General features: G+C 50.7%; 7 protein-coding genes, 2 long non-coding RNA genes and 1 pseudogene across 23 annotated transcripts; 6 read left to right on the top strand and 4 right to left on the bottom strand.

Annotated features, from left to right (window-relative positions):
• Positions 1-342, bottom strand: part of LOC124083584 (lysine-specific demethylase 2B-like) — a 2,646-nt pseudogene extending 2,304 nt beyond the window's left edge.
• Positions 343-49,170: 48,828 nt separating this feature from the next.
• Lrrc14b (leucine rich repeat containing 14B) lies at positions 49,171-53,019 on the top strand. Its single transcript, XM_046430397.2, has 2 exons — positions 49,171-50,143; positions 51,576-53,019. Exons 1-2 carry the CDS (start codon positions 49,257-49,259, stop codon positions 52,219-52,221), a joined length of 1,533 nt encoding a protein of 510 aa, XP_046286353.1. The 5' UTR covers positions 49,171-49,256; the 3' UTR covers positions 52,222-53,019.
• Positions 53,020-56,447: 3,428 nt separating this feature from the next.
• Positions 56,448-65,805, bottom strand: Ccdc127 (coiled-coil domain containing 127). Of its 4 annotated transcripts, none has more exons than XM_046430382.2 (4): positions 65,666-65,759; positions 63,344-63,406; positions 62,966-63,096; positions 56,448-57,472 (listed from the first exon to the last, which is right to left on the bottom strand). In XM_046430382.2, the coding sequence occupies exons 3-4, from the start codon at positions 63,084-63,086 to the stop codon at positions 56,811-56,813; spliced, it is 783 nt and encodes a 260-aa protein (XP_046286338.1). In that variant the 5' UTR covers positions 63,087-63,096; positions 63,344-63,406; positions 65,666-65,759; the 3' UTR covers positions 56,448-56,810. The 4 variants fall into 4 exon arrangements, with proteins under 4 accessions (XP_046286338.1, XP_046286339.1, XP_046286340.1 ...); XM_046430383.2 differs by having other exon boundaries at positions 65,662-65,683; XM_046430384.2 differs by lacking the exon at positions 63,344-63,406 and having other exon boundaries at positions 65,666-65,805.
• An 8-nt stretch (positions 65,806-65,813) lies between these two features.
• Sdha (succinate dehydrogenase complex flavoprotein subunit A) lies at positions 65,814-88,754 on the top strand. Its single transcript, XM_046430381.2, has 15 exons — positions 65,814-65,968; positions 71,387-71,473; positions 72,532-72,693; positions 75,042-75,185; positions 75,403-75,567; positions 76,666-76,814; positions 78,407-78,531; positions 80,226-80,394; positions 80,748-80,943; positions 81,656-81,827; positions 83,130-83,248; positions 85,085-85,196; positions 85,390-85,520; positions 86,906-87,019; positions 88,089-88,754. Exons 1-15 carry the CDS (start codon positions 65,906-65,908, stop codon positions 88,173-88,175), a joined length of 1,995 nt encoding a protein of 664 aa, XP_046286337.1. The 5' UTR covers positions 65,814-65,905; the 3' UTR covers positions 88,176-88,754.
• LOC131423661 (uncharacterized) lies at positions 88,146-93,582 on the bottom strand. Its single transcript, XR_009225518.1, has 2 exons — positions 92,937-93,582; positions 88,146-92,506 (listed from the first exon to the last, which is right to left on the bottom strand). It is a non-coding gene; the product is annotated as an uncharacterized LOC131423661 (long non-coding RNA).
• Positions 93,583-93,651: 69 nt separating this feature from the next.
• Pdcd6 (programmed cell death 6) lies at positions 93,652-108,626 on the top strand. 4 transcript variants are annotated; one of them, XM_046430388.2, is made up of 7 exons: positions 93,652-93,825; positions 94,473-94,534; positions 98,191-98,235; positions 100,619-100,771; positions 104,119-104,249; positions 105,308-105,417; positions 108,066-108,626. In XM_046430388.2, exons 1-7 carry the CDS (start codon positions 93,725-93,727, stop codon positions 108,070-108,072), a joined length of 609 nt encoding a protein of 202 aa, XP_046286344.1. In that variant the 5' UTR covers positions 93,652-93,724; the 3' UTR covers positions 108,073-108,626. The 4 variants fall into 4 exon arrangements, with proteins under 4 accessions (XP_046286344.1, XP_046286343.1, XP_046286346.1 ...); XM_046430387.2 differs by having other exon boundaries at positions 100,619-100,777; XM_046430390.2 differs by lacking the exon at positions 104,119-104,249 and having other exon boundaries at positions 93,654-93,825.
• Positions 108,627-115,886: 7,260 nt separating this feature from the next.
• On the top strand, positions 115,887-210,831 carry Ahrr (aryl hydrocarbon receptor repressor). Of its 2 annotated transcripts, XM_046430314.1 has the most exons (11): positions 115,887-115,992; positions 126,083-126,155; positions 137,157-137,338; positions 165,273-165,370; positions 190,097-190,186; positions 195,476-195,602; positions 196,736-196,872; positions 198,189-198,388; positions 201,475-201,536; positions 201,776-201,917; positions 202,580-210,831. In XM_046430314.1, the coding sequence occupies exons 2-11, from the start codon at positions 126,091-126,093 to the stop codon at positions 203,565-203,567; spliced, it is 2,091 nt and encodes a 696-aa protein (XP_046286270.1). In that variant the 5' UTR covers positions 115,887-115,992; positions 126,083-126,090; the 3' UTR covers positions 203,568-210,831. The 2 variants fall into 2 exon arrangements, with proteins under 2 accessions (XP_046286270.1, XP_058430501.1); XM_058574518.1 differs by lacking the exons at positions 115,887-115,992; positions 126,083-126,155; positions 165,273-165,370 and having other exon boundaries at positions 137,202-137,338.
• Positions 210,832-212,227: 1,396 nt separating this feature from the next.
• Exoc3 (exocyst complex component 3) lies at positions 212,228-231,543 on the top strand. Of its 3 annotated transcripts, none has more exons than XM_046430313.2 (13): positions 212,228-212,354; positions 213,086-213,256; positions 214,914-215,133; positions 218,256-218,937; positions 221,157-221,274; positions 222,031-222,156; positions 223,153-223,253; positions 225,138-225,248; positions 225,324-225,474; positions 226,703-226,825; positions 229,279-229,440; positions 229,972-230,099; positions 230,848-231,543. In XM_046430313.2, exons 2-13 carry the CDS (start codon positions 213,113-213,115, stop codon positions 231,017-231,019), a joined length of 2,238 nt encoding a protein of 745 aa, XP_046286269.1. In that variant the 5' UTR covers positions 212,228-212,354; positions 213,086-213,112; the 3' UTR covers positions 231,020-231,543. The 3 variants fall into 3 exon arrangements, with proteins under 3 accessions (XP_046286269.1, XP_046286266.1, XP_046286267.1); XM_046430310.2 differs by lacking the exon at positions 212,228-212,354 and adding an exon at positions 212,365-212,809; XM_046430311.2 differs by lacking the exons at positions 212,228-212,354; positions 229,972-230,099; positions 230,848-231,543 and adding an exon at positions 212,365-212,809 and having other exon boundaries at positions 229,218-229,355.
• A 2,336-nt stretch (positions 231,544-233,879) lies between these two features.
• Slc9a3 (solute carrier family 9 member A3) lies at positions 233,880-273,682 on the bottom strand. 6 transcript variants are annotated; one of them, XM_046430351.2, is made up of 17 exons: positions 273,324-273,680; positions 250,954-251,256; positions 248,809-248,969; positions 246,903-246,981; positions 246,160-246,337; positions 245,450-245,670; positions 244,829-245,031; positions 243,863-243,952; positions 243,636-243,706; positions 242,707-242,836; positions 240,645-240,760; positions 239,928-240,057; positions 239,516-239,692; positions 239,163-239,235; positions 238,637-238,750; positions 238,035-238,284; positions 236,357-236,488 (listed from the first exon to the last, which is right to left on the bottom strand). In XM_046430351.2, exons 1-17 carry the CDS (start codon positions 273,529-273,531, stop codon positions 236,485-236,487), a joined length of 2,508 nt encoding a protein of 835 aa, XP_046286307.1. In that variant the 5' UTR covers positions 273,532-273,680; the 3' UTR covers positions 236,357-236,484. The 6 variants fall into 6 exon arrangements, with proteins under 6 accessions (XP_046286306.1, XP_046286310.1, XP_058430500.1 ...); XM_046430353.2 differs by having other exon boundaries at positions 236,371-236,488; positions 238,110-238,284; XM_046430350.1 differs by lacking the exon at positions 238,035-238,284 and having other exon boundaries at positions 233,880-236,488; positions 273,324-273,682.
• LOC124083611 (uncharacterized) lies at positions 270,163-276,700 on the top strand. The gene is made up of 5 exons (XR_006848834.2): positions 270,163-270,430; positions 272,610-272,837; positions 272,913-273,573; positions 274,695-274,879; positions 276,492-276,700. It is a non-coding gene; the product is annotated as an uncharacterized LOC124083611 (long non-coding RNA).
• Positions 276,701-283,264: the final 6,564 nt, after the last annotated feature.

Raw genomic sequence — 283,264 nt, 5'->3', positions numbered from 1 at the left:
GCGCCTGCAGGCTCCTGCTGTGGTCCAGTTGGTGGCCAGTGTCACTGTGGAGGTCAGGCCCAGCTTGCCCTTGGGTAGACCCACCACCCTGGTTCCGGTGGGAACACATGTGAAGACATAAGGAGAAGTGGCCATGGGACTGCAGTCTTGTCTATAAGCCAAGAAACACCAAGTATTACTGGCCAAAACCAGAAGTTGGAGAGACAAGGAAGGTTCCTTCACCGTAGCCTTCAGATCGAGCTGGCCCCTGCCGCCTGACACCTTGATTGCAGGCTTCTGGCCTCCAGAACTGTTTGGTTCCCATTCATAGTCATGGTCCTCCGCACTCACGGACATGGCCATGTGGTGGGCCTAGGCTCATGGTGCTGACGTGGCTGAACCGCTGCGTCTGGAGCAGCCTCGGCTCCTCCTGGCCTGGGCTCGGCCTCCCGCGGCTGCGAGGAGGGAGACGCTCACCTGCACACCTCGCAGGCCCTCACAGGACCGGGCGGGAGGGCTGGCCGCTGTTTATTTCATGTTCGATGTCAGGCTGTGGATATTACATTAGTACTAAAGGCCACACTAGCTATTTTGTTCATTGTAGATACTATAATATGGAAATATTTTAGTATGAAAAGTGACATGAAAGCTATTACATTAGTGTTGGAGGTTACAGTATGACATCATATTAACTATAAATGTCACAGGGCAACTATTATATTAGTATTGGATGCTATAATGGATATTATATTAATATTGAAGGCCACAGGGTAGCTATTACTTTAATTTTGGATGCTATAGTGTGGATATTAGTATTAAAGGCAACAGGAAAGATATTAGTTTTAGATGAAATGCTTTGTATATTACAGTAATATGAAAAGTGACAGGGCAGCTATTATATCATTTTAGAAAGTATAGCATGGTTATTATAATAGTGTTAAAGGCTAAAGGGCAGCTAATACATTAGTAACAGATTCTACACTGTGGATATCTGATTAATATTTAGCACCACAGTGTAGCTATTTTTATTAGTTTCACATGCTACAGTATGGATAATATATTAGTATTAAGGCAACATGACAACTGTTATATTAGTATCAGGTGCCTCTCTATCGATCTCATATTAAAAATAAGGCCACAGCGCAGCTATTATATTCATTTCAGATGCTAGAATTAAAAGCCACAGGATAGCTATTATGTAATTTCTGATGCTAAATATGGATGTTATATTAACATTAAAGGTCACAGAGCTGTTAATATATTAACACTAAAGGTCACAGAGCTGTTAATATATTAGTATCAAATGCTACATTAGGGATATTACATCAATTAAAGGCCAAAAAGCAGCTATTATTTAGTTTTATATGCTCTAGTTGGATATCAGTAGTATTGAAGGCCACAGGATAGCTATTATATTAGCTTTATATAGTATACAACAAATATCATATTAGTATTACTTGACAGAAGACAAGTATTATATTCATTTCAGATGCTAATTGATATCATATTAGTATTAAAGGCCTCAGTGGAGTTATTGTATTATTTTTAGATGGATATCATGCAGCATGAAAGGAGATATAGAAGCTTTTACATTAATTCTGAAGACCACACTATGGATATTATATTAATGTTAAATGCTATAGAAGAGGAATTATGTTAGTTTTCTAGGCCACCATATAGTGCTGCAGTCTGGCTGGGCACAAAATCACGAGCCACTCAAGCAGGAACAAACTTTATTTTTGAAACTCCCGCCAATGCCCCGTATGCTCCCAGGAAGATTGCCGACTGACCCACGCGGCTTCTCCCGGGTCCCAACAGGAACTCCCTCCTCTGGAATTCCCTCCTACCGCACTTCCCCAACCAATGGGAACTCTCCAGGAGGCCTGTAGCAGGCCCGAGGTGAACAGCAGGAGTCCAATATCCATATGAATGCAAATCTTAACATAATCATATCATCTCAATGGCTTGCTGGCATCACCTTTCAGCCAAAAATGCCATGCACCATATTAGTTGGCTGTGGCTCTTAGCAATATAGATGTTATGCTAATCAAGAAGGAAACAGTTCAGTTATTAAATTAATTAGTTGCTATATAATCTATATCATATTACTATTAAAGGCCACAGGACAGCTACTAAAGATGTTAGATTAATATTAAAAAGCCACAGAACATTAGTACATCAGTTTTCAATGCTACTGTATGGATATCATGTTAGTATTAAAGGTCACAGATCAGCTGTTATTATTAGTTTTAGATGCTATAGCATGGATATTATATTAAAATTAAAGGGTAAAGGGTAGCTATTATATTAGATTTGAATCTATAATGCCTATATTATATAAATTATAAATGTTACAGGAAAGCTATTGGATTAGTGTCAGATACTATAGTTTGTATATTATATTAATATAAAAGACCATATGGTAGCTATTATATTAGTTTTAGATTATATAGTATAGATATCATAGTATGAAAGGTCTGAGGGCAGCAATTTTATTAGCTTCAGATTTATAATACAGATAAGATATTCATTATAATAACTATAGGGCAGCTATTTTATTAATTTGGGATAATATAGTATAGAGCTTATTTTTGTACTAGAGGCCACAGGGCAGCCATTATATTACATTGTAGGCCACAGGATACATATTATATTAATATTAATGGCCACAGGGCAGTTATTATTTCAGTTTTTTGGCCAAAGTATAGATATTATATTAATATTAAAGGCCAAATGACATTTATTACATTGGTTTTAGAGGCTGTAATATGCATATCATATAAGCATTGAAGGCAGATAATATATTAGCTTTAGAAGCTATAGTATGAATATCATAAGAGTCTTAAGGCTTCAGGGAAGTTGTCTTATTGCTTCAGAGGCTACAGTATGAATATTGTGTCAGTATAAAGGGCAACTGGACAGCTAGTATACTAGTGTTATATGTTCCACTATGGACATCACATTAGTATAAAAGGCCACAGAACATCTCTGATGTCAATTTTAGATGCTACAATATGAATATGTTAGTATTAAATGCCACAGGGCAGCTATTATATCAATTTTAAATGATATAATATCACATTAAAATTAAAAGCCAAATGACAGCTATAGAATCAGTTTTCAATGCAAGAGTATGGTTATCACATCAATTGAAAGGCCACAGAGCAGCTATAATATCAGTTTTAGATACTACAATATGGATATAATAGTATTATAAGACACAAGGCAGCTATTATATTTGTTGTAGATACTATAGTATGGATATCAAAGGCCTCTGGACAACTATCACATCAGTTTTAGATGCTATAGTACACATATTACATTTTTATTAAAACCACAATGCAGATATTGTATTAGTTTTAGGTGCAACAGTGTGAATATTACAATAATACTAATGTCTCAGCTGTACAAAGGATGTTACATTAATAGTAAAGACTCTTATAATAGTTTAAGATGCTATCGTATACATATTATGTTAGTACTAAAGGCCAAAAGCCAGTCATTATTTTAACTTTTGATGCTATGATGTGGATATCATATTAGTAGTAATTGCCATAATGCAGCTATTATAAAGTGTCAGATACTATACTATGGATATTAGTAATAAAGACCTCAGAGCAGTTGTTAAATTTGTTTTAGAGATTGTAGTATGGATATTAACAAAAAGGCTAAAGTTAATCTATTATATTAGCTTTAGATGCTATAATATGGATATTACATTAGTGTTAAAGGCCACAGGGTGGCTATTATAACAGTTTAAGATACTAGAGTGTATGTGTTTTACTACTATTAAGGGCTACAGCTATACCACTATATTAAGAGGCTATATAGTATAAATATTGCATAATTATTAAAGGTCAAAGTGTAGGTGTTATATCAGTTTTAGATGTTATAGTATGAATATATTACTACTAAAGTCACAGTATACTTACTTTATTAATTTTTTATTCTATAATATGAGTATCATATTATTATTAAAGTGCAGAACAACTATTATATTAGTTTTTCATGCTATATTTTGCATATTATATTAATTTTACATTTTTCAGGGAAGCTATTATATTAATTTTAGATGCTGCCATATGGATATCAGTTATAAAGGCCACAGAGTAGCTATTATATCAGTTTTAGATACTACAATATGTATACTACATTAGTATTAAAGGAACACAGGACAGCTATTATTTCAGTTTTATAGGCCACAGTATGGTTTTTATATCAATATTAAAGGCCATGGGGCAGCTATTATATCAGTTATACATGTTCTCATGTGAATATCACATCAGTATTAAATGCCAAAGGCAGTTATTACATATGTTTTAGATGCTATAATAAGGACATCATATGAATACCAAAGACCACAGGACAGCTAGTTTTTTAGTTTTAGATGTCATAATACTGACATCATATTATTATTAAAGACTGCAGGGCAGCTATTATTATCAGCTTTATATGCTATAGCATGAATATCATATTAGTATTCAAGCCTACAAAGCAGTTATTATGTCAGTTTTAGATGATGCAATACAATATTCGTATTAGAAGCCACAGGGCAGCTAATACATTAGCTTTAGATGATAGAGTATGAATATTATATTAATACTAAGGCACAGGGCAGTTATTATACCAGTTTTGATATTGTGGTATGCATATTATATTAGTATTAAAGGCCATAGGGAAACTATTATGTCTGTTTCTGATGCTATATTTTGGATATTATATTAGTATTAAAGGTCATAATTATTAGTACACACACACACACACACACACACACATTGACATCTAATACCAATAGAATAGCTGACCTGTGTCCTTTAATATTAATGTATATCCATTCTGTGACCTCTAAGACCAATGGAAATTATATTAGTATTAAAGATTAGAGGGTAGATATTAGTTTTAGATGATCTTGAATGGATATCACATTAATATTAAATGCCACAGGGCAACTATTATGTAAGCTTCAAATGCTATAGTTTGGATATCATCTTAGTTATAAGCCACAAAGCAGATATTATGTTAATTTTATATGCTAGTTTATAGATATTATATTAGTATTAAAGGCCACAGATCAACTATTATATTAGTTTTAGATGCTACAACATTGTCACAGAACAGCTTGTATATTTGCTTTACAGGTCATAAAATGGATATTACATTAATGTTGAAGGCTACAGGTCAGCTATTATATTAGTACTAGAAGCCACAGTATATTTATCTCATTAATATAAATGGCCACAAAAGCTATCAGTTTAAGGTGTTATAGTATGAAATTTACCTTTATAATAAAAGCCATGTTGCATCTATTACATTACTTTAAATGCTATTTTATGGATATCATAGTAGTATTAAAGGCCACAGGACAATTATGATGTCAGCTATAGGATGGATATTATATTAGTAGTAAAGGGGACAAGACAGCTATTCATTTTAGATACTATATGGATATAATTTTATTATTAAAAGTCTTATAGCATCCATTATATTAGATTTTTGATACTATAATATGCTTAGAATTAAAGAACACAAGGCAGTTATTATATTAGATTTTGAGGTTAAATTATGGATATCATATTAGTATTTAAGCCCACATGGCAGCTATGATATTAATTTTATATAGATATATTATTGGTATTAGAGATCAAAATGCAGATATTATATTAGTTTTAGATACTGAAATATGAATATGATATTAGTACTAAAGTCCACAGGGAACCTTCTATATTAGTTTTAGATGCTACAGTGAAGACAAAATATTAATACTAAATCCACTGGTAGTTAACATATCAATTTTCAAGGCTCTCATACAGATAATGTTAGTATTGAAAGTAACAGGGTAGCTATATATTAGTTTTATAGGCCATTGTATGGATAGTAATATTAAAGGCCATAGGGCAGCTGTTATATCAATTTTAGATGCTATAATGTGGATATAATATTAGTGTTAAAGGCTACAGTGCAGCAATTTATCAGTATCTGATAATTTGGTTAAGATAATAGTATTTAAGGCCATATGGCAGCTATTCTATTTGTTTTAGATGCTATAGTATGGATATCACATTATTATTAAAGACCCCTGGGAAGCTATTTTGTTATATTTAGATGGTATTGTATGGACATCATGTTCATATTAAAGGCAATTATTATGTCATTTTTAATGACTACGGTATGGGTATTTTATTAGTATTAAAGTCTACAGGGTAGCTATTCTATCAGTTTTAGGTGCTATAGTAAGTATATTATATTCATATAATAATTAGTAATAATATAATAATTAGAGTAATAGAATATCCAGGAAATCTACAATATTAGTTTTATAGGTCACCATGTGCCGCAGTCCAGCTGCAGCAAAATAACCGGGGGGGGGGGGGGGGGGGTGTGTGACGAACAACTTGTGTAGATTGATACAGCAGGAGTAGGAGCCGTTTATTGTAGGACCGGAGCAATATTTATACATTCCACACATCTTATCTTAATTAGCATAAACTAGATACAGCAGTCAACCAATAAGGAATCTCCACACTTAATGGCTCGCTTTTGTTACTTCTCAAACCACTCTCTCTGGCATTTTGACAGGCACCATCCAGACTTGTTTACGAACTCTAACATTCCCCTGGCAAAATGCCAGGTGTTATTTTGACTTGTTTACAGACTCTAACAACCATGTAGATTTTATATTAATATTGAAGGTCAGAGGGTAGCTATTATAATAGTTTTATATGTCACAGTATGTATGTCATATTAATATTTAAGGCCACAGAGTAGTTAATATGTTGCTTTTAGATGGTATATATAAATATCATATTAGTATTAAGGCTATAAGGTAGATATTATATTAGATTTAGGTGATAGTTTGTTGAGATCATATTAGTACTAAGGGCACTTGGGAAGTATTATATTAATTTTAGATGTTATAATAAATATCATATTGGTATTAAAAGGTACATGGCAGCTATTATATTAGTTTTAGAAGCTATAATATGGATATTATATTAATATTAAAGGCCCACAGGGAGGTATTAGGTTTAGGTCCACAGTATGGATATATTAATGAAGAATTCCACATTTCAGCTATTATATCAGTTTTAGATACCATAACATGGATATCATATTAGTTATAAAGTTCACAAGGGAGTATTATATCCAATACAATTCCATAGTATGGATGATGTATTAGTATTAAAAGGCCACAAGGCAGCTGTTATTTCTATTTTAACACTAATAGTACATCTACATTACAGCATGTAAAACTGATATAATAGTTGCCCTTTGGCCTTTAATATTAATATTCATACAGTGGCCTACAAAATAAGATAGTAGCTACCCTGTGACCACATTAATATTAAAGGCCACAGTACAGCTATTATATTAGTTTTAGTTGCTATATTATGGATACTATAGTAGTATTAAAGGCCATAGTGCTGGTATTATGTTAGTTATGCTATAGTATTGATATTATAATACTATTGAAGGCCATATGGCAGTTATTCAATTAATTTTAGATGCTATATTATGGATATTAGTATAAAAGGTCAAAGGGCCACTGTGGGAAGTTGCCCTAAATGATCACACATTCAAGTTATGATGCAGGGGGCTCTGACCAATTACTACATTTCACAGTGACTTGGGCATTGTCCCAGCTCAGATAGCAAGGTGTGGCTTCAGGTGTAGGCGTACCACTGGGGTTGAGTTACACTCATTTCTTCCTTGTAATCCTACCCCTTTGCCCTTTTGGGGATAGAATGTTCCATGGAACAGCCTCCCCCAATAAAACACGGATTCGAGGCATGCTCTTTCTTTCTCTTTTTTGCCTGCCTTGCCCTCCTTGTGGGAGCTGCGGCTCCCATCACAGCCATCATAGAACCCAATGAAAAAGGGATTTCTCTGTCTCTGTGTGATTATTTCATGCCAGTACAGTTCACTTGGAGTGACCCTGACTGGTTTAGTCATGAGATGCAGCAGGCTACTGTTTATTCTTTCTAGATAGTACAGTATTGTTTTAGTAATTTTTTTGGCACTGTATCTAAAATTCCTGATAAGAACAATTCTAGAGAATGATATTCTATTTGGCACACACAGTTTTCAAGGTCTGAGTCTATAGAAGGCAAACTCCATTGCTCTCAGCCTGAAATGAGGCAGAACACCATGGCCAAAGGGTGTGGAGAAGGAAATCAAATCAGGACATGGCAAATAGGAAGCAGATAGAGATCTCTACTCACCAGGGACAAATATATAACCTAAAGGAATGCCCCCAGTGACCCACCACACAACAACTTCCTACAGTTACCACCAAGTTAAGGCCTATCAGTGGATTAATGCACTGATTGGGCTAAGGCTCTTATAACCCAATCACTTCACCTTTAAACTTTCTTGTGTTTTCTCACACATTAGCTTTTGAGTGATACTTCACATCTAAATTATAACATTCCATCCCTGGCCTCCAAAAGTCCATGTCCATTTCACAATACAAAATGCATTGAGTTCACTTCAAAGAGTTCACATGTTCTTAATAGTTCCAGCATTCTCCCAAAGTCCAAGTCCAAAGCCTCTTCTGAGACTCAAGGCAAACTCTCAGCATGAGACCCCGAAAAATCAAAAGCAAGCTGTATACATCCAATATAATGGCACAGATTAATCATTTCTATTCTATAAGAGAGAAATAGGGACATAGAAAGAAAGAATGGGACCAAAAAAAAAAAAAAAAGACCAAAATCCAGATGGGCAAACAAGATCTGTAGTTCCCTATCCAGCATACTGGGGCACATGACATTGTGATGTTCTCTCCAAAGGGCTTTGTTAATAGAAGTCCACATGACTTCTGCTTGGCTCATCTCTGCTTGAGTTCTGCAGGTTTCCTTGGTACTAGCATCTCTTAATCTCAGGGGTTTCCACTACAGCTTCAGCTTCCTTCATTCTCTCAAGGACTACCTGCAGGAATCCAAATCTGATACACTTTGCTGGGCTTCTCAGGTTTTCCTTTGAAATCTCCATAGAAGCCTCCATGACCCCTTAACTCCAGCATCTTGCAGGACCAGCATCATGTGGTTGATTCCAAGGTCTGCCACCATCTCAAGCAGTAGGTAAGACTCCTGAAACCATGGCTGCAACAACTCCTGGGCAGCTTAGCATGGTGAAACAACTTCCTAGGCCCCGCTGTGCAAGCAGAGTGCCTCACTGGTCACTTCTCAAAGGAATTGTTATTTTTAAAACTTGGAGCCTGAAATTGGGATGATCTTGCCAATTTCTGAGATGCACCAAAGTCTTATTTTCTATTATCTCTGAATAAAGTGTTCAGCATCTCTTTAGTGGTTGTAATGTCTTTAGCAATCACAACTTCCTTAGATCCAGCTTGATTCACACTTTTCTGGCCAAACTGCTACTGTATGAATATTATACATTCTTTCTTTCTGATCCTGATTATTACAGCACAGTTGGCTAAAAGCTATCAGCAACATTCATGTCACTGCCTGGATGCTGTGTGGCCTTGAAATTTCCTCTGCCTGATTATTCCATCAATTTTAATTCAGCCTCATAGAAAGTCTTAGAACAAAGGCAACTTCTTAGTCAGAATTTAACAAGAATGGACTCTTATCCAATTTTCAACATAGTCCTTTTCCTTTGAGCCAAGTCTTTACTATTTATTAGTTTAATATGCTATGGTATGGATAAAACATTAAGAGCCAAATGCCAACTATTTTATTAATTATTTTTTAGTGTAAGAAAGGGCATCATGCAGCTACTATATTAGTGTTGTATGTAACACTAAAGAAATTATATTACTATTAGAGGTTACAGGGAAGCTAATCAATCTGCTTTAGATGCTATGGTATGTATGTTATCTTAGTTATAAAGCCAAAATGTAGCCATCATATTAGTTTTAGATGCTATATTATGGACATAATATTATATTAAAATATAATATAATAAAATAAAATATATGAAAAGCCACAGGGCACCTAATATATTAGTGTAAGATACTCTAGTATGGATATTACATCAATGTTAAATTATAATATTCCATGTTATAATCAAAAGCAATGGATATCATATTACTATTAGAGGCCACAGCACAGCTATTATATTTAGTATTTGATGTTACAGTATGGATATCATATTAGTATTAAAATCCATAAGGCACCTATGTTAGTTTTAGATGCTATACTATGAATAGCACATTAATGTGAAATACCACAAGGTACCTATAGTGCTGGTTTTAATTGTTATAGTATATATATATATATATTATATTGGTATTAAATGCCATAGAGCTTTATATGCTATCAAATTAGTGTTAAAAGACCTAAGGGTAGTTATTATATTAATATTATATGCTGTAATGTGAATCTCATATTACTGTAAACTTATATTAACTTCAGATATTACAGCATATATATCATATTAGCATAATAGTCACAAGGCAGATATTATTTTATTTTTACATATTATGTTTTTAGTTTTATCTTTTATGGATACTATATTAAGATAAAAGGTCATGGAACATTTATTTCATCAGTTTTTGATTTCATAGAATGGATGTTATATTAATATTAAAGGCTAAAGCACAACCATTATATCAGATGTAGATGTTCCAATATTTATATATGGCAGTGATAAAGGCCATAAGGCAACTATTATATCAGTTTTAAATGCTGTATTATAAACATTATTTTAATATTAAAGTCCACAGGGCAGATATTATATTAATTTAGATTCTACTGTATAAATATTATATAAGTATTAAAGGCTACAAGAGGCAATTATATTCATTTTAGATGCTGTACTATGGATATTATATTAATATTGAGGGACACAGAACAGCTATTATATATGCTTTAGACATCACACAATAAACATTATTGGATGTCAAGTGTATTTTATTAGTATCAGAGGCCACAGAATGGATGTTGTATTAATATGAAAGGCCACAAGGAAGCTATTAGCTTTACATGCTATAATATGGATATTATGTAAATTAAAGGCTACAGGGAAGCTATTATGTTAGATTAAGATGTTACAGTATAAATTTTTCATTAATAATAAAGGTCACAGGAGAGATATTACATAACTTTTAGATGCTAAAGTGTAAATATCACATAAGCTTTAAGATCACACCACAGTGTTATATTAGTTTCAGATGGTATGCTATAGATACAATATTAGTATAAAATGCCACAGGTCAGCTTTTATATTAGATTTAGGTTGTATAGTACTGTTATCATAATAGTATTAAAGACCACAGGATCTATATTAGTTTAAGATGTAATAGTATGAATACTACATTAAGTCAAAAACAACAGGACACTTTGTTTCTAGATGCTAACATATGGATATCACATTATATTAAAGGCCACAGAATGTCTCTTATGTTAGTTTTAGATGATGTATTATGAACATTATGTTAGTATTAAAGGCCACAATTCAGTTATTGTATTAGCTTGAGTTGCTACAGTATAGATATATTTTAATGAAAAAGTCTACAAGATAGCTCTTATATTAGTTTTGAATGCTATACCATGAATATTATGTTAAAGGCCACAAGGCAGCTATTTTATTATTTTTAGATGCTACAGCATGGATATCATAATAGTGTTAAAGCCACATGGCACTGTTATATTAGTATTAGATGCTAAAGAATGAATATGACATCAATAGGAAAGACTACAGAACAGCTATTTTTTTTATTTTAGATGTTCTAGTATGGATATTATAGTAATATCAAAGACCACAGGGTAACTAAAGGATTAGTTTTAGATGCCATAATGTGGATATTTTATTTCTATTAAAGGCCACAGAGCAGATATTTTATTACTCTAAGCTCACAGAGTATAATATAAAGAACTCAAAAATCTATGCACCAAAAAATCAAATAACCCAATCAATAAATGGGCCAAGGACCTGAATAGATAGTTCTCTCAGAAGATGATATACAATCAATCAACAAATATATGAAAAAATGTTAATCATCACTTGCAAAGAAATGCAAATCAAAATTACTCTAAGATTTCATCTCACTGCAGTCAGAATGGCAGCTATTATGAATACAAACAACAAACAACACTCCTTGTTTAAAACAGCATAGTATAGTTGGCAAGGATGTGGGGGAAAAGGTACACTCATACACTTTTGGTGAGACTGCAAAATGGTGCAGCCAATATGGAAAGCAGTGGAGATTTCTGGGAAAATTGGGAATAGAACCACCATTTGACTCAGCTCTCTCTCTCTCCTGGGTTTTTACCCAAAGGACTTAAAAACAACACACTACAGGGACACAGCCACATCAATGTTTATAGCAGCACAATTCACAATAGCTAAACTGTGGAACCAATCTAGATGTCCTTCAGAGATGAATGGATAAAAAAATGTGGCATATATACATAATGGAGTGTTACTCAGCAATAAAAGAGAATAAAATCATGGCATTTGCAGGTAAATGGATGGAGTTAGAGAAGATAATACTAAGTGAAATTAGCCAATCCCAAAAAACCAAATTCCAAATGTTTCCTCTGATAAAAGGAGGCTGATTCAAAGTGGGGTAGGGGAGGGGGAGTATGGGAGGAATAGATGAACTCTAGACAAGGCAGAGGGGTGGGAGGGGAAGGGAGGGCATATAGGTTAGAAATTATGGTAGAATGTGATGGACAATTTATTATCCAAAGTACATATATGAAGATATGAATTGGTGTGAATCTACTTTGTATACAACCAGAGATAAGAAAAATTGTGCTCTATATGTGTAATAAGAATTGTAATGCATTCTGCTGTCATATATAAATTTAAAAATTAATTAAAAAAATACAAACAACAATAAGTGTTGGTGAGGATTTGGGGAGAAAGGCACACTCATTGCTGTGGGACTGCACATTGTTGCAACCAATCTGGAAAGTAGTATGGAGATTCCTTGGAAAACTTAGAATGGAGCCACCATTTGACCCAGCTGTCCCACTCCTCGGTCTATATCCAAAGGACTTTAAAACAGCCTAGTATAGTAATGCAGCCACATCAATGTTTATAGCAGCACAATTCACAATAGCTAAATTGTGGAACCAACCTAAATGCCCTTCAGTTGATGAATAAAGAAACCATGTTATATATACCACAGTAGAATACTACTCAGTTTTAAAAGAGAATAAAATCATGGCATTTGCAGATAAATGGATGGAGTTGGAGAATATTATGCTAAGTGAAGTAAGCCAATCCCCCAAAATCAAATGCCAAATGTTTTCTCTGATATGAGAATGCTGATCCATAATGGGGATGGAGGGAATGGAGAATGGGAGGAATGGAAGAACTTTAGATAGGGAAAATGGGAAGAAGGGGAAGAGAGGGCTCAGGGGGTAGGAAAGACGGTGGAATGAGATGAACATCATTACACCAAGTACTTGTATGAAATCACGAATGATGTGACTCTACTTTGTACAACCAGAGACATGAAAAAATGTGCTCTATATGTGCATAATGAATTGAAAAGCATTCTGCTGTTATTTATAACAAATTAAAATAAATATATTTTAAAATAATTTAAAAATTAAAAAAAGATGAGAGTATAGATATTACATGGGTATTAAGGCAACAGAGCAGCTACTATGTGAGTTTTAGATGTTACACTAGAGATATCATAATATAATAAAGGGTACAGGGATGGGATGCTACTTTGTGAGATTTAGATGCTATATTATGGACATTATATTAGTATAAATGTCAAAGAGCAGATATTATATTCATATAATATGCAGTAGGAAGGATATTATCTTAAATTTTTTGGCCACAGGGCAGTACTATATTAGTTTTTGATGCTACAATGTGAATATTATATTATTATTAAAGGCCACAGCACAGCTATTATATTAGTCTTGAATGTTACAATATGGATATCATGTTTTTATTAAAGGTCATAGGACTTATATTAGTTTAATATGCTATAGTATGGACACTCCATTAATATTTAAGACCACAGGGCAACTACTATATTAGTTTTAGATTCTATAACATGGATATTATATTAGTCTTAAAGGCAATGGGGCAGCTGTACAAATTGTTTTAGATGCTTTAGTGTGGATATCACATTATTATTAAAAACCATGGGGAAGCTATTATCTTATACTTAGATAGTATTGTATGGATATAAAATTTGTACAAAAAGCAATAGGTCATATGCTTTATTATTTTTAGATGCTATAGTATGAATATGATGTCAGTGTTAAAGGCCACATGCTAGCTATTTTCAAATAATTTTTTTAAAGCTGCATTATGGATGTTACATCAATTAAAGGCCAAATTGCAGCAAGTATTTAGTTTTAGATGCTCTGGTAGGATATCATAGTAATATTAAAGCCCACAGGAGAGCTATTATATTAGCTTTAGATGGTATATCATGGGTACCATGTTAGTATTAATTGTCTCAAGGCAAGTATTAGTTTCAGATGTTATAATATTGTGGTCTCCATATTACAGGCCACAGAATACCTATTTCTTTAACTTTAGATGCCATGCTATAAATATTATATTGGTATTAAAGGCCACTTATGTCGCCTGCAACAACCACATTGCATTCATTTAGATGCTATACTATATATGTATTTATTAGTAAAGGCCACAAGTCAGGTATTATAATAGATTCAGATGCTGCACCATGCATATTATACTAGTAGTGAAGTCCACAAGACAATTATTATATTAATTTTACATGTTACACTATGAAAACTGTCATAGTTTTTAAAGATACATAGCAGCTACTGTATTAGCTTTAGACACTATATTATGGATATAAGTATAAAAGGTCACAGGCAGCTAATATATTAGCACAACGTTCTATAGTATGGGTATAACATCAATATTAAAGGCCACTGGGCAGATATTATATCACTTTTAGAAGTCATAGTATGGATATCATATTAGTATTAAAGACCTGAGGGTAGCTATTATTTTAGTATTAGGTGCTATGACATGGATTTCATATTAGTATTAGAAACAAAGGGAAAATACTAGTTTAAGGTACTATATATGATATTACATTGATATTAAGGAACATAGGACATCTGTTATATATAGATGAGATGGTATGCATATTATATTAATATTAAAGACCACAAGACAGCTATTATGTTAGATTGAGATGCTACTATATGGATATTATATCACTCTAAAAGACCACAAGGCAGCTATTATATTAGTATGGATGCTATATATATAATTGGTATTATACTAATACAAAGGCAAAAGGGAAGCTATTATATTTTAATTTTAGATGCTATATTATGGATATTATAATAGTTTTCATATAATAGGACAGCTCTTAATTTATAAATATTATATTAGTGTAAGATGCTACAATATGGATATTCCATTAGTATTAAAGGTCACAGAGAAGATAATCTATATTAGCATTAGATGCTATAGTATGAATATCATATCAGTATGAAGGCCACAGGACAGCTAAATTATTAGCATAAGATGCTATAGTAGGGATATTAAAGGCTGAAGTGCACTGTTACATTTATTCTAGATGCTAGAGTATGTATATTACTGTTAAAGGCCCAAATTCAGCTATTATATTAGCATTAGATGCTACAGTATACATATCATATTAATAATAAGTGCCATTGTGCAGCTACTATATTCCTGGCACCCCCCAAAAAAAATTTTTTTTGATGCTATAGAAAGGATATTACATTAATATTAAAGTCCACAGGACAGTTATTATATCAGTTTTAGAAACTAGAGTATGGATATTATATTAGTATTACAGACCAAATAAATCTTTTATATTATTTTTGATGCTATAATACCAGTTTATGATTCTAATATCATGTGGGATTGAAGGCCAAAAGACAGCTATTATTTTCCATTTAGATGTTACAGTATGAATATTCCATTAATATATTTTGTAATTTTTAATTTGTTTTAATTGGCTATACATGACAGTAGAATGCATTTATGCATTTTGATATATCATACACAGATGGGGTATAATTTATCATTTTTTTGATGGTACGTGTTGTAGAATGACATCAATCATGCAATCATATATATATTCATAAGGTAATAATGTCTGTTTCATTCTACTATCCTTTCTATCTCTTTATCCCCTCCCCTCCCCTCCCTTCACTCCCCCTCTTTCTAATCTAAGGTAACTCTATTCCTCCCAAGCACCTTCCCAGCTTATTGTGAGCTAGCAGCCACATACCAGAGAAAACATTCTGCTTTTGGTTTTTTGGGATTGGTTTATTTTGCTTAGCAAGATATTCTCCAACTCCATCTATTTACAGGCAAATGCTATAATTTCATTTTTCTTTAAAGCTGAGTAATATTTCATTGAATATATACAATACATTTTCTTTATCCATTCATCTATTGAAGGATACCTAGGTTGGTTCTATAATTTAGCTATTATGAATTGAGCTGCTATAAACATTGATGTGGTTGCATTACTGTAGTATGCTGATTTTAAGTCCTTTGGATATAAACCAAGGAATGAAATAGCTGGGTCAAAAGATGGTTCCATTTCAAGTTTTCTGAGGAATCTCCATACTACTTTCCAGATTGGTTGCAACAATATGCAGTCCCACCAGCAATGTATGAATGTACCTTTTCCCCCACATCCTTGCCAACATTTATTGTTGTCTGTATTCTTGATTATTGCCATTCTGACTAGAATGTGATGAAATCTTAGAGTATTTTTGATTTGCATTTCTCTAATTGCTACCTCCATTAATAATAAAGGTCATAATCCATATCTTATAGTACTTTAAGATGTTATACTATGCATATTATGTTAGTATTAAAAGCCAAAGATCAACTATTTTATTAAGTTTAGATGCTATAGTGTGCATATCATATTAGTATTAAAGGTCACAGAACAGAATTTATATCAGTTTTAGATGCTATAATATGAATATCTTGTTAGTATTAAATGCTATAGTTCAGCTTTTATATTACTTAAATAATATATATATATATATGATATATATTTGTATTAATGTCACACTATAGATATCATGTTAGTATTTAATATTAGTATTTAAGGCCACAATTTAGCTGTAATATTAGTGTTAAATACTATATTAGTAAGAAAGCCTTCAGAGCAGCTATTATATTATTTTCAGAGGTTGTAGTATAGTTATTACATTAATATTAAAGTCTACAGTTCACTTATTTTATTAGTTTTAGCTGCTATAATATGGATGTTACATTAGTATTAAAGAACAGCTATCATAATAGTTTAAGATACTATGGTGTATATGTTATACTAGTATTAAAGGCCATCAGTCCATTATTACCTTAGTTTAAGAGGCCATAATATAAATATTGCATGAGCATTAAAGGCCACAGGACAGATATTATATCAGTTTTAGACACTATAATTTGTATGTCATATTAGTAATGCAGTCATAGTTCACCTATTACATTAATTTTTTATTATTTAATATAAATATCACATTCGTATTTAGGTACACAGAACAGCTATTTTATTAGCTGTAGATGCTATAGTTTGGATATTATATAAGTCTTAAAGTTTTCAGGAGCAATTATTATATTAATTTTTGATGCTATAGTATGGATAGCATATTAGTTATGAAGGCCCCAGAATAGTTATTATATTATATGAGACAGTATGGATACTATATTAGTATTAAAAGGGCACAGAACAGTTATAATTTCGGTTTCAGAAGCCACAGTATGAATATTATCTTAATATTAAAAGCTACAAGGAAGACATTATATTTGTTTAAGATGTTTGGGGGGTAAGGTTTCTGCATTAATAATAAAAAGTAAAGGGCAGCTACTATATTATTTGGATATATGGATGTTACATTAATATTGATGGTCACAGGCAGGTATTATATTTATATTTGATGGTTTAAATATGAATATTATATTACTAGTAAAAGCCAATAGGCACTGTTGTATCAGTTTTAGATGCTATAATATGAACACTTATACTAGTATTAAAGGTCCCAGGGCCCACGTTATATTAGTTATAGATGTAGTAGTATGGATATTAATATTAATGGCTATAGGGCAGGTATTTTATTAGTTTTAGATGCTATATATAAATATATTAGTACTAAAGGCACAACCTACCTTTTATATTAGTTTCTGATTCAATAATATAGATGTCATATTAGTATTAAAGAACACAGGACATATATTAATGTAAGATGTTAAATATGGGTGCTGTATTAATATTAAAGGCCACAGGACATCTATTAGTTTAAGACGCTATAATATAGATATTGTTTTAGTATTTAAAAACACAAGTTAACTATATTATAGCTTGAAATGATATAATGTAGAGATTATTTTACCACAAAGTGTTATAGGACAGCTATTACATTAGATTCCAATGCTAACACAGGATATTATATTACCATTAAAGACCACTGTCAGCTATTATATTAATTTTAAATGCTACAGTATGGAAATTATTGTAGTATTAAAGCAACAGGACAGATATTTTATTTTTAGATACTATATAATGGATATTACATAAATTTAAAGGCCACAGTGTAGCTATTATATGTATTTTAGATGCTCAACTATGGATATTATGTTACAATTAAACATCACAGGACAGCTGTTATTCTAGTATTGAGTTTGAGAGTATGGATATCATATAAGGATCAAAGACCACAGAGCAAGTATAATATTAGTTTTAGATGTTATAATATGAATATTATATTAGTACTAAAGGCTACAGAGCAGCTATATCACTCTAAGATGATAGAGTATTTATTCTACTTCAGTACTAAAAGCTGCCTATAGGGTCATTATTATGTTATTTTTAGATGACACAGTACAGATAAAATGATAGAATTAAAATCCACAGGGCAGTTATTCTATTATTTTAGATGGTATTGTATGGATATCATAGGAGTATTAAAATCCACAGGGAGCAATTTTATTAATTTTAGATACTATGTTATAAATATCATATTAGTACTAAATGCCACATGGCAGCTATTATACTAGCATTAGATGTTATAACATGGATATTATATTAGTACTAAATTCCACAGGGCAGCTTTTACATTATTTTCAGATGCTATGGCATGAATGTTATATTAAGATTAAAGGTCACAGAAAAGGGTTTATATTAGTTTCAGATACTACATATAGCTATAATATTAATTTTAAACTCTAGAGGACAGGTATTATATTAGTTTAGATGCTATACTATGGATATATTAATATTGATGTTATAAGGCAACTATTTTTTAATTGTAATATAATATCCACAGTATGGATATTTTAAAAATATTAGAGTCCACAGATCATCAGGCATGGTGGTGCATGCCTGTAATCCCAGCAGCTTGAGAGGATGAAACAGGAGGATTGCAAGTTCAAAGCCAACCTCAGCAAAAGTGAGGCACTAACCAACTCAGTGAGACCCTGTCTCTAAGTAAAATACAAAATAAGGCTGGGGATGTGGCTCAGTGGTTGAGTGCCCCTGATTTCAATCCCTGGTACCACCCCCAAAATAATAATAATAATAAAGTCCACAGGTCAACTATTATATAACTATTAAATGCCATTTATATATTATATTACTATTAAAGGAAGATATTATATTAATTTAAGTTGTTATAGTATAAAATTTACATTAATAATACAGGCTATATTGCAGCTATTACATTAATTTTAGATGCTCTTTTATGGATACCTATTAGTATTTAAGGCCACTAGGTCAGTTTTAGATGCTAGAAATTATGTTTATCATGCAAGTATTAAAGGAGACAGGGCATCTATTATATTCATTTTAGATGCTATAATGAATATATTATTAAAACCTCTCAGCACCTATTATTTAACTTTTGATGGTAAATATGCATAACATATTATTATTAAAGACAACAAGGCTGATATTATATTAGTTTTTGATCCTATAGTAAGAATATCATATTAGTATTTTAGGCCACCAAGCATCTACTATATTAATTTTAGAGTATATTATGGATATCTTATTAGTTTCAGAAATCATAAGATAGATATTATATCTTAGGGGTTTTTTAATAGTTGTGGTTTAAAAATTTTTTTTTTAGTTGTCAATGGACCTTTATTTTGCTTATTTATATGCAGAGCTGAGAATTGAATCCAGTGCCTCACACATACTAGGAAAGCTCTCTGCCACTGTGCTACAATCCCAGCCCCATATTATATTAGTTTTAGATGCCATAATAGGGATATTATATCAATACTAAAAGCCACAGGAAAGCTATTACGTTAGTTTTAGATGCTATAGTGAGGATTTAGTATCAAATCCACAGGTGGTTAACATATTTCCAATGATATCATACAGATAATATGTCAGTATTAAAAGTCACAGTGCAGCTATAACATTAATTTTATAAGCCAGTGTATGGGTATAAACATTAAAGGCCACAGGACAGCTATTATATCAGTGTTGTGGTTTAAATGTTAGGTATCCCCAAAAAGCTCATATATGAGAAAATGCAAGATAGTTTAAAGGTGAAATGATTGGGTTATGAGAGCTTTAATCTAATCCCGGATTCAGATTAACTGGATTATAACTGTAGGCAGGTAGAATGTGGCTAGAGGAGGTAGGTTCCTGGGGGTGTGCCTTTAGGGTATATTTTGTCCTATATTCTCTCTTTCTCTCACTCTAGCTCCCTCCCCGCAACCCTTCTCCTTCTTGGTAAAATGTTCTGAGCCATTTTCCTCCACCACACACTTCTGCCAAAATGTTCAGCCTCATCCCAGGCCCTGAGGAATGAAGCCAGCTATGTATGGACTGAGACCTCTGAAAGTATTAGTTCTAAATAAAATTTTCTCCTTAAAATTGTTCTTGTTGGGTCTTTTTCTTTCAAATGAAACAGCTGACTAAAACATAAACTGGCACCAAGAAGTGGTATCATGGCTGTAACTAACTTGACCATGTTGTTCAGAAGCTTTTGGGGCATTTTAGAATGTGTGGGAGCAATCTCAAAAATTTTAGTGATGCAAGCTGGAAAACCTTTGAAACATTGTAAAAACAGCTTAATGGGGGTGATTCTTGTGGGAACTCAGAACCAGAATGCTGATAGGACTTCAGGCATTAAAAACAGGACTCATGAGATTTCAGAGAAGGAAGACTTTTGGAAATTGTACTAGAGGTCATTCATGTTATGTTCTAGCTAAGAAGTTGTCTATATTTTGCCCATGTCCTGAGGCTTTCTGTGAGGCTGAATTTACAGGTAATGGACTTAATTCTAGGCTGCATAGCATTTAGGTAATGGCATGGATATTGCTGGCATGTTTTAGCAAAGTTTATTGTGATAATCAGGAGCAGAATACAGAGCAGAAAATTCTGAAAAACTTGCAGTTTGGCCAGAAAACTGCAAATAAAACTGAAGCTAAGGAAGTTGTGGTTTTCAAAGATATTACAGTCACTAAAGAGACTTTGAATAAAGACAATTGGAAAGAAGGCTTGAGGGCATCTTGGGAATTGGCAAGACTACATCCACCTCAGGCCCAAGGGTGTAAAAGGAAAAATTACTTTGAGAAGAGACTATTGGGGTACCCTGCCTGCTCAGAGAGGCCTAGGAAGTTGTTTTACTGTGCTCAGCCACCTAGGCATTCAGAGGCTACCGCAGTCTTGGTCCTTGGAGGCTTAGCTACTGCTTGAGATGGCAGCAGACCTTGATGTCAACCATGTGGTGATGGCTCAGCATGAACGCAGATGCTGGCATTAGGGGATCATGCAGGCTTCTTCTAAAATTACAAAGGAAGGCCTAGGAGACCAGGCAAAGTGCTACAGGGTCAGAGACCCTGTGGGTTGACCCTGAGAAGGCAATGTGTGGAGTTATGAGGAGAAAGCCAAAGCTGCAATGGAGAACCCCAAGATTTAAAATTGCCAGTAATGTGGAACATCTTCCAGGGAAACCCACAGGAATGGAGCAGAAACAAGTCAACAAAGAGGCTGCAACCAGCAAAGCCATAGGGACGGAGCTACACCAGGCCTTTGGAGAGAACATCATGATGCCACGTGCCCCAGATGCTGGACATGGAGGTATAGGATTTATTTTCCAGATGGATTTTGGGCTTGTTTTGGTCCCATCCCTTCCTTCTGTGTCCCTATTTCTCCCTGTGGAATGGAAATATTTATTCTGCACCTTTACGTAACTTGCTTTTGATTTTTACAGCAGCTCACACTTAGAGTTTGCCTTGAGTCTCAGTGGAGACTTTGAACTTTGACTTTTAGGCAATGCTTGAACTGTTAAGACTATGGGGACTCTGGGGGCTGGGGTTGTGGCTCAGTGGTAGATGGCTGCCTAACGTGTGAGGCACTGGGTTCAATTCTCAGCACCACATAAAGATAAATAAATAAATTGATAGACCCAACCTGATTTTCTCTTAAAATTGTGCCATCTTGCCACAAAGCCATGAAAAGCTAATTTTGGCTTTACTATAAATTACTGCAAATTCTAAACTAGCTTGGAATGCCTGCCCGTGCCTGAACTCACCCATGTCTGGCTCTCTGACCAGATAGCAGCCCTCTCTGAGACTTTAGTGACACCTCATAAATATTGGCCTTCCCTGGCCAGATAACAACTCTTTCTGAGGCTCTAATGACCCTCATAAATTCTGATGTTGGGGCCAGCAAAAATGTAAACTACCATTAATTAGTGTTATGCTCATTAGAGTTTTGTTATCTGTAACCCCCTTTGTGTGACTTTCTGGGATATAAAACTGGGCTGCAGGAAAGCTGCGGCTGCTGTCTTGTTCCTGCGGTTTTGGGTGGGAGAGGCAGCCCGGCCGGTAGAAATAATAAGCTTGCTTTAATTTGATTTTAATTGGAATCAGTGGTCTTTTCTTGCATCTTGGTCTAACAAAATAAAATAAAATATTTTTTAAAAAGACTATGGGGACTCTTTAAAATGGACTAAATGTATCATGCATTGTGAGATGGACATGGGCTTTTAGGCACCAAAGGCAGACTGTTATGGTTTAGATATTACGTGTCAGCCCCTAAAGTTCATGTGTGAGAAAATTAAAAAAAAAAAAAGTTTAGAGATAAAATGAGGGGGTTATGAGAACCATAACCTAATCCATGTTTTAATCCCTGATAGAAATTAATGGGGTGGTAACAGCAGGTAGGGGGTATGTTTTGGGGGTATATATTTTGTCCTTGTTGAGTAAAGCTCTCTTTTTGCTTCTTGGTGTAATGTTCTGAGCCACTTTCCTTCACCACGCACTTCTGCCATGATGTTTTTTCTCAGCCCAGACTCCAAGAAATGGAGCCAACTGTCTATGAACTGAGATCTCTGAAACTATGAGTCCCTAAATTAACCTTTCCTTCTTAAAATTGTTCTTGTTGGGTCTTTTGGTCAAAGCAGTGAAAAAGCTGACTAAAGCAATCAGTTTTACATGCTATAATATGAATATAATAATATTGTTAAAGGCCACAGTGCAGCTATTTTATCAATGTTAGATCTAATAATGTGGATAATATATTAATATCAAAGGGCACAGGGCAGATATTATATCAATTTTCAACATTTGTAGTAAGAATATTATATTAGCATTAAAGCCACACAGGACAGCTCTTATATCAGTTTTGGGTGCTCCAGCATAAATATCATATTAGTATTACAAGCCACAAGGTAACTATGATGTCACCTTAATTGCTATAGCATGGATATTTTATTAGTATTGAAGGCTACATGGCAGCTCTTATATCAGTTTTAGATGCTATACTATGGATATCATGTTAGTATCAAAACCACAGGACAACTATTATATTAATTTTAGAAGCTACAGTGTGGATATTGTATTAATTTTAAAGGCCATGGGGGAGCTATTATATTGGTTTTAGGTTCACATTATGGATATCATATTAATATTAATTTTCACATTTCAACTATTACAAATCAGTTGTAGATGACATAATATGGATGTCATGTTAATTGTAAAGTTCTCAAGGGAGTTATAATATTAGTTTTGATACCATAGTATGAATGTCATATTAGCATTAAAAGGCCACAAGGCAACTGTTATTTCAGTTTTAGAGGCCACATTATTAATATTACATTAATATTAAAGGCCACAGGACAACTTTCAGTATAGTTGCTATATTATGGATATTGTAGTAGCATTAAGAGCCATCATGCAGGTATTATATTAGTTTGGATCTATAGTGTTGATATAATGTTAGTATTAAAGGACATATGAGGGCTACTGAATTACTTTTTGATATTATACAATAAATACTACATTAGTATGAAAGGCCCAAGTGCCACCATTATATTATTTTTAGATATGACACTAATATTTTAGTCATCATTTATGCCACTGTCTAAAAAATCCTGACAAGAACAATTTAGAGAATGAACATGTAATTTGGCACTCACAGTTTCCAAGGTCTCAGTCATAGAGGACCAGCTCCACTGTTCTTGGCCTGAAATGAGGCAGAACTGATGAACAAAGAGTGTAGAGGAGAAAAGTAGCTCAGGACATAGCAAACAGGAAGCAAAGAGCTCTACTCACCAGGAACAAAATATAAACACCAAAGGAATGCCCCCAGTGACCAACCTTTTCCAGCCACATCCTTCCTGCCTGCAATTAACATCAAGTTAATCCTTATCAGTGAATTAATACACTGATTAGGTTAAGACTCTCATAACCCAATAGTTTTACCTGTAAATGTTCTTGAATTTTCTCATGCATGAGCTTTCATATCTAAACCATAATATCCTGACCCTGGCCCCCAAAAGCTCATGGCCATCTCACAATTCAATACATTGAATCTACTTCCAAAAGTCCATATATTGTTAATAGCATTACCCAAAAGTCCAAGTCCAAAGTCTCTTCTGAGATTCAAGGCAAACTCTCAGCATGAGCCCCCATGAAAATCTAAAGCAAGTTATACACAATCCAATATAGAATGGCACCGGGACATATAAAGAAGGAATAGGACCAAAGCAACACTGAAATTTAGCTAGGCAAAGAAGACCTGTAGTTCCACATTCAGCATCTGAGGCATATGGCATTGTGATGTTCTCTCCAAAGGGCTGTGCTGCTGTGCTCTATGGCTTTGCTGGTTGCAACCCACAAGCCTCTCTCAGCTTATCTCTGTTAGATTCCCACAGCCTTCCTTGGCAGGCTTTCCATGGTACTGGCATCTCTGAATCTCAGGGGTCTCCACTGCAGCTGCAGCTTCCTTCTTATTTCTTCATGCATCGACATCTCAGGGGCTGCCCACGGGGATTCCAATACCTTGCCTGGCCTCCTAGGTTTTCCTTTGAAATCTCAGTGGAAGTCTCCATGACCCTCTAACTCCAGAATCCTGCAATCCTAAAGAACCAGCATCTTGTGGTTGATGCGAAGGCTGCTACCAATTTAAGCCAAGATCAAGGCTGCAGTAGCCTCTGTGTGTCTGGGCAGATGAGTGAAACAAATTCTTAACTCCCCTTTTGCAAGCAGGGTGCACAAATGGCCTCTTCTCAAAGGAATTTTTACTTTTACAACCTTGAGCCTGAGATGGATGTGGTCTTGCCAGTTCCTAAAATGCCCTCAAGCCATCTTTCCTATTGTCTCCTGGTAAAGTATTTAACATCTCTTTAGTGGTTGTAGTGGTCTTTAACAACCACAACAACCACAACTTCCTTAGCCCCAGTTTTATATTTTTCTTGCCAAATTGGAAATTGTTCAAATGTATCTGCTCTGCTTTCTGATCCTTATTATCACAGTAAACTTGACTAAAAGCTTCCAGAAATATTCATGTCACTGTCCAAATGCTGTGTTGCCTTGAAATTTTCTCTGCCAGATTAATTAGTCCATTACATTTAAATTCGGCCTCACAGAATATCTCAGGACACAGGCCAACTGCATAGCCAGAATGTAACACGAATGGCCTCTAGCCCAATTTCAATAGTCCTCTGCTCTGAAACTCTACAAGCCCAGTCTTTGCTTTCTACAATCCTATTGGTGTTCTGGTCTTCTGGGGTCCCAACAGAATCACCCATTAAGTCCCAAATACAACATCTGTAAACATTTCAACCCCCACCACCCCACCCCTGCCCCAGGAAACCAGTTCCAAAGACTTCTGAAACACATAGTCAGACTAGTCATAGCAAAAAACCCACTCTCAGTACCATCATCAGCTTTTTAAACACTGTGACCAAAAGACCAGATAAGAACAATTTTAGAGGAGAAAAAGCTTATTTGGTGCACTTGGTTTCAGAGGTCTCATTCCAAAGACAGACAACTCAATTACTCTTGGTCCAAGATGAAGCAGAATATCATGGCCAAAAGGTATAGAAAAGTATCAAGAAGCAAAAACATGGCAAACAAGAAGAAAAGAGAGAGCCCCTCTCACCAGGGACAAAATATTAACCCCAAAGAAATGCCCTCATTTACACGCCTCCTCCAGTTGCACACTATAGTTACCACCCAGTTAAGCCTTGTCAGTGGATTAATGCACTATTGGGTTAATGCTCTCATGACCCAGTCATTACACATCTAAATTTTCTCTCATGGTCTCACATATGAGTTTTTTGGGGATGACTCATATCAAACCATGTTAGGTATGGATACCACAAGAACATGAAAGGACACCGGCAGTTATTATATTAGCATTACATACTACATTATGCATATAATATTAGTATCAAAGGCCACAGGGAGATACTAGATTTATTTTAGATGTTACAGTATGTAAATTATACTTGCATTATATTAGTTTTATAATATAATAAAAACGAATAATATAATAAACTAATATTATATTAGTTTTAGATATATAGAGTGGATACATTATTAACATTAAAGGTCACAGAGCAGGTGTCATACCAATTTTAAATGCTATAGTAAGGATATCAGATTAGTATCAAGTGTCACAGGGCAACCATTGTACTTGTTTTAGATGCTATAGTATGCATATTATTTTAGTATTAAAGACCAAAGATCAGCTATTATATTAGTTTATATTATGTATTATAAGTATTATATTACTATTAAATGCTACAGGGCAGCTATTATGTTAAGTTTTGATGGTATACTATGGAAATTATATTAATACCAAAGTCTATGGGGCAGACATTAGATTAGTCTTAGATGCTACAATATAGATATTCCACTAATGAGTATGAATAGTAACATGAGAGGCCACAGGCAGCTTCTATATAGTTTTAGATGTTATGTTGTGAATATTATTTTAGGATTAGAGGCCACAATGTGAATATTACCTTAGGATTAGAGGCCATATGGCCGCTGTTGCATTAGTGTTCAAGCTCACTCTGTGGATACTGGATTAGTATCAGAGGCCACATGGGGACACATTAGCATCAAAGGTCACTATGGACAATTCATTTGCACTAGAGACTGCACATGGATGACACCGTAGCATTATCACACTGCCATATCAGTAGTATTTTACCACCTGGTCCTGGAAGGTGGGTGTGCCCTCTAGTGGCCACTGGGACCCAGTGCAGGATCAGCCTTGCACACTTGCCCCTTCCTGGCATTCCTGAGAAATGACAAAATTCAGTACTGTCTCCAAATTATTCAAAGCCATGATTTTGGAAATTCAAACTGAAAGGAAATCCATTATCCATGATTTTTAGAAAATAGTGATTGAGCAAGTTTTTGAAAATTATATTGAGTGAAATGAATGTAGATACAAACCGAAACTCCTACAAAAATTACTTCATAGTTGTCCATAAATAAATGTGAGAAAACTAAAAAAATTCTAGAAGGAAACAGAAGAAAATCTATGTAATCTTAGACTTAATGATGAGAGAGAGTGTGTGTGTGTGTGTGTGTGTGTGTGTGTTCTGGTAATGGTATCAAATGCAGTTCTGCATACATGCTGGACAAGCTCTTTAATACTGAGTGACTTCCACAGCCCTTGGTGATGAGTTTTAACTCACAATCCCAATAGCCAATTGACTCAAGAAAAATACTGATAATGTGGACTTTATAAAACCAAACTTTTGCCAAGTGTAGTATTATATGCCTACAATTCCAATCACTGAAAAATTGGCAGGAGAATTGCAAATTTGAGGCCAGCCTGGGAAATTTTAAAAAGGATAGGAAATAGCTCAGTGGTAGAGCCCTTGCCTAGTTTTTGTGAGACCCTGACTTCAATCCCCAGCACTACACACACAAAAATTAAATTTTCTATTCTGTGAAAGAGAGAACAAAAAGACAAGCCACAGATTGGTATATTTACAAACACATTTCTGAAAAGAAAGTTTTATTCAAAATACACAAAGAACTCTTAAAAATTCTTAAAAACCAACAACTAAAAACCCAGTTAAAATGAATAAATATCTGAACAGACAAAATGATGCTCAGCATCACATATCATTAGGTAATTGCATATTAAAACAATACTGAGATAGCATGGTACTGCTATTAGAAATGTTAAACTCTTAAGAAATGGCAGTGCACCAACAGCAGCAAGATGTGGGACACCAGCACTCTCAGGCATTGTTGGGAGAATATGTGACACAGCCACTTTGGAAGACAGTTCTTCTCAAAGCAAAACAAGTCTAATCTATAACCCAATAGGCTACCTATAAATTATCTCCATTTAGACAAGTGCTTTGAAAAAAACATTAAAAAACAAGTACTTTGTCAAAATAAAATCAGCAGGAATTATGCACAGCAGCTCCACCGATGCCAATCAGATCAGAAGTTAGAATGCACTTCCATAGCTGAATTCACAACCAACACAAAATAGAAGGGAATGAACTATCCATCTATGCAAGACACAGATGCATCCTACCTGGTGTGCTGCTAAGTGAAACAAGCCAGGCTGAAGAGGCTACATGATGTATGGCTCACCTTTTATGACATTCTAGAAAAGACAAAATTTCAGTAAGATTAGGAGGTGCACAGGATGAGGCCCAGGAGGGAGCCCAGTGCAGGAGACTCTGTCCACATGGAGTCCCTATGCATGAATGTATTCAGAACTGAGAAACTTCTAGATCACTTCTCTAAGAGACCTCTGTCGGGACTTAATTATGTAGGCATGATGGATTGTTAGCTCAATCTCCAGCTCCTTTCCCAGGAGGATGTGGTGGGCACTGAAAATTCCAAGCTTTTAGTCATTGCTTGGTCTTCCCCATGACTTCCATCCTGAAGCTGCCCTAGAGCCAACCAAGTGTCCTTATTAGAGCAAAACACCCTCATACCACCCAGGAGATCAAGCAGGATTTAGGAGCTCTGTGCAAGGAACCAAGGTCAAAGGACCAATGTTAGAACAAAAGATGCTCTTAATAGCTCCTAACACTACTATCATTCAGGAAATATGAGGATTTGGGGATCTCTGTACCAGGATCTTAGGGCAGAGGACAAATGTGTGTTTCTTATGTCACAATCTGTAATTTGGAACAATGATTAATTCACTGCTCATAATAGAACAATTAATTAATTACATGGCAGAAACTAGGAGCTAGATTTCCCACTAATGGAGAACAATCTAAAAAATACCTGACAGGTCCTCCTCAACACTGCCAAGGTCATCAGGATAAGGAAGGTCAGAGAAACTGTCACCCCCAGAGGAGTCTATGGAGACATGGTGAATGGCATGTAGAATTCTGGATGAGGTCCTAGATGGGGCCCTAGAACAGGAAGAGGCAGAACTGAGAATCCAAAGGAGAGTCAACTTAGTTAGTTACAGCATACCTGTATTTTTTCTTCATGACAACTGGTCTAAAATGTTAACACATCCAAGATAGTGCACACAGGTCATAACAAAGGGAAAAACCAGGTTAGGGCTACCTGGAAAATCTCTGCACTTTCTTTGCAATTTCTGTATAAAGATAAAAACTACTCTAAAATAAATCTTTAAGATATGGTTTTTATTTTTTCATATATCTGCTTATTTATTTATACAGTTGATTACTGGTAATTGACACTCAGCTATTTCTATAGTTTATTATTAACACAAAAATTTATTATAACAAAATTTAAATAATTCAATCTAATATTTAACTCAAAATAAGTGCTTCTTTTACAGGTTTTTATGTGGAAGTAATAACATATATGTAAACTTATTGTATTTCTATGCTGTCACTAAGTCCTGGGTGTGCCTTCTAAAAACCTGATCACTTTAGTCTAGAGAAAAAAATAACATTTTTGAGACTATTTCAATTCATGGTTGAACTTTCACAAAAGAGTGACTTTGTTAACTTTAGTCTAGAGAAAGAATAACATTTTTGAGACTATTTCAATTCATGGTTGAACTTTCACAAAAGAGAGACTTTGTTAAAAGAAAAAAAAAAGGTGTGTTTGTGTGTGTGTAGGTGTGTGTGTGTGTGTGTGTGTGTGTATCCCAATGGCAAATTGACTCACCAACTGGATCACTTATTCCAAAGAATCTTTGTCTTTATTTTGTTTCTATGCATACCCTTTAGCAGTAATAGAATAAAATATTTGCCACAAATAGTCAAAGAAATGAAACAGATAAACAGGATTGGCAGACACAATGAGTGATGCCTTCTGAGCAGAAGGTTTTTTAAAAGGACACCAGCATCTATCTCCTCCATGACACAATGCAGGAAGTGGTGAAAATAGAGTAACACAAGGGGCAGCACAGTCCACGGGTGACTTAGATGCTTTGTTATGGAAAAACAAAAGCATGCAGGAGGCTCTGGGTTCAATCCTCAGCACCACAGAAGGAAAAAAAAAACAAACAGAATTTGTGTCTTAATTGTGTAACCAAATATAAAATGAACAATCACTGCTCCTAGGAAAACACGTTGGACCTGAAACACAGTTGAGACTATCAGAATAAAAGTGTTGCATAACTAGACTCTCATGAACAGCAGTGTCACATAAAGCATGCAAAAAAAAATTTTATTGAGTCTTGAGAAGTGGGAAAATGGACATAGTATAGCTTAGGAAATTATTATACATTGGAAACGTATGATATTGACATCCAAATCCTCCAGAACACACCAGGCACTTTGACACATGTCTGTCATCCCAACTATTTGGGAGGCTAAGGCAGGTAGATCACCTGGGAAAATTAGCAAGAACCTGTCTCAAAATAATATTTATAAATGGCTGGGGGTATAGGTGGCTCAGTGCTTGCCTAGCACATGTGAGGCTTTGGGTTCAAACTCCATTGTCAAAAAATTCTCCAGACCAGATGTCTCATCATAGACAACCACAGCAAGAGTAGAACAGAACAGACCATTATGTCAACCTCCTACAAATGATTAAACCAAACCTGCACTTTGTTCAGCTCATGATACTAACATATCTAACCTCTGCTCCTAGTAATTTAAATATGACAACCCTTGAAATATGATAAAAAGTGTATGTATTTTCCTAAGGAATCCAACAGATATGAGAGAGATATATTTAACTCTGCTCTCTACAGGGGATACCAACATTAGGATAAAATGTAATCATGGCATTTGCCACATGAAATTCATTAAGTACTAATAAATACACAATCTCAAAAAAAGAAATTCAAATTTATGAAATCAAAAGCACAATACTACATTTTTTTTACTCATAGATGAACACAATACCTTTATTTAATTTATTTATTTGTATGTGGTGCTGAGGTTCAAACCCAGCGCTTCACAGGTGCTAGGCAAGCACTCTAACACACCTCACAGGTGCTAGCCACAGCTCAACCTACAATGGTACAGTTTTAAATGATTTTTTTAAAGAGAGAGAGAATTTTTTAATATTTATTTTTCAGTTTTTGGTGGACGCAACATCTTTATTTTATTTTTATGTGGTGCTGAGGATGGAACCCAGTGCCCCGCTCATGCCAGGCGAGCATGCAACCTGTTGAGCCACATCCCCAGCCCATTACATGATATTTTGAACAGAAACACTTCATAGAGTTCTCCAACAATAATTCTTGACAATATATGAAGTATCATGCTCATTAGAAGGCCCATACTATTGTTTGGAAGGAATAAGAGAAATTAACTTTCTGATGAATGTACAACTTTAATAAGACATGCAGATATACTTTCTAAATTTAAAAAGTAAAGAAGAAAGTGTCTGGGGTTTTTTAAAGTTTATTTTTAGTAAATGTGTTGAACTACAAAAAGCAGCTATTGACTTGTCTCTTACATATTGTAATGATTTGAGTCCTGAGGAAATTTTATCTATAGAGGTTTTAAGCATCATGCATACCAATAGTTGGCACTGAAAATATCACCTTCTTGCTTTTATCTTCTAAAACTATTTGAAATTTCTGATTAAAATAATTTCACTCAAATTTGGAAGTGGTCATTTGGTATATTTGTGTATGTCTAAATACATGATCTTTTTAAACAATAAGTACCTCTGGATACCTCTGATGCATAAGTCCTGTCAAAAACATGTTCCATGTTGGGGTGGGAGGGTGCGGGCATCCAACCCAGGGCCTCTCACATGTTAGGCAAGTGCTCTGCCACCAAGCTGAACATCCAGACCCCAAAGACATCTTAATAAACGGAAATTAATTAGAATTATTTAAGATTATCACAAGAATTTTCAAACAAGACAATTCTCTCAAAAACAAAGTAAGCTAAAAGTATATTCTTTATATATTGCTGATGAAAACTAGTGGAAGTTCATAGGATTAAGAATTCTGTAGAAAATTGGAATAAGAAGAAATTAAAAGTTGAATAGGAGAAAGCTACATCACAGAACTGGAAACTTGGAGAACATGGGGGATTTCCTAGTAAATACAGATAGTACAACATGACCCTAAAATAAGGAAACTGTAAATTGATCAAATAGCATAGGAAAGCTGGCCTGGTGCTAAGAGATCTCCCACTGGAAAGACCCAGGATCATGGGCTCACAGCAGAGTATTACCTGACCTTTAACAAATTCTAATTTTATTTAAAATGTTCACAATCTAGAGAAAAGAAAAGAGAGAGAGATAACTTTTTAAATTTATTTTATGGTATATCCAAGACTGATATGGTCAAGATACTTTATCCAATGCAGGATGTCAATGTTTATACGACTGACACCACTCTGTGCACCACTAAACACATATTGCCAATTAGTGAACTGAGGCACAGATTAGGTCAGCTGCTTGACCTAGCCCAATGGGGGCAGAACCTGGAGTAGGGGTGGGGACAGGAGGATGGGTGGGGTCAGAATGGGGGGCAGGGTCTGGAGGAGCGGTGTCTGAAGGAGGGTCAAAGGGACCACAGGTGGTGAGGAGCAGCAACCTTAGTGGTCACTAGCTCAGAGCCCCTGAAACTCCAGGCTTCCATCCACACATCCCACCGAGGGGAAGCTGAGGCTGGAGCTCAGTGGAGGTAGACAGGCTGCCTAACCCACCACCCGCCAGCACGCTAAGCACCAGGAGCCACCCACCACCACTACCTGCTCTGTACCAGCTCCTTAAAATGCTGATGTTTTAGTCCTTTTTTTTTTTTTTTTTTTTTTTTTGCTGCTATAACTAAAGGATCCAACCAGAACAACTGTAGAGGAGGAGAAGTTTACTTGAGGGCTCACAGTTTCAGAGGTCTTAATTCATAGAAGGACAGCTCCATTCCTCAGGGCTCAAGGTGAAGCAGACATCATAAGTGAAAGAGTGTGGCAATGAGAACCAGCTCACATCATGCTCAGAGAGCAGAGAGAAAATCCACTCTCCAGATACAAAATATAAACCCCACAGCCACACCCCCAGTGAACCACCTCCTCCAGCCACACACCACCTGCCTCCAGCCACCACTCAGGTAATCCCATCAGGAGTCAGGTTCGCTGATTAGGTTAAGGCTCTCTAACCCCATCATTTCTCCTCCAAGTCTTCTTGCATTGTCTTGCACATGAGCGTTTGGAGGACACCTCACATCCAAACTATCACAGCTGTAGAAGTGGCAGGTATTCATTATAAGATGCCTCTTCACACAGAAGATTCTGAGGTATCTCCCTGAGGCTGGTCTGAGAAAAAGGAAGCTCCAGGCATCCCTACAGACAAGACCCAAAAGGTGTCTGCCTGGAGCTGTTCTGAGGGGAAGGAAATTCTGGGCATCTCTATAGACATGACCCAGTGTCCACAAGCCACACATCTCCCTCAGGCTGCTCTGACTGGAAAAGAATTCTGGCTGGTCCTACAGACAAACCCACAAGGGCCCCCTGGCAGGTGTCTCCCTGAGACTGCTCTGAGAAGAGAAACTCAGGCATCCTAAGAGAAACAACCCATAATGGAACCCCAGCCAGGCACGTCCCTCTGGCTGCTTTGAAGAGAAGGGAGCTCCAGTGTCCTATAGACACAACCTACGAGGTCCCCAAGCCAAGCATTTCCTTCAGGTTGTTCTGAAAAGAAGGGAGCTCTGGTGTCATCTGGACGAACCCAAAAGGGTCCCAAAGGCAGGTGTGTCCCTCAGACAGCTCTGAGAAGAAGGAAGATCTAATATCCTACAGACACAACCCACAAGGGTCCCCAAACCTGGTGTCCCCCTCAGGCTGCTCTGAGAAGGGACCTGCAGCATCACATAGACACAACCCACGAGGTCCCCAAACCTTGCATAACCCTCAGGCGGCTATGAGAAGGATGCTGAGCATCCCATAGAAACAAGTCACAAGGTCCCCAAGCCTGGGCATCCCCCTCAAGCAGCTCTGAGAAGGAAGCTCAGTGTCCTATAGACACAACCCATGAGGTCCCCAAGACTGACAGCCCCTCAGGCTGCCCTGAGGAGAATGGACCTGCAGCATCCCATAGACACAACCCATGAGGTCCCCAAGCCTGGGCATTACCCTAAGGCTGCTCTGAGAAAGAAGCTGAGTGTCCCATAGACACAAGCCACAAGGTTCCCAAGCCTGGGGGACCCCTCAGGCTGCTCTGAGGAGAAGGGACCTGCACATCCCACAGTCACAACCCACGAGGTCCCCAACCTGGTGTCCCCCTGAGGCTGCTCTGAGGAGAAGGGACCTGCAGCATCCCACAGTCACACCCCACGAGGTCCCCAACCTGGTGTCCCCCTGAGGCTGCTCTGAGGAGAAGGGACCTGCACATCCCTCAGACACACCCCACGAGGTCCCCAACCTGGTGTCCCCCTGAGGCTGCTCTGAGGAGAAGGGACCTGCACATCCCTCAGACACAACCCACGAGGTCCCCAACCTGGCGTCCCCTCAGGCTGCTCTGAGGAGAAGGGACCTGAACATCCCACAGACACAACCACGAGGTCCCCAACCTGGCGTCCCCCTGAGGCTGCTCTGAGGAGAAGGGACCTGCAGCATCCCACAGTCACACCCCACGAGGTCCCCAACCTGGTGTCCCCCTGAGGCTGCTCTGAGGAGAAGGGACCTGCACATCCCTCAGACACAACCCACGAGGTCCCCAAACTGGTGTCCCCCTGAGGCTGCTCTGAGGAGAAGGGACCTGCACATCCCTCAGACACAACCCACGAGGTCCCCAACCTGGCGTCCCCTCAGGCTGCTCTGTAGAGAAGGGACCTGCATATCCCACAGTCACAACCCCACGAGGTCCCCAACCTGGCGTCCCCTCAGGCTGCTCTGAGGAGAAGGGACCTGCACATCCCACAGACACACCCCACGAGGTCCCCAACCTGGCGTCCCCCTGAGGCTGCTCTGAGGAGAAGGGACCTGCACATCCCTCAGACACAAACCACGAGGTCCCCAACCTGGCGTCCCCTCAGGCTGCTCTGAGGAGAAGGGACCTGCACATCCCACAGACACAACCACGAGGTCCCCAACCTGGCGTCCCCTCAGGCTGCTCTGAGGAGAAGGGACCTGCACATCCCACAGACACACCCCACGAGGTCCCCAACCTGGCGTCCCCCTGAGGCTGCTCTGAGGAGAAGGGACCTGCACATCCCTCAGACACAAACCACGAGGTCCCCAACCTGGCGTCCCCTCAGGCTGCTCTGAGGAGAAGGGACCTGCACATCCCACAGACACAACCACGAGGTCCCCAACCTGGCGTCCCCTCAGGCTGCTCTGAGGAGAAGGGACCTGCACATCCCACAGACACACCCCACGAGGTCCCCAACCTGGCGTCCCCTCAGGCTGCTCTGAGGAGAAGGGACCTGCACATCCCACAGTCACAACCCACGAGGTCCTCAACCTGGCGTCCCCCTCAGGCTGCTCTGAGGAGAAGGGACCTGAACATCCCACAGTCACAACCCACGAGGTCCCCAACCTGGCGTCCCCTCAGGCTGCTCTGAGGAGAAGGGACCTGCACATCCCACAGTCACAACCCACGAGGTCCCCAACCTGGTGTCCCCTCAGGCTGCTCTGAGGAGAAGGGACCTGCACATCCCACAGTCACAACCCACGAGGTCCCCAACCTGGTGTCCCCCTGAGGCTGCTCTGAGGAGAAGGGACATGAACATCCCACAGACACACCCCACGAGGTCCCCAACCTGGCGTCCCCTCAGGCTGCTCTGAGGAGAAGGGACCTGCACATCCCACAGTCACAACCCACGAGGTCCTCAACCTGGCGTCCCCCTCAGGCTGCTCTGAGGAGAAGGGACCTGAACATCCCACAGTCACAACCCACGAGGTCCCCAACCTGGCGTCCCCTCAGGCTGCTCTGAGGAGAAGGGACCTGCACATCCCACAGTCACAACCCACGAGGTCCCCAACCTGGTGTCCCCTCAGGCTGCTCTGAGGAGAAGGGACCTGAACATCCCACAGACACACCCCACGAGGTCCCCAACCTGGCGTCCCCTCAGGCTGCTCTGAGGAGAAGGGACCTGCACATCCCTCAGACACAAACCACGAGGTCCCCAACCTGGCGTCCCCTCAGGCTGCTCTGAGGAGAAGGGACCTGCACATCCCACAGTCACAACCCACGAGGTCCCCAACCTGGCGTCCCCCTGAGGCTGCTCTGAGGAGAAGGGACCTGCACATCCCACAGTCACACCCCACGAGGTCCCCAACCTGGTGTCCCCCTGAGGCTGCTCTGAGGAGAAGGGACCTGCACATCCCACAGACACACCCCACGAGGTCCCCAACCTGGCGTCCCCCTGAGGCTGCTGGGAAAAGAAGGGAGCTGCGGAGTCCCATCGACCCAGTTCACGAGGGTCCTCAAGCCTGGGCAACCCCTCAGACTGCTCGGAGCTTCATCCTGCCCCTCAGGAGGAAGCTCTGGTGGTCCCAGATGGGGGGACCCCAGAGGCAGGGCTCTCTGGCGTTGGTCCTGAGCAGGAAGCCCCGCCCACAGGAGGCAGGATTGGCCGGGAGGTGAAGCTGCAGGGCCCCGCCCCGTTGGCCACGCCCAGTGAGGGAGGATCCCTCCTGGGAGGCCTTGCAGCTCCTGGCTTCAGGATGGATCTGGGCCCCTCCTCCACCCTCACCTGTACCTGGATACAGTCTGTTCCCACTGCGGTAACTAGGTCTGGCTGTGTTCATGGCATCATGAAGAGTGGAATCTCTAGAAAGGAGAGAAGGGAATCCAGGAGACCGCCTTCCTGAACCCCGTCCTGCACTCCACCAGGCCCAGCACTGCTGCAGCCCAGGCCAGGCGGGCAGAGGTGCAGACATGACAGTGGACAGAGCCCAAACACGGCACTCATTCGCCCAAGGGTAGAAACAGGCTACCACAGAGGGCTCTGGGAGTGTAGTCTTTAAGATGGAGGGACATAGCCAGGGACCCCTCCATTTTAGGATCATGGATTTCAAGAAAAAAAGTTAAATCCCAGACTACTGTCAAGGCAACAACCTGCAGCGTAGAAGCAAATCCTCCAGCAGCCTCTGGGAGCTGCAGGCTGCACACCCCACCCCGGGGGAATTCTAGATAGTTTAGTCCATCCTGCCTTCCCAGCTCTCACCATGGAGGCCTCTGGGAGACGCAGGGGTTCTGGACAGTGCAATCTGGAACCCTGCCCACACGGCCCTCACCATGCAGGACCACGGGACTGCGTACCACAGGCAACGCCTGGCCTTCTGCCCAGGCAGACCTCACCCCAGATGCCTCTCAGGACAGTAGGCCAGAAGTGCACTGCAGTGCTCCCCAGCCTCACTGCGGAGGCCTCCAGGAGATGAAGGCTTCCCTGGTTTCCTGGCAACATACTCTGGAATTCTCTCATGCAGCCCTCAGCCCAAAGGCCCATGGGGTCTGCAAGCAGCATGCTCACCCTGATACCCCCAGTGATATCAAAAGCTCAGTCCTTGTCCTGGATGTCAATCCAATAACAAGGACACAGTTTTGAGAAAAAAGGGGGGGGGGGAGTACTACTACTTTGCTAGTAAAGAAGAAACACATGGTACTCTTATCCCAGAGGCTGTAATTCTGCCCATCAGAGGGAATAAAGTGTTTTTAAAGTGGCACATTCCAGGCATGTCCTAACCTGGGGTGGCAGGGGTGTCATTCACATCATAATTTTGGAGAAGGATAAAAGGAAAAAAAACATGTCTACTAAGCCTCAGCCAACCTCAGAGATTTAGGGAGGCCCTAGGCAACTTAGTGAGACCCTGTCTCAAAATAAAAAATAAAAAATTGCTGATGATGTGGCTCAGTGATTGAGCAACCCTGGGTTCAGTTCTTGTTACCAAAAAAAGGCCTTCAGTGGCAGAGCAGCAAGTGCTCTCTATTGAAAGCTGAGGTGGACCACAGTGCCCAGTCTGGTCTGCACAACCAGTGGGTATAATGCAGTCCTCAATGCAAAGGCCTCTGGGAGCTGCAGGCCTCTTAGCAGTGCAGTGTATTAGCCTGGTACAGCCCACACCACAGTGCTCCTTGACTGTGAAGAACTCTAGGTATTGTAGTCAGTTCTACTTAGGCAACCCTGACCTCAGAAGCTTCTGGGAGCTGCAGACCATCGATCATTCTGGGCAGTATAGTTCATCCTACCCAAGTGGACCTCACTGTCATGGCTCCAGGCAGCTACTCGTCTCTTGTCTACCTGGGTGTCCCTGAGGAGCCTGGGTAGTGCAGTCCAAAGTTCCACCCATGCAGCCCTCAACAGGAGCTGTCTGGGAGCTCTAGGCCCACAGGGTTTCTGGACACCACAGTCTGGCCTTCCAGGAGTTGCAGGTCAAGTACTCTAACCCTCAGCCTGCACAGCCCTCACCATGGAAGCTTCTGGGAATTGTAGTCTGCACACTTGCCTGGGTATTCCCCCCACCCCAATGATTCTGGGTCGTGTAGTTCAGTTCTCTGCCCCCACAGTCTTCACCACGCAGGATCCTGGGAGCTGCAGACCACATGCTTGCCCTGGGACCTTGAGGGTTCTAGGTAGTGTAGTCCACTGCTCTACCAATGCAGCCTCACAACAGAAACCTCTGGGAATTACAGGCTGCTCATTTTCCTAGGCATCCCCGGGGATTCTGGGCAGCATAGCCTGGCTTTCTGTCCTCTTTGCAGTTCTCACTGCAGAAGTCTCTCTCTGGGAGCTTCAGGTCTCCAAGTTATGATGGTCAGTCTCTCCATCTCCCCACACAGCCCTCACTGCAGAGGCCTCTTGGAACGACATCCCTGGAGGATTCTAGGTAGTGCAGTCCATCCTACCTGTACAACCCTCACCCCAGAGGCTAATGGGAGTGGCATGCCACATGCTTAACAGCCACACAGGAAGGCTCCGAGCAGTGTAGTCTGGCATTCTGCCACTCAACCTTCACTGTCAAGGCTCCTTGAAGCTTCAGGCCACGCGATTTTCCTGATAGCCTGAGAATTCTGAGTAGTGCAGCCCAGCAGCTGACTTTCCAGACTTCCCCAGAAAGGCCTCTGGAAACTGTGAGCCACACGTTGGCCAAGGAATCCCCAGGAATTCTGAGTAGTACAGTTTTTCTGCCTGTGCAGCCCTTACCACACAGGCTCTGGGGGCCCCAAGGATCCTGGGTAGTGCAGTCCAGCATTCTCCCCATGCACCCCTCCTTGGTGGGTCCATAGGAGCTGCAGGCTTCCCACACAACCAACACCACAGTGACCCCCAGGGGTTGCCAGATGACCCACCCCACTGTGAACCGACTCACCTAGCAAACCCAGCATCATCTAGTTTCTTATATAAAAATTTTTAAGTCATGTAGTGTGGAAAGAACTCTAATACAGCCACAGTATTATTATCATCACATTGAAAATAATCAAAACTAATTCCTAAACATCAAATGCCCAATCAATAAACAGACATCTCCAATTATTTCAAATAAATTTCACAGCATAAACAAATCAGGTTCAAAATAGGAGCCTCCTTTACATTTGAGTAACACATCTTAAATCCTCCTCCCTTTTCTTTTTCTGTTACCTACTTACTGATCTTGCAGTGCCTGGGTTGAACAGGCCCTCACACAGGCTAGGCACCACTCCACTGCTGAGCTACAACCCACCTGTAAAGTTCTCCCTGTAACAGGCGGAATTATAATTATTTACACTTAGAGTAATTTTGAGGTTTAATACATCACCTTTTCAGTATTTTTCAAGTACTTTATCACTATAAGAAAAATAAACCATTAAAACACAAATAAAAGCAAGCCATGAAATGCACATTACCCTTTTCCCTTAGGTCCTCCACAATTAAGGATTTTCCCCAGAAATATAAAAAATAGAATCATAAAAAATAGTTCGGCATGCCATGATGGTGGTGAGCCATCAGAGCCTAATAAGGGACACTGTTGTAAAGTGAAACCCTACTAAACCGCACCTGAGAAGGTAAAGCACATGGCTTGGGGCTGTGGACAAGAGGCTCTTCCCTCACTCTTCCTCACCTTCTGATCACACAGACTTTAGTCAACCCAAAGCTGCAGTGGCATCTCCAAGGATAGGTGCCAAGGAGGAAACTCTGGTCTTCATGGTAGCTATGGCCCCAGGTGTCCCCAAGTTGGTCCTACCAGAAGAAAGTCACTGTAGACGCAGAAACCCATAAAACAGAAGGCTGATGCGCCTTGGGAGTCAGAGAAAGTGGTTCTGAGCAGCCCCTGCTGACCACTCTTGGTAGTGCAGGACTCCCCATGATCAAGGTGGTAGTCCTGGTGGAGCTCTGAAATTCATCCTTCTGATTATTCCAGGCCATGATTTTGGAAATCAAACAAAAATAAATTCCACCATGCCATGTCATGTCTTGATAGGAGTGAATGGGATAATGAGAAGCAAAGTGCACAGCCAACTGACAAGTTCATTGATTTCCTATGTCAACAATAATATACAGCAAACAGTGGAGTTTGAAAAATGGAAAAAGAAATTTTTAAAAAGCATTAGTCATTTACAATAGCCTACCCGCCCCCCAAAATAGTTAAATCCTTAAATATAAGTCTTCTCCTCCTCTTCGTTTTTGGTAGTCGGAATTGAACCCAGTGGCACTCTATCCCCAACCTTTTTATTTTATGTTTTATTTTGAGTCATGGTCTTACTAAGTTGCCAAGGCTGGTCTCAAACTTGCAATCCTCCTGCCTCAGCCTCTCCAGTTGTTATGTCTATGAAAATAACATTGTTAACAAAAAATAAGACAAACAAAAAAAAATTTGTCTTGACTAGATAATATGGACCTAGAGACCCTGAAAAGAACCACACCACCATGGCCTGCCCTGTGCTCCATAATTAAGAGAGTCACACCAGGCTGGCACCACCCTGCATACCTCTCACAGTGTCACGAGCAGCTTCTCAGCCTTGTCTGGTTACCAGGAGTTCCCTTCCGGATATCTGCACTGGACCCCGGACCGCGACGTACGCGAACACCAAGCACGAACTCGATTGCCTTTTGAAATGCTGGTTTATTCGCACACCACACAAAGCAATACACGAGGTGGCTGGCTCACACTGCACGATCTTACTCTCAGGCGATGAGAGTTGATTGTGAGCAAATACATGGAGTTTCCCTCGCGCTTATATACTCTATATGTTTACAACAAACTTGTTTGTGTCTAACTTATCTAACATAAGCACACTACCTAGTTACATCATCAACTTATCTAACATGGGCATACTATCTAGTCATCCTATAGCCAAAAACATGTTTACAACTAAAAAGTCACTTAGTCACTGCAAAGTCCAAAACAAGTCCAAAACAAGTCCTTTTGCTGATTCATGTTGTTTGTTCATCCTTGATGTTTACTCCTGTCACACAGTCACTATTTACAAAGCTCCCCTTGAAATAAGACCCTGAAGCTAGAGAGGAAAAGGGAAAAGACAGGTGGGGCAAGGATCTCATAAAAACCAAAGGGAGATCAGCAGAGGAAAGAGGCCGGGTGGGGTAGGGGAGAGGGGAAGTGGTGGGAAGTGATGCTGGCCAATGGTACTGTTCTATGGTGTGGAGTATGAATGTGTAACAACAAATTCCATCATCATGTACAACTACCACACACCAACTTAAAAAATGTGGAAAGAGGAAAAAGAGATCAGAACCCTTCACTACTAGAATCAACCTTTTTTTAAAAAAAGTTACTTTAAATCTTCCTAAGACTTATTATCTAAAGGAAAACTATAATACTTCCCTATCAGGGCAATCTCACTGTCTCCTAATCTATTCTAAGTGTCAAAATAAAAATCATTCCTTCCCCTACACACATACAAAAAGAGAAGCTACCGATAGCACTCCCTAGTAACTGGTGGAAAAGGGAGTCTCCAGGGAATCCACCACAGGGCCCCAGGAGAGCAAGAGAGAGCTTTGGCAGCTGTCGGGGCAGTCAACTCAGGGCTGCTGGTGACAGTGTGGGTCAAGTCAGAACCTGCCTGTGGCCTGCATGTCTTCTCTACCCTCCTGCCACTCCGATGTGCCCCCTTCTCCCCCCTTTGTTCTGCAGCAGGCCTGAGCAGGGTGAGAGGAAGAAGTTTTAGCCTTGAGTTGAAGTTGAAGTCTTGTTGACTCTATGGGCCAAAGGTACTAATGGCTTTTTCAAAGAATCTTTTATTAACTGAAAGTGATAAGGAAAATCACGGGACTCACCCTAAATTTTACCTAGAGCAATTCAAGAGTTAGTCCCACAGAATAAATTCAGAGTGACACTGGAAATAGCTTACATTGTCTGGGAATTACATCCCACAAATCATGCTTGTCTCCATATTTATATACAGCTGTCTCACTAAACAGAAAAATCTAAGAAATGAATGAAGCTAGCTTCAGAGAAACATCCTAAATTTGAGGTGCTTCACATACTTTCAAAAAACAATAAGAGCCTGAGATCAAAGCACATCTTACTCTTGAGATAGCCTGGACTCTGTCTCTTTAAGCAAGTGCTCCTGGCTTCCTGGAGAAATCGCTGTTGTGCCTCTTTCTATCTTGTCCTGGAATTCTTTTCTGAGGTTGATGACAAGAGCCTGCCAGGGCTGAGGTGAGGTTCTCTTCTTCTTCTGAGGGACCTCCCCAGATCCGTATCTGGTGACAATTTGAGGTAGGCCAAGGGTCCAGCGTGGGAAGGACCTGAGGTGAGTCTCAGAGCCTGAGAGGACACACCCCCTGCAACAGTGCTAGAGGTGCTGGGTCAGGTCACCTCATCTTGGGGCCAGGGGAGGAGGGGGTCTTCACTCAGGGCTCAATTGAGGAGGACTCTCCCTCTAGCAGAGGACTTGAACATATGCTGGTTGTCACCATGACTCCGCGGCTATGGGGAACTGGAGCCAAGGCCCTTTGGTGGGTGCAAACTGTGGAACTCCAGCGCAGTCGGAAGGGGTGAGGCCTGCACCCCTTCCGACTGCGCTGGAGGACACTGGAAGCTCCTAGTGCGCAAAGCTGAGGGTTGGAAGCCAGGACTGTGGTTGGAAGCCAGAGTCTGAGTAACACTTGGCAATGGCACTGGGGAGGGAGGGCTTGGCTGCCCCAGGGCACGGAGGACCTGGGTGGGGTGGTGATCACACAGCTGCTGTTGTCGCAACCTACAGAGCCATGTATTTGAAGGTGTGGATTTTATTTTGTGTAAATTATGCCTCAATGAACCTGATGACATGAAAAACTCGTAAAACAAATAATTTACCTTCAGAGCAAAGTCTCTACATATGGAGGGAATGTATGATAAAATAGCACTGATCAATATTGGACAACTCCATCAACTCAGCAAAGGCAAAACTTAGAAGGTTACTGTTAGAAGGTTAGAAGGTTAATGTTTATTTTATTTATTTCAGAACACATCTTCCCCCACAATTTGTAGCATTTTATGTTGTGGATAAAGAGTCCGCGTTCAGGCCTGACAAGGATGTAACAATTCAGGTATGGTTTCAGACACTTGGCCTCAGACATGACTGAACTGGAGAGAAAAGCAGCCAGCATGGTGCCCTGGTGAGACAGCCACAGGGCAGCACTGGAACCTGCTTCTTCAGGAGCCCTGCCAAGCTTGCCCTCGAGACAGTGCTGCCCTCATTTGTGTGCTTTCCCCTCTCTCCTGCGCCTCTTTCTCCTGCACCTGCCAGCACCTTTTCTCACCCTGGTGTCGAAGGATCCTCTTGCGGAGTATGCTGCTCTAGCTGGGGAGCGGCTGGAGCTTCCCCGGCACGGGTGCGCTGGCCTCCACTGCACCTGGCACGAGTCCACAGTGATTCAGATCCTTGTTCAAGGCTGTTCTCCTCTGTGACACCCAGATTCTGTCTTCTTTTCGCCAAATTGACTGTAATGTGAGTAGACACGGTCATCTTCACATTTCCCCTGATTGGGTTTGGGTGGAGTTGTTGAATGTGCGAATTCACATCAATCACCAAGTGCAGGACTCTCTGAGCCGGCTTTTGGAGATGCTCTATCTGCCTTGTCCTCTCTTCCCTTCTCAGGACTGAAGCTTCAAGACTGACATTGTCCCTGGTCCCCAGGAGCCCTCATTCTCTTCACATTTTTCCTCTGTACCCTTCAGATCAGATGGCTGTTTTATTTCTTCAACTGTGCTCACATATTAAGCCCATACAACAGCTTTTTAAAGATACTATATTTTGCAGCTACCAGATTTTCCGTGGTTCTGGAGTGCATCCCCATGTCTCCTGAGATGTCCTGTGCTGTCACAGGACGTGTCTTCAGTCAGGGCATGTTCCCCTGCCCTGGCTGAGTGCAGGCAGAACAGACTCTCTGACATCCTCATCTAGTAATGACAACATCCGGGTCCTTTCCCTTGACTGCAGGCCACTTTTCCTAACTCTTCATACATCAAGTGGGATGCACTTTGGAAGTGGAGAACGTTCTGCTGTGGGGTCGTGGATTTTGACCTGTAGTGGGATCTTTTTCACTCTTTCACCCTTTCCTACTCAGGGTTTAGCAAGCTTGGTGTAGGGTCAGTGACCCAGGCACAGTTTACAAGCCCTGGGCTTCAGCTTCTCGGCTCCCCCTGCTTGGGATCCACTTTCTCTTTCCAATGGCCAAGACACTGTTTTCCATTTTTGGTCCTCCAGACCACAGAGATGTCTGAGATTCACCTGCTCTGGCATGAAGGGTCTGGACCTGCCACCTTCCCACTGACCTGGGTGGGGGTGGGGGTACAGCGGGCACCAAGACTCCAGGACTGGCATGCTGCCCCACTTGGCAGTGCTCCTGTTGGACTCAGGGAGAGGTCAAAGGTACATTCCTTCCACCCCTGCAGGAAATCACTGAGCTACTCAGCCAGCAGGAGACAGTGATGAAGCATGTCCTGACAGCACACTGCTTGTGTCCCTCAGGCTGGAGGGCAGCACACCCTGGCCCAGGTGAAGACTTCCAGTGAGTACTTATGCCAGGCAGCACCTGAACCTGGCCAGCGAGGGACTATACAGCCAGGACGGTGGCACTCTGCTCCAGGGAGAGCCCCCTCTGCACTGGCTCACCCCTGTTCCTTTTGATAGGTTTGCCTAAGGACAGCTGGCAGTTTCTGGGGACCCTCGAGGGAAACAAGTTTGTCATCAAGTGGGATGTACTTTGGAAGTGCACTAGTCCTGCCTGATGCTTCCTGGAAGCTGCATTCACACTTCAGCTCCCAGGAGCCAGTCCAGTCAGCTGTCCCACCAAGGCTGACAGGGATATCACCAACAGCATGTTCTCCCAGGGCCTGAGAGCTCATGTGACCACCTGATCAGCCCAGCCCTAAAGGCTGCCTTTTCTCTGGACTGTGCAACCAAGTGGAGATGGATCCATTTTATCTTTCAAGGCTGGTTCTCACCTTGAATGAGATCTGCAGCAGCTGGAGAGTCTTCGGGACCTGAGGATGCCAGAGGAGGGGCACCCAGGTCACATCCTCAGGGCAGGCAGGAGCAGGGGACCCTCCTCCCTTCATCGGTGTCCTGGGGGCAAGGCCTAACTTCCATTTGCAATGTAGTCGAGCCGGGATCTAGGTGCCCAGCTGTTATGTAAGAAGAAGCTGTTATGAGAAACATGCTGCGTGGCTCCAGAGCTCAGCTACTTCCACTTCACTTGTGAATGTGGAATTTTCTCCTGAGCAGGTGCTATGGTTGTTTGAAAGAGAACTAGGGAAGCTGGACAGCCCCTTGCAGCTATCCTCCTAGAAGACATGGGGCAGTGGGGTGGGGAGTAGCAGGCCTTGTGTGCCTTGTGAGGGCCCAGACCAACCCCGGCTGTATTAATGCACTATTATTGGACTCAGGGAGAGGTCACAGGTACATCCCTTTGACTACCAGTCCAAGGGCCCCGGCTGTATGAATGCACTATTCTTTGGCTACAGCAGAACTGGCACACAGGATGAGGGCTGGAGCACACACAGGGTGCAAAGAAACAGCCCGGGGCTTTGGAAGGCGTTTGAGTGCTGCTGTTGGCCCGGTTGAATGGAGAGCTGACCTAGTGGCCTGTCTGTCTCAGTCCATCAGTCGATAAGAGGCCAGTGGGGTTGACCATGCCTTCCTGGAGACCTTGTTTCTTGGTGCTGCGGACACTCGTCAAGAGCCTTACCCTTCAGGTCTGAACAGGATGGCCAGCCAGCCAGGTTGGAGCCCTAGGCCCAGGTGGAGAAGGCCCTCCATAGACCCTGAGGGTTTGATTTCTGTGCCAGAGGGACCAGCCTGGAGGACACATCTGTGAGCTCAGGTATTAGGGTCTGTAAACAAGTCTGGATGGCGCCTGGCAAAATGCCAGAGGGAGTGGTTTGTGAAGTAACGCCAGCGAGCCATTAAGTGTGGAGATTCCTGATTGGTTGACTGATGTATCTAGTTTATGCTAATTAAGATAAGCTGTGTGGAATGTATAAATACCGCTCCTGTCCTACAATAAACGGCTCCCTCTCCTGCTGTATCAACGTACACAAGTTGTTTGTCACCTCCCGGCTAGTTTGCTGCAGCCGGACTGCGGCACTCAGGTATAAAATTTCACCTGCTGCCAGAGACCCCCAAACCACATCTGCAGCATAGCACCCTGCTACAAACTTGTGCAGCCACAGAGGGCCCAGGAAAGATACTGTCTCTGTCCTCACGGAGCTCTTGTGCCCCTCAGGGAAGAGGCTGAGTGGGACAGGGTGCATGCTCACTGCATAGTAGAGCTCCTCTTCAGAGCACACTCTTCTGCTTTACAACTAAGGCCGCTCTGCTTTGATCCTCACCTGAAGGTTTGAGACAGACATGTGGCCGGCTCCCCTCTCCGCTTCCTTCCTGATCATGTTCTTAGAGTCCTTCTGGTCTCACTTCCCAGGGAAAACAAGCTTTCCTGGGCACTGAGCAGTGCTTACCCCACCAGACAGTCCTGCCATGTGCTCAATCACCTCCAGATCACTCATGCCTGACAAAGAAGATGACCCCAAGGAGTCAGCATGTGCTCAGTAGAGAAGCAGTGTCCAAGTATTTTCCATCCTTGTTTGGTTAAATCACTGGATTTGGAAACAGTGATTATGAAGGGCTGACATTACTGCAAAATTCTTCAAAATTTTAAAGAATGTTTTATTAATCAAAAAAAAAATGCTTTCCACCTCTACCTGAGATAAAGAAGTAGGGAATGAGCTTAAATCCACCTGCACCTGGAGAATCTGGAGGCTCAGTGCAAGCTCAAAGGCCAGAGCGCCTGAAGCTCTGAGTCCAGGGACAGGAGGAGAGGCTGCCCTGCTCCAGAGAGGGCAGATCCCCCTTTCCTGGGCCTTCATGCTTTGCTGGGGCCCAGCTGCCTGATGGTGCCCATTCACGGAGGGCCGCTCATCCCCACCCAGCCCTGACTTGCACACCAGTCTACTCTGGAAGCATCCTCAGACACAGCTAGAAGGGATGCTTTACCAACCCTCTGGAAAGTCCTTAATCCAGTCAAGTTGACACCTAAATTAACTTGTCCCTGTCCAAAAGGAAACACGCTAAAAGAACTGCTCCTGCCCCTCCCTCCCCCACCAAAACAAAAAAAGAGCAGAACATCAGTGAGTTGGAGGACAGTGACTAGTGAGCTGTAGTTAGAGTTCCCACAGCAGGGGCAAAGGAAATTTGAGGAAATAGCAGCTGAGTATCCTCCCAATTTGATGGACATGAACCACGCCAGCACTGAGTCCTCATCCTAACCAAGCTGAGTGGAGCCAGCTATGAAGGGAAGCTCTTTACAGCTGTGAGCAGCATCTCAAATGCCCCCCAAGGCCAAGTGCTTAAGACTGGTCCCCAGCAGGGACACTACTGGGAGGTGGTGGAGCCTTCAGGAGGTGGGGCCTGGTGGCAGGAAGTAGATCTTCCGTCCACACTGGGTCTGGCTCTGGGTTCAGAGAAGGCAGGTTGGGAGAGCCTGTTCACAAGGAAAGCAGTGCTTCTGACCCCATCATGCTGTCCCCCGATGGTGCCGGCCTCGAGGACTGCACTAGCAGATGCCATAGTCTTCATTTATGAGTTTGTGCATTTTCAAGAAACACCCCCCCTTGCCTTATGAGGTGTGGGCTGAGGCCAGGCACTGGTGAGGGGACAGAGCAGCTTTCATGTACCCTGAGTTCACTCCATCTTCCTCTGTGATACTGCATGCAGCCAGCACTAAAGGATGCAGAGGTTGTTGGGTGGGGGTACTGGCCAGGTGGGCAGCTGTGGCCATTTCTAATGTGCTCCTCTTCCCAAGTGGTCATGATACTGCCGTTTACCGGTGACGAGTTCCGCTTCTTCACATGTTGAAGTATATCATTAGAGAAGCATGCCAAGGCAAGCGTATAAAGCAGGGTTTATTTAAAAAGGGGTAACAGAGACTTCTCCCAGGAGGGAAAAGGGGGCCATTGCTGGTATCCTGGTATCCCCAGAAGTGAAGGTGATTTGCCTTTTTATATGTCCTAGGCTTCCCGCATAGGGCACCTGGAGCCAAGCAGCTCTGATTTCACAATCTGGGTGCCACAAGGTGGACAGCCGCCTCTAATGGTCACACTGGACAGCCGCCTCTAATGGTCACACCAGACAGGCTCCCCAGGACCAAAATAGCAGTCAGATGACTGAAGGGCAAGCTCGCCACTTTCTGCCCAAAGCCAAGCACTCCCAGCAGCAGCAGCAGCAGCAGCAGCTAAAAATAGGCATGAAGGGCACACACCTCGATCAGAACCAGAGAGAAGAATGCTGTCCTGCCTTGGTCTGAGGGCGCCATGAGGTCGCTGCGTTTCATTTCTGCTGAAGCCCTGGTGTCCTACCCCCTGCTGGCCCAGGGGAGCCTGGACAGTGTGGCCCATAACCTCTACCCACTTCTGTTCAAGGCCAGCTACCTGCTGGAGCAGGCAGAAGTGACCCGTGCTGTGCTGGGATGCTGGCCACTGGAGGAGTTCCGGCTGGCTGCATTGTTGGGTCCGAGCACTGACCACCCAGAGGACCTGCGTGACCGAGCCTGCAGGACCTGCCTGGAGGCCTGCGTGCGGGGCCTTGCCGACCACGTGCTGCAGGGTGGGAGCCGCTGGCTGCGGGTGGCAGACCTCACTGGCATTCGAGATGTGCAGGTGCAGCGGTGCCCCTGCAGGAGGGCACTGGGAAGGTGGGGACGCACCGAGCTGCTGGCCAGGACCTGCTGTGAGCTTCAGGCAGAGCCCTGCATGGGCAGGCGCTCCACTGAGGTCTTTGCTGACCTTTTTGTCACTGAAGGTAACTTTGAGGTGGTGGTGCAGGCCCTGCAGCCATCAGGCCCAGCCCCTCTGCAGGTGCGATGTCTGTCCTTCAGGGCGGACAGCCTAAGCCCTGGGCAGCTCCTGCATGTGCTGGGCCTGGCCAAGCCAGGTGAACTGCGCAAGCTGGAGGTGGTTCACAACGTGCGGCTGAATGCTGGGCACGTGCAGCAGCTGCTGGCCCAGGTGGGCTTCCCTCAGCTGGTCTCACTCACCCTGCCCACCAGGGCCTTCGACATACCCCCCACCTCCACGCCGCTTCCCGAGGGTGAGGACTCTCTCCTTTCCTCCATCGCCTGGGAGCTCAGCCAGATGAGCCGGCTCACAGAGCTAAGTGTGGCCTTCTCCACGCTGACCGGGAAGATCCAGACGCTGCTCAGGTGAGTAGAGGAGAGGCCAGGTGAGCACTCTGGGCCCTGGCAAGGCAGGCTGGAGAGGAGCTGAGGAACAGGGATGGGACCTGCTAACTTATAAGGCTACTGGTTCATCTCTTTGGGGTTGCTTTGGCCAAAGCTATAGGAGAGGGACAGGGTTGAGGTAACTATGAGTTAGAGCCACCAGAAAAGAACAGTGCTCTGGGGGGACCTGGGACTGCTTCCAGTTAGCAAGAGAGAACATACTAAGTAGCAAGTAAACAAAGCATAAGAACACCCCCACCTAACAACTTACCTGTTGTGGGACAAATTGCCCGAACCCACCGATGTCATACCAGATCAGGAGTGGGAGTGAGGCTGAGCTGGCCTGTCAGCCATTGGTGCTGCAGTCTCATCTGAAGGTCTGCGGGGGCAATGCTCCTCCTGGATGGCTCACAGGAGGACTGCATGTGCAGCCCTCAGGTAGAGGGGTCAGGGTGCCTCCTTCTGGGCAGCTCTGCTATAGACAGGGGTGCAGGAAAGAAGCCAGGGAGAGACACAGCTGGGGTGGCTTCATGTGCTGTCCCAGGGGCAGGCTCTTGGCAGCAGATCCACCAGGTGTGGGTGGGCAGTGAGAGGTAGCTGTGGCAGGAGGATAGGAAGGAACAAAGAGCAGGAATCGGGTACTGACAGGTTAGGGTCCCAAAAGGGTGAGTGGGCTGAGAATGTGTGTTCTCACAAGTCCCAGGTATGGACGCTGTTCCAGAGACGCCCCTGCAGCTGCTCCTTTGCTGCCACCTACTCCAACTAAATGGAAACTGGTGGTTTAGGAATGCAGAGGCCGTCAGGGTCTCTGGTTTCCCTTCCCAGTTCTAACACCATGCGGATCTGGTTCCTCAGTGAAAGGGTGCTTTCCTGCTTGCTTATTTTTGCTTTTGCTGCCCCTGCTGCCAGCTCTCTGAGCTGCCATTCCCGACAGGACTTCCCTCACAACATGAAAGGGATTGCTGCAGTGTCTGGGTATAGGTGTGGAAAAAGGCCCCCTGCGTAACTGTATGTGCTGGGGATGAACCTAGGGCCTCCTGCATGCTGGGTTGGCACTTACCACTGAACCACACCCCAATCCTAAAGCCTATTCTTTGCCACAAAGCCAAACGGCAGCCATAGGCTAGGTGAGTGAGGAAGCGTGGCAGTGTTCCAGTAAACCTAAATCGCTGTGGACACAGACACTTGAACTTCACGTAATTTCCCTTATCACAAACTCTCTGAATTTTTTCAAGAATTTAATTAAAATCACCAGTTATTCTCAAATGGCAGACGGTATGAAATCAGGCAGCAGCTGGATTTATCCATGGGAGGCAATTTGTGATAGAGAAACAAGTGGATTGTCACCTACTCTTAAACCCCAGCTCACCTGAAACACTGCTGTTACCTGTGCTGCTTTCTGCCTGTCCCTCAGCCCCCTCAGAACCCCACTGCGAGCACTGGACCTGGCTAACTGTGCCCTGAACCACGCCGACATGGCTTTCTTGGCAGACTGTGCACACGCTGCCCACCTGGAAGTGCTGGACCTCAGTGGACACAACCTGGTGCACCTGTACCCCTCAACCTTCTTCAGACTGCTCCGCCGGGCCTCCCAGACACTGAGGGCGCTGACCCTGGAGGAATGCAGCATCGCAGACAGCCACGTGGGCATGCTGATCCTGGGCCTGAGCCCCTGCCGCCAGCTACAGGAGTTCCGGTTCCTAGGGAACCCGCTATCGGCTCGCGCCCTCCAGCGCCTCTTCACCGCGCTCTGCGAGCTGCCTGAGCTGCGGCGTATTGAGTTCCCAGTGCCCAAGGACTGCTACCCCGAAGGCACTGCCTACCCCCAGGACGAGCTGGCCGTGTCCAAATTCGACCAGCAGAAGTACAATGCGATTGCTGAGGAGCTGCATGCGGTGCTGCTGCGGGCCAACCGTGAGGACATCGAGGCCTCCACGCCTGTCTTCGGAAGTTTCGACCCAGACATCCAGGAAACAAGCAATGAGCTCGGCACCTTCTTGCTGCAAGCTTTCAAAACTGCTTTAGAAAACTTTTCCAGAGCACTGAAACAAGTGGAGTAGGCGCTCCACCAGGGCAAGGGCAGTCTTGCATTTCAGCCTGCAGGGTGCCCAGGGCCAGTCCTATTGCCAGAGGCTTGGGCTGCACATTCATCACCAGCATCACCACCAAAAGCAGTTCTTAGTGAAAATGGTAAACAAGCCTGCTAGGTGCCTTAGGAGAGGAAGCCCTGCCTTCAAGATGTGTCATGGGTGCTCCTGGGTCAGGCAGCAGACCCTATAGCAGGCACATGTGGTAGTGAGTGGAGGTGCAATGGGTGCCAGGGCAGGCTGCCATAGGAGCAGGGTCGACTGGACTCTGAGGCAGCAAGAAGAAGGAAACGAGGACTTGTCACAGAACATGTGTAAAGAAAGAAGCAGCCCATAAAACAGCTGAGGAAGAGACTGAAAAGCAAAGATAAACCAAATCTGCGTGCCCGGCAGGAGGCTCACACGGCATGCTAGATGTGTCTGTGGGGCTAGCATGTTGACAAGCCAGGCTTGTTTGCTCAAAACAGGGCCAGGAGCACCCAGCGGCTTCCGGCTGATACAGTAACTCTGTCCTTGCTTTGCTTTGTATCTGAGTGAGTGCTGGCCTCAGCAGTAGGTCAGGACACAGAGTGTGGCATTTATGGATGTCCTCTGGTTTCTCCGGCCCTAACTTTCCCTGAACAGCCAGGCCCCACGCCCATGGCCCTGGGCTCCTTGCCCCTAAGGGGCTGATTGTCACCAGAGGTGGAGTTGGTTTCCACTAAGCTTGGCTCTGTACCAAAGGTTGAGAATTAGAATGATAAGTGCTAATAAAATAAGTGTGGTTACCGAGCCATGGTCCTTATTTCACCGCAATTCAAGACTTTTAAAAGGATTTAAGAGTTTGGAAATAAGATTTTTCCTTGAGGCACAGACAAGAGCTTAGACCCAGTACCACCTGAGCACCACTCCTGGCAGCACTTCCCCCAGGGGCATCTCCATCTCAGGTGCTCTGCAGCCTGGAGCTCCAGGTGTATCCCAGGCTGTTCTTTCTGGTGGGACCCAGCAGGAGAGCTTCGCAGGGTTGCCTGCTGAAGGCGTCCTTCCTCAGGGTCTCAGTGTGAGCTGACACCAAGTGTTCACCCCACCCTACTGTAATCGTTCTCTGCCTGCTTGGCTGTGCCTTACTGGCAAAGGTTCACGCTGGCAGTCTCTTTGCAATCAAGTTTCGGGCACATGGAGTCTGAATTACAGCAAGCTCTTAGAGTAGGCACCACGCAAAATTTTTAAATTACTTAAAAATTCAGACTCTAAAAAGCAGAGTAACTCATTATCTTCAGTGTCTGAATTTTCATGACTACAGACTCAGCCTCTAGTGGCACTGTAACCAATCATGTGCAATGGCTAGCTGGACCAGGAGAGCCCTGTATTTGTGTGGCTGTATGGAGAAGGGCCCAGGGTGTGGCCCATTACCTGGGGAGGGGCAGGCACACAGAAGTCTGCCTCTGCAGGTGAAGTTGCTGGCAGCAAACATTCAGGACAGCACCCCCTCTATGCTGGTCCAAATTTATTCCTAGGCAGCAGTCCAAATGCTCTGAACCTTACATACCTGTCCCCAAGTGTGAGACTCACCTGCTCCTCTGGACCAACTCCACCCCAGCCTGACAGTGCTCTCAGCACCCATGGACTTTGGTCACATCTTCCTCACACTGGGACTTTGCCTGTGGCCACCCGGGATCTACGGTCACATAGCTGGTATCTATCAGGGCCAGCAGCATCTACTGTTTGCAAGGTAAGTGTGTAAATTGGAGTCAGTGCATACACATGGCAGCTGTAGCTGGTGTAGCTCCTGGTGAAGCTCTGGGGGCCACTATCACTTGCCAAGATCCAGCTAGCCTCTCCAGGAAGAGATGGGTGAATGGAACAGGGACACCAGTGAGGACAGCGTGGGGCTCACCTCCTTGCATTCCTAGGTCTCACTGGGGGGTCGGTCATTGCTGTTCCCCTAGGAGTGCAGCAGGGCTTCTTGATGATCATGCTGCAGGGCAGAGGAACAGTTCTGGGAGCTCCAACTTGGCCCTTCCTACCTTAATGGCTGGTTCCATATGTTGGGATACCTGCAAGGGTTCTTTCTTGAGTATACAGAGACAGAGGAGATATCCACAGACCTATGGACCTCTGTCACGGCCAGCTAACTCTATTATGAGGAGTGGAGAGAGCTCTACTTGGCTGTCACTCAACCCTGAACTCCCATGATTACCAGCCTTGGCAGCAGCTCCAGGATAAAGGCACTGGTTACCACTTGGTCCTGATGCTTACCACAGCCACCCCTACCAATCTGCTTCTGCCGGTCTGGAGCCCCATCCTATGGCACCACCAAGCAGAGTCAGCTCTGGCCCCAGAGAGCAGCCCCCTGGCCCAGCCACGTGCCAGAGGCCTCACCAGTAGGGCCAACACCCCATGCTCACCAAGCAAGCTTCTGCAGCCAGGAGACTCCAGCACCCCACTCAGCTGCTGGCCACTGACCAGCCACAAGGGGCCATCCCAGCAGGGTTGGGCTCAGAACCAGGAACTTGAAGAACACTGATGTAGAGTTGTGCATGAGCACCCCAACACAGTACCTCTCTGGCTGACCAGTTCTGTAACCCACATGAGCCGGGCAGGCCCAACAAGGCATACTGGGGGCTCACTCTGCAGGATTCCCAGGTAAAGGAGGTGCTTTCCTGACTGGGGCAGGGCTGCCTGAGCTGACATGAGGGCTCTTGAGTCTGGGATTTCAATTCAGGCTAAGGGACCAAACACCCTACCCAGACCTCAGGCCACCTTGGGCCTGGGAACTGCCCTAATGCCTTTGCTATCCAGTCACTCCAACAGCGAGACCCTTTCCTGCCAGAGGTGGGCAAGGGAGATGAGCTTCCTTCATTGCTGCAGAGCTCTAGGGCTTCTATACCATGCCTTGAGTCATCATAGACTTCCTGTTAACAAAAGCCACATACTCTGTGATCCCTGGCTTTCACTGTCCCCACTCCATTCAAGTGCCACAGCATTGTATAACCCAGGGCTCCCAAACTTCTCTGAAGGCCTGAGTGGGACAGGCAGTATGCCAGTCCAGGATGGGGTATAGCCTTAGGAGCCTTTTGCAGGGAACAGACTGAAGTAGGCAGGTCCCTGAGAGTTGCTCAGGTGCCATTTCTAGCTCCTCCCAAGTCTGAATGGCACTCTCCATTCTTGCCCTGGGTCTGAGACACCCTTAAAGCAAATCCTCTTCTACAAGTCTAAGACAGCTTGAATTAAGCTACTGCTTACAACCAGAATCCTGAGAAATACAGGGACTACTTCATCGAGCCCAGAATAGAGACAGGACCTCTCAAGGAGCAGGCAGAGGGAGTGATCCCAGCTCTGCCCAGCAATCCGTCCTGATCATAGTACAGCAAAGGGCTACCCAGAGAATGAAGGCAGCTGCTTGCTGGAGCATGTTGGGGCTCAGTGTGTTCATCACATCAAACACTGGTGCAACTTAGGCTGCAGCTAGAAAGCCTCCCCCTACTTTAAGCTGACCCAGAAACAGTTACACTCTCCAACTAGACATGCAGTTCTCAAAGAACATGCAGGTTCTCTGGGGAGGCTTTCCCCTGCCACTTGTCTCTGCTGCTGCAATGTCTGCAGAAAGATTTTCTTGTCACCATGAAATTGACACTATATCAGTGGTGCAAAACACACATGCATACATGGAATATGTGACTGAGATACCTCTTTATCTAGGAGCTTTAAAAAGGGGAAGGCCTCTCCACCAAATAAGTTAACTTGATGAAAGTACAAAAGTCTTGTCACTGTGCATTTAGGTTTCAGAAGGTCCAGGCCAATCATTACCTTCTAACTTTGTTCCAAGGCAAAGCAGCCTGCAGTAAGCAAAATGAGAAGCAAGATCCTAATACCCACCCCCCAACCAACTCCTTCCATTTTAAGCCCTGCAACCTCATGTACACTCAACACCCCAGATCAACAGAAAACACTCTGAAGTGATCCTCCCATCCCCCAGGAGCTGGGACCTGTCCACCCAGCCTCTTCCAGAACGTGGGCTCTGTGGGCCTGCCTTACACTTTGATAGCCTCTGTGGCTATCAAAATACTGGGGCACCTGCTGGCTAGGAGAACCACTTGGGTGCTTTTCCTGTTATGAGCATGAGAGCTTCCAAATGTTCTACAGCCTCCGTGGTCTTACAACACCCCTCATCACCACTGCCTGACGACTGCTAAATGGAATCTGGGAAGGAAAAAAAATAATCCTAGAAGACAGAATTTATTTAGGAAAAGTCACAGAAAATTACTTACAGTGAGGATCAATATTATATTTGACCTTTAAAAACAATTTTTACCCTCGAACTAAAATGACATTATACTGTTCTGCTAAATATTAGCAGCTCACAAAATGCTTCAGAGAAAGGCAACCCTTCACAGCTGCTGAGCATCACAGGGAAAACCTTTATGTGCTGAATCCTCACTGCTGCTGAGGGTGGCAAAGCTGGAATGCCACTGAGGGCAGCTGCATGTGGTGGGATGCGGGTAGCAAGCAGAGGGAGTGTGGGAGCTCAGCAGGGAGAATGTCATGAGAAGCAACCGGTGGCCGTGGACACCTCACTCCTCTCACTTCTCTAGTATGGCCTTCTCTACTCTCTTGAACTTCTTCAGCTCCACGACTAGCTCCCAATACTTGAGATATAGCCACATGAGCCTCCCATTCTGGCGTTTGTTGCTATTCCAGATGTCACCACAGTAGGTGTCATGTTTGAATATGTCAGTCAAGCCAGCTGCCATCTCTAGGTCAGCAGCCACTGGGTCGACGGCGGCACGCACCAGTAAGTTCTTCTCCAGCTCCAGCCGTGAGTGGCGGGGGGTGACCAGGCTGCAGTAGATGTTCTGCCTTTCTGCAAGAGCCTCTCCAACCTCCTTCAGCATGAGCTGGGCTTTCCTCTGCCAGTCCTCCTCCTCCTCCAGACGGCTCAGGTACACACTTCTCAGAGGCTGCAGCTGGCTTCTTTCTTGCATTACCTTAGCCCATTCCCGTTCCAGAAGTTTCTTTTCTTCCACCAACTTCCGCCCCTGAGAGATAAGGGCTTCACGGTAACTAGTTGTTCTGTTTTGCTCCTTTTCAAGTTCCAGAGACAGCTGAGCAACAGCACGCCGATTTTCCGAGATCACAGCATGGTACTTGGCTTCAAGATCCTGCTGGAAGGCAACTGTTCTCTGGCGATAGGCTTCTCTCTCTTTTGCTATTTCTTTTTGGGACTCTCGGGACCAAATCCAACCTGACATGAATAAATTGAAGGAGAAAAAGATACATAGTGAAGAGTCACAGCAGAGATTCAATGAATGATCTTTACTCAAAGGAAACAACATATAAAGATAGCCCTTGACTTACAGCCTAAGACCCAAGACCATACATTCTGCAGGAATGGCAAAGCTCTTACCCCCAAATCAGACCAGGACTGAAGGCTGAGCATGCAGGGTCCACACATCTAACTCCTATGGCCAAGAAAATCTACCACTGCTTCCCTTGCCACTAACCCCACCACTGTCTGCCAGCTCTGGTCTCAGTGTCCCACAGACTATCAGCAAGATATAAAAAGTTAACATGGGAGGCCGGGTATGGTGGCACAAACCTGTAATCCCAGCAGCTTGGGAGAGGGAGGCAGGAGGATTGCAAGTTTGAAGCCAGCCTCAGCAAAAAGCAAGATGCTAAGCAACTCAGTTGAGTCCCTGTCTCTAAATAAAATACAAAAAAGGGCTGGGGATGTGGCTCAGTGGTCGAGTGCCCCTGGGTTCAATCCCCAGTATGCCACAAAACAGTTGTGTCAGCTCTGCCCAGGCATCACTGGTGAACAGCTTATATCCAAGGCATTTGCTTACGTTCTATCAGACACACAGCAAGGATGTCAACCTCAAGACATGCTCTGGCCTTTATCCCCATGCCAGAGCCACTGGACTCACAAACGTGGGCCTAGGAGAGTGGGGAGGCCAGGCTGGGCACTGACTACACTACCTCACACTGTGGAACAGCTGGCTTCCATTCTCTGCTACAGGAAGGAGGAAGGCCCAGGACCTGGTGGCCACAGCACCTGCCAGTGGGCAGGGGCCTCAGGTCTGAATGGAGACCCCAGCTTGTTTTCCATCCCACTCACAAGAGGAGTTTGCCACGTGGACAGTGAGGCGAGGCAGGGTGGTGGCACAGGATGCCCACCACCTCCTGAGCAAACACTGGTACTGACCATTTCACAAATGCTGGACAATGATATGCGAATTCCCAGCTTTTCAAAATGATATGTTCAGCTGAAGCTCCAAAAAGCAGTGTGGAGGAGAAGGGCATGGCGGCCACACCTGTGATCCGAGCCACTGGGAGGCTGAGGCAGGAGGATTGCAAGTTCAAGGCCTTCCTCAGCAACTTAGTGAGGACCTAAGTAACTTAGCATTACTCTGACTAAAAAAAAAAAAAAAAAAGGACTGGGATGTTGCTTGGTGGTAAAGCACCCCTGGGTTCAATCCCCAGTATCAAAAATAAAAATTTTAAAAAGTTAAAAAAAACGGGCCAGCATGGATTTGAGTCTTTGGAAAACAAAAGGAAATGTCCCACACATGTTCAAATCCTAAGGCCCAAAGCCGCCAAAAGCGGGAGTTCTGGCTCTCACAAGTTCTGCTCTTCCCCTGCCCCTGCTTTAACTCCCTGCAACACAGGGTTCCTACCAACTTTCCTGGTCCTGCCCCACTTTTGCAGCTGCCCCTCCAGCTGGTATTCTTGTCATTCAATTTTCATTTTTGGACTGGAGATTGAACCCAAGGGTGTTCTACCACTGCACTACATCCCCAGCCTTTTTATTTTGAGACAGGGTCTTGCTAAGTTGTTGAGGCTGGCCTTGAACTTTTGTGATCCTCCTGCCTCAGTCTCCAAGTGGCTGAGATCACAGGCCTGTTAGGAGAATAAAAGGACGAATAAAATAAATAAAAGGTGCCTGTGCCATTTGATTCTTTCTCCATGACATCAGTGATCACGCTGCAGGACCTAGTCCATGAAAGAACTGGCATTATTTCCATATACCTGAAAGCTATTCTTACTTGGCTGTGCTGTTGCACTCAATTCTATAAGCATAGAAGTTAGAACTATCTTCTCCCACCACAGTCCATCCCACCCACAGCCCAAAGCTAGGTAGAGCAGGAGCTGGGAGCCTGTGGCCAGCAATAAGGAGGCAGCCTCCCATCCCCTGCAAGAGCAAGGCTAAGACAGGTGAATGTAAATCCCACAGCCTCATGGCACAATACCAAACTTCTGGGGTTTCAAATGAAGTCACTCGTCCCACCAAGGTGTAGAGAGATCTAAAGCTGAATGAAAAAATAATCAACAGATGCCCATCAGTGCCAGGATGGAGACGTCAGTGTGGACAAACACTTTAAAGCATCATCAGAATAAAGTCTAAGCAAAGAAACAGAAGATATACAGAGCAAACAAATGGAAATTTTAGAAAGAAAAATACAACAACTAATTTTTTTTTTAATAGCACAACAGTTGAAGAGAAGAGAGAGAACCTCCCAAAGTTCAGTATTTTCCTTAGGAACACAGACACAAAAGTCCTTGACATTAGCAAGTACCATTCTACAATATGTAAAAAGAAATATACAGCATGACCAAGGAGGGGTTGCTCCAGAGATGAAAGACTGGATCAGTATGAGAAAGTCACTAGAAGTAATCCAACACTTTAACAGGTCACAGAGATACAATCACACAACCCTACAACTGATAAAAAGTAAAAAAATAAAAATTAACAAAATTCAATACCTATTCATGAAAAACAGAAAGAGGGGAACAATCTTTTTTTTTTTTTTGCATTGTAGATGGACACAATACCACTATTTTATGTATTTTTATGTGGTGCTGAGGATCAAACCCAGTCCTCACACATACTAGGCTCTACCCCTGAGCCACAACCCCAGTCCCAAGGTGGGAACATTCTTGACTTAATGAAGGGTGGCTACAAAAACCCACAAACACCACCACCAGTGGTGAAACGGTGCTTTCCCTGAAGCCCAAAGACCACCCACAGTCTGCTCCAGGCACCAGAAGACAAAGGCAGAGAAATGGCAAGGAGGAGACCAAACCAGGACTCACAGTGTACCATGTAAAAGACCCCCCCCCCCAAAAAAAAAACATCAGAAGAAACACAGAAGAGGATCTTCAGGATCAGGGCAGGCAGAGATCTCTTATATCTGTACAGAAAAAAGCATGTTAAACTTGCTTTTGAGAATTAAACCTCTGCTCTGTCAAAGACTGTTAGGAGAATAAAAGGACTAACTAGATCAGATGAAGATATCTGTAAACCATAAATCTAAAAAAGGACTCGAATCTAGGACATACTAAATACTCCCCAAATTCAACATTTAAAAACAATCCAACTAGTGAACGGCCAAAGACATGAACAGATATTTCACAGAAGACACACCCCGATGCGTGTGAAAACATGGTCAATCTCACCAGCTGCCAGGGGAAGCACAGTGAAAACACTTGAGATGCTTCCACACCTGTAAGAACATGAAATACGAACACTTGTGTGGCGGGATCCTGGACCACTTGTGCATCACTGCTGAGGTCATGACGTTAACAGCACAGCCACTTTGGAAAACAATGTGGTACTTTCTTAGAACACTTCACATGCAACTGCCATGAAACCCAGCAACTGCACTTCTGGACATTCATCCTGAAGAAATGGAACTTTTCTTCTGTAAAAGAATGTTGGTAGTAGCTTTATTCATCACAGCCCCAAACTAGAACACAGCAGTCTTGTAGGTGGATGGTCAACTGAACTGTGGCGCACCCACATCAGGGACACTGCTCAGCACTGAGTGATCCACTGGCTACAGAGGTGGCAACAGCCAGTATAGGTCTGAAGGACCACACTGGGTGAAAACACCAGCCAAAGAGGCCACACACTACACGGTACTACTCACGCGACATCTGGGCGGAGTGATTATGGGATTATAGGAGGTGTGGCCACCGAGGCTGACAGGAGGCACTGTCCTGTCTATGAAATGCTGGACACTCTTCCAGGGCAGTTACCCAGGGAAGAATGTGGCCAGGGACTAATCTTTCAGGTGGACATAATTATACTAGTCTCTATGCTGTGATGAAAGTCATAAAGGTGTAGTTGGGCATGATGGTACACACCTATAATCCTAGCCACTCAGGAGGCTGAGGCAAGAGGATCCTATGTTCAACGCCAGCCTGGGCAACTTAGTGAGACTCTGACTCAAAATGAAATAAAAAAAGCTGGGGACACAGCTCAGTGGTAAAGCGCCTCTGGGTTCAATTCTCAGCATCTCGCATGTACACATAATGCAGTTTAAATGATCATGATAAATCCAGCATCTCATCAATACATCAATAGCATTGATCCCATACAGCATTCATCCATCTGCCTTTACTTCCAAACCATGCCAGGGGCTGGTTAACACTCAAAGTTGCAACACAGCTTCTCAAACACAGAAATGATTTTGAAAAATCTTTATAAGAATGCAAAACTAAATGTTATCCTTGAATACATTACCTAAACAAGATAACCATGAGGAAAAATAAAACATTCCTGAACTACAGAAAGCATCATTTCAAAGGCCCAAGAAGAGAAGATAAGAATCTGAAAGTTAACATGAGTGGCTATAAAAGTGACAGATGAGTATGGAAAATGAAAGAGCCTCTCCCAGCCTCAAAGCCAAAAAAGATGACATCAATAAGCATCATTTTAAGCCACCCAGGCCACTCTCTGAGTGGAAGTTCACCACCCCAGCCTCAGCAACAGTAGCCTTTAGCAATGTGGCACTGCCCTGCAAGACCAAGTTGAGAGAGCCTTCAATATAGAATCCTCAGGGCTGTAGCTGGAGCACCAGCAGGTACCACTCAGATCCCTGAACTGTGAATTCCACCTGCTCCTGCTAGCCTTATCTCCTGCACTACACACCTGCTGACATGGAAAATTCAGGCACAAAAATTTCAGTCACTGTGTATGAAAGACCATACGCACAGAGGGCGGCTTTTGCTTTTCTTCCATTTTTTTTTTTTACATTAATTTATTTATTTGGTACCAGGGATTAAATCCAGGGGCGCTTAACCAATGAGCCACATCCTCAGCCCCTTCTTATATTTTTATTTAGAGACAGGGTCTTGCTAAATTGCTTAGGTCCCTGCTAAATTGCTGAGGCTGGTGTGAACTTGCGATTCTCCTGCTTCAGCCTCCCAAACTGCTACGATTACAGGTATGTGCCACCACACACCCGGCTTTTTTCTTCCATTCTTTAACAGTTTCTCACATCTGGGGGTGAGTATCTAGTGGTGCCCAGTCAACTCAAACTACATACAGGGCTTCTGGCTATGCTGAGCAGAACTTACACAGGCCAAGTCTCTGGGCTGACTTCCAAACATGAAGCACACATCAAACTTGTTTTCCTCTAGGCCTGTTCTTCCCTATCACTCTTGACTAGGACACAAAAGCAAGGAGTCACTGCCATGAAACCAGTCATTAAACCAGCCCACACAAAACATTTCTAAACATTGATCTTACTCTCATTTCATGTGTTGAGTTGATTGTGACTGCCACCTCCCAGGGTCAGGTAAACTGAGGCTTAGAAGAATTAAGTAATTGGCCCAGAAGTCACAGAATGGGATGAAATTGGGCTGCACCTGTCAGGTCCCAAAGCTAGGTCTTAAGGTACCACTTCATGCTTTCAGCCCAGAAAACACAAACATCAGAAAAACCACAACTTACGGAAAGCTGCCAATCCCAGCATTGGCACCAATAGGGCATAATTCCACCTGCTTCCACCACCCCCATCAGCCCGGGAATCAGGCCGGATATTCCAATTTGGAGGAGCATTTAAGTTATTCATGGAGATATACCTTGAAAGGAAAGGACAAATCATTGTATGAAAGGAATAAAACAACAGTCACTATTATGTCATCTATTTGAATCTCAAGAATCATGATTTTATTCAATAACCTTTTTTCAGGCTGGTGTTGTAATTCAGTGGTAGAGCGCTTGCCTGGCACGTGTGAGGCACTGGGTTTGATCCTCAGCACCACGTAAAAATAAACAAAATAAAGGTATTGTGTCCATCTACAACTAAAAAAAAATTTTTAAAAATACCTTTTTTCAGTGCATGCACATGGAGCTTTATGGGATTTCAAGAAGGAAACGACAACTTGCAACCTAGTGGGGAAAAACACATCTCAAATCAGCCAGGTACAGGCAGAAAGTCCTGCTTTTTAGTGTATTTAAACGGTGATTGTCATGATGGGTAATGGCCCGAGTCACCTTGACTGAGCCGTGGCATGCCCAGATGCTTGGCTGCACCCCACTTTGGGTGTCTCAGGGTTGTTTCTGGATGGATAAGCTGCGCATCCTTAATACCAATTCATATACTAAATTGAATGCATGTGCTTGCATTCTGTGAGATATACATCTATGTGTATGTATATAGGTACACACACACATACATACACAGTCATAAATTTCATAGCATTCTGTTCACTGATGAATCACATAGAAGATGGTAGCTCTGTAAGATCTTATCATATAATAACATCATGGGCCGCTCAGCCTGTATAAGTGCACTCCAGGGTGTTACAGGTCAAAACCCCATCAACACATATCTCCACTGTTATTCAATGCCTGGCTGTGCACATGTGTATATGTCTCTTATCGATTCCATTTCTGCAGGACCTTAACACAATTGTAAATAAAGACATACAACCAACTGAATAAATGACGGCTCACACTGAACATACTGGTTTGTGCGAGCTTAGTTTTGAAGAATGAGCAATTGTCTAACAGACAGCGATCAAAGGAAAAAGGTCTTCCAAGCAGAAAGAATAATGCAGGCAGGAGACTTTGGGTAAGTGCTGGGCCTTGCATGAGAGGAAAATGGGGACAGTGTGGGTCTTTTCATGCCTCCTGACATGGTGGTCACCAACATGATTAGAGAGGCCCCTGCTTCAGGTGTAGGTTGTACTCTCCAAGCTAGGTTAAGAGTCTGCAAGTTTTTTAAGTACCCATGCTAAGTGGGCATGTTCATAAAGTAGAGTCATGGAGGCTTTCACCTTGTTTATGTGCCCACCACAAATACACTGATCACAAAATATTTAGTCATGTTGTATGTAAGAAACAAGGAATTCAACCCAATTTTTGAAAAATTTTAATAGGGTTTTTTAAATAAATATTTAACACCTAAAGACATAAAATTATGATAGATGATAAAGATATACCCAAACACATGGCTCAGAACTTAATATCTGGGGGTTCTTGGTAACCACAAAATTTTCTAAACAATTAGGTAGATACCTAATTTAGAAAATACTAAAATTGTTATACTTTCAAAAAGACATCTAGGAAGTATAATCATTCCTGGCATCTATGGGAGATTGGTTCCAGGCCCCCCAGAAGGCACCAAAAATCACAGATGCCCAAATCCCTTATATAAAATGATGAAATATTTGCATGACGTTCACTCATCCTCCTGTATCCTTTAAATCATCTCTAGATCACCCATAATACCTAATGTAATGCAAAGGCTATGTAAGTAGTTGTTATGCTGTATTGTTAAAGCCATAATGACAAGGAAAAAAGTCTGTACATGCACTGTGCAAAGCAATCTTTTCCCAAATATTTTTGATCTGCAAGTGACTGAATCCACTGATAGAGGACCCACTCATAAGTAGGGCTCATTATATAATGTTTGTTCCCTGCACATCAATAAAGCATAATTCTGGGGCATATGTCCTAAGGAAGTAATCCTAAAGGCAAAATTTTGAGCACAAATATATTTTTTATGCTCTTATAGCAAAAATTGGGGAAAAAATCAATAAAATGACAATGATTCATTGTAAATTTAATAATTCGAAATCATATTCATAAAGTTGTGTACAAGAGGAAGATTTTAATAATACAACCTTAAGTGAAAAAAGCAGGAAGCTAAATTACTTAGGATTACTGATTTATTTTCCATGCAAGATCCCGGCTCTTAGCAAATAAACACACTAGAAAACTACAAATACCATCGGAGCAAGCTAGCAACAGGCTCACAAGCCACGACCCAGGCAGCTTTCAGGGGGGCCCTGGGCTTCCCCGCAGCTGGAGCACAGGAAAGCTTCCCATCTCGTCTCCTGTCCAGTGCGCTCCGCTGCTGCTCCGGCTCAGCGCAGGGGGCAGCCCCCTCCCCAGCCCCGCAGGTGGAAGTGGGGCACCTCCCCGCGTTTCCTGAGGCCGGACGGGCCGTGTCCCCAAACACCGGCGGTTACGAGGCCGCGGTCGCCGCCCCTCACACCCCATTCCCCAGGGTCGAGATCCTCAGACCCTCTTAGTGCTGGCATGCTCGGGGAACCACAGAGTACTTTTAAAAATATCGGTGTTCGACCCTTTCCCCTGAACACGGCCCAGCCCGCCCGGCCACCAAATACCATACAGACCCACCGGTGCCGGACCACTCCGGGAGCCCAGTACCCCGCGCCCCCGTCCGCGAGTCTGCTCTGCGCAGGCGCGGGATCCAACCCCGACGCCTCGGGCGAGGCGAAATGCGCAAGCGCGAGATGTCCCCACGCGGGACCCCGGGAGAGGCGGGATGCGCAGGCGCGGGATCTTCCCTGCCGCACTCTGGGCGCGGCGGGGTGCGCAGGCGCGGTTTGGCGCGGGGCCTGGCGGGACGGCGTAAACATGGCGGGGGTCGGGGCAGCGTCGCGACTTCTCGGTGCGAGGCGCCTGGTCCTGACCCAGGCGGTGAGTCGGCATCGCGGGAGGGCAGGACCCGGGCGGGTCGGGGCCCGGCCGGCAGAGTGCAGCGCATGCCGAGTCGCCGCTCCCTTGCCCGGGTTGGCAGGGCTCCTCCTGTGGCGGCAGCCCGCAGCGTCCCGGTGAAGGTCACGACCCTAGCCGGGATAAGGCCTGGAGCCGCGTCCTCCAAGGTCACCTCGCCGGCGCTGTGTGGAGGTCGCTACGGGGCCGGCGGTCGTGAGATCTGGGCTGTCTAGGCTCCACGGGCCGCTGCTGGCCCTCCTGTGCGTGTCCACCGGGAGACCTTGGCAGTTAGGAACCTTTATTTTAGATTTGGTGCGGTGGCCGTTGAGCACCGTTTTTTTTTTGTTGTTGTTGTTTGTTTTTGTTTTTTGTTTTGTTTTGTTCTTTTTAGCTTAAATGACGGTGTAACGTATTTTGGCATATCATACATACATGTGGTACAACTTCCAATTATTGTGGCTGTAGGTGATGTGGAGTTAGCCTAGTGGTGTGTTCCTACATGACCAGAGGAAAGTTACGTCCACTTCATTCCATCGCCTTTCTTATTCCACCCTCCTCCCTTTCCTTCTTTCTCGCTGTGTAATGCAGTGAACTCCACCCCCACCCCGCCCCTGTTATGTGTAAGCATCTGCAAATCAGAACGTTCAGCCTTTAATGTGTTGGGATTGACTTATTTTATTTAGCATGATAGTCTCTAGTTTCATCCATTTATCGGCAAATGCCATAATTTCGTTCTTTATGGCTGAGTAATGTTTCATTGCTGAGCACTTTTAAAAAAAAAAAATCAGAGGAAATGAGCACACTGACGGGGGGGGGGGGGGGGGGGCATGGGACCAAGCATGTGTGTACCGGGTTGGGATGGGGATCAGGGTTGCTGTCCGGGTTGTCTGAGTGAACGCTAACATGGCGTGTTCATCCTCAGCCTTCCAGGGCTTGCTTTAAGTAAACTAACTTTGGATGGTTTCATTATTTGATTCTTTTAAATGAACTAACCCACCTACCTACTTAATAGTTTAATTACAAAGAAGAAGTGCCAGTAGAAGTCAAGGCATTCAATAGTAGTGTCGTGCATTGTGCCTGTAATTATGACTGCAATTTTCTCCTTTTTGAAATAGAGATATTAAAGATTATGTTCAATTAAGTATGAGAAGGATTAGTTGACAGCCACTCCTTTAAAAACCAGAAGGCATTATAAACGTTTTAATAGGTGCTGTGGTTGGTGCATACAGAGCAGACCATCCCATTCCCATCTTGGCCCTTAAGACGCTGCAGGAAGTAGAGTCCTGGTCAATGGTGCTTTTTCAGAAAATGACAGGTTGATATTCTGTGATTGTAGCAGAGTGGTTTGTCCTTACTCAAGAAGGTTCCCAGTGGTCCTTCTGCTGTGGAAGACCCCAATTGTTGTTGTCTTTTATCCAGACTAGAATAGAGGAATTCTAGCTTTGAACTTCTATCTGAAAGTGGGGACAAGGTTTTGAGCATTGAAATAAATTTAGTTGATAACCCTTTATTTTCCTAGTGGCTGATTGGAAGTGGTCTTTTTCAAACCTCAGTTGAATTAACTGTTTGCATTTTTATCTGCATTTTCCATCTAGAATCTTCACTACTGCCCTGTGATTTGGGTTTTTAAGAAGTCGTTTTATCTTTATGAGGATAGCTTTTCCTTGAGAAATTCTGCCCCCAAGCAATATATTTATTGGCATGTAAGATTAGTTTTCTTTTCCCTGAAGAATTGGAGTTTACAAAGAAATAGTCAAACTAGCAGGGAAAAAAAGTTATGGTAGTCATCTGAGAAATGGCTTTGGAAAGTAGATGTTTGGGGTTACTCTTTATTGAGAACTGCCTTCAAGTTATCAGTTTGCCAGACTTAGCTCACCTTTGATTTCTTTTCCTGGCCCCAGTGCATTGACATGATTTGAAGCCGTTTGATCCAGAGGAAGAGTAAAACCAAAGACTTTACATAGTTGTTAACCATTCCCTTCTGATGAAGTTTTTTAAATCCTTCAAGATGAATATACAAAATGTTGTTTTAGGATAAATCAATTCCTTTTCTTAGATGAATTGTTCCAAATATGTTTTGGTGATGTATTTGAAATTACATTAGTTATGCTATTACAGTAATAACAGGTTTTTTTCTTTTGATTATCATAGCAGTGGCATTTAGTTCTGTATTCTGCATAATTTTTTTTTAAGAGAGAGAGAGAATTTTTTTAATATTTATTTTTCAGTTTTCGGCGGACACAACATCTTTGTTTTATTTTATGTGGTGCTGAGGATCGAACCCAGCGCCCCGCGCATGCCAGGCGAGTGCATTACCGCTTGAGCCATGTCCCCACCCACTGCGTAATTTTTTTTACCGGTTCATTTGAAAATCTTTGACTTGGGTTTACATATAATCAGGATTTTAATCTTAGAGTCAGAGGTGTTTCCCAATATTCTCTGGATAGTGGGGAAGTATAGGATCCGAGCTGGAGTCCCCCAAGTTTTCAGTTTCTCCCTGGAGCTAAGGAGGGTTCTGTGAAGTAGCCCTTTAAACTAGCCAGGGTTGTAGCTCACCACCCATGCTTTGTATCCATTTGAGATGTATTTTAAGCATCTGTATTTGAAAAACAAATATTAAAATTTTTAATGAAAATAATTGCACATCGTTGTTAAAAAAGTTAGTGAAGGGGCTGGGATGTGGCTCAAGCGGTAGCGCGCTCACCTGGCATGCGTGCGGCCCGGGTTCGATCCTCAGCACCACATACAAACAAAGATGTTGTGTCCGCCAAGTACTAAAAAATAAATATTAAAAAAAAAAAAAAAAAAAAAGTTAGTGAATACAGAAAGCCTTGTATGGGGAAAAGAAAACCTTGCTTTTGCCAGCAGTGGGGATAATTTTGAGGTGTTTCATTGCCCCCTGCAGGTTTTCCATTGTAGACATTGGCTTTCTGCCTTGTAGAGGATTTAGTTCACCTAAATCACCCTACTTCCCCATATCAACCATTTTTAGGTTCTTATTGACTTTTCTTTTTTTTTTTTTAATATTTTTTAGTTGTAGGTGGACACGATATCATTATTTTTACTTATTTATTTTTATGTGGTGCTGAAGATTGAACCCAGGGCCTCAAATGTGCAAGGCAAGCACTCTACCACTAAGCTACAACCTCAGCCTTTATTGACTTTTTTGTAGTTGCATAGATTGTGTTTTGTTTCTTGGTCATGATTTTGTAGGCATGCTTTATCAGGTGAGGCCCCCCTTTGCTTATTGAGGGTAATGTTCTCACGTTTTCCTCCTTTTTTCTTTATTACCTAATTCAGTCATCTAAACTTCTAAGCTATTGAACAAAGTCTTATGTGCCTTTCAATTGTACTGCAGGTAGATTTCCTCATTCATTTTCATGTTTCCCTGTTAGAAAATGTTTCTTCTTCTCAAAATAATAATAATAATAATCACAAAAATTTTGTTTTGTGTGTTTCTTTTCATTTTTACTTTTTGCCATACTAGGGGTTGAACTCAAGACCTCATGAATATTAGGCAAGTGTTCTATCACAGAGCTAGATCTACTACCCTTTTTAGTTTTTATTTTGAGTCTCTCTGCCTTGCGCAGGCAGGCCTTGAACTTAGACCTCTTGCCTCAGCCTCCTAAGTAGCTGGTATTATAGGTCTGTACCCCAGGCCTGGGCAAAATAAGCTTTATCTAAAGACAGAAATTTGGTTAAATTGAAATTAGTCTCCAAATTAAAAAATACACCCTACTGCCTGGTTGGGAAGATAGCTCAGTGGAAGAGGAGCACAAACCTGAGTTTGACTTCAACACTGCAAAAAATAAAAATATCCCCTGCAAAGTCCAACTTCAGAATAAAGATTGGTGTCATTTTTCACAGGGAGAGAGTGATAATTGTCGATTCGGTTACGTACTCTAGTAACTGCCACTTTTTTGGGAGTGGGTAGCGGGTGTACCAGAACATCTTAATGTACGTGAACATCTTAAAGAAATGTATAGCGACCTCACCATTTCCATTTTGAGTTGGTACTATAAAATGTACTGCTGTCACATAGTAACATGTTACTATGTTCTCTATGTTAATGTATGCCATAGAGAAACTGTACTTAGGCGGAAGAATTTTGTTTTTTCCTTAAATTCATTTTCTGAAAAAAATAGAAAACCTAAATTGGCTTGTCAGTATGTTTTTGAAATAGACTTGTGATTGTAGAGTCGAACACTTTAAAAATTTAAAAATTCTTTAAAATCCAAGAAACTACCTTGCAATTGGGACTGTTAAATAAATCCAAGTGTTTATGCCAACTGTCATTCAAGCTTAGCAGTAGAGGAAGCTTGGCATAGGAGTCCAGCTCTGCCTTTGCTTGAGAAGGACAGACCAGCTGCCCTCCAGCCCAGCTGAGTGCCTTTACCTTGCAAATTCCATTCCTGTGATCCCCTCTTGTTTGTCTTACAGAATCTGCCCCCACCCTCCACAAAATAATGGTCTTTTCCAAGTAACAAAGTACAGGAAGACATCTCTCTTTTCTCCTCCTCTAATTGCTGGGTATACTTCCTAAAACTATTCTTTAGGATTTTCTAACTCTCTTTTATTTTGGTCTTCTAAAGTGCAGCCTCAGAATGGAGAACATATGCCCCAGCAGCTGACCCAGTCTTACCACATGGAAAGTGTCTCTCTTACACTGGGCCACAGTGTCACCGATACAGATATTTTTGAGTAAATTTGTATAGAATGGGACATTTAAGCTGAGACAAGACAAGTTGTGGAGGTTAACCAGTTAACAGCTGGGACAGCCCTGCAGATGGGCAGCACCAGAGGCCTGGTGGACAAGAGAGGGTGTGGCTAAAGGCTAGCTTAGTGGAGTCCTCCTGTGTGGGGTGGAGGGATGCCATCACTCATTCCTCTGAACCAAACTGCTTTTACTAAGTGTTATACAGCAGCCTGTTCCAGAAAAAGAATCTCCCTGTCCACTGTCCAGTGCCTTTTCCAAGACTACAAGGCTTTGAGTGCTAAGATAGAGCAGTAAAAATGCTTCTTTACTTGCAAAACTACTGTGCAGTGAGGTGGCATTCTCCCATTTTCGACCTAAGTAATGTCAATTAGGACACCACAGAGAAGGTGAACCTTTTTCATTTTATTTCTGATCCATTGAGTTTCCTACTGGGAACAGAAAAAGCAACTTAATTCAGAAGGCTTTCACTGGAATATCACCTTAGGTGGAGAGGAAGCCTTGGAGGGGCTGAGTCCTTGCCCACTGATCTGTCTGACCTTGGAGTTTAAGTCAAGGGCCCCAGGTGAGCTTTCTAGAACAAGAACAGGGGTACATAGAAAGGTTCATGATTTAGAAGGAAATTTTAGTTTCAGTTCCCTTAGTGTCTGTGGTCCTTAAGACACTAACAGTCTGTACCTTTGCAGTGGCCGGCAACGCTCCCAACATGGGCCCGTGGTGTTCACTTCACTGTCGATGGAAGGAAGAGGGCGTCTGCTAAAGTTTCAGAATCGGTGAGTCTGTGGCTTTCTGCTGCATTAAACAGCTTTGTTGGCCTAGAGGGATCATAGCCTAGACCAGTTCATTTCAGTGCATTCACATATTGCACATATTTAAAGAAATTCTCTTGGATATTCAATCCATGCTCAAATTATTTTTAGTACAGTAATAGTTATACAAATATTTACAGATATTGACAGTTTTGCTTGTAAAGTTCTTAATGTATCTATAGATTAGATACAAATGAATAGCATTTGCAGTGGTGGAAGATGGATTCTCTACTCACAGTAGGGCTGTGTAGCCACATGAGTGTAGGGTCTTTTTTTTAAATATTTTTTTTGATATTTATTTTTTAGGTGTGGATGGACACAACACAGTGCCTTTTATTTTTATGTGGTGCTGAGAATCTAACCCGGGTCCTGCCCGTGCTAGTCCCAGCCCCAAGTATGGGGTCTTTTGAGTTTAGTGTTCCTGTTCTGCTCTCTGTTGAGAATGCTGAAGTTTGCTTACGGCTTCTTACCTCAAGCTCATGGTGGTCACTGCATATCCTTGGCACCTTCTCATAGGAGCCTGACTTGGGTCCACGCCAGGTCAAGTGCCGTGTGCATACCTAGAATAAAACAGCACTGCAGAGTTCTAAGTGGGGACGTGAGCATGACAAGAGTGGACAAGTAAGAATGATATATGCAGAGCTGGAACTCACTGTTGTTGCTTTCCTCTGCCTCTGTACTCCCCAGTTGACACGTTGGGGTCTTAGTGGTTTTAAGCCTCCTTAGAAATGGATTTTTTTTGAAATTGTATCTCTAAGTGTGTAATATTTCAGCTAATGTTGGGTTTCCTGGTCCATGGGACAGAACCTCTGCTATTCATTAAGTATGGTTGTTGATCCCCCTTCCATGAGGCTGCCCCACTGGGCATGTGTGCTTGGCCCTAGGATAAGGTTGGGGACCTCATTGCTCTTTCCTTTTGATTACTCCCTTCATTTTCTTTAGGCTAATTAATCTGCTATCACCATATTCTGAATATTTGGCATGGTTGAATGTGTGATTGACAGCTGAATTTTCTTTTCTAGATTTCTACTCAGTACCCAGTGGTGGATCATGAATTTGATGCAGTCGTGGTAGGTGCTGGCGGGGCAGGCTTGCGAGCCGCATTTGGCCTTTCTGAGGCAGGGTTTAATACCGCATGCCTCACGAAGCTCTTTCCTACCCGGTCACACACTGTCGCAGCACAGGTAAGAGAAAGTTTTATCTCTCAGTGCTCTTGGTGCAACAGTGAGGCTCTCTTTACCTCAGCAACCTCCTGCCTTCTCCGCAGAGGAAAGCAACAACAGTGAGTTCGAGCTCCTCCTTGTTTGCCAGCTCCCACTGGCTCACTCACTACTGGGCCTCTTCCCTGGGACCTGTGTGGCTTCTCACATGCAGGTCTTTACTGACTGTCGCGCCCAGTCCTGCTTTTGCCCCTGTGGTTCAGTTGCCTTTGCATCCCTCACATGTTTGAAATGTGTTAGTCAATTTGTGTACTATGAAGAAGGTATGAGGAAATACCTGAGGTAATCAAATTAAAAGGAGAAAAGGTTTATTTTGGTTCATGGTTTTAGAGGTTTCAGTCCATGGTCACTTGATCTGGTTGCTTTGGGCCTGTGATGGCACAGAGTGTCATGGCCAGAGTGTGTTGCTGAGGAGGCTGCTCATGAGTTTCACCAGGAACTGAAAAAAGAAGAGCGACATTCCAGTGTCCCCTTCAAGGACATGCCCCCCCACTCCCCCCAAGACCTCACTTCCTCCCACTAGACCTATCTCTTCAAGATAGCGCCATGGGCTGGGACCAAGCCTTCAACACATGGGTCTTTGGGGGATATTCCAGGTGCAGACCATAGCACCTGATCAGGGTGTATGGCGGTGCTTGTAGACGTGGCGTGGGCACGCAGATTAGAGGGACAGTGGCCTTCGAAGTTCTCAGTGTAGGGAAGAAGGTAAAAGTAAGGTGAGAAAACAGTGCTTTTATGATTTTGTTCTCTGATTCTAGGATCACTGTAGATAATATCCAGATTGTTCACAGTTCACCAAAGTCAGTGTTTGGAACACGCTTCTGTTAAGAGACAATGGATGGTTGGTTCCAGGAGCCAGGAAAGGCCTCTCTGATCACAAGATAGGCAGTGTTCAGGTCACATGGTGTTAAAGTCCCATGGCAGTAGTAGCATAGTCAGCAAAGGGTAGCTCAGCTTGAGTACTGGTGCTCAGGAGGCCTGCCCCGGGGGCTGGGATCATATGGAGGCCAGGGACTCTAGTCGGAACTGGGAGCTCAGGGTCAGCCTCTGGTGATGGCAGGTTGTGGCTAGCATTGGGATTGCATACACTGTTAGGTTTTTCTGTTATTTCAGACCAGCTTTCTGTGTTCTGCTATGACTGTGGAGTTTTGTTTTTTGTCAGGATCTCCTTGGGTTTGTAGTTGGAGGGTTAAAGAAAGAAGGAAAGTCACTGGATAACTTGTCCTCTTGCTGCAAAGTTCTCAGCTCTGTGCTGGTGACATCAGAACTGGAAGGAACCTCATAAGTGAGGAAACTGAGGCACAGCAGTAAAGGCAGGAAGGGATTCTGCTTGACTGAAAAGTTGTGATAGAACAACAATTGGAGAAAGGGTAGAAATGTGTATTAGTTTGTGTTCTGTTGCTGTAACGAAAATCCATGGCTGGGTACCATATAAAGAAGTTGGATATTCTAGCTCAGTGTTGGAGGCTGAAATCCTGAGATCAGGCAGTCTCATGCATTTGCCTCTGGGAAGGGCTCCTTTGGTGACAGCATTTCCTAGTGGATAGCTTTGTGGTGAGAGCATGTGAGAAGGAGAGGTCACATACAGAGACAGGGAGCCAGAGCAGGAAGCAACCAGTGTTGCTCTGTTATAGCAGTCCCCTGCAAGACCGACCAGTTCCCATAAAACAGACTCAGTTCCTCCAAGGGCATGCCGAGAGGGCCTGAGCGCCTCCCAAAGGGCCCACCATCTCTTAACATCCTCACACTGAGGACCACACCTCCAACACAGCCTTGTGGACACACACAGATCACATCAGTGTTCCTTTACATGTGGGGGGAAAAAAGATTATCTAAAGAGGAGAAATTGAAATTTGAGTTGGGGAAGAAGAGGGTGAGGGTTAACATTTATCTCTGTATTGTTGTATCTGGTGACTCTGCGGGATGAGACAAGGTGATGTCCATGCATAGCCATAGGAAGTGGGGTGCAGGGCTGGGTGGCTCTGAGTTTAGAGTTGTATTCGTAGTGTTTTCAGCATACAGCTAGAGTGCCATTGTCATGAAATCACTGGTGGGTTTCTGGAGTGCTTTGTGGCAGCTCATTAAGAGGCAGGCAAGTTTATGTGCATCTTTTCCCAGCAGCCCTTGCATGTTGCTGCTCCTCCTTTGCAGAGAGGGATTAAATGGCTTATCTAGTCAGCTGAAGCTGTGACTTGGGACCATCCTGCCTCGCTCCCCCTCAGCCCTTGTAGAGACTAACCGCACAAGGAAGAGAGGCCTGAAGATGCCCTTGGGCTCCATCAATAGTGTGTAAGGAATGCATGTGTTTCCAGGGGGGAATCAATGCTGCGCTGGGGAACATGGAGGAGGACAATTGGAGGTGGCATTTCTACGACACTGTGAAGGGCTCTGACTGGCTGGGGGACCAGGATGCCATCCATTACATGACGGAGCAGGCCCCTGCCTCCGTGGTCGAGGTAAGGGAGTGTGGTCAGCCAGGGGAGGGGGAGGAGACACGCTGGCAGGGGCTTTTTGCTGCAGCCCTGGAGCTGAGTCACCAAGGTGGCTTCTGTAGCCTTGGTGTTTTCACAGAGTACCTCAGTGTGGGGTTTGCAGAGTCATGTTAAGGTTGTAGTCCAAATTCCTAGAGTAGCTTCCTCCTTTAAGGTTCCTGTTTGTTTTTGCGTTTTATAGCTAGAGAATTACGGCATGCCATTTAGCAGAACAGAAGATGGAAGGATTTATCAGCGTGCATTTGGTGGACAGAGCCTCAAGTTTGGGAAAGGTGGGCAGGCCCATCGGTGCTGCTGCGTAGCTGATCGGACCGGCCACTCACTCCTGCACACCTTGTATGGAAGGGTGAGGCCGCCTGGGTGTACAAGAGATGGGATACAGGAGAGTGGGAATGACTCAGGGATGGTGGAGCCAGCTCATGGGTTAAGAACAATAGGATAACTCTTTAAGAGCTGTGTAGTAATTGTTGACCTGAAAGTACTGGACAGGTGCTGCAAAAGCTGTCATTTTGACAATTGTATTTCCTACATGTATTTTGGAAAATTGAATGTCCAATTCAATGTGAAAGTTGAACTTATGGCCATCACAATCCAAGTATAAAAATAGACCTGTCATTTTAAGACTGTTTTACTGCCTTCAAGTTCCTGAATTGATTGTTTTGTTTTAATACTTAACTATAAAACTGCTTGAAGACTTATGAGACAGTAGTCATTGGATGGTCAGGGCCTGCTGTGACACAGCTAAATCATCAGTATTCTGAACTATTTTCAGATAGGTGGGTCAAGGTGATAAGTTTCCAAGTCTTCTCTGAGGCTGACTATGATGACAGATGCGTAACAGGACTTATCTGTACTACAGTTCTCTCTTGGGAGTTGGCTCAGGCTCCTGAGAGCCTCTTGGACTTGCTTTGAGGACTGTCAGGTCCAGCCCTTGCAACGCTGCCCAGTGGGGACCTCTCTGTGGGTGGAATTGGGCATGTCTACACTGTGCGGCTGGGCAACGCCAGCCCACATACCACTGCAAGTGGGGCTGTGTGACCGGGAACTCAAGGTTTTGTTGTGGACCTTGTGGTACGTGGGTCTTACTCTGGTACCATGCAGCCTCCAGAGAGCCTGGAATGCCACCTGAGGTCATGCCAAAACAAGAGGTGTTACAGAAACGTGAGCATATACTCCATGGTGCAGGTCACCAGGGGTTTGCTTTCTCCTGTTAATGTGTGATGCTTTCTTAAGTTCTTACAGTGCCATAGGCTTTGATAACGAGAACTGCAGCCTGTTATCTATTTCAAACCCCAGTGTCATCTTAGCATTATGGAGTCCATTCATTAGCAGAGCCAAATCAAGCCCTCTAACCTTTCACATGCTTAACCATTCGCATTTTAAACACATTGGCTTAACACTTAACTCGAATGCAGTTTAGAATGTGGGGTCCTGTGTCCCACAGTCTTTGCGCTACGACACCAGCTACTTTGTGGAGTACTTTGCCCTGGACCTCCTGATGGAGAGCGGAGAGTGCCGCGGAGTCATCGCACTATGCATAGAGGATGGATCCATACATCGCATACGTGCGAAGAACACTGTCATTGCCACTGGGTAGGAACCTCATTTTTGTATTTGCATTTCATCTCTCTAGAAAAGTTGAGTTTCATAGTTTCTTTAATAAAATGTGGGCATTCTAGAGTAGTGCTTTGGATACAGGCTTTAGTGTACCATTATGTGGCAATGGCCATTCCCAGGCTTGGTCCGTGCCTGGTAGAGGTAGCAGGAGATCTGTGCTGCCCTTGGTCATAGCAGAGGCTGTCCTCAGGGTGCAGTGGAACCTTAATGATCACTGTCCCTCCTGCTCTAAGGTGAAGGAACTGAGGACTTGTGAGAGTCATGTGACATTTCCTGGTGTAACCTTTCTGCTTTAATGGTGACTATACTGATTGGTTCATAGAATAGAAAATTGCTATTTGTGCACATGATGAAAATAATTAAATTTTAGTTTCTGTACCATCTTGTTTACCATTTTAAAAATTAAGAAGTTCCTCCACAGCAAAGGAAACAATCAGCAAAATGAAAAGACAGTCTGTGGATTAGGAGAGAATATCCACAAACCATTTTGTCTGGTAAAGGGATGATATCCAAAGTGTATAATCAATGCATCAACTAAATAGCTACCCAAAAAACATCCAGTAAACAATGGGCAGGACCCAAATGGACATTTACCAAAGAAGACAAAGTGACCAACAGGTTTGTAAAAGGGTGGTCAGCATCATTAATCATCAGGGTCCACAAGGCAATATTGTCTTATACCTGCTAGAGTGGCTGAGGTTAGAAAGACATGAGGTGACAAGGATGTAGAGAAAAGGGACCTTGGCAGACTGCTGGCAGGAGTAGAAATTGGTATTGTGGAGTTCCCGAGAAAACCAAGGCAGGAACCTGCTGTGTGATCCTGTAGCCCCACTGTGCTGAGGAAGGAAGCCAACATATGACTGAGGTCCCTTCACACACATGGTTCACATAGCCCAGGACAGAGGGAGCCCAGACGTCCTTTGCTGATAAAGGAGATGCTGTGTAAATAGGCCATGGAGCATTATTTAGCCAAAAGAAAGAAGCAAATCCTGTCATTGGCGACAGTGTGGTTGAACCTGGAGCATGTTGTGCTAATTAAAACAGCCCAGTGCATGATTTCATTTACACATGGAATCCAGAAATGTCAGGCTCTAGGTGGTGATTGCCAGGGTGGGGGGAGTCTGAGGGGAATGCTCTCTGAGACTGAGCACACAGCCTGTGGGCCTGAAGCTGGCCAGGAGAGTTGATCTCCATGTCCATGTCCCCAAGAGAGGATCTTTAGGTGAGGTGACACGTGTGTTGATTATCTCCCTGGTGGCAATCCCTTCAGTGAGTGCACTTATCAGAACATCCTATTTTGAATCATATATCAGTGAAGCCAGGAGACAAAAATATAATAAGAAAAATCCTTAATGTTTACTATTTTTTTTATCATGAGTATCTCTTCTCTGTGCCCTTATCCTGCATCCCAAGGTGGCACCAGTCAGTGGCAGGGCCTCTCCTCAGTGTGGTATGTGCACTTCTTGAAGATAGTGCCCTTGAGGCTGCTGTGTCTGTTGTGTGGTCCCAGGGGACTGGAGGTCCTGCCTGGGCTGCTGTGTACAGTCATCATGCTCTGTCATTTCCAGGGGGTACGGGCGGACCTACTTCAGCTGCACGTCTGCCCACACGAGCACTGGGGATGGTACGGCCATGATCACCAGGGCTGGTCTTCCCTGCCAGGACTTGGAGTTTGTGCAGTTCCACCCCACAGGTAGGATGGGTGCCTGGCCTGGGTGGGCTTCTGTCCTGTAAGCATGTGGTGCATCCTTGGTGCTCTCCAGGCTTCACTTACTAACACACTCGATTGTGATTCTTGGGTTCCCAGGGCAGTTCAGGTCTCCATCTTCTATATATATATATATATATATATATATATATATATATATATATATATATTATATTTGTTTTTTAGTTTTAGGTGGACACAATATCTTTATTTCATTTTTATGTGGTGCTGAGGATCGAACCCAGTGACTCATACATGCTAGGCGAGCACTCTACCTTTCAGCTACAACCTCAGCCCCTCGGGTCTCCATCTTTGTACTCCCAGCAGAGTCCAAGCCCTGCCTCGGTGGTGTTTGCCCCAGTAGCAAACAGGGATTGCTCAATTTCTCCCACCCAGGGGCAGGTTTCTCATGTACTGCTGTGTCCAGAACTTGAGTCAGTATTTCCTGAGTGGAAGTTTGAGAGCCAGGGAAAGTATGTGACCAGAGAAGTGGCTGGGGTGGATCGTGGGAAAACATGGGCCCCTATGGCAATAGGGTATGAAGTTAGGACTCAGCTTTGACAGGTGGCACTCTGTTGCTGGGATTAGGGTGTGGACAAGGAGGAAACTAGTTGTGGGGGAGGTTAGTTTTTCCTGGGCCAGCAGATGGCTGGAGATGCTAATAACATGGGTCGGAGACTTGAGTTCAGGGGAAAACCCAGAGTCAAGGCTGAGAGGAGCCTGTTGCTTGAGGCAATGTACCCACCACTCCTGGGCTGCTCCCCTGGCCTCTGCAGGGGTGAAGAGCCAGGGCTATTTCCCTTTCCTGTCAGTACATCCCTTCTGAAGCCTGGCAGGGATGAAAACTAAGAAATGTAGATGTTGGTTTTTGTTACTTTTGTTGTCCAGTGAAATGCCACCAAGCTTCAGGGTCCCACTCATGTGCTATACGTGGGGCTCCATTTCTTTTCCTTCACAACTCTGAGAAATAAACCACCCAAAAAATGGCACCAGGAAAAACAAAAGCAAAAAGAAATGCAAGAATTTGCATTCTTATTTTTAAAGCATGTAGCCCTTTTGGTGTGCTCAAGAAAATTTTAACTTCAAATTACATTCGTTTGTTCATTTGGTCTCTCCTGTTAAAGTTCAAGGCTTGGCATTCCTCATTTTCATTACACTGAGGGACAGGGCCAGAGGCCAGGTTAGGAACAAACAGTCTGCACCATGCTGCCCAGGTTTGGACTTGGGTTCTGCCCTTGCCAGCCATGTGGCCTGGGCCAGGTAGTCAGCTCTCACTTGCTGTCTCTGAGGATGGGGTGAAGAGAGTAAATATGTGTACGACAGCTGCCACTCTCCACAGCCATGAGAGTTACTGTCATTGTTGCCATTTGAATTCTTTAGATAGGAATTTTCCATGTTGGTTGTTCTTAAGGTAGTCACCACATTGTCATGGTGTAAAATTATTTTCAAAAGTTGAAACAGTCAAGGTGGTGATCATGCAAGGGTTTTAATCACTGGCAGCCCATCCTTCCTAGACTTGCACTTTCAGCTCTGGCTCTGCTTCCTACTCCCCTTCAGCATTTCCTTTTTTTCTCTTTGCACTTTCCTCTGCCAACAAAGTGTCTTGAAAAAATTGGCATTTGAGATGTGTGTTTGATGGTTGTGAGCTTACAGGTGTTTAACGACTTGCGTTTTTGCAGGCATATATGGCGCTGGCTGTCTCATTACTGAAGGATGCCGGGGAGAGGGAGGCATCCTCATTAACAGTCAGGGCGAGAGGTTCATGGAGAGGTACGCCCCTGTCGCGAAGGACCTGGCATCCAGGGACGTGGTGTCTCGGTCCATGACTCTGGAGATCCGTGAAGGAAGGTCTGTATGATTCACTTAGCAAAGCCCTAAGCAACTTAGTAAGATCCTATCTCAAAAAGCAAAAGGGGCTGGCTGGGGTTGTGGCTCAATGGTAGAGCACTCGCCTAGCACGTGTGAGGCCCTGGGTTCGATCCTTAGTACCACATAAACATAAATAAAATAAAGGTATCATGTTCAGCTGCACCTAAAAAAAATAAATATTTAAGAACAACAACAACAAAAAAAAAAAGTAAAAAGAGCTGAGGATGTAATGCAGTAGTAAAGTGTCCCTGGGTTCAACCCAGTCCCTCCCCCAAAATGTGTTGAGACTCACATGCTATTCATCCCTCATGTTGAGATACTCTATGTTGCAGAGGCTGTGGCCCCGAGAAGGACCACGTCTACCTGCAGTTGCACCATCTGCCCCCTGAGCAGCTGGCCATGCGCTTGCCTGGCATTTCAGAGACAGCCATGATCTTCGCCGGTGTGGATGTCACCAAGGAGCCAATTCCTGTACTCCCTACTGTGCATTACAACATGGGTGGGATTCCCACCAACTACAAGGGGCAGGTAACAACAGGGCCCATCCCACTACTGTCTCCTTAGATCTTAGAGGGAATATCAGACCTCTTTTCTTTTTTTAATGTTTGGTGGTTTGTACTTAAAATCACCTTTGCTGCAGGGTAGGGGAGTTCTGTTCTAGGCTTGCATTCACTTAGTAATAATAGCTCCTTGCCAGTGGAGCTGATAGATAAAATGCCAGATGTAGTTTTTCTATTTGTAACTGCTTTCCTGTGCAGTATTATGTTGTCTTTACAATGACTGTGAGTCAGTGGTTTTATGATTGCATCAGAGTGGTGCACGGTGCATAGGAGCTCGCCACTCGCTTGGTTCCTGGTTGGAGCAGGGGCAGGGAGTGGAAGGGTCTGAAGGTTCCTTCTGCTGTGGTTCCACCTGCCAGGGAACATAGTTGGAGCTGAGACTTCATGGTGGTCCAGTCAGGTGGGAAGTGGGGCTCAAGGAGTGGCTCCTGGAAGGGAAGGCACAGGTGCCAATGTAGGGTTCTTTGACCCCCATCACAGAGAGTGTTTGGAGGCAAATGGGATTTGGGGATGCAGTCAGAGGATTCCCTAGGAGACAGATACCATCCTTACTTCCCTTTCTTTTTTTTTTTTCTTTTCTTACTTCCCTTTCTTGATCTCAAGCACAGACAGCTGCTCAGGTAGAGGGGGGACTTAGGGTTTAAGACATCTTATTGTGTCACCCACAATCTTTCTTACAGGTACTGAAGCATGTGAATGGCCAGGATCAGATTGTGCCTGGCCTGTATGCCTGTGGGGAGGCTGCCTGCGCCTCAGTGCACGGCGCCAACCGGCTTGGGGCAAACTCCCTCTTGGACCTGGTGGTCTTTGGCCGGGCCTGTGCCCTGAGCATCGCACAGTCTTGTAGGCCTGGTATGTGTTCTCTTCAGCCAGAAGTCGTAATTTATTGCTGGAAAGGAATTCTAGTTTGAGGAAGCAGGAGGCCAGACAATGTGGTAGTGATGTCAAAATGTCAAGACTGGTGGGTGGGTTGGGAACCTCAGTAGTTAACATAAGGGTTTCTTGGTTCCTTTTTTTTTTTTGGCAGTCATGTTCTGCTTAGAAAAGTCACTGCTAGAAAATTGTTATCTTGAGGAGAACTTTATTGCACATTATTTGCCTAGTATAAATTGTTTACTTGCAATGAAATTTTGAATAGTAGGGATCAATGAATATATAACTTCTGAGTACTTATGGAAAAATGGTCCCACCCTGAAAACTAAACAGAACTGACCCCTATTAACAAAGGCACAATGCGAGCAAACTTTGGGTTGTGGCCCCTCCCTTTTGAGAGTAGGTTTCAGTTGTTGGCTCTTCTTACGCAAGCTTAATGTGCTGGAGAAAAAAAGGTGCCACTTGCTGGGGTGCAAGTATGTTCCAGACATCAAGAACAGGAGGTCACTGTGCCTCCAACCTCATGGAGGCTGTCTTGCCTCTTTGCTCAGGACGTCCCATAGGACCCTGGCCCTTTGCCCTGTTACCTTGTCCTGATGCTGACTGTGGAACATTAGTTCTGTGGTTCTTAGACAGTAGGGTTGAAGCAACACGCTGGAAACAGCACAGTCTCCACCTACTGATAAAACAGCTGGAGAGGGGCACATGGCCAGAGGGCAGGGAGCATCTTCACAAGCTCCCTGAATCAGGCACGGCTTAGGCCACCTGCAAATGACGCTTTGTGCTTGTGCAGCTTCTCTGTCCTCAGAGGGAGTGTCCTCCCTCTGTGGCACTGCCCTTTGAGCCGAGGATCATCACCACTTCTCATCAAGCAGGGAATGAGATTCCCTTCTTTGAAAGGGAGAAAAAGTTTGAATATATTGTGCTTTTAGCCAGGCACAGTGGCGCATGACTGTAATCCCAGTGAGTAGAGAGACTGAGGCAAGTTTAAACCAGCCTCAGCAACATAGCAAGGCCTTAAGCAACTTAGCGAGACCCTGTCTCAAAATAAATAAAAAAGGGCTGGGATGTAGCTCAGTAGTAAAGTGCCCCTGAGTTCAGTCCCAGTACTAAAAAATGAAATAAAGTAAATAAAATGGGCTCAAGGTCAGTAGGTGGTTTCTTGGGTCAGGATGGGCCAGGACAGTTGGTTCATTTACTGCTGTGGTTTCCAAAGTCTTTGAATGCCTTTGAGACAAATTTGAGTGTCTTTAAATTCCAGTGTTTTGATATTGTTTTTAGGAGATAAAGTTCCTCCAATCAAACCAAATGCTGGGGAAGAATCTGTCTCAAATCTAGACAGGTTGAGATTTGCTGACGGGAGCATAAGAACCTCGGAGCTGCGCCTTAGCATGCAGAAGGTAGGACAAATTCCTGCGCCCTGCATAGTGTGAGGCCCACGGCAGGACATATAGCCCTTGCCATATCAGGGAAGTGTGTTCAGGTGGATAGGAGCCTCACTTAGACAAGAGTGCGCTCTTTTACACAGGCCATAACTCAGCACTCCAGGGCAGACACAGTGGTGCTGTGGACTTGGCCTTCTCTGGTACTCTGTGCTTTAGCTTGGCCTCCATCTGTAGACCTGCCCTGGCTGTCAGGTGTGTCACAGCCAAAGGAGGGAGTACAGCAAGCCCTGTTGGAGGCCAACACAGCCCCAGTGCTTGTATCTCTTTGCCCAGAAATTAATCAGGTCAACTCACCTAGTTTCCAGCTGCTCTAGAGATGTTGTCAAACTGAGCCTATTGAATCTAGCCAAAACCAGGAAGTGGGAGAAGGGCATCGGGTGGAGGCTGACCTCTGCAGGTTCACCTGGGTGGACACTGTTCCCAGGGAGGTGGGACAGGATGGTGGGTAGCGCAGGCCATAGGGCCTAGAGAGTACCTAGTGAAAGTTTCAGTTTGAGAACCTCAATTTTAATTTTAATATGAATGGCTACATGTAGTTAATGGCTTTGTAATGGATTATAGGCTTAGATGGATAAAAATACTATAGAAAACAGGAAGCAAATTCTTCTATTATAGGGATTCTTGCTCCATGAATGAGAGCTCTTTCTACTGGAAATACTTGGAATAATTGATGCATGTAAGTTTTCTGAAGAGAGGCCCTTTCCTTGGGTCCTGTCTGAAAGGGGTCCAGTGACAGACACAGACAACACCAAGAGAATGTTACTTACCATTCTTCTTAGGGCTGTTTTCTGTCTTAAGGAGAGACAGGTTGGCAGGAGGAAGGCCAGGTGGCCAGGTTATGCTCTGCAGGGCCTGGCAGTTGCAGTGTTAGGGTGTAAGCCAGCGCAACCCGCGTTGGGTGTGGAAACTGCATGCCCGTGAGGCAGGTGCTTTGACAAGGAGACACTAGAGGTACCCACCAAGCAAGGCTTAGCCGGGCTACTGCTCTGTGCCAGGCACCATCAGATGCCAGACTTAGCCCTGAGCAAACAGACCAAGGTAGAATATGTATTTCCAAGGTGAAGTAATTTTCTTGCCAACTGTAGCTGTCACAGAAAAGACTGAAAGAATTGAGGTATATATTGGAAAGGAATTAACAAAATAATAATCATTTACAGATAAGATTATCTAAAAATTCCAAGAGAATAAACTTAAAAACAAATAAGAATGATATAAAAATACAGTAACTGGGCAAAAGATTCACTTAAAAACTTGGTTTAAATTCCAGGATTTTGGAGTGGTGGGGGGTCTTATGAGAAACCATTAATTGATGGTGTGCATTACAACTTTATGATTATGTTTTAATCTAAAGAAAATTACTAACTGTCTGGGCAAAAGATTCACTTAAAAACTTGGTTTAAAGGATGGAGAGGTAGGAGGGTTGCAAGACTGAGGTCAGCCCAGGCAGTTTATCAGGACCTTGTATCAAATTAAAATAAAATGGCATAGCCACACACATCAGTAATCCCAACAACTTGGGAGGCTGAGGCAGGAGGATCAAGTTGGAGGCCAGCCTGGGAAACTTAGCCAGACCCTATCTCAAAAAATAACAGGGACTGGGATGTAGCTCAGTGGTACAGCACCGCTGACTTCAATTTCCCAGTACCAACAGTAATGATGATGATAAAGTAAAAAGGGCTGAGGGTATAGCTCAGTGGTAGAGCACCCTAGGGTTCCATCTCCAGTACCATAAAACAAAAAGTTTACAACCAGAGCCACCACGCCTGGCTTACAAAGGGTATCTTGTTATAGTCCATGCAGAGTCATGCTGCAGTGTTCCGTGTGGGAAGCGTGTTGCAGGAAGGCTGTGAGAAGATCAGCCAGCTTTACGGAGACCTGAAGCACTTGAAGACATTTGACAGGGGTAAGCCCTGGGTGCACAGCTAGGATCTTGCCTTTTGTGGAGCCTGGTGGTGTCTGTCCTGTTTATTGCTGACTCTGCCTTTCCTGTGACTGAGGGTCAGACCAATAACTCTGCCATGAGCCCACAGTGACAACCCAGAGCATCTACATGGTGGGGTCCTGTCTACTTCTAATGGATCCTTGTATGTCTCCAGGAGTGGTCTGGAACACGGATTTGGTGGAGACACTAGAGCTGCAGAACCTGATGCTGTGCGCTCTGCAGACCATCTATGGGGCAGAGGCACGGAAGGAGTCACGTGGTGCTCATGCCAGGGAAGATTACAAGGTGTGATTTTGGGATGCACTTCAAGCCTGGTGTCCTGTCCCCTGTTGTCATTCTGGCCCCCACCAGTCACATGCCCTTCCCCTCTGCATTTCACTCCATTTTCCCAAAAGTCAATCCAGGAAGATGAGTTTTTCCCTGGTAATTATTGTCACCTTTGTTCTCACTGCCTTCAGAAACACAGGATCTTTCTTGCTTTGAATCAGCATCTATTGCTGTCTGTGGCAGTGTGTTGGAGCAGAATGAGCCTGTTTCTTACTTGGGTGGCGGCCACAGGGGCAGCCAGGTCCATGGATGTAGTGCCTGAGGCTTGGGAAAGGAATCACAGATCTGGTTCTGGTACCGTGTTTTGACAGTGGATTGATGTCTGTGTGGAGCATGCATGTTGGATGCTCTGATGATGGCAACATCAGGGGCTTAGGTGCAGGTGCAGGATAAAAGACACTAGCCCCAGGGTCCCATGAGTAAGATGCAGGCTTTCATTCAGGAGAGTGCAGGTGACATGGATGAACAAAAAAAAAATGGCTAAGCAAAAGTTGCCATGTACTGTGATGCTTCACTGATTTATCCTGCACTGATCAGGTGGATGCAGGAAGAGATGGGCCAGTATGACCCCTGTGTGCCCTAAGGGATGGAAGCTTCTCCAGAGCATGCTTTAGGACTGAGGTGAACAAGCCTTCAGGTGCGAGGCTCAACCTTCCCACTGGGAAAGCTCATCCCTGGGAACATCTGCAGAGCCCAGGGACTGCTGCGGCCACTGGCCTAGGTTCATCTTTTGCCCACCATGTGTCCTCAGTAGCATCAGCCAACTCTATTAGAACACAGGGATTTTTTCACTAGCATTCCGCTACTCTTTGAGAGCTTTTGAAATTTTTAACACAATTGTTAAAATATTTTAAAAAGGTTGAAAGAACTGGGTGTGGTGGCATGCCTGTAATCCCAGTGGCTTGGGAGGCTTAAACAGGAGGATCGTGAGTTCAAAGCCAGCCTTAGCAATGGTGAGGCGCTAAGCAACTCAGCAAAACCCTGTCTCTAAATAAAGAGATCTGGGGATGTGGCTCAGTGGTTGAGTGCCCCTGAGCTCAATCCCTGGTACCACACACCAAAAAAAAGGTGGAAAGAAAAGTTGGAGTTTCCCAGGGTATAGCGCAAAAAGCGAAAGTATTTGATAAACTTTAAGGTGCATAAATGAGATTTAATTCTCAACATTCACCTATGAAGTCATAGAAGATGTAGAAATGGACACTGGACTCATGCTGACCCTTGGCAGGCCCCAAATTGTCAGTGGTGCCCCCACCTGACTGGTCTCTTCACATCATTGTAATGTTCTCCGGGTTTTCTGACGAAGTGCTCTGTGAGTGGTGAGTAATATATACTTCTGGCATCAGGTGCGGATTGATGAATATGATTACTCCAAGCCCATTGAGGGGCAGCAGAAGAAGCCATTCAGGGAGCATTGGAGGAAGCACACTCTTTCATACGTGGACATCAAGACTGGAAAGGTATGTGGGCTACATCTGCTCAGGGATGTCCTTGGTGGTAACTAGCTGAGAGAGGCCACTGTTGGCATATCTGAGGCACCACTGTAAGGACACTGAATCAGGCTTCTCCCTGTGCTGGCTCAGGGAGACTTGATACAAGGTCAGCTCCCTTGTGTGGGCCAGGGCAAGGGCCCTGGGCAGGGAAGAGATGGTGACTCTGCAGAGATGGGGACCCAGCCACTACCAGAAACTCCTCTGGAGCTCAGGGGTCAGGAGAGACTCCTCCCATTCTGTTCCCATGGCCCAGCCTACCTGCCAGCAGCTGCAGAGGAGCCTGGGAGATGTGGTAGCATCCTTTGCATCCCCCATCCCCCTACAGCATGCAGAGAGGCAGCAGGTCAGGAGACCCCGGCTGAGGTCTTGTTCTACTGATGCATACCTGCCCTTTCGACATTTCCCTGGGTTTTAGGGTTTAGAAATAGGCCAGTGCATTGACACATGCCAACAATCCCAGCCACTCAGGAGACTGAGGAATGAGGAAGGAGGATTTGAATTCTAGGCCAGCCTTAGCAACTCAGTGAGGCCCTGACTCAAAAATAAAACTAGGGATGTGACTAAATGGTAAAGGCTCTGGGTTTGATCCCTAGTACAAACAAACAAAAAAAGATTTGGAAATAATTAAGTAATTTTTATCTTTAAGCTTTTCATTGCTTCTAAGAGTTTTATAATCATTTATCTGGGCCTCCAGAAATTAAGGTGAAGTCTGTTGTTACTTATATAGAAACCTAATGTGTCTTTAATTCAGAAGTTGGCCATCTTTCAGCATAAGCCTATTTTTAATAATGTTGGCTTTTTTTTCATTATAAAATACTCATTTTAGAAAGTCTAGAAATTATAAAAAGAATGAAACATTTACATCCATCAGAGATAATCCATTATTTTGAAATACTTTGCAAGTGTTATGTAAGGGTGTATATACTTTTCCTTGGGTACATATTTATGTATATAAAGGCTCATTTTCAAGTAGAAAAAACAGAGGGGATGGCTATCTGTGGATCTTGCTCTACCTGCCCTGATCTTTGTCTTCAAGGTCACTCTGGAGTACAGACCTGTCATTGACAAGACTTTGAATGAGGCTGACTGCGCCACTGTTCCCCCTGCCATTCGCTCCTACTGACTGAACCTAGGGTCGCAGAGGTGGCTTCTGTCGCCATGTGTCACAGCTTGCGCAGCTGCTCCTGTTGAACCTGTCTCGGTAGATGGTAGATTCTGTGCTCGTGAACAAGCAATACGCTTCACAGATGTCATCAGTCCCCTGGCTAGCAGCTTGTAAGGACTCAGCATGGGGGACAGCTTTGCCTGTCTTTATCCCTTGCTTTATCATCCTGGGCACAATCAAAACAAAATGAGCAACCCTTCTTATATTTCCAAACCCATTTAAAACCTGTACTGTTTGGCTGTAGGCATATGTAATTTAGCAAATGTAATTATCTTATTATTCTGTCACATCAAAATCCAGAAATTCTGTTGTGTATTCTTAAGAAGAATTTTCATTCCTGACAGCAAAGGAAGAAAACTTCTCCTTGTTCTTGTCCAGTGGTTCAGGAGGTGAACTTGTGAAGAATTGGAGCGACTAAACCCTGAATGAATGAGACTGATGGAGTAAATGGGTTTCCTTTTAAATCTGTTCTCTTTAAAGGTACAACTCATTTTAAATATGAATCCATTCTTTATAAAATTCTTCCCTAAAAAGTAATCTGATTTTGTTTCTAAAGTGTCCTTTTGATAAGAAGCATTTCATAAGGCAAGCAAGGCAGCACTGGGTTCACCTTGTCTTTGAAGTCGTGTCCTGTAGGGCAGTAGATGTGGGGACCCACATGTCCTCTGCCCTCATGGAGTCACATTAAAGATGCACAGTATGTCTTCTTCCCATGTCCAGTGCCCAGTAACTACGTGTTGAATTCCTTATTTATTCTTTGTGCCAGACACTAAGCTAGACTTTGGAGAATGTTAGGGTGTAATAGAAAATAAAAACTGAATAATAGGGTGGACAATTCAGTAGAAAAGTTTGGATGTAGAATGGAGTTAGTGTCTCTTTAGGTTCTTGACCATAAAACATAAAAGCAGAAAGTTAGTGGAAATCTAGCCACTGAAAATGACCTAGGAGTTGGTTACATAATGGAGCCGTCTCCTCACCTCCAGAAAAAGGGCCATTGTATTGTGCTCAGTATTAAGAAGTGAGCTGTTGGTATGCACGGCAGTGTGGATGAGTCCCAGTCATCTCTCCTGGGAGGAGCAGCTGGGAGAGTACACACTGTGTGATTCCATGGGCGGAAGTCTGGAGAATGCAAACTAGTATCTTGGCAGGAAGCAGCCCAGTGGTTGCCTGTAGACGTGGGATGGGCAAAGGAAACGTGAGTGGTGAATATGTTCATTATCTTCTGCTAATTGTACCTCAATAAAGCTGATAAAAAGGCTGACCAAAAATAAAAGGCTATATTGAGGTAAAATTTCTCATCTCTGTGAATGGCAAACACCCAGATGTTTGCCTTCTTAATGTTTCCTGTGAAGTGGTGGGATGCAAGGATCCATGCATTGCTGGTGGGAAGGCAGAACCTTACAGTCATGGAAGAGAATAAAACTGCATGTATGTTTACTTGCTGAGTCAGTGACACAGCAGTTCTACTTAAAGGAGAAATGAAATGAAAAGACTGCACAATCCTTCATGGTGGCATTCTTAAAACTAGAAACAGCAAGATGCCCATTTCTAATGGAAGGTATATTTATCCCAGAGTGCAGCAGGTGCTGCAGCTGTGAGAAGGAAAGGAAAGGGAGCCCTGTTTAATAGGAAGCAAATACAGATCTGCTCACCTCTTTTTTATTTTTTTTTCCCTTAAGATACCTTAAAAGTAAAGTGAAGGATGAGGCCATGCAGGGGCAGGGCTAGAAGTGGGACCAAATAATGTTTTACATATTTCCAAATATGTAAATGTTTGAACACAGTGTTAGAACACGATGTTAGAATACAGCACGCTATACAGATTTAATGAACTGTAGCACTATAGTTTAAAAACAAGTGAGGCCACTAAGTAATCCTAAATTCCATTCAGTAATCTCATTACTAGTTTTATCGGTATTAATCCTTTGAAATTATGTGCAGTGTGGATTAAAGCTAATAACTATCTTAATGTTAAAACTAAAGACAAGAATTAATTTATAAAAATCTGTAATCCAAAGTATATACAGATAATTGTTTAGACTGAGATGAATGAACTGAACTGCCTTGAATTGGATTCACAGAAGCCATGCCAAAGACAAGAATTTGGAGGGGCTGGGGTTTGGCTTAGCAGCTGAGTGCTTGCCTAGCACGTGCAAAAGCCCTGGGTTCAATCCTCACTAAAACTAAAAAATAAATACTAAAAAAAAAAAAAGAAGAAGAATTTAGAAGTGATCTGGAGAAGCAGTTGAAAAGTAGGAGGTATGAGGCAGGGGAAGCACTGGTGTGTTGCAGAGCTGGTTCTCACTTTGGGCACCAGGTTTCAGGGGTCCAGCCTGTACCCAGGTGCTGCCACCCCAGAGCCTGTCCTCAAGCAGCTGCAGCGCTGGGCCTGGCTGACCTCATGGCATTAGCAGTGTGCAGCCCTCCCGCATCTTGACAGGGATGTTAGAACATGGCACGCTGTATAGATTTAATGAACTACAGCGCTATAGTTTAAAAACAAGTGAAGCCGCTAAGTAATCCTAAATTCCATTCAGTAATCTTATTACTAGTTTTATCGGAATTAATCCTTTGAAATTATGTGCAGTGTGGATTAAAGCTAATAACTATCTTAATGTTAAAACTAATTTTTTCCTGAGAAAAAGACAATAAAATCCAAGAATTAATTTATAAAAATCTGTAGTTCAAAGTATAGGAAATCTAGGTATGAATTCATCCTTATTCATTTAAAGAAATCCACATTTCCTAGTTATGCCCCAGGAGCAGTGGACAGTATCTGGATTGTGGTCTCTATTATCATTCGCCACTAAAAGGAACCAGCGCCGCTTCCTGAGTAAGGGCTAGAAATGGTGCCAGATGAACCCAGAACCGTATTCCAAGACAGAGCAAGGAAGTGCACGGGAGCCTTTGTGGAACAGGTTAAGCATCAAAAGCCTAAGTAAAATAAAGTGCTAGGTAGTTCTCTTTCATACTGAATTCTGAAAGAATAATGACTGAAGCCATGGGAGAAAGTGTCATCCTGAGAGAGGAAGGGGGTACTGGGCACATTCGGTTCTATCCCTAGAATCTACAGCCAGAGGCTATAAGGGGGGCAAGGGGAGTATCATCAGTATGCAGTGTCACAATCCAGCTATTAGAGAACCTGAGTAAGAAAATGAGCTAAAGTGGCTTAGAGCCACTTGTTAAATGTACATAAATGTGTGTGCATGGATGTCCTCAGGTATAAAGACAAAGGGCACATAACTACTTGGTGTCCACTCATTTGAGGGCCCGCTGTGCCAAAGCCAAGGTGAACAAGCAGGTGCATTGTAGAAAGCCTCAGAAACCCAGAACCTTAAGGAAAATGAGGCATGTTCTAACCAGCTTACAGAAATTAGGTCAGCCAACTGTGGGGGGTGTGCACCTGTAAACATAGTGACTGAGGAGGCTGAATCAGTACAAGATCCAGCCAGCCTTGGCAACTTAGCATGACCGTGTCTCAAAATAAATAGGACTGGGGATGTGGTAAAGGGCCCTTGGGTTCAGTCTCCAGTACCAAAAAAGAAAAATTAGGCCAAAGACCCAAAATATCTGGGTACATGACATGATTATCATTAATGTAAGGAGAGTGTTATCTCTCGTTTAATTTCTTGACTTCTGGAACGTTTAGACCAGACCTGGTTAGGAGGAATTGAATCCGAGATAGGTGAGGAGATAGGTGTCTGCACCTGAGGAAATGGCCTGCCTCTTACTGTTGCAGAGGGCTTGGGTAGTGCCCAACCTTTATGGCAACACCCCACCTCCAAGTCACAGGGACTGTGGAGAGGACTTGTAAGGCATAGTAGCTTAGAGCAGCTCAGCCCAAGGGCTGGTGTGACTCAGCACAGTTCCTTTGTGAATGTGTCAGGGCAACATCTCTGTCCTGAACGCATCCTTTGTGCATTTATATGGGAACATGTCTTTAATCCTTAATTTCTTCCTGGTTAACTTCCCTTCTCAGTCAGCCTTGCCTTGCTGCTGCTGAGAGATGCCAGAAAAGTACAGAGAATCTGGCCTTGAACCTCCTCTTTTGCTTGTTTGGCCTTGGGCAAGCCAGTAACTTCTCAGCCATACTTTTCTCAGGTGAAGTGCGGGCCAGGGTGAAGACAAAGTGATGTGAGCCTCTTCTCAGCATCTGCTTTCCCTTGAATGGATGAACTACCCAGACTGCAGAACAGCACTCCTTTGTGCCTCTTAGGATGGAAGACTGTAGTTGTGGCACTCCAGGCTGGTGAAGCCAGGAACCTGCTGGGTGGGGCTGAGGATTGCTGCTGGAAAACACATTCAGCCACAAAATTTTAGTTGTTAGTGTTTGGAGAAGAGAAAGGGAGGCCGAGATATGGGGGAGAGGATAAATATATATTTCAGAAGAGAAAATTAGAAGCCACTTGAATTCAGTAAATGATGGGGGAAAAAAAAAAAAAAACAAAAAACTCGCCGGTTAAGGTGAATGCCAAAGCCACAGGATAGGCTAATTTATTTTATTTTAAGTATTTGAAAAAATGTCTCAATAGATGCCTTGTAAACAAGCGAGAAAGGCAAAAGGCAAACAGGACAGGACGACAGTGTGGAAGCTGATGGGATCTATACCTGTGCCCTGTGTGCTGAATAATGGATCAAGGTCCACAGGGAATAAGTCTCAGGTGACAATAAAAGGCCTTGTCCTTGCAAGTGAGGTAAAAGCCCACGAGGAAAGCTTACCATATCCGAGGGACGAATGCTCCCATTCGCTGGATCAGGAATTGAAGAGCTGGGTAGTCCTATGAAAGGAGTTCATTTAGACCCTGAACTGCATTAAGACACAGGCCTGGGTGGGAGGTTCGTCTGACGGCATAAGCAGGAAGGACCCAGGAGAGTGACCCCCAAACTGCGCATTTCCCAATATGGAAATTCATGCTAAAGGCACACTTTAAGCTGCACTGCAGAGTTAGTACCCAGAGAGAAGGCCCCTTGTCTTGTGTTTAAGGACGCAGTCTAGGAGGCGCGGGTCAAGGGAGACCTTGATGCTCTTCCCTCCGAGACCCCGGACTCCTCCGCTGCCTTTCCGGCTAGCTGAAGTCACCTGTGCAAAGGCGTAGGCTCACGCTTCACCAACCTCCGGAAGGGGGCGGTGGAACTGAAAAGCGCGAGTACGTGGAAATTTGTATCCTTCCCTCCTGAGCTTTCAGCGTTGGCGTCCTTGGTTTTCGCGTTCACCCTTTTCTCTCTCTCAACGTGATGTCATCAACTCAACAGAAGCCCTTGGGCATCACTTCCCATCCCGGGTCCGAGCGCGCTCCGGAAGCCCGGGTCCGGCTGGGCGGACGCCCCGGCGTTGCCTGGCAACGGGGTCGCGAAGGATTGGTCGCGTTGGGACACAGGACCCGAGGAACGACACTTCCGGCACTCCCGGAAGTGTCGTGCGCGGCGTGGGCGCCAGGCTCCGCCCCCAGCAGAGGCGGAAGTGGAGCCGCCCGAGTCTTGCCGCGTTGCCGCGGGTTCCAGGGTCCATGGCCGCCTACTCCTATCGCCCTGGCCCGGGTTCCGGCCCGGGCCCAGCTGCGGGCGCGGCGTTGCCGGACCAGAGCTTCCTGTGGAACGTCTTCCAGCGGTGAGACGGGGCCGCCCGGGCTTCGTTCTTCAGCCTCCTCCCTCACCTTCCTCGCCCTCCTCCCTCGACCTACCCGGGCTCCTCTCCTGTCACCCCCTCCTCCTTCGCCTCCTCCCCGGCCCCTCTCCCTCCTCGCCCCTCCGGGTGCGCTGGACCCGTCACGAGATGCAGAGCAGAGGGCGCAGAGCGGCTCCTGCTCGGTTCAAGGAAGGCAGTAACAGGCCAGACCCTGCGCTGTGGAAGAGGGTAGCAGCCCAGCAAGGGCAGGTAGACCTGCGTCCCTGGAGCAGGTGACGGCTGGCAGCGTCCTAAGTCCCAGCTGTCCTTTTGAACAAATGACCGTAATTTGAGTGACTCATTGCCTAGGAATGATTTGACTGCCCCGGAGAATCTTTCAGCGTTTGTGAAAGACAAACTGGTGCAGGTGTGAATTCAGACCCGGAGGCCTGACACTTAGGGTCTTGGGGAAAATTTCTTAATCCCCCGCGGGCATGTGGTATGTGACATTCTGACAGCCAAGTGAAAGGTCTACCTGAGGAATGTCCCAGAACTAATGTAAAGTAATGGGACAGATAGTTTGTTTCTGCCATATTTTGCTTTTCCTGCACATTTCATCACCAACTTTCCTGGTCTTCTTGATTTTGTAGAGTTGATAAAGACAGGAGTGGGGTGATATCGGACAGTGAGCTTCAGCAGGCGCTATCCAATGGTGAGTCGAAGCCTGATCCTCTCACAGTAAGCAATTTCCCTTCTGGAATTCATTTTTCCAAGTACAGAGGAGTCATTCAGACTAAATTACTATAACCTATACATGGAAGAGGTGTTTCTGACTTGCCGGTTGGTGGCTTCCTGGTTTTCATCACTGCTTCTGCTCCGCACACCATGGAGTTGATGCAGGGGAGCATAGAGACAGGGTTTCTGGAAACAGCAGCCAGGGTGTTGCTTCTGAGTGAGGGGTGGGAAGTGTAGCTTTGTGCAACAGAAATCCTTCAGGTGTCTTGAAGGTCCTTGAATGTTCTCAGAATCTTAGTGACTCCTCTGGAAAGGGTCATCGAGAGTACTAGGTAATTATTGAAGAATTTGGAGATGGTCTACATAGCACTTTTGCTTAGGAATTGCTGAAACTCTAGGCCCAAATTGGGAAGTGAAGAAATTGGAGGCATTGGCAGCAGAATCATGACAGATATTCTTAACTGTGTGGGGAATACTATGCATTTAGGGGCTGGGAGGATGGTGGCCCTTGTATAGGGTGTGTTGGGAACTCTGTGGAGTCATTCTTGATGGCTGAAGTGTGGTAGCTTTGGAGGCATTTTTCTTTGTTAACTGCCTTTCATAATTCCTCAGATACGGCCAACTTTTCTGATTAATATAGTTAAGGCTTGCTGTTATGGTTTAGATTTGGAATGTCCCCCAAAAGCTCATGTGTTAGTGCAGCAAATGTTCAGAGGTGCAATGATTGGATCATGAAGGCTGTGGCCTCATCAATGCATTAATCCATGTGATGAATTAATAATTGGAATGGATTCCTGGGTGATGGTAAAAACTATAGGCAGGTGGGGTGTAGCTGAAGGAAATAGGGTGCTGGTGTTATGCCCTTCCCCACATCTGTCCCTGACCCTTTCCTCTCTCTCTTTGCTTCCCCTCTGCTATGAGCTGAGCGGCTTTCCTCCACCATGCATTTTCACATGATACTCTGCCTCATCTCAGACCCATAGCAATGGAGTCAGTCAACCATGGATTATAAACCTCTGAAACTTTCAGCCAAAATAAACCTTTCCTCCCCTAAGTTGTTCTTCCTGGTAGGTGTTTTGGTCACTGGTAACTAACACACTTGTCTTTCCAGAGGCATATAATTTAAGCTGGGTAAAGGGACAGTTTTAAGGTGTGACAAAAATGTCAAAAGGTCTGGCTTTGTTAGTAGGAAGCACTTCAGTGTTGTAGTTGGTTGGATGAGGGAGTGGGCAACACTAGGCTGCTGGACACTGCCTGGCAGCATTGAGGAGAAGCTCTTGCCACTGGCATGTGTCCGGTATTTAGTGTTCATTTCTGAGAACATGGGTTTCAGCGTGACACACTTACCTCAGAATGGCAGATGCCATAGACACCATTCCCCTGCATCCAGCCTATGTGGACCTCAGGCACTAGGTTATCATTTCACACATGTTTATTTAGATTGTTTGGGCAGCCGGATTGCATTATCTCTGCCCTGACTATTGTGCTTATTGATTTTTCTCTTCTCTGGTCATCATTAACCCCTTTCAACTGTGTTTGATGTCTCCAGTGCTCCTTCTACTCTGAGGAGAAGCAAGGCAGGGTTACTACTAGAAAGGCCTCAAGAGCATCTGCTATCTAGCAGGCCACACTTTAGCACATCTTGGCCTCAGACTTTCCAAGTGAGGAATGGATGGTTTTCTTCACAACATGCTGTGCATGTGTGGTGGAAGGCCATATGAGCCCTATTGAGGCGTGCATCAGAGACGACACTTTTTGTGGCCTCTTTACCAGGACTGGTAAAGGTTTATGGTCTCTTTTGTGTCTCTTTGTTTGTCTGTTCCAGAATACTGACCAAGATACAAGATCACTTTAGATCTTGTGTCTTGTGTGAACCTTTCACAGGTGGTGTTCACCCTCACTAGCAGGACAGCCTGTCTACCCTGGAGGGCTCAGTTGGGCCCTGGTGCTGCCTGGATCCACATCCTGCTCTCCCTGTTTCAGTAGTGTGAAGTTGAACAAGTATTTAACCTGCCAGCGTCAGTGTCCTCACAGCCTCTGGGAGAGCAAATTGAGGAAGTACAGTCAAAGTGCCTCCCTCATGCTTGGAGACAAGAGCCAGCTAGAGTGTCGATGGGTGCCACCGCAGGACAGTGGCTGTGTCTCTGCTGCCACTATTGGCTTAGGAGCCAGCTCCAGTGGTGATGGACAACAGAGCTGCTGCAAGGGCTACCGCAGGGAGGGCTGTGGCCATGGGGCATGCAGCAGCACAGAGCAGGTGTTCTCTGGCCCTGTGAAACAGCTTGCCGCAGACTGTCCTGAGGGTAGTATGTGTTTTTTATTTTTTATTTCCACATTATTTCTTGGGATAATGAGAAATGAATTTTTCTCAAGCCCATTTTTTTGTGCTTTTGAAGTAAGTTTGTCTTAATATGACATTGTTATAATTTGAAGGAGCACTTTTTAACTACTTGAAAGAAAAAAAAAACTTACCTTCTTTTAAGGACATTTTACCAAATAGCTTTCTAGTTCATCCTAAAAGAATTGAGATAATTTAGACCATACAAGCAGCAATTTCCTATAGAATAATTATCCATTCACATCACCGTTCTTCTCCAACAGAGGTCCCATTTCATGGGTGATGGAACAGAGGTCTACCTGTGCTTTGATCCCTGGGTAGGTAGGGTCAGCTCAGCAGACAGGCTACCCATGTTCCTAAGAAGAGCCTGTTGGGTGACTGGCCCTCATCTGTCTCCTGGGAACTTAGCTCCTAGAATGTTTGGGAAGAGTGCTTTGTCTCGCCAAGATCTGTGAACTGAGCTGTGCCTCTTGGCCTGGGTGGTTTGTACCAGGTTGCGATTTGTGGCAAACACCTGCTTTTGTCTGTAGGCAAATGGAGCTCAGTGACTGGCCCCAGGTAAGCCCTGAACCCCCAGGAGTATGTTCTGTTCATGTTGAACAGAATTTTCATGTTTTTTACCACCAGTTTTTCTACTCAAATATTTACCCAGGGACCTTATTCTGTAACCCAGTGTGTGGAGGCCTATTCATGTATTCAAATATATCTGATCTGGGTATAAAATTTTTTAATGGGATTTTCTCTTTTAGACTCATCCAGGATGGTCAGAATTAATTATTGTCGTATATTTAAGACAATCTCTTTGCAGACTTCCAAGTAGATCATAATGGAACTACTTGTTAATTCTGTCTCCTTGGAGAAAGATGAAGTGCCCTGGACAGTGTCCTTGACAGTGGCCCTGTGGCAGCTCTCACAGGTGCAGTTGAGCAGGCTCTGGCTAGACTCTGGAGGCTCACATCTGGTTTCCCATCCACTTTTCCCTTGCTGCTTTTACTGTGTCTCCTCTGCGTAAGAAGCTGTGACCATGTGTCTTATCTTAGAGAGTTGGTCAGCTGTGTCTATGATCCCCAGAAACACTCTCAGCCAGAACTTCAGAGAGTTAGCGTCCAGCTTGGTGGTCATAAATAGCTTGCATGTCTGGCAGGACATGGGATATTGCCCACTCAGGGCTTGGGCTCCTCCTAGTTGTGACAACGGGAAGATCTTATGGTGCTCCTGAAGCCAGGCTCCTGCTGAGAGCCTCTTTAGGGGTAGGGGGAAGGCACTGGTTTAATTGTTGCTATGTTTGTTTGCAGGCACATGGACCCCGTTTAACCCAGTGACTGTCAGGTCAATCATTTGTAAGTATTACAGACAAGCTCCCCTGGGAACTGCCTAGATAAGCTTGTGCTTTCTGGAGTCTACTCAGGAGGTGCTGGCCCTGGTACGCCACATCCTGCCTCTGGACTTCTCACCTTTGTGTATACAGCTTTTGCAGTTTTTGGTTTTAATTTACGGTTTAACTGGCATTTTCAATTTTTGAATTCTAAAAGTAGTATGTGTATAAAATTTTTAAAGTTATTGGGCTGGGGATGTGGCTCAAGCGGTAGCGCACCTGCCTGGCATGCGTGTGGCCCAGGTTCGATCCTCAGCACCACATACAAACAAAGATGTTGTGTCTGCCGAAAAACTAAAAAATAAATAAAAATTCTCTCTCTCTCTCTCTCTCTTAAAAAAAAAATTTAAAGTTATTATATAGTTAATTTTTTATTATAATGAATTTTTAAAGTTATTATATAGTTATTAATAGTTAATTTTGATAGTCTCTTATTGCTGGTTTTTATGATTCTCTCTTTTATTTCTTTGAATATTGTATGTTATGGTCTCTTACATTTTAAATAAATGTTTTTATTGGAGAATTAAGTATTTGCCAGGCATGGTAGCACACATCTATAACTCCAGCTGCTCAAGAGACTGAAGCAGGAGGATTGCAAGTTTTGAGGCCAGCCTGGACAAGTTTGCAAGACTTGGCTTAACTATAAAAAGGGTTGGGGGTGAAGCCCAGTGGTAGAATTCTTACTTGGCATGCTCAAGGCCCTGGGTTCAGTCCCCAGCACTGTGAGAGGGGGTTACTTGTTAAACTTGTCTACTTCACCATGTGTTCCTGACACTCCTGAATCCTTGAGAAGGTGATCCATGTCTGACTGTTATTCCTGCTGAACCTCATGCATGGCTAATTTCCTTAGTATTTTAGTATTTTTATTTGCTTTGTGGGTTCGTATGTGGCTGAACTCAATGTGTGTAAACCAAGCTTGATCTGGGAATACATCCTCCAGAAAAAAATTCATATTTCTGCAGCCAGGGTGTGGGTTTCTCAGTTTGAGTCTCCCTTGCTACAGAAGTAGCAGGAACTTGAGCTCCAGATCCAAGAGGGAAGGGTTCACTGTCACACAGTCTCAGGGAAAGTTCACTGTTCCACCAGTTTCTGGAGAAGATTTCCTGTTCTGAGAGATGATTTTTTTCTCTATTCTACTCTTCCAAAGATGTAGTTCCCTTCCTGGTTGCCTTTGACATGGAACCTTGGGTCCTGTGCCTCTCCTTCTGGGTTCCTCTCTGTCTGTGAGCTTAGTGCTGTATTGCAGGGTGCGTGGTGTAAGCCACAGGCACTGCATCTTGCTGTGGGTAAAGACATTGAGGTAACGCACGGGTGTGCTGGCAGGGATGCAGCCTTCCGCACCAGGAAAGATGCCAATGGAGCAGGGATGGGCATGTGCACTTCCCTGCCAGAGGCTGGCCTGGAAGCTGCTATTCTGCTCAGCCTCCGCTGGGTGGCTTTCGTTGGCATTGCCAGGTACAGAAGCAGGCTGGAGTGGCACGCACCAGCATGTCGCTACCACACCTCTGTGCAGTCCACGCTTGGGGCGGTGATGTTGAAAACAGCCCATCGTTACAAACATGCTCCTGCTCTGTGTGGAGGAATCTGAATGCTCAGTCCTCACATGTTCTTTGATGATGGGATGTGCTACTGACCTGAATGGACTTCTATATGATCCAGGAGCATTCTTCCTATAGTCTGGCCTTAGTCTCCTAAAACAACAGGCAATTTTATCATTTTCTCTATAGCAGCACTTCAGACTGACTTGTTTTATTTGTTAGCCATTTTGCAGTAACATGTAATTGTATTCAATGATTCTTATTATCTGGACCTGGAATTACACTGATTTTTTTTTTTTAATGAAAAATGTGGACTTATTTTTTTTAAAAATTAAATCCTAATGGGAGAGTAGGCTAGGTCTCTTTTTAACTAGAATAGATTCCCCTTGTCCCTGGAGGACTGTTTCTAGCTCCTGAGGGGTGGCAGAGTTTACCGTCTTTTGGGACTGGGAGTCAGGAGCAGGGGCTCCTGGACCTCTACACCTTGGTGACCTCAGGTGAGGCGAGCACAAGCAGAAAGTCTGCTTTCCAGAGCCTACTTCAGTGGAAAGTGTTGTTTTGACTTTTACTGTGATTCCACCCACTGTCTGCCACACAGCTGTGTCTGCGTATTATTATTCTGGGACCAGGGCTGGGTGACTGTCCCCTAGGCCTCCACCAGGCAGGGCCCCATTCAGCCAAGTCCTGTTTGTGAGCTAGCACACAGTGATCTGCAGGCTGGCCCCACACTGGCGTTCTGAAGGACAGCTCAGAGACCTGCCTGACACTGTTCCTCTGTCTCAGCACTGATACTCTGTCCCTCTGCCTTAGCTATGTTTGACCGGGAGAACAAGGCTGGCGTGAACTTCAGCGAGTTCACAGGCGTGTGGAAGTACATCACAGACTGGCAGAATGTCTTCCGCACCTATGACAGGGACAACTCTGGAATGATCGACAAGAACGAGCTCAAGCAAGCACTCTCAGGTTTTGGTAATTCACTTGTCTTGATTGTGTAGCATATTTCATTTTGGAACCTAGGAGCCCCTGAATTTTATTTTACTTTGTTCAACTTACAGATTTTTAACCCAGTCCATGTGAAATTTCTGTTTATGTTACATTGTACAGTGTCATATTTTGATAGTATTTATTGTATATATTTGACGTGTAGTCTTTTGTTCAGTTTTTCATCCAAAATGAGATAAGGGCTATGCAAACCTTCAGTTTTTTTTCCTATGGGGTGATTTGATGAACAAAATTGAGAATGGGGCTTTTGAAACAATTTCAAGTGGAAGTGATAAAGTGGTGTGGGACAGTTTATGCTTCCTGATGCATCAAAACACACAGTGATAAAATGACCCTAAGAGGCAATTCTGTAAGTTATCAGCTCTGACTCTCAGTCCTTCCAAACTGTGCCTCAATGGAGAGTTAGAGCACATGCCCATTCTCAAACGCGCTGTGTGTCTATGTGGCATGTGTCCACATGTGCACACTCCTGTTGCGTGCAGGTATGTGACAGCATGCCATGCTTCTCTTGAGTGTTCAGAGTACTTGTCCAGAGCTCACCCAAGGGTTCCAGAACTGATCTTGGGCCTGAAAGGAAGCTGCGATTTTTACTTACAAAGAAAACACCAAGCTGTTTGGGACCAGCCCACAGCTGCTCATAGTTCCACCTAGAATTATCTAGAGCAATTTTGCTTAGTGCTGTCATCATCTGGTCTGTGTTACCAAACTTTTCTGTGCTCACTTACAAGTGTTCTTTAGGAAAAATATGAAAGATTAGACCACAGTCCACAGTGCTGTGCTGTTGGAGTCTTGTGATGCTCAAGTTCGGTATTTCCTGTGGTTGCTAACATAGCTCTTGCACCTCTCCCCACTTCTTCTCCCAGCATGTGGCTCATGGCCATCTCCTCCCCCTCTCCCTTCTCACCTCATGAACTTGTCCACAGGGCTGATTTTAGGAAAGATTGAGAACAAACGGGTTGTGAGGCAGGATTTGGACAGGACAGCTCTGGGTTAGAATTTGGGATACACACAATCTTGTTGCATCTTTGTGTGGGGGCCTGGTGAAGTCCTGGCTGGCCTGTCTCCTGGCGTGGTGGAAGAAGGGTCTCCAGGCAGAGTGGCCGCATAGCTTAGAGAGCGCCACTGAAGGCACAGGAGGCCCAGCACAGCCCAGTGGGGCAAGTGCCGTATGGCACTGGGGACAAAGCTGGCCCATGTGCAGTCTCAGTACCACAGAATGTCAGCCTGCCCCACATCTAGATGCCTTGGAGCTTTGCTTAGCACAGTGACCACTGGGTCATTGGAACTCAGTGGAAAAATTGATGTGAATGGTGCTCCTCAGCTTCTCAGACTCGCTGTGACCTGTTCAAGCCAAGGATGCTTTAGAACCTCTGTTTCTGTAGTCGTGGTGAGGGTGTGGCTGGTCAGGAGCACAGGCTGCCTCAGAGGCAGACCCAGAGTCCTCTGGCTTCCCGGGTGCTTTCTGGAGGAGCAGTGTCTTGTGTAGTACCTCTCTGGTGGTCCTGCCAAATTTCTTCTTGAGTTTGGTTTCTGGTTTTCCAGGGTTGTCCCCCCTTTTCTTCCATGAAAAGGAACATGGTCATCTTGTTTGCACAAGTCTGAGGCTCGTGTCCCCTGCATCCCTCGTTCTGCAGCTGGAGTAGGTGGATACCTGCCTAGGAGGTCAGTTACTTTGGAAGATTTTTGGTTGTAACTGTTAAGATTTGGCCTTAGAAGCAAAAATTCCTGCTCTGTTTTGACTCCTGAGAATGGGTGTGTTGCTCTCAGGTAACAGAGCAGCTCAACAGTGGGCGTCTCAGACCAGCCCAGGTGGCATTGTGTGACTCTGGTAGGACCACTCAGTGGATCTGATGACCCTTTCACTGTGTATTTAAACTTGTTAACATGGCCAGGTGTGGGCGTGACACCTTCCCCAGCGTGGCTGCTGGCAGGCTCTTCAGGTACAACGTGGTTGTTGCTGACTTGAAGTTTGGCTTACCTACATTAAGCTGTCCCTTCTGGTGGGCAGTGCATTCAGAACCCCTGCTTCCCCAGGATTCCCCTGGGCTCCCCTCCCCCACCCTGCCTCTGGCAACTTCTGCAGTTCAGTTTTTTATAATGAAAACTGTGGAAGTATAATCCACCTCCACTTTTCCGTCACTCATTTTCAATCTTTTCTCTACATTTGCTCCTCCCCTTTGTGGCTGAAGCTTTCTGAGCAAGTTCGAGGCTCGTGTCCCATGCATCCCTCGTTCTGCAGCTGGATTAGGTGGATACCTGCCTAGGAGGTCAGTGTGAGCAGTGCATCTTACGAGGTTAACAGCGTTTTTACGACCGTTGTGCCTGACCAGTAGCCCCATCTCCTTTCTCATGGCGTCGTCTGGTTGGTGCCATACTGGCCACCGATGGTTTAACTTTCCTCCTATTTCCTTGTCCACTGGTGATCACTGCTGTCTGTCCAGTTTCTCCCAGGTCATGTTGTGACTGCAGTGGTGCCATGCTATTCCTGGTGGTGGGGCTGATGATGGGCAGGGGACTCTGGACTGGTGCTGACCATCTGACCCACAGGCTGCATGGCCTGGACCAGGAGTGTCCACTGGGCAGTTTCTGGTGGTATCTTCCTCATGTTAGTTCCTGGGTTGCTGCATCACCAATGGCTATTTGGAAGTAGACACAGGAGGCGTATTCCTATCCCCTATCCAGGAGGCCACTATTGCCTTGGGGGCTCTAGGAGAGTGGGCTTGGCAGAGGTGAGAAGGACTGCCTCACTCAGACCCCGCAGCCCCTGCTTCACCTGGTCTGTCCAGAGAGGGTCCAGACTTCCCAGTGGTGTGCCCCGCTGGTATGGAATTGTCCTCCTGCTGCTTCTCACAGGCTGGGAGGCCTCAGGTGACCTTGCCCTTTTGGGTAGGGGCAGCTTAGCTGGAACCGGAATGGATGATGTATGTTGCAGTCAGAGCTGTTTGGTTCAAGAGCAGTATTTCCAGAGTCAGCCCTCATCCTGTGGAGAGAAGGTACTCCCCAGGTGGGCAGCTGGGTCTGCAAGGTGGCCCTTGCCCCCACGTCTTGCTGGCCAGGCCTGACTGGGTGGTGGCCATGTGCAGAGTGCCTCCTGGCTCCCACACAACCAGGTTTGTCCTCCAGTTGAGCCTTTTTTCCTGGTCATTCTGTTCATTGCTTGCTCTTCCCATCTTTCTCTGTTCTTGCTTTCCCTGCAAGAGTGCCAGAGACCTGGAGTTGATTCCAGGATCTGTGGAGTTGTTTCTGGAAATTCAATGTTCAGACTGCAAATTCTGTATCTTTGTTCCCATCTCATTGGCCTTCCCCAGCCCTGACAGGAAATCCGCAATGGCTCTTGTCACCCCATCCACACCGTGGATCTGCAGTGCCCTGTGGCCGTGTTCCAGGCTCCATCCTCATCAGGTCAGGGCTCAGCCAGGGGTGCTGCCTCACCTGCCAGGTAATTGATAGGTGTAAGGAGATGAGTGCAACTGTTCCCTACTTGCTCTCTTTCTGATGACAGTTGGGGGTCCCACTCAACCTGCAGGGACTCATTTAGTGGTCCTGTACTTAAATACCAGCTCCCCCTGAGTGCTCTGGAAGGTACTATGAACATGTTTGTGTGTTTTGAGTCTTTATAGTGAAATGATGAATAAGTGTTCATACAGGTAATTAACTGTGAGATTCAATCAGACAATAGGTGTGCATATCCTTGCAAAGACCCCAACAAGACTGAAAACCGGTAAAAATATATTGGCACCTGGATCTTGTCTCCTGAATCAGTAAGGATACCATGGCCACACAGGTAGTGGGGGGTGAGGGAAGGAATCAGGTGAGCTGCAGGTAGTAGGGGGTGAAGAAGGAAGCATGTGAGCTGTGTCCTCCTGTGCCTCCGTCTACATCTGGTTCCTCCGCTTTCCTTCAGACCCTCTCTCCACTGGAGACCTTCTCCAAACATGCTCAGTAAATTGGAGAGGAATCAGGGCTCAGTGACCCTGGGGATTTTGAACTTGGTGAGGCCGACTTTCCTTGTGTCCTCAGTTCCCTGATGTCATGTGCCCTGTCATTCCCCTTTCCTCATGTCTTCATTTGTTTCACTGGAACCCTCTGTGGTATTTTAGCTCTCGGAGCGCTCTCTGGTAATAAGCAGCCAGGGCAGCACGTCCTTCGGGGCTTCGATAGATTGGCAGACTAGTGAGGTGCTCCAGGGGCTCGGGTTGCCATGCCTGGCTGCCCTGTGGGGAGGGTGCAGTTAGCCAGCAGATGCTTGTGCTCAGGAGAACAATAGGTTGTCCTACAGGGAGAGGGCACTGGTCTCTAGGTAAGTCACATCGTAGTCCTGGAAACCAAACGTGTTTTGGAATGATTGGTCAGGCAGTGTCTTTCAGCTCTCAGGGTGCGTTGAATGGAGTGGCAGTTTTTGCTGTGGGGAGGCTGGCGAGTAGGCAGGGGGCATGAGCATTGGTGCATTCCTCCTACCTCGTCTGCCCATCTTGACTCTGACTTTTCCTCTCCCAGGCTACCGGCTCTCTGACCAGTTCCACGACATCCTCATTCGGAAATTTGACAGACAAGGACGAGGGCAGATTGCCTTTGATGACTTCATCCAGGGCTGCATTGTCTTGCAGGTAACAGAGTGGCTCTGTGGGGGCTGGGCAGGAGCAGGGAAGGGTTCACACCAGAGCAGGATACCTGGCCTTCCATGAAATGTATAAGGCATGTATAGGAGTTTCTTTTTGCTTTTTTGTTTTGGGGTTTTTTTAATTTTTTTAAAAAGCATCATATTTATTTATAGTAGCTGGGTTCATTTTGACAAAATCACGCATGCATGGAATTTGATGAACTCCATTTCAGTCCTCTTTCCCTCTTCCCCCAGTTGGAGTCCAGACTGAGGGCACTCCTTGCTGACTCTGGAATCATTGAGAGACATTGATGGCATTGGGTTTTTAGACATAATGTAGAATTTTGGTAATTGTTCTTAATTTTTTTTCCCATTAAATGATAGATCAGTTAAAGTGTGTTGCCTTTGGTCAGCTAAGCGCAGCCTCCAGGTTCTTTAACAGGTTCTCACTGAGGGTCGGAGAAAGGTCTGCCGGCTCTCATGCCTCTGATTTGGAGGGGGAAAGCCTTGCCTTTGCCTGCTACTCAGTGTTCCCTGATGTTGGGTTGTGCTTCCCATGTCCTCTGAACATCCAAGAAAGAGGTGCAATGTGAGCTGTCCTTTGGACTCTCTGAAGTGCTATGGGGTCAGGGTTTTAATTTGTTCTGTAAGTCAACGTCTGGCCCTTCTGCTGCCTTGGTGAAGGTCTCCTTTGGGTTCTCAGCAACAGGGGTCCCGCTAGGACCCCGGCCCACTAGGAGTTCTCTGCCCCCAGACCCGTGTCCTGTAGCTCTGGGGGATGTTGTCAGTTCTGGGTCAACACTCACCCTGGAATGTTAGAAGGGGAGAATCTAAAAGCAAAAGCCATGTCCCATAAGTAAAAATTTTATCAGAATGATTTCCTTCATCTGCTTTTTTTTTTTTAAAGGCTTTTGAGGGCTGGGGATATAGCACAGTGGTGGAGTGCTTGCCCAGCATGCATAAGGCCCTGGGTTTTATCCCCAGCACTGCAAAAAAAGAGTTTTTTGAAAATTAATTTAAAAAAAAAAATACAACATGAAAACTTATAGAAATCTTAGAAAAATACAAATAAAATTAAAAGGAAAATTACCTGTGTTCTTTGCATTTTGTTTTGTTGGGCGGTGCTGGGATGGAACCCAGGGCCTGAAACATGCTAGGCAGGTGCTCTGCCTCTCAGCTACAGGCCCAGGCTTCCCATTGTTCAGTCAGAGTTAGCTGTTGCTGGTGTTCTCTTGTACTGACAAACGTCACTAAACAGAGAGACATGTTCTGAGCAATACACCATTGGGAGGGCAGAGCCTGCTGCACACCTAGGCTAGGTAGGTTAGCCACTGTGGCAGTCAGCTTTCTTTTATGTAACAAATATCTGAGATAAACCCACTTAAGAGGAAAGGTTTGTTTTTGCTTACAGTTTTTGGAGGACTCAGGCCTTGTCTGCTTGTCTCTGTGGCTTTTGGGACTATGGGGAGGCAAGAGTGCATGGCAGAGGAATTATCTTGTGATGGCTGTGATGCGAATGCAAGGGAAGGCAGGACTGGTATCCCCATGTCCCCTTGCATCCCCTTGCAGGGGACACCCCAATCAGCCCATTTCCTCCCACTGGGCCCTATCTCCTGAAGGTTCCATCACCTCCCCATCTGGCCATGCCTGGGGGTCAAGCCTTCAACGCATGGACCTTTGTGAGACACTGGGTCCAAATTGTACCTGTTACCAACTCGGAGGACTGGCAGGAAGACCACAAGTTCAAGGCCAGCCCGGCAACTTAGCAAGGCCCGGTCTCAAAATAAAATAAGGACTGGGGCATGCTTCGCATTAGAGCACTCGCCTAGCATGTGTGCAGCCCTGGGTTCAGTTCTTAGGGCCACAGAACAGAAAAGAACCAAAGCAGCGTGGCCCTGGCCACATGTTGCACACTGTTGACTGGAGCCACCTGGTAGTGCATGACTGTCGCTTGTGTTGTGCTAGCAGTTCTCACATAGGAACTCGCAGTTGGTGTCCTGGAGATAGGACTGGCAGGCGTGGCTGACCCTCAGGGTGCTGGGGTTGTCAGGTTCTTTTGTCATACAGAATTCCCTTGTGCCTGTTTGTCCTGTCCTTGCATTCTTTAGAGTGTGTCGGGGCTGCTGAGTCCACCTCTGGAGTGGCACTCTCAGCCTGTCTTCAGGGTTGAGCGGTTGTCCCTCTGCTTCTGGCTGGCCTGGGCCCTCGGGCTGTTGGAGGGCAGGGGCAAGTCAAGCAGAAGGTGGGGGGGCTAGAGGGGCTGGCCCTCCCCTGCTGGGCTTGGTTTCCAGGGTAGGAGCCCGTGTTAGGACTGTCTTCCCTGGCCCAGTTCACCACCAAGATGCGCCCTCGGGAGGAGCCACCCATGGGGATGCTTCTGAACTTTGATCAGCCCATGACCCAGAATGGGAGGAAGTACCCATTTGGAGTCTAGTGGGGCCAGGCCTGCCCTACCCTTCATCCCATGTCCTCAGGCTCCACTGCCCCGTAGACAGTGCTGAGGCTGCTTCCACCTGTGCCTCTGGCATGGGTGTCCATCACCCATGTCCCTCTCAGGGATGAGGGACATGTGATTCTGAGGTTGTGTTTCCAGATGTCCAATTTTGTCCTTCTGTTCAGCACACACCAAGCTCTAAATGCCTGTTCTTTTCCCAGAGGTTGACGGACATATTCAGACGTTACGACACGGATCAAGATGGCTGGATTCAGGTGTCCTATGAGCAGTATCTCTCCATGGTCTTCAGCATTGTATAATGCACGCCTCGTGGACAGCAGCACATCATACGAGAAAAGACTGAAAATGCCAAATTCCTTCCCTGTAACAAATGGGGACCCAGATGCAGTTAGATGCTGTTCTTCCGTCGGATCTTGTGTGGTTAACACTTGGGGACCTGGCTGTACATATGTGGATGAGCTGACTAGGGCTTTGCAGTCGTAGCAGCCGCCATGTCAACCTAAGAAACACTGGGTTTGCTGGCCTGCTAATTGTGCCATGAGGCAAAACCTAATAATGGTTCAGGTATTCTGCTCCCAAAATGCATCATGTGCTTTCCTCGATCTCCAGTTCTGTAGTGGAAATGCTTTTATCAGCCAATAGAATTTTTAAGTGAAATGGAACTTGCACCGAGGCTTTCACGTGCCTTACTTTTCTTAAAGGAGTTTATTGTGTTCATGGGAACAGGCAACACAAGCAATAAAGTAAAGGTACAGACTCAAGGCCTACTTGTAGCTCCTCATCAAACAGGGAAGAAATGTGCCCACTTCCCCAGCATCCATCATCTTAGACACACGTGCCTGAAGCTGCATCCGATGGGACCAGCAGGACAGGCATGAGACAGGGAGACGAGGTGTCCCACAGAGGTGAGGCCACTCCCAGCGGCCCCATGCCAACTGGAGGACTTGGGCCCTTCACCTGTGAGCTTTGCGTGAAGGAGATGGGTGGTGTAGTCAGACCTGTGGGGAGGACGTGAGGACATTTGGATTCTTGTGGGTGCCACCGATGAGAAACTGGGTGTCCATGGGGTCCACTGGGGCCTGTGCTGGCCTAGGATGGGACCTGGAGGGTGAGGGTTTCTTGTCTGGTATCTAGTTGTTGGGATCATTAGGGGCTGTGGTGGCAGAGTGGCATTGTAGATGTCACTAGCCAAGGGGCCTGTGGGGCTTTATGTGACTCCATTGTGGGGTTTCCTGGGGATCATGAAAATTTCTACTCACATCCATGATGGTTGCCTCCTGGACGTTGACAAGCTGTGACCGAGACCAGCAGCTGACCCCACCCTGGTCCAGTGAGGTCAACTTTCACACCTCGGACCCACGAGTTCAGTGTGCATTGCCCGCTTCTTTGTTTCATGGGCACCTGACTGCCATCTAGTTACAGCCCCAGTCTCTCCACTTCCTCCAGGGTCCCAGCCCTACTGCCTTGCTACTGGAGGAGCCTGTGGAGGGTGCTCCCTCCTCGTCTCAGCCCCACAGGCCCCATGATCAGCCTACTCGGCCTCATCTCCCTGCTCTTATGCCTGGGTACACCTCCACCACACACCTGAGAGTCCCTGTGCTGCACACCTGAGAGTGCAATACTACTTTCAGGAATTCAGAATGGCTGGGGTAGAATGTTCAGCCAGTGGAGATGGTGGCCAGTGGCCTGGGGACTGAGGTGGGGCATCCACCACTGTTCCCTGGAAGTCCTGGGAAGGCAGGGGCTTACAGAGCCTACCTGAAGTGCAGTAGGGCCCCCAGCCCCACCCACCCTCTGCATACCCCTGAGCAGGCTCCTGGTGGGGTCTGAGCAGTAAGAACCAGGACACCTGGGAAATGCACCCAGTAAAATGCATCGCTGGCCGCCTCCCGCAGCACCCTCACAGCCAGTGGGACACCTACGGCCTTGGGCCACGTGGGGGCAGTATGGTCATGCCACAGAGGACCTGTCAGCTGCTGGGAGGGTGTTCACAGCAGCTGCAGAGGCTGAGGGCTGTTAGCATCCCCCAGTGCCGGGGTGGCTATGGGATGTGGCCAGGACGCTCTAGGCAGCTCGCTCTCCTGTTGTCCACTCAACTGGTCGTCAGGATGGAGTGAGTGTGGATGGATGGAGTGAGCCAGGGACAGTAATGGACAAGGCACTGGCCTGGAGAGGCCAGGCCTGCTGAGACCTGCAGCAAGTCCTCTCCTGTGTCCTCAAGATCAAACACCCTCCTGCCATGGATGATGTGTGCATGGGTTGGCACCTTGTCTGAGCCCGGAAATGAAGAAACAAACCACTCTCCACCCTGGAGTTCCCACCAAACTTCAGAGGGCCCTTCCTGAGGGGAAACAGTCCACATAAAGCTAAGGCTGTCCCTCCTGTGCCATCACCTGGTCACCCCTGGAGCCCACTATCCAGATAGAGGTGGTGTTAGCAGGTGCAGGGAGGGGAACCGGGGTCAGGATGGGGAGATAAGGGATCCTGTCCCTGCCATGGGCTCATGCCAGATTCTTTGAGCTTCCACATCCTCTGACAACCAGGGGCCTCCCTGCTGCCTGGAGGGTGAGTAGCAAGGTCAGAGTTTGTCATGACACGAAGGTCAAGAGCCAGCCACACTCCTGGCTTCTCAACATTAAGTGCAGCTCACGAGTTCACGTTGGCTCTCATGTGCCAGTGCATGTGACATTATCTGACTGGTGTCTGATTCCTCAGAGGCTCAGGAGGCTGCCCCTTGTGCCTCTGAGAGGCAGACCTTGCCTGGTGGATGGGTTGGTAAGGGGATTCTTGCCTATCTGCATATGTCTGGTACACGTGAAGTTCATCATGCTTACCATTTCTGAGTACACAATCCAGTGGCATTAAGAATGTTCACTTTGCTGTGTGACTATTGTCACCCGCCATCCCCAGAACTTTCCATCTTCCAAAACTGAAGCTTTGCCTGTATTAAATACCAGCTCCCTTCTCCTCCTCCCCTAATCTTGAAAACCCCTTCCACCTCTGTCTATGAATCCAACGACTCTGTGGACCTCGGCCGAGTGGAACTTTATAGCTCTTGTCCTGTTCAGGTGTACTTCCCTGAGCATAATGTCCTCCAGCTTCTCCCAAATTGTTTCAGGTGTCAGAATGTCCTTCCTTTTCAAGGCCGAGTAAATCAAGAAGGTGTGATGGCCTGTTATGTGGTCATCTATCAGTGGAAATGTGCAACCAAACCCAGGGGTCACTAAGCCACATTCCCCAGATCTTTTTATCTTTACTTTGAGACAGGGTCTCACTAAGCTGCCCAGGCTGGGCTGGTGCTTGGATCCTCCTGAGTCTGGGATCACAGCATGGCCATCATGCCTGGCTCAGTCATTAATTTTTGGAGAAACTGCCCCACTGTTTCCACAGAAGCTGCACCTTTTACATTGCTGCCAACAGTGCTCAAGTGTTCCAGTTTCCCTGCATCATGGCCAACACAAACTTTCTGTTCCCCCTTTCTCTCCTCCTTTTCCTTTCTTTGTCAGAAGTCATCCTAATGGGTATGAGATGGTATCTCATTGTGTTTTGTTTTGCATTTCCCTAATAATGGTTACTTTGTACATTTTTTCATGTGTTTATTGGCTACATATGTTTTTTTGAGAAATGTATTTTCAAGACCTTTGCCCATTTTAAAATTGGGTCACTAATCTTTTGTTGTTGAATTGTAGGAAATTTTTATATATTCTGGATACTGGAATATTTTCTCCCTTTTTGTAGGTTGCCTTTTATTCTGTTCATTGTGTTCTTTGATGCAAAAAACAAGTTCCAAGTTTTTAGGTAGTCCAACTTATGTATTCATTTCTTTTCATCATCTTCTTTTGGTGTCATAACCAAGATATCAGAGCCAAGGCTGTCATCAAGTGTTCTCCTTCAAAGGCAGTACAGTTCTAGCTTTTATGTAGAGGTCTTCAATTCAGTTTTAGTTAATTTTGCCTCTGATATGAAGTGAGGCTCTGACCTCATTGTCTTGCATGTGGACATCCGGTTGGTCCTACTGCATCATTGAAAGGCATTCCTTCCACATTGATTGGTCTTAGCACAAAGGTTGAAGCAAGAATTAAAGACAAGGAGTCAGTATAAGTAGGTAATTGGGTCGGATCATCTGCCGCAGTCTGGCTGGGCACAAATCAAGAGCCACTCAAGCAGGAACAAACTTTATTTCCGAACTACCCACATGGCCTTCTCCTGGGACACACCACACACCAACCGGAAATCCCTCCTCCGGCACTTCCCCAACCAACAGGAACTCTACAACTCTAAAGTAGCCGGCTCCTGAGGCCGACAGCAGGGGTCTAATATACAATTGAATACACAGCTTAACATAACCATCATCATCATCTCAATGGCTTGCTGATGTCACCTCTCAACCACTCCCAAAAATGCCATTCGTCATTCCAACTCGGCTATGGCTCTCAGCAATCATCAGTAGTGAAAATGGAGGCCTATTTGGGTCTGGGAAGTTGGAGATTGCCCCTGGGAGACTAGGTGATGTTAGTGGCTGCTCTGGTCAAGGCTCCAGGGCTCAGGAAGGACCCTGATCTGCATCTTGCTGATTCAGGTGTCCTTGGTCGGTGGATCCCCTATTCTATTTCCTGTTTGGACTCCTTACAGCATGTGACTTGAATGCAGTTTGGCCCCACTGGCCACACCTGTCCCTCCAAGATGGCTGCTGCTCCTTCCTGCCTGCTGGGTGGGCCCCCTGAGGATCTACAGATAGCATCTGGAACCCTGGTTGCTTGACCCTTCTGCTCTGCAGGTAGGGAATCTGGGACCCTCAGCTACCTGTGCAGATGGGACATGAAGGTGTGTCCAGCCCAACATTCCTTCCTCACCTTGCTGCCACCCAGAGCCACAGCACCTGCACACCCAGGTGGGAGAAGGTACCTAATGCTGTTGGACCAGCCAGCAGGACAGACGTCACAGTGACTGAATGGTGGGAACTTCCCAGTGGTCTTTAACAAAACATCCAGGCCCTTCTCTGTCCTCTGAGAGAGTTTGGGGCCAGAAAACAGCCATAGCTGAGGGGTAAATGCTGTGAGGCACTAGTACTGCATGACATAGCTTTTAGGGAGCAGCCTGTACCAACTGGGTCCTGGCCTGGCCCCCGAGGAATCCACTCAGTCCTGCTGCCCTGAGAAGAGGCCCAGGAAGCTCCTGCCCAGTTCTCAAAAGGATGTGGAAAGGAGAGGGCAGGAGGCAGAGCCAGGAGCAGTGGGGGTCACCACCTCCCCATGCTCAGTACAGAGAGTAGCTTGGCCTTTCCACACTTCAGGGAGGCCAACTTGGGCCTCTTTGGGAGAGGTGGGGCTTAAAGCAGCCTTGGGCACCTGCAAGGCCACCCTTCAGATACTGCCACAAGAGCTTGCTTGAATGGCCACATTCCAGGGATGTGGTGTACCCTGGGCTGGGCACGGCATCTCTGTCTTTTCCATGCTGCCATCCCCACGTCTAGTAGGCAGAGTCCTGGGAGGTCTGAGTGGCCCCGAGGAAAGTATCAGTGCCCAGCTGGTGGAAGTCTGAGTAGGGAGTGCTCAGAAGCACAGTGCTCTGATTCCAGCTGAGGGTCCTGATGGGAGGAGCGGACAGGGAGAGTTCTGGGGAGGACCTGCAACAGACCCCTGCACCTCAAGGCCGAAAGGGGATGCTGTGGGTGGGGGTCAGCTGATCATGACAGAACACAAGGCCCCCACACCTGTCTTAGTCAGAAGTCACGGAGGCAGACATGTCCTGTGCCTGGGAACTCTGCCTGGGAGACCAAGAGCTCTCTGGCTATGGTCCAGAGAGTCAGAGCTCTCCACATGGGACCTCAGGGGGCCTTAAGGGTCATGCCTCCTTTGGTAGAGAACCAAGGACTGTGGGGATGAGGGGCCTGTGCCTCTTGAGGGCAGTCTGAGGGGAAGAGGGGCAGGGACTGAGGTTCCTGCGACACCTATGTAGGCAGCTTCTGCTTCAAATCCCCAGGAACAGCAGTGAAGTCACTCCTTCCACTGGTCCTGGCTGGGGAGTGCCACTTGTGCCTGTCCTGAGATGTGGGGGCTGTCTCCCACCAAGGGCAAGTGTCAGCTCTATCTAGGAAGCTCCAAAGGTTTTGGGAGGGATTCTCAAGGCACCAGCCTTGACACAGCATACCCCTCCTCTCTGGCACTACAGAGAGTACCACCACATATGCCTATGGTCCTATGCTCCGCAGCAGTTCACAAAAGTGCACCATGATTCTTACAAAACGTACATGAATTATAGACATTTTGAAAAATAAAAAGAAATTAAAGTCAACAGGTTACCTCAGAGCTTTCCAGTTTCTTCCATGCATAGTTCACTTCACAAAAATTGGATCAAGATACAACTAATGGTTTTTTTAAATTCAGCAATATTATTTCATATCAAAACCCACATAAAACCATCAGGTTTTTTTGTTTTGTTTTTTGTAGTGGGGATTGAACTCACCACTGAGCCACATCCCCAGCCCTATTTTTTTTTTTTTTTGTATTTTATTTAGAGACAGGATCTTACTGAGTTGTTTAATGCCTCGCTTTTGCTAAGGTTGGCTTTGAACTCACAATCCTCCTGCCTCTGCCTCCCGAGCATTGTTGAGCCTCTGCCGGCCAGCAGACAGAGCTCTTGCCAGGGCAGAGAGGGACTGAGCAGTCCTCTGGACTCACCTGAGAGACACACAAGCAGTAAGGAGACAGGCGCTTCCCGGGGCTGTGCACTCTGAAGGGAGGAGGGGCAGGGCATCTTCTGGGGTCCAGGAACAGCCGCCCAGAGTGTCTGGGGAAGAGCGCTCACAGCAGGCGGCCATGTGAGCCGTCAGAAAACTGGATTTTCCTCAGGCTTGTTGGGAGCCAGGAGTAGCACCTGGGGGCTGCGGGGAAAGCCTGCGCTGTCTATGGGGCTTTGATGTAGACCTGAGCCGATACCGAGGAGCAGGCGAGGCGCCACCAGGGACTATCCCACGCGACCCGGAGGGAGGTGGCGTGAGTAGAGGGGCAGGCCAGGAACCTTGGAAGTCCTTTAGGCGCTAGATAGAGACATGAGACGGTTCCCACGGGGCCAGAACTGTGCACCTGGTCAACCCACGCCCCAGGGTAAAATGGTGTCAAAATCACGATGTGTCTCAAGGATGGAGGAGAGCAAGGGGGCTGAAAACCATCTGGGATGGGAAGAAAAGAAGGTGGGGCCCGAGGCCTTGGGCGACCTGGGGGCGCACCTGAGGATCTAGGGAGGTTCGGAAGGCGCAGGGGGCTGGGTTCCGGGGACCCTTGGGGGAGGACCCCGTGCAGGGCAGGGCAGCGCAGAATCTGGATCTCCAGAGAGAAGCGGGCAGTGCACGTCCGTCCTGTAAGGACCCTGAAACATCGAGGAGAGTACATCTCTCTAAGACATTAACGTGCTTGGTGCAGATCTCATTCCTGGGAAGTTCAGGGTCAAAAACTCACGAAAGTGTCATACTGACATTTTATACTTCCCAAAAACCTTTTGATTCTAGAAACAGCAGACAGGGCGGCACACGCTAGCCCCACATTACCTATTCCGAGGCGCAGGTCTGGCCCCGGGCTGGTTAGCGGGTGGAAGGAGTCTGGGCCTCCTCACCCGCGCACCACCGTAGGATGCCAGTTCCGCCTTCCCAAGCGCAGGTGGGACCCGGCGCGTGGCGCTGGAGGAGGAGGGTCTGGGGCTCTGGTGGTGCGCACTCAGCGAGTTGCAGGGCGCGATCTCGCCCAGGCATGCAGACACTGGAGGACCTCGAGGCGCAGGATTCTATCCGAACCCAGCACGCGCAGACCTGGGGGTACCGCGGGTCCTCGAAGGGCGCAAGCGTCACCATGCCCAGACACCATGACCCTGGCGGGACCGAAGCCTGGAGGGACCAGAATGCGGGGCGGCACCGGCCGGGATGAGGGTGCCCGCGCGCGCCCCCTGCCGCCTCCCCCTTTCTGGCCGCTCCGGGGCGGGGCGGCTCGCGTGCCGGGGTGGGGCCGTCCTTTTGCGCCCGCCCTGCCGCCTGGTCCCCGAGATGCGAGCGCCGACAGCAGCACGGCCACAGCTCCCGGCCAGGGCGGCTCCCCGCGTGGTACCGCTGGAGCCTCCGAGCCCCGCCGGCCCCGGGTAAGTGCCCTCAGAGGGCTCTGCCGGCTTCCCCGCCTCCCCACCTCTGGCTGCTTTGGCCGCCCGGGACACAAGGGACCTCTGCTTCCACCCATCCTTGCGTCGCCCTGAGGCTGTTGGACGTGGCGGGCATTCTGGAGTCAGTGGGGGTTCCTCACTTACCACCTAGACCTTTGAAGGAAGCCAATCTACTTTCACCGCCCCGGGGTCCTCAGTTTCCCCTGTCCAGGAATATTCTCAACCCCAGTCCCCTCCCCCGCTGCTGATGGACAGTAGCCACGCTAATTTGCCCTTTGCTCTCTGTGCAAGTTCTTTTAGACAGACCCTGGCAGGGGGCTCCCTCCAGGCCACCTGAGCCCTACCAGGGGCCAGTGACACAGTGGGCAGAGCCTTGTGAGGGTGGCAAAGTGGGCCTCTCGGTTGGGGTCAAACATTTCCAGGCAGGGCTCCTGCTTGGGAGGGAATTCCAGGGTTCCAGGAATTTGCTCTGTTAGTGGCAATTTTGCTCCTAGAGTCTTCAGTGGCCGAAAATCCCAGATTGTGGATACTTTCAGAGAAGGATGAGGGACTAGGAAGCTGGTTTTTACTGGAAACTGAATGCACAGACCTGGGTGGGGAGGCCATCTGTGCAACTCGCTGGGAGGGCACAGTCCACAGCTGTGACTGGCCCCGCAGGGCTCTACCTGCCAGGGCCCAGGCCTTGACAGTTCCAGCTCCTGTGTGTAGCTTCACAGGCCTGTTTCCTGGTTTGTTCCAGAGTTTGGGTCAAGTGGGTCAGTCTGGGATGGCCACCCCAGCTGTCCTGAGGAAGGTGGGGGCTTGCCTCCTCAGGACTGTGCGACCAGCAGCAGGCTGTGAGGGTCCTGCAGAGGGTGTGTGCCCACACATGTGTGCATGCATGTGCTCTGGGATGTCTGGCCCACAGAGTTGTGGGTACTGGACAGTGTGTGATGTCTTCTCCTGGCCTGGCCGAGTGATCCACAGCAGAGGATGCTCCAGGTAACAGAGAATGGGCCCACTTCTTAGCCCATACCCACCACTGGGGCCTCCTGCCTCACCCTGCAGATTCCCAGAGGGGTCTGGGACCGTGGGCTTTCATCAGGGGAACAGCTAAGTGGCCCTAACTCCGCCTCACGGCAGCCATGTAAGTTGATAGTTGTCACCCATTCACAGATGATGTCAAGGTGGCACCTAGGGCTCTGACCAAGTGTGGCTTCCCATCTCCAGCAAGATAGTACCTCCTTATGGTCCCAGAGCTGTTGAAAATGCAGGTGGATGAACTTGGGGCACCCGGCCTTGGACAGTGTAGATGGGCTGCCTGAGGGTGCGCTCTGTTTCTGTGTTCCTCTTCCTCTTGGTTTCTAAAATGAATGGGTACTGCTCTTGTGAACGATCAGGTTTCCTGGAGAAGCACATTCACCATTTTGTGGACAGGAGGCCCACAGGCTGCCCGTGGCAGGCCGCCCTCGGCAGTGCAGGCTTACTTGTGAGAGGCACTTAGGGGTTTGCCACTGGGAAGGACCCTGTGCAGGCCACCAAGGTCCTTCCCCCATGACTGGGAGGCATCCCTGCCTGCCTCCAAAGCAGGGAAGGAGGCTGTTCCTGGCAGACCAACACAGCCCCACTAGGAGGGGTTCTGCTGGGAGTCTGGCTCAAGGGACAGAGGAGGGTACACAGCACCCCGTGGGAGGGGGCATCTGTGCAGTGACACCACCACCTTTGCCCAGGACCCTCAGACAGGCAGCAGGCATAGGGAGAAACCAAGTGGTGTCGGGTGAGGGTGGCTGTGTGGGATTCTTGCCCCCAGCCCTGTGCAGTGGGCTTCTGGATCAGTGCTGTCACTCTGGGTGTTTTGTGCCAGGACCGGCATTTTAGGCCGCGCCAGTGCCGAGTTGGACATCCAGGAGAAAGTGGCTTTGGGCATGTGGCAGTCACAGGGGTACCCAGTGAGTGGTGGGTAAGGCTGGGGAGGGCATCTTGGCTCCCACCTGGGTTCCTGCTGCTTGGAGGGAGTTTGAAATGTAGGTGAGTGAGGACTGTCTGCATGGGCCACCCGGCAGCAGCCTCTGCCCTCCTCCATCTTCCTGGTGTTCTGGCCCCTTCCGTGGCCCCAGAGCCCTTCCTACTCTGAGGATTGGGCCTCATTTTGGCATGAGGGTGGGTCAGGGTGGCAGTTCTGGGGTTGGGGTCTCTGGGGATATGTGGTCAGCCCATCCCCTTCACTGTTTCTGACTTGGAGGGTGGTCCGGGGGTTTGCTGCAGGCCCGGTCTTCTCAGGGTGCCGGGAAATGTCCCTGGCCTGTTCCCCCCAGGCTGGGCCAGGCCTGGGTGCGGCTTGGGAGTTTCCTGTCTGAGTTGAAAGACCTTGCCGTCCAGATGGGATGGCCTTGCATACTGGCCTCCCGCCTCCACATGCCCACTCTGGTTTCTTAGAGAAGTGCACTGGTCAGCCCTGGGCGGCTCCAAGGGTGAGACTGGAGTCCCACACCACTCCCAGGAAGGCTGCCCCTTCTGAAGGCCAGCCCCATACCCATGCCCCTCCACTTCACTCAGCCACTGTGCCCCACCACTGCCCACCCTCCTGTCATCCAGAAGCCCGGACACCTCCTTCTCTGGGAGTCATCCCATTGGCTTGACTCCCTCAGGCCCTTCAGCTCCTAGCCCTCTCTGTGCCCTCCAGAGACCTACCTGTGCCCAGCCCAGGGAGTCCAGGTCTGTCCTGCCCTCAGGGTCCTTCTGAACACTTCAGAAGCTGTGTCCACAGATGTGTGTCAATGTTTAACCTATGTCTTTTTCCTGAAGTACAGTGCACATCACTGAAGCTGACCGTGTATACTTGAGTTCTGTGGTGCTTGGCACATTCAAAGGTGTGTGATCCCTACCTGTGTCTGGTTCCCAGCGTCATCATTACTGAGTGGCCTTAGCCATTCAGCATCCACGTCCACTGCCTGCATTCTGGGTGCTTGTGTATGTAGAGTCAGGTGACCCTTGTCTGGCCTCCCTCAGTGCCACCCCCCAGGCTCAGCATGCTGCTGTGTCATGGCCCCATCCCTTCCTGTGGCTCTTCCATCGTGTGCACAGGCCACGACTTACCTATCTGTGGTGGACACGTGGGCTGTATGCCCTTCTTGGCTGCAGTGAGCAGGAGTGTGCATTCTGGTGCAGGTTCTGCTGGAACATGTACTTTCAGCTCTGCGACGTCCCTTGGAGTGGCCTTGCTGGCTCGTGGGGGACTCTGCCATGCACCATGGCGGCTCTGCAATATCCTGTTCCAGTCCCCACCCCTAACAAGATTGCCGTGCTGTTAGTATGAGTGCTGTTGGTGTGAGTGCTGGGGGCTCATTTCACGGGGTTCGATGTCCGTTTGCTCAACGTGCAGGAGGCTGGGCTCCATGCACTGACCACTTGTGTGGCGTTTGTAGAGAAGCTCAAGTCCTTTGTCCATATTTTAATTGTTTTCTTATCTTTTTGTTGTTGAGCTGCAAGAGTTCTATCTGTTCTGGATTTTAGGCCCTATCAGATGTGAGTTGTCAATTTCTGCTCGTTTTAGTCAGCTTCTTCAATACTGTGACTAACAGACTGGATAGGAACAATGTTAGTTTATTGAGGGGCTCACAGTTCCAGGGGTCTCAATCCATAAACAGCGGGCTCCATCTGGGGCTCAAGGTGAGGCAGGTCAGCATGGCAGAAGAGTGGTGTGGGGAAGCAGCTCACATGATGATCAGGAAGCAAAGAGAGAGGAAGTGTTCACTCACCAGACACCCAATGTACACCCTAAAAGCTATGCTCCCAGGGACCAATCTCCTCCAGCTAGGCCCCACCCACCTTCAGTTACCACTCACTTAATCCTGCCAGGGGTTAATCCACTGATGGGGCTGGGACTCTCACGACCCAGTCATTTCTCTTCAAACCTTCTTACCTTGTCCCACACGTGAGCTTTTGGGGGGACCTCACATCCAACAGCACTGCTCCTGTTCTGTGGGTTGTCTTTCACTTCATGTTTTGTTTTCTTTCTAACTCGGGCCACACACTGCTGCCCAGGCTGATCCTGAGCTCCTGGGCTCAGGTGACCCTGCCTCCTCGGCCTCCCCACCTGCGTGTCCCTCACCCAGCTTTTTTTCTTGGGGTCCTATGAAGTATAGTTCTTGATTTTCACACAGTCCCATTTATTCAGGTTTTTCTTTTGGTACTGTTTTTTGATGCCAGTTTTAATCATTGTCAGATCTAAGATTGTGAGGACTTATTCTTGTGTTTTAGTTTTAACTCTCCATTTAGGACTCTGTCAATGTCACATTATTTTCTCGTTTTGCGTGAGGAAGGGTCCAGCTTTATTCTGCGGCATGTGGATATCCTGTTGGCTCTGCATTGTTGGTTGAAGCACTGCTCTTCCCTATGAGTAGCTGGGAATTCTGGTTGAGAATCAGTTGGCCATAGCATGGTTATTCTTGTGCCACATTTTCTCATTTTAATGCTTTTTAAAAAATACTTTTTTTGTGTGTGTGTGGTGCTGGGGATTGAACCCAAGGCCTTGTGCATGAAAGGCAAGCACTGTACCAGCCCCAAACCCGTTCTTTTTTTTTTTTTTTTAATATTTTTTAGTTGTTGATGAACCTTTATTTTATTTATTTGTATGTGCTGCTGAGGATTGAACCCAGTGCCTCACACCTGCTAGGCAAGTGCGCTACCACTGAGCCACAACCCCAGCCCCCCAAACCTGTTCTTTTAATGAAGGAACTTTTCAACTATTCCAGACAAGTGGAGAGAGGTGTACAATGAGCTCGGTTAATTTGCCAGTGAGCACAGGTGGTCAGTGATCACTGAACCTGGCTCTGCCACCCAGGCCACTTGGCTCCACTGCCTTCCCACTCTGTGTCTGAATGAATCGCTGGCTCGCCACTTCCTTCCTGGGTGTTTTAGTGTGTATCTCTAAAACATGGACTTTAACCAGACTTTCCTGTTTAATCTAAGTTTTTAATTCGAATTGAGAAACTTCAGTATTAAGAAATACTGACTACGGTAGTGGAGTGACTGCTACCAAGGCAGGCAGCAGGGAGCTCTCTGGGGCTGAGGGAGCCTCTGGAAGCTGGGTCCAGGCCTTGCTGGAGAAGGGTGATACAGCCCCTGGATGGCGGGTTCACTGAGCCTCCAGCCTCCCTGGTGCTGAGCAGGACCTAAGGTACCTCCCTTCTGCCAGGTTCCCCAGTGCCCTCTCCTGGCAGGCGAAGTAGTGCTCACGCTTCAGAGAGCCGCTCACAAGGTCCAGCTCCCTCCTGCAGAGCAGGCAAGGAAGCGGGGGGGGGGGGGGGTGACAGTCTCAGTGGTGCCCAGCACCTCCCCTGCTGGTCTTTGGTGTCCACGTAGGTGACAAACCCCATGGGACAGTCTACCATCCTCTATGTATTTGTGGAAAATGAGCGTCTTACCATGCTGTTGCCATTCTCTGTGCTCTCTGTCCAGGTGGCAGGCTCCTCTTGCCCCTGGAATTGGTTCCTTTGGCTTGAAGGCTTCCTTTAATACTGTCACAGCCCCTGCAAGGACCCTCAGCCTTTGTGTGTCTGAAAGTGTCCTCATTCACTTGTGAAGGGTGTTTCCACAGGGTGTAGAATTCTGGGGTTCAGGGTGTTTTTCTTTTAGAACATTAAAGATACAGATTCTCTCTTTCCCCTGCGTTGCCTCTGACAAGGAGTCTGCTGTCCTGGTTTCTGCTTCTCTGTGCCCAATGTAGTCTCTGACTTTTGAAATCATTCTGTTTGCTACTGGTTGTGAGCAGTTTGGTGACCATGTGCTTGGTTTGGTGATCACATACTCTTCCTTGGGTTTCTTGTGCTTGGGGTTCATTGGACTTCTTGGATCTGAGGTTACCAGTTTTCATTACATTTGGAAAATTTTCTGTGCACACACACACACACACACACGTTGTGTTTGGACACGAATACTTATTTATTTATTTTTATGTGGTGCTGAGGATCGAACCCGACTCCTCACACAAATGCAATGATCACCATGGACTGGGGCGTAGGGCCTCATTCAAGGCCTCAGAGCAAGGTCCATTCATTGTAGGTGAGATGCTGGCTTCAGGCTTTTTTGTAGATGTCCTTTATCAAGTCAGTTACATTCCCTTCTGTCCCTAGTTTGATGTAAGGTTTTATTTTTTAGTTATAGGTGGACAAAATATCTTTATTTTATTTATTTATATGTGGTGCTGAGGATCGAACCCAGGGCCTCACACATGCTCGGTGAGCACTGAGCCACAACCCCAGCCCTGCCTTGATGCAAGGTTTCAAATTAGCATATGGATTTGGATTTTGTCAAGTGATTTTTCTGCATGTATTAAGATGGTCAAATCTCTTTTCTGTAGTTTGTTGATAGAGTGAATGCAGTGATTGGTTCTTGGGTGTTGCAGCAACCCTGGATTCCTCTATGATCCCACATAGGTGGAATGTATTATCTTCTTTATATATTGATAGGTCCATGTGCTAACATTTCACTGAGAATTTTAAAAAACTATTTTAGTTGTAGATGGAAACAATACCTTTATTATATTTATTTTTTATGTGGTGCTGAGGATTGAACCCAGCGTTTCCCACATGTGAGGCAAGCACTCTACCAGTAAGTTACAACCCCAACCCCTCATTGAGGATTTTTATGTCTATGTTCATGAGGAATGTAGACCTGTAATTTCCTTTTCATGGGATGTCTTCATTTAAAATGAGGGTAATGATTAACTCATACATGAGTTAAATGTATAAATCTTTCATTGGTTTTCTGCCAAAGATGGTAGAGAATTGGAATTGCTCTTTCTTGAAACTGGTAAAATATACCAGTGAAGCCATTCGGCCAAGATTTGCCTTCTTGTAATAGACAGAGTACTATCCAGGTTATATGTTTCTTTGTGGGAATCAATAGAGTACTCTCTGGGTTATCAATTTATTTATGGAATTCACAGAGTAATACCCGAATTATCTATGTCCTTGTTGGAGTTGACAGACGACTCTCTGGGGTATCTGAGTCTTCGTTGGCATAAATAGAGGACTCTCTAGGTTATCTCTGGTGTGTTGGGGTAGACAGAGGACTCTCTGGAGTATCTGTGTCTTGTTGGAGTAGACAGAGTGCCACAGTCTGGCTGGGCACAAATGCCGCAGTCTGGCTGGGCACACAATCACGAGCCACCACACAGCTTGTAGATTCAAACAGCAACTCTTTATTCCCGAACTCACACCAGCCATCTACAATCACGTTCTGGGGAAATCCACGTTCTCTGCCAAAATCCACCTTCTCTCCCAAATTCACCTCCACTGGGCTTCTATCTCCAAAATATACTGTCTGAATCCCGTGAGAACTCAAGGGGAACTCAGGCAGCAGGATACGCCCTATTCCCAGCAGGAATAATCTTAAACCTTAAACCTGGAACCTAAACTGGGAACGCCCTAAACAAGATTATCTTAAAACCGGGAACACCCTAATCTGCCTTGGTCCTTGAGCAAGGTCACTTACATTCAATGTCACTGCAACATGTCAGCAACATGGGGTACGCTGGCAAGGAAATTGTCATACCTACTTGGCTAATGGCTCCCAGCAACAGAGGACTCTCTGGGGTATCTATAGTGTGTTGGAGTAGATAGAGGACTCTCTGGTGTATCTGTTTCTTGTTGGGGTAGACAGAGGACTCTCTGGGATATCTTTGGTTTGTTGGAGTAGACAGAGATGGTCTGGGGTATCTATGGTGTGTTGGAGTAGTCAGAGGACTCTTTGGGATATCTGTATCTTTGTTAGAGTAGACAGAGGACTGTCTGGTGTATCTGTGTCTTGTTGGAGTAGACAGAGGACTCTCTGGGGTATCTGTGTCTTGATGGAGTAGACAGAGGACTCTCTGGAGTATCTGTGTCTTGATGGAGTAGACAGAGGACTCGTTGGGGGTATCTATGGTGTGTTGGAGTAGATAGAGGACTCTCTGGGGTATCTGTGGTGTGTTGGAGGAGACAAAGGACTCTCTAGGGTATCTATTTCTTATTAGAGTAGACAGAGGACTCGTTGGGGGTATCTATGGTGTGTTGGAATAGACTGAGGACGGTCTGGGGTATCTCTGGTTTGTTGGAGTAGACAGAGGACTCTCTGGTGTATCTATTTTTTTAAAGTGATCTGTGGGTTTTGTGTCTCTCCTAGCTTTCCTATTTCACCTAAATGTTTGAATAACGAAGAGTGTCTGTCTTAGTTGCTGGGTGCCATAACAAAATACTGCAGACTGAATGCTTTGCATAAGGACCGGTCCCAGGATTCTTCAGGAGGTCAGTTGAGGATCAAGCTACATCAGGACTTGGTTTTGGGTGGGCAACTTCTGGTTAGCAGGTGGCCTTGTTCTCACAGGGTGGGACAGGAGCTCAGAGTGTCTCACCCCTCCCTGTGGTGCCAGCCCTATGGGAGCAAGGCTCTATCCAGTAACCTGGTGTGACCCTATCATCTTGCAGGCCCTGGCTTCAATACTGTCCTGGGAAGCATTAGGGTCAGCATAGGATTTTGGGAGGACACAATTCAGTCCATAACAGTATTCTCTTACATTCCTTTTGGTGTCTGTGGGATCTGTAGTGATGTTTTTTCTTTCTTTCCTATAAATCATGACCTTATTTCTTTGATGTGTCTGGCAAGAGGTTCTTCAATTTTGCTGATGTTTTAAGGAACACCTGGAGGTTTTTGTCCTTTACCCTTAGGCTGCAAGTCCCACTGCCTCCTCTTTATTGTTGACATCCTTCTTGATTGGGGTCCATTCTGTCTTCCAGTTGCTTACATTTGAAGTGTAGATTGTTCCGAGATGGTTCATTTTTCCAGTGAGCATTTGATGCACAGATTTCTGTCGGTGCTCATAACTGGGTCCTGTGGCACTGGATGCACTTATGTTTTCGTTTTTGTTCCATTTATAAGAGTACTCCTAAAATTTCTTTGATGCCCTTTCTTTGGCCTGGTTATTTTGAAGTGTGTTGCTTTCCAGGGACTTGGTATTTTCCCGCTGCCTTTCTGGTTCAGTTCTGTGGTCTGTGATTGCTGATGTCCAGGCACCATCTCTCCTGGACAGTGTTCTGCTGTCATTGGACAGCGTGTTCTGCGCGTTCCGTGAGCTCCATCTGCTGCTGTTTGGACATCTGCACCCTTGCTGATGTCCACTATCCTTGTCCTGCTGACCACTGAGAGAGGCATGGCCATGTCTCCAATGTCTCCCTTCAGTTTAGGCACCTTGGTTTTGTGTGCTTGGAAGCCCTGCTGCTGGGTGTGGACACATTTAGGGTGCCATGTCCTCTGGGAGAGGCGACTACTATGCGATGCTGCTTTGTCCCTGGTGATGCTCCTTGTTCTGCAGGCCACCTGATCGGCACCTCATGCGGCTGCCGGTGTCTTCAATTGGCATCTGTGGGGTGGCCCTTCTGTCCCTTTACTCAGCTTACCTCTGTCTTTAGTTCCCAGGGTCCAGCACACATTTCTGGTGTCTTCATGACCACTCCTGGTGCAGTTGGGTGTGTGTCTGTCTCCTCCTCCAAACAGCATGTGCCTGAGGTCAGATGAGGGCGTCTCAGCACCCCCAAGGCCCGGAGCCTGGGCCACTGCCGTTGTCTGAGGAAGTCTAATTAGGGCTTTGATACCCTAACTTCTTGGTAAATCAAGACCCTCTAGGTGAATGGGGCTGTTTCCCTCAGGTGGGGGCAGGTGAACTGGCCGGCCCAGCTGGAGGCCAGAGTGGAGCCGAGCACACAGAGTCAAGCAGAGGCTTTCCACAAAGGGGAGGCCAGTTGGCCCAAGCAGAGGCCATGAAGAGAGACCCTTCACAGCGCGGCTCCTGAAGGTGGCTCCTGGGCCTAGGCCCTCCTCCCCAGTGCCTGTGAGGAACTTTGCTCAGACCAACGGCGGGCCAGTGGCTCTGCTGCAGTCTGATAACCATGCCTAGCTGCCCTGCACTGGGGTCAGGACAGTGTGGACCCCCAGAGCAGAGTGGCCTCAGCTGACCTTCCTGATGCTGGTGGCTTTGGGACATCGTGGTGGACTCTGGAGGGTCACCTGGGGTCCTCTGGTGCTTCCAACTTGATTTGCCCTTTTTCATTTTCAGGCCCAGAGATGATGATCCCACCGGGGGAGTGCACCTACGCGGGCAAGAAGAGGAGGAAGCCGGTTCAGAAGCAGTGAGTGTGACGTCTTCTGCCCGGCGGCTGCCACTGGGGACCTGTGCTTTCACTGAGAAAGGGAGTTCAGGGAGGTGGGCGCAGTGGGGCTGGGCCTGCTGGTTGCCATGCGCGGGTCACCTCTGCTGCTGGCCCTCTGCAGAGGGTGCCAGAAGGGATCTAGAGCCTCATGCCCTTCAACACCTGGGAGGCCCTATGGGGAGGACGCCCAGAGCCATCTTGCAGGTGGTGCCCACGTGGTGAGGAGACTCCCTGGGCTTTTCCTGCCTGAGGGTGTGGGGGATATAGTCAGCACTAGATGGGACCCGGGACTCCTGTGCCCAGGGACACAGACACCTCTGTCCTGGCCCCTCCACCTGCCAGGAGGGCTGCAGGGGCACGCCTCCTCAGGAGGCCCAGAGGCCGTCACCAGCCGAAACTGTGTGTGACAGTGTGGACTGTGGTCCAGTGTGTGATGCCATGTGCGGCTGAGGGCCTCTGTGATGGAGCAGACCTCCTCCGTGAAGTCATAGTGGGTTCAAGTCCCCTGCCCACGCCAAGGCTGGTGAAGCTTCCATTGACCTGTTGGGGGCTGGTTTTGGGGAGGCAGCTTCTCCCTGGTGGCATGTGGAGCTGGAGCCTCCTGGGCTGCAGGCCTGGAGAGGGCTGGGTGGGGTCTGTGTGCCGCAGTCTGGCTGGGCACGATTCAGGAGCCACTTATCAAAAGAAACGAATTTTATTTTTAGAACCACACACACCAAACAAAACAGCGCCTCAGGAAAAACCCTCAGAGCCCAACTGCCACCACCGGCTTCCCACAAGCCTCTCCACCTCCCACAATCCTCCTGCTCTTGAGGCCGATTGGCTGGGTCGCGTGGGTGGAGCCAAAAAAGTCCCCCAATGAGCAGCTCCGTGGTCTGAAAGGGCAGGGAAACAGCCCAATGAGCATCACCGCAGAGGAGTCAATCAGCTAGATGTTGCTGGGCCGCTGTGAGCCAATCATCAGCTGGCAGTCTGAAGTTTGCTGGCAGCTGGAAGTTTGCTGGGGCCCCTTCAGCTGTGGCTCTCAACATCCATCTCCCCCTCTCTGTTTAAACAACAAGCATGTGGCTTAGGGACCATGCCTGCCTTAGGTTGTCCAATAGTACATATGGTCCTTACACGTTATCCGATAAGCTGACCTCAAGGCGTCAGCCTCCTGTCTTAGGTTGGTACCATTGCAATTGGATCTTACCTGTCACTGACTACCGGTCCGGTATACAGCCACACCTGTGGATAGGTCTTTGTATCAGCGGGGGGGTGAGGTTCTTTGCCTCACCTCTGTTTGCCCCCAAATTTTAGCTGAACGACCATGACAAGCAGAAGGGAGGAAGATACACCAAGCCAATTGACGGCTCCTTTTGGAAAAATTGTACCACCGATGACATCATCAGTAAAAATACCCTAACACTACCACAAGTCACTGCACCAACAGATAGTTCACAATGCATCACAGTGCATACAAGTGATACATAGTCCAGGCAAGTTCTGCAAGCAGTTCAGTGATGGCTCCTTTTGGAAAAATTGTACCACCGATGACACCATCAGCATAAATACCCCAACACTACCACAAGTCGCTGCACCAACAGATAGTTCACAATGCATACAAGTGAGTTCACAATGCAAGAAAACAATTTTCTTTTCTTTTTTTTTTAGAAAACAATTTTTTTAACAATGTACCTTATCTTCAACAGAATTATTAAATATAATGAAAAAGAAAGGTGAAAGTAAACAAACAGATCTGTTAACCTCCTTTTTTGTTCATATATTAAAACAATCCTCAACAGCTGCTTACCCAATTTAAATTAAGCCATTTAAATCACGTGAAAAAAAATATTTGGATCCATTTTTTCATGAGCGCTCATCATATATGATATATGGACATACATACATTCAAACATATAACACAAAACACAAGTGTGCACACATAATATAATACATACAACATATAACATAATAGTAAAGGCCTTATAACTTTTTACAGGTGAAATCTCCATTGCAATGTTTAAAAACTCTATAGTCAAAAAAATAGAACTGATCAGCAAAACATTAACCTAGGTCTGTATGAGCTCAAAAAACAAAATAGAACTTCATGATATGGCAAAGGGCAATAATAAAATAGATATTGAAAAAAGCATCCTGGTTCTGTCGCAGATGTAAGGGTAGCCAAACTGGAGTTTTGGATATCAGTTGTTATGGATTTGAGCCAAATCATCTTCTTTTTGGTCTGTAGAAATCGCTTTAGTTAATCTTTCTGGAATCCAAACCAGCTGCTGTTCTCCCTGTGGAAACACATAAACAGACCCCCGACTCCAGACAATCACTGGGTCAGAACCTTAGTTAATCTCTCTGGAATCCAAATCGGCTGCTGTTCTCCCTGTGGAAACACACAAACAGACCCCCGACTCCAGACAATTACTGGGTCAGGACCTTTCCATTGTCCTGTTAGAATATCCTTCCAAAGTACCTTAGGCTTATGTACATTTTTTGGACACATATGTCTTTCCGCAGCACTAAGTCCTGATGAATCCAAATTTAAAAAGTTTAGAGTAAAAAGGGTTATTTTCAGTTTATCTTTGGGGAATATATACCCCTTCCCAATTCCTTCTTTTTGCTTTAATAAGTACATTTTAATAGTTTGATGAGCTCTTTCAACTATGCCTTGTCCCTGTGGATTGTATGGGATTCCTGTTATATGAGTAATGCCAAATGATGAGCAAAATTGTTTAAAAGAGGTAGAGGTATAGCCAGGACCATTATCGGTTTTTAACTGTTTAGGAACGCCCACAGTGGCAAAATTTTGTAAGTAATGAACTATAATATCTTTAGTTTTTTCTCCGGCATGAAGGGAGCCCATCAAAAATCCAGAAGAAGTATCAACTGTAACATGCAAATATTTTAATTTTCCAAATTCTGGCAAGTGTGTGACGTCCATCTGCCAAACATGGTTAGGTATCAATCCTCTAGGATTGACTCCAAGATTAACTTGTGGTAAAAAGGTCACACAATTTTGACATTGTTTTATTATTTGTGTAGCTTGTTCCTCAGTTATTTTAAAATGCTTTTGTAAAGTATTAGCATTGACATGGAACTTTTTATGAAAATTTATAGCTTCTTCTAGTGTAGAGAAAATATGTATGTCATGTGTAGTTTTATCTGCTAAATCATTGCCCAAACTAAGGGCTCCAGGCAATCCTGTATGTGCCCTGATATGTCCTATAAAGAATGGATTTTTTCTGTCCCAGATTAGACTTTGTATAGTGGAAAGCAAAGAGAAAACAGTAGAGGAAGGGGAATTCCTACCAGCATCTTCAAGGGATACTATAGCATTAACTATATACTGACTATCAGAAAATAAATTAAATACAGAATCTTTAAACATCACAAAAGCTTGTAATACTGCATTAAGCTCTACCTTTTGAGCTGATTGTTTGGGTACTAAAAATGTAAAAGTTTGATCAGGTGTAACTATTGCTGCTGTACCATTATTTGACCCATCAGTGAATATATTTGGAGCATTCATGATAGGTGTTTTTCTTGTCATTTTTGGAAAAATTACAGGATGCAATGACCAAAAAGGCAACAAAGGATTAGATGGTAAGTGATTATCAAATGAAACATTAGATTTGCACATGATTATTGCCCAAGTATTTAACTCATTAGCTAACTCATCAATTTGATTCATAGTATATGGAGTAATAATTTTATTGGGAGAAATTCCAAACACTCCCTTTGCTGCTTTTATTCCTTTGAGTATTAATTGTCCTACAGCCTCAGGATACCTAGTAGGAATAGTGTTAGGAGAATAAGATAAATGTATCCATAATAATGGACCTTCTTGCCAAAATACTCCTGTAGGAATATTTTTTGTTGGTAGTACAATAAATAATAAAGGCAAACTTATATCAATTCTATCCAAATGCATATTTTCCATATATGTTTCAATGATTTTTAATGCCTTTCTTGCTTCAGGCGTTAACATTTGGGGTGAATTTGGATCTGATGGACCTTTTAGGATATCAAATAAAGGTCCCAACTCTCCTGTTGGTATACTTAGATAAGGCCTTATCCAATTTATGTCTCCTAATAACTTTTGAAAGTCATTAAGTGATTTGAGTTGATCTACTCGTATTTGAATTTTTGGTGGACGGACCATGGTTGAGGATAATAGAACTCCTAAATAATTAATTGGAAAATTTAATTGTACTTTATCTATTGCTATCTCTAGATTATAATTTTTTAATAAGTTTGTAAGTATGGCATAACATTCTAGCAATGTGTTTTAATCTTTGTGTGCTAACAATACATCATCCATATAGTGAAATATTTGTAGTGTAGGATTTTGATTTCTAAGTGGCTGGATTGCTTTGTTAACATAAATTTGACACATAGTTGGGCTGTTAGCCATCCCTTGAGGGAGTACTTTCCATTCATATCTCTGATCAGGACCTTCATGATTCAGTGCAGGGATAGTAAATGCAAAACGTGGACTATCCTCAGGATGAATTGGAATTGAAAAAAAAACAATCTTTAATATCTATAACTAAAACATACCAGGTTTTTGGCAAAGCAGACAACTGAGGAATCCCCGATTGAGCAGGTCCCATAATAACCATCTCATTATTAATGGCTCTTAAATCTTGCAATAATCTCCATTTACCAGATTTCTTTTTGATGACAAAAATGGGAGTATTATGGGGAGATACAGAAGGTTGTATATGTCCTTCCGCTAATTGTTGTTTGACCAGGTCATGGGCTGCTTGTATCTTTTCTTTAGTCAGGGGCCACTGAGGAACCCATACTGGTCTTTCTGATTTCCAAGTAATTTTTATTGTCTCAGTGGCCCTTTCTGAAAATCCAACCCATGTCTGTCTGTTCCTTGATCTATTTGTATTGGTGCTGCTATACCTTGTTCTTGTTTTTCTAATCTTTTTCCTTTCCTAAAACCTTGTCTAGTCATAATAGTGGGTGCATTTTGGTTGATGTTATTTGTTAATGTCAAACCTAATTGATCTAGGACATCTCGTCCCCATAAATTTATAGGAAGATGATCCAATACATATGGCTGTATAGTTCCTTCACATCCTTCAGGATCCTTCCAATCTAATACCATTGCACTTCTATGGGGATTAGTTGCCACTCCTAGGCCTCGAAGCGTTTGAGTGGCTTGTTGTAATGGCCAATGTTTTGGCCATTCTTGACGAGAGATGATGCTAAGGTCTGCACCTGTATCCAGTAGTCCATTAAATTCATGTCCTTGAATATTTAGTTTTAGCATGGGGCGAGAATCTAAATTTAAAGAAAACATAGCCCAATCTACACCTGTGGAGCCTAATCCCTTGGAACCTCTTTCTACAGCACGACTGGAAAATTTATCATGTAGGCTGGGTATTATTAGTAACTGTGCTATTCTATCTCCTGGTGAAATTACTGATATACCCTTTGGAGAACTGGCTATAATTTTTATTTCACCTTCATAATCGGGATCAATTACCCCAGGACTTATCATAAGTCCTTTTAGAGTAGAAGAACTGTGTCCCAATAATAAGCCTACTGTTCCTTTGGGAAGAGGTCCTTTTACCCCTGAGCTAATGATTTGAACTCCCATTTCTGGAGTTAGTACTGCTCTGGTGGAGGCGCAGATGTCCATCCCTGCGCTCCCTCTGGTTTGTCTGATGAGGGATCTGATGGACAATGTGTCCTGGGCACTACCCTGATGGGGTTGCTGGGTTCCTCCAGTGCTCCGTATATTTGTGGTTTTGGGCCCCGGAGAATTGGGCCCCCCTGTCCATTTTTTGGCAATGGAGCCCAATGCCTTTCTCCATGATATCGTGGATAAACACCTGGTCCTTGTTCGTTTTTTGATAATGGAGTACCCTCTATGGTGGTTTGAGAACGGCATTCATTAGCCCAATGTCTCCCTCTACGGCATCGTGGGCAAATACCCGGTATTCTACTCCTTTGATACCTAGTTTTGTGAAACCTTCCTCCTATGGGGCAATTCCTTTTAAAATGTCCTGTTTGTTCACAATTGTAGCATGTTCTTGGCCTGGCATCTAAAGCCTGTTTTACTGCAGCTGCCACAATTTGCCCTTGTTCATTAATGTCTCTGGCATCTAAAGCCTGTTTTACTGCAGCTGCCACGACTTGCTCTTGTTCATTAATGTCTCTACATAATTTAATATATGTGTTTAAATCTTCATGTTTCCATGGTCTAATGATATCTCTGCACCAACGATTCGCTTGCTCATAAGCCAGGTGTTTTAGTAATGGCATTGCTTGTTCTGTATTCCCAAAAACTCTGGTAGCTGTTTGAATAAGCCTATCTACAAATTCAGCATAAGGTTCATTAGCTCCTTGTATTACCTTAGATAATTGACCTTGTAAACCTCCATGTCCTTGTAAAGTCTTCCATGCCTTAACTGCATCTGCAGCAATTTGTGCGTATACACCAGGATCATATGCAATTTGTTGCTGCTGATCCTCATAAGGTCCCTTTCCTAACAACATATCTAGATTTCTCTGAGGATAACCAGCTGCTGCATTTCGCCTAGCCGTCTCCTTGCAAAATTCCTCATTGGCAACCTTCCATAACAGGTATTGTCCTCCATTTAGCACAGCTTTACACATATTAGCCCAATCTGCTGGCGTCATGTTCAAGTTGTTAATGAATTCGACCAAGCTTACAGTGAAGGGTGCTTGAGGACCATAGGTTGTTACAGCCTCTTTTAGCTGCTTCACTGTTTTGAAGTTTAAAGCATTGTGAATTCGCTGCCCTCCTGCCTCAAATACAGGGCATGTTAATATTTGAGATCTTGTCTCAGGATCCCAACTATCAACTGCGGGGGTTGGAGGCCTCCCAGCATATGGAGGTGGCCTTGTTAGTTGGACACTTACGTCCTCTGGTGATAGAAAGGTGTTAGTAGCAGTCTCCTGTAGAGGTGGTGCTGTTAGTTGGACACTTACGTCCTCTGGTGATAGAAAGGTGTTAGTAGCAGTTTCCTGTTGTAACTTTCCCCCTGATGGCTTTTTCTGCTTTACACTTTCTTTCTCTGTCTGACTAGTTCGAGAGACCTTCTCTTTTAATTGAATTTTTTCCTCTGTCTGACTAGCTCAAGAGACCTTCTCTTTTACTTGAATATTTCTACTATAACTATAATACAACCCAACAAGATGACGCCAAACAAAACTGAAACAGAATGAAACAAAAGTGGAACAACAGAAAATCATTATATCAGCTTTTCTATCCTCCTGAAATATCCATCCATCCTTTCTCCCTATCTATTCCTCAGATGTGAGTGGTTTTTCTTCCATCTCACTCATCTCCAGGGACAGGCATCTTAAAACAAAAGTGAAGCAAAACAAAAGAGGAATCTTAAAATGGCTACCCATCCCCTCGCCCTGCCCTCAGGGGCGAGCAGTTTACCTTATCACTTACCCTCAGTCGCTCCCCATGCGAGCCACCAAATGCCGCAGTCTGGCTGGGCACGATTCAGGAGTCAAAAGAAACGAACTTTATTTTTAGAACGACACACGCCAAACAAAACAGCTCCTCAGGAAGTCCCTCAGAGCCCAACTGCCACCACCGGCTTCCCACAAGCCTCTCCACCTCTCCCACTCCTCCTGCTCTTGAGGCTGATTGGCTGGGTTGCGTGACTATCTATCGGCACAGGTCCTCAGGGGCTGAGCTGGACACACTAAGGAGGAGCTGGGGTGTGGAAGCGTGCTCCGAGGGTGGGGCAGAAGGAACGTAATGGCCACCCAGCTGAAGTGCAGAGCTTGGTGGGCAGTCCGGGGCAGCAGAGGCGAGCTCCCTGCCTGTCGGGCAGAGTGTGAGTGAGCCCTCAGGCATCTGCTTCTACCTGCCCATGTTCTGGACAGGTGAGCCCCTCACCTGGTTGGGACCCCAGGGGACGGCTGGTCTCCACAGTTGGTCCCCTCCCCGAGGCACCTGAGTTTAGCTGCTTCTCATGAATCCTCCTGAGGTGTGTGTGGGTAGACCAGCACAGGCTTCCCTCTTCCTGCGAGTGAGGCGCTGCGGTGGAGCTGGCTGGTGTGTGGCTGAGCAGCGCCGTGCCCTGCCAGCCCTGCTCTGTCATCGGCCTGTGAGTCTGCAGCTGCAGGTTCCTGGGCTGTAGCGCAGATATGCTGTGCAAGTGATGCCCACCCAGGCCTCCCACATGTCCCTGTGGGATGGGGACGTGGGTGAAGGACACACCAGCTGCTGCTGCTCACCCTGCCGCAAGCTCAAGGGCTTTGTCCCATTAGGGTCTTCTGCCCCCATTGCCACCCAGACCTGGTATGGGGCTGCAGCAGGCAAATCAGACCCCAGGCCTGGTGCCAATGTCGGGGGTTGGCGGGGCTGCTGGTTGGCGGCAAGGGCCGGGATCTGGTGGTGTCACCCTCACTAGCATCAGAGCCGGTGCAGTTTAGGCTTCCTACCCCTAGCCAGGAGCTTGTGATGCAGTCTCCCTTCCTTGGCCTAGAGTGCAGTGTCGCCTCCTCGGCCAGGCCTAGATCCACTGTGTCGCCTCCTCCGCCAGACCTAGACCTGCCGCATCTCCTCCCCGGCCAGACTAGAGTTGGCGCATCTCTTCCTCAGCCGGACCTAGAGCTGCCACGTCTCTTCTGGGCCAAGTCTAGAGCTGCTCTGTCTCCTCTGCTGTGAACTCTGGGTGGAAACCCGTGCTCATTTTCCTGAGAGACGATTCATGTTTTTGTGCTTCTTACTGTGGCAGCCTGCTGGGCATCGGGGACCCTCCTGTCCTCTCTAGGGGTGTCTACTTTCCCCAGTTCCCACTTCTCTTGTGGAATCTTTGCCATGCAGAAAACTGGAACTTCTGTGGAGCTGAGTTTGTCATCTTTCCTTTGTGGGTGATTAAACTTTACATCTGATGACAAAGAGCTTCTGTGTTTCCAGTTAAGAGGATTTTCCTGTTTTATCTTCTAACACACACACACTTTTTTAAAAAAAATTTAGACCGTTAAGCAGTTGGACTCTCCCTGAATGGCTTTACTGACTAGCCAGTTTTCACACTGACCTGAGGGGGTGCTGGGCAATGTGGAATTGTGGTTTGAGGGGTAATGTGGACAGTCACTGTGTGAGTCTGCCCTCTTTTACTGAAACAAAGTGCCCCCGCTGGGTACTGTATAGAGAATGAAGGTTGGTGCGGCTCACATTTTGAGGCTGGGAGTCCAAGGTGTGGTTCTGGCTCTGGGAGGCCCCTCAGCTGCCTGGCAGGATGGGTCATGGTGGAGGCATGAGTGGGAGGGGGAAGGACTCCATCAAGCCCTTGGAGAGTGTCACCTTAGGACCTCCCCCGGCCCCGAGGTCCCACATTGAGGCCCAGTGCCTCAGTGGAGACCACGTGGGCCTCCAGCAGGGAGCTCTGGGGCTCTGAGCTCGGCAACTGCTCATGCTCACACGCTTTCAGGCTGTTGTGCAGCGAGGAGGCTGAGGCCAGCTGCTCTGGGGTGGGCGTCCCCGTGAAGGTGGCCGGGTCCATCCTGTGGGAGACCTATTCTGGGAAAGAGCTGCACTTGGCTCTGTTGTTGGCGTCCAGAGAGCCCCTCCTGCAGCCCCTGCTGGTGCTGGCTGCCACATCTGCAGGGCTCTGGCCTCCTTGCCAGGGCTGAGGGCTGTGGCTAGGTGTGGCCTGGCATCCTGGTCTGCACGTGGGTGGGCTCAGGTCTGCCTGTGCCGTCTCCTCCCGGAAGGGGCAGGTGGTGAGGTGTGGAGTGTCGGGCTGGCACACAGCCTCAGAGGGACGTGTGGAGATTCCTGAGCACTGGCACGGGGCCACAGCAGCTCCTGAGCACCCCAAGGCACAGGGTGCAGGCCAGCGCTGGCCCTGGGGGGCCATGTGATTCTCCGTCGCAACTTTCTCCAGAGGTGAAATGCCTGGAACGACTGGTAGCGTGCTCCTCCCTCCACCTCCCGTCCTCTGGGGTGGCTGAGCCTCCCCGGGGACAGTGTCCGAAGCTCGGAGCAGCCTGGAAGTTGCTGCTTCCCTCTTCACTGGGATGTGACTGAGGTACACGTTTCAGTTCAGCGGGTGAAGTGAATGGGCTGATGGAGCCTTGCTGACGAAGCCATTTTCGAATCAAGATCACGAACATTTCCATCACTCCAGGTTTCCCGGTGCCCCTTGGGGACCCCTCCACCTCTGCCCCAAGCAGCCTCTGGTCGGCTTCCTGCTGCTGTGGATGAGTTTGCATTTCCTGGCATGTTGTGCAGATGGGATCGTGTGTTGTGCGTTGGGCTCCTCTGCTGGTGCGGTGGGTCTGGGATCATTGTCCTTCTGACGGCCAGTGGTATCTGGCCACATGGCTGTCCCGAGGGTGTTACGTGCTGGTTCTTCCCAGGTGGGGCAGTCCCTGTGAGCACAGACCTCTGGTGCTGCCGAGGAGAGCGCCCAAGGTGGTTAGAGATGCCCAGGGGTGGGTCTGGGCTCACCACCTGGGGGGACTCCCTTTCTCCTGGAATGCATCAGCCTTGTCAGGCAACAGGGACCCCTGCAGGAGGTGGCGTGAACACAGGGTTTCCATGCACCAGCCTGGGCCAGGCGTCCTTGTCCTGCTGGGCTGTGGCACAGGGAGGTGAAGAACATGTGACCCTCCCCTGCCCTCCTGTCCTCTGCAGCTGGTCTTTTTTTTTTTAATATTTTAATTGTAGATGGACACCAGACCTTTATTTTATTTACTTACTTTTTATGTGGTGCTGAGGATCAAACCCAGTGCCTCACATGTGCGAGGCAAGCGCTCTGCCACTGAGCTACGACCCCAGCCCTGCGCTGGTCTTTGTCCCCAAGCTGCAGCCTGAGGCGTTGGGCACTGGCTTCCTGTGCGTCTTCAGGAAGGGGTTTCAGTTCTCGTCAGCACTTGCGGCTCCTCTGCTCATGTTCCTAGCAAGGCAATTCCAGAGACCAGGTTTCCCGCCCCTGAGGCCAGAGGCTCCTGCCTAATGTGGTCTTTTTCCCACAGGAGGCCTGCCCTGGGGGCCGAGAAGTCAAACCCTTCCAAGAGGCACCGGGACCGCCTGAATGCAGAGCTGGACCACCTGGCCAGCCTGCTGCCCTTTCCCCCCGACATCATCGCCAAGCTGGATAAGCTCTCTGTCCTGCGCCTCAGTGTGAGCTACCTGAGGGTGAAGAGCTTCTTCCAAGGTAGGACTCTCACCGCAGCCACCTGGACCTCATCTGACCCCACCTGTGTCCACCTGAGTGCAATGGGTCTCACCTGGGCCCACCTGTGACCGGGAGAGTGTGGTGTGCGGTGCATGTGCATCTCCTCCTCCCGCCTCCCCAGACTGCCTTGCTCAGCCCATGCTCAGGCCATAGGCTTTCTCTGGGGCCAGGTTACAGGGCCCTGGCTGCTCCTCCACACTCCTAGGCAGGGCCTTTCCACCACCTTGATAGGACGGCCCTAGGTGCACTGAGTACTGGGAGCCAGGGTAGCTCTGAGGAGGCCTGGATAGACCTAGCCCTGGGCTCCCACACCAGGGACTCCAGAGGGGCAAGGGGTCTACTTTATGAAGGAGCAGGCTCAGCCATGGTCAGAGGTAGGTGTCTACTGTTAATTGTGTGATTTGCCCTGGGCACCGTGGGTGCTACAGATGCTGGGGTGCATACCCCCTCTCTACACTCCAGGTCAGGCCCCCTGCCCTGGGCACTGTGGCTGCTGCATCTTCTGGGGTACATACCCCTTGTCTACACTCCAGGTCAGACCCCCTACCCTGGACACTGTGGATGCTGAAGCTGCTGGGGTGCATACCCCTGTCTACACTCCAGGTCAGGCTCCCTGCCCTGGGCACTGTGGATGCTGAAGCTGCTGGGGTGCATACCCCTGGTCTACACTCCAGGTCAGGCTCCCTGCCCTGGGCACTGTGGCTGCTGCAGCTGCTGGGGTGCATACCCCTGTCTACACTCCAGGTCAGGCCTCCTGCCTTGGGCACTGTGGCTGCTACAGCTGCTGGGGTGCATACCCCTGGTCTACACTCCAGGTCAGGCCTCCTGCCTTGGGCACTGTGGCTGCTACAGCTGCTGGGGTGCATACCCCTGGTCTACACTCCAGGTCAGGCCTCCTGCCTTGGGCACTGTGGCTGCTACAGCTGCTGGGGTGCATACCCCTAGTCTACACTCCAGGTCAGGCCTCCTGCCTTGGGCACTGTGGCTGCTACAGCTGCTGGGGTGCATACCCCTGGTCTACACTCCAGGTCAGGCCTCCTGCCCTGGACACCATGGCTGCTGCAGCTGCTGGGGAACATACCCCCTATCTACACTCCAGGTCAGGCCCCTTGCCCTGGACACCGTGGGTGCTCAACTGCTGGGTACATACGCCCTGTCTACACTCCAGGTCTGGCCCCCTGCCCTGGGCCCTGTGGGTGCTGCAGCTGCTGGGGTGTACCCCACCTCACCCACAGTCCAGGTCAGGCCCCTCCCCAGCTGCACTGGCTCCAGGCACCCTGGGCGGCAGGGTTAGTGCCCTTCCCCAGCGGGTTGGGCCTTTGTTCTGTCCATCTCTGTCCACCAGGCTTCTGCTTTCTGTCATACTTAGAACTGTACCTAGTTTCTCCTTAGCATATGACGTAGGTGATGGCCAGGTTCTGTCTTGCCCTCCTGCTTCCTTAGACTTCCAGCTCTGGGTGGTCCTGGGCCGGGATCTCAGATGGCCTCGAGAAGACTACACGTGTGGACTGGGGGCTTTATGCTGCGGGAGGGTTTGGGGAGGCTCCAGCAGCCTCTGCTCTGTGCCTACAGGTTTGCATTAGGCAGGGTGGGTGGGGCCGTGGATGCTGTGGGGCATGGAGAGGAACATGGAGAGGAAGGCTCAGCACTGACATCTGAGGCAGCTGTCCTGCTCTGGTCTTCTGTGGTCCTCTGCCCAGTCTTCTTACCCTCACCCCAATCCCCACAGGAACTGAGTCCCAAGGCACTTGCAGAGCTTGTCCCAAGTGGAAAGGTGACGGCACACTGTGGTTCTTCTCTGGGTTTCCAATTTCTTGTGGAAATGCCCTGGCTTTACCGTTTCTCCACCCAGACCAGGTTCCTCCCACCCAGCTCTGCCTGGGTTGCCTGCGGCCGGGTCAGTGCCCACAGTTTGCACATCTTCTCCAGGAGGGTCTGTGTGTACAGAAGGGTGTGGGTGTCGTCTGACCTTGCCACCTGTGGGCAGCTGGAGTGGAGTCTGCCCTCCAGATCAGATCCGCTCTCCTTGGAGCTCATTTTTATTAATGAACCATGTGAGCTGGGCACAGTGGTGCACACCTGTGATCCCAGAGACCCAGGAGGCTGAAGCAGGAGGGCTGCAAGTTCAAGGCCAGCCTAGGCAATGTAGCGAGACCCTTGTCTCAAAATAAAATAAAAAGGGCTGGGTGTGTAGGTCAGTGGTAGAGGGTTCATTCCACAGAAGTGCTAAAAAAATGTATATATGAAAATAAATAAGCCAAATGGGCTAAGTGAATCCCAGATGCCATGGGGATAGTTAGCAAACATCAAGGACAGGAGGGACAGCCTCCGTGTCTGGGCAGCTTCAGGTGTGGCCACTTCACCTTCCTGGCACTGACACACACAGACTCCACCTCGGGTCAGATTGGGCTTCCTCGCTGGATGGATGAGAAGAGCCCCAGTTCTGCTGCTTCTGGCTGGTCCCCCCTGAACCTCCACACTGAGCGAACAGACAGAATGAATCCCTGACTCACACCTAGCTCCAGAGCTCGTGACGTGAACTGCAGGAATCCTGGGTCGCTGTGCGTGGACTGTGCTGAGAAAGCCCATCCTTGCGGACACAGGCTTGGTAGGAGCCTTGCCACTCTTACCATTAGCTCACTTTATACCCGCCTTGGTTCCTCCACCATCCAGTCTCCACCAAGGATCCTGCACATGATCCTGCCTGGTCCCCTCACGAGGTTCATTAATAAGAAGGACGTTCCACTTGAACAGATCTGGAGGGCAGACTTGAAGGGGACTGGTAAATTTCGAGACTCTCCTGAATTCGTGTGCAGTGTGTGCTTACAAGAGAGTCAAGCTGCAGAGATTGGATCTTCATCTGTGCCTCCTGACTGAGAAGTGGACAGGCTAATGTCATTAAGACTTTATGAAAAGTCACCTTTGGGAAGGACTTGACCTGGAAAGTTCCAGCCTCAGAGGGCAAAGACAACCTGGAGATGTGACAACACGTGGGCACAGGCTGAGAGCTTTTGTTTTATTTACTTGGTTTCTGATAGAGCACTTTCAAGTTGCACAACCCTCTGCTGCTGCCGCCTTCTGTGGGCAACTGTCAGGCTGGGATTTCCCACCCTTGTAAACTCCATCATCCACAGAAGGGGAAGTTCAGGGTAAAGACAACAGTGGGGGAGGTGATGTGGAGGAGGTGGTCACATCCTGTCCTGGGGCAGGAGCAGAGCTGGGCCCCTTCCAGGCCTGAGCTGGAAGTGGGACCTATGGCCCTGGGCACTGACTGGGAGGACCTGAGAGGCCCCAGGCCTGCCATGGGGACGGCATCCTCTAGATGACTCAGGAGGACAGGGGCATTGATCAGAGGTACATTCTGTGGAGATACTGGCCAGTGAGAGGACCGCCCGGAGCAGCCAGCAGAAGGGGAGGCTCAGCCGGGACCCGGGAGGACCTGGAGACGTGGTGGAGTCTCGGGTGTGTGCTGGGAGGCCTGGGGGCTGCCGTGGGAATGTGGCTGCTGGAGGCGGCTCTGGGAAGGGCCGCTGCTCCGGGTTCAGCCTGCGGCACCCATGCCTGGGCCCCTCCTGGAGCTCCTGCCTGGGGTCCCCATGGTCTGCACTCACCCGGTCTGTGCGGGCATATCTGCTGCACTGTGACCCTGGAACAGAAGGTCCCTGACACCAGGAAGGTATGTCCTGGGCCCTGAGTTCAGGGATGTGCCTGAGCAAGTGCTTGAGACCAGCACAAGGTTTCAGGCCGTGGATGGAAGCAGCAGCTTTAAACTGAGACACTGATCTCAGCTCTCCCGATGGCGTTGTCCTTCTCAGCCCAGTGTGGTGGCGCTTCCTGCTCCACAGAAGGCTGAGGCGGAGGACTCCTTGCCCAGGAGTTCCAGACCAGCCCGGGCAGCACAGTGAGACTCATCTCACTGTAGCAGTCACCCCTCTCCTGACAATCCATCTTCATCATGGACCGCGCGCTGGGTCCCCAGCCCAGGTTCTGGAGCTGCCTGGTGGCATTTGGAGATGAGGTCTCTCAGGAAGCAGTTCAGATCAAATAAGGCCCTGAGGGGAATTTTCACCTCATGGGAGGAGACAGACCTGAGGCTCGCCAGGCGTGCGCACCACAGAGGAGCACCACACTTGAAGGCAGCCGTCGCCAACACCCAGATCAGGGTGCCTCTGCGGTGCCTCCAGCCCTGGGCTGGGAGAAGACAAGCCCTGGGTCTGGGTGGTGGCGTTGTGTTACAAGCAGCCTGCGCAGTCTAAGATCTGGGCACTGAACTCCAGGTGGCGGCAGGAGCACCAGGTGTGTGCTGGGAGGCTGTCGGGGCTGCGGTGGAAGAGTGGCTGCTGGAGGCAGCTCTGGGAAGGTCGCAGCTAGAGATCACCTGCCCTCACCACAGCAGGGAGGTCAGATGCAGCATGAGCCGTGATTCTGGTGAGGACTCAGAATGGGTGCATGGCTGGGGACCAGAGGGGGGGGCACACTCCTCAGAAAGTGACAGAGCTTGCTTCATGGTGTTCGTGCTTGGGCAGTAGAACCTGCATGGGATGAGGCTGGATCTTCAGCCGAGTGTCCTCAGCAGGGTGTTGGGGACTGATGCCTCTGCTATGGTAAAACGTGTGAGCGGAGACACATTGTAGGAATCGCTAAACGGAACCAGACCTTGAAGATTTGGAAAGTTCCTGGCCTACTCATGCCCAGCCATTTGCTAAGGCCCCTGTGGGTGTGGACCACAGCCCTAAGTGTCCCAGTAGGACCCAGGGGAGCTGGTTGCACCAGCAGACACTGCCCGCGTGGACGGCAGGAGCAGGATGGACAACAGGACACAGGTGCTCCCTGTTGCTCTGGTGGCAGGGCTGAGGCTGGTCACTGGGCCTGCGGTGCGAGTAGGGGAGTCCTCCTGGGCGCGCCTGGCCTCCTGTAGCCTGAGGTTACCCTGCTTGGCTCTCAGCTGGAGGGAGCATTGCTGGAAGGAGCCTCCTCAGGTCCCATCTAGGCTGATATTTAGACAGCTGGCCTGGAGTGGGTGCTGGAGGGAGGTGAGGTGCGGCAGCTCCTGGGCTGGAGTGGACCCTGCACCGTGGTCGTCGTGGGGTACTCTTGGTGGTCTCCTGGGCTGGTCTTGTTTTCCTTCCTCTCCCAGCTGCTTCCAGGAGGTGAGCCTGGCCCTGGAGAGAGAGACTTGTTCCTTCCCTCCTTGCAGAGCTGGCTCTCCCCAGGACCCAGGGAGGAGCTGGCCTCAAGTCTGTGCTTCCCTGGCAGTGCCCAGCAGTCTGCTCCGTGGCTGGTTCTCCCAGCCTGGGAGTGTCCAGACATCCCCAGGCATCACCATCCTTCCAGCAGATGTACAGCACCTTTGGTCAGGTGGCCCCGGCAGGCTGCTTGAGCATTAAGGGTCGGTCTAGTGACATGCTAAAAATTGAGCTGTCTCAGGTGAGGCCATGGGGCTGCTGTGGGTAGGATACTGGGAGCCAGGTAGACTGCTTATCCCTCGTCCCCTGCACTGGTAGCTGTAGTTCCTGGGTGGGAGCAGCAGGAGAGGAAACAGGCCAGGAACCGTCCCATGAGGCTGGCGTGGCTGTGAGTGGGACCCAGGGGGCTCTCAGGTGTCTTGGGCGACCACCACGCGTCTCTGTACAGCCTGGTGTGGGTGGCACCCTGCAGTTGGTCCCTGGCATTTCCCTCCTTAGCCTGGCCCTTGGTGTCATCTCCAGGCACCTTGGGCAGCATTTGGACCCCCAGCCTAGGGAGCCGCAGTGTGCCCTACCAGGTCCAGGGCTGTGCCTTCCAGCTGCCAAGGTGGCAGGATCCCCACCTGCAGCCCGTGCCCGTGGAGAGCTCCAGGAACATTTGCCCCTTGGATCAGCGTCAGAGGGGTGGTGGCCTCGGGGCCCTCGCCAGCCCTAGGAGACAGACCACTGAGCGGCCTGGGGAGAAGCTGCTGCTCTCATAGTGCAGGAGGGGGAGTGACTCACAGGATCCTCTGAGGACACCCTCCTGTTCACTCTGGATGTGCCTCCTCTGCCCAACTTTCTTTGGGAGAGTGGTATCTGCTGTCCTGGGGCCTCTGCTAAGACTCATACTAAAAGAGCCCCTTCTTCTTCATGCGTGTGGACTTAAATGCACAGTCCTTGCCCCCCTGGGATTCAAAAGTCTCATCTCTTCCATTTCCAGCAAGCAACCAATTCATCCTTCTGCTGACGGCAGCCAAAAATGCAAGATAAAGCAGGCTAACCCTTTCAACATTGATGGATGAGCTGGCAAGAAATTAAGGCGTACTCAGAGATTAAAAACAAGGAAGCTGAGAACACAGAGAGAGCTTAGAAGGAATATCAGGGTGTACCTCAGGCAGAAGGACGGGAGTTCCAGGTGAGGATCTGTGATGCACAAGTGACAAGGAGTGGCAAGGTGGTCACTCGGAGAGAAGCAACCTGAACCCAACTGTGCAAAGCTATGGCAACAACGTAGTGAGAGCAGAACAGGAATACAGGTGTGGCCATATGGTGTGTGGCTCTGAGGAGGGCGATTCAGGTCAGAGCATTCTCAGGTCCTGGTGTTGACCCTGGAGGCTGATTCTCTAACTTCCATATGGAAGTGGACTTTAATTTTCAAACTAATGGAAAGGAAAAAATGAGAAGGAGATAATGTGGTCCGAAGGAAAAGACAAGAAAGTAGGGGAAAAACACTACAGGGGTGGAACAGATAGGCAGCACAACAATAAACGTGAATGGACTAAGCCTGCCATGTAAAAGGTAGAGATCGTTGGCGTAGATCACACACGCTATTCACAGAAAGCCCATCTGATACTCCAGGGTGCAGGAAGGGCAGAAATAAATGACAGGAAAGGTACTGCAAGAAGTCTGATGACAGTATGCTTCTTTCAAAACATTGATTTTGGTCTAAAATGTTTATTGGAGTTAGAGCTGGCAGGGGAGAGATTTTTCAACATAATTATTAAACAGTTAATCTCATCAGGTGGATAAAATAATTCTAAATTAGTATACTTCTAATATCTCAAAATGTATCAAGCAAATATTGACAGAACTATAAAAAAGAATACATAAATTCATCATTAGAAAGATTACAAATAGCTCATATTTAGTAAGACATATAAAGAATAAAAATTATAGATTTGACAAATGCAAAAAATATAATGGCTATATCCCAAAACAAAATTATATATATCCCAAAACAAATTTATAAATGAATTTTCTAAGTGCATTGAACCATTTTGGCCAATAAAACAAATCTTAATAAATTTCAAAAGTCACAATCAAGCTGAGCACCATGGCACAGCCCTGTCATCCCAGCTTATTTTGCATTTGAGGTCCCACTATGATTTCTTTATGATTGTGACTTTGTGGGGGTGGTAACAGGAATTGAACTCAGGGTCACTTTACCACTGCGCCACATCCGCAGACCTTTTTAATTTTTAATTTGAGACACTAAGTTGCTTAGGGCCTGGCTAAGTTGCTGAGGCTGGTCTTAAATTTGTAATCCTCCCACCTCAGCTTCCTGATCACTGGGATCACAGGCTTGTGCTATAATACTCAGCTCAATTAGTTTTGATAAGGAACAGTATGATAAAATAGAGCCAAAGAAAGGAAATAATACAAAATAATATGTTGAGGAGATTGGAGGGAAGATGGCGGCGAGGGGAGTGCATTACCCCCGTGTGCTGCTTCACTGTGTGGGAGTATGACAAGTCAGGACGGCTAAAGGATATCTTGTTAGGAATTTCCAGCAATAGTGGGGTGCGCCGGAACCTGGAGGAAGGATTTCCATCGCATGAGGATCGGCTACGGGGACTCAAACGCGAGAGGTTTGTCGCACGGAGGGTAATACTGCTTATTCAGCAAATCGCCCCGCGGCTAGAGTCTGCAAGGCGCGCTGGGATAGAGACGCAGGGTTACAGCGCTGCAGTTTCTGCCAGACGCGCAAGCACCGCACTCAGGGCTGAATTCTGGGTTCGAGACGGGGAAGGAAGCGGTCCATCTCGGTTCTCCACACCGGTCAGACCACAGAGGAGGCCAGCAGCCACCATGTTGGTAAACTGACCTCACCACACCTGTTTTTGACTGACCGCAGCTCATTCAGCCATAGAACAGGTAATTTCAGGCTGCAATTCGCCTGCGGCTTGCAGACAGATTGCTAGGGTTCAGCGCCTGGGGGCTTCTTAAAATCTGATCTTATCGGAGTGAACACGGAGCGCGGGGCGGCCAAGTCCCGGCTCCCGGAACCGTCCCGGAACCGCCCTGGCTCCGGGCTGCGGAGCCTGCGGAGGCTGCTTCTTGGACCCTGCTAATATCAGAGCAAACACGAAACACCAAGAAGCCGAATTCCAGCTCCCGGAACTGAGCCCGCGGGGACTGCTTCTTGGAGCTTACACTTATAGGAGCTTACACCGAGCACAGAGCGGCCGAGTTCCGGCTCCCGGAACCGTCCCGGAACCGCCCTGGCTCAGGGCTGCGGAGCCCGCGGAGGCTGCTTCTTGGACCCTGCTACTATCAGAGCATACACCAAACACTAAGCGGCCGAATTCCGGCTCCCGGAACTGAGCCCGCGGGGGCTGCTTCTTGGAGCCTACACTTATAGGAGCTTACACCGAGCACGGAGCGGCCGAGTTCCGGCTCCCGGAACTTCCCTGGACCGGGGCTAGGAGCCCGCGGAAACTGTGTCTCGGTCCGGGTCCTGCTGAGGGCAGGTCAGGACTCACCCATTGCTTGGGTTGCCTGGCAAGGGGAACGAAATGCTGCCATTCGCATAGGATACCAACATGGCAGAGATCTGATGTCAGCAGAAAGCGGTGGAGGAGAGATCTTCATCAATACCAGCGGTGACATAAGCAGTTGGTCTTCTGGTAAGGGGGGTGAGGCTCAGTCACCCGAGTCTCCTCAATTTGTCCTCGAGCCGGAGGGAAGGAGCCGGGCCGCCGCCAGCCCCCGGAGCAGGCCCAGCGGCTCGCCAGCGTGGTGACCGCGTGACCCCAATTGGAGAGGGGGCGGAGCGGAGCCGCCACCCACACCCGCCAGGTGGGCAGACCCACGACCCAGTAGTACATGGGCGTGGTAGGAGGGGCAGGGCAGAGCCGCCCTTCGCGCTTGCAAGGTAAACAGACCTGTGACAGCCTGGCGGGTCAGGCCCAGTGGCCTGCCAGTGTGGTACACACGTCACCCCAACTCGAGTAGGGGCAGAGCAGATCCTTATCCCACGCCCGGATCAGGCCCTGCCGGTGTGGTGGTCACGTGACCCCAATTGGAGTGGGGGTGGAGCGGAACCGCCACCCGTGCCCGCAGGGTGAGCAGACCAGTGATCAACCTGCAGATCAGGCCCAGGGGTCCGCAGGCGTGGTGGGAGGGGCAGGGCAGATCCGCCGCCCGCGCCTTCAAGGTAGGCAGACCTACAACAGACCGGCGGATCAGGCCCAGGAGCCTGCCGGCGGGGTACAAACACCACCCTAATTGGAGTAGTGACAGAGCAGAGTCGCCTCCCTTGCCAGGAACAGACCCAGCATCCTGCAGGCGGGGTAGTCACGACACCCCAATTGGAGTAGGGGCAAAGCAGAGCCTCCACTCGTGCCCGAAAGGTGGGCAGATCTGCGACCGACCAGCAGGACAGGCCCAGTGGCCTGCTGGTACGACAGACACGTCACCCCAATTGGAGTAGGGGCAGAACAGAGCCGCCACCAGCTCCCAGAACAGGCCCAGTGACCTGCCGGCGTGGTAGCCACGACACCCCAATTGGAATAAGGAGAGAGCAGAGCCGCCGCCCGCACCTGCAGGAAAGATACGCAAGCAGTATGAAAAGACAAGGAAAGAAAGGACCACAAGCAATGCAGGTCAACGCAACTTTAGAAGAGGTAACAGCTGCAGCAGATGGAATGTCAGATAAAGAATTCAGGATATACATGCTTCAGATGATCTGGAGTATCAAGGAAGACATTAAACAGCAAAATCAGACAATGAAAGATCACTTCGACAACGAATTACGCAAACAAATCCAGGAAGCAAAGGATCAACTATACAGGGAGATAGAGGTTATAAAAAACAAGCAATCAGAAATCCTAGAAATGCAGGAAGCAATAAACCAACTTAAAAACTCAATGGAGAATACTACCAACAGAGTAGAACACTTAGAAGATAGAACATCAGACAATGAAGACAAAGTATTTCAACTGGAAAAGAACATAGACAGCTCAGCAAGACTGTTAAGAAACCATGAGCAGAACATCCAAGAAATATGGGATAACATTAAGAGACCAAACTTAAGAGTCATTGGGATACAGGAAGGTACAGAGCTCCAAACCAAAGGAATGAGCAGTCTATTCCATGAAATAATACAAGAAAACTTCCCAGACTTGAAGAATGAGACAGAATCCCAAATCCTAGAAGCCTACAGGACGCCGAATGTGCAAAATCATAAGAGATCCACACCTAGACACATTATAATGAAGATGCCCAACATACAGAATAAGGAGAGAATTTTAAAAGCTACAAGAGAAAGGAAGCAGATTACATTTAGGGGCAAGCCAATCAGGATAACAGCTGATCTTTCAACACAGACTCTGAAAGCTAGAAGATCCTGGAATAACATATTTCAAACACTGAAAGATAATGGGTTCCAACCAAGAATTGTGTATCCAGCGAAATTAAGCTTCAGGATGGAGAATGAAATTAAAACCTTCCACGATAAACAAAAGTTTAAAGAATTCGCAGCTAGAAAACCATCTCTTCAAAACATCCTAGCCAAAGTATTACAGGAAGAGGAAATGGAAAATAACAATGAAAACCAACAGTGGGAGGTAGGACAGTAAAGGGGGGGGGGAAACAATCAAAGAGGAAAACAAACAATGTTTAGTAACAGAAATAAACAAATATGGCTGGAAGAACAACCCATATCTCAATAATAACCCTAAATGTTAATGGCTTAAACTCACCAATTAAGAGACACAGGCTAGTAGAATGGATCACAAAACAAGACCCAACAATATGCTGCCTACAGGAGACGCATTTGATAGGAAAAGACATACATAGGCTGAAGGTGAAAGGTTGGGAAAAATCATATCACTCATATGGACTTCGGAAACAAGCAGGCGTGTCCATACTCATATCAAATAAAATAGATTTCAAGCCAAAGTTAATCAAAAGAGATAAAGAGGGACACTACATACTGCTTAAGGGAACCATACACCAACAAGACATAACAATCATAAATATTTATGCCCCAAACAATGGTGCAGCTATGTTCGTCAAACAAACTCTTCTCAAGTTCAAGAGTCTAATAGACCACCACACCATAATCATGGGAGACTTCAACACACCTCTCTCGCCACTGGACAGATCTTCCAAACAAAAGTTGAATAAGGAAACTATAGAACTCAATAACACTATTAATAACCTAGACCTAATTGACATATATAGAGTATACCACCCAACATCAAGCAGTTACACTTTTTTCTCAGCAGCACATGGATCCTTCTCAAAAATAGATCATATATTATGTCACAGGGCAACTCTTAGACAATATAAAGGAGTAGAGATATTACCATGCATCTTATCTGATCATAATGGAATGAAACTGAAAATCAACGATAAAAGAAGGAAGGAAAAAGCATACATCAATTGGAGAATGAACAATAGGTTACTGAATGATCAATGGGTTATAGAAGACATCAAGGAGGAAATTAAAAAATTCTTAGAGATAAATGAAAACACAGACACAACATATCGGAATCTATGGGACACATTGAAAGCAGTTCTAAGAGGAAAATTCATTGCTTGGAGTTCATTCCTTAAAAAAAGAAAAAACCAACAAATAAATGATCTCATACTTCATCTCAAAATCCTTGAAAAAGAAGAGCAAAACAACAGCAAAAGAAGTAGAAGGCAAGAAATAATTAAAATCAGAGCTGAAATTAATGAAATCGAAACAAAAGAAACAATTGAAAAAATTGACAAAACTAAAAGTTGGTTCTTTGAAAAAATAAACAAAATCGACAGACCCTTAGCGATGCTAGTGAAGAGAAGAAGAGAGAGAACTCAAATTACTAGCATACGGGATGAAAAAGGCAATATCACAACAGACACTTCAGAAATACAGAAGATAATCAAAAACTATTTTGAATCCTTATACTCCAATAAATTAGAAGATAGTGAAGGCATAGATAAATTTCTTAAGTCATATGATCTGCCCAGATTGAGTCAGGAGGATATAGAAAACCTAAACAGACCAATATCAATTGAGGAGATAGAAGAAACCATCAAAAGACTACCAACTAAGAAAAGCCCAGGTCCCGATGGGTATACAGCAGAATTTTACAAAACCTTTAAAGAAGAACTAATACCAATACTTTTCAAGCTACTTCAGGAAATAGAAAAGGAGGGAGAACTTCCAAATTCATTCTATGAGGCCAACATCACCCTGATACCTAAACCAGACAAAGACACTTCAAAGAAAGAAAACTACAGACCAATATCTCTAATGAACCTAGATGCAAAAATCCTCAATAAAATTCTGGCGAATCGGATACAAAAACATATAAAAAAAATTGTACACCATGATCAAGTAGGATTCATCCCTGGGATGCAAGGCTGGTTCAATATACGGAAATCAATAAATGTTATTCACCACATCAATAGACTTAAAAATAAGAACCATATGATCATCTCGATAGATGCGGAAAAAGCATTTGACAAAGTACAGCATCCCTTTATGTTCAAAACTCTAGAAAAACTAGGGATAACAGGAACATACCTCAATATTGTAAAAGCAATCTATGCTAAGCCTCAGGCTAGCATTATTCTGAATGGAGAAAAACTGAAGGCATTCCCTCTAAAATCTGGAACAAGACAGGGATGCCCTCTCTCTCCACTTCTCTTCAACATAGTTCTCGAAACACTGGCCAGAGCAATTAGACAGACGAAAGAAATTAAAGGCATAAAAATAGGAAAAGAAGAAATTAAATTATCACTATTTGCAGATGATATGATTCTATATCTAGCAGACCCAAAAGGCTCTACAAAGAAACTATTAGAGCTAATAAATGAATTCAGCAAAGTGGCAGGATTTAAAATCAACACGCATAAATCAAAGGCATTCCTGTATATCAGCGACAAATCCTCTGAAATGGAAATGAGGACAACCACTCCATTCAAAATATCTTCAAAAAAAATAAAATACTTGGGAATCAACCTAACAAAAGAGGTGAAAGACTTATACAATGAAAACTACAGAACCCTAAAGAGAGAAATAGAAGAAGATCTTAGAAGATGGAAAAATATACCCTGTTCATGGATAGGCAGAACTAACATCATCAAAATGGCGATATTACCAAAAGTTCTCTATAGGTTTAATGCAATGCCAATCAAAATCCCAATGGCATTTCTTGTAGAAATAGAGAAAGCAATCATGAAATTCATATGGAAAAATAAAAGACCCAGAATAGCAAAAACAATGCTAAGCAAGAAGTGTGAATCAGGCGGTATAGCGATACCAGACTTCAAACTATACTACAGAGCAATAGTAACAAAAACAGCATGGTACTGGTACCAAAACAGGCGTGTGGACCAATGGTACAGAATAGAGGACACAGAAACCAATCCACAAAACTACAACTATCTTATATTTGATAAAGGGGCTAAAAGCATGCAATGGAGGAAGGATAGCATCTTCAACAAATGGTGCTGGGAAAACTGGAAATCCATATGCAACAAAATGAAACTGAATCCCTTTCTCTCGCCATGCACAAAAGTGAATTCAAAATGGATCAAGGAACTTGATATCAAATCAGAGACGCGCCGTCTGATAGAAGAAAAAGTTGGCTACGATCTACAGTCGGTGGGGTCGGGCTCCAAATTCCTCAGTAGGACACCCATAGCACAAAAGTTAATAACTAGAATCAACAAATGGGACTTACTCAAACTAAGAAGTTTTTTCTCAGCAAAAGAAACAATAAGAGAGGTAAATAGGGAGCCTACATCCTGGGAACAAATCTTTACTCCTCACACTTCAGATAGAGCCCTAATATCCAGAGTATACAAAGAACTCAAAAAATTAGACAATAAGAGAACAAACAACCCAATCAACAAATGGGCCAAGGACCTGAACAGACACTTCACAGAGGAGGACATACAGTCAATCAACAAGTACATGAAAAAATGCTCAACATCTCTAGCTGTCAGAGAAATGCAAATCAAAACCACCCTAAGATACCATCTCACTCCAGTAAGATTGGCAGCCATTAGGAAGTCAAACAACAACAAGTGCTGGCGAGGATGTGGGGAAAAGGGTACACTTGTACATTGCTGGTGGGACTGCAGATTGGTGCAGCCAATTTGGAAAGCAGTATGGAGATTTCTTGGAAAGCTGGGAATGGAGCCACCATTTGACCCAGCTATTCCCCTTCTTGGTCTATTCCCTAAAGACCTAAAAAGAGCATGCTACAGGGACACTGCTACATCGATGTTCATAGCAGCACAGTTCACAATAGCAAGACTGTGGAACCAACCTAGATGCCCTTCAATAGACGAATGGATAAAAAAATGTGGCATTTATACACAATGGAGTATTACTCTGCATTAAAAAATGACAAAATCATAGAATTTACAGGGAAATGGATGGCATTAGAGCAGATTATGCTAAGTGAAGCTAGCCAATCCCTAAAAAACAAATGCCAAATGTCTTCTTTGATATAAGGAAAGTAACTAAGAACAGAGTAGGGACGAAGAACAGGAGAAGAAGATTAACATTTAACAGGGATGAGAGGTGGGAGGGAAAGGGAGAGAGAAGGTAAATTGCACGGTAATGGAAGGAGACCCTCAGGGTTATACAGTGGAGGGGGTAGAGAGAGAGGAGGGGAGGGGAGGGGAGAGGTGGGGAGGGGGGAGGGTGGATGATGGGAAAGGCAGCGGAGCACAACAGACACTAGTATGGCAATTTGTAAATCAATGGATGTGTAACTGATGTGAATCTGCAATCTGTGTATGGGGTGAAGGTGGGAGTTCATAACCCACTAGAATCAAAGTGTGGAATATGATATGTCAAGAAATTTGTAATGTTTTGAACAACCCACAATAAAAAATTAAAAAAAAAAAAAAACAAAAAAAAACAAAATAATATGTTGATTGAAATAGAAAAACATTAGAACATTAAAATGATCAACTTTATAAATTCTGGTGAGATTGATCAAGGAAAAAAGTGACCAGTATTAGGGAGCTTGGGGATAAGCACAGTTGATGGAGGGCTGGCCTCACATGCACAAGGCCCTAGGTTCAATCCCCAGCACCACAAAACAAACAAACAAACAAAAAACAGTATTAGGAACACAAAGAATATACACACAATAATATATAAAGCAATATATATACAGTATTAGGAATATAGATGCATCTGTGTAGATTTGAAAGATAACTTCAGGCTGTTAGGAACAAATAAATGCTAATAAATTTGAAGACAAATGAAAAATTCCTAGGAAACAAAGCTTCCTAAAACTGATTCAGGATGAAACAGAAAACCTGAATAGTCATGATACCATTAAAGAGAGTGAGTCATTAGTTTAAGTCTCTCCAGAGAAATCTCCACACAATATATAAGGGGAAATAATTTCACTCTGTACTGAATCTGCAGTTTTGAATTAGAATTGGAGGTACTGGTGTGAACTCAGGATTTTCAGTGTATACTGAAAATATAGTGTACAGAGAAATGCAGTGTACAGAGAGATGGAGACATGCATATGTATATAAAGAGTGTATGATTCACACCTGTCTACCGAGGGGCCTGGGGAGAGTGACACCCCAGGAGCAGTGAACACACCTGACATCCTGTTATGACTTGGGTATGAAGTGTCCCCCAGAAGCTCATGTGAGAGAATATTCAGAAATGAATACTCAGAATTGAAATATTCAGGAATATTCAGAAATGAAATGACTGGATCATGAGAGCTGTAACCCAATCAGTGGATTAATCCACTTGCATGGATTAACTGGGTGATAACTAAAGGCAGGCAGGGTGTGGCTGGAGAACGTAGGTCACAGGGGACATGCCTGTGGGGCTTATATTTTGTCCTTGGCACATCCCTCTCTCTCTCACCATCTCTCTCTTTCTCTCTCTGCTTCCTGGCCGCCATGTCCTGAGCTGCTTTCCTTCACCACACCCTTCCACCACGATGTTCTGCTATGGAGGTGGCTGACCATGGACTGAACCTCTGAAACCGTGAGCCACAAATAAACTTTTCCTCGGCTAAGTTGTTTTTGTCCAGACTTCTGCTCACAGCAACAAAGCTGCCTACCACACATGCAGATCTTCCTTTCTAAAGACCCCACACTAGTAAAAGCACCAGGAGCTTTTGGGCTCCTACCAAAGATGGATTGGGAAAACACAAGATGACCTCAGAAGTGCATTCACCAGAGGGCCAGGTGGACTCAGAGTGGTAGAGTGTCATTGTGAAGGGGCCACTGTCAGGCCAGGGTGGACTCCGGAGTCACAGTGAATCACAGTAGCAATGGCTGACAACCCAGTAAGTAAGTTGGGGCTCCGTCAGTCCACACTGACACAAACGAACGTAGAATGACCACGAGCTCCTCCTCACAGTGCACTGCCAATGAACAAATCCAGGAGAGAGGATGTTAGAGAGGAGAGGTCACTTGGGCTGGTCACTCGTTGACCCCTGCAGTCAAACTCAGGCCAAATCATGCACAGGTGCTGAGATTAGTGGTGAAAGTGGGTGAGAAATGAGATCTTTGGTCGTCATGAACAAAGTGTCTGTTAATGGCCTTAATCACCAAGGGGAAACCCAGCATTTGTTGTTCTGGGGTCTCACTTCACCCTGCCAGAGTGGATGTCCACACTGTGCCACTGCATGACCTTCTGGGGTGATTGCGAGCAGTCTGCAGAGTGTCCTGGAGTTCATGACAGCCAGGAGCACTGGGCAGAGGGCAGAGGGGCAGGGCCAGCCCAGCAGGCTGGTGCAACCCCAGCCTCTGCTGAAGGATATTGGCATGGCTGTGAAGAACCGTGGCATGTCTGGGAAGGGTATTTGGCTGCTTCGTATTGTTCTGATAACTTGGTGCTGTCTCTAAATAAAATAAGCCAATGGAGGAGCAAAAGCCTGAGAAGTTGTGAGGAAGTCACCAGGGTCCTCCACTGTGATGACACCCAGCCTGGCTCGAGGGGAAGAGGCTTTCCCCAGGGAGCAGTGAGGGCATGCAGAGCTGTGGTCCTCGAGACCGTGGCATGCACATGCATCCCGAGGGGGGATGTGGGGTCTGCAGGAGCAGGGCTGGGTGGGGTGTGAGGAGGCTCTCCAGGGCCTGGGGGTTGTGTGCTGATGGAGAGGGCCCCTGTAGCTCTCCTGCCCGTCCCCAGCCTTCTTGAGGCCTTCTGGTGCCTGCTGAGCATGTGAGATCTGTCCTATCGATGGGTACCAGTACACCTGCATGCAGGAGTGTGACGTCTGTGGTGCCGTCAGAGCCACAGGGCTCCAGCTCCTCCAGAATCCTCTCTGGTTGTCTGAGTGAAGAGGATAGTCCCCACCTCCCCACCTGCCCTGTGGTCTGCTTGCTCTCTGCCACGCCCACCACGCCTCTTTCCCAGAGGGCAGCATTTCAGCTTTCACACGTGGAAGAGGACGCGTGGCATCTGGTGCTCAGTGCTCGGCTTTTCACCGACAGCACCCTCTGGTTCAGCCCATGTTGCGCCAGTGACAGGTGGTGTCCTGTTGGAGGCTGTGTAGTGTGCCCTCGTGTTCATGGCTCGTCTTCTCAATCCCGTCACCCTCTGCAGCCGTCTCCGCCGTGTCGTTCTGGTCCTTGCCATAGTGAGAGGACCCTCTGCAAGCACACTCGGTGGGTGGCCAGTGCAGAGCTGCAGGAGCCTCCTATGTCTCCATGGTGGACGTCGCTCTGCACTCCCACCAGCAGGGGCGAGAAGACCCACTCTCCACTCCCTGCACAGTGATTGTTGCCTTTCTGACAGGTCCTCCTTACTGGGTGGGGGATAGCTCTGGGGGCTTGACTTGCCTTTCCCTGTTCCACACTGCCACACATTTTTTCATGTGCTTTTGGCCTTTATAGGTCTTCTTTTGAGCAATGTCTGTATGGATCATCGGCCCACAGAGAAGCATGTGGAGTGATTTGTGAATTTCCTATTCTGGTTCTTTGGTCTGTCTTATTTCTCCGCCAGCACCATGCTGAGTTGGCCATCGTAGCTCTGTATTACTGGGATGGTGAGCTGTCCATCACTCTGACTATGAGACCAGACCTAAGCTACTTAAAGGAGGCAAAGATCTGTTTGGGCTCATGATTTTAGAGCGTTCAGTTCATGGTCAGCAGACTCCATGGCTTTGGGACTGAGTGAAGCAGACATCATGGCACAAGGTCTTGGTGGAGGATGGCTGCTGGGCTCCTGCATCTGGAGGCAGAGCTGGGACAAGATACCCTTCCAGGGAACACCCAGACCACTTTCTTCAGCCACACTGCACCTCTTAGAGTCTCACCACCTTCCAGTTGTCCGTGCAGCTATCAGTGGATCAAGTCACTGCTGAGGTCCGAGCCTGATGATCCGGTCACCAAAGCCCCAGCGCTGTATACTCCCGCCCAGGGACCAGGTCTTGCACACGTGAGCCTGGGGGGCCTCCAGAGCCACTTTAGCGAGGGTGATCTGAAGGCAGGTTGTGCTGCCTGCAGCTGGTTCTCCTCTCTTGGGGTTGCTTTGACGACTCTGGGTCTTGTAGGTCCATATGGCATTCGCGAGTGTTTTTCTAGTTGGGTAAACGATGTCATTGGTACTTTGATGGGAATTGAATCTGTAGGTTGCTTTTGGTTGTGTATAAAAAACAACAATGTTAGTTCTTCCAATTCAGAATGGAATCCTCCCATTTTTTGTTTTCTTTATAATTTTTTAAAATTAATGCTTAATAATTTTCACCGTTGAGATCTTTTACTTCCTTAGCAATATTCATTCCTGTGTGTTTTGCTTATTTTGTGATATTGTGAGAGGGATTACTTTTTGATTTCTCTTTGAGCAGTCTCTTATTGAAAACGCTGTTGTTTCTTGTGTGCTGATTTTGGGTCCTGCAGCTTGATTTGCTGATCGACTGTTTGGTGGAGTGTGTAGGATTCTCATTCCTGAGATGGCATCATCTGCAGTGGGATGATTCCACTTCCTCCCCTCCAGTGTGGGTGCCCTTGTCCCCTCTCTTGCCCGACTGCTCTGCTCAGACTGCTAGCACTGTGTTGGGTGGGACTGGTGAGTGACATCCTTGTTGTGTTCCAGATCTTGGAGGAAACACTTTCGGCTTTTCCCCTGCATGACACACACAGTGTGACGGTGGCTGTGGGTTGTCATTTGTCGCTTTGTCATGTTGAGGGGTCCCTTCCATTCCTAATTTGTTGAGGGTTTGATTTGTTTTCCTTTCCTGGTTCCTTGTGCTGATTGTCAGGCTGTTTACCTGTGATCTTTTGTTTTTCCGTGAGTGCTCCTCACTGTAGACTCCCCTTGTAGAATGGCTTCTGCTGTTTCCCGTAGGTCTTTGTTATGCTGTTTCCATGTTTACTGTTTCAAGAGATTTTAAAATCTCTCTATGCATTCACCCGTCATTCCCCAGCATGCTGTTTAATCTCCATGTATTCAGGCAATTCATAAAATTCCTTTTGTTGAATTCTAGTTTTATCCCATTGTGGTCAGAGAAGATAACATGATATGATTCTTATTTTTTTGAAAATTTGAGGCTAGTTTTGTGGCCTAACATATGACTTATCCTGGAGAATGTTCCACGCACTGAGGAGAAGAATGTGTGTTCTGCAGCTATGTGGTGAAGGGCTCTGTAAATGTGTGTTCCGTCAGTTTGGCCCATGGTCTAGCTCCGCTATTTTTTGTTTTCTGTTTTAACCATCTGGATAGTCTGTCCACTGATGAAAGTGAGGAGTCATACAACCACAACAGCTTTGGAGCCTTCTCTCCCTCTAGATCTAATAATGTCTGCTTTCTATAGTTTGGTGTCTCAGCATGGGTGTATATGTGTTTATTTATTTATTTATTTTAAGAAATTAACATTGGTATAGTATTATTATTTTTAAAGAGAGAGAGAGAATTTTAATATTTATTTTTTAGTTTTCAGCGAACACAACATCTTTGTTTGCATGTGGTGCTGAGGATCGAACCCGGGTCGCACACATGCCAGGCGAGCGCGCTACCGCTTGAGCCACATCCCCAGTCCCTGTATATGTGCTTATGATTGTGATTTCCTCTTGTTGAATTGTTCCCTTTATCTTCCTTTTCTCTTTTTACAGTTTTTGGCTTGAAGTCTATTTTATCTGAAACGAGCAGCTGTTCCTGCTTACTTTTGGGGATCATCTACTTGGAATGTGTTTTCCAACCCTTCAGTTCCAGTCTGTGTGTGTCTTTACTAGTGAAGTGAGTGTCTTGTAGGCAGTATATAGCTGGGTCGTTTCTTAATGTATTCAGGCACTCTCCATCTTTTGACTCGGGAATTTAATCTGTTTACACTCAAGGTTTTAGTGATAAGGATTTATTCCTGCCCTTGTTTTCTGGTTGTTTGTCCATTCTTTGTCCCTTTGCATCTCTCTTGTTGTTCATATTTGTGGTTTTCTGCAGTGGTGAGGTTTAGTTCTTTTTGTTCCTTTTTCCTTTGCATCTATCCTTTGCTTTCCTGCGCTCGCTAGCTCGCTCGCTCTCTTGCATTCCTTTCTTCTGTGTGTGTATATCCAGTTTTCCCACTTTCTGAAGAGGCTGTCCCCTGGGGCACCATGGATTCCGTGTCAGAGGCTCCATTCTCAAGATGGTGCTGTGGCATCTTGAGCAAGCTCCTCTAAAGCAGAGCTGCCCTGCGTGCTCCAGGCAGTCCCCAGTCACTGGTGTCCAGGCAGACACCAGTCCCTGGTGTCTGCTGGGGCTGGGGTCACCACTGACACGTGCCCCATCCTCCTCTCTCTGCCACCTTCCACGACTCTGGTCCTGCCAGGCTCCCACCCCTCCACGCTGAGTTCTGGCACTCTCCCTTAGCCACTTACTTTGAAAGGCAGTGTTTTATTTGTTGGGTTCTCTGGGGCTGGGTGAGCATGGGCACCTCTGACCAGCCATCTCAGGGCCTCCTCCTTAAGTCTCTACTCAGCCCACATTCAGCAGCCACCTCAGCCATGCGCTCAGCCTCATGCCACCCAGAAGACCTGATAAAACCTCTCGCCCTCCCTGCTCCCCTCTCTTCACACGTGGCCTTAAAGTGGCTGAATTCTGTCACTAATTCCCTGCTAATCCCAAGATGGGGGCTGGCCATGATGCTGAGGAAATGAGCCAGGCAGGGCCTGGGTGGATGAGTGACCATGTCCCTAGGAGGTCCAGGCACTGGCAGCATCAGGCCCCAGAACATTCTTCTCCCCCAGGCCGTATCTCCCCATGGTGACATTGTGAAACTCTTATGGCTGCTGGAGGCCCACAGTGATGGGTGATGGGAGGAAGCAAAGACCTGGATGATCACAGGCAGGCCAGCTCTTCATCAGTGTTATTGGAAAGTTTGTGGTTATATAACTTTATGAATTGACTCATAAGTTCATTATAAAGAAATCGGTTGCTCTCTCTGGCCCCTGAGCTGGACCATCGTCATGGACATGGAAGTTTACAGGTGGGGCAGGGTCTGCACCTGCACATGTGAGGTGGGCTAGCGTCCTCGCCTGCAGAATAACCTCGCTGTGAAGCGAGGCTCTATCCTGCGGAAGCCTCAGGACGGCTCTCGGCCGCGGGGCAGTGCCCATGCACGTTCCTCTCCACACCTCAGAACTGTGCTTTATTAATGGAGTAAGTATTGGATTTTGGAAGATCTGATTTCAGCAGGCACTTTTTTGTTTTGTCATGTTTTGTTTTACAAAACTTCTCTTGACTTTTACTGACCCTGATGTACTTTCTCTTGATATGTCTTGCTGAAACTTGCATTTCTTGTTGAAACTTAACAAGAATGACCAAATGATTAGCTTAAAACAGATGTTTCACATCAGAAAGAAACATGGGTCTACATTGTGTATACATAATGCTCTTTTTCCCCCCAAAGAGCTATTTTTGGTTGCATCTTTCAGAACTTCTCAGGGCTTGGAGCAAGGGTGCATTTCTTCTGCAGGACACCCTGCAGCTCTGGCTTGTGTGACTTGAGAAAGTGGTTAATAGGAGATGGTGTGGGCACTGCAGGCTGCTGTTCCCCAGTCCTCGGTGCCTCAGAGGAAGTGCATCTTTTGTGGTTCTTTTTGATCTGTATGGAAGTGAGAAATCTCTAAAACTCACTGGTGCATTTTGAAAAATCTGGAACTTCTTTCTACAGAAAATGCAGCAGGTTGATGCAGTGCCCATCTCGGACTGTGCTCCTGCCTTCTAGGCATTGCCCTTGTGTGAAGGGAGTGTGTGCATTTATATTCCGGGTGCTTTTCTTGCCCCAGAGAATCCAGGCTTTTGATGCCCTTCCTAACCTCTTCCCCACAAGCTGTAGCTGGGCACCTTGGAAGGCCTCGTGCCTTTTCCCTCCTGGCACAGCTGCGGGGATCACCTGCAGGCACCTCCACGCACTCTCATGCTGCCACTCATGCCCTGCCATGAGCCAGCCATGCCCACAACTGGGCTTACCCTCCTCAGACCCTCCCTTCCCGTTCATTCTTACACCCAACAGAGTTCCCACACACCCTTGCCATGTTCACACGCACCCAATAAGTAATTACACTCAAACACACACACGCTCACACTGCTTACACCAAGTGTCCACACACCTTCGTACACTGTGCTCACAGGTGGACACACACCCTCACACTGTCACAACCTCACACTCTCTCACACACCCTCACACACCATCTACAGTGCTCACAGGTGCACACACACACCCTCACACACCCATAGCATTCATTACCCACACTAGCATGCAGCATTTATACACACCCTCACACACATCATCTCACTCACATGTGCACACACTCATTTCCACTCTCACACTCTCATTGGCACCTGCCATCACATTTATGGTCACTCTAGAACATAGCCATGGCCTCCAAGGTGACAAGTGGTGGCCTTGCCACCTCCTGGCCCCCAGTCTACAGCAGGCAAGGTTCCTGGACAGGAGGTGTCAGCGGAGGCTGTCAGCAGGCTCAGGTGATGGGGGCACATCCCCATCACACTTGTCTGATCTCCCCATGTGGTGGGAGGAAGAACTGACCCAGAGGTCACCTGCCCAGCGTGTGGCATAAGAGATTAGATGCAGCACCAGGTCCCAGGCTCTTGGCCAGTGCTGAAATATTGGCATCTTGCTGCAGGGAGAACTCTTCCTTTCCCACACTGTGTTCTCCTCAGGCTCTCCATGGTTGGATAGTGTCCACCCACCCTGGGGAAGCTGCACCTCCTGTATTAGACACAGTTCAGACTCCTCCAGAAACGCCCTCTAAGACACACCAGGGAAGTTCCTATGTGGGCGCCCATGCTTCCTCGGGTTGGCATATAACCATGGCACTGGGCACGGTCCTTATCTAATAGGGGCCTCTGTGGACATGGACCTCTTTCCCAAGAGCTGCAGCTGACCAGAATTGGGCGTGGGGCCCTGGCTTCTCTTCTGAATCCATGAGGCCCTGTGGCAGAAGTCCTGTGTCCCAGTTTCAGAAGGTGCAGCAGGGGCTTGGCAGGACCTGTTGACCCAAATGTCCTCGACGACAAGGTGGCTCTTGCTGTGGTGATCCTTTCTGCAGTGGGGGTCCCCAGGGTGGCTCTGGTGGCTGGGCAAACCTCAGGAAGCTTTATGAGAGGGAGTCACATCTTCCCTGGTCACTCTACTCCTGTAGGACCTGTCCCTGTAAGCCATGATTCTTGGAACTGTTGTCCTACTAAGTGAGGGTGGACAGTGGAAGTGGGGTCTTGGGCTTTCCTCCTGTTTGGCTGCTTCTGCCCTGGGACCCTGCTGTGTATGCTAGGTACAAGCACAGCCGGCTGGGTCCCATGGGCCTTTGGGTGCACCTGTCCCTACACCTCAGCCTCCCTCACAGGTTTGGGCTGGTGAAACCTTGATGCATGGCATGGCCTCAGCATGGAGCTGTTACCACCCACCACCGCTGTCCACCTGCCCTCGTCCCTAGACCTGGGCAGTGGGTCCATCTGCCTTTCCTGCACGGGGGTTGTGGAGCGGTGTGCAGAGCCTCTGTGGATGAGCAGCTAGGGCTCTTTACAGCCTGAAGCCTGCCTGAAGTTCCAGCCAGACCCCTCTCTGGTGCAGATGGAGGAGAGGCCAGATCATGCAGGGAAAGTCTCCAGTGCAAATGGGGGCAGAGCCGACCCCCCATTTCTGTTCTGGGTCTGTCTGCCTTTCTTGGCTGCTGTCTCGTTTCCTACCTTCTTTTTCAGGACCCCCTGCTCTGCCTGCACCCTCCTCTATCTGTAGAAGATCTAAAATAAACATTATTCAGTCCTATAAACAATTAGGAAACTTCAACTGCCAATCTGGAGCATCTCTGCTCCAGCTGGCTTTTCCAGCCTTATCCCTGACCATGGGGAAGGATGACCACAGGACTGTCTGACCCACACTGCTCTGAGGCCAAGGAGCTGGTTTCACTGGAGCCTGGAGCAAGGAGGCTGCCACTTTCCTGGGATCACAATGCTGTCCAGAAGCAGAGATGGCTTTGTCTTTACAATTCTCCTTCACTAAGAACACTTGGCCAGGCTGAGTCACAGGACTCCTCTGTAGCCACTGGTGGGGGATGGTCCCCATGGCACAGTATCCTTGGTATGTCTCCTGGGTATGGAGAAAGGGTCTCACAGCAAGGAGGTAGGAAGGGTGGGACACCTTCAGGACTGGGTGGCCCAGTCCAGGTCACAACCCTCCCTGCCTTGCTGCAGGTTCAGCTGTTTCAACTGTCTCCATGGTAACTCCTATTCCAAATGAGCCTCTTTGGGATGCAAAAAATCAACTTAGTGAGAACTGTTCCAGTTGATTCTGCACCAGCTGGAGGGCTGCTTGGGGTGTCCCTGGGAATCTCCAGCACCCAACGTGGCTGAAGTTCCTGGGGTCGGTCGTTGGCAGACCTACCCGCTGCGTTTTAGAATGGGGAGGAGGTGGGCTGGTATTCAGGCCGTGCTGAGCACAGCAGGGACTTGGGAATCCTGCTTGTTTCCAGGGCGGCCCCGATTGCGCCTCTCTTGCCTGGGAATGCAGCCTTGGGGCTCAGAAAGAGGGCTGCCCACTCTTTCACTGCGGTGGCCCACGAGGCCGTCCTCTCCCTGCGGCCCTGCCCGGGATCCGCGGACAGCGAGGATGGCAGTGGGCAGAGGCGGTTAACTGGGGTCACAGAGACCCTCGGCACCTTCGCTGGCTCCCAGAAGGGACACCTGCTCTTAGGAGCCGCCGGCGCAGGCTGGGCTCGCTGGGCGGTGCCGCGTCCGGCCCCGGCAGCTCCACGCTCCGCTCGCACGCGATCAGCCGCCCTCGCGTGACGCGGCCGTGGCCGCAGGAGGAAGCGGCGGCGCCCGGGGCACGCGATGGGCGGCGGCAGCGGCTGGGGCGCGAGGGGCGTGGGCGGCGGCAGCTCCCGGTGCGCCGCCTGCGGCAGAGCTGGCCCCTCCCAGGCCCCGCCCCTCGCCCCCAGGCCCCGCCCCTCGCGCCCCCACCCCAGCGAGCCCCGTGCTGCCCGGGCTGGCGGCCTCTGGACTCGCGCGGGCGTCCCCTGCGTCTCAGTGATACCAGGGCCTCGGCTGTCTTCCAGGGAGAAAAAACTTATGGTTTATTTTTTTTTTTAATTTTTTTATTTTTTTCTTTTTTTAATATTTATTTTTTAGTTTTCGGCGGACACAACATCTTTGTTGGTATGTGGTGCTGAGGATCGAACCCGGGCCGCACGCATGCCAGACGAGCGCGCCACCGCTTGAGCCACATCCCCAGCCCCAAAAACTTATGGTTTATTAAGGGATTAAAAGTAAAGTGGCTTGGTACTTAGTGCAGTGAACAGAAATCCAGTGCTTATTAGCTGTAGGAGACTCGGGCGCTGGAGCCAAGGCTTCTGAGAAAGGGAAGGACAGAGAGGCTGCAATGCAGCCATCATGTCACCATCTCCTGGGCTTGGCCACCGGAGGGCCTCACCTCGAGGCGGTTCTGCGCCTGGCACCAGAGGGTCTGACATTTCCCCCAGCGTGGCTTCTGGGGGGAGTGGAGGTTGCCAGCCCAGTTTAGGCAGAGAGAGGGCTCATTCTGTCCTCAATGCTCCAGCCCATCCTGAGGCCAGGCCCAGATCTAATGGGGAGGCCTGTCAAACAGCATCTGGACCCCAGAGTGTGCAGGTGGGCCTGGGGCTGGAGCCTGTGCTTCTAACTAGCTCAGAGCATGCCCATGTGCTGGTCCCTGGACACCAGAGTGCTGAGAACCCAAGGGAGATGGTCAGTGTGTTCCGCATGGACATTGGACAGAGGTCTAGGGGGAATCACCTGGGAGTGGGAGGCATGGCACTGAATGTCTGTAGCCTGAACCTCACAGTGGGCAAGTGGCAGAACCACCCCACTTGTTCTAGAATGGGGGAGAAGCCCAGCCCAGCCTGAGTGGGAGGTGAGGCAAACTTCATTGAAGCACCACTTTTATTTCTTAGCAGCAGCATAGCCCACTGCAGCCTCTCCAGAACAAGGTGGGCTCTGGACAGGAAGTGGGTCTCTCCCGAAGGTGCGGGTCCTGTGCTGGCTTGTTTTTGTTTGGGCTGGGCTCCCTGGGTAGTGGGGGTGGAGTCAGCCAGCAGCCCACCTTCATGGGAACCTGGCTCCAGGCAGGAACAAGGGGCTTCGGGTGCTGCTTTGGAATCAGAGCTCTGTGATGTCCCTGACAAGCGAGAGTGGGCAGATCTGATGAGAGTGGCACCAGATGAGACAGTCCTTCCTGGGACCAGTCCCCAAATGGAAGATTCCCCAGTTGCCCTTTTGGAAAAGGAGCATGATTCAGGTGCCCATGTTACCAGTTTATTTTATCTTAAGACCAGAACAAGTACCTGGGGTCACATCTGTCTGAGAGGACAGGGCTCCCTCGAATGAGGGGCAGCTCTCCTCCTCAAGTCTGAGGGGCAAAGGAGGCTGCTTCCCGTCCCAGCCTTTCTACAAGGCCAAAAGTGGTGGCCACCTGTGATCCGCCCTCTGAGCACCTGGCCAGCTCCTTACTGGGCCCCTCTGGCCCCTCTGGCCCCTCAGAAACCAGGTGGAGACTCCTGATGGCAGCGAAGATGCTTGCTGTGGAGTTAGAGGCCAGAGCAGTGTCCCAAGATGAGCACTTGGTCAACAGGGCTGTGAAGGAGTCTGAGTCCCCTCAGACATCACCCCAAAGCGATAGGGGCACCCCCGGACTGCTCTTCCACCCCCCAGGCCCCACCCTCGGGCTTCCTTTCCCACCATGTCTTGTCTGGCCTGTGTCTTGGTCCTGCTCAGGCCAGGTGAGGGGAACAGAGAATATGCAGGGCGCAGGGGGACAAAGGGGCTTTGCCCAGCCTGGGAGGGGCATGGGCAGGGCCATGTTGGGGTCTACCAAGGCTTGAGTCTCAAGAAGGAGCTGTGAGGACCCTGTGAACTGGGTTGTAGGCAGGACGTAGCAGACACTGGACTTCATCCGGGGTGCTGGAGTCAGGGCCAGACCGAGAGCAGAGCTGGCAGGTGGTCCTGAGGGACCACTTCCCATCTGGGCTCTGTCCCCCATGCTGCCTGGGGCCTGGTCCCTGTGCCTGCTGCCCCCACCCCCCAGAACTGTAGGGCTTTCCAGAGCTGCTGGACAACTCTGTGTGTCCTGTACAGGGTGGCAGCACAGCCCAGACTGGAGGTCCAGCAAGAACCCTGGGGTGAATGCTGGGTAAACCAGAAAAGTGTTGCTTAAGAGGATCCACAGCTGGCCTGGGGTCTCACGGAGGGCTCACTGTCTGCTCTTCTCTGACAGCCGTGCAGGAGACACACGTGCAGTCGGCCGGGGCCTCCTCACCTGGAGACGGTCCACACAGAGGGTCCCCCGTGCAGGAGGGACGGCTGCTGTTGGAGGTGAGTGCCCACTGAACGGTGGCCCTGTGCAGCCTGGGTATGCAGGAGGCCCTTTGAGTAACAAGGAGCTGAAGTCCCCAACATTCACGCTTGCACAGCGCCTGAGACTGTCTCCAGGTGGCCTAGGCTGGGGTCTGCAGGTGGTGCGCAGCTTCTTGGGGCAAGGCCCCCAGGCTGGAACAGAGCCACCCTGGCCTCATGGCCCACCTGCTGGATCAGGACTGTTCCTCATTCTTCCTTGTCTGGTCACTTGTCACTGAGATGGAACCTACTAAAAAAATCAGACATGTCTTTTCCAAGTTGAGCATCCAGAAAAGTCAGCACCAAGCTCCTCCATGTGGGCTCCCCCTGCGCTGGCAGTAGACCCAGGTGGGGCCACTCTTGTCTCACCAGAAGTTGGGCTTTTCTCCTCCTGGAGGGAGTGCTGAGCCCTGGGTGCTGGCTCTCCCTGGGCCAGTCCTGCCAGGTCTGTGACCCCTTCAGGGAGCAGGAGAGAACAGCCTGTGGGGGCTGAGGCCTACCACAGGGTCCGGCAAGAGCTGGCAGGAGGGATCTTGGGTCTGACGTGGAGCAGAGCCATGGGGTGGCCTCAGGGCCAGTGGGCAGTATCCGTCTGTCCCCCACATTTGCTGGGCCAGCCTGGGCTGTGCCCCAAGGTAACTGTGCAGATGGAAGGTGTGGGCAGATCTCTGCTTTCCCATCGCTGTGGGGGGCTCCTTGTGGGCTCTGCTGACCCCTGGACCCTCTGCAGCTCCCTGCACCCTTTGTAGCTGGATCTGGGGGAGTGGGCTGTGGGAGGGCACTGGCCATCTGATCACCCATCACCAGTGCCCAGGCGTCAGGTCCACCCTGTCCTCAAGTGCCCTGAGGGAGAAGCTAGGTCTTCAAAGCCACCCACAGACAGGCCAGCACCCTCAGGCGAGGCTGCACCTACTGGCCTCGCCTCCTTCACTCGTGACTTTTCTTGAAGTTTGAAACTTGCACAAAGCAGAGAGGAGAGGGCTGTGGAGGGCCGGGTGCCAGTCTCAGACTTGGCGAGGGTCAGCCTGTGCCCCTTGTTCAGGTGTCCTCACTACTGTGCTGGCCCTACCCCTTCAAGTCTTGCCTGCGAGGTTCATTGGAGCCCTCTGACCTGTGTCTGTAGTTTCTTGACCTTCCCAGTGCCAGGGGGTGCCCAGAACACAGCAGGCCCAGAAGGGGATCTGAGACGTGGGGTGGCGGTTTCTCCGAGGTCTCTGGCCTCTGCCGAGGGAATTCTCTGGTGAGAATCGATGGACTTACAAATCACATTCTCTGCAATGTCAAGCACATGAAGGAGCCGCGTCCTCCCAGTTTCCAGGGTTCCTCTCCATGGGCATCTGTGGAAGCTCAGCCACACTTTTCCTGAGCCTCCATAAGCCCTGGACCTGAAAGCCAGGCGCCTCGAGGTGGGAGGCAGGCCTCGCTGGCTTCTGTGCTGCTGCCCAGCAGCCTGAGGGCATGCTTGGAGCCTCCTTCTGGGAGGCTTTCCCAAGGAAAGCCGTGGACGGGGCCCCAAGGTTGGAGGTCAGGGTCTACTGCCACCTGATCCCTGGAGCCCTCAGAAGCCCACCCACCCTCCATCGCCAGCCAGGTCAGAACCGGTTCCCCCACTCTGCTTTGCAGAAGGCAATTCAACAGTTACTGGAGAAGGCAGAGAACAAGTTCCAGTTCTACCTTGTTGGGCCATGTCTCTGACTGGAACTGGGTGGGTGGATCCTCCTCCTCCCATTTCTAGTGCAGGGACTCTCAAATGTTGGGGCCAGAGGTACTTTCTGAAACTTAAGAATATTCCCAAACAGCAAAGTAAGTGAATGAAGCAACAAAAACGCCAACATCACTCTTCCACCTGACCCTCCACCTCTGAGAGACACTGGGAAGGAGGGCTCCTGGCAGGGGTCGTGACTCCAAGCTGCCTAGCTGGCAGGGGCAGTGTGAAGAGCCTGTCGATTTAAGACCGAGACTCAGCCTGTCCAGGGTTCCATGGGCTGGGCCTGGCCTGCCTATTTGGTCCCCGTTCTTTAGGCTCTTGGGCCCAAGTCCTGGGCTCCTCCAAGGCCAGCGCCAGAGGCCACCCCAGTGTGTACCTGGACACAGGTGCTGAGTGGGGACGGGCAGAGGAGGGAGATTGGGAGGGACATAGGATGGGAAGGGCTGGGGCCGGAGCCTCCACAGGCCTGTGAGCCCCTGTAGTCAGGGCCATAGGTTCTCAGCTCTGTTCTGGATGGGCCCAGGGCTACTCAGTCAGAGCCGGGACTTGCCTTTTGAGGGCCAGGGGCTTCCATGCCAGCTTGGCTCTGGTGGGGTTGTAGTGGTTGGTTGGTTTTGTGGCACTGGGCCTGAAACCCAGGATCTGGCCTTGGCTGGGAAAGTGCTGAACCACTCATCTCCTCTCCGGCCCCGTCAGGGTTCTGTGTTTTCAGCACAAAAGGCCTGTGTGTTTCTGCTAGCTTTACACCTGAGTGTTTTGCATTTTTGTTGCTACTATTAATGGACTGTTTTTAAATTTTAAGTTTCTGTAATTTATTGCTAGCATCCAGAAAATCAATTTCTATCTCTTTTTTAACAATCTCTGTCTCTTAATTGTTACATTCCAAGCATTTTTATTAGAATGACCGTTGGTGTCATTGGACTCCAGGCTGCATTTTATTTTTGCTCTCCCAATTTCATCAGTTATGTCCCTTTTTGGTATGGGAATATTTTTTAGTGTTCCACTTTATCTAGTGGCTTTTGAGTGTATGTTTTATTTTATTATTTCTTAAGTGCTCTAAGGATTATAGTATATGGCCAACCTGACATTTAGAGGTAAGATTCTGGCACTTCAAGTAAAACCTAGACACCTCATGCCAGGTACACCGTTTGCCCTTTCCCTTATGTGACGTTTGCCATAAGCATCACGTCTACAAACATGAAAACCTTCAGATAATATGATTGTTTCTAAACGTAAGAGGTGAGATGAGCCTGTCCTGCTGCTGCAGGTGGTCTCCATGTCTGATGCGCTCCCTCACCCTGGGGAACTCCGTGGAGCACTGTTAAAGTGTAAGTTGCTGGTGATGAGCTCTTTGCTGTCTCTTTGGTAGTTTTGCTGGGTATAGAATTCTGGTCAGGTAGTTCTTTTCTTTCAGCACTTTAAAGATGTCTATTCTCTTTTGTTCTCCATGGTTTCTGATGAGAAACAGAGTCATTCAGATTATTGTCCCCTGTAAATGATGTTTCCTTTTTCTCTAGTTGCCATTAGAGCTATTTCCTTTTCTTTGGTTTTAATTTTAATGCTTAGTTATGATGCATCTTGTTTAAATATTAGAGATTGTTCTGTTTTAGGTTCCCTCATCTTTTTAAACCTATAAGTTTATTTCTTTCACCAAATTTGTGGAAATTTTAGCTATTTTTCTTCAAAAAAAAATTACCGTGCCATCTCTTTGTCTTCCATTTCAGGAACTCAGCTGAAACAGATGTTAACTCTTTCTGTATTTCCTCATGAGTTCCTGATGCTCTGTTCTTTTTCTCTAATATTTTCTTTCTCAGAATGGATGATTTTTATTGAATTGTTTTTAACTTTATAGATTCTTTTCTCTCTCATCTTCATTCTATTATTGAGTTCATCTAGTGAAGTGTTTATTTCATATTTCTATGAGTTCTAAAATTCCCATTTGATTCTTTTTTATAGTCTCTTTCTCTGTAGAGACTTAATTTTTTTTCTGTTTGCTTGTCTCAGGAATATTTACCTTTACCTTGTGGAATGTGATGATATTTGCTATTTTAGAATTCTTACCTGATAATCTCACCTTTGTGTCACCCCAGAGTTAGCTTCTGCTAATTGTCCTTTCCCTTGAGTTCCTTATTCTACTTCTTAGTATATTCAGCAATTTGTATTGGATGTCAGCACACCAGTAACTCCAAAGGTGTCCACGTCCTGATTCCCAGAGCCTGTGGGATTGATTTATATGGTACGAAGGATGGTGCCGTGTGATTAGGGGGAAGACCTTGAGGTGGGAGATGGCCCACAAGAATCCTGAGAAGGGCAGGACCTTTCTCACCTGCATCCTTCACAAACAGAAGAAGGATCAGAGACGTCACCCTGCTGATTTTGCAGGTGGAAGAAGAAGGAGTGGGCCAGGGAACGTGGTGGCCCCAAGAAACAGAAAGGCAAGGAAATGGGTTTCCTGAAGCCTCCAGAAGATCGGCCGCCTGTTGGCACCCGATTCTAGTCCAGTGCTGTGGCATGAATGTGGCTTATTGTTCAGTTGTGTCCCCCAAGGATCCCTGGTGTTTGAGGGCTGGGTTCCCAGGGTGGCACTGTTGGGAGGTCCTTAGGTCATTCTGAGCGTGTTCTTGGAGGGGACTGTGGAACCCTGGTCTCAAGTGGGGCCAGGTGAGAGGCCCAAGGGCCAAGAAGCCCCAGTACCTATGGCATAAACAGAAGGCAGGCTGCACTGCCCACATCTGGGGTCCTCCTAGGGCACCAGGTTACACCCACGAGTCACATGGTCCCATAGGCAGCAACTGCTGGCCTGGGATGTCTTTGCTCCAGTGAACCCTGGGATAGCTGACAGTGCTGGCAAGACAGTGACAGAGGAATCTGGGGGCTGGGGACATAGGGGGCCAGCCAAGGTGGACATGGGGGACCGAGGATGGGTGACCAGGTAACAGGTGGGTCACCAGCAGACCAGGCCAAGGAGATCCTTTTAAGGGAGGAAGTATTCCATGTTCTCCGTGGTTTTTACACATGGTCCTTGGCCACGGAGAAAGCCACAGGAGTCACTAAGCATGGTGGCCCCAGGTACTGGTTCCTCAAAGGAAGCTGTCACCAAGCAACACCAGGAGCCCACCACCTGAGAGACTCGCTCAACCCTGGGCACTGGGAGCCCGGGCCAGACACTGCCGAAAACAGTTACCAGGCCCACCACTCTGCTGAGGGAGGGGGAGGGGTGTGCCACTGCTGGGCGGTGCCTGACCCCCTGGTCAGTGGAGCGCTGGACCCCAAGCCCAGGCCACCTGCTCCAGAGCCCTGACCTGTGCCCCTCCAGGCACTGTGGGGAGTTTCTCCACCCAGAAAAAGAGCACATGGCACCGACACAGCAGCAGACTACCGTGGGAGGCTTCCGAGATCAGAGGAGCTCAACGGTTGAAAGTGTGAAAGCAAGACTCAAGGTCCTGAGGGGCCAGGAGGGAGGGAAGGAGAATCATGGAGGCAGCCCCTTGCTGTGTGTGTACACTCACTCTGGGGCAGCTTCTCCATCGACTGTCCTTCGCACGGTGCTCTAGATTCCACCGTGGGCCCATTTCCCAGCTTGGTGCCCGGAGTGCCTTCTGCCACCCTCAGCCCTGGAGGCTCATAGCCCTCATCCCTCCTGCTGTCCTTATTTTGGGGAGCCAGAATGGTCCAGTCATTGTTCCTCCATGTTCCTCCTGGGTTCTGCTGCCTCTGGCTGCCCTCGTGGACCATCCCATGGCACCACAGCTTGATGCTGGGTCCTGTAATCGCCCCTGGTGCCTCCTGTCCCTGTCTTGCCGATACCTCCTCATTTCCTGAGGTTATTTATTTAGATGCGTATTTATTTAGAGGCATGCTTGTGTTGGCCTGTTGGTCTCTGTATTAGTCAGCGTCTGTGTCACTGTGACCAAGAGACCTGATGAGGACAATGTGCAGGAAGAAAAGTTTATCTGGCTCACAGCTTCAGGCCATGGTCAGCCCTCTCCGTGCTCTGGGCCCGAAGGTGAGGAGAAGACCATGGCAGCAGGTCTGGGTGAAGGAAGCAGCTCGGGACATGGCCCCAGGAAGCAGAGAGAGCTCCGCTCATCAGGGACAAACAAACCCAAAGGCACTCCTCCTGCCGCACCCCACCTGCCACCATGTCCAGGAATTAACCCGTGGACTAGGCTGCACCTCTCATAGTCTGATCCCTTCTCCTCTGAGCCTTCTTGCATTTCTCACCCAGGAGCTTTGGAGCACCTCATATCTAAATCACAACAGTCTGATCTGATGCTACCCCACATGGTGTCTCCGTGGCTCCTGGGCTCCTGCTGTGGGGCACCAAACACACTTGTGCTTCCCTACCTCAGTCTGGCCCTTGGACCCAGCCCTATGTCACTGGGCACACCTGGCAGGGACAGTCCCCTGTGCGTGGAGAGGAGCCTGAGCAGAGTGGAGATACTTTTCTTCCACTTCTTCTTTGGCTAATCCCCAAGATGCCCGGACCTGGGCAGTGGCCCAGGCTCCTCCACACTCTGGCCTTTCTGGATCACAAGGAGATCCAGCCTCACTTCCCCACACGTGGCTGCCCAGGTGGGTCATGGGGTCACCAGGTAGTCATAAGCCAGCAGTCACAGTTTTGCTACTCTAGTTTTACTTACTTGTATCTATGACTCTCAAGTCACCCATGACACAGTGACATAGAAGAGCTAGAAAGTGTGAAGGCAGCCACCGTGGCTCAGGAGGCTACACCAGGAGCAAAGGCGTATAGGAATGCAGTCCCTGCAAGTTGTCAGAGCTTCAGGGGCAGAGCTGTCGAAGCACAGGAACTACTCTAGGCCTAAGTCCACAAATGTCAGCTGGAGATGTCGGCATGGAGTCGGCTCGGTCTGGTCCTCCAGGAGGAACCGTGCTCTGCTGAAGCCACAGGACAGTCAGGGATCGTCGCATTGGCGACTTTCCAGGGCAAGGATCATGACAAGTGACCAGGTGCCGGGGTCAGCATGCACCGTGTCCAGTCTCGGGGTGCTCCTCCATTTGTGCACTTTAGGGGAGGGGCTGCATTGGGGGTTTGGTGTGTTCCATGAGCTCACGGGCATGATATTTTCCCATATGGGTTTGGCACACACGTGCATCCGTGTGCTTCTGATTAATTCAGGAAGTCCACAGGTAGTAATTCTTATTAGCACAATTAATTTACTTACCAGATTGTGTGTTATGGTGGTGCCAGGCAGACGGACGCTGTTGACTTGTAAACACAACGTGTGGAGTCCTTCCACCAGCACTCAATCTGAAAATGGAGTAAGTTAGGGAAAAGCACTGCTTTCACAAGGTAGAGTCACTGAGGGCAGCTACAACCTGAGGACTGCCGTTTCACACACTATGGAGTCACCCAGGGCAGGCGCAGCCAGAGGACTGCTGTTCTACACACCATGGAGTCACTCAGGGCAGGCACAGCCTGAGGACTGCTGTTCCACACACCATGGAGTCACCAGGGCAGGCACAGCCTGAGGACTGCTGTTCTACACACTGTGGAGTCACCAGGGCAGGCACAGCCTGAGGACTGCTGTTCTACACACCATGGAGTCACCAGGGCAGGCACAGCCTGAGGACTGCTGTCCTACACATCATGGAGTCACTAGGGCAGGCACAGCCTGAGGACTGCTGTTCTGCACACCATGGAGTCACTCAGGGCAGGCACAGCCTGAGGACAGCTGTCCACACACCATGGAGTCACTCAGGGCAGGTGCAGCCTGAGGACTGCTGTCCTACACACCATGGAGTCACTAGGGCAGGCACAGCCTGAGGACTGCTGTCCTACACACCATGGAGTCACTCAGGGCAGGCACAGCCTGAGGACTGCTATTCTACACACTGTGGAGTCACCAGGGCAGGCACAGCCTGAGGACTGCTGTTCTACACACCATGGAGTCACCAGGGCAGGCACAGCCTGAGGACTGCTGTCCTACACATCATGGAGTCACTAGGGCAGGCACAGCCTGAGGACTGCTGTTCTGCACACCATGGAGTCACTCAGGGCAGGCACAGCCTGAGGACTGCTGTTCTACACACCATGGAGTCACTAGGGCAGGCGCAGCCTGAGGACTGCTGTTCTACACACCATGGAGTCACTATGACAGGCGCAGCCTGAGGACTGCTGTTCCACACACCGTGGAGTCACCAGGGCAGGTGCAGCCTGAGGACTGCTGTCCTACACACCATGGAGTCACTAGAGCAGACACAGCCTGAGGACTGCTGTTCTACACCATGGAGTCACTAGGGCAGGCGCAGCCTGAGGACTGCTGTTCTACACACCATGGAGTCACTAGGGCAGGCACAGCCTGAGGACTGCTGTTCCACACACCATGGAGTCACTCAGGGCAGGTGCAGCCTGAGGACTGCTGTTCTACACACAATGGAGTCACTCAGGGAAGGCACAGCCTGAGGACTGCTGTTCTACACACCATGGAGTCACTCAGGGCAGGCACAGCCTGAGGACTGCTGTTCTACACACCATGGAGTCACTAGGACAGGCACAGCCTGAGGACTGCTGTTCTACACACCATGGAGTCACCAGGGCAGGCACAGCCTGAGGACTGCTGTCCTACACATCATGGAGTCACTAGGGCAGGCACAGCCTGAGGACTGCTGTTCTACACACCATGGAGTCACCAGGGCAGGCACAGCCTGAGGACTGCTGTCCTACACATCATGGAGTCACTAGGGCAGGCACAGCCTGAGGACTGCTGTTCTGCACACCATGGAGTCACTCAGGGCAGGCACAGCCTGAGGACTGCTGTTCTACACACCATGGAGTCACTAGGGCAGGCGCAGCCTGAGGACTGCTGTTCTACACACCATGGAGTCACTATGACAGGCGCAGCCTGAGGACTGCTGTTCCACACACCGTGGAGTCACCAGGGCAGGTGCAGCCTGAGGACTGCTGTCCTACACACCATGGAGTCACTAGAGCAGACACAGCCTGAGGACTGCTGTTCTACACCATGGAGTCACTAGGGCAGGCGCAGCCTGAGGACTGCTGTTCTACACACCATGGAGTCACTAGGGCAGGCACAGCCTGAGGACTGCTGTTCCACACACCATGGAGTCACTCAGGGCAGGTGCAGCCTGAGGACTGCTGTTCTACACACAATGGAGTCACTCAGGGAAGGCACAGCCTGAGGACTGCTGTTCTACACACCATGGAGTCACTCAGGGCAGGCACAGCCTGAGGACTGCTGTTCTACACACCATGGAGTCACTAGGACAGGCACAGCCTGAGGACTGCTGTTCAACACACCATGGAGTCACTAGGGCAGGCACAGCCTGAGGACTGCTGTTCTACACACCATGGAGTCACTCAGGGCAGGTGCAGCCTGAGGACTGCTGTTCTACACACCATGGAGTCACTCAGGGCAGGTGCAGCCTGAAGACTGCTGTTCAACACACCATGGAGTCACTAGGGCAGGCACAGCCTGAGGACTGCTGTTCTGCACACCATGGAGTCACTAGGGCAGGCACAGCCTGAGGACTGCTGTTCTACACACCATGGAGTCACCAGGGCAGGCGCAGCCTGAGGACTGCTGTTCTACACACCATGGAGTCACTCAGGGCAGGCGCAGCCTGAGGACTGCTGTTCCACACACCGTGGAGTCACCAGGGCAGGTGCAGCCTGAGAACCGCTGTCCTACGCACTGTGATGTTACTCGGAGTAGGGCATAGCTTGCTCTCCACCAAAGTCCTATGATATGAGGCAGGTTGTAAACAGGAAGATTTGCTGAGCCACTTCCCAGATGGAGGGAATTTCTCTAGTTCTCTGAAAGCAGCATGTCCAGTTGAGCAGATAGGGTGGCTCCTGCCAACCTGGGTCCCCTGCTCCTTCCAGCTCCCTCTGCCAGTGGCACCCACAGGCCCAGTGGGGGCAGCCTTATGGATGACCTGCATGTTGGAGTCGGGCCTTCTGGTCATGTAGTAGCAGACAGTCACCGAGTCATCCTGTTGCTCTTATGTGGTTTCAGAAAAACCACCCGGGTTCCTGAGCAGTTCCCAGGAGCCATGTGCCTCCCATACTTAAGTGTGCAGAATGCGGGGCTGTGTTTGCTGACAGGCTGTTCTAAAGAGACACCTGGAAACTCACCTTCCCAGATGGGACCTCACAGGCAGGGAGATGCCCAGAGCCTCAGTAGCTGGACTGACATCTGGCCACGCTCCGTGTGGGGTCATTGTGCTGGCCTGTGAAGAGGATGGAGCTATTGGGGGTGTGCAGTGGAGCAGCAGGGGGAACCTCCCTCCCTCCACCTCCACTCCAGGGGTATCAGGTAGTTTGGTACAAGGTCAGGAGGCCATGTATCCTCCAGAACCTCAGGTCAAAGGAAGCCTGACACCCCAGAGATCTCGCCACCAGCACTCAGGGCTGCAGGGCACAGAGCAGGGGACTCTGTAGGAATTGGCCCAAGAGGGCAGAGTGGTGCCATCAGGATCAGGGACCATGCAGCCAGAAGCAGGGGACCAGGTGCCTGGGTGGGGCTGGGACTGGGACACAGGGGCTCTGGGATGAGGCGTGTCCTTCTGGCCAGGGCCGCAGTAGGAATGTGCTTTGCCAACATCCTGGCCTGGTGTCTTTGGTTTCAGTCGGGGGCACAGGGCCTGGCAGAGTCACCGGTATGGGAGCCACTGGGCAGAGACAACACCCCACCCCTCCTCTGTCCCTGACTTTTGGAGGGATGAGGGTGGGGATAAAGTCCCAGGGCTGGGAACCAGGAGACGGCACCTGGGCATGGCTAGGATCTGTTTTTCTGGGATACCCTGGCTCCTGTCCAGCTCCCCTGGAAAGGACTCTCTGCTGCCCCAGGCCTGCTCCGTGCTCAGTTCTGAGGACTCCCTAGTAAGGAGGCTGCAGAACATGCCGTCCATCCCCTGGTCCAGGGCTTCCTGCTTCCTCTGGGATTTTCTGCCGCAGAAGCCCATGTTATTACCATGTGTCATGACTGCTGGGCCTATTGTTCCAAAATGCCTTTGAAGTGGCTTTCCCTTGAGGGTTCAGCAGATACAGATAAGTGTGTAAGCAGGTTTCAGCCAGAGGGACGGCACTGGCCTGTGGCTGTCCTGTGAGTGATGTGGAGGCTAAGGCAAGACCAGGTGACAGGTGGTCCAGCAATGCATAGGGGCGTCCAAGCCTGCCCAGGGCCATGCCTGCTAGAAGTGCCCTCTCACACATTCCAGTGAGGTTGTGCAGCCTCCCAGCTCAGCTGACCCTCACAGGTGTCCCTGCTGTGGTGAGGCCAGCTGGGCAGAGCCCCTGGCTCCTACCCCTACCCCAGAGGGCAGTTCAGGTGTCTGGGACTGGGCCTGGCCTCTCTGTGACTTTTAGACCCCCAGGACTCTCCACCAGCAGCCCCTGACTATCCATCATTAGCCTCTGATTGTCCATCATCTGTCCCCTCACTGTCCACCATTAGCCTCTGACCATTGGCACTCACTGGGCAGTGGTGGTCGCCTGGCCCCTGCCCTGTTCTTGCATGCTCCAGGCCACTGGCCCTTGGTTCTGAGTGCTGTGTCCATTGTGCTCACATCGCTGGACACTTGCTGAGGAAATGCAGTAGAGTTGTCCTGCCGTACCCCCATTGGCTCCAGGAAAGCCTGCACTTTCAAGGTCCTTCTGCCCCAGCCTTGGGCCCTTCGAGTCCCATGCTCCAGGGAAGTGGTGGATGCAGAGCTGGGCACCCATGCTCCCACTGGTCCTGGCACAGACTCAGCCTCTCCAGGACGCCATGCACTGTTGTGTGAGGCTCCCAGGAGGCAGCAGCCCATCCTCACGGCCATGCTCCATACAGAGGGCCTAATCCCAACCTCTCTTTTCTGGCCTCTTCAGCTGGAGCAGGATGGCCCTGGGCTTTCCTGGGAAAGGCCTGGAAACTTGTCTGGGGCAGATCTGACCCTGAAGCTCTTCTAGACTGAAGCTACTGGTACAGGACCTACCTGGAGAGGGTGTCCCGGGTCTCAGGGGCAGCAAAACGCAGCCTCTGCTCCAGGACCCTGAGCAGGAGGGCCTTTTCCTGGGTGGAGGGTCATGGTACCCTGTGCCAGCATTGCTACTCTCGCCCTCTGTAGCTGGGCTCTTGGTGCAGAACTTGCCTCCTGCAGGTGTCTGCATACAGAGATGGGCCTAGGAGTGGTCGGTTTGGTCCTGGGGATTGAACCCAGCTCTGCCACTGAGCCACATCCGCAGCTGTCTGTATTTTAAAATTTGAGTCAGGACCTCATTAAGCTGCCCAGACTGGCCTGGAACTTGTCCTCCTCCTGCCTCAGCCTCCCTTGTGGCTGGGATTACAGATGTGTGCCGGGTTTTCCTGAGATTTATTCTCTAGGAGATGACGTTGGGCTTTGGTATGGCCTCAGAGTTCAGCCCAGAGCTCCCGTCCTGAGGACGTGTGGGTGGATGTGGGTCCTGTGCTGGCCCTCACAGGTGTCCCTGCTGTGGTGAGCCAGACAGGTTGCTTCATGTGCTGGGCCCACATGTTTTAAGGGACTTGGAGACCCTGAGGTCCCTGCCCCAGCCTTTGAAGGAGGCAGCCTTCTGCCAAGGTCGGTGAAGCCTGCCTGGTGTCCCTGTCCAGCATCTCTGACCCCCAGTGCCTGTGCTGCAGCCAGCCACTCATCTGAAGGAGAGACAGAAGCAGGTGAGTTGGGCTGGGCCTGACAGCCAAACAGCAGCTCCCTGTGGCCCCACCTGCCTGGGCTCGCAGCCACAGCACACCTCTGGGTCTGTTTCTCAGGCTGCGCCTGCTTCATGGAAGTGGTTCAAGGCCAAGTTGACTGTTTGTGGGGTCTGTAAACAGCCAGGCATTCCCCTCCCCAGTGAGAATGCTGCTCACACGCACGCGAGCCCCATGTGGCGCCCCGCGAGTGATCTGGCTCCAGGAGGCCGCGCCAGCTGCCCGCCGCCTGCCGGTGCCGCCCGCTCGCGTGACTGGCCGGCCTGTTGCTGCTCGGTCGCCTTGGCAACAGCTCTCAGGGGAGGACAGGCTCCCAACTTCCCCTCTGCCAAGGAGGAGCACGCAGGGGGCTGTTTAGAATTGTTCCTTTTTCCCTCTTCTTTCCCTTTGCGTGACCTTGACAAAAATAATCTTTGAAGTACTTGCTATTTTTCTGCCTGGGGCTGGAAGAAATCAGGATATTCCAAGAGTTTGCCAAAGGAAGTCCAGATGCTTGAAGCTCTGGCCTCTCTGCCTGCAGTGGCCCTGGCCAGTGGGCCTTGCTGCTGCCCACCTTCCCAAGCGTCAGGTGCAGCGTGCTGTGGCTTTTGGTAATTGAGCAGAGACCTGACTTTTCCCCTTAGAAATAATGCAACCTTTGGGCCTAATCCTTTTTCCACTTGGAAAAGTTACCTCATTTTCCATGTGCCATGTTTGAAAAAAAACCAAAACACTCTTGCAGGATTAAAAAGAGAGAGGGAAAGAAAACAAACACTCACAAGGCATATTTGGGAGATGGCTCCACATGTGTACAACTACTTGGCGTGACAATTTTGGACCAGAAAGTCAGTCTGATATTGAAGCCATATGATTCCACAAACAGCATTTTATGGTCTTTTAAAAAAAATTCTGCCTTGTGAGTTAAAATTAAGATTGTTTTTTCTTGTGACTAATCTCATAAAGTCTTTTTTAAGAAGACGTTTTATATACTCAAGCCTTGAAAGTCTCTTTGGTCTTTGAACTATTATTAGTAGGATAGCGTCAGTGCGTGCAGTGGCGGCACTGGTGGAGCTGGCAGGCACAGCCTAGGGACAGCGTGGGCTCTCATGCCTCCTGGGGGGCGCCCTGCTGAGGACCACACCTGCCTGGCTGAGCCAGGCCTCCGTGGTGGTACTGGACCCTGCGACTGCCCTTGTAGCTAACTCCACCCCTAGCTCCTGGGCTCACACATGAGCAGATGGCAGAGTAACAGGTGGTCACTGGAAGTGACCCCTGGCTTCCTGCCTGCCTCGGGGCACCCCAGCACCCCATCTCTGCCTGAGTCCCCCAAGCAGGGGCTGCCAGGGCTCAAAGGTGGGCACCAGATGGCCACCTGTACCGCCAGCCTCGGCAGTCTAGGTCTCTCTGTTCTGGGACATGGCCTCAGGCTCCTGACTGAAGCCAGCCACTGCAGGGATGGTGGCCCATCCAGTGAGACTGGTGGGGCCAGTGCTGGGCTGGGCTTCCCAGGTGGTCCTACCTTGCTCCTGTCATGCTTGGAGGGGGTAGTAGCAGACTGTCCTTCCTGCTGTGGCCCTGCAGCCCACACCACTGTCTGCAATAGCCCTGTCCATCCTGTGTCAGCCTTCCAAGTCACTAGGGTCACAGTCAGGCCACTGTGCCGGCCACAGTTCCGAGAGCAGCAGGAGCTGTCCACACTCCTGAGCCTTCCCTCATCCCGTGGGTGCTGCAAGGACATGTGAACCCTCACCCTTGCATCTTCTCGAAGCTGTCCTGGCTGCCTGCACACCTGTTCCCACCAGCATTACTCACCAGGCCAGTCAAGGGAGCCACCAGTGTCCATGAGAGAGGAAAAGAAGAGCAGGACAGATGGACAGGATCACCTCCCACACAGAAGAGGAATAGGGCCAACCCAGGAGGAGACGTGTGTGAACCATCCTCTGATGCCAGCCTCAGTCACATACAGGACTCGACTGCAACCAGAAGGCAGCCTGAGCAGAAGTGTGCAAAGCCAGGTGTGCAGTGGTCGCACCTGTGATCCCAGCGGCTGGGGAGGCTGAGGCCGAGGTTCACAAGTTCAGACCAGCCTCAGTGACTTACAAGGCCCTGAGCAACTCAGCAAGACCCTGTGTCAAATCAAAAGGGCTGAGGATGTGGTGTGGTGGTTAAGCGCCCCTGGGTTCGATACCCAGAACCAAAAAAAAAGTGCAAAAGACTGGAAGACATTTCTCAAAAGAAAACACAAATGTCCAATAGGCACATGAAAATATGCTCAGCCTTCCTAATCTTCAGGGTCAGCAATCAGAACCACAGTTAGGCAGCACTGCCCCAGGAAGAACCACAGCAGCCAGACACACTGTGGGTGAGGACGTTGGTGGGCATGTGAGGAAGGTATGGAAAGCTCAAATATTAAACAGAACTAGTGCAGGATCCATCTGCATCCCCAAGCCCACTGCAGCACTGTTCACAACAGGTGAGGCATGCAGACGACCAGATGCGTGTCACCTGGTGAGTGGGTGAGGGACATGTGCTATGTTCTTTGTGTGCACAAAGATTCAAATATCATTCAGCATTAAAATGTAGTAAGTCTAGGCCTTTGCAGTAGCACAGAGGGAGCAGAGGGACTGTCTGCTCTGAAGCCAACATGATCTCACTCACGTGGAAGCTGCAGAAGTGGCACTCAGGACGGAAGGAAGGACGTGACACACACTGCAACACGGATGGCCTAGAAGACGCCGTGCCGTGGGCAGCAGGCCGATCACAGAAGGACGAGGGCTGCGCCCTTCCACTTACAGGAGGTCAGATGCACAGAGAAGGCTGCATGGAGATCCCGGGGGGCTGGCTGGGGAGGTGCTCACAGGTGCAGGCCACAAGGGTGACGCAGTGAAGCTATGCACTCAGAAGTGGTCACAACGGTGGGCCTCACGTCCATGTATTTTGTCACATCTCTGAAGAGTTGGAAACAAACTCTGTCTTGACCAGTGGCACAAGGGACACAGCAGTCTGGCTTCAGTGGGTTGCAGCCTCAACACAAGTGCTAACACTAAAGGTGCTTTCGGAGAACCTTCCGGAAACATTTCTCTGAGCTGTAGGAGGACTGGCTGGGGTTTTGAGGTTAAGTGACTCTGGAGTGACCCAGAGGTGGTGAGAGACCCTCTACACCTGCTGTCTGCAGGTGGGCTCCGGCCACTGGCACTCTCCAATAAGCCCCTGACCACAGGAGACAGACCTGAGGAGAGGTCTCTCAGGCCCTCCTTGTGCAGCCCCAGCCCCAGGAGGAAGAGCTGTGTCCTTCTGCAGGTCAGTGGTGAGGCAGACTTGGCCTCCCGTTTGGTGACATCAGCAGATCCCAAATGTTCCAGGTCCCCAAGGAGGACTGAGCCTCGTGGGGGAGAGTGGGCCATGCTGAGGTGGCCATGCGCACCCTCCATGCTCTCCTCGCCAGCCCGGCGCCCAGCTGCGCAGGGAGGAAACGCACAAGGCTGTCTGCATTAATTCCTTACAAACTTCCAGGGGGTGACCAAGGCTGCAACAGCCCCCCAGGCGAGAAGGCAGCAGGCCGGTGGCTGGTGCCTCTAGGCTGGGCAAGGCAGGGCCCCCTGAGGGTTTCCCGGGGTCTGGTCTTGCAGTGCCCACGCCTGAGACGCCTGCTCCCCGGTGCAGCCGCGGGTTTGTCCCTGCTTCTCTCCCTTCAGCTCCGGGAATGTCCGGCTGCGTGGGAACCAGGACCTTTCCTGGTTGAGTCACACGTGAACCCTGGGAAACAACACTGCAGGGGGACCAGGCAGAGGTTCCGGCTCACGCACTGGTGTCTGTCACCAAGGGGCTCCCTGCGTCTGGCCTAACGAGGCAGGAAATCCATGGCAGAGCTAATTGGGGTGAATCAGGGAGAACTGCAGAGACAGGCAGAGGGAGGAAGGAGCCCTCTGCAGTGTGGCCCAGCCCTGCGTGGCGCCCCGGAGAGGTCCTGGCACTGCAGGGCCTCCACCCAGAGGGGTCCCCATTCCTGCCATCGCCCACTGCTCTTCCTGCTGGACAGTGCCAGGGCGCGGCCCAGCGGCTCCCTTCAGGAAGTGGATTTCTGCGCTGGTTCTGCCTCATGACTAGACTGCCCCGTGTGGGAGCTGGGGACCTTCTAAGTAGGTCTGAATAGTCGTCACAGCGCTGGAAGGGAGAACGGGAAGTCTCAGGATCAGGGGAGGCTGGGATCTGGGCAGCTGGTGTTTAGAGGCAGGCTCTGGGAAACCTTTAAGAAACAGAAAATACCCCAGCTGTGTGAGCCCCCCAGCATGGAGCGGGGAGACCACCAGCCATGGGAGCCAGACTGAGACCTCTGAAACCACAACTCTTCCTCCTCTAAGCCGATTTTCTCAGGTACTTTGTCCCAGCTGTGAGCAGCTGACTGGCCACTGATATTGCAGTGTGTTCCCAGGTTCACCAGGGAAGACGGTGCTGACTGACCTCCCGTGCCCCTGGGGAATCTTCCATTTGTTCAGATACAATTGGTGACTCTTGAGATGCTCTGAAGCTCTCTTCATGTGGGTTTTGCACACTTTGTGTCCGGTTTATTTGCACGTCGTTAGCTTCCTCGGTGTCTCTGTAAGTGGGTTTCATCTGCTGTTGCGTCCCCTGGTTTGGCCAGTTTTCTAGTACGCAGAGGTCATTGGTAAGGTGGGCTCATTCCTCACGGTCCCTTCATTGGCTGTTTCCTCATCGACTTGCCAGGGCTCCGGGCTGCTCTGAAGCAGAGAGGAGCTTTGCTCTCTTCCATTTCCTAGGCCCCAGTCAGTCGCTCACATCTGCTCCTCTGATGAGCTTCGTATTGCGGGACCAGGCAGCACCTCTTCTTTAAGGGCCCAATGGACAGTCCTTTGGGCTTTGTGGGTGTGCTGTGTGTCTCAACCACCCAGCTGGGCCACGGCAGTGCAGCTACAGGCACAAGTTAAGAGCTGGTGTGGCGTGTCCCAGTGACGGTCATGTGTGGACAGTTTGCCCACCGCTGGAGTGGGCAGCAGGGACACTTTGCCTCATTTCTTGATCTTACTGGAGATGCCTTGAATGTTTCTCTGTCAAAAAAGTCGCTATCTCAGGAGTAAAACACACACACATATGTTAAGACCGCATCAACGATTCCTGTTCTTTCAGTGTCTTTCTTTTATCAAGAGTGAGTGTTGGACTCTGTGGAAGACTTTCTCACGTCTATGGAGAACAGTGAAGATACTTCTTAGGTCAATAATGTGGTATATTGTATTAATAGATTCCCAAGGTTACCGACCTTGCATTCCTGGAACAATTTCCCTTGTCATTGATATATTGTTTTATTCATGTGAAATCAGTTGAAGTCTATTGGTATTTTGTTTAGCACATTTATGTCCATGTTCAAAGGTGGTGTTGGTCAATAATTTTCCATATCCAAGTGAAGTACCAGTGCCATACTTAAAGGGGTTGGAAGTTTCCCTTCACTTTCTATGCTCTGAGACAGTTTATGGGGCATTGATGTTATCTGATCTTTGAAAATTTGATAGAATTCCATGTAAAAACCATCTGGTGCATTTGGGTGGGATAGTTAGTTCCTTGATAACTTTCTCTATTTCTTCTACTGATATTGATCTTGTAAGCTTGTACTCTAATGGGGTCAATATTGTTAATTATATTTTATTAGGAAAATACATACTTAATTTGGGTTCTCAAATTATTTGTATAGAGAACTTTCTTCCACTTTTATTCAGTCCGCCCGCCTGCCCCAGGGAACCACTTTCTGATACTTCTCGCTGTCCATTCATGTGGCCTGTTCTTGGACTTCCTACAAACAGACTGTGCACATGCCTCTGGGTCCGCTTCCTTGACTTGACATGATGATTCTGAGATTCATCTGTGCTCATGCACCATCACTAGTGTTTTAAATCTGCTTCTTATTGTGTAATAATATTCCAAGATAGGACTCTTCCTGCAGTGGGTGGTCACCGGGTTGTTTCCAGCTTCCGATTTTGATGGACATGGCTGCCATGAAGAGCCTTGATCAGGTTTTCTGTGAACACCCCCGGTCTCTTGGGTCAGCACTGGTTGTGGATCCTCGTGGACATGACCAGTGTGCATCTTTCATGTGTGGGGCACGGTGTGGTGATCTGATGTGTTCGTGCAGTGGTGATGATAAGTCAGGGTGATTAGCACTCCATTCTTTAAACATCTTCCCCATGTTTGGTGTTGGGAACATGTGAACTCCTCATCCAGAGCTGTATAGACCAGAGCTTTTGCTTTGTGGACAACTGTCACCCTACTACGTGGCTGTGTTTGGTGCCTGCACCCCTCAGCTCCCCCCACCCAGTGACCTCTGCTCTGTCCCCCACCTCTAGGAAACCAGCTTTCTTAGCTTCCATCACCTGGCAGTCTTCACTCTGAGACCTCCGCCAGCTCCACCATGTTGCTGCAGATGGCAGGATCTCCTTATTCTTTGTGGCTGACTAGGGGTTCCGGGTGCACATGATCCAGGTTTCTTCACCCATCTCTCTGCCGATGGACACGAGCGTGGTGCCCGGCCTTGGCAGCTTCATTTTCCCAGGACGAACCTGGCCTGGGCCTGGTGACCTCCAGCTGCTCTGTGGGCACGGTGGGTGGCATTCCCTCCAGCGGGGCGCGAGGGCCCCCCCGTGCATCGTCTCCAGCACTGCTGCCACTTATCTTTTTGATGAAAACCATCACCCAGGGGCAGGTGGTCACTCATCTGTGAGTCTGACTGGCCCGGCCTGCGGTTGCTATGCCCGGTGTTTCTGGGTGCGGTTAGCATTTGCGTGTCTTCCTGGCAGGAGTGTCTCTGCGGGCCAGCTGCCCTTTCCACTGGGCACTTGCCACTGTGTTCTGATGCGGTGCCTCTGCTGAGGGTGGCCTGCAGGCCTCTCCCGAGGTCTCCTCTGCCCCGACGTCTCCACACCGAGCTCATCTTCTTGGTCCGCCGGGCACCCATTTTTGCTTTTGTTGCCTGTGCTTTTGGGATCTCACCCCAAAGTCTCCCCCTATACCAGTGTCTTAAAGTGCCTCCCAAAAACCAAGGAAGGAGAATGAACATTTAAAAACAAAACAAAACAAAATATGGGGGCATAGTCATGTGACCAAGTGCTACTAAGTCATTTTAAAATTTTAATAAAAGAGAAATAAGTTATTTATAAAAAATACCAGAGTGGAATTTCCGGGCACCTGGTGATGTAGGACCACTTTTATGAAGAACTGAGAACAGTTTTCCAAGCAGCCACATCCCACCGTGATGCTCCGTGACCTCCAGCGGCCCTGCTGTCAGCCGCTCTCACAGAACTGTCCCGGTGTGTGAAATGGTGTCCTCATGGAGTTTAAGTCTGCACTCCCCAGTGACTGACGGTACAGAGCATGTGTCATTTCTTTTCCTTTGGAAAAGTATCTGTTTAAGTGTTTTGTCCATTTTTCCAAAATTGGGTTGTGCGTCTCTTATGGTTGATTTGTAGAGGCTCCTTGTGTATGCTGGATAGAGACCTTCATCAGTGTGCTCTAGGAGGTCTTCCCCAGTCAGGGCCTCCTCTACTGTCCAGATCCACCTGCCTCAAGCTCACGGCGGTGCTCCCTGTGTGCCCTCTGGGAGCTCCATGCTCTACTGTGTATCTTGAATCAATGTTGGTGCGTGCAGAGAGACAGGACTTGGGCTCATTTTTCCTGCACAATGGACCATCGTCCCAGCCGTGACCATCTGCTGCTCTCTCCCTGTTGGATGGAGCCTCATGCCATGACTGAAGGTCGGTCTTGCCCTCACCCCAGGGCAGTGTTTCCTGGGGACTATGGCTGGCCCTGGTGCCTGTCCTCTAAGTTCTGCTTTTCCTCAAGAAGAGCTCCTGGGTCCCTTGGGGGTCCACCCGCTTTAGAATCAGCTTGTTATTCCCACAGGAGCCAGTGCACTGTGCTCTGGTCGGGTCGCACTGCGTCTGCAGAGGTGCGTCTCTCCGCTGGGGACACGGGTGTCCCTTGGCCTCTGAGGCCTCTCAGCAGCGTCCACAGCTTCCCATGCAGGCCTCACATGCTGTCTTTTAGGCCTGCTCCCAGGTGGTTGTGCTCTCTGATTTGGGCCTACCGTTCTCTCTGTGGGAAGCTATTGATTACAAATTCAGTGTTTTCAATAGACACCAGGCAGAGCCGGGGTGTGGCTCAGCAGTGGGCCTTTTCTGGGTTCCAGTGCAGTACTGCTAATGAATGCATGAATGAGCAAGAGGAAGAGGAAGTTCCTTATTACCCTTTTACTTTTTGAAGGAGCTGTGAATTCCTGGTGTGGTCTGTATTTTTCTTGAGGATTCTTCTTGAGAGTTTATTAATAAACATAGTAAAGAACAAACCCTCCTGCCGCAGTCCGGCTGCAGCAAAATAACCGGGGGATGACGAGCAACTTGTGTACATTGATACAGCAGGAGTGGGAGCCGTTTATTGTAGGACAGGAGGGGTCTATATACATTCCACACAGCTTATCTAATTAACATAAACTAGATACAGCAGTCAACCAATCAGGAATCTCCACACTTAATGGCTCGCTGGCGTTACTTCACAAACCACTCCCTCTGGCAAAATGCCAGGCGCCATCTTGACTTGTTTACAGACCCTAACACCCTCCCTTGCTGGTGATCTCTGCCGGCTCGAGCCTTTCCGCTGGCTTTTCGCTCCTAGTTCTGCTCATTCCTCCTCCGCGGGTGGAGCAGCTGTTCTTCTCCTGACGGATCTTGAGGGCCCTGCGTTCTCCCCTGGGGCACCTGGGCCTGACTCCTTGGTCCTTGATCCGACCTCTGCCTGTGGGTTGGATGTCTGCCGTGCTCTGCTCTGCTGCTGACCAAGGCTGGCTCCCTGCATCTTGTCCTCCCTCATCTTCCATGGTGAGTGGGGACTTGGGTGTAGGTGCAGCCCTTATCTGCCACCTATGGGTCTTCAATACCAACATTTCACAAACTCTTGGAAATGGATATGTAAAATCCCAGCAGAAAAATCAGCACATGACCCACACAGGCAAGTCGCCATGCAAGAGAAGCATGTCCCCGTGAATTTGGATCATCTCTTCAGTAATCCAAGAAAGGAAACTGTGGTGGGAAATTAAGTCTTCACTTAGCAGATTGGCAAAGTTCAAAATAAAATGGGGAAAAGCATCTAATGTGTTCAGGAACTAAGGGGTTTGAACTATGGAAAAATATGGAAAAAATAATTAAGGGAAATGAGTCAATGTTCTGCCAGTTGCCAGAGACTTCTCAGATGCTGCAGGCTCTGACTGTCTGGGTCTCACAGGAACAACTGAGCCATCTATGAACAGTGCTGTCCAGGGGGCCAAAGCCCTCGCACCAGCTGTTGCACTGCCCAAGTGGACTCATGACCAGTCCAAACTCACAAGGGCAACGTGAGACTGAAAGGTCTTCCACTTAGCATGGTCGTGCTCACTAGGGCTCCCTGGGCATGCTGATGGACAGATGAGAGAGAAAGAAAGATGTTGTGAGGATGATGGACAGATGGAGAGGTAGATACATGATGATACATGTTAGGTAATACATGACAGAGATGATGGATAGACAGATAGATGATACATAAATATGATTATACTGATGGATGATAGAGGTGATCGATAGATGGATAGACACATGGTCAATAAATGATTATCATAATAGATGAAAGATGTTATCATGAAAGATAAATAGGTGGGATAGATAAGTAGGTGATAGAGATTCATCCAATGAATGGATGATAGGTAATAAGTAGAGATAAATGATAGGTAATTGATAGATGATAAGAGAGATGACAGATAAATAGATAACATATGATAATAGAGATGAAGGATTGCCGCAGTCTGGCTGGGCACAAATCAGGAGCCACTGAAGCAGGAACAAACTTTATTTTTGAACTGCAGGAAAACACTTCACACAGCTCCCGGGGAATCCTCCCGAACACCACGTGGCTCGTCCAGGAACCCCCAGCCGGAAATATCTCTCCCGGAAATCCCTCCTCCTGCACTTCCCCAATCAATGGGAACTCTCGGGAAATCCCCACGAGAACTCTAAAATAGTGCGAGAACTCAAAAGTAGCGGCAGAGGCGGATAGTAATGCCTCGCCTGTCAATCAATACTGTTGGCAAAATGCCAGGGGCCATACAGACTCAGCCGTGGCTCTCAGCAAAGGATGAATAGATAGTAGATGATAATAGAGACGATGGATGGATAGATAATAGGTAAATGTGATGGACAGATGATAGGCGATAATAGAGATGATGGATGGACACGTGATATACATTAGGTAGAAGTGATGGATGGATGACAGTAGAGATGATGGATGGACACGTGATATACATTAGGTAGAAGTGATGGATGGATGACAGTAGAGATGATGGATGGACACGTGATATACATTAGGTAGATGTGATGGATGGATGACAGTAGAGACGATGGATGGACACGTGATAGGACACAGGTAGAAGTGATGGATGGATGACAGTAGAGACGATGGATGGACACGTGATAGGACACAGGTAGATGTGATGGATGGATGACAGTAGAGACGATGGATGGACACGTGATAGGACACAGGTAGAAGTGATGGATGGATGACAGTAGAGACGATGGATGGACACGTGATAGGACACAGGTAGAAGTGATGGATGGATGACAGTAGAGACGATGGATGGACACGTGATAGGACACAGGTAGAAGTGATGGATGGATGACAGTAGAGACGATGGATGGACACGTGATAGGACACAGGTAGAAGTGATGGATGGATGACAGTAGAGATGATGGATGGACACGTGATAGGACACAGGTAGATGTGATGGATGGATGACAGTAGAGACGATGGATGGACACGTGATAGGACACAGGTAGAAGTGATGGATGGATGACAGTAGAGACGATGGATGGACACGTGATAGGACACAGGTAGATGTGATGGATGGATGACAGTAGAGACGATGGATGGACACGTGATAGGACACAGGTAGAAGTGATGGATGGATGACAGTAGAGACGATGGATGGACACGTGATAGGACACAGGTAGAAGTGATGGATGGATGACAGTAGAGACGATGGATGGACACGTGATAGGACACAGGTAGAAGTGATGGATGGATGATTGATGATGATACATGGACGACAGAGACGGGCTGGCATGATGGATGGGAGGATGGGTGGCAGTCACCATGGATGGGTGATGGATAGGCACACAGGTGGGTAGGTAGGTATGTGACAGATAGATGGTCTCTAGAACACTCACTGGTCATTGTTAGGGGCTCTGGTATCTTGTGCATCCTCACTGGCTGTGGCTCTGGGAAGCCACCACAGGACAGAGTGTAGGACTTGCTTTGTGAGTAAAGGCAGGCTGTGAAGTCCAGCACAGCACAGTGATGTGCCTTAAACCGCCCCCCCCCCCGTTGGGGGCCAGGGTTATAGAAAGAGAGAAAGAAAGAAAGAGAGAAAGAGAGAAAGAGAGAAAGAAAGAAAGAAAGAAAGAAAGAAAGAAATTGTGTCTATTAAAAAAGATCTTTTAAAAAAAGAAAAACCCACGATTGTGAGCATACCTAACAGTCATAAGGAGTGCTGTACATAATAAGCATGGGTGAATTTTAAAGTCATGCTTGATGGTGGCGTTCTGGGGAAACGGTGGCTATGAGGAGGATAAACACCTGCACACGCTGACATCGCACACATCAATGTGGTGTGGAAGTGCACTGCGTCACCAGCGTCTCCCCCGGGGCCAAGCCAGATGAAGGTGAGGAGACCCAGTCCCTCCAGGAACACGGGCCCTGTCCTGCATGAGTGGCCTGGGAGAGAGCAAGGGTGGGGCCTCTCATGACCCCCTTGCTTGACACCACACTGAGGGGAAAGTGCTGACCAGTGTTACTGCACAGAACGCTCCTGCAGGAGAACGCAAGGGCGCGTCCACGCAGGGGTCACCAGCAATGCAGGCTGCCTGTCAGGAAGACAAGGAAGAGCCCAGGTGGTTTCAGCAGATACAGGAAACACTTGATGGAGCTCCGTGTCTGTTGAAAGCTCAGAGACGCCAGGAACTTCCTTAAGAGTGGGCAGCAGCGGGGAGGCCTGGCAGAGGGCAGCGGCATGCCCTGTTCTGCCTGGGTCTGTGGTTTGTATCGCCAAGAGCACGTTGGCTCCCAGCAGAGAAAGGAGAAGTGACTCTTGGCCTCTGCTGGGGACCTGGCAGGACGCACTAAGGTCATAGGGTGCTTCTGGAGGCTTGGGTTTGAAGGTGAAGCAGAGGGAGGGTGGAGACTCACGCAGGAGTCTTTCTCCCTCTGAGGTGGCCGACTGGGCTCTCTTGTCTTTTCCAGTCTCTCAATGGCTTTGCCCTGGTTGTGAGTGCCGATGGGATGATCTTCTACGCCTCGCCCACCATTGTGGACTATCTGGGCTTCCACCAGGTACGTGAAGCCAGCCGCGGTGCCTGCTAGGTGCTGGGCTGTCACCTTTGCCCTGCACAGCTTAGGAAACAGCAGAGACCAGCCTTCACAGGCCGAGCCTTGGCAGGTGGGTCCCACACGCTTTGCCTAGGGGGTGTTTCTCCCCCTCGGTCTGCAGGAGGCTCCAGATGCTCAGCAGCCATTGTCTACTGCCGTGGCTCCTCCTGGATCTCCTCATCAGCCTGGGTTGGGTTTCCAGACCTGGACAGAGAGCTGGGCTGGGCTGAGGGGCCTGGAACACTAGTTTGGAGGGTGACATCCCAGGAAAGGGTACCACACAGAAGGCCCCCTCTGAGGCCCAGAAATGACAGGGAGCTTTTTTTTTTGTTTGTTTGGACTCTGGAGGGAAATAAAAGTCCGATGGGAACTCAAAAGGTCAAGCAGAGAATCCACGTTTCCCCCATGGACTTGCTGGGTACTCAGAAGCATATCTGGGGCCCTTTAGTGCGTTGAGCAGGCCACCCCACAGAGACGTCCCCTCTGGAGAGAAGGGACACAGTTCTGGAGCAGGAAAAGCCATGGACGGAGGGGAAGAACCTGGGACACAGACACCCCTGCAGCTGGGGAATCAGCAGTCGGAAGGAGTCAAGGGCTGAGGAGGCAGCTCTGAGCAGGAGACCGCAGTGACCCCCCAGGAGCAGCAGCCATGTGAAGACAGCCCCCGGGCCGCAGAGGGAGCTCACAGATACCCCACCCAGCTGAGAGGCCCTGGCCCAGGTTGGCGGAGGGCACTAAGGGCCAAGGGCTGGCCAGAAGCAGGCCTGTTTGCAGGGGGGCTGCCCTGGAGGAGGCCCCTGGTGGCTGGGCTGCCCAGCTGAGCCTGTGGGGAAGGACGGCTGGCTCCTGCCTCTGCCAGCATGGAGGGACGTGAGGGGTGGCGACAGTGTGTGGAGTGATCAAGACCAGCACCTCTGTCAGGCAGAAAACCAGGCCTGCACAGAGCCAGGATCCGAGCGTGGGGGTCCCCAACACGTTAAAACTCAAGTCTGCCTGGGGCTCCTGAGGCCAGCATGTCTTTTACCTAATTTCCAAGAAAAACCTAATTTCAAATGGTTTCCCAGAACCGAAACAGCTATAGCAGTTCCTTGCCCCCACCTCTGAATTCAACTTCCTGCCGCCTGAGTCCAAGGCCAGGCTCCCTGCAAACCACAGGGATCTGGTGACCACCAGGCCTTGTCCCGTTGTATTCCTTTCCTGTTCTAAGCCCCGGGGAAGCTGTGTGGAGGACAGGCACACTCACTTACACCCTGGGGCACCTCTCTCCCAGGACACAACCACGCGTGTTGGTCGCCCCTCTGGACACACCCATCACTAGACCTGGGGCAGTCCTACAGCCCTGTGTAGGACCCGACGGGGGGACTATGTGCTGGACCTGCGGGCTTCACGGCAGCTTGGGGGACACAGCACAGGGGAGGCCGGCTCTGCAGCTCAACAGTCACCTGTCTGCTCCGAGCCTCGTTTCCTGTTCATGGACTGGGCAGTGTCCACCTCTGCCTGCTCCTAGGAGCCATGAGGGGCCCTGGGCCCTGGCAAAGGCCCTCGCACCTCAGGGGGAGGGGCCAGCCTTTCTGTCTGCTCTTGCTGGCCTGGGGTGCCTTGGACCTGCCCTGTACTGTCCCCAGGGTCTGCTGCTGGGAGTTTTCCATCTTCTGGTGATGCACCAGATCTCCAGGGACTAAGGTGGCAGCAGAGTCCCTCATCCCTCAGGTGACACCAACCCCTGAGCAGTCTGAGGGTGTCTGCCACTCAGGCTCAGGTCCTCAGATGTCACTCTCACAGTGGGAAGTAGAGAAGTGTCTGTCAGGCGGTCAGCTGTGACTTGATGCCTCCCTCACTGTGGGGTCCCAGTGCTCTTCACAGCACAGAGCTTGAGGACATGGACAGGTGGGGACATAGCCCTGGATATGGGCCCTTTGGGTGCATGTGCAGGGTCTGAGTTGGCGCTGGGCCCCTGCCTGCCTTCTTCATGCTTAGAGGGACCTTTCCCAGTGCCTTCCCCCAGCAGTCCTTGGGCTCCACAGCACACCAGGAGCCGACTCCCAGGAGTGTCTCACATAGGATCTGGCTCTGGAGACAAAGGGAGGTGCAGGAGGGTGGCATTGATTCCCAGTTGGAACCTGATCTTGGGATTATTGTTTCCTTGGAGCTTCATTATCCGTGCCCCCCGCCCCAGTGTTAGAGGTGGAAAACAGCTTTCCTTTATTTTAAAGAAATTGTTCCCAAATGCCATGAAACCAGGCTTTGCAAAATTGTCATGAGATGCCACACCAGCTTGTGCTCTTGAAAACATCTCATGCAGAGCACTTTGCCAGAAGCCAGGACCCGTTCCTTCTGTGGCAGCCCGAATGCTCTGTCCCTTGTGTCTCGTGCCCAGCCTGTGATGAGCAGGGGGGGGTTTAGATTCCTGACACTCAGGAAGCTGCCAACCCCTCCTGGTCACTGTGGCAGCTGTCCCCAAGTGAGCCATCACAGATAATACCAGCTCGGTGACCCCTGCAGCTACGACTCTGCAGCCAGGGTCATGCTTATACAGAGAGGTGGAAAGGACAGACTGCAGGAAGGAGTCATGTGTCCGAGCTAGGAGCTGGTTTCACTGCGCTAGCTTAGAGCTGGAGGCTGGCTGCCCTGGACGGCAGCACCCATGCTGTACTGCTGAGCAGTGGTGTCCTTTTCTCACTCCTTGAATTTATTCCCTGGACACTGCCTTGTGGACCTGCTCGGGAGGTCAGTGGGACATGGGCAGTCAGATGTGCCCAGCTAGTTGTGAAAACAGAGCTCTGTCTGTTCCCTGTCTGCAGGCTTGCCTTAGCTGGCTGTGCTGGGCCTCTCCCGGGTCTGTCTGTCCCCAAGTGGTTAACTGCAGACCCCACACACCCCTTTTCTTATGAGAGAGACTGGGGTGGCCTGAGAGTGTTGGGGATAAGCACTCTCCAGTGGTTCTGTGAAGCTCAGAGTCACCCACACACCGTGGGAGAGTCTAGTGTGAGTCATGGGCCCACTTTTCACCTGCCTGCATCACGCCTGCCTGCTGCTGGGGGTCAGCACCCCACTTCCTCCAATACGAACTAGAGGGAAAACACCATGACAACAGGATTTGAAACGCCACCTTCCAAGGAACAACCCATCAACAATACACAGTAGTTCCTCCATTCAGAAGGTATAAAGCATTAGGCCAATCAGGTACCACAAGAGCTATACCATATTTATGGGTTGGAGACATGACATAGCTATTAAGATGTCATTTTTGTGCAAACCAAGTTACAGAATTGATGAAATTATAACAAAAACTTGACAACTTTTTGGTAGGCATTGACACACTAATTCTAAAATTTCCATGGAAATGCAGAGGTTAAGAATATCCAAACTATCCAGAAGAAGGAGGAGAAGGGAGAAGGAGAGGATGACTGTTGCGGACTTGTACTCCTGGGGACACAGCTTCACAGGCTATAGGCCACGTGGATTGCACTAGGTCACACAGACCCACAAGCAGCAGTATTCTGAGGCAGAGGGCCTGGGCTGGTGGTGAACGCTTAGTGCTGCTGTTGGCAGGAGGAAAGGGCTCTCTGTTCAGGAGAGATGCAGTGCCAGCCAGACCCGATGGAAGGAAGAGGGATCTCATCTCCTCCTTCACACCACATGCAGACCATGGAGGCACACATTCCCGGAAGGCACACAGCAGGGCAGAGTTAGGAGATCTGTGAGGAAAGATCTCTTAAGCAAGACCAAAAGGCAGGAGTCGGACTGTGCATTCCCTGCAGAGTTGAGTCAGCCAGGGGCATGCAGCCCAGGCCCAGGAGGAAGAGGCAGATTGGATGGTGACCACGAGAAGGACAGTCTGGCAGCACACACCTGCATGTGTCCATGCCTCCACATGCAGCACACGGCACGCATACATCTGAAGACCAGTAAGTACATGCAAAGACACTCAGTCTGGATGACACACGAGTTGCCGCAAACAGGAGGCCTGTCCACCTTGGTGGCTGTACTGCGACAGACTGAGCTCCAGGTGTCACTGAGGGAGTGTGTTCTGGAACCTGCTCACCTCTACCATGGAACCTCCTCTCCCTGGGACACCATGGCCACCTGTGGCTGTCCCCATGGACCTGTGGCATCCTTTGCGCTGGCCAGTGTGAAGCAGCCAAGCATTTACTGCAGGAGAACAGCCCAGCTGGAGTGTGGTCACACAGCCTGAAAGTGAGAACCTGCCACCACGCCTGAGCCAGCCTCGGTGGTGCTGTGGGCAGGACCGACCACGAGGACGTAGCTCCCCACTGCTGAGCCTTGGAAGATGGCAGAGCACCTGAGGTGGGGCCCAGACCACGACTGGGATAGAGGGGCCTTGAAAGGCCAGACCCTGTCCCCTCACCTGGCAATGTCCCCTCACCTGGCCCTATCCACTCACCTGGCCCTGTCCACTCGCCAGGCTCTATCCCCTCACCTGGCCCTGGTCCTGGCCCCATACTTGGCCTTGGACCCTCACCTGGCCCTGGACTCTCACATGGCCCTGTCCCCTCACCTGGACCTGTCTCCTCACCTGGGTCTGGCCCCTCACCTGACCCTGTCCACTCACCTGTCCCTGGCCCCTCACCTGGACCTGTCCCCTCAGCTGGCCCTCTTCACTTAACTGGCCCTGGTCCCTCACTTGGCCCTGGACCCTCAGCTGGTGGTCACACGGGAGTTCTCTGCCGGCCCAGAGCTGCCTGTACCATATGGCCCACCAGAATGAGCACACTGCTCATTCACAGAGCTCCTGAAGAAGCACAGAGCCACCAGCTCTTCAGGGAGGCCTCCGGGGGCCACTTCCACCATGAGGAGTCTCTGCCCATGGCCCCAGGCTACCCTCCCCAGAGCCCTGACTTGGACAACACTGATCAAGGACAGCGGCACATCTGGGCTTCTCTCTGCCCCTTCTCTGCGAAACCCTGTAGCCTGTGGGCGATTGAATCTACCTCTCAGTCATGGCCACAGTCACAGCCAGGCACCCTTGCCACCCACCCCTCCAGGTCAGGGCCACAGGTCTTACCACAGAGTTGCTGGACCCCTGGAAGAGACGGCAGAGCTCATCCACTCTGCGTGAGTTTATTAGTTACATTCATAACAGGGAGCTCCTTCCAGGGGACCTTCTCTTCATAAATGTGGCTTGCTTTTACAGATGGACGTAGGGGTTTTTCAGTTTAACAACTGGAATAAGAGTCCTTGGAATAAGTGCCAGTTCAGCTTAAGGCCGACATAACTTTTTCCATGTTTCAGACGGATGTGATGCACCAAAACATTTATGACTACATCCATGTAGAGGACCGCCAGGACTTCTGCCGGCAGCTGCACTGGGCCATGGACCCCCCCCAGGGGCTCGGCCAGCCCCCGCGCCCAGACACAGGTGGGTAGGCAGCTCGGAGCACTGTGCACACAGCTGACACCTCTTTTTCCTCTGCCACCATGTGGGACTCCACACTGGATCCTGCCTTCCCCAGAGACCTCCCCACCCAGCAATCCTACAGTGGGCTTGTCACATGGCACCGTGAGTGGCTCCCGAGGGTGTTTGTGCCCTGGCTGCTCTGCTGTGCTCTGTAGCCAGGCCTAGGACACCCTTTGTGGTTGGCCCTCCACCCCTATGACAAGAACTGGAGGTGACCAATTTACAAAGAAGGAAGGTTTCTTTAGCTCAGATTTGGTGCTTCATCATGGTTGTGGGATCACTGCTTTCAGACCTAGGGGGGCAGCACATCGTGGTGGGGGCTGCTGGAGGAGCAAAACTGCTAACCTCCTGGCCGTGATGTGAAGAGGGAGAGGGAGGCTGGTGTCCCACTGCCCTTCAAGGACACGACCCAGCGACTGACACCAAGGCCCCGGCTCTTAGAGCTACGTCACCTTGCAGTGCTACCACGAGCTGGGGTCTGAGCATGTGTTCCTGGGACCCTTGGGACACAGACTGCAGGCACCCTGCGGGCTGGAGACCCAGTCCTTACCGCCTCTTGGAGTTGCGTAGTCTCTTGCCTCACAAAATCCCTCAGGCTCCTGTCTGCCAGGAAGTTTCTTGGCCCAGTTTACAAGATCTGAAAAAGCCTCCGGAAATGTTGGCTCTTTAGGGCTGGTGCTCCTTACCTATTGGGAACAGGTGATGGTGGACTTGGAGGGGACAGGGCAGGGGTCCTGGGGTGGGTGGCATCTCCCTGGGATCCCTTTCACTGCATCTTTCACACACACACACACTGATAATTCCAGGAAAGGTCTCCAGCTCAGCCTCATGCAGCAGCATGATTCAGCTTGCAGAGTTGGATGAAAAGACCAACCTCAGGCCTCTAGAGTAGTGAGGTTTTACAGATATGGTAAAGGCAGGGGACCGTGAAGGTAGACCCCCGTTGCCGCGGTCTCTCCAGGACTGCAGGGAGTCAGGGCCACGTGGAGGGCTGAATGGCTCCCACACAGTGTGAAAGCCCATCTTGGGCACATGTGGCTCTCTCTTGGCCAACGTCTCCCAGCCTCACCACCACTCCCCGGGCTGTCCTGCAGGAGATGACAGTGTGCTGCGGAGGCTGCTCAGGGCCCAGGAAGGAGGCTCTGGCTCTCCCACCGAGTACTCAGCCTTCCTGACCCGGTGCTTCGTCTGCCGCGTGCGCTGCCTGCTGGATAGCACCTCTGGCTTTCTGGTGAGTGGGTGGGACCTGAGCGGGACCTGACCTGCAGCCCGCTCTGGCTCCCTGACACCTGCGTCCATCCTGCCCTGGTGTCGAGGGGACCCAGCATCCTTGGACAGAGAGGATGAGCCCTGGTTGGGTCTCCAGAGGCTCCACGTGTCCCCTTGACACCACCAGGTGTGAAGGACTGGTGAGGGGGGCAAGTGGGACACACTGCAGGTCACAGGCAAAGCCCTTGGAAATGGAGGTCACTTTGTGTTTGAGGGGAATGGTGCCTTACCTAAAGCGGTTCCTGACACAGCCTAGCCTTCAGCAGAGTCTGCTGGGACCCCCGTAGTCCTGCCCAAGCCTCTGGTTGCCGCCTCTTCCTTCACAGACTTGCTCTTGGGGTTTCCACTTCTTGACCCATCGTGTCCTCTTCCAGCTCCTCACTGAAAGGGAGGCGTCCTTCTCCTGGGAGTAGCTGAGCAAGGGTCCTCCAGCCCACGCCCACCCTGCAGGCCCCCCAGCGCTGGCCTCTGTAGAGCCTGCACCTGGGTCCCTGCACCTGCCAACTCCCTTGGCTCATGCTGTGCTGAGAGCCATAGGCCCTGCCCTCCTCCCAGGCAGCCACCAATCAGCACCTGCAGGTCTCTCACCCGAGCCCTGGCTGCACAGGACCTTGGGGCTCAACTTCCATGCCTGTGCCAGGACCCATGACCATGGACTCCTGTGACCACTGCATGTCACACCCTAATAGGACCGAGGGCTGGGGGTCCCACCTCCCTGGGCTCTGGGGTGTCCTGTCTCCCTGGACTGCTGGCTCTGGGGAATCCTATCTCCCCATTCCTCACCTGGACATTTGGCTCTGGGGGTCTCTTCTCCCTGACTTTGAGCTCTAGGGGTTCCCCTCTCCCCATCTGGACTGTGGGCTCTGGGGATCTCTTCTCCTCTACTGGACTCTGGACTCTGGTATGGTCCTGATAATTTAGAAATGGAACATTTAAGCTGAAATAGCCCTCAGAGAACCACCACAATTGCTACTGGGCAGGCAGCTGGTGGCTTAGGCTCTCATCGATGGCAGCCTAAGCAAATGCACTGGTGCCATGTGTGTGCATGCACACAGCCATGAGCGCTCACACAAGAACACCCTCGTCCCGGCAAGGCTACACCAGTCACAGAGCCACCAAGGTCACCCTGAAGGCCTGGGTGGGGCTGGTCTGCAGGAGGCAGACCTGCATGTGGGCGGGGCCCAAGGCTCCAGAGCCATGCTTCAGCTGTCCTCGCACGCTGAGCCGGGTTCCTTCTGAGGCTGTGAACGCCCCTTTCCTCCTGCTTTCACATGCCAGATGATGCAGTTTCAAGGGAAACTAAAATTCTTGCTGGGACAGAAGAAGAAGGCACCATCAGGAAGCATCCTGCCCCCGCGGCTCTCCCTGTTCTGCACCGTGGCACCAGTCCTCCTGCCAGCCTTGGCAGAGGTGAAAATGAAGGGTGCATTTCTGAGGGCCAAGCACAGGGTGGACACCATGGCCACAGTGGACCCCAGGTGAGCAGGAGTCATTGCAGCACAAAGCACCTGCACATGTATCGTGCCTGGTATCTTCTTTGTTCATTTCTGTCAAGGAGTATGTCACCATGTAGGTGACAACCATTAGGAAAAACTGTTTCAAACCCTCACCTGCAGACACTAGCTTCCAACCCTGCCCATCCTGATTGACCCACGCTGGCCTGCCACAGAACCACTCAACGTGAGGACGGTGCCTTGGCCTGCTGCCTCTGGGCCTTCTTCCTCGCACGCCTCGCGTCAGTGGCCGTCCAGGGTCAGTGGCTGTGCTGGTGCAGGGCCCTGGTCCATCGAGCCTGGTCCTGCCAGGCTTTCTGGGCTTCCCAGAAGTGGAAAACACCCAGGGCTAGGTTTTCTGGGCATACTGTCTGCTGTGTCTTAGAATGGGCCCACCTGTGTTTCCTGGGAGCAACTTAAAATGCTGTGCACAAGAATGGGTTTTCCCATTCACCTTTCCCCCGAGCGTGGGAGATGACTCCTTGGAATCCCACGTGGGGGCTCTGTGTTGGAAGGTCCCCAGTCCCCAGCCCCTCCTCCAGCCTCAGTGAGCTGCAGAATACTCCCAGAGCACACCCAGAGCCAGGGCCACAGAGCATCACCACAGCCAGTGTGGCTTGGAGAAAATGGTGCCAGAGGCGGGGGGCTCTCCAGCACGGTCTCCGATAGGCACCCCAGTTCTAGCCAAACCACCTGGCCTCCCCCCCGCAGGAGCTGTCCAGCTGCAGGGTGCTCAGGGAACAAGGGCCCTGGCATCTCCTCCTAGAGGCCTTGCCCCTCCTCCGGGCAGTCGGGCCTGTGGACAGCCCTCCTGGGCCTCCTCAGAGCTCTCCTCCTTGCCCTCTTGTTGGACGGGCCTCACAGAACTGGGCTGGCCCCTCTGCAGGTCCTCAGGTGAAGGCCGGAGACCTGGTCTCTGTCACGAGTCAGCCTCTGCTGTGCTCAGCCCTGGCCCTCGGCCTGTCCCTTCAGCCTGCAGCTGCTCTCAGAAGTCACTTGTGGTTTCTGTCTGGGGTTCTCCACTTCGAAGGGCAGCAAGGGCCAGCAGGAAGGAGACTTTAGCAGGCCTCTGACTTGGCACACTGATGGGGTGGGTGTGAGCCTGCTGCAGCTCCCAGGAGCCATCAGCTAGGGCCCCCCACAGCCTCCAGGCTGTGGGCTCTGCTCACACACAACAAGCCTGCGGTTCTGGAGAAACTGCCCACTCCTCCCTGGCATTGCCGGAAATCCTGCCCCATCGTCGTGCCCTTCACCCTCTAGCTGCAAGTCCTCCGGCTTCCCCTTGGACAGGAGCAGTGTGCTGGGCTGTTCACAGGGACCCCGCGATGCAGACTGGGTGGCACTGCTCCTCAGACCTGCTGGCGGAGCTGTTCTTCCTCATCTGGCCGTGGGCCTACCTGTGTTCCTCAGCTCTCCTGAGATTCATCTAGATGGGCCCAAGAGCCTACGAGGGCTCAGGCCTGGGACGCCACAACACCAGCACCTGCCTGCCCAGCAACTCAGACGACTGTCCTCAGTCCTCGTCCACGGAAATGGGACTCAGCTTGGCCAGGGTTGGCCCACTGAACCCCACAAAGTTGTGGGTGCCTCATCGCGGGCCCTGTCCAGATGCCAAGGCTGGAGGCCAGGGCCCAAGGTCTGTCCTTCTGCAGGGCCTCACTCACCTCCAGTCCCTCGAGGCTCTTAGTGAGGAGATCTGGTGGCATCAGTGTTTCCCCCCACACCTGGGTCCCATGTTCCTCCTCCTCATTCTGTTGTGTGCAGGGCGGATGGAGGGTGGCTTCCAGGACATGCTCCAGCCTGGGCACACCAGGTCCCCTTTTGTTCTGCCTGTCTGACAGGCCTGTGCCCATCCTTACTGCTAAGGATGAGAGATGGAAGCCCCTAGGGAGGGCCACCCCACGGTGGGGAAGGTACGAAGACTATGATGAGGCCAGGCCAGAACCCGGCTCTGCACAGGCGGACGGGGGGGGGGGGGCAGCCTGGTTCCTGGGGCCCACTCTGAGGAGCCCCAGCTGCATGCACCACGTTCTCCTGCTCTCTGAGTTGAGCTCGGTCTGACGCCGGGTCTCAGAATGAGCTTTCTCTCTCCTGTTTTCAGCCCTGAAATAGCCCAGGACTCAGCATAGGCTCCTCTGGATCTGACCTGGAGAGCAGCACCCCTGCCCCCTGGAGCCCAAACAGAGGGCGCAGGTGTGGGGTCCCTGTGTCAGCAGCAGCCCTGTGGTAGATGATCAGGCAAGGGGAGGCACCTCGGGGGACCCCACACTCACGGCCCTGTTAAAACCCAGGAGGGTGAGGGACGGCCACCGGAGAACACAAACCCACCAGTCTCCCCCTCGAAGGCTACTCTGGGGCAGACAGGCCTGCAGCCAGATGACACATGTTGTCTCCCGTAGCCTTTCCTGACAGGTTTGGTGACAGGCTGTTGGCCCTCTCCACACTTGGAGCCACTGTGCGATTCTCTTCCTCACTAATATTCATTTCTGATACAGAGTGGACACTTGCTGCACTTTGTGACCATAGACTCACAGTGATGAAAATGTGGTTCCCAGGAAGTGCACGCTCCCCTCAGAAACCCTGCCCCTCTGGCCTCAGCTCCCCAGAGGAAGGGAGACTCAGCCAGGTCTGGGCCGGAAGCCCTCCGGTATCTTCTCACTAGAAGCTCCAGGCTCTCACCTCCTCCTCTAAAAAGAAAACAGACTATTAGGAGGAGATTGTGGCTGTCACCACACACCTCCCCCAGAGCCGCGGCCGGTGGTCTCAATCTGCTCATACTGACTCTTAGAGAACTTTGTCCCTGGAGTCCACTGTTCTCCCTGTGGCCTTCCAAGAAGACGTCCGAGCCCTAAATCAAACGCATTGTGTGGGCATATCTACCTCCAGAGCAAATTCCTTGTCCTGGCTCAAAAAATGACGTGTCTCAGATTGTCTGGAATCTGTCCCTGATGAAGGACCTGGCAGTTTGTGGGAGTCAGCGAGTGGGAGCTCTGGCCCCCCCCTCGGGTGACAGTGCCACCGTGTGCCTGCCCCATCTGCACACTCATGCCGCTCGGCTCTTGTCTCCACAGGGCCCAGGCCACCACAGCTCTGTGTGGACCAGACCCACGGGCAAAGCCCAGCTTCACTGCAGGTACTTCTGGAAGTCCTCTGACGCCCTTCCCGCCTGGGCGAGACACGGCGAGTGCCCTGGAGCGCTGGCTCCCTCACCCTGGGGATCTGTGGGAATGCCACTTCTGAGGGTGGTGGGTGGCACGCAGGGACAGTTGCCCTGTTGCTCCCGTCCTCCGGCTCAGGACCTGGGGGCCACATTGCACCTAGACCAGGGCCCTCCAGGAGCCCAGTGACAGGCTTTCCCTCTGACCCCCGCAGGAAGCAGCACTGGTGAAACCTGCGCTCCCCTGCTCAGGTCACAGATGGACACTGGCCACTGGACGCGGGCTCCCAGCAGGGCCCTGTGCCTGTGCCTCAGGGGTGGCCCTGAACTCATCCTGGACCCCACCGGGGCTGCAGGGTAAGTGGTGCAGGCCACCCCACCCCGCCCCTGTCACCATGGAGGCCAAAGAGAGAGGTGTGGAGAGGAGCCAACGGTGGCCTTGACGGCTGGGAGAGGACCCACTAGGCCTGGCCATTGGTGCTGTCCACACAGCTCTCAGCCTGGACAGTGTCCACATGCAGGGACAGTAGGGAGGAGTGGGCTTTGCTTGGGAACCCTCTGCATTCCCCATCCCGTCCACACCACCCAGCTGCCCCTACCTGCCACTCTGCCCTGACCAGTGGGTCTGCCTTCCCAGACTGACCACCATGTGTCACCCTCAGCCAGTCTCCTGTGACGCAGCTGTGGTCCCTGTCACACCTGGCCTGGCCACAGAGGTGGCTTTTCAGTCTGACAGCCTTCCCACCATGGCAGACCTGACCGGCGGGTGCTGCTGGACTGGCACATGTCCCAGAGAAGTGCCTCCTGCGGCACAGGGTGGGAAGCAGGCCGGGCCTGGCAGCAGCCTGCCCCCCTTGAGCCTTCCTGGACTTGGGGCTGCGGGAGCTGAGGTGAAGGACAGGAGGGGGCAGGCCTGCGGGCTGCTGGGTGGCTGTCAGGGACCACATGGCCTGAGGCCTGGCCTGCAGCTGCCCCGGCCCACCAGCTGTCACACAGCCCCACACCGTCTTGCTCTGCAGCAACGGGGGAGACGCAGAGCAGGAGAGAGCGCTGAGAGGCTGTGCTGCAGGGAGAGGCCGGCGGGAGACACAGGCACACAACTGCAGCTGGGAGACGCCAACACCCATGAGGCACCCCAGCTGGACGGCAGACAAGCGAGACAAGCCGAAGCCACAGCCCACCAGGATCGAGCGGCCATCCATGTGCGGCGTGTCCCACGTCTCCTGCATGCCTTACCCAGAAGCCCAGGGCACGCTCGGTACCAGTGGCGCAAACACCTTCAGAAGTTCACCCCTCTCGCCCCTGCCAGGCTCTCCCCACAGTGCCTACTGCAGCAGGCCAAGCAGACCCCTGCGGGACCTCCAGCAGGAACAGGGGCATCCTCCCTGCCACACCCTGCAGAGCGGTCTGGAGAAGAGGCTCCCTGTGCCCGGAGCACAGTGCTTCCCAGCTGGGGGCTACTCTACTGAGGATGCCAAGTTGCCTGGCCTGCTGGTGTCCCCAGAGGCCCCCCGCAGTCCAGCACTGTTGCTTGAAGTGCCAATCAAGATGGAAAATGACTCTGGGTCTGAGGACGCAGTGGACATCTGCACCCCCAGCCAGGTGTGGCTGGGAGCCAGCAACATGGCCAAGAGACAGCTGGTCACTTTTCCTACCAGGATGCACCTGAAGACAGAGTTGGACTGCAGGCTCCAGGTCCACACCCCGCATCTCGTGCATGGTGTGGTAGGGGCTCACCCCCACAGCCAGGCCACCACTGAAGCCAGCCGGGAACTTGTTCCCTTCTTCCCTTCACACTGCGCCTGCCTGGAGCCAGAGCCTCCCCTCCACCTCTGCACACCCAGCTGCCCCGAGCACCAGCACCTGGCTCGGGGCTGTGACTGCAGAGCTCCCAGGGCTGCTGCTGTGGTCAAGCGCGAGCCCCTGGACTCGCCCCCATGGGCTGCTCCCAGCCAGGGAGCCGTGCCCAGGTTGTTTCCCAAAAGCACCTCAGCCTTCCTGCCCTAACTGGCTCTCCAGCAGGCCAGTCTGTCCACACTCAGTCCACCCTGGCTGCCTCCCCCAGGTGGTGGGTGTGACTGGAGCCAGTTCAAGTGATGCTCTTGACAGTGCTGCCCCATGCACCTCCAGCCCAGGGTGGTGCCTGTGCTGCAGGGCATTCTGGAGTTTGTGAAGTATCCCAGGAAATCATACATGCAAGCTTGAGTCTCTTCAAGCAGGATGGTGTTTCTCTTTGAGAAGTCAAAATGTGTAAGGGAATGCCCAACATCCCTTGCCCCCAAGGCCACCATCAGAAGCTTCCAGTGATGTCTCATGGCCTCCTGAGCTCCCACCCCTGCACCTCCTGTCTGTGTGGACATCTGAGGCACACAGACTCCATGTGCAGCAGGCCTCACTGGGGGAGGCTGAGCCCAGCCATGGGCAGGATCTGGAGGTTGTGGGCACCAGGTCCTCTGCAACTCCAAGCCAGGGCTCCAGGCCACGCCTGGCATGGAGGTGGATGGGTCCCTTCCAGGAACCTCCCAGTGTTCTCCGTGGGGCCCTGAGGACCGTCGACTCCTCAGGCCTGGGTGTCTGGAAGTACCCATGCAGCCAGACTGGGAGGCACAGGCAGGCTGAGGAAGTTGTGCCCTCCAGGGTGTCCAGTGTTCCTAGCTGCTGCAGTCAGCATGCTTGAGGACTCGTATGGTGTCCACTCTAGGAATTCGGAAAGGGAAGGTCTCCATAGCCCAAGTTTTGCCTGTGTGGCCCCCTCTTCCTCAGGGACCATGGGTCCTCTGAATGGCCTGCCCCGCATCTCGGGAGTGCTAAAGTCTGCTGGGCCTGCACCCAGGCTCCACCTCCTAGGTGTCCTCATTGGTGGCCTGGGGTCAGTATTCAGCTCCAGCTTAGAGCAGAGGCTGTTGGGATGCACATCTTCTTTGTCAAAACTCGGGTTTGTTCTGCAAGATGGGTCTCCTGCCCAGCCCCTGGTCTTCCTGGTGTGTAAGGAGAATTCGCCTGGGGCAGGAATGGGGCTGAGAGTGTCCCACTCACCCACCCAAGCCAGGGTTGAGAGTGGCCACTTACAGCCTCTCCCTCTCTGCCCAGCCCTCAGCGGCCTTTTAAAAGGTGACATGGGTGCTGCTCTGTCATGGCAACCGGAGGACTCCTGGCCTCCACTCCTGCCACCTGGCACAGAAATCAGGACGGGGAGCGCAGCTTCTGCTTCCCTGCTCAGTCCACTGGCCCAGTGTCCCAGTGTTACCCAGTTCTGCCCAACACAGCTCACCCCTGCTCTCTGGGAATTTATGGATTTAGTCTTAAGAGTAGAAGTAGATCCAGAATTTTCACTTTCTTCTCTAACCTAATGCCCAGCTCCTGACTGTGGAGATCCCTTTCCCATCAAGGTGACAGAATGCTCCCGTCAATGGCCATGCCACCCTTGCATGCCCAGAGGGCTTGGCCCAGCCAGGTCCCCCTCATCTCCCCGCCCTTCACCTGAGGGCTGCTTGCCTCCCAGAGAGGAACCAGCTCTTCTGCAAGGGCTGACAGAGGGCAGAGAGCGCTGCAGACAATCAACACCTCCTGTGTCCTAGAGCCAGGGAAACCTGAAACAATGAGATCAAGAAGATGGAGCAAGGGATGTCTCACGTCTGCCAACAGTAGCCAGACACCCCTTCTCCCCTGCACCTCGTACCTACCAAGAGCTGTGGATGCCCGAGGCCTGGACAGCCCTGCGCAGAGGGCCATTCGACCCGTATTCCCTCTGAGAGGACCAACAGAAGTCAGGCGAGGGCCACCTGGAAGGCCATGCTCTGTGGACAGAGCTCAGCATCCACTCCTCCACTCTGCAGGCTTGATATGTGGGGACACCCACGTGTGCTGTGGACCTTGGATACGTGGGGCCCACGCTGTGCCTGGGCAGCACCTCCCCCTGCCCTCCGGTCAGAAGTTTTATAGCTCAGTCACCACGTGCCTCCTGAGAACCGGTGAGGGTGTGTGACACTGAGCCGCAGATGAAACGTCCTCAGAACCTAGAGCGCCTGGCCACTCCTTAATGTTCACCACGCCCTGCGGTGCACTTTGTGCTGCCCAGGGTCTCGAGAGCGCTCAGCCATGTCTCGCACACTGCCTCTGTCACACTTTTGCAAAATCTGTGTAAAAAGTTGCAGGTGCATGTGCGCGTCCAGTGTCAGTGGAGCCTAGATTTCCAGACAGAGCCACTGTTTCCTGCCACGCAGGGGTTGAGTTTACACTGGCACCCTCCCCAGGTGGAAACGCTGGAGTTAAGGGCACAGGAAACACCGCACCCTCACCAGGCCCTCCCCTGCGTCCCTGAGGGTGGGGGACCCTCTGGGGCCTCAGACCCCCAGACTTGGGCTGTCCTGTAACGGCAGAGCTAAGGGACCCTGTCACAGGACACGGGTGACAGGTGTGTGGGAGGGGCAGGGACCTGGGAGCTAGGCTTTCACTCCCTCTGGTCCAAGAGCACCCCTGATTGAAGAGTTTCCGGACCCCTGGGCAGAGTGGTGGTCACCACAGGCCTCGCCACCTCTCCCCCAGGGAGACCAGCCAGGCCCCTCTGCTGGGATGGCTCGGCCATTTGCAGGACCCCAGATGCACTTCCACCTTCCCAGCGATGGCAGGTGGACCTGAGGGGTTGCTCCACAGGCCCAGGCACTGCTCCAGGTGGAGACTGTGGCTGGGAGACAGGGCGACATCCCTTCACCAGGCACCATGGGGGCCCCTCCCATGGCAGCACCCTGGCGCTGTGGCTTCTGGGGGGTGAGTGGGCAGCCACTTCACAGGCACTTGTCCCTCTCACTCGTTCTGTTGTCACTGGGAGACCCTGCTAAAAACTAGAGGGGCTGTGCCAGGTGCCCGGGATCCATGCAGGAGGAGCACAGGGCCCAGTGCCTGGTGTCCTGCTGGTGCCCTGCTGGCAGTGTGGGCAGCTGATGGCGGCCACAGGAAACACTTGAGCTCTGTGCTGGTGGCAGAGCACAGGTGCTCTACAGACAGAGTGGTGGGGTGGCACATTCTCACGGGTGGCTGCACGTGGGGAGGCTAGAGCTAAGGGCAGGAGAGGCAGGCCTGGGTGTGGGGTGCAGGCCCAGCCTGTGAGCCAGTCTTCCCGGACCAGGGGAGCCACACTGCCGGGGGCAAAGGCTGGGGGACCCAGGCCTCCCTCCAGCAGGCTGAGAGAGGCAGGGTCCTGGCCTCTCCACCAGGGGCTGAGTCCTCCCACCCTTGTCACGCTTGGGTCCCTTGCAGTGTCATCCTCCCACCTAGCGATCTCTGCTCAGCCACAAGCACCCAACGTTTTCTCTCTGCTCTACCCTGTCTTTCCATTGAAGGTATTTTCCTCATAGCATACCGCCATTCAGCATTTTCACACAGAATTTGCTGTCTTCATGGCTTTCTGTGTCTTTGTTACTGTCTCTGGCTGTGGCTTCTGACAGAACCCACGCTGTCTGATGCTAATGTCACCCCGAAAACTTCCTCAGGCCTTACTGGCTGGCATGCCAAAGCCCCTTCACCCCGAGCCCTTGTTCTTCATGTGTACATACCTGTTTCACTGTCTTTGACCCATTAACCTATGACCTACGTCCAGATTATTAATGATTTTGAGCATTTCCCCCCTCTTTCAGTTCAATTTCCCTTGACCTGGTCCCCCTTCCTAGCCTTCTCTGGAATCCCTGGCACTCTCCTCCCTCTCCCACCTCCACTTGTTTGGAAGCTGCAATTCTGTCTCCTTAATGGCTATCCCTGACAACATGGGACGAAGCAAGATCTCTGTCCTCCCAGAACCAGGCCCAGACCTCAGACACCTCAGTACTCTCCCTCTGGCTCCCGAGCAGCCCCCGGGGGGGTTGAGGAAGCCTCCCTGGCTTTCCTCTGCCCAGGGTGAGGAGGGGAGTCCAAGCTCAGTGCTCTCTGGGCCTTCCCCACTCCTAGTCCAGCAGTCAGGCAGGCCAGGAGGGGGCCCTGGTCCTGCACTGACGATGCTCCACTGAGGACGCTCCACTGCGGGAGCCAGAGCCCTGCCCCGCTCCGCCCTGTGTGGGTACAGAAGCCCAAGCCTGGGTTGTAGGCCATTCACATGCTCACGGGGGGCAGAGCCTCTGCTCAAGCACCCGCCTTCTCCATTCTTGTTTCTGCCGCGTCCTCCTGCGCTTGCCCATGACTCAGCCTACTGCACAAGGACACTTGCTGTGTTCACCTAACATCCCTGGGTGTGGGGAGGTTTCTCTTGTATTTCATCTGCTAAACACCCAAGAAAGGTTTTTTTAAATGCCTTTATGTAGCATTTATTTTAGGTAATACTGGATTCTCAACGAGTTTTAGACTTTTTCCAACCTGAAGGCAGATTTAAACTATCTCCATCTTGCAACATGTCCCAAGAATTAGAGACACAATTACAACCACATCAGTTCCGGTAAAAAGAAGAAAGTAGGAACATCAGATTGTCATGACTTAAAAATTCATAGGCTTGAAGGTAACTGCTGCCCTTGAGAAGAGGGAAGAAGATGATCTCAATCATGGAGGGCTCGGACAGAGGAGGGAACACAGCTCCCACACTCAGCCATTGGTTGTTCATGAAGTCCCTTAACGTTGTTCGTGTCTTCTGCTTAAAAAGAAGGGGGGCTGGCCAATCTGCCTTCCAGGCTCACTTCTGCCTAGAGTCAGGGAAAGCACAAGTGTTTCCTAGGTATCGCAGACCACAGGCTGGAGGAGTGGGGCTCCAGGCGCCGCACCCGGCCATCTTTCCAAGATGGTCAGATGCAACATGATGCTCAGCCAGGTGGGTGAAACCACCTGAGCCACGCTGTCGCCATGCCAGGGTCCTGTGACCTGCAGGTTCCCACAGCATTTAAAGATGTGTGACAGATTAAACCAAAGTTCACCAGAATTCCTAGCCAGGGTGTCAGACACCGTGTAGAACTTCCTCTTGGTAAGTACCTCCTCCACACCGAGGTGTGCTCTCCATGCAGAGGTTCACCTCAGGACCACAGCGCTCAGGAGGCACTCTCACGGCTTGACAGTGACAAGATGGTCACTTTATGTGGAGTGAGACTAGTGTGTGTGCTAAGAGCCAGTGGACTTCAGAGACCCTAAGTAAAAACCCAGGCATGCTGAGCCTCGGGTCCAACACTCGAAGATCGTCCAGTAAAAACCAAACACACGCCCTCAGGGGCTAAGCTGTAGACTGAGCACCTCGTATTTCCCCAGAGCACATGCCCTCATCCTTCCTGGACAGGCCTCATCAGTGGACAGACCCACCCACCATCTGAGAAATGAGTGTGAAGACTGCTTCCCACCCTAGAGGCAAATGCACAAAAGGACCGGCACTGCTGAGATACAGCTGTGCATGCTCAGGTCCCCACGCTCCTGTAAGGTGCAGCTAAGATCGGCTGGCCTCTTCAACCTGAAGCAGGGACACCACACATCGTCAACACTAAGTGCCATGGAAGGAAGAGCAGAGAAGGTGTGTGGGCGTCTCTAACGGTATCTTTCCCTGTGCCCACCCCACGGGCCAATCTCAGTCCATTCCATGTGATTCCAGGTCATGAGTTCTACATGTCCTGCCAGCTGCCGTGGAAGAGGCTAGAGTCCGCAGCCTGTAACGGTGGCCAGCTGTACCTTATGTGTTCTGAAGAGGGGTGAGCTGGCTCACAGCGACTGCATCATCACCTAGCCACAGTGGCCACGCCATGTCTACTAGAATGTGTGTGGCTATTAAACTGCTGAGGGAGCACCCCAGAGACCATCCAGAGGAGCTGGGCCTGGCCAGCCCAATCCTTGAACACATGACCCACGTGAAGAGGGTGTGAGCTGAAACACAAGCACCTCTGTGCCTGCAGTAGCCACCACAGCCTGCTTCACCACAGATGGACACTAGGTCACGGGGAGTGCTTCTTGCTTGGTACTCTCTCACAAAGAAAACTACATGCACCAGTAAACTGAGTCTCATGCAGGATGGGGACCTCACCAATGTGGAGGTGGAGCCTCTACAATGAGTGACACAGTCCACCTGTGCCACCCAGAGAGGAGCGGAAGCCTCTTAGCTGTTTAAAGGCATCTGGTGTCAGCACCTCAAAGAAGAGATGTTCTGAAACAACTCTTACAAGAATACCAGGGGCCTGTGGGCTTGTCTTCACGAGTAACCCAGTGTCCATGGCTTCAACCTTCTGTCCTACTGTGGGGGTAGGTGACAAGATTCATCAACACAACAGCCTCTAGCTGTTCTCTGAGAAGCGTGCGTGTTCGAGGTCTTGGCCCCAGTTCACAGACAGTCTTGTCCCTTGGGGAGCTCTTCGGGACAGGCATGGGTCTGGGTGCTTGCTGAATAGCAGCACATGTACTGTCACCCAGGGATTTCGGTGGAGGAGCCCTCGCTGTCCTGCTCTTGTCCACCTCCACAGAGTGCACAGGCTGCCTCTGCAGGTGCTGGGAGTCTTCTGTCTTCCAGTCTTTCTCCCCCCAGAATTTTAAGAGTGAATGGGTGCTTGTTTTTTGTTTTGTTTTTGGTTTTTACTGGATGATCTCTGGGGTCTTGTAACTTCTTTCCTGTTTCCTCTGGCAAATAAGGCATTTGATTGCTATTGAGGACAGAAAACTTGTCCTTTCGTTCTGGTTTGCTGTTCAGGTTTTTCTTCCACATCTTGCACTGGCAATGCTGGCTGTGCTGCATCCTGCTCCTCCCAAGCCTCCGTGCCCTGCTCCCCAGCAGGCCACTGGGACTCCTCCAGCACTGAGGCCTCTGTGAGCACACACCAGGGTATGGGGCTGACATCGCTGAGAGGCCACATTGTCCTAGGGCAGTACTGTCACCAGGCGTTCAGAGCCAGGGAGCACATGCCTGCTCCGGCCGCATGCTGTAGCACTGCGCATACTTCCAGAACAGCTCCTAGTAGTGCTTCATGTACTGGCTCTTTACCCCACTGCCCAGAGGCATGGTGCGGTCCTCCACTGGGGTCTATTCCAACCCCATACCTGTGGGAACCCATGACACAGAGAAAGAGTTTTAATTAATATTTTTTGGCAGCAAGGAAGGATTTAAACTTGCAGTAAGACAACCCATCTCTAAGCATCCTGGTTAACTGAGGAAGGTGTGAGAGCTGTAAATCCAAATCCTACCAGACCAAGAGAGAATGGTTATGCACTAAATGTCTGTTTTGAAGTAACTGTCCTAAGGCTTTGGTCATTCTGGCAAATTTTCTCTTAATCTCAAAACATATTTACAATTATATTTTCAAATATAATAGAGGCATTTTATTTACATTTATTCATTGTTCAACTAGTTGGTGTTTTCTGAAGTTAGTAGATAAAGAAAGTGAAATCATAAAGTGAGGTTAGCTGTCAGCTGGCATGCCACTATGGTGCTGCTGCCTGCTGGTCAGCTGGCACAGGCTGTGGTTGTAGTTGTGGTGGTACTTGGGGTACCTCCTCTCCCTGCCATCTTTGGACTCTTCCATTTGAACTACCTTGGCTGGTCTTCAAGAAGTGCCATGCCGTCTAGCAGCTGGTAACACAGTAGAAGATTGCCTCCTGCTGGCGGGTTAAGGCAAGTAGTGTCCCCATCAGCCCAATCAATTCTGAAATCCTGGTGGCTAGCACACACTGTTCCTGCTAAGGGAAGGTGCAGCCCTGGCTGGTGGACCTTTCCTCCATGTAGGAACTCAGACCTGCCTGCCTGGACTCCTGTACTCTGCACAGCTTCCCCAGCTATGTCCTTCCCATAGGCTTCCCTGCCACTCCTGTCAAGGATCAGTGTTGCTTCCAAGACCCAACGACCGTCCTGAAGCTTCCCTGACTCAGCCCCACGGTTGCCCCTACTGGGTTTCTGATCTGTTGTGTTCCTCCAGGGGCTGAGTTCATTTTTGATTTCAGGAGTAACAGGGCAGTTCCCTAAACAGCTGCCCAGTTGTCTCTGGGTGGCAGTCATGACCAATGTGATGAGCTGCCACCTGTCACACATGTTGTCTGCCCAGTACCATACACTGGGCTACAGCAAAGGAGGCAGCTCTGCCACCTTGAAGTGGGGGCAACAATGGGACATGAACACATGAAGAAAAAAACAGGACAAAGAGCTGGTGCAGGGGGTAGGCAGGAGGTTAAGGAGAGGAGCTGTGGGCACTGGAGCTGGAGGATGAATCCTGAGAAGGGAAACCAGAGGAGTGCGCAAGCCTGTGGGAGCCCTTGCAGACAGCAGGCTGGAGGGCAGTGGGAAGGGCAGAATGCTGGAGGGGCCGGGTCAGGCCAGCAGTCCCTTCAGCCGTAACCCTGCCCATGTGGGGACTAGTCCTCCTCAGAGCCCAGCGTTCCCGCCAAGAAAAGTCCTGAGCGGTGCGCAGCAACCTCTCCCGGAAGTCCGATCCCACCCTGCCCGCGGGGATGGTTTCTCCGCTCCCAGGCCCTTCCCAGCTGAATCCCCTTGCCAGGGACCGGGTCCCGTGGTCCCGCCGTGAGGTCCCGTATCGACGCAGGGTCCCAGCGAGGCCCCGTCCCGAGGTCCTAAGTGGCGCGGGGTCCCCGCCCCGAGGTCCCCCAGGCCCCGCCCCGAGGTTCCGCAGTCCGGCCCTGAGGTCCCGCCCCCAAGCCCCACACAGGTCCCGCCCCGAGGCCGCGCCCCGAGACCCCGCGCCGAGGTCCCGCAGGTCCCACCGGTAGGGTCCCGTGGTCCCCGCCGGCTCAACTCCCCCGCCCTCCCGGTTGTCCGGGCCCCGCCCCCGGCCTATCGCCGGAAGCGGAAGTTCCTGCTCCCCGTCCACTTCCGGTCGCCCCAGAGGCGGCGGCGGCGCAGTTCAGGTGAGGCGGGGCGGGGCTGGTCGCGCGGCCCGGGTCCCTAGCGAGGGATCCCGCCGCTCGCTCGGCCTTTCTCGGTCTCAGGCGTCCGCGGCCACCGGGGCCGGCAGCTGGGAAGGTGGGCGGCTTTCCGTGGGCGCCCCTCCCCGGGCAGGGAAGGGCTCTGCCTGCCCACAGTGGGAGCCCTGCCGCCGGCAGCCGCGGGAACGCCCGTCCGTGGAGTCGGTTGAGCCCCGGGGGCCACGTGCTCATTAGGAGCCGCGCGTGGCGACAGTCTGCCCGGCCGCTGAGCAGGAGACTTGTGCTGGGGGGACGCGAGCTGTCAGCCTGAGTCCCTTTCCTCACAAGGGCCTGACGCAGCCGCCTACAGCGTGGACAGGGTGTGGGTGAGGGCTCCAGAAATGAGAAGTTGGCCCCGAGCCGGGGAGAGAGGTGCCTGGGAGATGACGTCTGGCTGGGTGAGTGGGCTTGGGTCCTTGTGCAGACATCCCCTGTGTGTCCCTGTCTTGTCGCTGTGAGGTGCCCCCGTTTCTCCCTTAAGGTGAAATCTTCCCACACTTCAGTTCCAAAGGTCTGTGTTCTTGTTAAGGAGTTCGTGACTCGAATTCCGCTTTCAGGTTTCCTGGATTGAACGTTCCCTCACTTTCCTGTGACCCCATTGTGGTCATTGCTGTGGTGGGTACTTTTGGGCCAGCACTTCCTTCTCCTCACACACCCTCCCGTCTTGCACACAGGTTCCTTTGGATGCCTACTCGTTGACCATGAAAGAGACAGACAGGGAAGCTGTAGCAACAGCGGTCCAGAGGGTGGCTGGGATGCTCCAGCGCCCAGACCAGCTGGACAAAGTTGAGCAGTATCGCAGGAGGGAGGCTCGGAAGAAGGCCTCTGTGGAGGCCAGACTGAAGGTAGGAGACTTCACTCAGGCATGACTGGGCCATGTGTCTTGAGTTTCTGGTCCTTATTTGACATCATGGTGATTTCACCCAATTAGGTTGTGATGGAAGAGGAGGCAGAGCTGGACTGAGCAGCTCCTTCCAACAGTGTATTGCCAAAGCAGTGGATTCTCAAAGAGAACTGGAATGTTGCTGGCACCACGAGAGAAACCTTGGTGCCTACCTGAAAGAGTCCATTTAGCTTTTTAAGCATTACCTGGAAAGTGACAACTGCTTGTTTATTTAAAGCTCTCTTGAAGAGTATCAGTAAAGAGAGTTTTGTTTGAATCATTTTAACGCTTAGTATAGTGGACCCACAGCCATTCTGTGGAAAATAGGTAGGCAGGTAAGTGACCATGAGCTTGATGTGGTGGTGGCACTGTGGTCCCAGAAGGCAGGAAGTTGAGGCCAGAGGATGACTTGAACCCAGGAGCTTGAGGCCTGGGCAGCATTGCAGGATGTCTAAAAAATAGGGGGGGGATGCTGGGAATGTAGCTCAGTGGTGGAGCACTTACCTGACATGCATGAGGCTCTGGGTTCCATCCCTAGCACCACAGAAAAAAGAAAAAGTGAGAGACAGGGAAGGAGTCATCCCTTTTCAAGCTGTTTTCTGATTTGGATGGGCTTTCAAGTTAATTGCTCTGTGAAGGCAAGGTTTTATTAAAATAAACATTTAGTATAGTTATAAAATGTTAAGACTCTGACCTTCTGCATTTGACATGCAGCAGAATGTTTTTTGGGATTTTTGAGAGTGACTTTGAGGAAAGTTCATCCTAACACTGACCTGGCATTGAGTGTTCTCCCTTGAGAACTGTACACTTGCCCAGGGAGCAGTAGGCTTGATGTGGTAGCTGCATCATCAAAGCACCCACATATTCTGCTCACTAATTGAGACAGCAGTTTTGTACTAATTTAGAAAGTAGTTTGGACTTGCTACATTTTTAGCCTGAATTTTTATCTGTTCTAGAAACTTGTGGGATTAACTGGTGATACTCAATAGTGACTTGGAACCCTCAAGTGATCATTGTGGCCAAATGTAACTTGACACTCCTAGATGACAGCTGCTCCTACCATGGCTGATGCAGCCTGCTCTTTTCCTCACCTCCTGTCCCCCTGCATCTGTTTTCCATGCCCTTTACCTTATGGCTGGCATTGGGGCTGCCTCACAGTGTGGATCTGAATCTCACCTGTGCAGTCAGTGTCACAAGGTCGCTGTCCTCCAGCTGAATCTGGTCTGGCTGGATGCCCCCTCTCCAACAATGAAGAAATCTTGAGAATGTTCTCTGCCTTGATAAGTCCTGTCAAGAAATGGAAATGCCCAGGGAGAACATGGGCTGTGTCCTTTTAAAGATGCATTTGATAACGGCCATGAGCCTGGCTGCCTCCAGTGGCTCACAGCATTACAGGCCGAGGGGCTGGCAAGCATGCTGTGAATTGTTTGTAAATGCTGTGTTCCTAGAGAGCAGTGAAAAAAGTGGTCATGTGAGTTGGGTCCCTGTCAGTTTTAATCCTTTCTCTGGCAGTGGCTGTTCTGGCTCCTTGAATATGACACTCCTGAAGAAGGTCTGTCCATCAGGAAGCAGCATGTGGCCATCCCTGGCCTTGCTTACTCCATGGTGTCTCCCTGCAGGCTGCGATCCAGTCACAGTTGGACGGGGTGCGCACAGGCCTGAGCCAGCTCCACAATGCACTGACTGATGTCAAAGACATCCAGCAGTCGCTGGCCGATGTCAGCAAGGACTGGAGGCAGAGCATCAACACAGTCGAGAGTCTCAAGGATGTGAAGGATGCTGTAGCGCAGCACAGCCAGCTGGCTGCAGCTGTGGAGAACCTCAAGAATATCTTCTCAGGTGAGTGTCAGGTGGTGGGATGGTAACCGCCAGAAGGCTCACGAAGGCACCTTTCCACAGCCCACTTCATGGATCTGTCTTTACAGTCTTGAGAATTACTGTCAGACACGAATATGGTCTGATTGGGGAGGGTCCATGTATGCTGGAGGAGAGAGCATGTGCTCTCTGTTGTGCTCATGTTCCTTCTCTGTTTCCTACTTTTGTCTGCTTGTTCCATCCATTACTGAGAGGAGGTACTGAAGTCTCCAGATGCTGCCACAGAAGACCTGTTTCTCTCTTTGGTTCTGTTAGTGTTTGCTTCATACATTTTGATGGTTTGTTAGTAAATGCAGAATTTGCATAAGTGCATAATTGTTATGCAGTTGTACAGTCTCTGCGGAACCTTCTGTGGATATGTGACGGCCTTCCTTTCTTTTGTCAGCTTTTGTCTTGTCTGCTCTGAAGATCATGTGGCCAGCTCTCTGGTCTTCACTGGCATGGACTCTTCTTTTACCTTTCACAGCCCGACCATTCATGTCTTTGGCTCTAAAAGGAGTCTTGTAGATATACAAAGTTGAACCATATTTTTTAAAAATCCATGCTGCCATCTCTTTTCTTTTGATCATAGAGTGTGATGTGTTTACCTAAAGGGATTGCTAACATGGCAGGATTTCTATCACTTTGCTCATGGTTTCCATATGCAAGGTAACTTTGTCTCTCGTTTCCTGCATTACAGTCTTTTGTGTTTTTGATTTTTTTGTGGTGAAACATTTTTAATTCCCTTCTCATTTCTTTTGTGTATGTTCTGTGTGATTACCATGGAGATGTGTTAAACATCCTAACGTTATATCCCCGCAGTTTGAATTTATCAGCTTAACTTCAATACATACAAAACTCTTGTTTCTGTATCGCTCTTTATACTTTGTGTGTACAAAACATAGACTAATGACTGTTGGTTTGTTTCTTATACAGAAAACCAAATGTGGAGTCATGATCCAAAGTTACTGTATTATTAGCTTTCAGAATAATTAATTTCTAAACATATTAGTGTTCTAAGTCATATAGAAAATAAAAAGTGGGTTAAAAACTGAAGAAGTGTTAATACTAGGTTTTATTAATGTCTTTATTAAGGTCTTTTTTCTCTTATTTGATCACATCTTACTTCTTGCATCTCTTTATTATTACTGAAAGCTGTCCCTCAGCTTTTATTCATCTGGGAAGGTCTTAATTTCTCCCTCACTCTTTTATTTATTGACTTATTAATTTATTGTGGTGCTGGCAAGTGCCTGCCACTGAGCTACATCCCAGTCCTCTTTTTTTTTTTTTTTTTTGGCACCAGTGATTGGACCCAGGGGTGCTTAATCACTGAGCCACATCCCCAGCCCCTTCCATATTTTATTTTAAGACTGGGAGTAGCCATGTCACTTAGGGTCTCAGCTCCCAAGCCACTGGGATTACAGGCATGCATCACTGCTCCCTGCCTCCCTCACTTTTGATTTGACAATTTTGCTGGGTGTGAGATTTAGCTGCAGCATTTGTCTGTAAGCATTTTGAATGCATCAACCCACTTTCTTCTGGCCTCCAAAGTTTCTGTTGAGAAATCTACTGCTAATGTTGTTTAGGAGTCCTTGTATGATCTCTCCTACTTCTTTCAGGCTCCTCTTTGTCTTGGTATGGGTCTGTCTGTTTCCCCTGCTTCCTGGATGTTTGCCTGCTTGCCTTTCATTAAACAAGCGACGTTGTCTGCTATCAGATCTTGCCATCTTGCCTGCCCCTCTCCTCTTGAGCCCCCACAGTGCTTATGCTGCTCTGCTCTAGGGGCCACAAGTCCCGTGGGCTCTATGCACTTCTCCATAGCCATCTCCTATCTGTCTTCACACCTGAGACCCTGTCATGCCCCTTCACACTGCTGTTCTGCCTCCTGCCTGCTCACATCTGCTCAGACATTGTACTTTTAGTTCCAGGGCTTCTTTGTTTCTTTTTACATTTTCTCTTTTTTGATATTCTAGCTTTGTTCAAACTTCTCTTTTACTTTCTCCACTTCTCACTTAGTTGTTGAATCTTTTTTTTTTAATCACTAAGGATTTTTATTATGCTAGGTGTATGAAAATGAAATAGAAAGATGAAAAACAATCACTTATTTTCTTTCTGTTTTTCTATGGTCTTCGGGTTTTTATCAACGCATTATAATGTACATAAATGGTGGGATTCGTGCATGCACATAGTATAACGATGTAATTTAGCCACCACCCACTTCAGCACTCGCCTCCCTCCTCCCTCCCAACCCTGGTCCTTTTAGTTCTTGAGAATCTTTAACAAGTTGTTTAGTCTAGTGAACTGGCCATTGAGTCTTTAGGGGCAGCTTTCCTTGTTCTTGTTTTTGAGTTGGTTTTATTTTCCTCTTTTTGTGGTGTCTTCTGAGTTTTTATTAAATCTAAGGTATGTGGTGATCCTTCAGTTAAATGCCCCTTTCAACCGGTTCTGCTGGTTCTTGTGCTTGGTTTGGTGCAGGCTCTCTGCCTGGGTTGCTGAGGCACCTGAGCCTTTGCCTGTCAGCACAGTGACTTCAGATGTCCTCTATAGGCAGTTTGCTTTTAAGTGTTAGTGTTCTTGAAAGTCTGGATTCCAAAAGTAGAAGGACAAGCAGATGAAGGGATAGTACTGGCCCTTTCCACCCCTGGAACTGCTGGAAGATGAGGGTTCCCACCTTCCCACCCCAAATTCTTCAGCAGGAGGAGTTCTGTAGCCCGTTCCACCCTTTGTGCCTACTCCCTGGTGATCAGGAGTCCCTTCAGCACTTAGAGCACACAGTCCCCATATTTGGAAGATAGTGCTTTGCCCACCCTGGCTCTTGAGAGGGGCTCAAGTTGCTTCTAGGCACATGCCCAGCCAACTGCCACACAGTGGGTGGAGTGTGGGCAGCACTGCTGTGCTAAGAGCTGAGATTGGCCAAAAATAACCCAATTTACCGTCCAGGCCTCCTCTGGGAGTTCCTGGCCTTTAGCAGATTCTGGTGTTCAGAATAGTTAGGTCAGATTCTAGGTGGGGAGACAGAGACCTCAGGCTCTTTGCCCCGCTGTCTCACAGAATCCTGCACACAGCCTTGTATGTTTTTAAGGGACCAACTTGTACCTTTTCCCTAGTGCCTGAGATCGTGAGGGAGACCCAGGACCTGATTGAGCAGGGGGCGCTGCTACAGGCCCACCGAAAGCTGATGGACCTGGAGTGCTCCCGAGACGGGCTCATGTGCGAGCAGTACCGCATGGACAGTGGAAACACACGAGACATGACCCTCATCCATGGCTACTTCAGCAGCACACAGGGTCTCTCTGATGAGCTGGCCAAGCAGCTGTGGATGGTGCTGCAGAGATCACTGGTTACTGTCCGCCGGGACCCCACCTTGCTGGTCTCTGTGGTCAGGATCATCGAAAGGGAAGAAAAAATTGACAGACGTATACTTGACCGAAAAAAGCAAACTGGCTTTGTTCCTCCTGGGAGGCCCAAAAATTGGAAAGAGAAGATGTTCTCCATCTTGGACAGGACTGTGACAACTAGAATCGAGGGCACACAGGCAGACACCAGGGAGTCGGACAAGATGTGGCTCGTGCGCCACCTGGAGATCATAAGGAAGTATGTCCTGGATGACCTTTTGGTCGCCAAGAACCTGATGGTGCAGTGCTTCCCTCCCCACTATGAGATCTTTAAAAACCTCCTGAGAATGTACCACCAGGCCCTGAGCACAAGGATGCAGGAGCTGGCGTCAGAGGACCTCGAGGCCAGCGAGATTGTGAGCCTCCTGACGTGGGTCTTGAACACCTACACCAGGTAGAGCCTGATGCGTTCTTTTGCCTAGAAACCTGTGTGAGAATGTGTGGAGACACCTGTAGGTCTCCTGGGTGGTTTCCTGGGTAAGGCTTGGTGTCCTCACTGTCTAAAGGCTTGTAAAGGGCCCCCTGGCCTACCCAAAGAGGCTTGGCCTGGAGCATGCTGGCTGTGGTCTGAATGTCCTGTCTTTGTGTGTCTGGGTTCCATGTGAGCACCCCAGCATGCACTTGGTTTTCTGTGCCCACTGTGTCTGGACATGCTTCCTCACTGTGGCACCCTCTGGCAGGTTGCTGCTGCCTAGCTTTTCAGGTGGGAGCATATGACCCTATGACCTGCAATCACTGGGCACGTGAGGAGACCACCAGGTTTTTGTTTCTTCTCACCCATGCAGTGTAGCAATTAATCTTCTAAAAATTGGCAGTCATAAGTTAGCCACAGTGGTACATGCCTGTCATGCCAGCACTGAAGGATCACCTGAGCCCAGGACTTCAAGACCAGCCTGGGCAACAAGGGAGACCTGTCTCTGAATAAATAAACAGATAGCTGGCTTTAGGCATGTACAGTTCTAGAAAAATGGGCACTCCTTTTACTTTTCAGCATGGGACTTTGTTTTGCACATGAGGGAACGCAAGCCAGGTCGTGTGCAGAATGGTGTGAGGTGGCATCTGCAAGCAGTGGTGGGGGTGGTCTGAGTCCTTGGAGATTGGGGAGCCAAGGGTAATGCTTTGTGACTCTGCATGGCTTCGTGGACAGAAGCAGCATTTAGTAATGTGCTGGGATATGTGGCTTGACTTTTGCCCTTGTGGTTAATGCTGGGGAAGAATTAAGGAAACCTTCCTGTTTATCAGAGAAGCTTATTCTCATGTGTGCCATGGTTCCCTGGTAGCTGATTGTGGTGGTCTGTGCCCTTCAGCACAGAGGTGTGAGAAAAATATCAGCCACCTCTGGGAATCAGTGTCTGTCAGCTTCACCGAGTAGTCCTGGACCTCCTTCCTCCTCTGGTCCCCACCATAGCCGTGACTTGTCAGAGTCACCCATTCTCTGTCCTTTACCCAGCATACTCTTGGCCTCAATGCACTGTGTGCTCCAGCAGCCCATGAGGCAGGGGGTGTTGTGATCCCCTCCCATGGTAGGTGAGGAAACTGAGGTGCAGAGGGAGTAATGTGCCCCTTTGCATGGCCAGCAGGTAAGCAGCAGTCATCACAACTGGGGTCAGGCCCTCCCTACCTCTGGCCACTGGAAGGTGCACTTAGGGGGCTTACTTAGTTTTGTGTCTTGACTTTGTTTCTCCCTAACACACTAGCATCTCCTGTCTTTGGGAGTGTTCTCCAACCTGGCCACATGTGTCCCATCGGACTGTCCTGGAGAAGTCATGCTGAACACACTCGGGCGCTGCAGCAGGGGTCTTGGTGCAAAAACCCCCCAGCTGAAAAAGTGTCAGTACTTGCAGAACCTCACAAAGCACGTTCTCACCCAAGAGATCCTGAGCTTGTGTAGAGAGTGGACTAGTGTTAGTAACTTTTCGGCACTGTTCTGAACACCTGGAGAACATGGCACCAGGCCTGTGAATTTCCTGAGTGCTCAGACCTTGACTTGTAAGACCCCCGCACATGAACAAGCAGTAAGTGTCCCCGTAGAAAGCCTCCCTGGGACTTGGTTTGTCTCCATGTATTCTGCATGGCCAGCTGTAGCTTCTCTCTCTTGCTGGTTTGTTTTGTCAGAAGTGCCAGGTGTCCCATGGCCTGGACTGCGCCCTCCTGCAGACATTAGTGACCCTGACTCTGGGGCTTCTGTGCCCGTGCTCTCAGGTTGCAGTTCTTACTCGCTGTCTTCTTACAGAATGAAGTGTGCCCATCAGCAGCCCACTTGGCTAGTCCTGCCCTCAGATCTGAGACACAGTGCAGGAGCAGGGGACCTCACCTTCCAAGGGCTTTTTCGTACCCTGATACAACTGCAGCTGGCACAGTGGGATGAGGTCAGGGTCAGGTGACGTACATGGCCAACACAACCAGTGAGATGACATCATGGAGGGACCCTAGGTCCCTGAACCCCTTGCCTACAGTCTCCACAAGGCCCTCTGCTTTTCCCCCAAGTTGTGGACCTTGGCCACGTGAAGGTCTTTAGGGCGAGCCGGTGTTTCCATGTGAACCAGACACACACTCACTTGAGAATGTTTTCTGTGTCCCTTGTTCATCTGTCACTTGCGGTTCTTACTATAGTGTGGAGATGATGGGGAACATGGAGCTGGCCCCAGAAGTGGATGTGCACTCCCTGGAGCCGTTACTTTCTCCGAACGTGGTCTCTGAGCTGCTCGACACATACATGTCAACGCTCACTGTGAGTAAAGTCTGGCCTGCAGTCCTAGAAACTGTCTTGGTGGCCACCTGTGAACTTGGGAAGAGAAGGGTAGCCTTTCATGGCCTGTGACTGTGCCTGTCTGGGTGCCTGTCCTGTGGACACAGGAGCCTCTTCTTCTGCGGGAGCAGCCCATGCCATCCCAGACAGACCCCCGTGTCCAGATGGCTGTGGTGGTGCTGCCAGGTTCTTAGTGCTGATTCCTGGTTGGGGGTAGCAGTTGGGGACCAAGGAATGGGTCTGACTGCAGCTTCATGACCATTGGCCAGTCTCAGTAAGATGGGACGTCAGGGTGTGCCTGGGCAACACAAAGGTATGCTGAGTCTCATGGAGGTTCCCTGGGGCAGAGAGTCTTCTGCTGTATCCTGAGCTGGCCTGGTTGCTGTGTTGGGTTTAAGTGATTTGAGCTTGACCACTTGCCTGCCTGCCTGTCTCTGGTCTTCTGACAAGTCTGGCCTTGTCTTCCAGCACAGTGCTCATCCATGAGGTCCCTGGTCCATTCTCCCTCTGTACTTGCAGCGAGGGTTTTGGTCTACCCACAGACACTGATGTGGCTACTGCACGCCCTACCGCTAGGGCTACTGGAGAGGGATCTTCTTTGGGGGCCTCTGCTTGGAAGCGGGGGTTGCCTGATGTGCTGCATGTAGCCTATGCAATAGCTACACATGGCTTCAGGGGATCCTTGGACATAACTACCCACTCTGACCTTCCCTTCTCTTCATGATGCCAAACCTCTAGTCCAACATCATTGCCTGGCTGCGGAAAGCACTAGAAACAGACAGAAAAGACTGGAGCAAAGAGACAGAGCCTGAGGCTGACCAAGATGGGTACTACCAGACAACACTTCCTGCCATTGTCTTCCAGGTACAAGCCATAGGCTCCATAGACTGTTTCTTGGGTGGCTAGAAGGGTTGTGGGTCTCACCAATGGAGGCAGAGCATAGTAAAGATGTTGAGAACCCTCAATGTCCGTCTCTGGAGTTAGGATACAGGATCTGACCTGCCAAGTAGTCTTGCCCATGGTACCTAGGTTTTCCTGGGAAGGCTTTTTGGGCTTGAACTGGACCTAATTTTGTGTTAGTTGTATGTAGCTCTCCCGTTCTGAGTTTGCTTGTCTAAATATCCAGGATTTGTCTTCAAGTGCCACACGATTGAATTTAATCTGGGGAGTTTGGAGGAGACCTACAGCAATAAAGATGCTTTCCTGTTCATGAGTCAGAGTGCTTGGTGTTAGACTCACCTGTGTCCTTACTATTAACTCACTTTCTGATGCCCCAAGCTGTGTCTTCTAGTTCCTCCTCTCCTCTCAAGGCAGGAGTGGGCTGGAGTTGTGCCTGGGAGGATGGTGTTGTCTAGTGATGGGGCAGTGGTTGGGGTTCTACCTTGCCTTTCTTTTGGAAACTGACATTCTGACACATGGATCATGACCAGAGCCTGGCGCGCACTCTGGGCACCTTGCACTTCTCCGTCTCTCAGAGCCCAGCTCTCCTAGCTCCAGCATGGCCACCTCCTGATTCTTCGAGCTGCAGTGTGAGAGCTAGGACACTGACTTCCAGCCCAGCACCTGGGATCCACGTGGCCCAGTCCCTTGACCTCCTGGCCCCACTCCCTGTCAGTCCTCTTCACATCCTAGTAGATGCAGTGGGAGAACTTGCATTCCTCCATAGAAACCAATCTGCAGGTCCCAACTTGGCTTGGTGCCGCCTAAGAAAGTTGTTTGTTTAAGTAACTTTATTTTCCTAGTGGTTCCTCTTTTTCTCTAATTTGGACTATCCTAGCAGATAGGTTTTATAAATGGGGAATGTGTACATCATACTCCTATGAGATTGTTACTAGAATTCACAAGTTCTCCAATTTTTAGATGTTTGAACAGAATCTTCAAGTTGCTGCTCAGATAAATGAAGATTTGAAAACAAAAGTACTAGTTTTGTGTCTTCAGCAAATGAATTCTTTCCTGAGTAGGTATGTATTTTTGCCAGTATGCTAATTCTTATAAACTGTATTTTTAAAAGTTAAAAGCAAAAATGCGTTGATTGTAATATGCTGTTGTTAAAATTAACTTAAGCCTCAAGATTCCCATAAGCCATTTTCTATTTTACTGAGAAATGCAAAAATGTGGGGTGTGGTTGTGGCTCTGTGATAGAGCACTTGCCTAGCATGTGTGAGGCACTAGATTGGACTCTCAGCACCACATATAAATAAATAAAATAAAGGTTCATCAATGGCTAAAAAAAATTTTTAATTTAAAAAAAAAAAAGGCAAAAAAGCATTGCAGGTTTTCTCCTAATGTTCCTTGGAATGGACCACACCGTTCCCTTGGGATCCTGGACCTGATGAGCACTGTAGCCAGTTGTGCTGGCAGAGTCCAGGTGGGTGACTCCCCTAAACATCGGTGTTACCAGCCCTCAGCAGATGGGACTCAAAGTGATGTTAGTGTGCCTCTCCCTCTGAATTGTTCTCGATGAAGATCTTAAACCTAGACAGAAGAAGGGATGGCATTAAGTCTGTGTGTACCATCATCCTTGCTCAAAAAGCTGTTCCTTCCAGACCACTCCACCTGATCTGTTCCTCTTCCCCACCCCTCCCCCCTTTTCCTTCATCTCTCTCTGTTGCCCAAACATTGCAGCTGGTCGGGTCCTCTATTTTCAGCTGTAACCATGTATGTCACCAGTTCACATATAGAAGGGCTCAGCTGACAGTGTTGGTGCTTCCTCGTATCTCAGTAGCTGGCTAGCAGTCTGCATGGCATATGGTCTTTGGGGTTCTTAGGTCTCGGGGACACTAGGGCTGCCCTTTGGGCACTGGTCTGTGGAAGAGACAAACAGATCACAGTCCCATGACATCTGTCTGTGGGTCATTAGCCTAGTCCCTGCTGTTTGCACTTGGACCAGGAGTCAGCTTCAGAGACTTGACTTGGTTCCCTCTTTATTACTGTCATGTGCACCCCATGTTGCAGCTTAGTGGACTCACATCTGTCCTGCTCTGGTGGCTTGGGTGTCAGCCACCAGGCCCCTCCCTGAATTCTGTCTGCCATTAATCCCCAAGACCACAGCCCAGCTCCCCCCATGCACCCATGAGGCCATGGCCCAGCTCTTCTCCATGCACCCACGAGGGTACAGTCTAGCTCCCCAACCATGCACCTATGGGGCTATGGCCCAGCTTCCCATCATGTACCCATGGGGCCATGGCTGAAGCATCAGTTAAATTGTGGGGGTCTTCTGGGAAGAGGAATTTCCCCTGACCAGTTTTATCTGGTTGGTTCTGGAGTCACATGTGGACAGAAGGGCAGAGCAAGCAGATGCTTACCTCTTATGGTGAAGCCTGTGGTGTCTCAGTTCTTGACATTTCAGAAATCTAAGTTTTTTTTGTTATTGTTCGTGGTGCCAAGGATTGAATCCAGGTGCTCAACCGCTGAGCTACGCCCCAGTCCTTATATTTTGAGCCACAGTCTCACAGCTGCCCAGACTGGCCTTGCAGTCCTCCTGCTTCAGCTTCCTGAGTCAACGCAGTGGGATTACAGGCCTGTGCCACCTTGCCCAGCTCAAAGTTCTTTTTTAATTTGATTTTTTAAATTAAGGTAGCACTTTGAAAAGGGACATTTTACCTAGCATTTGATGTTTTCCTGTTTACTTATAATCATGTATTTCACAACATCTTCATGATCAGGACCTGAACCAGATCACAAAACCTGACTTAAAATTGTTTTTTAATATTCACTTAAAGCAGACAACTTTTTTCATTCATATGACCACCCAAGACCCATCTTGGCGCTGTTGGGCGTGAGGTCAGCATGGTCCTGGAAGCAGCTGTAGGGCACCTTTACTAATACTGTCATGTGGTTCCCAGATACAAGGATGAAGCCCAGCTGTACAAGGAGGAGCACCTGAAGAACCGGCAGCACCCACACTGCTATGTCCAGTACATGATCGCCATCATCAACAACTGCCAGACCTTCAAGTAAGTGGTGTGTGGAACAGGGAGGAGAGTGAGCACACATGGCTACATCCCTGAACCCAAACCTCTTCGTTGCAGAGAGTCCATTGTCAGCCTGAAAAGGAAGTATTTAAAGGGTGAAGTGGAGGAGGGTGTGTGTCTGAGCCAGCCAAGCATGGATGGGATTCTAGACACCATTGCCAAGGAAGGCTGTGGCAGCCTGCTGGAAGAAGTCTTCCTGGACCTGGAGGTGGGCCTGGTTCCTGCTTCCTGGGCTGGGTAGAAGGCCTCTGTGCTGCCCCAGGGTGGGGGTTCTGGCTTCTCCCTCCATTCCTGGGCAGATCACAAGGGTCTCCATGCTGCCCTTTGGAACATACTACCTCCTGCCCAGTGTGGATGCTGTACAGGACCTGAGCTATACATCCCTATGTCTTCATTAAACCAGAGTGAGGGGCTTCCGGGGTTCCTGCTTACTTTGGATGACATGAGGTCCGTCTTAGGCACATCTGTGGAGACTCCCACTAAAGTTGAGGCATCAAGCTGCATGTGAGTTAAGAGATAGAGCAAGTGTGAAGAGACCATCCCCAAAGCACAGTGAGAGCACATGCACAGCCTGGCTCTGGGGTGAAGAGTGAAACGCGCGCCAGCAAAACTTACAGAGTGAATTTTGCCGTGGAAGGCATACCAGGCCATGAACAGGCAGGATCCACTGCATAGCACAGGCATGGCCCGGAGGCACTGGCAGAAACCCCTGTGCCTGCTAAAAGTGAAGCTGGACATTACAGGTCCTGCTGGGAAGGGAGTATCACCTGCGGTTGTACAGCAATGGAAAGGCACGGGCAGGCATCCAGGGCTGAGGAGGCATGCCCCTGTAGCCCTGGGCCATAGTTTAAAAAGGAGGAGGGGTTTACCTCTGAGACAATTTTAAAATGTGAAAAAGAGACATAAAAATAAACAAAGGACACAAATGATACAAAGTCATGAGGGTCCTCAGTGTGAAGCAGTGCCCAGTCCTGACCACCAGGGAGGCACAGCTGAGGGCCTTCTTGTGTTCTGGGTAGAGCCGCATTGGTAGTCCTTGGAGGGCTGTTTGATTTGCATACATTTGAGTGAGAAGTTCCACTCAAGAAATTGGACATGTAAAATGTGCATTTGTTGTAGCGTTATTTGTAATTGCAGATGTTCGTCAGCAGAGACTTGGGTGGGTACATGATAGAGTGAGTGTCCACACAACAAGCGTGTGTACCCTAAAAGGCAGTGTGCGTGTAGGTACTTGCACCTCTCACCTGCGGTTCCATGATATCACAAGGTTGTGTAACATACACTCCTGTTTAAGTACAGGTGTGCAGATTACACACAAGTAGATATTTTACCTGACCATGTATTGCTGCTGTAATCAAAGGACAAAACCCTCCCAAATCACACGACCCCAGGCATTTTGTGGACTAGGATTTCTGTGACCTGTCTCTGCTTTTCAGCAACATCTGAATGAACTGATGACAAAGAAGTGGCTGTTGGGGTCGAACGCTGTGGACATCATCTGTGTCACTGTGGAAGACTATTTTAACGATTTTGCCAAAATCAAAAAGCCTTACAAAAAGGTAAGGATGTGGGAGGGCTTATCTCAAGTCTGGTTAATCTGGGGAGGGAGGCAGCATAGTTGCACAGTGGTCTTTTATGCCTTTTCCTTGTCCACTTCCTGATTTTAAAGGAAAATCTTCTAGCTCTTTGTCATTAAGAGTGGTCCTTACAGCCAGGTGCAGTGGCAATGCCTATAATCCCCACAACTCAGAGCCTGAGGCAAGAGGATCACTAGTTCCAAGGTGGTCTCAGCAACTTAGGAAGACTCCCTCTCAAAACCAGTGAGAAAGGACTAGGAATGTAGCTTGGTGGTAAAATGCCCCAGGTTCAGTCCCTAGAACCAAACAAGCCCCCAGAAGTGATTTGAACAGGGAGACCATGTGCTTCAAACTGACCAAGCTAATTTGGCCATCCTTGTTGGCTGTTGAGAGATCTGCTAGAAGTTGGTGAGGCCCTTGTGTCCACACCCCATCTCTGTGCCTGTTGTTAAGAGCATGGAAGGCCAGTATGTGTTTGCAGTGGGCAAAAGACAGCTCCAGGCTCCACAACTTTTGTCTCAGCCAAAGCAGGGACATGAGACAGTTCTGATGAGGCCAGTCCTCAACAATAGCAGGGACACCAGGACTCAAGTGCCACACCAACAGCTTACGGGCAGAGCCTACACACCCTTGATCTCGGGCTCTGACACCCACAGTGAGCCTCATGATGAGGGTGGGACCTTCTGGACTCAGAGCCCTCATGCTCAGTGCCCTGCTGTGGTTGAGAGTCACCTGTACACCATGGGCCACAACACTGTTTTCAGAAAGGGATACAGCCCAAGTGGAAAGAGAGAGCTGCAGTCTCCTGGCCGGGGGAGGGAGGGACTCCAGAGAGGCTGTGTGGGGTGTACGTGCGTATGCTAATTACAAGTGCATGTGCACATTTGCCATTCCTGTATGTGGTATATGTGTCATACACGTATGTATTGCACATATGTATACACACTGTGTATACTTACGCATGTGCGCTATGTGTAGGACGTGGAGGCATGCGTGTTTGTTTACACAAGTGTTTTATGTGCACACTTGTGTTACATGTGTATGCTTATGGTGGCATATATATTGTGTGTATTGCATATGTGCATGTTGAGCATGTTATATCGCATGTGTTTTGTGTGTGCATGCATGCATAGGTAGTTTTATATGTGAATTGTACACTTGTGTATCTTGTGTGCTGTGTGCATATTCATGTGCATGTTGTGTGTGTTGTTGCACATATATATGTAAACATGCTGTGTGTTGGCCACAAACCGGGCTTTCAACAGAGTTCTCCTGCCTGTCAAGCTTGCATTAATTTCTGTAAGCCACAGTTACTTTTCAGACTAATCTGGTTGGTTTTAAATCTTTTTGCCCACATGCTTGTGCTCTTTTCCAACTTTTGTGGGTGTTCTGTCAGTGGGTGCTTGGCACCCTCTCTGACATCCTCAGCCAGTGGTGCATGCATCTGCAGGGCTCTTGGAGCCCTGGGGCCTGAGGGAAGGGGCTGTCCTCCAGGGAGGCTGGTGCTCTCCTGGGCACACTGCCCCCTGCCACGGCTGACAGCATTGCCATAGGGGTTGTACAGCTGAGGGTGACCACTGATGCCTCTCTCCGGGCCTTGTCACCTGTGGCAGGCACTGTCTCTCTGATGAGCCTGACCACCTGTGTTGGGCTTCCAGCCCTCTCCTCCCTGTGATGCCCTAGGTTTTCCTTTATTCATTTGTATCCTTCCTGGGACCCCCAGGTAGCTGTGCCATGTGTCTCAGGGCTCTTCTTTTCTGGGATGTCCCTGTCATTGTTCAGATGTAGCATTGCTGGGACCAGCACTGACCTGAGACCATGGGACAAGTGCTGCATGTTTGGTCCACACAGGGTCCTACGAATCCTTCTGGCCTGTACCCAGGCCTTGCCCCTGCTGAGCCCATGCTCATTTATGGGGTGAGATGCTTGCAGCCCCAAGATTGCTATCAGCCCAGGGAGCATTCATGTTCTGGAACCCCCAAGAGTGCTGTGGGCTTCAAGGAGGGGTCACGTCCGGGGAATCTGGGGAGGGCTCAGGTCAGCAGTGCTGAGCTGGCCTAACCTCTTGAGCCTGCTTGAACTTGTTCTTGCAGAGACTATTCGTCTCTGCCTATGAGTCAGATGGTGTGGGAAGTGAGTTCCTGCCCGGGCACATGTTTCTGCCTGCTTTCAAGGATGGATCTGTGTGGTGGGTGCCCTCCCCACCCATGTGTGCCAGTGCTGCGGGTGGCCTGTGCTGGCCATTGCTTGCTGTGTGCTGTTGGGAGCCTCAGGGCATTGTGGGTCTAAACTGGCTGAGTTGCCAGCAAAATATTGCCAGCAATCTTGATGGAAATAGGAAGAATGGGCTGCAGCCTGGTCCCATGTCACCCAGGTTTAAGGAGCACGACGAGTCTGCCAGAGCAGCAGCCTGCAGCTGACCGTTTTTCTCTCAGAGGATGACGGCCGAGGCGCATCGGCGTGTGGTAGTGGAGTACCTGCGGGCTGTCATGCAGAAGCGCATCTCATTCCGGAGTGCCGAGGAGCGCAAGGAGGGCGCTGAGAAGATGGTCAGGGAGGCCGAGCAGCTCCGCTTCCTGTTCCGGAAGCTGGCTTCAGTGAGTGTCTCAGGAAGTCTGTCAAGAGCTCATGGCAGGTGCCATGCATAGGATCTGGTCCTTCTCTGTCTGGCTTTCAGTTTCCAGCCCCAAGCCATTTTAGGCCAGTAGGTAGGAACCAGTTGCATTAGCAGGAAGGCAGTTCTTCCTCCCTAGGGTCGGTGGCCACAGCCCACCTGGCTTCATGGTTGAGAGACACATTAGCACAGAGGCCACTGTTGGCTTCCTAGCAGCCGTGACTCGATGGTACGATGCTCCCTTCCCATCCTCTGCCCTTGCCTGTGACCTGTTCTATACTATGCTGGTTGCCACCTGGTCTGCAGCCCAGGATGTGACCAGGCACTCCTTGCCCCAGGCTCCCCAGCTGCATGAGCAGGCCAAGTAGTCACACAAGCTCAGCTCCCCTTTGGAATGAACCTTGAGGTGTTCACAGAAAGAGCAAGGTGTTGGCCAGGAGAGGGTGTGGGAGGTGTCAGGCCAGCCTCTGTTTCTGCAGCCAAGGGCTGCCTTCACCCTGCTGCTGTTTTTCAGGGGTTTGGCGAAGACGTGGATGGTCACTGTGACACCATCGTTGCTGTGGCTGAGGTTATTAAGTTGACGGACCCTTCCCTGCTCTACCTGGAAGTCTCGACCCTGGTCAGCAAATATCCAGACATCAGGTAATAGCTGTGCACCTTCCTGTTTGAGCTGGGGAGCGGCTGCCATGCCCAGTGTCACTGGGAAGAGGAGGAGCATATACTTGTCCAACTGGGTGCTTGAGGAAGGTGGCCAGGGCACCAGTGTGTCCTCTGCCTAATGCCCCTTGCCTTAGCCGAGGCCCACATATTCCTGTGTGGCCCATCCCTGATGCTGTGGGGCAGAGGCCGTGGAGAATGTTCCAGCTGGACGCTTCAGAGGATGGTGGGGTAGGGAAGGCTAGGGTCATGTGCATAGCCCAAAAGGGCTAGGTTATATCTGTCCTGTGGTGCTTTGGGGACCTAAGAAAGAAAGCCCACCTGCCATACATGGCCCAGACACTTTCTTGCACACGTGATCTTGTTGGTCCCCAGCCTCAGGCGGAGCAGGGGGAGGACCTTCCACCTCGAAGCCAAGTACAGCTGACTCCGTTGAGGCCCCTTCTCTCACTGCCGCAGCTCTGTTGCAGCAAGAACCCCCTGGGGTCCCCCTAATTAGCAGTTTTAAGCCACCAGTTACAGATGCAGCCTTTGGCACCTGTGGTTGGAGAGGCCACCACCAGCTGAGACTCCGTTTCTCTGAGAAGGAAACGCTGCCCTTTGTCTGGGGCCTGAGCAACTGCCCTGTGGGGGCGAGGGAGGGTGGAGTAGGTACAGGCTGACCCCTAGAGACAGCTATGTGGGGGACAAGGGAGGGCAGAGTGGGACAGACTGACCCCTGTCCAACCCACAGAGACGACCACATTGGTGCACTGCTGGCCGTGCGAGGAGATGCCAGCCGGGACATGAAGCAGACCATAATTGAGACGCTGGAGCAGGGCCCTGCACAGGCAAACCCCAGCTACGTGCCCATCTTCAGGGAGATCACCGTGCCGAGTCTGAATGTGGCCAAGCTCCTCAAGTAGCTGCATTGTCCTGGCCTGTGCACGTCACTGTGGCTTCACCTCCTTACCCTCACACACATTAAAACAAAACCTACTCCAGGCCACATTTGGTGGTCAAGGTGACATGTACCTGTCTGCTCTGGTGCCCAGATGCACATGACGTGAAGTGCTGGGGCGTGATTTTGTTGTGGGTGTTCTACCCCAGGAACATGCTCTGTGAGGACTCTTCTGCCAATGAGACCCTCTTGTGGCTTGTGGTGGGAAGGTGTGGTGGGTGTCCCCTGGTTCTCCCGGGGTCTGGTCTCCCTGTGTGGGAAGGTGAGGTGGGCATCCCTCATTGTCCCCACGTGGAAAGGTTTTACCCTGGCCTTCCTGGAGGTGCTTGACTGGTTCCTCAGTCCTATACATAGGAAAAATCAGCTGCTGGTCCCAGTTAGCCTGCCCAGTGGTCAGAGCCCGCATGGGCATGCCACCAGGTCAGGTGAGCCAGTCGTGTGGGATGAGCATGTCCTGAGTGCTGGTTTTGATAAAGGCATGTATGAAAATCGGTGTCTGGAATACATCTCTGGGTCCGTGAGTCTCACTTATTCTTGGTGCAGAGTCCCTAAAATTCTTTTTCCCTGCATAGCTGCCCCTCTACAGCCTCACCTCCGCTGGCAGCACCCTCTGCATGTTCATCTCAACGTTACCTGAAAGGATGGCAAGCCTTGTGTCCTTGCTGTCCCTGTGCCACTGTCTGAGAGCCAGCTGCCCACTGCTCAGCACAGCAACATTGCCACCAGCCCTTCACATGGAGCGGTCACCCACCCTCATCACAGAGCCTGGGAGGCTGGGCTGTGGGCATCTCACCTCTGGAGGGGACTATGGGCCTTGCATGGGAGAGTGCTGTTCCTCTCTGACAAAGGCAGAGCTGTATTCCGCATTTATTCCATCCTCACAAGATGTGGGAAATTCGCAGGCCTTGTTTGTTTGAAAGAATCAAAACCTAAGTGGAATCCGATAACTGAACATGGAGGGTTATGGAAGATAACGGCCTTTCTGGCTGCATTCAGCAAGCCTGTGCCCTTGAGTGCCTGCCTGTATGCTTTCAAGGAGTGTGTCCTGTGCTGGTGAAGTCTCAGCATATGTGAGCTTCTTCACGCCCTTACAGGAATGAAGGACACTCCTATCCCACTGAGAGTCCTGACTCCAGGCTGCCGTGGGTGTCCAAGTGGATATTCAGAACAGCAGTGTGCCCACATGGCACCCGCTGTGCCTGCTCCTATTGCTCTTCAGGACCCCTGAAGGCTAAGCGTTGGACTCCTAGCTCTGCCTGCAGACACAAGGTGTGAGCAGTTTTTCCAACAGCAGGACAGTGTGATTTTTGGAGGTGGGATGCTGGCTGGGGTCTGCTGGGAACCATGGGTGGCACCAGACCACCCACATTCTTCTGGGTGGGCAGTATTCATCCTGACACTGGGGCCAGCCCTCTCCTGGCCACTCAGTGGAGAATGCCCGCATACAGGCCTGGACAGGCAGCACCCAGCAAAGAGCCCAGCCACCCCACCAAAAGCCAGTGTCTGCTTCCTGCCCAGGAGTCTGGCTTCTGAGTGCCAGCTGAGGAAAGGGACCCGGAGGGAGCTTGGGAGGCTCCTACAGCATGCCCACTCATCTTAGGATTATACTCCATCCAGGGGGTCATCAGTTAGTGAGGGAATTCCACAGCAGCAGAATTCCTTGATTCTAGGTCATATCGGTGGGCAGAAGCCAAGGACGTATTCCTGGGTTGCTCATGAGACCAGAGCATCTCACATTCCCATCCTCCTTTCGTGTCTGTACAGTGCACATTCCAGCTGCTTCCTGTAACCTGCACACCCCAAAATAGCCCAAATATCTGTCAGGAAGAGGCTGGTGGGCAAGGCCCCCTCTGTTCAAAAGAATGGACCAACATCCAGGCACATATACCTGGGGCACCGCAGCCCAGCTGCCCACACCCCCAAGCCAAGGGGAAACTAGAGAAACAGCCACCTCTGCTCACACCTCTTCCTCATTGTGATAGGCAGAGTTATAGCCCCCCAAAAGAGAAATCAAGGCCTGTCACAGTATCTTAGTGTAACTGGAAACAGGGTGGTACCTGATGGGGATAGGTCAAGGTGAGAGGAAGTCACGTGGGTGAAGGGCAGAGGCCTCTTGAAGCCACTGGAGCCAGGAAGAGCCCAGAGAGGACCCCTCTCCCGCTACTGCACTGCCACCAGGCCTGCAGGAGTGACCTGGGAGCCCCCAGTCTGTGGTTCTGGTTCACCCACATTCACTATTATATCTTCTTTGAGGTGGCTGTGAATTTACCACTTACACGTCTCTTATAATCAGTGTCTGTGGACTCTGCTATGCAACTTTTATTAATAAAATTCTAAAATTTAAAAGTGCGTCTGACACCTAGATCTTATATCTGACATGCTGGAGGCTCCACCACCCATACCCCTGCCTCTGTACCATCCTCATCTCAACCTGCAAGGACCTTGTTGGCCACCAGGCTCTGAACGCCGATATTCCTGGCATCTCAGCCTGTGCCCAGCCACTCTGGTGCCTCAGGTGCCACCTCCTCCCACTCAGGCCCAGTGGATGCTGTTCCAGCTGCCCATGGCCCAGTCACTGCCCAGATACAGACCCCTCTTTGGCATCTGAGAGAATCTGACAGGCATCCTCTGAAGGGGGATGCTAGCGCCCAGCGCTCACTCTGCTCAGTACCTTGGACTGCTTCACAGCTGTGCCATACAACATGCTCCCTCCAGCCAGGGATACTTCACAGCAGGGTGGAAACACCACACATAGATCATGTTGGTGTTCATGCAGAACATCTGCTCCGTACGTCCTCATTTATAAACAGAGTTTGCACCCAAAATGCCTTGAAATGTTTTTAATAGAATTGGTCAAGCAGTTGGTTATTGCATGGTGTTCGTGACAGGCTCCCTGCTTGGCACAGTAGGAGGGGTGTTTTAAGGCACATCATCCTGTGATCAGAGGTACACAAAAGTTTGATTACATTCACAACATTGACATACAGTTTTCACCACTCAGAAAATACACTTCCAATTTTGACAAAATTCTCTTAACAAGATCAGTAATATACAGAATATTGAACACCATAACAAAATTTTCAATAAAATGCAGGTAAGAAAAAGAAATTTCCTAAATTTTTGTACTTTATAGTACCACAAAATAGAAGTTCTTTATTAAATAAATAATGTTATAACAACAGTTTTCCTAAGGAAATACATCCACGGGACTTTGCCTTCGGCTTTAAAACAGTGGAGAGGAATGGCAGGATTCCTATCTATGATTTGCAGCCACAGTGCCGGTCACAGCATGGGGGCATCTGAGCACACATGGTGAGCTTCTGGTAGCAACCCCTTCTTGCCTGGAGTCTGGCTCCATCATGATTGTGTCCCGCTGTGCTGATCACACAAGCTGAGCAACATGGTGGACCTTGGTAGATGGAGTGTCAAGGAGGTGTCGGGCAGGCTCACACCCTGGCTGCTGGCTTTGGTATTGGTCCAGTGCACGGCCGCGGGGTGCCATCTGAGCTGCTGGTCTGGCTTGGCTTCTGACTCTGCCATGGCGATCAGTCCCCATGCCCAGCAGTCCAGGGGTGTTAAGGCAGCTTCATCAGAGGGCAGGCGCAGGGGGCTTGGCTGCAGGGGTATAGTGGGTGCTGATGGGCTTTTCTCAGAGAACCCTTGGGTGGCCCCGTTTGCCCCCAACAAGCACCAACAGTGCTGTCTGATGGGATCACTGCTGGGCCAGCTATGCTATGCCCTGGCAGAACTTGGCCTCACAGTGGATAAAGATGGCTGCAAGCCAGACACTTGCCCCGACCAATGAGAATGGGCTAGGGATGAAGTGATGAGCTGATGTTTCCATCACAGAAAGCTGCTCGAGGAGAAGCCATGGAGGCTTGAACAAACTGGCATTGTCTTCATCTGTTTCTCCAAACAGTAAAGCTGTCAATAAGAAATGGTGTGTTTTCCTGCCTAAGACCTGATGTGCAGTGACAGTGCACACTGCTGCTGACCTCCTGGACTCGTGAATGTCCACTTCTATCCTGAGACATGGGCTTTTAGTTTTCCTGAGCAGAAAGCCGAGTGGTTTCAGGAAAGCTTCAGGGGTGGGTTGTGGCTGAGTGCACTTTAGTCCCTCTGGTCTTCCTCAAGTGAGACCTGCACGGCAGCCTGAAGGGGGGTGGGGCAGAAGGAAACACGGACCCCGCTCAGGTTCTGTGGAATGGAAGCAGCATTCCTCGCACCACACCAGGAACAGGGCTCTGTCCTGAGCCCTGGAGAGATGGAAGGAGTTCAGGACAGGCACAGGATGTCCAACCAAGCCCTCCTTGGAGCCACCCATGGCCCTGAGTGCTCTTCTGCCACTGTGTCAAGTGGGGCACAACTAGCTCTGATTCTGAACAAAGGGTGCCTCTGAGGCCCCCTCTATGCCCCAGCCCAGCCAGGCCATCTGCAGCCACCCCAGCAAAAGAAGGAACAGCTCCAGTCAGAGGTCTTTCTGCTGAGACAGGACAGTCCTAAGGGAGCTTCAGGGGGGGAGGGCAGGACAAAGGCTGGACTGGAGGAGCCCAAACGCAAAAGCAAACAAAGATATTCCTGTGATGGCATCCACAGGCCCTGTGGCCACCGGGAAGTTTGGAGACCTGGCAAATGGATATGAAGGGGTCAGAGGGGCTTGGGCCCCCACCCTGGGACTGGGAGACCACTGAGGGTGGTGAGAACCAGCTGGGGGCGGAGGCGGGGGGAACTGGTCAGGGCCTATCACTTGGGCAGATCTTTTGTTCGTGACCTAGTGGCCTGGCGTGATGAAGATGGTCACAGGCCTCTGAGGCTTTCCTGTCCCTGAGTCACGGTGACAACGAAAGATCAACATAGAAGTGCCGCTCAGCTGGAAGCGGCAAGCGGGCAGCAGCCCCAAATGGAGCACCTGCCAGACCTCCCGACTGGAGGCCAGCCCTGCACCTGGGCGAGGTGGGTGTAGGCGCCTCGAGGCGCCAGGCTGGCAGGGAGGGGAGACCCTGGGGGCCAGGCCACCCTCGGGGAGGCCGGGGCGGCGGTCTTGGTTACAGCGGCGTCTCCTCCTGCTCAAGCGCGTGCGGCGGCAACTCGGCGGGGCCAGGAGGCTGCAGCGACGCGAGCTTGAGCAACGCAGGGCGGCGGCGTGTGCGGGGCCGCTGGAACGAGCGCCGGCTGTGCACACGGCGCGCTGCCGCTGACCGCGCGTGCGCGCTGGGCAACGCCCTGCGCTCCGGCCCCGCCCCCTGCGTGGGACCCGCCCCTGGCTCGCGGGCGGATAGCGCTGCGGCCACCGACTCAGTGTTCTCGGGCGGCGCGGGGCTTGCAGCGCGCGGCCGCGGGAGCCGCGCCGGCAACTGGGGCTGCTGGGCAGTGGCGGGCGACCCCCGGCGCGGAGACGAGTGTCCTATCAGCGGCGTGTCGGAGCCAGTGTCACCTGCAGGAGGACAAGGAGGCGTAAGCTGCTACTGGGCACCCGTGGCCCCTGGCCCAGATAGTCATGCCTTCTGCCCAATGTTCCTTTCCCCTTGACTTTTCTGTTCCTGAGGTGCCACCCCAGGGCTTGTTCAAAAGAAGGTGCAGAGGGTAGCACCCCCCCATCCCCGCCATGGGCAAGGAGGAGCATTTGACCGCTGTTCCAGCTGACTGCTGGGGCCCTTTCACTCTATGCTGTCCCCTAAAAAGTAAGCAGAGGGTTAGGGGATACTAGCCACCAATAAGCATCCCTGGGCCAGGATGGCTAGACCACTTGGAATGTTCTGTGCAATTTGAGGCCATGCCCTTGATAGGTTCCCCTTCTACAGAGGGACATCTAGCATCACGCCCACCCCCTGCAGCTGCTCTGCTCAGGAAACTTGGCCAGAAGCTCCTCTGAGTACCTTGCTCTAAGGACAAATGGGATTCCAGGATGACACTGGGGGGGGGGGGCGGGGGGGGGAAGCAGAAGGTTCAGAGGCAAAAGCAAGGAGCAGGGGAGGACAGCAGGTGGGACCACCCACGCCTGGTGTCACTGCTGTGCCTGTTTCTAGTCTCAGTGGAAGCCCACTTACTGCATGAGTCCAATACCCATTCCTGAAGCAGGGCCCACCGGAGGAACCCCAGCAGTGAGGGTGTGGGACAGAACTCTTGCAGAGGTATCGGGTAGACTGGTAAAACCCTCTGCAAGTGTCCACCAGAGAAAACACTTCCTCTGTGTTTGACGGGGAGCTGAAACCTGGTCTGGGCCAGACCCACCCACTATAACAGTTCTACCTGCCTGTCAGGCACCCCAAGGAAAGTTGGAATACCTCAAGACACTGCCCAGGGGGGGTATCACCCTGTTCACTGCAGACAGTCATGGGCAACAGTGAGAGGGCTCTTGGCGTATCTGTTCATCAGTCACCTTGCTCCCCACCCAGCATCAAGGGCACCCCACCTCCTGCAAGATAAGGCCCACAAGGCTGCTGTTAGCCAGATGGTGGGCAGAACCCCCTGGCTACTGGTCAGCCCTCACAGGGTTCCCTCCTAAACCCTGCCCCTGCACCCCTCTATAGGAGGTGGGAGAGGCCCACTGCCTCTCTCCTGGATGAGCTGGCAGCTGGATGCTTCCCCAGCTGTGGGCCTTTGGATCAAAATGGACATCTCCTTCACACACAGGCCTGGTCAGCTCAGGAGTGAGATTCAGGGCTGATCATGCAGATAAAGTTTATGATCCAACTGACAGTCTAAAAGTAAATTCTCACAAGACAGCATGACAACATAAATCCAAACAATCCTCACACCCTCTGGATCCCTAAATCTTAGCTGGAGAAGCAGAGAATCAGGTGAGTATTGTTCATCAGCATCTCCTAAGAAATGTGCAGTGAGTCAGACTCCCGTAGAGACAGGCTCTAGAGAAGGAAGAAAACTGCAGGAGAGAGCTTGTGAAAGTGCAGGTCCAGGAGAGAGACCTGGAGGAAACAGCTGAGAACAGAGAGGGTGTTAGGAGCCAGGGTGACAGTTACATGTGTGTGGACTCGGGGAGGGCAGCGTGGGGCCGTTCCTCAGTGCCATCAGCCAGCAGGAAGGAGTCCACTGACTTGTTGCTGAGGCGTAAGGGTGTCAGGCGCCGGAAGTTGCCAGGAGAGTGGGGGATCTGTACTCGGGCCCTCTGGGAGGGTACCACAGTCTCGCCAGGGGACAGCCAGGGCGGCACCCTGGCCAGGATGCTGGGGTCCAGGTCCTCCTCGGGGGAGAACACAGGGTTGTCGATTCCTAGGAAAAAGGGCAGCAGCTGATCAGCCTCCCAGGAGCACCCCCATCAGCAGCAGGGGGAAGGCACTGCCTGGTGCAGCCGCCAGCTCGTCCTGTGGCAGCCACCTGCAAGGTCACCTGGAAGGTCAGTCCTTTTAGCCTGCAGCTCTCACACCAGGCCTTCCCTGCACACTATAAACCCACACACTATAAGCAGGTGAGCCTGCCTTCTGCCCTGGGGAGGGTCCTTTGGATAGAGGGGCCATGCTGGGAGCCTGTGCATGGGCCTCCAGGAGCAGCCAAGCCTCCCAAGGCAGGGGGTTCCTCCTCCACTGACAGAACTCACTTCACCCCGCCTTAGTCCCTCTCTCACCTGCTTGGGAGTCAGAGGCAGTATCCTTTGTGACACTGGCCAGGAATTCGATGCCCCCACTGGTCTCCTCTGCTTCATAGTCAGGGGCCTCCTCAGGGTCTGAAAGCTCCAAATCTAGGGGGCAGGGGGCAAGAAGAGGGTAAAAGTGGCCTGTGTCCCCTGTGGGTTGTCATTGAGGCTCAGGAATGGCTGGGCATCCCAGTGGCCAGGTAACTGTGCAAAGGAAGAATCATCTCTGTTGCGCCCTCTCATGACCCCAGCCCCACCTGGACTTCTGAAAATCTCATTGGAGAGGGGCTGGAACCTCACGGTTGGCAGCAGGGAGGGATGGGGCCCGGGTCTGATGGTCTCGGGAGGAGAGGGAAGGAGTGCCAGGCCTGGCAGCAGCCTCCCAGCCCAGGGGACTGCTAGGGTTGCAGTGGGGGTGAAGTGCCAGGGGAGTGGGGGCAACGGGGGGGGGGGGGCAGGATCTCGGGAGACAGCCCCGGCACACATCCTGTGTGTGACAGGCAGGGAGCAGCCATACCTTTCTCCTTGATGGTGAAGCTGTGCACTGGGCTCTCCATGGGCAGCTTCCCATTGGGGATGCTGCTGTTCCTCTGTGGACAAGCACAAGGCCTTACATTCGCAACCTGTGTTCAGGCCCAAGCCTGCCAGGACGGTCTCCCTCCGAGGAGGTTCCGAGGGTCTCCGCCCAGGGGCCATTCGGTGCTGCTGCGCCCACTGACCCGGCCCGGGCGACCGACCTTCATCCCAAGATCCATGGCCCTCCAGACTTGGATCGGACCCCCAGACACCTGTCACCCGCTGCGGGTCCCGCCTCTCCCGCCGGCCCCGCCCACTGGCTCGGCTCCGCCCACAGCCGGCCCCGCCCCTCACCCGCTTCTGCGCGCGCTCCCTCTTGTACAGCTTGGCAGCCTTCTTGTTTTGGTTGATCCCCAGCTTAGCCGACTTGAAGGACTCCAGGCGTTTTCGCATCGTTCTGTGGAAGATCTCCTTGTCCTGTTTCTCGCTCTCGTTTGGAGTTAGCTTGTGCCGACTGTAGAGATGCTTGTACTGGGGGGAAGCGGGCGGTCGGGCTGAGCGGGTCACAGCTGAACTCCTGCCTGGCCCTCCCGACCACTCTGCCTGGGGAGAGGGAGGACGCTACCCCGGGGCTACCCCGGGACTCCATGGGCTCCGCCAGTGCCTGGAGGGCAGGGGCAGACGCCTCACCCCAGCACCGGGGAAGGGATCCCGGTGGACCTCGCCTCCAGAAGCTGGGAGGGTCTGGTGAGCAACCCCTGCCCACCTCCTGCCGGGGCTTGTACAGGTACTGCTGCAGCGTGTGGTGGGTGACCATGTCCTCCGTGTCTCGGATGCTCCTCCGTCTCTGCTCCAGGGACTGCATGTCCAGGCGCACGGCGCTGACATTCTCCCTCCTGCAAGAGCCCCAGGAGGAGCTGCTCCCGTGCACTCCTGCCCAGGTCTGCACAGCTAGGCACCTGTCCTGCTCTCCTCTCCCTGGGACTCCAGTCAGACTGACTCCCACAAGGCCTTCCCAGCCTCTTTTAAAGGCAGACCCCTGGAATCCCCTGAAAAGCCCAGCTGTGGGGCCCTGGAGCAAGCCTGCCCGCTGCCTTTTCCTGGTGCTGGGACACCTGTACCAGCCGTCTTCAGTTAGAACTGGCTATAAGCTGCCTGGGGCAGCAGACACCAAATCTGACAGACCTGGTCTGTTTTCCCCTGGGCCAGGACAGGCACATGGTAGCCAGGGGAAACAGACCAGGTCTTAGCCCCCAGCTGCCCTCTGCCCCTCGCACGTCATTTCAGTGCTCTTGCCAGTTTCATAGTGAAGTAGGTCTGCATGGTGGGAAAATGCACTTTTCAGTGCTTTCCCATCCCAGTTCAGGCCCCCAAACCGCCCACTGGCCCATTTATGATTTCCCCAGGCCTGGAGGAGGAGTGACCCAGGGAAGACCCCACCCAGCTGCAGGCCAGGGCAGCAGCACACAAGGTGCACACGTACAGGAGGTAGGACACAGAGGCCTCCACGGTGGATGGGCGCGGTGTGCTGAAGTCTACGTTCACCATGTTGTCGGTGCTTGGGGAGCGGATGAAGGCCAGTGACCCGCGCCGCTCTCCCTGCAGGGACAGGCAGATGTCTGCTGAGGGAGGGAGGCCCTGGAAAGCACCTGAAACTTGGAAGACTGGGGGCCCTGCTGCCTGTGCTTGGGCCCACAGGGCCTGGGAGGTGGAGGCAGAGCCTAGGGAAAGTCAGCCCTGCGTGAGACTGTGCACCCGTGTGCCAGTGCCTACCCACAGCCTGCAGGGCTCCAGAGGCACAGACAGCAAGGAGACTAGCTCCCGCAGGGTCCAGACAGGACACTGCCTGAGTGGCTGGAGTTGAGGATTGGTCCAACACACAGCTGTTCAGAGGAGAAAGAACCTCTTGGAGGGCATTTGGGGGGATCTGGGAAGGCACCGTCTTACTTGCAGATTATGGGGGGGCTCTCCTCACTGGGGCTTCCAACCCACAGGCCTCAGGCCCTGATGGGCTCCAACAGCAACCCAGAAGTTGCTGGAGGACAGAGGAGCTGTGCTCTGGCTGGGGCCTGGGTCAGGAGGGTGAGAAGCCTCAGAGGACACGGATCACGGTGGGCTACAGCCCAGGGAAGGCTGAGGAAGACGGTGGCCGGAGTTGTCAGGCTGCTCCTCATCTTTAACTAGCTTTGACATGTGCACTGTACTTTTCAGTTCAGGAAATGCTCCCTGGGAGCCTGGATAGGGGGTGGCTCGAGGGTGTCTGGGTCATCCTCAGCCACACTGGCCCCCTCCAGGGCATCTGGTGCATCATCACCTGCCTCTTACTTCCAAGCCCTGCATTCTCCACATGCCCTTCCCCTCCCACAGACTGGCAAGGTCAGGTCTGCAGCACCTACAGTTCCTGGCATGCCTCCCCCAAGGGGACGTCAGAGAGGAAGAGGGACCCTTGGAGCTGGGGCTGGGACTGGGAAGGTGCTGGGGTAATGAGCACCCTCAAGGGTAGGCTTGAGGCTGTGAATGTGTACTCTCCCGGATCTGGGGCCATTTCTGTTGGGAACGCTGTTGGGGAGAGAGCAGAGCCCAAGGTTGTGGGTCCTGTGTCAGGTACTGCTGGCTGGTGCGGGTAGAGGACAGGCTCGGCACCCTGTTTGGTACCCGTCACATAAAGTGAGGAGTTGAGGAGTTCTTCAAAGACAGGAAGCAGCACTCAGAGGCCGCCAGAGACCCCTGCCTGCCCTCGCATTCCCATCCTCATCCAGCTCCAGAAAACAAATTGTAGCCTTCAGTAGGATTTCGGCTTTTAGAGGAGGCCCTCAGCCATCTGAGGTTGAGGCCCTGCCACTGTGGGCAGCCCTGTGGGGCCTGCCAGGACAAGGGACAGGGAGACCATGTGGGCACACCTGGGACCCAGGTGGGGAGGGCAGGGGTGGGACTGCACTCTGCCATGACCCGTGTGCCTCCCATGTCCACCCACACATCCTGAGTCCTGACTGTGTGCAGGGGTGGGCTGTGCTGTCCCCTAACCACATGCCCTGAGAGCCATGACAGGACTTGTCCCTCCTCCCACGTGCCTCTGAGCTGGCTCCTCTGTGCCACGCCCTGGACACATCCAGCCACCAATGTGTGGGCAGCGTCTGCTCCCGCCTTGACTTGGGGGTGGATTCGTTCATCTGGTGAAGCAGAGGACAAGGCAGAAGTCCTGCTGCTTCCCCCAGGTGTGCCTGCATGTGCCAGGGCCTTGGCTCCTAACCTCCTCCCTGCTCCTCCTCCTCCATCTTGAACTCAGGATCAGGAGCCCTGACCTTGTGCATAGACCCACCCGCACCAGTGTCTGTCTGAGCATCACCTGCCCAGGGCCTCGCTGCCCTCGGGAGGGAGCTCTGACATGCCTGCCCCAGGGATCCGAGGAACCCTGAGCTGCACTTGAGTTTTGGGGGCAGGCCACCCGTGCACAGAGTGCAGGCCCTCTTGCGTGATCCTGGACCACATCCAATGAACCCTTGCTTCAGCTCCCAACTCCAGAAGGACATGGAATGTTCTAGTACCTCAGCCACATAGCTAATGGCGTCTTTCAAGTTCAGCTCATGGAAGACATTCAGAATCCGATCTCGAGACTTTTGGGCTGACCTTCTCATCAGGACCTTGCTGAGGAACTTCCTATCAAAACTGGACCACCTGGGGGACAGACAGTCACATCAGCAGTTAGGTGGGGCTGCCTGCCCCAGGCAGGTGGGAGCTGGACAAGGCTGGGTAGACGAGAGTCTCCCAGGACCCTTTCATTTACTGCAACATGCCTAGAGGTGAGTTTTAAGTGGCAGGCTGAGTTCACCTTGCCCTGCCTGCCCTCTGAGCCTTGCTGTTTGGTGGCAGTGGCCTTCAGAACACAGGTGACACCATGCTCCATGTCCTTGCCTTGTGGACAAGGCTTCCAGGTGGCACCTGGCCTCAGAGGTGGTGCAAGCAGCTCAGGTGCCCGGGGCTGTAAGCCTGGGTGTTCTGCCAGGTGAGCTGCAGCCTCTGGGAAACGTAGAGGATCGTTTCATGAAGCAGGGGCCAATGAGTGGGCTTTATGTGCTTTAGTTTTCAGATTCGTAACAAGACATAAATTGATGATTCCAATTTCATGAACAAAGTAATTTTAAATATTGAGCGACACTAATGTGCCCCTCTTCTGTTCATACAGGGATGGTTTACTCTGATTTTTCAATTTCCCACAAGTAAACAATATAGCTGGTCAGCCACAGTAAAAGGCATCTAAGCTCAGCTAGAGTGGGGCTCCCCACAATTGGGCCAGTAGCCTCTGGCTCCTGTGCAAAGAAGGGTCCTCCTGACAGCTGTATCCCTCAGACCATGGTGACTCAATCCCCGTACCATTGCAGGGTCTGTGGTGGCCCTACCTGTGCCCTGTGGGTCCCACCGTCTTAGGGAGGAGTGTGCCTTTGGTTCCCGCTTTGGTCCACCTCTGGCCACTTACTTATCTCTGAGATAATTGTGTCCAATTTGTCCTGAGATGTCCTCGATGGCAGAGAGGATATGGTCAAATGCCTTTGGGACAGAAAGACCCTCCTCAGCCTCACTGGGACCACGCAGCTTCCTGGAACCCCAGGCGACCTGGGGACCTGCCCCTCCCTCCACCTTCGCCAGTCCCCCTCCACCCCACACTGCTGCCCTGCCCATGTCTGCCCATGCCCACTGCCCTACCCGACCGTGCAGCTTCTCGTTGAGCTTGGGCTCCCGTTGCTCACTCCTCTTCACCTTTAGCCACTGCACCAGGGGCTTGATGGTCAGGCCCTGGAAGACCAGCCTCACTGATCCTGATGCCAGGCAGGACTCCCTGACCCCAGCCCTTGCGTGACCTCCCTGCCACGCTGGGAAGCCCAGGGACACCAGCCTCTGTGACACTGCCCTGCAGAAACGAGCCCTAGCCTATGCCACAGGGTTCATAAGGACACCCCGGCCCCCACCTGGCTCCTGGGACCACCAGACCTGTCACCAGACTGAACCCTGAAACTGACAGCCCATCCCACTGCCCGCTTGCAGCAGTGAGAGGCTGGATGGGTGGCCGGGTGCTCCCAGGTACCTTCCCATGTGGGACCCTGCTCCAAACAGGAGGCAGCCCAGACTGTCTCCATGTGGTCTGGATGCCCCAGAGCCACTCCAGGCCTGGGGCTTGACATCTCATAACCAGGGTAAAGACATACCCACCAGCAGGGTTGGTCTGACTTCACCCCAGTTAGGGAAGAAGGAAGTGGCACCCTGAGTCCTGGCCACATGGCTTCACAGCCCTGTCAGCACCCAGCCTGCCCCAGGAGGTGCCTCACAGCCTGGGCTCCCTTCCCCTTTCCTTGGCCAGCAAGTGAAATTTCCTGCCCCCTCCCGGAATCCTCTGGTCATGTACAAATGGTACCAAGAATGACAAGAACCAGCGAGTCTGATGACACTCAGCTGGGTGTCCACAGGGGCTCTACTCATCAGCACAGCCAGCCTAGCACTCAGGACAAACTGTGCCAGGTCCCCTGTGGGGCCACGTGAAAACCTACAAAACGCTCCTAGTTACTAAAATTACAAGACCCAGTTAGGTCTGGAGGCTGGAAATTGGTCCTGCGGCGCTGAGGTGGGCCGAGCCTGGCCTGTGGGGACAGGACTGCACGGCCTGCCCAGCCACACCTGGAAGATGACCGTGAAGAAGACCACGATGATGGTAGTGCTGACAAAGAGGTTCTTCTCCTTGACCTTGTTCTCATCCAGCAGCACCACCAGGGCGTAGGCCACGGCCCCGCGCAGGCCGCCGTAGGACATGACCACCTGGTCGATGGGTTCCAACTGCACCATGCGGTACCGGTTCAGGATCCAGGTCTGCAGGACAATGCCTGTGGTGGGGAGGCAGGCTCAGCCAGTGTCCCCTTCCCGGGGACGGACCCTGGCTACCCTCCTGGTGCCGTGGCTTTTCTCCCACAGCTCTCTGCCTCCTGTCCCTCCACGATTCCAGTGGCTGGAGCGGTGGGTGCTTCCCAGGGGCCCCCTGGTCATGCTCCCGGTAGGAGGGACCAACAGGACCTCTGGCCCCATGTCCATCACTGCGGTCCTGCCCTGGGGCCCCATTGAGAGTGAGTCAGTGGTAACAGGTGGGTCCCTCTGGAGTCCACAGCCCTCCACCGTGATCCCTTGGCCGTGCCTGCCCTGGGGCCCTGAGGCAGCCTGGACCTTCATGGGTGCCAGCCATGGTCCAGGTCTGTGGTCACTGGGCTGAGAGAAGCCTGGTGGCTGTGAAAAATGCCAGGTCCTTACCAAGGGCCCGGTACACGGAGATGAAGACCAGCGTGAGCAGCACGAAGGCTGTGTTCCAGGTCCAGATGAGGGGGTCCACCGCCGAGATGCCAAGGAACATGAAGATGATGGTCTCGGCCCCGCTGGCCAGCATCTTCATGGTGTAGCGCACGGTCGTGGCCGACTGCTCTGAGATGTTGGCCTTCACGTACTTCTGGCAGCAGATGCCACAGAAGGTGATGCTGTGGGCGGCAGCACATGAGCCTGGCCAGATGCTGCTGAGGCCCCCCCCTGCTGACCCCCCACGGTCAGTCCTGCACTGGGTGGGCCTGGCAGATGGGGGGCCAGCCCTGAGCTGGGCCAGCTCTGTGGTCTGTCCTCCCTGCCCCCCGCAGGCGCTGCATCTGGCCTTGGACCATTCTGTGGAAACGCCAACTCCTTCTTTAAAAACTAAATACAACAGATTCTTTCTCCCCCGACCATGAATTTCCACCCAGCCTGGGGCTGAGGCAGCTGGGAGGCGTGCTCCAAAGGTCACACTCTGAGGAGGGAGGGTGAGGAGGGAGGGTGGCCCCCCCCCTTCACGTCCCCTGCCCAGGGCAGGGTGTGACCTTGGGGTTGCCCTCCACCCACCCCCAGGCCCCCTGGCAGAGGCACCAGCCTGGAGTGCTGTCCCAGGCCCAGTGCAGGGCTCTCCAGCCTGCCACCAGGAGGACAGCGGGATGGCTTACGCCAGGATGGCCGACAGGGACAGCATCTCGGAGGTCAGGTAGGACAGGTAGGAGATGACGAAGACAAAGCCGGGCTCGATGATGCGCACATGCTTAGTGAAGCGTGTCACCAGGGACAGCAGGAAGGCGAAGACGACACCCACCAGCGTGCCCCCCAGGCTCACCACGAAGAAGGACACTGTGAGGACGAGGACCAGGGCTGAGGCTGCCTGAATGGCCCTTTGTGGCCAGCTTCGTGGGCGAGGCTGCTGGGGCTGGCCTTCCTGGCCACTCCTCAGGGAGGGTTGCCTGGTAATTCCGCCTACGGGGGCACCAAGAGCTCAGGAAGCAAGAGCAGGTCCCTGATGTCTCTTGGAGAGAGTCAGGTTTCAGCACCAGCCTCAGGAGGAAAGGGACAGAGGACGGTGCCATAGCCACAATGCCCCACTGTGGGGGCATCACCTAGACAGAACACCCTGAGGACCAGGCCCTGTCCTTGGAGGCCACATCCTTTCCTTCCTAGGGAGGCCCAAAGTGGCCATTCTTCCTGCCCAGCAAGCCACCAGGACCTCTGTCAAGTCGTGCTTCTGGGGTGTCTGGGAGGGCTGTGTGCACAGGCTGGGCCCCGTGACAGTGCAGACACCTTTCCCTCAGGGCTACAGGGTTCCAGAGCTGCAGGGGCCAAAGGCAGCTGAGATCTGTAGGCCTGTGGCCTGCACTCCTGCCAGGGCCTGGGGGGGCACTGGGGCCCCCCTGCCACGTACCTATGCCTTTTACACAGTCCACACCGGTCACGTTGTCACCACCCAAGGTCACAAAAGACTCGAAGACATTGTACAGGACCTGAAAGGGCAGAAGACAGCCACACATCTGGTCAGCCTGTGGTCAGCACTGACCGCTCCCATCTCAGTGCCTGGGACTCGCTGGTGTTGGGCCGGGTGTGGACTCCACAGCAACTAAAGGCCAGCACAGGGAATGGCAGTGACAAGAAGGGGCCCACGATGCACTAGTAGGAGGGATGTGTGGGCAAGAGAATGTTCTGGAAGGAGCCAGAGCTTCAGGAGCAAAGTTGGCCTCTTCCTATCCTTGGCCAGATGGGGCAGCCGAAGCTGACCTCAGGACTTAACCCCCCACTTCCTCTGCCCAGACAACCAAGTGCCCTGTCCGGTGGCTTTGTGCTGTGTGACTGGGCTGCGGGGTTGCGCCCTGTGACCTCGGCATGTCCACATGTGACTCTAACCCATCCTGTGCTGGTGCTGGTTAATGGCCATGTCCAAGTCCCTGTTCCCTCAAGGCCCACAGCCCCAACTGAGGGGCACAGGTGCTGTCTCTGCCCTGACCTGCTCTGAGGTATGTGCTGGGGACCCCAAGGGCAGGCGTGTGGTCTGAGGGTCAATTCCTCAGTGGCCACTGAGTCCCCAGCATGGCCTCACAGGGCTGTGCCCTTCATGGAAGTGCAGGTGACAGCTGGCGGGCTGTGTGGGCAATGAGGGCCCTGGGCTCCCAGGGAGGGTCCCTGCAGAGACACGGGAGCCACAGGCGGCCCAGGGGCACAGGAGTTATGCGCTGAACTCCTGACTGGCCTCAAAGGCCCTCAGCTGCCCTGGGAGAGGCCTCTGGGCACAAGGTGAGGATGTCCCAGGGTCCCGGCCCCTTCTGGAGGCCAGTGACAGGTCACATCTTCAAACTTCTTGTCCTGTCTCTGCAAAGTCCAGGGAGGAGGCTGCATCCACGTCCCAACTTGCCCTGACCCCTCCCAAAGAGTGGCCCGTCTGGAGGTGGAGCCCCCCCTCCCCAGGCGGCTGTGAAGCTCCCCACGCACAGGCCTGCTGCTCAGCGTGCAGGGCCCACAGTGCCCGCCACTGCCCACAGCCCAGGGCCCCCGAACACGCGTCCACGGGGCAGCGCAGCCAGTGCAGACTGAGTCTGCTTCGTGACTCCTACGAGGGGCTGGGAGTGTCCCCAGGAGCGCCCACGGTCCTGGCCTGGACCTCAGACCATGCCTGGGTTTGGAGACGGGGCCTCTGAAGAGGGCTCGGGTGAAATGGAGTCCTTAGGACAGGCCTGCTTTGCTGACTGGGGTCCTCATGAGAAGAGGCCGTCGACACACCAGTGGGCAGCCTCAGGAGGAGCCAGTCTGCCCCAACCTCTGCCTCCAGCCTCCAGCCTCCAGGAGGCTCCCGGACCAGCCAGCTGTGGCCCGGCAGAGTGGTACCAGTCTTATGAGAGTCTGCTCATTTGTCCCCCTGTATTTTAGGAAGCTAGGAATGGGTGGCGCCATGGGTAGCCCACAGTTGAAGAAGAAGGCTGTTCTGGGACCTGGCGGCTGTGGGCTGGCAGCCCTGGCAGCCCTGACCTTGAAGGCACAACATGGGCGGGTCCACAACTGGGGAAGGAAGGGTGAGAAATGGGACAGAGGGAGTCAGGAAGGGGCAGAGAAGGGGCACTACGTGAGAGGCAGGGCCTGCCAGGCTCAGCAGCTGCCCCCATGGACACCAAGCATCCCATACAGGCGTGGGCTCCCAGGCTACTGTCTTGCTGGATGGTTGGCTGCGGGCAGCAGAGCTTCTCATTGGCCCAAGGACAGTGGCAATGCCCCCTGGGTGGGTCTCCCTGTGCCTCTCAGGACCGGGCCCTGTGACGGGCCCTGAGGACCCTGCCAGGCCTCACCACAGTGACGGCGTCATTCAGCAGAGACTCCCCGAACACGATGATGAACAGGACCTCGTTGACGTGCACTTCCTCAAACACGGCCAGGACGGCCACCGGGTCCACAGCTGCGATCAGGCTGCCAAACAGCAGGAAGTCCAGGAGCCCAATCTGCAGCTCGCCTGCAAGACAAGTGGGCCACGGGGAAGGGTCCAGAGCCTGCAGGTCAAAGAAGGCCTGAGGGCAGAGCCCACGCGCGATGCCCTGGGTGTACAAGGCCAGCGGAGTCCCACAGGGGCTTCCTTCTTCTTGCCGGGCTGAGGGCAGACCCTGCCACGGGTCCACGGGGCCAGGCACAGCTTGCAGGTCATTGCCAGGGCAGCACAGGGGGGTCCATGGCAGGGAGCTGAGTGGGGATGGGACATGGCCATGACTGGACGTCTAGGCTCCTGTGAGCCCGGCAGCCTCCAGCCAGGTCACGCTCCCTGCAGTCCATCTGGAAGGTCAGCACAGACTTCGCTGCCATCGGTGGCCCTGCCTGGCCTGGCAGACCAGGCCCCCTTCCAGGCCCGTCAGATGCCTCTGGCACCACCAGCCTCTGGCCCCAGGACCCTGTCAGACCTTGCAGTGGTACACTCTGGAAACTGGCCGGCTCCCAGCAGGAAGTGCAGCCAGCTGAACAGGCCACCCAAGCTGGCCGGGAAGGGACACCTGCCAGGAGTGTCTGGAACTGAGGGGTCACTCCACCAGGCTGCCTGCTCAAGGCCCTCTCTCCACCTTAGGTAAGAAGAATGGCCACTGGGCCCACCTGCAGGGCCTCTGCAGCCAGTCTAGCTGACCCTTCTGTAATGGGTGCACCTGGCCTTGGTCACTGGTCTACAGAGACTGGTCACTGCCTGCCTAGCTCTATCACACCTGGATTCCCTGCTGGGACCCAGGGACTAAGTGCAGACTGTCAGCATCTGTGTCTACTGTGAAGAAGGGACATGGTGACAGCACAGTCCTACATGGTCACAGCAAGATAGACCCGGACGTCCCTGGCAGCAGGAATGTTCTGAGTTTGACGGCCACATGGCTCAGGGGCCAGCGCATGTGCACGGTTCAGCCAGTTGGCTGCGAGGCCTGTGCCGGTCGTAAGAACCTTGCTTCCTAGAAGAAAGCCAGGTGCTGTGCCTGACCAAGGTGGGCAAGGGAAGCCTGACAGCTGTGTGAGGCCAGGGGTCAGGGAGCCACAGAGGGTGCCCGCTGCAGAGGAGCCGTTGTGACCCACCGGGTCTGTTGGAGGCTTCTTCCTGCAGAAACCACCCTGGGGCGTCCCATGCCCTGACCTCGTGGGTCACAGGGCTATCAGGGAGGGTGAGTGTGACCCTCCTGGTGCCGTGGGCAATAGGTCCAAGGGTCCCCTCCAGACCCTGAGTCATCCCTGCATCCAGTGGTCGGAGTCGGCTGGTCATCTGAGGTATGTCCCGCCCACCTATGGTGACACCTTCCTGGAGCAGGTGTCTACTCGCCTGAGGGCCTGCAGGGCTCACCCTGGTGCTCTCTGGGTGACACTGGTTGGCAGGCTCAAGGCAGTGCTCTGTGGTGGTGGCCCAGTGCTGAGGGAGCAGGCACATGGGAGGGACTGCTGTCCTTGTCACCACACTTCTCTCGGTCACTAGGGTTTTAAGGCCTCAATTCATGTGGTGAGTGCTGGCCAGTCCTCTCCCTTGAGCCAGAGGGAAGGTCACCAATCCTGGACCCGTCCCTGGGAATGCTGGCCCACTTGGCCTCTGGGTGACCAAGGCTGAGTGAAGGACCGCTCCGTGCAGGAACAGGAGCAGGCGGAATGTGGATCAGAGACAGGGCATCACAGGCGGAGGCCAGTGAGATGTGCTGAGCTCGGCCTGTGGTCCAGTCGGTGAGACCTGGATGCTGCCTGCTCTTCTCCCTGGGACCTTCCTCCCAGCCCAGAAGGACAGCCATTGCCAGATCCTACCCACACGCCACCCTGGTCAGAAAGGGTCCTCTCCCGAGCAGGGCACGGGCCTCGGCCAGGTGTTGCCGTGGGACTCTGCACTCAGGTCTTTAAGCAGCTCACCAGCGACATCCCTCTATGCCCCCACTCCACCCCTGGGCTGTGTTCCGCACCCTGACCTCCCACCCTGTGGGCAGCACAGGACTCACCCATCAGGCCACTGAGGAAGACCCCATAGAGCGACAGGCCGGTGGTGGCTGCGTTCCACACAGTGCCGATGACGGCGTACAGCAGGATGGTGCCCAGGTTGCCAAAGAAGAGCCGGTTGGGCATGAAGTAGCCAGCGTCCAGCACGATGGGGGGCAGCAGGTAGAAGAAGAAGACCGTGGGTGTGAGCGTGAAGGAGGCAATGTGGTCCGCTGCCCAGACGATGCCGCCCAGCACCAGGCCCAGCACAATGAGCAGAGCACTCTCAGGGACGACACTGGTGACCTTGTGCGACAGGTGGAACACTGCGAGGAGGACAGAGGGTCAGGGGGACAATGTGCAGACTCGTGGGACAGGGCCACTGCGAGAGGACAAAGGGTGGGGATGGGTGGGCAGGAGGGGAGGGTGTTGGGGTGGGCCCCCCAGCAAGGGTCCTCCCAGTCCTCATCCCAGGTCCCAGGGCCATCTACAGAGCCCTCCTGCCCTCTGGCTGTCCACACTTGGTGGTGGGTGGGAGTCATGTGCAAGCAGACAGGTCCCTTCTGGAGCTGGCTGTACCTACCAGAGACTGGCACCAGACAGAGTCAGGACAGGGCTGCTTGGGCCTCAGCCACACAGCCAGTGCCCTCTCCAGGGGTTTGCATTCAGGTGGGGAAGGGGGTGGGTAGGCAAACTGGCAGAGACCCCGTGACAGTCTGGGCAGGAGGAGGCCACGCGGTGACTGAGAGGCCAGGGGCTGCTTGGTCCATCCCACAACCCCTGACCTGCCCATCCCCCAGTGGGACTGATTTCTGTCCTCTGGGCAGCCACATCCACTCTGCTCCTGAGACCGCCTGACCAGACTGATCCTGAGGTCCAGAGCCTGCTCCATGTTAGTCACCTTGTGGACTCTGGGTGTTCTCCCTGGCTCTGCTTGACCCCTCCCCTGAGTCACCACCTCCAGGAGCAGTGTCCCCAGGGACAGGCACTAGAGCTCACAGGAGCCACAGTGGTCCCCACCCTGGCCACTCGGCTGGCCAACCCTGCTTGGACCCTGGAGGGCTCTTGGCCCCGCCTGTGTCAGCACAGGCCATGTGGCCAGGCTCCTCAGTCCATTTGGGCTCAGGACAGAAGCGACACTTCAGCGGCTGGAAGGCCAACGTTGGGGGTGGCCCTGCTGGCATGAGCTGTGAGTAGCACGGCAGACTCCTTCCCTGTACAGAGGGTCTCTTGTCTGAAATGACTTCTTGGATATTCAGAGGAAGGTTGCCACCAAGCCCCGCAGACCCCAGCTGGCACTGACAGTGTGCAGCAGCAGAGGGACCCTCAGCGCCCTGTCTCAGGGGAAGCTGCTGCAAAGCCGGAGTGTGTGGCAGTTTTCAGGCTGGAGAGGACCCACCCTGCCTAGCGGGTGGCCTTGGCTGGCTCCCTGGACTGTTCTCCATGTGTAATCATGGGCCCACTCCTGGGGGCGTGGTGCCCTTCCTGCCGCCCTGCCCTGGGACCTCCTAGCCTTCACCAGGAGCTGGGCTCTGCTGGCCACTCCCTGAGCCTCAGGCCTGTGGTCCCCACTCTGGACTTCAAAGCACCAGCTCCAGGGGGTGGGGACGCTCAGCAGAGGAAGTGCTGGTTGGAGCCTTCAGGACCTGTGTGGACCCAGCCCCCACGGGCCCTGCAGGCAGCGCCCCCACCTGGCCACGTCTTGCATTCAGCCAAGGTTCTGCTTTCCCCCCTGAGGGCCTTCAAGGGGTCAGCTGGGGTCAGCTGGGAGGGCTGCCCTGTGGAGCGCCAGTGATGCTGGAGGCCTCACCACCTCCCAGCTGATTGCCAAACCAGCTAGACATACGTGAGGAGCACATCACAGAAGGTGAACGCCCGGAACAGGGGAGGCTGCTGCCAGGAAACCAGGAGGGCTGGTTCCCTGGAATCCTCAGGGCCCTGCCTGGGTTTGGCTCTTGAGGCTCCAGGGCCTCACACAGGAAAGCATTCAGAGGGGTTGGCCTTACAGGTAGCCCCAAGCAGATGCCCAGAGAGCCTCCAGTCCTCTGCAGGGCCTTCCCCTGACCTGGACATAGGAGGTCAGGCTTGCGGCAGGCCACGAGCACCCCTCTCCCTGCGGCTGCCTTCCTCTGCTCTGCTGCAGCTGGGGGACCTGGGCTGGCGGGACTTTGGGAGGCCCTTTCGGGCACCACAGGGGAGGCCAGGTTCTTTCAGTGGGCTCTGAAGCCCCAGGTCCAGGCAGCCCAAGAGCTCCTCTGCAGGCTCCAGGCTCAGCAGGTCCTGGCCAGCCAGGAAGCTGCCTTCCCAGGGCTCTGAGGCCGTCGGGAGTCATGCTGATGAGTCCACCGTGGTGGACCCTGGACCCGGAGCCACGCACCCAGCCTCTGAACACCCGGATGCATGTCTAGAGATAAGCCAAGGGCCCTGCTCTCTGATCTTCCCCAGCCACTGGGCTTGGTGTCCTGAAGGGTGCTCAGAAAGACCAGGGTCCCTGCCCAGAGCCACCCTCCTGTGAGCGGCCCAGCTGCTGCCCTGGCTGACCACTGCTCCCCAGTGCTAGTGTGGGACCACTCCCTTCTCCAGGAGGGAAGAGATGTGCCTCCCAGCTAGGTCCCCAGAGTCCCAAGCACAGAGCTTCCTGGGGGGGTGTGGTCCCCACCCTGTGCCTCTCCTGCCTCTCCTCGAGGCCTGGGGTGGGATCTTGTTTACCACAGCTGCACACCCACCCACCTGTGTCCAGGGCCGCCTGGCCTGGGGAATGGTGTAGTGCCCTTCTGTGACCTGGTGAGGCAGCCTGGCGGCCACTGGTTAGACTGCAGAGGGACCTGGGAGACCTCGTTCCCCTCGCCCCAGCTGGGGCTGCCCTCAGACCTGGTCCACTCAGACCTTCAGTCTTGTACTCCAGCCTTTCCCCACACAGAGACTGCTGAGGCTGCCTCTGTGAGGTTCAGCCCAGCAGCCACAGGGCAGAGACAGCGCCCAGCCAGGCTGCTCTAACACACAGCACGGCTGCCCTGGAGTCCAAGTGCGCTAGACACCAGCAGCTGACCCTTCTCACGTTCCCATGGGCAGCTCAGGCTGTGCCATCCGACTGACCCTGAGCACGGGTGGATGCGGCCGGGCTGGCCTCAAACCCCACACTCGTGCTCACAAGTCTGACACCTCAGAAGGCAGCGAGCTCTCACTGAGGAGGACATGTGACAACAGACAGCGTCCACGGGCTCTGGCTGTCTCCAGCCTTTTGCCATCTTGACGTCAGCAGGGACGACCTGTCCACGGCCTTCTGCAGGGGAGCTGGGGTCCTGAGTGCACTCCCAGTGCGTTCCCTGCAGCAGGTGCCTTTCATCTGGGCTCTCTGTTCCTGGGCAGTGAAATCCCGACTCTCCTTCATGTTCGCAGGGCACCTGGTCCTGACCATGGCTTGGCCTGATGGCCTTCTGGGCACCCCCTGGACTGGAGTGGCCAAGTGGCTGGAGGTGAGGCCCTGGTGTCAGCCCCGGGGAGGGCCGGGCAAGCCGGCTCCACACTTCAGCACAGGCTCTTCCTCCGTTTGCTCTCCCTGTCTGTGGTCACAAGTGATTTCTCATCCTCAAGAACGTGTTGGTCATGAGATCCGAGCACTGCAGGCTCTGTCTTAGGTTCTCCATCTCCAGGAAACTTCCTGAGGCTTCCTGAGCCCCCCACAGGGCTTCCCTGTTGCTGGCCCCGCCCACAGATGCTTCCTGGGCCGCTGGCCCCGCCCACTGACGGTTCTCTGGGAGCTAGCCCCGCCCACGGGCACTTCTGTAGTGCTGGCCAGGGGCTGTGGATGGAGTCTCTCCGCAGGGTGTCTGCAGGTCTCTGCACAGCCCAGGGGGCACTGGGGGCTTCCTGGCCTGCACGGTTTTCCTCTGGCCACTTTTCCTCCTCTGCCTTCACCTGGATTCTCTCAAGCCTTCTGCCCTGCCAGCGTGTGGGCTCTTGGTGGTCCCGCAGCTTCGACCTCTTCTTAGTCTAATGCCGCTGGACTGCTCCTGCCGCCAAGATCCCCTTTGCACTGTCCAGGCTCTTTCTCCTGCACGGAGCTCGGGGAAGTGTCCGGGCTTCTCTCCCTCCGCTTCCCCTCTCCTGGGTTCCTGGCCGCCCCTGCTGTGCTGAGCTGTTTCTGTACACCGTGCGGCTTCCTGACCTGGACAGCTCTGTCCAGCTTATCTCTCCTGCTGACCCTGTGCCTTCTCTGGGGCCTGAGCATCTTCCCCAGAGCTGGGATTGGGGCTGGACTTCACTTTCTACCGGTTCTCCTGCAGTCAGGACTTGCTGTGGTCACAGGGAAAGGCTTCCACAGGGACATGGCTCTGGGCCTCAGCTCCTCCTCACACAGAAACTGGGCTGTCTGGTGGACAGGAGGCTCAATGCCGGTCCGCTGCTTTCGCCCTCACCAGCACTCCCCACGTACCTGTGGCCACCTCTCAAGTGTCAGTCTGCATTGTGATTAGCTGCTTAAACCAAAGACTTGGTTGATTGTAATTAGCAATTTGCTAGTGGCTCCGCAATTACGGGCATAATGGGTGTATCAGGAGTCAGTCGGCCAGGGCCTGCAGATAGCCCACGGCGCCCAGTGCCTGTGTCTGAAGCTGGCTGCGTGGGCCCAGTGTGGTGGGCCATCCACACCCACGTGGCCTGGCCCCAGGCTCTGGGTGACCTGCTGCAGGTCAGAGCTGTCCCTCCCAGGGGCAGTTCTTATTTCAGTCTCCGTCTGACATCTTAGGGACAAAGGTGTGAAACACCTACATGGCAGGCCTTACCTCCTTCTCTCACCCTCTACCACATCACAGATGCCGCCTGAGGATCGCTGGGCTCCTCCTGCTCATCTGAGCACCGGTCACACCTGCTCCAGGGAAGCATAAGCATTCCCAGAAAGCTGGGAAGGAGGAGGTTGGCAGAGCCTGAGAGGGGATGCTGCTCAACTGTCCCCATCCGCACATGGACGTCTCCCCCGCTACAGGAAGCCCAGCCAGCTTGAGTGGAGACAGACATGTACTCCGGGGAGAGCCGGGCTCCAGGGCGGCCGAGAGCATGGGGCAGGCCTGTGTTGGTACCTGGGTATGGAGCTCTCAGTCCATGCAGTTCACCAGGGAAAAGTGTGGCCCTATGGGTTGAGAGTGCAAAGGCTGTTTGTGTCACAAACATCCCCCAAAGGCCACGTGTGCACAGGTTGGTCCCAGGGTAGTGCTGGTGGGAGGGGTGGAACCCGAGGGTTGGCTTAGGGGGGTCTGGGGTCCCTGGGAGGTGCCTCTGCAGGGGACTGTGGGACTGTGCCCTCTTCTTGGCTCCCAGCCTTAGAGGCAATGGCTTTTGCTGTGCTGCATGCTCCAACCATGATGTGCCACCACAGGACCCAAGTGACAGGGCCACATGGCCACGGCCTGGCATCTTCAAGCTGCGAGCCAACCTCAGCCTTTCCTCCTCAGAAGGTGGCTGCCCCGGGTACCTGCCACAGTGGCAGAACACTAGCAGAGGGTGACTGAGCCTCTGTGATACAGAAGAGCTCAGTGCCCACAGCATACACTGACCCAGGGCAGAGCACAGCCCAGACCTGTCAGAGCTGCCATGCAGAGTCGGGCTCAGCTGTGCGACCGCCAAGGCCAAACTGAGACGGGCGGACAGGAGGCCCGATGCCGGTCTGCTGGTCTTGCCCTCGCCAGCACAGAAACGAGCCCTGGCCAGGAGGAGGGAGGGAGGGAGCCTCCTTCAGAGGACAAAGCGGGATGCCTGGGAAGCAGGAGGCACAGGCTGCGGGGGACAGAGTCAGGCGCCTTCCAAGAGACAGGACGGGGTGAAGGGACATGGCTGAGCCCACAGAGTCACAGCTAATTAAGCACAAATGGCCCAGCTCCTGAAGGTAATGCCGGGCAGCCGGCGCTTTAGTTCTGATTACAAACCCTCTGGAGGGAGTGAAAGGTCACAGGCACCGTATCCAGCCCCGTCTGGACCATTACCGGGCATCGCCTCACGCTGGGCCCCAAGGCCGTGGGCTTGGGACGGCAGGGCTACCCTGTGCCGCCCCTCATGATGCAGCCCTGGACAGGCCTGGTCAGCCTGGAGCCACCCCTGGCCAAGGAGCTTTCAAGGAGACAGCAGATTTAGCTGAGTCCACGCAAACGCAACAGCACAGTAAATCCCTTGGTTTTACTTTAACACATACAAGCCCCAGTGAATTAAACTCTGCTTAACGAAGCAGCTGAACCAGGCGGAGAGAATGGGAAGTGCCCCGGGCCACAGGCCACCTCCTCTGCCCAGTGAGGGCCACGTCAGACTGGCTGTCGCACACACCGGTACCATGGTCTGTGCACCCAGATCCACGCCCGGTCCTCATGTGCCCCCTGAGTGCCCCCAGCTCCCCAGCCCACGAGGAGCAGACCCCATTGCTCTGACCTCAATCTTGCTGCACTTCCCAGCCGGTGAGAACAGTAAGTGTGTCAGCGCAGAGCGGGGCAGGCGACGCCGGTATTTATAGTCTGACTCCGTCTCTCTGGGTGTTACCTGACTGCCCAGCCCTACCTGCTGCACTCCAGGCTGTGCCCAGAGGTCCAGCTTGCTGGGGAGGCGAGGCCAGCAGGGAGCCCCCCACCCCAGCAGGCTCTCCACTGGGCCTGGTGGCCATTCAGGACTGGCCCTGCTGCCCACAGGTCATGAGATGTTTTCAACAGCATCCATTTATTAAGACTAGGCAGAACTTTTCAGCTTTTAAATTTGAAAATGGAAACAGCTGACGGCTTCCCATGGGGGAGGGAGGTAGCCACCCCTTCCACCCCGAGCTGGTGAGCAGCAGAAGTCAGGGCAGACGCCAGGCCAGGGCCCTGCAGCCGCCTGAGCCCCAGGCCAGCTCAGACTGGCCTCTCTGCATGGCCACAGCCTTTGGTCCAGACAGACAGGAACACCCTGCCCCTGGTCCCCAGCGCTGAGATGGCACCCAGCCCTGACGTGCTCACTCCTCTCATGCTGTGGGCCTCCTCACTGGCTGCTGGGGCCTGTTCCACATCCTGTCACCCCTTTTCTGTCTGTTGTCTCACGAGTAACTTGTGTGCTGCTCACCAAGCCCCGCCTCCCTGGGCCAGGGCAGTGTGCTCCAGGGGTGGAACCTCAGGGGATGGCCGCTGGGCGCCGGAGAGACGGGCTGTGATCCACCTGGGGCTGAGCAGCGTGGGGGAAGGCAGGGGAAGCCTAAAGTTTCTGATGCAGTCTGAATCATGACATGAGAAACCCACAGCCTGGTTCAGAGGCATCTCCATGGTGCTCTCTTAGTCACAGAGCAAGCAGCAGCCACATGGCAGGGTCACTAACGTGGCACATATTGTCTGCATTAAGAGCAGGAAGGGCAATTGCTTGTTAAGCTAATTGAACGTATGGACCATGATGTGGCCCACAGGGCCAGAGTCAGAGATGCCCAGTGGGTGGCTCCCAACCACAGCGTCCTCCCTCTGGCTACTCTACCTCTGGGATGCACCATGTCCACAGCACACAGGCTTGCTTTCTTATTTTCTAACAATAGTTGCACTTCTGTGCTTGGGTGAGGAACCACATGGCTGAGCAGCTCCTATTGTCCTAGGGGGGTCTCAGCCTCATGATGCAATAGCCAGTGAGTCCCGTGTTCTTCCGTGGCTCTCTTCCTCAGGAACACGCAGAGGGCAGAGCTCAGGGAGCCTCAGTCACCAACACAGCAATGGCAGGATGATCCCAGGAAGGAAGGGGGAACCCCAAACTCCAAGTATCTGGCTGAGCCCCAAAACTCCTGTGTGAATGGCACTGGAGTGAGGCGGGTGATTCCAGCGGCATTGCCATGGGGGACGGCACTTGGAGTGTCCCTCCACTCAGGTCAGTTAGTGCCTGGTAAAACAGCCATCACAAAACAAAGCCCGACAATCGACCCTTCCCAGAGCAACACACAGAGTGACCTACAGTCAGTCGCAGTGACCTACAGCCAGTCGTCACAGTGACCTACAGTCAGTCGCAGTGACCTACAGTCAGTCGTCACAGTGACCTACAGCCAGTCGTCACAGTGACCTACAGCCAGTCGCAGTGACCTACAGCCAGTCGCAGTGACCTACAGCCAGTCGTCACAGTGACCTACAGTCAGTTGCAGTGACCTACAGCCAGTTGCAGTGACCTACAGCCAGTCGCAGTGACCTACAGCCAGTCGTCACAGTGACCTACAGCCAGTTGCAGTGACCTACAGTCAGTTGCAGTGACCTGTATGCCATCCAGAATCACTAACACACGGTCCCAAGGGAAGAGGGGACCGGCCCTTGAATCAATCAGTGGAGACCCCAAGAGGATCCAAACATGGGAGTTCACAGCAAAAGACTTGAACCAGGATGACGACTGGTTCATGAAGAAATGGGCTTGTCTCTGATTTAAGAGCAGACTACCTCAGAGGAGAGCTGGGTTGGCAGACCTTGGGGAGGAGGCAGGGTCAGGCAGGGTCTGGGCTCCGTGGTCAGTTTCAGGGCCCAAGTGCACTGACAGGAAGAGGTGCTGCCCTGGTTCTGGTCTGCTGCCCTCTAAAATATAAGCTGTCGGAAAGGGCCAGATGGAGACTCTAGAACTGAAGAAGGCAGTCTATGAGATAAAGGTCCGATGGAGGGCTGGGGGCGTGGCTCACCTGTGTGAGACACTGGGTTCGATTCTTAGCACCACATATAAGTAAGTGAATGAAAATGAAGGTCCATAAACAACTGAGAAATATTTAAAAAAATATCCAACGAATAGGGTTGAGCACCTAGAAAGGGTAGAGAGACAGGAACAGAGGAGGTCAATGGGAAGGATCCAATCTGCAGAACAGATGAAAACAGATCTTTAAAATGTGACGGCGGGCAGTATGGAAAGGTTTCATGTTGCTGCAGCTGAGCTTCCAGAAGGAGGGAGAGGAAGCCAGCACTGTAAGAAAGAGCAGCCAGAAATGTCCCCAATCTGGTGACAGACACAGATTTATAGATTTGTGGAATTCTGCAAACCCCAAGCAAGACAAATATAAAGAAAGTCACCTCTTAGGCTCATCTGGGCCACACTACCAAACACCAAACTGGGAAAGCCTGCTGCGTGTGCACTTCAGGTGACGCCCTCTGTGCTCCCCAGAGGCGGGAAGGCTGTGGTCTGCTGGGGACTCCAGGGCGGCTGCAGCTCCTTACCTGAGGATGGGCTGCCTCTGTGGGGCTGGGAGTTCTGAGGCCTGTGTCTGGCGACAGGGCCTGAGTCCCTGACCCGACCCCACCCCAGATTCTCCAGGACCCTCAACACTCCCTTCCACTGCCCTATACAGTCCCAATGACTTGGGTCAGTCCCCGGATTCCCTCTGCTGTGCCAACAGCCACACGGGTGTTCTGCCGAGGCTGCAGGCAGCAGGAGCCGTGGGTGGCGCTGGGTGCTGGGGCCGCAAGAGGCACACCCTGGTGGCTGGCTTCGTCTCCCTCCTTCTGGAAGTCCAGCTGGTGGCTGGCCTTTAGCGCGGCTCCACCAGTGCAGCTGTGGACGCCTTCAGGTTGGCCCCAAAGGAGGAGGCCTTGGGCATCCAGGCGGGGCAGGTGGTGGACAGGCGGAGCACCCTGCTGATCGGGGGCAGAGGAGCACCCAGGAGAGGTGCCAGTGGCCGCCCTGCCTCACTTATACTCCAGAATGCCAGAGTGGCCACCGGGAAAGGCTATGACCAGGGCCCAGGGGCTAGATGTGTGGAGCCAGGATGGGCTGGGCCTTGGCCTCCTGGGTGCAGCTGTGTCCTTCAAAGAGACCTCCAGCATGTGCTGACCGGGGAAGGGGAGGGTGCTGGCTCCTCTGAGCAGTAGAAAGAGTTGCCTTAGGCAGGGGCCTCCCTGTGGCCTCAGTCCTGGCCACTCTGGCTCCCCAGGAACCCCGGTGCTCTTCACACCAGGCCCAAAGGTGCAGGATGGCCTGGGCTCAGGCATGGGCTGTGGGCAAGTCCCTGGCTGCCCAAGACAGGGCCTTCCTTGGGGCTGTGGACACTGGATGCCCACCCCGTAGTGCTAAGGGGGCTTCCTTATCCCTGACCATGAGGGCTGTGCCAAGTGAGAGTCATACGGCCACTGGATCCTGGCCAGCAGCATGACCGGGCCAAGCAATTGTGCCCAGCACCCTGTATCCCGAGCAGAGCCTCGGGAGGGTCCCTGATCATTCCTCACACAGGTCTCCTCACTGACTCGACCTTGCCGCACCAGGGTTGGTGGCCTTTGGCTCACAGGGGTTGGGGGGATCGCCCACAGGCAGCCTGCTGGGCCTTTCATGGAGAATGGATGAATCTGCGCTGGGCCTGCGGTCGGGGTGAGAGGGCAAAGCAGCGTAGAGGCGGGTCCCTGAGCCCAGCCTGAAGCCCCAGAGCAGCAGAGGCCTCCTCCCTAGCACTGCCCAGGGCTCCCTGCTGCAGCAGGGAGAGGCCAGGGAGGTGGCCGACCCCGGCCACACCCTCTGTGGGACTCTGTGTCCAGGGTCTGGGTGGCCCCAGGAAGCCCCAGCATGGCCTGCAGAGCCACCCCAGTGGAAGCAGGAGAGAGACACTGAGGCAAAGGCCCGAGGCCACCCGCTTGGCAGGGAAGGGGCGTGGCCGATGCTTGCAGGGCCGCAGGTGTGATCTCTCTGACCTTTGAATCTTTCTGTGAAAATTCCCAGGAGACTTTTGTCTGAGGACTTCTGTGCAGATAAACTGTGTGGCAACAGTTCAGGGCTGTTGTACTCTTGCCTCCACTGCTCACATGGCCGAAGCCACCATCATCTGGGAGGTCCCACCAGTCCCCGAAGCCAGGACTTTGTCATCAGCTGTTTCCCGGAAAGGATGGGCACCACTTTCTTTCCAGGACTGGGGATTGAGCCAGGGCACTTTGTCGCTGAGCAGTATCCCCAGCCCTTTTTATTTTTGAGACAAGCATGTGCTAGGTTGCTGAGGTTGACCTGAGCTTGGGTCCTCCTGCCTCAGCCTCCCAAGTTGCTGGGATGACCGCGTGCACCAAGGCACCTGCTGGGGTGATTGGTTTTGTGTTTGTGTGGCAGGGCAGGAGTTCAAAGGGCTTTGTGGGCTGGAAGTGCCACTCAGAGGCCCAGGAGCCCAGAGGCCCATCCACAAGGGCCAATCTCGGGACGCTGGGCTGAGGCATGAAGGGACTGCTGAGCCCTGCATGGACCTTCCGCCTGAGCCCAGGCTTTGCTCATGGCCCATGGCTGACACCCCAGGGACAGACAGCCCCCATCTGTGGAGCCAAAAGTCACGGTCCCTGCACACCCAGGGCTCTCTGTTCCCAGGACATGCCAGGCCACTTGCTAGCAGGAAGTTTTGTCTTTCGGACCTGGTTTCCTCCAAGATGATTATCTCGGCTTGAAGAAGACAAGATCCCCCAGGGCCTGTGGCCTGGCTGTTTTGGGGAGAGGGTTCCTTCGCTGGCTTTACCTGCAGACTTTTGCTGAGCCACCAGGAAGGAGGGCGCTAGAGACCCCAGTCACCTCAGCCACACAGCCCTGTGCCCAGGTCCCCACGTGGCCCCAGCACACAGCCCAGCCCAGGGTGTGACCCGGGAGACCCCGGGCCATCGTGAGAAGCATACACAGCACTTGTGAACGGGGGCACAGGGACCCACACTCAGGCAGCAGCGCCATCCGCTGGGAGAAGAGGCAGGTCCTGGACGGGAAGCGCATCCGAGACTCCCAGGCCCCAGGCGCCCTGCCGCCAGGGCAAAGCCAACCGCCGTTAAACCATGAAGTCAAGACATTTTCTCAGCAAGTAAAGGGAAAAGGTCAAGAAATAAAACCTGAGAGGAGGGGACCGTGTCGGGCCTGTGGCTGGCGGGAAGAGACTCGGGTGGGAGACATGCCCCGAGGTGCTCCTGGAGGCAGCCCCGGGGTGAGGAAGTCAGGCCCAGACACAGCAGCTGGGCAGAGGACCCTGCTGTGGGGCAGGGAGACTCCGCCTGGAACCCCGAGGGGCAACAGTGCACGCGCCTCGCCTCACGCGCGGGAGGGGGCGTCACTCCCATCTGTACTTGGTCCTGTGCACCGCCCGGGCCCTGTGTGCCCTGGCCCTCCCCAAGCCCTCAGGAGAAAGCCTCCAGGGAGGAGCCCCGACACAGCGGCACAGAACAGTCCTGGCTGGCCCAGCCGGGGGACTCAGACCCCTTGACAAGAACAAGAGACCCTCTGAGCGGCGGTGCACGGCAGAGCACGGCAGCTTGTGGTGTTTGGGCAGAGCTACCTGACAGCACCTGACAGCTCCTGGACAACAGGGCCCACACCTAGGAGGGAGGTGCTGGCTCCAGGCAGGACAAAGGGCTGCACGAGCAGCTCAGTGATGGCTACTGCCCTGCAGCCATGCAGGGCCCTGAGGTCCCAGCAGCGGCAGCTCTGGGGGCCCGTGAGGAATGCTGGGTCCTGTGGCACATGCAGGGGCTGGACCCACCTGGCCAGAGGGACAGGAGAGAGTCACACTCTGTGAGTGAGGTTTTCCTGGTCACCTCAGGGAGTAGGGACCAGGGAGGGTGTGGTGAGAACTGCCTTCTTCCAAACCCTGAGCCAGACAGGTCTGTATCCAAGGGCGCAACCTGGAGAGAACACTGCGAGCCCATGTAGGGATGCCACCCAGCTGGCCGGCCAGCACCTCGTGGGCAGCTGTAGCCATTCACAGAGGGCCTCTACCCCTGGGCTGGGGACAGATGCTGACCAGAAAAAGCCCAGTCAGAAGGCTCTGAGCTCATTTTCTGGAAATCCAAGGTCAGCAGTCCAGTGGGACCCAGTAAGCACAAGGCAAGGGGTGAGGAAAGGCGCAGATTTGGGGGGGGGAGGCCTCATGTGCAGCAGGTGCAGTCCTCTGGTTCCCACTGTCCTGTATCTGTGCCGTCACTTACTGCCCTCAGGTCTTCCTGTGTCTTTCCTGGGCAGGGCCCCTTCCTGTCTGCAGGTGCCACCATCAGATCACACAGGGTTTCATCAAAACTCAAAATGAAGGGTCATTTGCTCACCAGGGTAAATGTGGGATCCTGGCCATATCTTACTATCCAGCATGCATCAGCAAAAGCCTGGGCCATGAAGAGCTCTTAGACCCCCCTGGCCTTCAGGGCAGGGGCAGGAGACCCTGCTCACGGTCAACAGGATGCCCATGTGGAAAGGCCCAGCAAACTACAAGACTTCAGAGTGAGTGTAGCTGGTTGCAGAAGGCAAGGTTGATACACAGAGTCAATGGATCTCCTACGCATGGCAAGGAGCTCAGGATCTGAATTTGAAGCACACCACCTCAGCATGCGTGCACACACACACACCAAAGCAGAACCTGACCAAACATGCACAACATGGATACAGAGAGAAGTACCACACTCTGACGCAGCAAACTGAAGGACGCAATGGAGAGGTGGTCCATGTTCATGGATACCAGTCTCCACACTAGCTGTGACCGCGACTTGCTGCTGGGCACTGCTTCAGCGCACCCCCCCAACCCCAGAAACATGTTTCATGATGCCAGCAAACTGATTCTGAACAGGTACAGAGAGGCAAAAGGCCAAGAATGGCAGAGGATACTGCAGGAGAGGAGCCCAGCAGAGGATGGAGATTTCCACCCACCACCACAGTCAGGCGGAGGCCAGAGCCCAGACGGCAGGTCCACAGAACAGCGCTGGGCGCCTAGGCGTGGGCTGCCTACTTGCAGCTCTCTGGCTGCCACAGGAGCTGGGAGACCGAGATCAGCAGTCGTTCCAACAATGGCACTGGTCAGCCAGACAGCACATGTGCCCAAGTGTGCACAGCCACCCAGGATGTCCACAGAGCAGCTCTGCACGGACCCAGACTGCATGTAAAACCGCAAAGCTTCTAGAGGGCACATGGAGGAGAATCTAGGTGACTGTGGGTTTACTTCCAGACATAACACCAAAACCTGATTCAAAAAAGAAAACAACAACAAATTGGACTTCTTCAAACTAAAAAGTTTTGTTCTACAAAGTCACTATAAAGAGAATGAAAATACATGGTGTGGCGACCACGCCTGCGATCCCAGCAACACGGGAGGCTGAGGCAGGAAGATCTCGAGTTCAAGTCCAGCCTGGGCAGTGAAGCCAGACCTGTCTCAAAGAATAAAAAGGGCTGGGATATTGCTCAGTGACATGACCCTGGGTTTAATCCCAGCAACAATAAATAAATAAATAAAATGGGGGGGGGAGATGAAAACCATCCAGAATTCGAAAAAACATACATGCAAAATACCTATAGAGGCTCAGATGCAAAATACACAGAGAGCTGTGAAAACTCAGGGAGAAGGCGGCCAGCTCTGTCAGAACACGGGTCAGACACTGAAACCGACTCCTCACGAGGTACCAGAGGGCACACCCAGTGTGCAACGGCACTGCACGCCTCGGGTTGGCTGGAACCCGCACCTTACAACCAGGTGCACCCGCACCTGTCACAGTGGCCAGAGCACAGGACACCCAGTGCTGAAGAGACCTGTGGTGTGGCCACTCTGCAGGACGTGCGCTTCCTAGGAAGCGCAGCACCTCCTACCCTGGACCCAGAGGAGCTGAAAACATGCCCGGGCAGAACCTGACACAGGGGCTTGTGGCAGCTTCACTCAGAGGTGCCAGACTTGGAACCACCAGACCTCGCGGTGGGGAAGTGACAGCGAGCCCCGGGTCCCACAGAGGGGCAGTACACAGCACAGAGAAGCAGGCGCCGTGGAGCCACACGGAGCCACAGAGGAACCTGCACGCTGCCACCTGGAGGGGGCCTCCCTGAGGGCTGCACCTGGTGACTTCCTGGAAAGGCCAAGCTAGGAGGGGAGAGAGGGAGTGGTGGCCAGGGGCTGGGGAGGCCGCAGGAGAGGGCAGGTGCAGGGCCTTTCAGGGCTCCGCGTGCTCCTGCGCTGGGGACGCCTGGCCTTGCACCTCTGTCCAGGGTACTCACATCAGAGCAGCGTGGCTGTGCTCAGGGCGCTCTCCAGGGCACATCCTTGCCCACAGGGGAAGGGGCAGGCCTTGGGAGGGGGCATGGGAACTCTACTCTCTGATCCACCATTCTGTAAGTCTGAAACTTTACTAAAAAACAAAGTCTATGATGTCTAAGCAGTGTCACAGAGGCCACCGCTGGGGGTGAGTTGTGACAGCCAGGGACACTGGATCAGGCCTAGGGATTTAGAGTGGAGGGGCGGAGCCTGGCGCTCCTGCTATTGCTCACCTGGGCTGAGCGGCCTCCGAGTCTGGGACTTCAGGCCAGGTCAGCTGTCTACTGTGACCCCATTGCACTGACAGAGCCCTCAGATGCCACCAGGATTAGAGCCAAGGGAAGCCCCACTTTTCACTGGGGAGTAACAGGAGGAAAAGGGTGCTGGTACCTTGGAGGCTTCCCCCGGTGATAGAGCTGGAAGAGCAGGGCTTGGGTGCGCACACTGCCAACAGCCAGACAGCAGGGGGGACTGGACACCTGCAGTGGGGGTGAGCACAGGCAAAATGTGCATGCTGGGCAGCGGGGAGGGCCAGCCCAAGAAGCCAGCTGCTGGGGGCCGTAGTGAACTGGAGCGCAGTGAAGCGTCCTGAGCCTGGGCACCCTCTCCTCCACCTCCGACGGGGCCACCTCCTGACCCCCCCCCCCCCATGCTGGGGACTGCACCTCCCTCTGAGTACAGGAACCTCCCCCGAAGGCAGCCCAAGCCCAGCCCTGCACCTTGATGCTGGTGTCAGATGGGCCCCACACAATGGCACGTCCCCAGCTGCCTCCTGGCTCTCCAGTGGGACCCAGCCCTGCTGCACCCACGCAGCCCCACCCACGCCACAATGCAGGACGGAGCAGAACCCTCAGGTGGGCAGACCTGCTCCCAGACCTCCTGGGCTCCCGCCTTGCCCACACCAGGCTGCGCCCTCCCCACCTCCACCAGGTCACCCTCCCCATCCCAGGTGGGTGTGCTCACTGCAGTGCCTCCAAGAGAGTGGCCCATCACCATCTGGCCAGCGGCCTGGGAGGAGCAGGTGGAGGCTGAGCTTGGACCTGGTGCCCCAGGGCCCTGTCCTAAGGGACCGTGCCACCCCTCAGTGCAGGGGTGCAGCTGCAGATCCTGCATCCACCCCCCAAACACCCGGGAGCTCTCAGGACCGCTTCCCCCGGGAGCTGTGGGAGCCGAGAGTTCCACCCTTTGTTTCCACAGCTCCAGAAACCAGGCCTTCCAACCTCCCAGCCTTCCCTTCCTGAGAACTCAAAACCGGTTGGACTTTGGTAATTCGGCTCTGCAGGTGGTGAATTCAGCAGGTTCCTGATTTGGTGTAAGGGGAGACAGCCTGCCACCCCCACTTCTGCTGCCTCCCCTGGGTCCTCAAAGGGACACTGCTGTGCCCTTCCCAAGCAGCTCCCAGAGCTTGGGTTGGTGGCCCAAGCTGGGCTGGTTCCCACAAAGACCCCAGGACCCCTCCTAGCAGCAACCTGGCTGGCTCCTGGCCATGTCCTTCCCCGGAGCAGAACTTTCTCTGGGGGCCCCGGGGCTGACTTGGCTCATCTGCCCCTGGGGCAAAGTCCACTCCCTTCAGCCTGCACTGAAGTCCCCACCGCCGGCCCTGGCCACCCACCACTGCAGCCCCAGTAGCCCTGCTCCATCGTTCCCTGAATTAATCTGCCACCTGTCCCCCTTCTGTGTCCTCCTGGCCCTCCTCCCTTGGTCCCTCTGCTTGGCCCATTCCCTTTTCTGAGGACCCTCACAATGAGCATCCCCTTATAGTCGGGTGCCCCGCGCACCACCTGCCACTCTGCCACTCTGAACCCTCAGCCTGCCAGCATGTGACTATCCCCTATAGTTAGGCAAATGACACTCAGTGACAGCACAGCTGCCCCCAAGAAAAGGCCAGAGTGGCTGGGCTCGGACATCAGCCCAGTCTAGGTGTCTCCCAGGACAGTGGATGACCACTATAGCTCTTGCCATAGCCCAGCCACAGCCAGGGTGGCCAGGTGCCCTACAACAGGGTGTCCCATGCCCCGCCCCTCCTCTCTGCTGCACTCAGTGGCCACTGACCCCTCTTCCCGGCCAGTGCTGCGTCCTCACAGAGGCTGCCTCCTGACCCAGGGACAGCAGCGCACTGGGCCTGGCTGGGTGCAGGACCTCTTGTGCATCCACAAGGCAGATCCGACTGTTCAAGCCCCAACCATCAGTGCTGGGCGGGGCGCTGCTGCCTGGGCCTGGATTCACTCTGTCCCAGCACCAGGTCGGACCTGCTCAGGATGTGCCTGCCTCTTGGAGTCTGGGTCTCCAGAGACAGAACCCAGGAGGCCGAGCTGCAGGCCAGGCTGGGCAGACGGGTCTGCTCAGCTCCTCATGCCAGAGACACCAGCGGCCCTGAGGTGTCCCACCCGGTGGGCAGGGACCTCAGGAGCCCACACAGCCAGACACAGCCAGGGCAGGCGGGACTGGGAAACAGCCTGCCCAGCCTAGCTATGAGACAGGGCATCCCAGGACCCGGTGCTGAGGCTCGGCACCGGGACACCCATGGCCCCTGACGCGCACCTTGTCATCTGACACCGAGACCCAAGTGGGACTCAGCCAGCCCTCGGAGGCAGGACACAGACGGCAGCCTCAACCCTAAGTGCACCCCGGCCTGCGGTGAGGGTCCCTGCACCTGTGGGCAGCACAGCCTTCAGCACACAGGGATGGAGCCCCTCACACACCATGACCCATTCACCCGAGTGACACAGAGCCGTGTGGGCTGGGACGGCACCGCCCAGAGATGCAAAGCATCTTGGCTCACGGTGGGTGCGCACAGGGCAGGGGCCTCAGGGTGGGCTCGTGTGTCTGGGCTCCCTGAAAGACCTTTCCCTTCAGGAAGCCATCAAGTGGAGGACACTTGAGGCCACTCTTGTGAGCAGGAAGCACTGGCGCCTCCTCCCTGGCCCTGGATGCTGTCAGCACTGCCCAAACTTTGTCCCTCTGGTCAGGGTGTCTGGGATCCCAGTGCCTACATGAACTCTCCCAGGCAGCTTCTGAACACCAGGCCTTCAGCACTCCTGGGTAGACTGCAGGGAGTCCTTGGTCCTGGGCTTCTGATGAGTGGTCCTTCCTACAAACCTGTGGGACCACCTCTCCTGTTGGAACTGGGTCCACTGGGGCCCACTGACTCATCCTCTCCTAGGAGGGCTGGGGCTCCTGCCATTTACCATGGCCCTCCTAGGTCACCCTTTCCCAGATCCTGTCCTGCGTTCCTTCAAGGAGAATCCAAGGAACTCAGCAGAAGAGGACGGAGCAGACAGTGAGTGAGCCAGGCTCTGGACAAGATGGTGGGACAGAGCTGGTACCTTGCTGGCATGTTGCAGGGGCTCCTGTCTCCGGGGTCAGAGCCCACAGAATAAGTCTTGAGCCTAGTGCTTCAACCCTAGAAGGCAACGTGACTCCACGTGGGACAGGAGTGGAGAACACCAGGCAGGTGGACAGCTGTTGCTGGAAGGAATCCATGTACCAGGCAGGGGTTCAGACAAGTCACCCCAGTGGCACAGGCTTCCCCGAGCACCCTGGACAAGGCGATAGAGGGTGGCTAAGCCCCACCCCAAAGTCTTGGAGGGACCAGAGAGCATAGTGACAATGACCTTCTGGTGCCCCACCCAAACAGTAAGGACAAGCAGGTGGTCCCTTGGGGGTGGCCAAGATTTGAGGGCCAGGAACAGGGGACCTGGGGACCAGAGCTCTGGATCTTGAAAGGCCACCACCACCTTGGGAAAGTCAAGGCCCGTCTCCCACTGGTGTGACGCCCGAGGAGCAGCATGGCTACACAGAACCGGGCACAGGGGCGCAGCCTCCTCCAGGTCTGTGGGCCCTGACACCATCAGGTTACCCTCTCCCCTGTCAACCCAGGGCTGTGACCCTCCCCAGAGCCTGTAAGGACCTCACAGATGATGAGATGGGCCATGGTGCGTGGGCAGGATGGCCGCCGCCCAGCGCCAGCTCTGTCCTGGGGCCCAGGGGTGAGGTGCCTCTCCTGGGGTCACAAATTTCCTGAAGATGGCCGGCCTGCATGCTCCTGTCCCACCACCACCACCACCACCACCCCGACCGCAGGCCCTCAGGCAGCTGCTCAGTAAGTGGACCTCAGCCCCAGGAGCTGCACCTCACCTGGCAGCCTGAGAGCTGGACGCTGCCCTGGCCATTTTCTGTCCTACAGCCAGAGTAGTGGTCGGAGCCCAGGCCAGAGTTCCGCCCCTCGGCACAGCCCCGACAGAGACCAAAGTCCTCCGAGGCCTGCACTGGAGCTGGGGTGGCTTCCCCAGCTCGGCCTCCCACACGCAGTCTCCCTCTTCCTCCAGGACAGCCTGCCCTGGCTCCTGAAGCCGCCTGGACCCACCCCCGGTGGGCGCCACCCCAGCACTGCCCGGGGCCTGCCCTCAGGGACTTCAGCACCAAAGGGGGCCGGGAAGGAGTCTATGAGGAGACCAGGCCTGGACCAGGGCATCTGGCCTTTGACAGCATGGGACAAGGACAAATCACCATGTGTGCTTGCTGCAGGGGACCCCCATGGAGAGCTCATGGTGGGTGTTCAGGATGGCCAGAGGGAGGAGTCTGTCATGCCCCAGGGAAAACTGACCTCCGGTCACTGCCCCCAGCAGGTGGGACCCTCCAGCCTGCCTAGCCGTGCTGTGGGCACACTCCTGGCCTCGGGGGCCTGCTCTCAGCCCTCCTCGAGTCCAGCTGCGGAATTGACACTGCCTGTGTCCCAGGCCCTGGCCAACCTCCCCAGCTTCGTTGCATCTTAACGGCCAGGCTGGGCACGAGAGTCGGGGACACCCAGGGACCCAAATGCCTGGGCGGCCACAGATCAGCCCTTCCTCCCTCGGAGGTTGAGGGTGAACTACTCTGGACCATCTTAAACGGTGGCAGTGGCCTGGTCAGAAGCACTCTCTGTTCTGGGCCCTGGTGGGGGCTGCTGGAGTCCGGAACGGTCCCCCTTCTCTGAGTCTCTGAGCCCCTGGGTCAGTGCCAGGGCAGGTGGAGGGAGGCATCTGAGGTCGCCTGCACAGGGAGGGGTCTGGGAGCTTCTGAGGGGGCAGGTTGGGGTCAGCAGGGATCTGAGCAGGTCCAGAGTCCACGGGGGAGGGAGGAGCCATGAGGCGGGGCTGGGGGTGTCCCTGCCCCAAGGTGGCTCCCAAGGCTAGATGCTGGGCCGTGCTGCATCCTCCTTCTCCTGTGCAGGCCCCGGTGGACCATGGGCTGTTGGGGGAGGGGAGCTGCAGAGGGTGGGTGGAGCTGGGTGGAGTCCAGAGACAGCGGGTCTGACCTGGGGCTGGGGGACGCTCCACTGTGGCCCTATCTCATGTGTCACGTCAGGGTAAGAGTGAGCTCTGGTTCTGAAGAGTGTTGGAGGACCGTCCAGGGCCTGTGGAGGCTGAGCTGTGGGGAGATGTCTATGCTGGGATGCCTGGTAGGCAGGCGCACTTAAGAAACCCTCCTGGAGGTGGGGGTCCCCTGTCCCAGGGTACCTGGAGGTGTGACACACAGTGAGGTGCAGGGAGACGGCCTGGGAGCTGACAGCTGCAGGCTTGAGCAGGGGCAGCCAGCAGAGGGAGGAAGCTGGGGTGGGTGGGGGGACCAAGGGGAGTAAGGGTATGGGGTCACCAAGGGCCACGCTGAACTACAGGAGCCTTGGGGACCTGGGCAGCACATTCCAGGAGTTAGGGATGGGTGAGTGGAATAGGAAAGGCCAGGCTCGGGTGGGCCCAGCTCCCTCTGCAGGGATGCCAGTTCCTGGGCGGGACCCAGAACACAGCCTCCAGATACAGAATGGCAGCTGTGTGGGTGGGAGTAGGGTCTGACCCCTGCCCATAGCAGAGGGCATCCCAAGGGGGCTCGGTCAATGCCAGGGGTCCTTGCCTGCTGTCTTGGACCAATGCCCCAACACCTCCACCAATGCTTGGCTGTCACCCCTCAAGTGGGGACTGACAGTGCTGGATTAACTGGTGGACCCTTTCAAGTGGCAGGCACCCAGCCGGGCCCACCGCCCTCTAAGGGAGCTGCTGACTGCCTGCCCTCCTGCCCTCAGGGACACTCTCTCAGGACCCTTGTTAGTGCCTGCCCACTGGCCTCCCAGAGCAGAGCACGGCTGAGCAGCTGGCTGGTGCCCAGGCTCTGAATTGATACCAGGGCTATCGGGGTGCCCCAGGAGCACAGGGGGTGCACGCTCACTCACACCCCCCGGGCAACTGCAGTCCAGGCAGGAGCAGTGGGAGCCCCCGGAGGGGTTTCTGGTACCCAGGAGGAGGCTGAGCGACCTTAGGAGGCAGGCAGCGTTGTTCACGCTCCACAGCCAAGCCCACACGCTGACCTGAGAGCCCAGGGGACAGACTGAGCAAGGGACCAGGCAGCCAGAGGAGGGAGAGCAGGCTCCTGGGGATCAGTGAGGTGGCAGAAGCTCCCAGAGAGCTTTCAGGGACACGACAGAGATGAAATGGGTCAGCGGGCAGGGGCCACTGGCCCCTCGGGATAGAACTCAGGCAGTCCTCTGCAGTGACCGTGGGGCTCCAGCCAGCTTCAGAAGACAGGCCCACCAAGCCCATGTCCTCTAACTTGCCCTCCCAGCCCACCCCTCTCCTGTCCCACTGAGCCCGGGGAGGGTGGCTGGGGGCTCCCTGCCCCTCCCCACTGTAGAAGCTCCGTGGAGACCCCCCTGGATGAGCAGCAGCATCTGGCTTGTTTCTCTTGGCCCCCACCCAGGTCCTGCCACCCCCAGGCTCCACCTTGAAGTCACCCAGGCCACCGCCGTCCAGGAAGACCCTCCCCTTCAGGAAGACACTGAAACTTTGATCTTCCTAAGCTCCCAGGAGACCTGACCTTCCTCTCACCTTGTCCAGGAGTTACCTGGGATCCCCACATCCCTAACTCACTGGGCCAATTAAGAGAAGAGCAAGACGAAAGCTCAAGAGTCCTGGGCAAACTGCTCAGGTGAATGGGTCTTACTGGGTTTCGTTTGGGGTAGCATCTTTTTTCCCTTCTGATGTGGAACAAACATCACTCCAGGGCAGACTGCAAGGACCTTCCCATCCAAGCACTGAAAAGCAGCAAGGAACCAAGCAGCCCCTGTGTCTACAAGTGCATTTGGGCAGATGTCAAGCTCAGACCTGTACCCAGAGGGCAGCTGAGCGCACAGACAGGTGCGGCCAGGACCATCCAGGGCCACACAGCCAGGGTGGGCCGTCCAGAGGCTGGAGGCTCACTCTGTGGGACTCAGCAGCCTGCCGACTACCAGCCACGCGCCACTGGGCTCCTGGGATCCCCACACCCTTCCCCAGAGACGGGGAGGAAAGGCGAAGGTGAAGGCAGTTGGGCTCTGTCCCTCCGGCCCGGCAGGCTCCACAGGCTCCAGGGAGCATGGGGTGTGGGGTGCTGCAATGGTGGGATACTTGACCCATTAGGCCCCCAGCCACTTACCAATTTTGGCTAAGCTGGCCACGAGAATCCAGATTGCGATGATGTAGGGGTCCTGGACGTGGTGCCATTTGAAGGTGACTACCTGGAATCCCTGGCTCGCGCTGCTTGGCTCCTCCTCGAAGCCCCTGACTCTTGGCAGTCCGCCCAGCGTCAGCACCAGCGCCAGCAGCAGTCCCCAGAAGGGGCCCGGGGACTCGCGCAGCCACATCGCCGCGGCTCCTCAGTGCCGGGTTCTGATGCGCATACTGAGGTAAGTCCCTGCTGCGCTCCGCTCGGTCGGACGCGCGCTCGGGGCAGCGGGCAGCGCACAGAGCCCAGAGTGCTCTGGGTGCCGGCGGGCCGCAGTCCGTCCCCGCCCGCCCGGGTGGCCTTTAATCCCACGGCCCCCTCCCGCCCCAGGGCGGGGCCTTCCCGCCCCCGCTGCTCACACGTGAGAGCTGACAGTCGCACGCTCGTGGCACGCCCTCCTGGCCTGTGCACGCCCATCGGGCAGCCGGACCCCCGCCCCAGGCCAGCGCGCCGGTGCCGCCTGCTATGCTAGGAGCCCACCACCCGGAGGGCGCCTGAGAGTGGTCGTGCCAGGAAGCATGAACCAAGAGCCGGCCGCGAACCCGGCGGCCGCCTCCCTCCCTTCCCGCTCAGCTGTGAGTCTTTGAGTCGGCTGGCCGGAATGGGCCACATCCCCACGGACTCTACCCGATGGGTGGGCCCAGCAGGTCTGAGGCCTAGGGCGCCCCTCTGCGGTGACCGTTGGGCTCCTGGCTGCTGTGACATTGGCAAGGCCTGGGACAGCGCAGACCCTTAATGGAAGAGGACCCTGACTGTGGGTCTGGCCTTGGACTCCAACCCACACTCCACGACAGGGCTGAACAACTTGTCAGGAACTAGGGCTCCGCTTCCTGACCAGCGAGGCTGATCTTTAGGTCCCTTGCCCCTGCCCTCCACACCGCCCCTGGTCTCAGAGCTCAGAGGAGTATGAGCCACTCTGGCTTCCAGCAAGAGGACCTGATGTCCTTTATCTGCCCTTGACTCCCCCAGGACAGCACTGCAATCCAGGAGTGCTGCCCTAGGCACCTCAGGCTCCCTAGGGCCTGGCAGAACTCCACCTCCCCCAGTGTCCTCAAGTTTTATGGTCGCATATAAAGTGACCCCCCAAGGCACCTGTGTTGAAAACTTGGCTTCCAATGCAAAAGCGTTCGGGGAAGTGATCAGGTCATGAAGGCTCTAACCTCCATGATGGATTCATAATTGACGTCGTTGTTGAGAGGTGGTGGGAACTGCAGGAGGGAGGACCTTGTGAAAGGACTGGGCCCCTGGGGACATGTCCTTGGGGTCTGTGATTGTCCCCAGACTCTCTCCCTCTACCTCCAGATTCCAAGAAATGAGTCACTTTGCTCGCTGTGTTCTTCTACCCGGAAGTTCCTTCTGCCTCACCACAGGGCCAGAGACAGCTGAGCCAGCTGGTCATGGACTGGACCCTCTGGAACTCCCTTTCTCCTCTACACTGATGTCGTCAGGTACCCCGCCACAGTGATGAAGACCTGCCCAGCCACCAGGTACCACACTGCCACAGCCACATCCTGGAGGCCCCTTCACCTGCCCCTTTTGGTCCCTTATTGGAATCCTTCAACTCAAAGGAAAGCCCTAGTTCTCCCCAGATCCAGTGCCCCTATCTGTCCCTAACCCTCAGTGATGTCCCCCCAGCTTCCCAGGTGGACCCTGCCCCTTCTCTGGGACCCCTACCTAGAAGGCTCCTCCATGTGCTCCAAATGCTCACCCTTCAGCTCCCTGAGGTCTTGGCTCCATTCCTGACCCATCAGTCCACAGTTGGGAGACTGTCCTCTTCCCTCTCCTCATCAGCTCAGCCCTCTTCCTGAAGTCCATCTGCTGGACTGCCAGTTGATGGGCCAACTGCTCCATGAAGTACCTGCCCAATGACAGGGGGCTTCAACTGCTCAGCTCTGCACCTGGGGCATGAAACAGTGCCTGGTGTGTAGCAGTATCATGAAAGTCAGGTGCACAGATGGGTGGAGGGACATGGGTGGGCAGAGGGTATGTGGTGTCTTCTAGCACCTGAACACAAGTTGGGGCTCCCAAGAAGCCCAAGGAGGCCAGCACTGAGTTGGTTTTCCCATTTCCTGCTGCAGGGAGGAGGCCTATGTAGCAGAGCGTGGATTCACATCCTGCTCAACTGGGTGGTTTGGCTGGGTGGCTAGGTGCCGTGTGTGGCAGGATCTGGCACGCAGTGCTGGGGCACTGCAGTATGTGACTGGCCGTGGGGATGTAGGAGTTGCTCAGGTCCACTCCAAACCTGCTTGTTTCCAGCCCCATCCCAGTCCTGTCTAGAGAAAGACCCACTCGGTGAGAGCAGGCACAGCTTCAGCTCAGACAGCCTCCCTACCCCTCCTTCATGGCTGCTGGGTGAACCTGGAGGAGGGGCATCCTCTTGTATGCCCCTGTAGTCCACAAGAAGGCCAGATTCCCACCAGAACAGCATGTGCCATGATGTCTGATATCGCTCTGGTCGCCATGCCCTGGGGGGTTCACCCAACCCTGCCAGACCTAAGGGCCGCAGCTTGCCTCCTGTGAGCCCCAAGGCAGTTCAAAGGGCAGCAGAGCAGAGTGTTATTGTGTGGATGTGAGAATGCAGGTGAGCACTGATGGTGTCCCTGTCCATGGGAGGGAGTGCTGCCCACGGCACAGGCAGGCCACCTGAGACGAGTGGAAAGGATGCTCCATGAAGGGTGGGGAGACAGCAAGCCCCTGCTCCCACCCTCTGAGGTGGTGTGGCTGCTTGGCAGGGGTCTGGGGTACTTGGGATGCACCTGTTGCTGGGAGCCCCCCACCACCACCATGTGCTGCCCATGCCCCAGTGACTGCAAAGGGTAAGAGAGTGAGGACACCTGCCTCTCAGGCAAAAGTCAATCTGGGTGTGCATAGTGTGTTCACCCCCTCCTTGGACTGAGGCCATGGCGGGGGGGTGGGGGGGGTGGGTGTCTGTCCCCATTGCCTCTTGTTCTCTAACCAGGCCATGATTTTAGTTAAGCTGTGTCCTGATGGGCAAGCTGTATGCACAGCGCCCCCTGGAGCCCAGCAGCACACCATGTGATCTAATGGCTGCCCACTCGTCCACCCTACACACTAGCTCATGTGGTTCTCTTCCCACAGTGGAGGGGCCTTGCCATGCATGAAAGTGAAATGTTGAAACAACGCTGAAGAGTAGTCCAAAAAGAACTGAGATCTACCTAACTGGCACAAGCATCCAAGCTTTAAAGTCAATGGGGAGACATCTAGTCCCTCACATTAATTTCTGATTGAATTTCTTTTGCATGGTTTGTGAAAAACATCTTATGAATAAAGAGGCAAATGGTTTGAAACCTAGTTATGCTTTTGTTAAGAATACGGAGACGAAAGTGAGTTTTCAGCATAACAAGTTTAAGGACATGCATTCACCCTACCAGTTCACCGTTAGACCTGCAGTGGCCACAGGCCAGTTCTTCTCAGGGAGGGAAAGGCACACAGGGCAGCTATGATGGGTGCTCCCTTCTCCAGTTTACCTGAGCACCCACTGGGTGCCATTTAGACACTATTCCAAGCAACCTGACCCCCCCCCCCGCCCCAGCTGCTCTTCCCACAGCCATATCTCTATCAAGGACAGATTTGTCGTTTCTTATTTAATGGCTGCAATATAACTGCATTTTTCAGAAACAAAGTATTCCCATCAGGGTACCTCTGCCTATCGGCATTGCTTGAGACCCAGGGTTGGACAGGAAGGGGCCGGGGAGCTGCCTTGTGGCTCAGCGGGCACTCACGTGGGCAGGGGTCTCATTACCTAAACCTGCCTCCAACGTTCCTACCTCTCCCACGGTGAGTGGGTACCACCTTGGGGACGCGCGGTTTGGCCCCAGAATCCAGGAATCGGTGGAGTGGGCTGGGGGCGTCGGAGTCAGACCCCAGCACCCTTGCCGCTGCAGTGTAACTGGGTCTGGGGTCTGCGCAGCTAGTTGGGGACGGCCTCTCGGCAGCAATAATGTGGGCGCTCCAGGCGACTCGCCCCGCGCCGGACCGCGGCTTGGTGAGCAGAACGCCTGGACCCTCCAGGTGGGGCGCGCGGGGCCGGAAACTGGGGCAGCAGGCTGGGCCGGGGGCGGGGCCGGGGGCGCGGCGCGGGGTCCAGGAGCCCGGACTGGGGACCGGGGACGGGGCTGGAGGTCTAGGTTGAGGCATGCTGGTAGGAGTGGCGGGGGCGGGGGTCTCTGCGCTCTGCAGACACCAGCGCGACCACAGCCGCCGCCCCGGCCCCAGCCCCGCGCCGCAGAGCGCAGCCGCTCGACCCTGGGGGCTGCTCCTGTCCCTCCTCCAGTCCTGGGGGATCCCAAGGCCCCCTCCGCGACAGGACCCAATGATTCTACTGAGCTCCCTGAGACCGCCCAGGAGACTCCTCCCACCTCCCGCTCCCGCGGCCGCGTGGTCCCTCGCGGCTCCCCGCAGAGTTGCCTCCGCCCCTTTCTGGACCCCGGTTCCTGGAGGGACTTGCCGCGAGCCTCATCCTCCAGCGCCAGAGCTGCAATTCCGCAATCCCTCGCTGGGCCCCCATCTGCTGCGTGCCCTCCAGGGAAGGGGCTCCACAGACGGGGGGGGGCGGGGGGGGGGCTGCGACCCTCCTCAGGCCACAGCTTCGTTCAGCGCAGAGGCGGGACCTCAGTCCTTGGGCTCCAGCCACGAGGAACTGTGCTGCAGTGTGGCCTGTGGGACTTAAGAGCCCACCAGATCCCCATCTCCACTGGTCTTGGGTGGCAGGGTGACCAACCAACCGCCCCCAAGACAAATGACATTGGGAAAGGACTAGGCCTGTGCCACTCATGAACGGAGATACAGACACAAGGACACCACATGCTTCCAGTAATGGATGAGATAATCCCCTTGACGGAACTGATCCGGGAAGGAAGGTCGTGTGAAGGACAGGAAAGGTCATCACTGACAGATTGAGGGGAAGACAGCTAGCAAACTTAGAACAGGAGCAAGTTCCATGGATCTGATAAGTACCTGTGACCTGGACCTGGTCACTGATGACTGTAGGAAGGTTTCTTTCTCACTGAGAGCAGAAGCGTCTGTGGTGCCTGCTGTTGGTGCTGTGCAGAGGGAGCCCCAAGTTCCAGCCAGAGAAGGAGCACCAGTGTAAGAATTGCAAAGGAGGAAACAGACCATAATTGTTAGCAGAAATAATCCCCCCACTGGGGGGTGTAGCTCAGTGGCAGAGCACTTGCCTAGCTGCTGGAGGCCCTGGGTTCCACCCCATCCTCTGCAAAATAAATAAATAGTATCCCAGAGATTTGGAGGCTGAAGCAGGAGGATTGCAAAGTCCAGCCTGGGCACCTCAGCAAGACCCTGTCTCAAAACAAAATTAAAAAAAAATACGCTGGGGGGCTGGAGATGTGGCTCAAGGGGTAGTGCGCTCGCCTGGCATGCGTGTGGCCCCGGGTTCGATCCTCAGCACCACATACAAACAAAGATGTTGTGTTCACCGAAAACTAAAAAATAAATATTAAAAAAAATTTTCTCTCTCTCTCTCTCTCTAAAAAAAAAATACGCTGGGGATGTAGCTTAGTGATAAAGTGCTCCTGGGTGAACCCCCCCCCCTCCATCCCACCATAAATAAATAAATAAATTCATGTCTCACTCAAAAGAATTACAAGTTACACCCTTGTGTGGCTTACCAACTTCATCTGTGGGCTGGGTTCTGACAGCGACCTCCTAGCCGTCACGTTTGGTACCAGAGCATTCTGTGACATTCCCACAAGGACAGAACTACCTGAGAAAGTGTCCCTGTCATGAAGCAGGGTGCCACTGTTTTAGAAGCAAGGTTCTGGCTACAAAATCAACATTCCAAAGTCAATTATATATATTTTTTGTAATCTTTTTAGAAAATGAAAGTTAGTTTGGAAATATTATTTACACAACATCAAAAATATGATATTCTTAGAGAAGAATGTCACAAAAGTGGAGAATTAACCAGTGAGGCCACGGTCTTGGAAAGATTGTAAGTTATGGACTTAATTTCACTAATGAATATCAGACTATTCAAACTTTTTTGTGTGTGTCTAATTTGATAATTGTATTTTTCAAAATATTCTTCCAGTACCTTTTATGTCTGTAAACCCCTGCAATGATGTCTCCCTCTTTATTCTACGGATGCTGGGCTCTTTTCTCTTCAATGACCAGCAACTGCTAGAGGTTTATCAGCTTTATTCATCTTTTTGCGGAATCAGATTTGGTGTTTGGATTTCCTGTTACCTAACATGGATTTCCTCCACATTATTTCCGACTCCTGTTACACAAAATTCATTATTATTTCTCTATGTTCTTTACCTTTATTTGGTGTTCTTTTTCTACGCTTCTTGAACTGAAAGCTTGAGTGACTGATTTTCAGCATTTCTCCTTGAACACATGACTTGTTCAATACACTGTAGGTCTCCCTTTGGCACTCAGTTGTGTGCATCCCAGAAGTTTTTGTGCTGTATTTTCCTTATTTAGCTCAAAATGTTTTCTGATTCCTATTGGGGTTTCTCTCTGACATATAGGTCACACAGAAGTGGGTTTCTTTACTTTATCATTGCTTTATTTCCAAATATTTGGAGATCATCCTATTGTCTTCCTGTTACTGAGAACTAATAGTCCCATCATGGCCAGAGAGCACATGATGCAGGGTTTCAGTCCTTTTTTTTATTTTTAAGGATTTGCTTGTGATTAGGAATCTGGTCTATTTTGGTGAATCTGCCACGCGTGTTGGTGAGCGTGTGCATCCTGCATGGGGCTCTGGCAGAGCCATTTGGCCAAGCTGGTCGATTATGTCATTCATCTGTATCCTGCTCAGGTCGTGACAGAGGCTAAGCCTTCCTCTGCGTGGTGGGGTTTTGCCGGTCTTTGGAGCCCTGACTTCTGCTGTTGGCTCTCTCAGCTGTGTAGTGTACATTGATGCAAGGTGGCCAAATCCTAGGCTGTCCTGGCCCCTGTCATCACGGAATGCCCCTTTCCCCCTCCCATTTCTTGCCTAAAGTTCACTGTGACAGGACTGTTCCCACACCAGCCATCTTTTTGTTAATGTAAGTATATCATCTCAGTTTTTAATTGTCCACCGACGTGTGTCTTTTGTTTAACTGTAACTTTGTTTCTTATTGGGTCGGACAATTTTCATCTTTTATTCATCATTCTTAACTAATGATGTACAAATGGCAAACTGTGGCCCTCCAGATCTGGACCATGTAGCTGGCCTCTCCCACTTCACGGGAGCAGACTTGTCCTCCTTGTCACCCACAGTGTCCCATGCCCGAGTGGAACCTGAGTCCTGCTCCTGCGCGGCTGGCTCGGAGGCCAGCGGGCTTGCTCGGTGATGTCCTTGACTGTTCTCTCCGCCTCTCCAACCAGTTATTTTCCCTCAGCATTCTTTTTATAATTCACTTCCCTTGAGCAAATATTTGCCTGGACTGTTAGGTCCTGTGTGTGGTACAGGTGCACGTGGGCCTCCAGCGGTCCACAATCAGTGCAGGGGAGGTGGCCCTTGTGAGGAGCGTCTGAGGCCACAGGAGGAAAGGTGGCTGGTGGGGCTGGTACATGCCCCCACCCCCACTGGAGGCCCCTAGCTCCTGCCGTCCCATGGCCTCTCTGCCCTGTGGCGTTCCGATCCTTGCCCACACGGAGCCTGGCAGCAGCAGGTGTCCCTGCAGCCTCACACTTGGGTGATCACCAGGTCCCCCCCTGCTTCCTCTGGTGTCCCAGGCCCCCAGGGGCTCCAGACGACCAGGCCCTTTTGCCCTGTCCCTGGGAGGGCCCACTCTCCACTGCCAAGGCCCAGCAGCAGCCCTCTGGTCAGACCCAGGCTACGTACTAGCTGAGGCCCCAGAGCCCAGCCCGTGGTCGTCAGACCCCTAGAAACACCCTGAGTCAAGTGCAGCTCTGCGAGCAGAGGCAGGGGAACAGAGCACCACTGCCTGGGGTGGCGGGTTCAAAGGAGCGCCAGTCTCTCTGAGCCCCAGTCTCCCTCTGTAAAATGAGGGTGAGTCCTCAGGCACCAACCACAGGGCTGGGCACGGGGCTGGCACATGAGTGCTGGCCTCTGTAGGCCCACAGCTCAGCCCACAGCTCAGCCCACGGCTCTGCCCACAGCTCAGCCACAGCTCTGCCCACAGCTCAGCCCACAGCTCAGCCACAGCTCTGCCCACAGCTCAGCCACAGCTCTGCCCACAGCTCAGGCACAGCTCAGCCACAGCTCTGCCCACAGCTCAGGCACAGCTCAGCCACAGCTCTGCCCACAGCTCAGCCACAGCTCTGCCCACAGCTCAGCCACAGCTATGCCCACAGCTCAGCCACAGCTCAGCCACAGCTCAGCCACAGCTCTGCCCACAGCTCAGCCACAGCTCAGCCCACAGCTCAGGCACAGCTCAACCACAGCTCTGCCCACAGCTCAGCCACAGCTCTGCCCACAGCTCAGCCACAGCTCAGCCCACAGCTCTGCCCACAGCTCAGCCCACGGCTCTGCCCACAGCTCAGCCACAGCTCAGCCACAGCTCTGCCCACAGCTCAGCCACAGCTCTGCCCACAGCTCAGCCACAGCTCAGCCCACAGCTCAGGCACAGCTCAGCCCACAGCTCAGGCACAGCTCAACCACAGCTCTGCCCACAGCTCAGCCACAGCTCTGCCCACAGCTCAGCCACAGCTCAACCACAGCTCTGCCCACAGCTCTGCCCACAGCTCAGCCCACGGCTCTGCCCACAGCTCAGCCACAGCTCAGCCACAGCTCAGCCACAGCTCTGCCCACAGCTCAGCCACAGCTCTGCCCACAGCTCAGCCACAGCTCTGCCCACAGCTCAGGCACAGCTCAGCCACAGCTCTGCCCACAGCTCTGCCCACAGCTCAGCCACAGCTCAGCCACAGCTCTGCCCACAGCTCAGGCACAGCTCAGCCACAGCTCTGCCCACAGCTCAGCCACAGCTCAGCCACAGCTCTGCCCACAGCTCTGCCCACAGCTCAGCCACAGCTCTGCCCACAGCTCTGCCCACAGCTCAGCCCACAGCTCTGCCCACAGCTCAGCCACAGCTCTGCCCACAGCTCAGCCACAGCTCAGCCACAGCTCAGCCACAGCTCTGCCCACAGCTCAGCCACAGCTCTGCCCACAGCTCAGCCACAGCTCAGCCACAGCTCTGCCCACAGCTCAGGCACAGCTCAGCCACAGCTCTGCCCACAGCTCAGCCACAGCTCTGCCCACAGCTCTGCCCACAGCTCAGCCACAGCTCAGCCACAGCTCTGCCCACAGCTCAGCCACAGCTCAGCCACAGCTCTGCCCACAGCTCAGCCACAGCTCAGCCACAGCTCAGCCACAGCTCAGCCACAGCTCTGCCCACAGCTCAGCCACAGCTCTGCCCACAGCTCAGGCACAGCTCAGCCACAGCTCTGCCCACAGCTCAGGCACAGCTCAGCCACAGCTCTGCCCACAGCTCAGCCACAGCTCTGCCCACAGCTCTGCCCACAGCTCAGCCACAGCTCTGCCCACAGCTCTGCCCACAGCTCAGCCACAGCTCAGCCCACAGCTCAGTCCCACAGCTCAGCCCACAGCTCAGCCACAGCTCAGGCACAGCTCAGCCACAGCTCTGCCCACAGCTCTGCCCACAGCTCTGCCCACAGCTCAGCCACAGCTCAGCCCACAGCTCTGCCCACAGCTCAGCCCACAGCTCAGCCACAGCTCTGCCCACAGCTCAGCCCACAGCAGAGAACTCCCCATCCTCCCCTTCCTAGGGCTTCCAATTTTAATCAGAAGGATCAGGCGGGCCCAGTCCCTCTGACTGGGAGCCTTGTATGAGGAAAAGGCCTAGGGCCGGCTGGGTCCAGGTCCATCTCCCAGGGTGGGATCTGCTTATATCTGCAGTCTCAGTGTCCCTGCATGTCTG

The sequence above is a fragment of the Marmota monax genome, unplaced genomic scaffold, assembly GCF_021218885.2.
Source record: "Marmota monax isolate L192 unplaced genomic scaffold, Marmota_monax_Labrador192_F-V1.1 WCK01_AAM20220418_F8-fsc00082, whole genome shotgun sequence".
Taxonomy (NCBI): domain Eukaryota; kingdom Metazoa; phylum Chordata; class Mammalia; order Rodentia; family Sciuridae; genus Marmota; species Marmota monax.
Note: the sequence above shows the minus strand (reverse complement) of the source record. Positions and strands in the feature narration are given on the sequence as shown.

Excerpts from the sequence above, each read along its gene's own strand:
- Ahrr (XM_046430314.1), top strand. The coding sequence starts at position 126,091 with ATGATGATCCCACCGGGGGAGTGCACCTACGCGGGCAAGAAGAGGAGG. Across the intron at positions 137,339-165,272 it reads GGTGAAGAGCTTCTTCCAAG|CCGTGCAGGAGACACACGTG; the intron begins GTAGGACTCTCA and ends CTTCTCTGACAG. Across the intron at positions 201,537-201,775 it reads AAAGCCCAGCTTCACTGCAG|GAAGCAGCACTGGTGAAACC; the intron begins GTACTTCTGGAA and ends TGACCCCCGCAG.
- Slc9a3 (XM_046430350.1), bottom strand. The coding sequence starts at position 273,531 with ATGTGGCTGCGCGAGTCCCCGGGCCCCTTCTGGGGACTGCTGCTGGCG. Across the intron at positions 246,982-248,808 it reads TGAATGACGCCGTCACTGTG|GTCCTGTACAATGTCTTCGA; the intron begins GTGAGGCCTGGC and ends CTGCCCTTTCAG. Across the intron at positions 240,761-242,706 it reads CCATTAGCTATGTGGCTGAG|GGAGAGCGGCGCGGGTCACT; the intron begins GTACTAGAACAT and ends CTGTCCCTGCAG.
- Exoc3 (XM_046430310.2), top strand. The coding sequence starts at position 212,753 with ATGAGAAGTTGGCCCCGAGCCGGGGAGAGAGGTGCCTGGGAGATGACG. Across the intron at positions 225,475-226,702 it reads AAGTCTTCCTGGACCTGGAG|CAACATCTGAATGAACTGAT; the intron begins GTGGGCCTGGTT and ends TCTGCTTTTCAG. Across the intron at positions 230,100-230,847 it reads AGCAAATATCCAGACATCAG|AGACGACCACATTGGTGCAC; the intron begins GTAATAGCTGTG and ends TCCAACCCACAG.
- Sdha (XM_046430381.2), top strand. The coding sequence starts at position 65,906 with ATGGCGGGGGTCGGGGCAGCGTCGCGACTTCTCGGTGCGAGGCGCCTG. Across the intron at positions 75,568-76,665 it reads TGCACACCTTGTATGGAAGG|TCTTTGCGCTACGACACCAG; the intron begins GTGAGGCCGCCT and ends TGTGTCCCACAG. Across the intron at positions 83,249-85,084 it reads TGCGCCTTAGCATGCAGAAG|TCCATGCAGAGTCATGCTGC; the intron begins GTAGGACAAATT and ends ATCTTGTTATAG.
- Pdcd6 (XM_046430387.2), top strand. The coding sequence starts at position 93,725 with ATGGCCGCCTACTCCTATCGCCCTGGCCCGGGTTCCGGCCCGGGCCCA. Across the intron at positions 94,535-98,190 it reads TCAGCAGGCGCTATCCAATG|GCACATGGACCCCGTTTAAC; the intron begins GTGAGTCGAAGC and ends GTTTGTTTGCAG. Across the intron at positions 104,250-105,307 it reads GGTGCTGCCTCACCTGCCAG|GCTACCGGCTCTCTGACCAG; the intron begins GTAATTGATAGG and ends TTCCTCTCCCAG.
- Lrrc14b (XM_046430397.2), top strand. The coding sequence starts at position 49,257 with ATGAGGTCGCTGCGTTTCATTTCTGCTGAAGCCCTGGTGTCCTACCCC. Across the intron at positions 50,144-51,575 it reads AAGATCCAGACGCTGCTCAG|CCCCCTCAGAACCCCACTGC; the intron begins GTGAGTAGAGGA and ends CCTGTCCCTCAG.
- Ccdc127 (XM_046430384.2), bottom strand. The coding sequence starts at position 63,086 with ATGAATAACTTAAATGCTCCTCCAAATTGGAATATCCGGCCTGATTCC. Across the intron at positions 57,473-62,965 it reads GCTGGGATTGGCAGCTTTCC|GTTGGATTTGGTCCCGAGAG; the intron begins GTAAGTTGTGGT and ends TATTCATGTCAG.